Raw genomic sequence first — 213,314 nt, forward strand, 5'->3', positions numbered from 1 at the left:
GATGTTGCAATTCTTGTGTGTGTTTACTTCCAGGGCTCTTACGGTGTCGTGAAGCTCGCCTACAACGAGAGCGATGACCAATATTACGTAAGCATCTTCTTCTCCAAGCCCTCATGACCGAGCGTGGTGGGTGATTCCTCCGATCCCCTTTGTCATCCGGGGAATGAGCCGTCTCTCCCACCTCTGTACCTTTGTTTCAGTCATGTGCCGCTGAAACAGAACAGCCTTCCCCTCGCCACCGTTATAAGAGCTGGCTGTTCTGGCAGGCGCCTCTTCTCCCAAGGAGCCGACTTCTCTCACGCTGTGCTGTGCATGACGTTGCCTAGAGATTAAACAGGACAATTGAAATTACAGAGAGGCGGGCGGGCACACTCCTGTATGTTGGCATGAGTTTTCATAAGAGTCTTGATAGGTTGGATTATATATTTATTGCTTATGATTTTTATCCTGCTCACCCTGACGCAGCAGGCTCAGAGCGGCTTCCAATGCTGTTCAATTTTAAAAAAGTATGCAATCCATCGCGATGCCTTAAAAACCCAACCGAGGGTGGAACAATTTAAAACTTAAAATATTACCCCCAATCCCCATGCCAAAGGACTGAACCAAAGGAAAAGAAGGGGAGAGGAAGAGAGGGCAGTCAAAATAGATCAAAACCCTTTTGTTCCGCACAGCTATAGGCCTGGTGGAGCAGTTCTGTCTTTGTTGAGTATATATATATATTAGCAGAGTAGAACAGAAGAGACAGATTCTCAGTTGCTTTTTATACATGAGTTTACTAACTGTAAAGAGAAGGTTTCATGGAGATAAAATAAGAAATCCTCCCTTTCCTGTTACACATCTTCATTACTATACATTTGGCTACATCTTGGTACCTATCTGCTGTCTCGTGCTCATGGTAGTGCCGGTGTCGCGTCTGCTCAAACGAAAAAACAGAGTTAACTTTATAACTTCAGATGTACGTGCTCACGAACATGTAAGCAATGGCCATCTAATTGACCAATAGCTAATCAATAGATCAGATCAGAAATAGTGACTTCAGCAAAATGGTGGCCACAACTGTGAAAATGACAAGAGCTCCGTGCAGCAGGTAGGGAAGAAAGGTCCGTTTGGTTGGCCATGCTTTTGGCTGGCTGTTTTCGGCAGGCTGTGTGCGAACTAATAAAAGCCAAAAATGGATCTACAGGACGTTTTATTTCTGCTGTGCAAAAATCACCTCTCTCTCTCCCTCTCTTTTTTCTTTCTCTCTCTCTCTCCCTGTCTCTTTCTCTCCCACTCTCTGTCTTCCTCTTTTCTTTACTCTAGTTAGAAACCAAAAAGGTTGAGAATTCTAATTACCATCCATTAATATATGTTTAATATATATATTACTGCACTGTGCTATATTCTTAACAATGTTATGTCCAAATCCAAATCCAAAACCTTTATTAGGCATAAAACCGGTGTGTGTCATGAATTCCAAATACAGTAAAAAGATCATTATTTCACAACTTGCAGTACACAGAGTAAAAATGTAGCAACAGCTTCAGAGATTTCAGCATTGGAGTTATTTAGAAGCTTAGCCATTTTTATCTTATCAGAAAGAAGCATAAATCCTGTTGGTAGCACAGTACTCAGATCAGTTCTGAAGTTGTTATATTTTGAACAGTGAAGCAGAATATGAGAAAGTGAATCAGTTGTATCAGGACAGAATTGACAGCAACGCTCATTTTGTGGGATATTAGAGAAGCGACCTTGGAGATGTACTGACGGAAAAGAGTTACACCTTGCTCTTTTCTGTACTCTTTTTTGTCTCTCCCTCTTTTTTGCTATCTCTCTCTGTGTTGCTTTCTCTGTGTGTGTGTGTTTCTTTTTCTAGGGGAAGGGCTGGGCATCCACATAAACCCCCTTGCTGGCTGGATACTTGCCTAGTGGTGGGGGATAGGGGTGGGTCGCAAAATCAATTCTTGCCCCAGCTTCCATTTTATATGCATACACCACTGATCTTGGTCACCTGGAGATCAGTTGGAATATGTGGAGAGCTCCAGTTACCACCTGGAGGACGACAGACCTGTGTGAGCCGAGGTGCTGAGAACCCGGCAGGTCACAGCGAAACATGGAGTGCTCTTCCAAAAATGTCTCGATCCATGTGGAATTAAGTGATCCTTGTTTTCAAGGCGGGAAAGGAAAATGAAGTAGTAGTAAGACCTTGAGAAGAATGGCATCAAAATAGCATAATTAGCTAATGGTCGGTTAGCTTCCCCCGCACTTTTGTGACTGGCAGGCAGCTTCTGAAGCCGAGATAAATTCCACGCTCTCTTTATTACCGCTTCGTGTGATTGTGTAGTAACAATACATCTTGATGAGAGCCGAGAACGTTTCGTACGTTTGTTTTGCCTTGCCAATTACCCAAGGCCAGTCTAATCCTAGCAATTGGGAACAATTCAGGGGTTTCTCCCTCCTCCCAAGATAGCATACTGCTTTCCGCTCTTTTTATCTTCCTGTAGATAATCCGTCGCCCGCAATAGAAGGGAATATTCTGTGTCTGCATGCTGTTTGACCTAGACTCCTTTGCAAAGAAATCCACAAAAATTGCTCGGGCTATTTCAAATAACCTTAAGACAGTCCAGTGGGGGCCATATGAGAAATATATAAATATTTGCTCTCTTTTTCCTGTATGTGTGTTTAAAGCCCTGCATTCACACAGGTACCAGTCCACAGTTTTATTTATAAAGTGAATGTGCACTGGTTCTTCTTTACAAGCAGATGTATGTGTGTACATGCATGTCGTACATGCATTCACTGTAACATCTGAACAGGGCTACTGGTTTACGGCCTGTGCAGGATTAGAAATCAATAAAAAATGGGTGGTCATAAACTCAAGGATCAGTTTACAGCTGGGGCAGTCCTGGGAGCCCCACACATTATGCTCATTGTGAGCATAATGTCGTGTGGAAGCCTCTCCCCCAAATGTGGTTGGCTGTCCACGCAGATGAAATCCCCTGTGTGACAGCTGTCCTGTAAGTTCTAGGGTTGCCAGCTCTGGGTTGGGAAATTCCTGGAGATTCTGGGGGTGGAGCCTGAAAAGGGTGGAGTTTTTTTGGGGGGAGGGGCCTCAGTTGGGGCTGACCCTCCAAAGCAGCCATTTTCTTCTGGGGAACTAATCTTGGTCTGCTGGAGATCAGTTGTAATAGTAGGAGATCTCCAATGTTCATCTGGCTTCCATAACACTTCTCCTCCGCCTACCTCTTCCATCTTTTCTCCTCTTCAGGCCATGAAAGTCCTCTCCAAAAAGAAGTTATTGAAGCAATATGGATTTCCACGTAAGTTATCTTTGCATTGAAAGGTTTGGTTTCAAGGTCCAAGGAAGGTTTCATTCATTTAGGCAGCCCTGAGGTAATGGTAGAATAATGGGACGAGATAATGGCATAATGAGATAATGGTAGATCATTTCTGCTCTGAGATAATGGTGGAGTTGGAACCTGCCCCTGAAGCTGTGCAATTTGTTGGGAATCGTCAGAAAAACTAATGTATTGTAATTGCCCTGTCAGTGAGCATGGCAATTTGCAGGGTACAGGGACCCCAGAGAAGCAGTAGAGCGGGTGGAGGAAGATGAGATCATTCAGAGAGCCTTACTGGGTCAGACCAGCGGTCCGCTCTGGGATCAACCAGTTACTTCAGAGCACCAAGAAACATGGCACAGAGGCCAAGGCCTTCTCCAGTGTTCAGTCTTGGTACTACTATTCAGGAGTTGATTGTCTCTGGATGTGAAAGTTCCCCTTAGTCACTTTAGTCCTCCATGAGTCTTCCCACAGCATGGTGTAGTGGTTAAGAGTGGTGGACTCTAATCTAGAGAATCGGGTTTGATTCCCCGCTCCTCCACATGAGCGGGAGACTCTAACCTGGTGAACCAGGTTTGATTCTCCACTCCTCTATGTGAATGGCAGATTCTAATCTGGTGGGCCCAGTCTTCCACATGAAGTCTACTGGGTGGCCTTAGGCTAGTCACAATTCTCTCAGAACTCTCTCAGCCCCACCTACCTCACAAGGTGTCTGTTGCGGGGAGAGGAAGGGAAGGAATTTGTAAGTCGCTTTGAGACTCCTTACAGGAGAGAAAGGCAGGATATAAATCAGAAACAGAAACCTTTAATGGCATATTGAAACCAACAGAAAGCAGGTCTAGCTGGACCTTTTTGCCTAACAACAACATCAGAATTTAAAATGAGACAAATGGTCTAAGATTACGTTGTCCAGAAAGCATCATCTTAATGATCTTCTTTTAAGTGCAGGATATTCTCTGTGTGGGATCTTTCCTTCAGAATTGTGACCCCAAAAAAGTGCCACCAAAGCTGTTATTATTCTTATTATTCTTATTGGCCAAAAAAGTTTAGATGAGATCTATCTGAACTTCTCTTTCCTTTGGCAATTAGAGGCCCAATTAAATGAGAGTGAATGTCATCAGGCAGCGGGCAATTTAGGATGATGTGTGGAATCATATCAGTACCACGGGGGCATAGTCTCTCCTGGAAAGGGATGTGTTTCGGAATCTTCCTATTGTTACTGAAGAGGGAAAGGCTAGGCAAAGCTCACCAAATATCTGGCGTCTTGAAAACTGTAGGAAGATGTCATAAGTTGTTCGCAACTTGATGGCACTTTACACACAGAACAGCTAGTGGGGGAGGGGGGTAATGAATCGGATTCGGTACACAGAAGGAAATCTCCATGCCATTTCGCCAACTCCCCTCCCCCCCAACATTCATGTCGCCCCCCCCCCCCCCGGTGGATCTTTGGATCACATAATTGCAACCAACTGCAGTTACCCAATGAATGCACCTCTATGATACCTGGTGACCAGGTACACATGTTACACTATTGATTACATTCTTTTTTTGTGGCAAACTATTTTTAACAAGCCGAAGTCTTCAGGGCTATAGCTAACCAGTACACTTGATGGCTTCATCGCACATTTCTGTATATGCCTGTTGGTTCCTGCATATGTAAATCAGAGATAGAAGGCAACAATTTAGCGAAAACTACCTACATTTTACATTTAGTGCACAATTAGTTTACACTTCCTTTATATTTTGCCGGTTGCTTCAAAACCATGTGATTCTGATGTCACATATTCACAAATACCATGCAATATAGTTCTTACCCATGTGTAGAAGTACTGTGTTAGTGTCGCTGTTCAAGATGATACCCGCAGGCCCTGCCTCATGACATCAGAAGCTGTGCCTTGTGTCATCAGAAGACCCCGTGATGTCACCAGACCAAGACTCGTGAATCTCAGGGTTCGGGATTCTGGGGACTAGGGACTAGGCTACGCAGCCATTGTAAAATGTGGATTGGTTCTTTCATTCTTATTTCCTTGTTGAAGGTCGGCCGCCTCCTCGAGGGTCAAAACCTGCTGCTGGTGGGAAAGCAAAACCAATGGCTCCTCTTGACCGGATTTATCAGGAGATAGCCATCTTAAAGAAACTGGACCATATCAATGTTGTCAAACTTATTGAGGTCTGTTTACTTTCGTGTGTGTGTGCATAAGGGTAATGCTGTTCACAGCCAGTGGGGGAAAAATGTAGTGATGCAAAGATGGGTGGATTGGCCATTTAACTTACAGGGAAATTTCCTGATGGGCTATATGGAAGCAACCCAAGGCAGTTCAAATGACATGTAGCTCATATAAACGTATACTGTAGTTTGTGAATCAGACATCGTGAGGGGAAAGAAATACAGCAGATGAGGCATCTATCACTTGGATTAAATTTCTGTTTCTTTCCAGGTTTTGGACGATCCTGCAGAAGACAATTTATATATGGGTAGGTGTTTCTCTGCATTGGGAAATTAGAGTATTTTTTTGGTGACTCTTTGTGAACAAAGCTACCTGTTGTGATCTAAAATACGCAAAATCCATATCTTGGATCTTGCCATTGGAACACATTGCACCACTTTTTAAGCATATGGATTATACCATTCTTTCTCCTTCCTTGATTCAAAATTCCAAGTCATTCGGGAATCTGTGAAAAAGGAGGATGTACCAGGGTGAAGCACATATTTCCACAGTTCCGGATAATAATGAATACTAAAAAACTTGATTTTTTTTTAACAGGAAAAAAAGCTGAGATTTGGGTTGCGTGTTATATTAATCATGTAAAAAGTGGCCACAAATAAACCTCACTGTTGTAAATTCTTAAAGCTGCTTTACTGACCAATAAAGGAATTGTAAAGTTTTGTTGAAGACTTTCACGGCCAGATTCAACTGGTCGTTGTGGGTTTTCCGGGCTGTGTGGCCATGGTCTGGTAGATCTTGTTCCTAATGTTTTGCCTGCATCTGTGGCTGGCATCTTCAGAGATGTATCACAGAGGGAAGTCTATCACAGTGTGTAACAGACTTCCCTCTGTGATACACCTCTGAAGATGCCAGCCACAGATGCAGGCGAAATGTTAGGATCAAGATCTACCAGACCCAGACAGCCCAGAAAACCCACAACAACGAACTGTAAAGCTATTGGTCTTCTCTCTTGTTATTTCTAAATGCGTCTTCTATCTCACTTAATTAGTGAATGATCTCGGTATTTCCCCAAGATAAGGTAACAGTGAAATTCCGAGAACACTTTCATAGAGGAAAACTCTCTGCATAGACCTGTGTAAGATTCTGAATAGACAGCTTAGCGTGCCACTGTTTGCTGCTAAAATGAAAGAGAAGCATTCGCGAAGGAGGATGAAAGGCCTGTGATCTCACGCAGTTTTTCTCTCTCTAAGGGTATCTTGATACTCTAGAAGAGCATTAAGAATTCTGTATCATTAGAATCTGATCACTAGTTTCAAAGGGATAAGTCGATTGCATAGCCATTATATTCGGGAGTCCAAGCATGCATTCTCTGTTGGAAAATAAACAACTGCGTTGGGAGGTTTATCGCTGTGTCTTAGTGGAGCCCAAATATTAAAGGCACCATTTGCTGTCTGTGACAACCAACTGTTGCGGATTTAATGATGAGCTGTTTTACATTTCCTTCAACGTTTCAGAAACGCAATCGATATTTCAGTTTGGCGATATGCAGATCATTTCAATCAAATCAGTCTTTAATTGTCCTCTATCCCTAATTTGTTTTTCTTTTTTTTCTTTCCTCCAGTATTTGACCTCCTGCGAAAGGGGTGAGTGAGTTTTGGTTACTTAGGGCTCTGTGTATGTTATGATTCCAAAGGAGCCCAGGACAAGGGAAATCATTAGTGACAAATTAAACTTTGTAGAAGCTTGTCTTTACAAAAAAAAAAATGTTTAGCTCTCATGGAACCTAACTATGAGGGTTTTCAGTCAGGTGTAGGGTTGCCATTGGCTGGCAACTGCTGGGATAAGTAGGAGGGTTAGGAACAGAGGGGAATGAATGGAACATGATCTCAAAGCAAGGACCCGCTGTAACTCCCTCATTAGTGGAAGCCTAGGATAGTCTCAGGTAATGTCTGAAATGCCTTCTCTTCTCCTACCTTATGCCCCATTTTTAGGCCTGTCATGGAGGTACCGTGTGACTCGCCTTTCACTGAAGAGCAGGCTCGGCTCTACTTCAGAGACATCGTCTTGGGCATCGAATATTGTGAGTGGGAAACAGTTTTTCCTCCTGTAAATAGTAACTGATCATAAGAAAGGATGGGGCAGAATTCTATATTTACTGGGAGGAAATATTTCCAAATCGGGGTCTGGACTTGCCTCTAGTAAAGAAAGAATGGTGTTACCGTGAACAGTATAGATATGTATTTTTTTAAAGTAGCAGTGGGGAAATAACTCAGCTTGGCAGTGTTTTGGGAAGAGCAACTTAGTTTGGCAGAGCTTTTGGGGAGAGCAACTCAGCTTGGCAGAGCTTTTGGAGAAGAAACAACTTAGCTTGGCAATGCGTGAGGAGGCTAGGCGGGGATCTTTGAGACAATGTATACGGGGAAATTGGCAAGGAGCGTTCTGCAGAGTAACACAAGGAGTCCAAATCAAGTTTAAAATGTTTATATAAGTTTGGTTTCAAGCACACATACAGGAAGATATGGAGGCACATACACACAAGTTCCTAGAGATATAAAAAGGTGAGAAAAATAGGTTTGGATGAGAGAAATGGAATTGGGAGGCAGCGGGGTGATACGTTACCTAATGGTTCCAATGCAGCAAATGAACAAGAAGGCAGGGACTCTATGCAATCATAGAGATCCCATAGAAGGACGATATCATGTCTTACACCAACTTGACCAAGGGAGGTTCAGGTTAGAAATGAGCAATGAGCTTAAGGTGAGCAGGGTTTTTATAGGGTGGATCGCTAGTTTGGCAGGAAAAGAGACCCTTTGCATTAGGTTTCATTTCTTACAGCTGTGCTGGGTTGCGGGGCTGAGCTAATTAGCATATCTATCTATTGTTCTAAACCCAGGAGATTGGTAGCCAATTGTTTCCTTGATTGCATTAGCAACGCCTTGAATAGGTGGTCGGCAGAGTGAGTCTCTGGCTATTGTAATTTAGCTGAGGCAGCGAGATTACATCAGGGATGGGAGCACTTAGGAGTTTTTTAGGAACAGCTGAAGGGAAGGAAGGCTGCAGCATCTCAATTCAAGCGATAGTTAACATTTACAAATCTATTGACTGTAGCTCTGGCTTGGGTGTGGACATCAAGGGAGCAAATGAGTAGATTAACTCTCTACTGACTGTTATTTCTTAGGCTTACTGTCAGCCTATTTTATCCTGTGCCACACCATATATATCTGTTAGTATTAATATATCAGAAATATATCTCACATATACATTCTATCCATAAATTGGATGCGTGTTTTAAGACGTGGGGTGGAAGGGGTACATAACAATGGGCTCTGTGAAGGGTAGCCTCATGAACATAGAAAGCTGCCTTATTTTGAGTCAGACCATCTGGTTCAGTACTTACACCGGCAGTAGCTTCTGCCAGTTTCTGAAATGTCTTTCACAGAACCTGATTCCTGAGATACTTTAGCAGGAGATACAAAGAATGAAAGTGGGACTTTCTGCTTGCTAAGAATGTACTCTGAGTTATTGCCTTAGCTTAGACAGTCATCTGTTCTTTTCTTCCATGGAGTTAACTGCTCCTTTGGAGAGGCTTGGGAGAAGAAAAGCTTCATCATTCTCTGCTCAACCTTGTAGGGTGCAAATCATCTTTTGGAGGGGGGAATCTGTGAGAGGTTCTAGCTCTGGTATTGCATGCAATTAGAGTCTGAAGCGGTGCATCCCAGACACAGTTTTATCACCTCCATGAGGGTTCAGTTTAGGGTTACCAGACATCCTGCTATCTGCGGGAGACTTCCCTACTAGCAACCTTCTTTTCCTACTCTGAGCAGCAGTGGGAGAAAAAAAACCCACTGTCCATATGATGATTGGATATCACTACAGAGGAAATATCACTGTTAGTCTTCCCCACCAGTTTCTAGAAACCCTCTGGTTCTATCAATTTTTTTCTGGCAGTTCCTAAGGTGTGATATCAGTTGCACATTCCCCCAGAAATGATGTCATACTGTTGTTGACTGGAGTATGCTGTAGTGCTTGTGGAAAAAACTATGGAAACCACAGAGTTTTTTCATGAGTGCCCCCTCTTTTCCCCAGCGCAATGCCAGCACTTCTGTATAAACCAGAAGTGATGTCATTGAGTAGATGACATTGATTGCCTCCCCAACCCTTCCTCCCTAAACCTCCCACCAGTTGTGAGAGGGATCTGGCAATCTTATCTGTTACCCTCCATAAACAGCAACTATCTTGCTACAGGCCTGGTCTGCCCTGCTAAAATTAATCATAAACTGTTGTTATCAAACAGTGTCCTTTATGTAGAATCCATTCCTCCCTCCCTACTTCTTTCCCCCATCTTTTAGAAGTGAGGCTCCAACTGCTTCCTACTGGTGTAATAAACTGGTGTGGGAAGGAATCAATCTTTTGCTTCCCCCTTGTGGCTTGCTTTCTACAAATGGCCATGCTTTTATTGATTGCCTCCGGGGAAACCCGTGGTGGTTAATGTGGAGACCAAGCACTGCTGTTCCCTCCAGGGAGCTCTTTTTCGTACGGTGGTAGATGTTGTGGATTTTGAAAAGAGGAAGAGATGGAAGCATAATCAATGAAGTTGAAGCCACAGGAAGGTTACGGGCCCAGTAAGCTACAGATGCTCACAGTCATTCATGAACAAACCTTCAATGATCCTTCAAAGCTGCTCTTTCTGTATTCCAACCTCAGTGCTAAAGAAAGATGCTAAATGAAGGAAGCCTAGGTTAGCCAACCTCCAGGTGGGTCCAAGGAGAAAACAGGAGAAGCGCAACCAGAAGGGTATATGCTATATTAGTGAGGTTGTGCAAGATTGGCATGTGTTCCATCAAAGTAATTTTTATTCATATAATCAAATTTCCAAAGCATGTAACACACTTTTACCCATATATCCAAGTAAGCATAAATTTAAGTAAGCCATGTGTTGTCTCTTTTATGTTTACTGGGACAGATGGGTTGGGAAATTTGATTATATGAATAAAAATTACTTTCATGTAACATAAGCCAATCTTGCAAAACCTCTGGGTGGAGCCTGGAGGTCTCTCAGTGTTACAACTGACCTCCAAGCAGCAATGATAATTTCCCCTGAAGAAAATAGCTGCATTGGAGCGGGTACCCTAGGCATACTCCACTGTGGTCCTTCCCTTTTCCAAACCCCAAGTTTCCTGGCTTTTACTCACAAATCTCAAGGAATTTTCTCACACAGATTTGGCAAGGCTAAGCAAGCCACAGTATCCCAGGGCTCAACCCAAGATGAGAAATAACAAATAGGAGTTGGGGGCCTGCAAAAATTGTGGGAATGGGATTTGGAAGCCCCCATCTTCAGGAGAATTTTTTTCAACACAGGGTTATTTTAGGGGCTTAGGGAGGAACTGGTGACTGCAGGGGGCTGAGGCAAAGACATTGTGTGGAAAACTGCCACACAGACGCCCTGTTGCCAGTGCCAGCGTGGTGTAGCAGTTAAGAACAGATGCACTCTAATCTGGAGAACTGGGTTTGATTACCCGCTCTGCCACTTGAGTTGCGGAGGCTTATCTGGTGAACCAGATTAGCTTATGCACTCCAGCTGGGTGACCGCGGGCCAGTCACAGTTCTTCGGAGCTCTCTCAGCCCCACCCACCTCACAGGGTGTTTGTTGTGGGGAGGGAGGGAAAGGAGATTGTAAGCCCCTTTGAGTCTCCTTGCAGGAGAGAAAGGGGGATATAAATCCAAACTCTTCTTCTTCAAATACCTCCTCCTTCATAGAAGCCACAAGAACGACATGGAAAATTGTTGCGGAGTGCACAGCCAAACCTTTCCGAGCCAAAAGAACCCATCCAAGGTCAAAAACTAGGTTATTGGCAGGATAAATAGGTTATGGGCAGCAGAGATAAGAGCCTGGAATTACTATGAAATATGCGTCAGCTTGTAAATAATTAGTGTTTCTCCCCCACTACCCCCCAACTGTGTTCCTGAATTGCCGTCATCATCCTCGTCATTCAAAAGAAGACCTTTTAAAAACATATCAAAGCATGCTGGATTCCTTCCCCCGGTGCCATTTTCTTTTGATAGGGTGTTAAATCACTTTCTCCTCTGAAGCAAAGCTGGATGGTTAATGTGAGTCTCCACGCAGCAGTACCCGGCTGGATTGGTTTTTGTCCTTGAACGGTGGCTAGCGCTTTTGCTAATCAAATATAATTCGGCGCACAGCAGCCTCAGCAGACAGCATGATGCACTAATGGTATTTTGAGTGCATATATACAAACCCACCCACCCCCTACCCCCCAGCAGCTGCTTCTATGTTTCTCTCAGACATCTAAGTTTCAAAACGTGGAGATTTTCAGAAAGGGAAGCAGGGGGTGCGATTCATTTCAGACCCTTTACAACGGCCCTTTTCTCTTCCCGGTGATCATTACATCGCGAAATCAAGGTTGCTGTAGATAAAAGCGACAGGGTATCCTCCGAGGTTTCTCGGATGAAAATAGAGGCGTGCTTGTAATGTCTCTTTTTCTGATAATGAGCATCACAGCTCGAGCATCCCCCCGTTGCACTAAAGTGCTTCTTTATCGTTTTGTGCTGAGACCGTCGCTCTTGCTCCAGTTCAAAAGCCAGAAGGCTGTGGGTTCTTCCAATGAAAAGATATCTCAGAAACAACAATAATCGCACCCAAAAATAGGTTAGCCACAGTATGCAACAGGCTTCTGCTGCTGTGGTATGTGAAATGGCAGTCTGGTACTGCAGTGTTCATGCACACAGACTGAAACACATGCATACTAGAGACCAGAGAGCCAGCGTGGTGTAGTGGTTAAGAGCAGGTGGATTCTAATCTGGAGAACTGGGTTTGATTCCCCACTCCTCCACATGCGTGGCAGAGGCTTATCTGGTGAACCAGATGTGTTTCTGCCCTCCTACATTCCTGCTGGGTGACCTTTGACTAATCACGGTTCTCTCAGAACTCTCTCAGCCCCACCTACCTCACAAGGTGTCTGTTGTGGGGAGAGGAAGGGAAAGGACCTAAAATGGGGGAGCTAGAATACAGAGTTTTGAAGGAGGACTTTGATATAGTGGGCATTACAGAGACATGGTGGAATGAGGAGAACCAGTGGGATGCTGTTATACCAGGCTACAGGCTCTATAGGAAGGATAGGACAGGGCGCATTGGGGGTGGAGTTGCCCTTTACATCAAAGAGAGCATAGTATCACATAAAATAGACAATGCAAGGGGAGCTGGTTCCCCTACAGAATCACTGTGGATATCAATACCAGGTGTGAAGGTCAGTTTAATATTAGGAATATATTATCGTCCCCCTGACCAAAGTGCACAAGAGGATTCTGAGATGGAAAAAGAAATTAGAGAGGCCAACAAAAACAAAAATGTAGTGGTAATGGGTGATTTTAACTATCCCCATATAAACTGGAAAATGCATGTTCAGGTCATAGTAAGGAGAGAGCATTCCTGGATATGCTAAATGACTGTGGCTTAGAGCAGATGGTTGTGGAACCAACCAGGGGAGAGGTGATCCTAGATCTAATTCTATGTGGGACCCAGGACCTGGTGCAGGAAGTCAGTGTTGTTGAGCCGATAGGGAACAGCGACCACAATGCTGTCAGATTCAGTATCTCAGCATGCGAACAAGTGGCAACTACTAATGTAGTTACATTCGCCTTCAGAAAGGGAAATTTCTCAAAGATGAGGGGGATAGTGCGCAGGAAGCTGAAAGGGAAAATCAAGAGAGTCAAAACTATCCAGGATGCTTGGAGGTTATTTAAAAACACAGTAATAAAAGCTCAGCTGGAATGTGTTCCACAGGTTAGAAAAGGCAGCACCCAGTCCAAAAGAAAGCCACCATGGTTAACAAGAGAGGTTGAGGAAATTATCAGAAAAAAGAAAATGTCTTTTAGAAAATGGAAGTCCAGTTTGGCTGATGAAGAATATGAGAGGGAACACAAATGGTGGCAAAAGAGAAGCAAGTTAGCTGTAAGGGAGGCAAAAAGGATTATGAGGAACGCATGGCTATGAACATCAAGACCAGCAACAAACAGTTCTTCAAGTACATCAAAAGCAGGAAGCCAGCAAGGGAAGCGGTAGGCCCGTTAGATGACAAAGGAACAAAGGGTGTGCTAAAAGATGGCAGGGAGATTGCAGAGAAGCTGAATGAATTCTTTTCATCTGTCTTCACCCAAGAGGAGGTGAGGAACATTCCTGCACCTGAACCAAGCTTCTTAGGAGGCGAATCCGAGGAACTAGCAAAGATAGTGGTAGACAAGGAAGAAGTTCTGGCAGCCATTGATAAACTAAATGTTACCAAATCCCCTGGCCCAGATTGCATTCACCCAAGAGTTCTTAAAGAGCTCAAGCATGAAATTGCTGATCTTCGCACTTTAATATGCAACTTATCCCTGAAATCAGGCTCCATCCCTGAAGACTGGAAGATGGCCAATGTCACACCAATCTTTAAGAAAGGATCTAGGGGGGACCCGGGAAATTACAGGCCAGTCAGTTTGACATCTGTTCCTGGTAAATTAGTAGAATCTATCATTAAAGATAAAATTATAAAACATGTAGAAAAGCAAGACCTGCTGAGAAAGAGTCAGCATGGCTTTTGCAGAGGCAAATCCTGTCTTACAAACTTACTAGAGTTCTTTGAGGGAGTAAACAGGCATGTGGACAGGGGTGAACCGGTGGACATTGTCTACTTGGATTTCCAAAAGGCTTTTGACAAAGTTCCTCACCAGAGACTGTTGAGAAAACTCAGCAATGAAGGAATAAGAGGGGAAGTCCTCCTATGGATTAAAAACTGGTTGAGAAACAGGAAACAAAGAGTGGGTGTAAATGGGAAGTTCTCACAATGGAGAGATGTAGGGAGTGGTGTCCCCCAGGGATCCATTTTGGGACCAGTGCTCTTTAACCTATTCATAAATGACCTGGAAGTAGGGGTGGGTAGCGTGGTGGCCAAGTTTGCAGATGATACCAAATTATGTAGGGTGGTGAGAACCACAAAGGATTGCGAAGAGCTCCAAGCGGACCTTGATAAATTAGATGAGTGGGCTCAGAAATGGCAAATGCAGTTCAATGTAGCAAAATGTAAAGTGATGCACATAGGGGCAAAAAATCCAAACTTCACATACACGCTACAGGGGTCAGTGCTATCAGTCACAGACCAGGAAAGGGATTTAGGCGTCTTAGTTGATAGTTCCATGGGAATGTCAACTCAATGCATGGCAGCTGTGAAAAAAGGCAAACTCTATGCTGGGGATCATTAGAAAAGGAATTGATAATAAAACTGCAAAGATTGTCATGCCCTTATATAAAGCAGTGGTACGACCGCACTTGGAGTACTGTGTCCAGTTCTGGTCGCCGCATCTCAAAAAGGATATTGAGGAGATAGAAAAAGTGCAGAGAAGGGCAACAAGGATGATTGAGGGACTGGAGCACCTTCCCTATGAGGAGAGGCTGCAGCGTTTGGGACTCTTTAGTTTGGAGAGGAGGCTGAGGGGGGATATGATTGAAGTCTACAAAATTATGCATGGGGTAGAAAATGTTGACAGAGAGACATTTTTCTCTCTTTCTCACAATACTAGAACCAGGGGGCATTCATTGAAAATGCTGGGGGGAAGAATTAGGACTAATAAAAGGAAACACTTCTTCACGCAACGTGTGATTGGTGTTTGGAATATGCTGCCACAGGAGGTGGTGATGGCCACAAACCTTTATAGCTTTAAAAAGGGCTTGGACAGATTTATGGAGGAGAAGTCGATTTATGGCTACCAATCTTGATCCTCTTTGATCTTAGATTGCAAATGCCTTAACAGACCAGGTGATCGGGAGCAACAGCCGCAGAAGGCCATTGCGTTCACATCCTACATGTGAGCTCCCAAAGGCACCTGGTGGGCCACTGCGAGTAGCAGAGAGCTGGACTAGATGGACTTTGGTCTGATCCAGCTGGCTTGTTCTTATGTTCTTATGTTCTTATGTTCTTAAGGAGTTTGTAAGCCACCTTGAGTCTCCTTCCAGGAGAGAAAGGGTGGGGTATAAATCCAAAACTCTTCTTCTTCATCTTCTCTCTGCCAATTCTGCTCTGCAAATCCACCGCCATTACTCAGGGTCGCCTCCCAAATGCTATAATCATGCGTGAACTTAACTTGGGGGGAAACTGCCTTAGCGAGACATTTTCAGTGGAGAATCAGTGGCGAAAAAGGAATGCTGAGCCCCTTCTCCCATCGGCCGATTTCTCCCTGCGAGTCCCACACCCTCAGCAAGTGAGCTCTAAAACAAAACAATGGAAAAACAGCCTCAGGGCAAGGCAGCCTCGAAGGAGTTAAGCAGTCCTCCCTGTGAGTACCACCCCTCCCCCTCCATTTCTGCAGTCACAGGGAAGATAGGGTTTAAAACCTGCATTTAGTGAGAAAACATCTAGTTTGGCTCAGAGAAAAGCTCAGCCCAGGCGTCTCTGGGGAGTGAGAAACGGGAGCCGCCGGGGGGAGAAAAGAAGCACGGTTGTAATCATCGAACGCGCTTCCCTTTTCATTGCAGTGCAATATTGATTTGTGTGCGCCTTAGAGAACCTCGGCGGCTCGCAGCCGTGTGTGAGAGGAAGCGCATCTCGGATAGTGGGGAATGTGTCTGAGCGAGGAGCTGATCTCGCCTTCATAGCGTGAAATGATTTCCTGCCAAAGCTAACTGAGCAACTCGTTTGTCAGGAAAGCCCTGGCGCTGCGGCTGCGGGAAACCCGCTCACGGCAGACGCTGTGACTCACCCGGGGCTGCATGTTTGTCAGTGGGGAACCTGGCCGGTTATGTTAGGCTTTGGAAGAGGGGTGAGAAGGAAGAGGACCTCCTCCCTCATTGAAAGACTGGGGGCTCCTTTCTGGTGACCCTTGCAATGATCGGTGGTTGCTGAGGGTCTGAGTAAGGGCATATAATTTTGCCACAAAAAGCCTTTGGGGGAATGCTTATCTGGGGTGGATTCTGCACTGCACGTTTATAACTGGTTGCAGTCATTATAAAGGAATCTGTTTTCCTTTTCTTTGCTTCGCCTGTGTGCCCTTGATGTGTTTAGGCAGCAACCGGAGCCCACGGAAACAAACTGGGCTGCTTTTGTGCCTTCGCATGGAGACACTTCTCTTTTATTTCCTGCGATGCATGCGTAGCTGCGAAGGCGGGCAGATATGAACCCCCGCAGCTGTGCTGATTGTCCCACCATCTGATCAGCTGGCCCTGAGTAGCTGTGCATGTTCAACACAGAGAAAGAAAGAAAGAAAGAAAGAAAGAAAGAAAGAAAGAAAGAAAGAAAGAAAGAAAGAAAGAAAGAAAGAAAGAAAGAAAGAAAGAAAGAAAGAAAGAAAGAAAGAAAGAAAGAAAGAAAGAAAGAAAGAAAGAAAGAAAGAAAGAAAGAAAGAAAGAAAGAAAGAGGAACCTTCCTGTAGTGGCCAGGCAATAATGAATGTGTTGCTGTAGATCAGGGGTCTTCAAACTCTGGCCCTCCAGATGTTCATAGACTACAATTCCCATGAGCCCTACCACTTGGCCATGCTGGCAGGGTCTGATGGGAATTGTAGTCCATGAACATCTGGAGGGCCATAATTTGAAGACCCCTGCTGTAGATCTATGTGGCAGTCATACTAGATGCCACAGGAAGAAAACGTGCTTGGACGACTTTGTACACTGGCGGGTTCTGATGGCGTAGTGCCAATGGGGCAGCGGGGAGACGCCCTGGGCACACGCTGCGGCAGGGCAGGTCCGGGGCCTTCTGGGGCGGGGGCAGGCAGCGCTGCAGCAGGGGCGCAGGGCGTGTCCGTGCCCCGGGCACAGTTTCTCTTTGCTCCGCCCCTGTCGGGTGCTCAGAAAATCTGCCCACAACTCTGCTGGGCAACCTGCACAGAATGGCAGGTGGGCAGGTTCTCCCTGATATAGTGGACCGCGTGGACCCTAAAGTGAACTGGTGGAAGGGAGGAAAATGAAGCATCTCCTGCCTGTTGTGTTCACAGTTTCCCCGTCCCCCCAGGTGTTTTTATAACATCTTGCAGACATTATATTTGGCCTATGCGGAATCCATCTGGAGAAGGAGCTTAATTGTTTGGGAGACAGGGCTGTCGTTTTAACGTCTGTGACAACTTAGGCTGCTTTTAAATTGTGTTGTGATATACTGGGTTTGTCGCATTGTTCTCTCAGGTTGCGTTTATGTTTGGGTTGCAATGCTTATATGCATTATACAGCTTTTATTGCATTTTTTAAAAGCGTGATCTGCCTTGAGCATCAGCAAGAAAGGTGGACTATAAATTAAGTGAATAAATTAATGAACCAAACAAATGAGCCAATTTTTCCTTCGTCAGAAGTAGTCCTTTGAGGCTGCATTAGAACCCAGCAAGGAATGCTGTACTCTGTTTGTTCCAAACTGAGACTTAAAGCTGTGCAATGGGTTGCGACATTTGCGATCAAGGGTGTGGCGAAGGGTAGTCGATTAAAAGAGATACTTATTAGCAGAGATGCAGAAGCAGCATCCTGTGGGAAAGAAGAGAGCCAGAGATCCCTTGAGTTGCTTTATATAAAAGTTTACTCATCTAAAAGGGTAGGGTTACATGGAATAAAACAAATAAATGCTGGACTGCTCTGTTACATATTTACAGTACTAACTATACGCTTAAGACTACTTCCTTCCTACTTCTCTCTGTCCATGTGGTCATCTTCTTTGAAACAAAGAAAACAAGTTAACTGTATACCTTCGTGCTCAGCAACATGTAAGCAATGGCTATCTGACTGACCAACGGCTAATCAATAGACCAGTGATGGAGAACCTTTTTGAGACCGAGTGCCCAAACTGCAACCCAAAACCCACTTATTTATCGCAAAGTGCCAACACAGCAATTTAACCTGAATACTGAGGTTTTCGTTTAGAAAAAATGGTTGGCTCCGAGGCGCGCGTTACTCAAGAGTAAGCTTGGTGGTAGTCGGTGGCTTTGCTTTGAAGCAACCCTGCAACTCTTCGAATGGGTGAATCACGACCCTAGGAGGGTTTAATCAGAAGCAAGCCACATTGCCAGCAACTGAGCTTACTCCCAGGTAAAGGATCGCGCTTTAGTTCTTTGCATGAAAATCAGTGGGGTTTAACAGCGCTTAACAGGGTTACCTATACTGCTTCCCCAAAACTAGGTCTTAGGTTTAATGCTAACAATCGAGCCCAGTGGCCCAGGCCAGCCTAGATGTGTGTGTGTGTGGGGGGGGGGGATTTCCCTCCCACATGATGAACTCTGTTTGTGAGTGCCCACAGAGAGGGCTCTGAGTGCCACCTCTGGCACTCTTGCCATAGGTTCGCCATCACTGCAATAGACCAAGTCACAAACAGTGACTTCAGTAACTTGTTTACATTCAGTTAACCTTTTTATAACTGAGTTGTGACAGACACTTGCAAATACCAACACAGAGTTAAACCCCATTCCCACCCCTACACAATCTCCTCTTTAGAAGATCCTGCCTCCTATGCTTCTGCATGAGTCACTGCTCCGAGCCTAGTTCCAGAGAGAAGCCCAGAACAATGACTAAAACAGAGATACTGTGAGCAGCCAGCATTGAAGGCCAGTCATTCTCTACTGCATCTTTAGGAGTGATTGGATGAGTCAGTCTCACCCGATGCAGAGATGTGGCAAAACTGGCAAGAGCCAGGACCAGAGCAGTGACTCATGCAGAGACCCAAGAAGAGTTCTTTGCAGATGGGTGATTTTACCATGTCTCTGTCTGGGAATGTAGCTGAATGATCCCAACACCCCTAGTACAGAGCTCTTAAAAGAGTCTTGTTGGAAGCAGGCAAGGTCCAGAGCAGTGGCTCTTACAGAGAAGCACCAGGCAGCCTCTTCATTGGATGAACACTTTGGTCTCATTCGCTTCTGCCGTTATATAAAGTATTTCTTGCAGCTTTATTTCTGGCAATTTCCCCTATATTGTCAGTTTGGTAATTGCTACTGCAGAGCAGACTGTTCTGATTGCAGCCCTGTTATATAGTCGGTGCACAAGATGGCGGGAATGTCCCTCCAGGGAGACTCCCCCCCACCCCCCCGCCACACACACACTTCTTGTCCATGCGGCAGATTGGCAGCCAGGCATTGCAGCACCCTCCTGCCACATTGGAGATGCAGATCACATCTGTGGGCTGGAGTTTTGCTGCAAGAAAGCAGACGTGCCAAAATATTTGGCCGCAGGCTCCTCTGCTGCGGAGCCAAGAAGCACAAAGCCGTGGTCTGCAGCTGAAAATATTCTGTGTTTGGTCACGTCAAAGATGCATTTTAAACAATAAAATGGTGTAGAATGTCTTTCTGTGGCAGATTGTAGCCGGAATCCTAAGCAAGGGTGTTTGACGCAGTCTCATTACGTCTTTGTAGAGCCAGCATGGTGTAGTGGTGAAGAAGAGGTGGATTATAATATGGAGAACTGGGTTTGATTCCTCACCCCCCACCCCAGTGGCAGAGGCTTATCTGGTGAACCAGAAGTGTTTCCGCACTCCTACATTCCTGCTGGCTGACCTTGGGCTAGTCACAGTTCTTCAGAACTCTCTCAGCCCCACCTACCTCACAAGATGTGTGTTGTGGGGAGAGGAAGGGAAAGGAGTTTGTGAGCCACCTTGAGTCTCCTTGCAGGAGAGAAGGGTGGGGTATAAATCCAAACTGTTCTTCTTGTTCTTGTTGATTTTCAGCTCAGAAAAGGCAAGCTGCATCTGGATAACATAAAGCATTCTCTTAAGAGGTGGCGTAGGGGGTGATGCTATGGAAAGTCTTTAGTTTGAATTTTGGCCCTGCCACATGTTGGAGCTGCCCCTCCCAATGTATTTCCTGGTGCCTGCCTGCTTGCTTCTTGAGACTTGGGGATAAGAGGTATTTGGTTGTTAAAGGAATCCCCATGAAGGGGGAGGGTACTTTGGGTTGCTGTCTACCAACTGACCGGCAAAGTTCTGAGCTTATTCTGGCCAGGTGCATCACGGCCACCTGCTCTGTGCTTGGCCCTAGCTATAGATTTTCTGTGTTTGGAAACCTCACCATGTGGCCACGCAGAGAGCAAGCTGTCCTGTTTCTTGGGAAACTGGGGGAAAAAAGATGGCACTCTGAAGCGAACAGTTCTGGCTGTTCTCTACCTCTTTCGTGCAGAGATGAGAATGTTGGTGGCGAGGCGTGTCCATTTGGAATAATGCTTAGCCTGGAACCCGTCAGTGTTAGTGCAGCCAGCCTTCAGGTGGGAATCCTCCCCAAATTACAGCTGAACTTCAGACTGCAGAGGGTGGACTCTATGACATCACATCCCTTCTGAGTTCCCCCTCTTCCTCCAACTCTGTTCTTCCCAGGTCCCACCCCCAAAATCCAGGAATTTCCCACCCCAGCACTGGCAACTGTACCCCAGCGTGTTATTATTGGCCCTGCCATGTTGCAGCTATTTTATGATAGCATCTTCTCAAAATGTCAAAAGTCTCCACACCCACAAGCATTTGGGAACCTGGGAATTGACAGTATTAAGTGACGTGAACCAGTAGTTGGACAAAATTCTGCTGGTTTGACAAAACGTATGGTTTTGAAAGCACAAAATTATCTTACATGCTGATATCAGTGGTTCAAAATATATCAGCTGTACAGTCTGAAATGGAAGACTGTAATTTAGTATCTATCCATCTATCCATCCATCCATCCATCCATCCATCCATCCATCCATCCATCCATCCATCCATCCATCCATCCATCCATCCATCCATCCATCCATCCATCCATCCATCCATCCATCCATCCATCCATCCATCCATCCATCCATCCATCCATCCATCCATCCATCCATCCATCCATCCATCCATCCATCCAATCTGATTTCTATCCAGCTCTATCCCTGTAGAGGATATGAAACTTTAACATGAGGCTTTAACTTATGCTGAAGATAGCTAAACCTTGACAAACAACAATTCAGATAAAAAATTAACGAAGGCACCCTCCGAAGGCAAGCATGGGAGCCAGCAATTTACTAGGGACAGATTCCAGAAAATGTGAGCCGTCTCTAGTAAATAAGGACAGATGGAATGTATGAATCAATCATAAAGCATTGGAATGCAAAAGCAGTCTCAAAGTTGGGCACACAGACGTTTCAAATAAATAAATATCAAATGTTACATAGGTCTTGCCAACCAATTACATAATTTGGTCGTTCGTTAATTGCCTAACTTTCTGCCTAACTTTTTAATTCAGTCAGTTGCGTTCGTGAATGTTGTAAAAAAAAAGTCAACATGTGAGCTTTGTTTTGAGTTTTGGAAGAAAAGTGAGAGAAATGGCAATTCAATAAAATGTTCTATTAGATAGAAAGGCCATCTTGAACACTTTTTGTGTCCCTTCCTTCTGTTACAGTCGCATTTCAGAATTTAAAAAACCCCAAGCTTAATGAAAGTAAGTATTGTCAATAAGTACTGAGTTGGCTGGTGATGGCCCTAAGCATGATAAAACTTCATTCAAGTAGAGAATGTCAGCCTCGGCATCAGTTAAGGTCTTGGACAGATACGAACAGACCAATTTATCTGAATCGAACAAGAAATTCTGGCCCATTAGAAACATTCCCAGAAATCTGGCCCTTGGTTCTGAGTAGAAGAAGAAGAGTTTGGATTCATATCATTATTTTGATATTATTTTGGTATTGATCATTATTTTGGCCTTCTTGAGTCTTCCTGGATTCTTTTGCTTTTACCATTTATTTTATTTACTCCACTTATAAGAAGAAGAGTTTGGATTTATAGCCCTCCTTTCTCTTCTGTAAGGAGATTCAAAGAGGCTTACAATCTCCTTTCCCTTCTCCCCTCACCACAAACATCCTGTGTGGTAGGGTGGGGCTGAGAGAGCTCCGAAGAGCTGTGACTCGCCCAAGGTCACCCAGCTGGCATGTGTTGGAGTGCACAAGCTAATCTGGTTCACCAGATAAGCCTCCACAGCTCAAGTGACAGAGCGGGGGAAAAAACCTGGTTCTCCAGATTAGAGTGAACCTGCTCTTAACCACTACCACCATGCTGGTACAAGAGGCAAAACAAAATGTAACAAAGTAAATCTTCCATGGCACAATCTCCACATATACTTATGTTCTTATGTTAATTGCAAGGTCTGATCGGCGTAACATGAAGAGGTAGGTGTAATTGTTAAGCAGAGTTACTCCATGAGGTTTTTAGACCAGCTGTGGTTTTGTACAATTGAAATAATACCGACGCAGACCATCATTATATGATACCTTTGTAAGACTCTGACCAATAGCTGGATTCCTACTAGTTAAATGAGGGGTTTCTCCAGAAGTCCACCCCTAATGTTTCTGTCTTTTTGACTTCCCAGTGCATTACCAGAAGATCATCCATCGGGACATCAAGCCTTCAAACTTGCTCTTGGGAGATGACGGACATGTGAAGATCGCCGATTTTGGGGTGAGCAATCAGTTCGAAGGGAGTGACGCCCAGCTGTCCAGCACTGCCGGGACTCCGGCCTTCATGGCCCCTGAAACGCTTTCGGACACCGGAAAGAGCTTCAGTGGAAAGGTAAAGTTAGGGTAATGTGTTATGGCTCACATGTGTGGCATGAAAAGGGTTACCTCAGGAGGGTGAAAAATGATTCAGAAAGACCCATCATATCCCACATCTTGCTTCTTGAGAGCCAGCGTGGTGTAGTGGTTAAGAGCAGGTGGATTCTAATCTGGAGAACCGGGTTTGATTCCCCACTCCTCTGCCTGAATGGCAGTGGCTTATCTGTTGAATCAGATGTGTTTCTGCAGTTCTACATTCCTGCTGGGTGACCTTGGGTGAGTCACACTTCTCTCAGAACTCTCTCAGCCCCACCTACCACACAAGGTGTCTGTTGTGGGGAAAGGAAGGGAAAGGAACTTGTAAGCCACCATGAGTCTCCTTCCAGGAGAGAAAGGTGGGATATAAATCCGAACTCCTTCTCCTTCTCCTCCTCCTCCTCTTCCTCCTCCTCCTCCTGAGTCTGGACTTCTTCTCTGTCTGGGTGTATCTTGAGCTTGATAGGCACCTGTCCCTTCAGTGCAAACCATGCCTTTTTCCATGGAAAGATGTCACAACAGCGTGTTTTAGCCTTTTTTGAAAGTCCAGATTCTCTGGAACCATTGGAGGATTGGATTCTCAAATCATGTCTATTGACTTGGGGGACATGAAGACTTTGTAATGTACAAATTGACTCTGCAGGTGCTACAAATAAACTCTTTTATTATATTAACACACACACCCACATTCACCCAGAGAAGATGATCACTGGATGACTGCAGAAATAGCACGTTTTGAAAGGGATCCCAAGTGGGACCATGGATCCCAAGTGGGAGGCGGGAGCCTGCACAAACATTCGGGTTTCCTGTTTCACGGTGCTTGTGTTTTTAATTGTAAGCCACCTCAAGCAGGACTCTGAAGAGGCAGCTGAGAAATATTCTAAAACAATAAATAAGATTTAAGCTGGAAGCATTCACACAAAAATTGCTTCCTCAGGCTATAAAACAGACCATCGATAAATCTATGAAATGTGTTTGCTTTATTTCAGGCACTCGATGTCTGGGCCATGGGTATCACTCTGTATTGCTTTGTATATGGGAAGGTAAGATTTCCATCAAAGAGGTAATGTGAAGAGAGGAAGACAGAGAGAAACCTGCTTGGTCCTTGGTCCAAAAGATATCTGGCTCGCTTCCATGAGGGCCAAGGCCTTTACGGCTTCCTCGAGGGCCAAGGCCTTTACGGAGGAATAAACTCCTGAATAAGATCAAGGCCCTGTGGGACTTAAACTGTTTCCGCAGGGCCTGTAAGATGGAGCTTTTCCACCAGACATTTCCATCTAGCCAGCTGGACTGACCTGAATATTATCATCATTGGCCTCCTGTGGATGTGGAAGGGGTGGGGGGGGGGGTGGGATTTTGCCATCTGTGGTTGGTTTTATCGGTTTTATGTGTGTGGGATGGTTTTATGGTTGTTTTATTGTTCGTTGCCCTGAGTCCTGTTGGGGAAGGCGGGATTCAGATTGAAAAATAAAATAAAATAAAGTGTGTCCCTTAAAATGTAAAGTTATGGTTCTGACAGGAGATAACCATGGTTGGTATCTACTTGCACAAGTCTAGAAGATTCTCAGGTTCACATGCTATCCCCAATCCTACACATGACTGAAAAGTTAAGCACTTCCACAGCAAACCAAAATTTGACATTTTGTCTGAATTACAAACTGTTGTTTGTTCTCTTGCCTCCAAGTCACCATTTAAATAAGGGGGCAATATATGATCTGGTTCTAGCAATTCTCCATAAAATGTCCAGGATCCTTAGAAGACTGTTGCCCATTTAAATTAGTGGTGTCGTCAGAATCTTTGCCTTTGAATGCTGCTGCAAATACCACGATTGATCACTATGGAAACATTTGTTTTGGTTTGCAGTGTCCTTTTATCGATGAGTTCATCCTAGCACTACACAACAAGATCAAGAACAAGCCAGTGGAATACCCTGAACAGTAAGTTTACATAGTTTTGGAGCAAAGAATTAGACCAGTGATGGCGAACATATGACACTTGTGTCAAAGGTAACACCCTACGACATGTGGGGTGACAGCAGTGTTCAGCAGTGATAACTATTCTTCCTGTTTGAGTTTGAGTAGTTTTTTTAATTATTTGACATTTCTTTACATAATACACAGTACTATTCATGATTGGACTGCATTCTTTTAAAATAAATGACTATGTACAGAATCCCTTTTCTCTTTTGTTTGAGGAAGGGGTGACACATTGGCAGAGACAAGCTAAGCATTTTTCAAATTTTTGGCACACCAAACCCAAGAGGATCACTATCACTGAATTAGACCCTTCATTCCATAGTATAAACTATAGGAAATTTATATTTCTGAATACATAGCCTACACCATTAAAAATACAGGGTGGCTAACCATCATGTATGTTTACAGCTAGGAGCTGTGTCTTTATTGTATTGGCTTAACTCCTAAAGCACGCAATATATTTGCTCTAATTGGGGGGTGGGGTGATGTCCTAGGGAATGGTTGGAAAGTAGAAGATACAGCTCAAACTAAGCATGTCTGAGACAGTGGCATAGCGCCAAGGGGGAGGTGGATGCATGATGCACTGGGCACGTGCCAGTGCGAGGGCATGGTGGGGCATGGCAGGAGCGCAGGGTGCACGTGTGCCCAGGGCGTAGTTCCCCCTTGATCCCACCCTGGTCGGAGACTATACCCTACGTATCCGTGCATATGTACATGCTCACCCTAATGATAAAGTATATTTTGACTCATGAAAACTTATACCTTGGGAAAAAATGTTGACCTCTAAGGTGTTACTGGACTCCAGTTTTGTTCATCTAGACCTTTTGTTAAAGGTTTCAGAGAGTGAGGTTGGGGGGAAAGAATTCCATCCCACCAGCATACCGCTAAAAATTGTGTTTTGGAAGCAACGCTCAGCACTGCTTCAAGGCACAGAATTTCTGACCTGCTTGCATTAATTAATCTTGTGCTTTGAACTGAAATGTAAGGATGCTATCGTATCACTACTCAGAAGGGCATATGGGAGGGAAGGGAAGGGAATGGGATCTCAGCAAATGCAGCACACAGTCAGACAATCCTGCCTTCGCTTTAGTCTGGGCTCGTTGCCCTGCTTGCATTATGAATTGTGTAATACACAGAGGGTTTTATTATCTTCCTCATTCATTTGTTCTCTCAAATGGGAGATCAATGTAATCTCCCTTGCTCAGAGAGGGAACGGTCGGAGCAAGTTAACTAACTGGCAAGACAAGTTTCATGTTATCCAAAGGTCCCTCAGGATAAAGTAGTAAATGAGTGACAATATTGCGTGTTTTTTTTTTAAAAAAACAACCAATTTCCCTGAGCAGTCGGAAATTCCAGGTGAAGCCTCTTTTAGAAGATCTGGTTCCTTGTAATAAGAAGGATCTTCGGTAGATCATCATATCTTTTGCAAGACTGGCCTCTTTGCATATGTACCAGCAGAACATGTTGGAATGCAGTAGTTATTCTGAAGCAAGCACCATAAATGCCAGATCCCCAAAGAGCAACACTTTCCATATGAAGGCTTCTACCCCAAGATTGCTGCTTGGTTAGCTAGACCTCATCCGCCACCTGATTCTCTCAGTCCCTGCCCAAATTTAAAGATCAAGAAACTGCTTTTGTGCCCTTCTGCTTAGCCAAAGGATTTGACAAGAGAGATGCCTCTAACCCTTCGGGGATCGGGCGGTATAGAAATTGAATGAATGAATGAATGAATGAATGAATGAATGAATGAATGGATGGATGGATGGATGGATGGATGGATGGATGGATGGATGGATGGATGGATGGATGGATGGATGGATGGATGGATGGATGGATGGATGGATGGATGGATGGATGGATGGATGGATGGATGACCGACCGACCGACCGACCGACCGACCGACCGACCGACCGACCGACCGACCGACCGACCGACCGACCGACCGACCACTCAGGACCATTAAGCTATGGGCAGCCCAATTTTTTTTGGGGGGGGGGACTTACCTATGGAGCTGGCACAAGGGGCAAAGGTACTGGCAGAGGGCCAGATATGCAGGTGGGTGCCCCTCAGCCCTGCTGCTGCAAAAGCTGGACATTCCAGCTGCAGGGGCACTGCGCTGCTGTCTGGAACAGATGCCACCTTTTCGGTGGCGTAAGTCCATTGGCTCCAGTGGATGGCTTTCTGGTGGTGGGGAGAGTTTTTGCTGGTTTCCCCCCTTCCCGCACCTCTGGAAAGCCCTCTGGAGGCAGTGGAGCAGCACGGCAGCAGCGCCGTCCCCGGCCACCTCCACAGTCTGCATTGGGCAGACACCTTCAGATGACAGGTACTGCACATCTCTAAAAAAACAGCTGTTCAGAATTAGCAAGCCAAGTGACACTATGTGGTAGCCTTCTAGCCAATGCAAGGAGTGGGTATTAGCTGCTCTCTTTGTTTAAAAAACATCCACAAGACAATCAGGGTAGAAATTTGGTTTCCTACCACAAGAGCCTCAAGACATTTTAGTGCCTTCAGCAGAAAATTCAAATTAACACAGGGGGCACATCCCAAATTGCAGTGAAATATAGTCAGCAGTGCGTCTGACCAAGAGAGCAAGTGTGGTTTAGTGGTTAAGGTATCGGATTAGGATCTGGGAAACCCAGGCTCAAATCTCCACTCTGCTCTGGAAACATGCTGGTGGTCTTGGCCCAGTTGTACACTCTTAGCCTCAACCCTGCTGTGATGGTTAACGGCAGGTGGATTCTAATCTGGAGGACTGGGTTTGATTCCCCACTCCTCCACCTGAGTGACGGAGGCTTATCTGGTGAACCCGATGTGCTTCCACACTCCTACATTCCTGCTGGGTGACCTTGAGCTAGTCACAGTTCTTCGAGACTCTCTCAGCCCCACCTACCTCACAAGGTGTCTGTTGTGGGGAGAGGAAGGGAAAGGAGTTTTTAGACCACCTTGAGTCTTCTTGTAGGAGAGAAAGGTGGGATCTAAATCCAAACTCTTCCTCTTCTATTTGAATTGAAGACCTCCAAGGAATTCCTGGGGTATGATGCAGATGCAGACCACCTCTGAAGTCTCTTGCCTTAAGAACATAAGAACATAAGAAGGAGTCTGCTGGATCAGACCAGAGTCCATCTAGTCCAGCTCTGCTACTCGCAGTGGCCCACCAGGTGCCTTTGGGAGCTCACATGCAGGATGTGAAAGCAATGGCCTTCTGCAGCTGTTGCTCCCGAGCACCTGGTCTGTTAAGGCCTTGAAAACCCTACATGGTTGCTATAAATCAGTGGACTTTGATAAATGAAAACTGACATTGCAATACATTTGTTCACCTTTCAGGTGCCACAGGACTCCTTGCTGAAATAAAAGTGCCCAAGAAACTGTGTATTTCAGCAGGGCTTGCCCAAGTGTGCCAAATAATTCTGGGATTTTTATTGCCACAACAGTGACACAACAAAGAATCGGTGTGTTTCAGTGTGTTTGTACGCTGAAAAGCTCTTGAGGCGGGGCAGGAAGATAAAAGCTATTTGTCAAAATCAATAAGAACCATAAGGAATATTAAACCATGAGCAGAAAAACAATCATGATTCAATTTGCCAGCGTAAATTGTTTAAAAAATGACCATATGAAAGCGTGTAATTGAGTTTAGCAACAGTAAAAGACCTGGCGGCTTAATAAAGGAATCAGTCTCTACCATGCACAAAAACAAATCCTAATGGGGCCCTTAAAATTCAGCAAATATGACTTTGTTGATCCCAGTTCAGAGTTGCTGTAGACTAGCTGCTCAATCCACCCGGATTGGCACATTATGCAAATTATTGGTTAATTATGCGTATCGAGAGCACATCACTCCTTGTGTTATCTTCTAGTCGCTTTGTCTTTCCTCAGGACAACTATTACAAACATTCTGAGAAGGACCAAAGGAAGCATCTTGACTCCTTCTGTAAGGATTTGTTGGTATACTCCTCTTGAGGGAAGATATAGAAAGCATGTCAGTCATACCCGTACGGCTTCCGGCATTGGCTGACGCTGGAAGCAAACTGGTTTCTCACTGAATGATTGGGCAGAATGTTACCTGCCTTTTTGTCTTATCTCTTTCAATCAACCAGGGCTAGAGACTTGCTTTTTAATAATGAACACTTGAGATTTGGCTTGAAGGGGTTCTGCATGCCCAGAATTCAGCAAACTTAAACCACCTAATGATATTCGTGCTGTGGGTTCCTTTGAATTAGGAGTGCCAACATTGGGTTGAGAAAGTATTGGAGATTTGAGGAGTGATCTTAAACATACATAGAAGTAATTCTGTTATATTCAATGGGGCTGACTTCCAGAAAAGTGTTATTAGAATTGGTTCTGGTGGGTTCTGGGTGTGTGGCCGTTGTCTGGTGGATCTTGTTCCTAACGTTTCACTGCATCTGTGGCTGGCATCTTCAGAGGTGAATCACAGAGGGAAGTCTGTTACACACTGTGTCCACACAGTGGGTAACAGACTATGTGTGTAACAGACTTTTCTCTGGGATACACCTCTGAAGATGCCAGCCACAGATGCAGGCGAAATGTTAGGAACAAGATCCACCAGACCACAGCCACACAGCCCAGAAAACCCACCAGAACCAGTTGAATCCGGCCGTGAAAGCCTTCGACAACACATTGTTATTAGAATGGCAGCTTGGGGAGAGCAGGGTTTGTGGAGCAAAGGTTCTAATTCCATAAAGCCTCCCCTCCGAAGCAGCCATTTTCTCCAGAGAGACTGAGCTGTGGGTTCAGTTGTAATTCAGGAAGATCTTCAAGGCCCACCTGAAGGCCGACAACTCCTCTTCAGACATCCCTTTTGTTTTTAACTCGGTAGTTGTTCCTTTTTGGGCTCAGAACCCACCTGCTGAGGGCCAGGCCTCAGTTTCCAAGAGCAGCAGAGGAAAAGGCCGCTGGCATGCCCCGGGCAGCCGTTTTTGGCACTTTCCCAGATCCTAGGCACTTTGCCCATCATCTCCAAACCATCTTATACTTGGGTTTATTAGTCATCTCATGAGTGACTGTTCCCATCTGCCTCCACAACAACAGATTAACATTTAATGGGCCAACTGGGTCGCACCAAAGAACCTTTTCTCCTTCCTTCTAACATCTCTCTCTCTCTCTCTCTCTCTCTCTCTCTCTCTCTCTCTCTCTCGGCAGTTAGTCTCACTTCCCTGACTTGTTTTGACTTCGTGGTGACCCGTTCTCCTCATCTAAAAAGGCTGTTCTTCTCATTAGTGTGTGGAGAGGCAGAGAAGATGACTATGTGTTGATATTGAAATGAGGCCCATTAATTCGGTAAAGCCAGAAAGAGAAAGTACCGGTGGGCAGAAGGGCAGGGAGGGAAGAGAGAAGTCCCTTAAATTAGGATTGACTTCGCTGTCTCCACCTCAGACCGCCCACAATCTTGGCATTTTTAATTGGAGCGGTTTGCAAATTGAGCGTCTTCTGCCATGACTAGGAAAGACACACGCTTCTGTTTACCGGGAAGCCTTAGAAACCGGCTCCGTGGTTGCCTCAGGAGAAATAACCCCAGTCACAAATGGTTATTCTGCACAGCTGGAAGTCCATAGGTCAAGACCCCTTGAGTTTTATGCTGCAGAGCAGTTGAGTCAAGATGTGGTACTCAGATACAGTTGATTAAACTGAGTTACATTCCCAGCAGTTTTGAGCAAGAGGGAGTCCATGTGGTAGTCTATTCAAGCGTCCATTTTTTTCATGGAGATAGAAATGGTGGCGGGGAACTGTGCTGAATAAGTGCTTTCCAGTGTAGCAGGTTCTGGGAAAGATATGACTCTGCTAGAGACCTTGGAGAGCCATTTCCAGTCAGAGGAGACAGTTCAGCGCCATGTGGACCAGTGGTCCAATTTAGAGTAAGCTAGTTTCATGTATCCCTGTTTGGGGAGAGTCTTTGTTTCAGCATTCTAAAGTTTTAAATCGCTGCTATCTTTAGGTAAAGGATTTCAGATAGCATCTTTTGGCATAGACCTTTTTTCCCCTGAAATCATACAAGCTGCTGCCAGTCACGGTAGACGATACTAGGTATTAGATGGATCAGTGGTCACGTTACCCTAAGTAGTTGGGGGAATTAGTTGGAGACAAAGGCCTTTTAGGCATGGAACACTTAACCTCGGGGCTCATGGTTGCGCAGTGGGGCTGTAGTGTGGTCTTGTGTTTGCTTGTTAACACATGAGGAGGCATTCACTGTCTGCCCTGCAGAAACTTGCTGAAGTCTCAGTGGCCTCTACTTTTTCTAGTTTTCTTAACTCCACCCACCAACTCCCTCTTAAAGGCACAGATCTCGTTACACCCGGTAGTTGCAAGATGCCCTTTAGATTGCAATTGTATTGATATACCTGTGTTTGCAGTTATATCAGTATTGTAGCCCCTTTCCAAAAATGACCCCCCTGCCCCACATACACACACTGGTTTTCAAATGCAGCAGTTTTGCAGTCCTTCTCTGTTTATATCAATATAAATCTCAAATGCGCAGGTGGTCGTATAATTAAAACTGAAACTATTAAAGAATTAAAATGATAAAACGAGTTATATTTTAAGCAACAATCATGCGCTCACAAAGCATACGAGAACTGATTAGGAGAAAAGGAAGGAGGTTTAGTAGATTTCAGAGATGGATGATAGTTACCAGTCTTGACGGGAAGTCCAGGGAAAGAGCTCACACGCAAGTCCAGGGAAAGAGCTCACACACAGATTCAGAGTGCGCGCGCACACTATGAATGGCCAAAGAACCAATATTTATACCCCCAGATGAGTCCAGTGGTGGCATGAGATAAGCTGGCAGAAAAGCCAGAGGCCAAGAATTGATTGCTTTCCTGGAGTCCCAACGAAAAGACAGGAGAGGCTTTATGAGTTGGCAGGAGCCAAGAGAATGCCCAAGTGTTCTCTTGAATGCTGATTGGTTGCTAGAATGGGCACTGGTAGAGAAAGTCATGGTCTGCTTGGAGTACTGATTAGGGGGACACAATGTGGGTTAACTAGCCCAGTTGTCCAGCTAGACACACCTTAGAGCTGAGGGCAGTGGTGGGATCCAAAAAATTTAGTAGCAGGTTCCCATGGTGGTGGTATTCAAACAGTGGCGTAGAGCCAATGGGGCTGGGCGGGGCACAACGGGGGCGTAGTCAGGCATTCCGGGGGCGGGGCATTCCTGGGCGGGGCTGTGGCAAGGACGCAGCCGCTGCGCCAATTCTTGGGCGGGAAACGAATGCACGCAGGCGCAGGCTGCCACGCGTGCCGGTGCACCTCCTGCTAGACTGCTTCAAGTTCTGCACGCTACTGCTGAGAGGAGGGGCGTAACTAAGGCAAAAATCATGTGGCAAAATCACCAAGTAGTAACCCCCTCTTGGCACACACAAATAATTAGTAACCTACTCTCAGGAACCTGTGAGAACCTGCTGGATCCCACCTCTGGCTGAGGGGAAAGTTCAGCTGCTAACCTCTTGTCTGCACAAGCCTGGCGTATACGACTCCCAAACTTTATGAGAGGCACCCATTTTGTTGGGATCAGCATCTTGCTTTTATGCCAGCCTTTGACCCCTGTGCCTTCGTAGCACTCCTTAGCACAGTGGTTCTCAACCTGTGGGTAGCAACCCCTTTGGGGGTCGAACGACCTTTTCCCAGGGGTCTCTTAAGATTCGATGCATCGGTGTTCTCCATTTGTAAAATGGATAAATGTTAGGGTTGGAGGGTCACCACAACATGAGGAACTGTATTAAAGGGTCACAGCATTAGGAAGGTTGAGAACCACTGGGTTCGACTGCTGACAGTCTTGATTCCACTTTGCAGGCTTTTTTTAAGATTCTGCAGTTTTGGATAAGTATGGCATGATGGGTTCTTCCTGAGAAGTTCAGTTTTGTCCTTATTTTAACACATGAACCGGAGAGTGTTCATGCATCCAGGTCCGTATTGTCTTCTCAGACTAGCAGGGTTTCTTTAACTGCCGGAATAATTTAACTACAGGTGGTGGGGACAGAACTTGGAACCTTTTGCATGCCCAGAAGATGCTGTGCCACTGAGCCGTGGCGGCTCTGTAAAATAAAAGACTGTTTCTAGCTACAAATAGCCACGTGCTTTTGTGTTTCCTTCTGCCAGGCCCCAGGTCAGCGAGGAGCTCAAAGATCTGATTCTTAAGATGCTGGATAAAAACCCTGAAACCAGAATAACAATTCCTGAAATTAAGGTAAGATTAAATATTAGATCCACTCCTTCTTAGAAAGTTGCTGACCTTCATGGTAAAAGCTCTTGGAGCCAGTATAACAGGGGTGGGCAACTATGGCCCTCCAGATGTTCGTGGACTACAATTCCCATCAGCCCCTGCCAGCATGGCCAATTGGCTATTCTGGCAGGGGCTGATGGGAATTGTAGTCCACGAACATCTGGAGGGCCATAGTTGCCCACCCCTGCAGTATAATGTAGTGTTTAGAGCCGTGGTGGCGAACCTTTGGCACTCCAGATGTTGTGGACTACAATTCCCATCAGCCCTTGCCAGCATAGCCAATTGGCCATGCTGTCAGGGGTTGATGAGAATTGTAGTCCATAATATCTGGAGTGCCAAAGGTTCACCACCACTGGTTTAGAGTATCAGACTAGGATCCAGGTTCAAATGTCTATTTAGCCATGGATGCTTGGGCCAGTTATACATTATCTGTCTAATCTACCTCGCAGGGTTGTTGTGAGGGGAAAAATGGAAGAAAGGAGAATGATATAAACTGCTTTGGGTCTCCATTGGAAAGAAAGATAGGGTGGATAAAAACATAAGGCAATGTTGAGGCGAGGCATATTTATTGGTTAGTTACGTGTTTGCTTTTTTAATGGCTAGAAGCGATGGCAGTTTTGAGTTACAACAGAGTGGCTAGTACTAACAGTGTCCTAAATATGCGAGCATCAAATATTTGCTACCACAACTACATTTAATAAACCACTAATTTGCTCAGCCAATTCTGGAATTGCCCTACTTTTAAACAGTTAAAAAACCAGAGATATTGGAAAAGACCGCAACACTTCTTCTGGAAGTGGTAGCTACAGGTACTCAAGAACTTGATCTTGTTTAAATGTCCATTTATTTTATATTTTTCCTCATTTTTATTCCTAATAAAGGGTATGAGATTGTTGTTGTCACTAAGGGTGACTTCACTAAAAATGAAGTTTTTTTAAAAAAATCTGTAACATTGGCTTTAGCTGCTCAGTTCCAAGCTGTTTGTCAGTGAATGTGGTTTCACATACACGCCTGTAAAGCAGTCTGGTGCCTTAGTAGCACAAGTTAAGGTCTGTATATCTCTGATCCAGAATACCTCTAAATGTTTTACACTCCCAAGTGTTACAAATCAACTTCTATTCCAAAATGAGTGCATACATCCTTTGGTATCATCTACTGTTTGGAACAGTAGAAAACGTTACTCAAATGCAAAATACTTCTATTATTAATATGCCCCCAAGTGGCAAAGTAGAAGAATAGCTGTGGTGTCTTCCAACGGCATCTTAAGCAAGGTTGTGCCTTCTGCTTGTCTTGAGTGGAGCCTGTTCCGTTTTGACTGAAAGAAATTTTGACTGAAAGAAAATATCAAATAATGAGTGTAAAACAGAGACAGCAGCAACATTATCCTCCAAAACCAGGCTAAGAGGCATGAAATAATAACCATAGGACACTTCGTCCAATCTGGGACATGCAACTCTTAACAAAAACATTACTATTTTAAAAACTGAACGAGTGACCCAGTCAAATTAGCCTCTCAGGAAAGCTTTCCATATAATGAGGAAGCAAGCACATAAAAAGGTCCTGTTCTCAGAAATGCCAATGGCCTCTTTGAAGGATTGTGGCTGTAAGCCTCAAATGTTGATCTTAACAAGTGGGAAGGAATATCACTTCCAGCCAAGGCTGTCCAGTCTAGTATACAGTTCATGAATTATGCTCCTTCTAAGACATGATGACTAACTAAAGCTAAGAAGGTCTTGTCAAAGGCTTTCACGGCCGGATTCAACTGGTCTTTGTGGGTTTTCCGGGCTGTGTGGCCGTGGTCTGGTAGATCTTGTTCCTAACTTTTCGCCTGCATCTGTGGCTGGCATCTTCAGAGGTGTATCACAGAGAGAAGACTGTTACACACATAGTATGTTACACACTGTTTTCCAGACTGGACACACTGTACAGAGTGGGTAACATACTTCTCTCTCTGTGATACACTCCTGAAGATGCCAGCCACAGATGCAGGCGAAACGTTAAGAACAAGATCTACCAGACCACGGCCACACAGCCCGAAAAATCCACAACAACCACTTAGAAGGTCTGTTTTAATGGGGAAATAGACTCCATCAATGTGGATGATTTCAGGCATTAGCCAGAGGCTTTTATGGAAGTCTGGTCCTGATGTGAAATCAAATTTACATCTTTTGTTTAGAGTTACTGGATCCCATACAATATTGTAATGTAGCTGTGGAGATCAGATTGCAGCCATTTCCATTCCCAGTAGCAAGATTGTTATTGGAATTAATCTGTTTGCTGAATGACAGCTGGGGAGTTAAAACTTATCCTTCCCACCTGTGATAACAATTATCACAGTTATTTTTATTGCTTTCTTGTACCACGTCTTGTTTTCTATATTGATCTGCTTCTTTGAAACCATGAGCTAGAAAATTGAAGGAAAAAAAGACATTTTATGCTGATCCTCCATCTCATCAAATTGGGGGTGAACAGATATGAACCGCAGGGGAAGTACTAGAGATTTCTCTCTCATTCTGTTCCCCCAACATTCTTTTCTTGTAACAAAGACATTTTTAATTAATTCCTCCAGAAGTTGATTTACAACTTACAAATCAACCAGAAGTTGATTTACAACTTACACCTTACAATTATCACTGTTATTTTTTATTGCTTTCTTGTACCGCACCTTATTCTCTATATTGATCTGCTGCTTTGAAACCATGAGCTAGTAAATATAAGGAAAAAAATATATGTTATTCTGTTCCTCCACCTCATCAAATTGGGGGCAAACAGATATGAACCATAGAAGAAGTACTAGACATTTCTTTCTTATTCTGTTCCCCCATCATTCTCTTATTGTAACAAGGACATTTTAAAAATTAATTCCTCCAGAAATTGATTTTTTTTAAAAAGAAACCATGCTACTCAAGGGTCCACCAGTTACCAGCTAATTTGGTTGTGTTTTCCACACAGTTACATACTTGGGTGACCAAGTTTGGAGAAGACTCTCTGCCTTTAGAGGAGGAGCATTGTACGGTCGTGGAGGTAACAGAGGAAGAAGTCAAGAACTCTGTGAAGACAATCCCTAGTTTGCCAGCTGTGGTACGTATTGCTGTAGGTTTCTTGGCGATGTGGCTCTTGATGCTGCAATGGAAGTTCTTACCTTCATAGCCAGCTGGGCTATTCTTTGCACGAAGCCACTTTGGAATATACTGTGAGTCACAATTGCCTCATGAGCTCCAGCAGGGTGTAGTGGTGAAAAGTGGTGGACTCTGACCTAGAGCACCAAGTTTGATTCCCCACTCCTCCACATGAACAGCAGACTCTAATCTGGTGCACCAGGTTTGTGTCCCCAGTCCTCCATAATAAGCTTGCTGGGTGACCTTGGACTGGTCACAGTTCTCTTAGAACTCTCTCAACCCCACCTACTTCACAAGGTGTCTGTTGTGGGGAGAGGGAGGGAAAGGAGTTTGTAAGCCACCTTGAGTCTTCTGACAGTTGAGAAAAATGGGGGTATGAATTCAAACTCCTCCTCCTCCTCTTCTTCCTCTCCTTCTTCAATCATGCACATTCCCACAGGAAGGCCTTGTTGGCCTTATGGATTTGTATGGCTGGAGTTGCTTATGATTGCTGGAAGGTATTTTTTGTAACTACAGTGGTTTCATGAAATGCAATGAAGTCACTGATATGCTTGAGGGGGGTGGAGGTGCAGATGAGAGAAGTTTCTGAACCCTATGTGTTGAAACTTGTGACTCTGAGCTATAGGTGTCAAACTCGCGGCCCTCCAGGTGTTATGGACTACAGTTCCCATCCTCCCCTGCCAGCATCATGCTGGCAGGGGAAGATGGGAACTGTAGTCCATAACATCTGGAGGGCCGCGAGTTTGACACCTGTGCATGTGTTCCCTCAAGACTTTCTGCAGTGACTTTTTCTCTGATGGAGAAAAGTCTTTGTCAAAGGTAGTCTTTGGAAGGAGGACAATGTGGAAGGGAGTCATAGGCTCCAACTTAGTGGAAGTCAGAGGGTCGGATCCAGGTCGTATTCGCAAATTCCCTGTTCTCGCTGCAGAACACCCACCCCACCCCCCACCCCAATGTTGTTTCCCCAGGAGCAACACTTTGTGCAGATCGGTGGTTTGCATGGGGCAATAAGAAGCAAGAAGTTTGATTCCGTTGATGGAGAATAAAGTCTGGATCCAACCTTATGACAAATTGTGCAGGAGAGAATTCTGGAGTTACTTTTAGAAAATCCCCCGGGTTAAACTGGAATTAAACTTTGGAAGACTAACGGTGCAATCCGGAGCTGTCGGGCAGGTGGGGGAAAGCACCACTGCTGCTCTGCCCCACCTGCTCCAATGGGCTTTCCCGTGGCCTTAAAACAATAAAGAAACTGACAAGTATCCCCCATTGGGGAAAGCGAAGGCACACCATGGAAAACAGGGTGTATTTTGAGGCTGGCTCATTCGATGCAAGAGGGCCAGCCAGACAGGGGAAGTCAACTAAGGTTGATGGCACCCCTTGGCCTGCCCCTAGAATCCCCCAGCCATACCGGTGCAGAATGTTGTGCCAGTGGGCCTGGAGGCAAGCACCAGTCAACCCTCGGCAAGTGCATTTGCCCCTCCGCTGCCAGGATGGGCACTTATGCTGGCACAGGGCTGTGGCACTTCCAGAGAAGAAGAAGAGGAAGAAGAGTTTGGATTTATATCCCCCTTTCTCTCCTGCAGGAGACTCAAAGGGGCTGACAATCTCCTTGCCCTTCCCCACTCACAACAAACACCCTGTGAGGTGGGTGGGGCTGAGAGAGGTCCAAGAAGCTGTGACTAGCCCAAGGTCACCCAGCTGGCATGTGTGGGAGTGCACAGGCTAATCTGAATTCCCCAGATAAGCCTCCACAGCTCAGGCGGCAGAGCTGGGAATCAAACCCAGTTCCTCCAGATTAGATACACGAGCTCTTAACCTCCTATGCCACTGCTACTCCAATTGATATGCTTGGGGGAGGGGAGATTCATTCCCCTCCTCCGGATTATGCTGCCCATATACAAGTTCACTCACTGCAAAACCACACTTCTTATCCCTCTCTGGAGCAGCAGTGGTGTAGTGGTTAAGAGCAGGTGCATTCTAATATGGAGAACTGTGTTTGATTCCTTGCTCTGCCACTTGAGCTGTGGAGGCTTATCTGGGGAACTAGATTAGCCTGTGCACTCCAACACACGCCAGCTGGGTGACCTTGGGCGAGTCACAGTTCTTTGGAGCTCTTTCAGCCCCACCGACCTCACAAGATGTCTGTTGTGGGGAGAGGAAGGGAAAGGAGATTGTAAGTCCCTTTGAGTCTCCTTACAGGAGAGAAAGGGGGGATATAAATCAAAACTCTTCTTCTCTTCTTCTTCTCTGCCGTTCCTAAAGGCTCCTGCCCCCAGGAATAGAATCGTAAGAAGCTCAGCAAGTTGCGTAAAGAGGCTGGGCTTTTCTTTTCCACTAGTGGAAGTGCCTCATATTGATACAACACAAGCCTTGGATCGAGCCCACAGAATCGGAGAAATGGGATCAGCTCTAATCCTCCTGCTCCCTAAAAAAAATGAGTGCTGCAAAAGACACACACACACACACACACACACAAGGGCTGAAGGTGTCACTGTTTCTCTGATGATTTGTGTCTAATTCTTTTTATTATCATTATTTCATCCTTCAAAGATTTTAGTGAAAGCCATGCTGAGGAAACGATCGTTCGGCAACCCCTACGAGGCTCAAGCGAGGCGCGAAGAGAGATCGATGTCAGCTCCGGGAGACTTACTGATGTAGGTGCACCCTAAGTGGGATGTCTTCTAGCGCTTTGCTTGTATAACTTGTGTTTGTTTTGCTTAACGGAAGGAGAGAGTAAGATGCAGCAGAGAGAGATTTTGCAGGAACGAGGGAGGAAAAAGGAGGACCAGAGGGCCAATGGAGCCACCCTGGTGTAGTGGTTAAGAGCAGGTGGATTCTAATCTGGAGAACCAGGTTTGATTCCCCACTCCTCCACCTTAGTGGCAGGGGCTTATCTGGTGAACCAGATGTGTTTCCGCACTCCTGCATTCCTGCTGGGTGACCTTGGGCTAGTCACAGTTCTTCAGAACTGTCTCAGCCCCACCTACTTCACAAGGTGTCTGTTGTGGGGAGAGGAAGGGAAAAGGAGTTTGTAGGCCACCTTGAGTCTCCTTACAGGAGAGAAAGGTGGGGAATAAATCCAAACTCCTCTTCTTCTTATCTGAAAGTTTGTGATGGATTGGCAGAAGCAAAGCAATTAAAAAAACAATTGATTTGAATTGTCTTTTTAATTGCTTTTTTTCTGTATAGACAACATTTTAAAATAATATCAGATAAAAACATTAGCCTTTAAGCTGCCGTAGCACTCCTGTTTGTAAATAGTTTCATAGGGTAGCCATGATGGTCTGTAGTAGAACAGATAGGTTTGAGTCCAGTAGCAGTTTTGAGACCAACAAGATTTTCAAGATAGAAGCTTTTGAAAGTCAAGACTCCCTTCGTCAAAAGGTTACATCCTGGAAATCTAGTTGGTCTCTAAGGTGCTACTGAACTTGAATCTAACCACTATAAGCATGGCTACCATTTGAGAACGACGAGGCCAAGAGTATGGGAGGAGGGACAGCGAAGAGATTTTTAGATGATTTAATAGTTATATAGCAAGAAGGGGGAGGAAAAATGGAATTGCTGAAGGTCGTGGAAACCGTCTAGGGTGAGCAAAGATCACAGAAACCATGTGGCTGTGTAACAACAGTTGGGGCACAGTGGGAGTATTCCAACTAGATAACAAATCCCACAATGTCTTTGTGTCTCATTGCAGCAAGGAAAGAGTAATATTCTTACAATGTCTGTGAAACTGAGAAGTTTCCCTCCCTAAAATTACTCTCCAGCTTCATCTACCCCCACCACCCCCTCCTTTAATCCGGCAGCTTCAGTTGCGATTGTAACGTTGCGTTGATTTTCACTGGCAAGAAGGAATAATGGCTTTCATGTTCCTCCGGAAGAAAATTAAGGGAGAAAAAGAAGGCCAATTAAGAATCCTTTCCAATTTCACATGCAATTTGTTTAATTAGGCTGTTCGGGGAAAAAAATAATTGGGAGGTTTTATCCTCCTTCCCCCTCCCCTATTCAAATTGTGCCTGCTGAGATTAATTTCCCCCTCTTTTTTTTTTTTTTTTTGCATTATGATTTTGGACATCCAAATTTGGTTTTTTTTTTGACATCTAGCACTAAATCCTAATTTCCTGAAATGACTTTGTCATTTTCTCGGAGATGGAAAGGACAGGATAATTTGCAGCTGTCTTCTCTGCCAGGGGGTGGGGTGGGGGGGTCTAGATGCAGGGCTGTTTCTCTGGCCAGGATCTCCTAAGTGCTGCCTGTAGTCGAACAATGAGGGTGGGACTGATATTCCATGGGAGCTCTGTGGCAACCTGCTAATAAGAAGCATAATAAGAAATTATGTACATTGTTTCCTGGGCCAGTGGGTGGTAGAAACCTAGAGGGAACAGGGCAGAGCACTCACAGGGACATGTGGGGTAACTCTGGTTGTGTGGAGGCGGAGAATCATCCCCACACCCCTCCCCTTGGCTCCGCCCTGCCAGGCTGCTCCTTCATCTAGTGGAGCCTCCACTAGCCAAAGGAGCAGCCTGGCTGGGCCACTGTTGGCTGCCCCTCAGCCCCGCCCCGGTGCTCCTTTGGCCAATGGAGCCCTGCGGGTCAAATGAGCAGCATGGCAGGGCAGAGGGGTGCCCAGTGGTGGCCCAGCCAGATAAGTGGGGCAGTGGGGGTGGGCAGTGGGCAGGTTTTGCCCCAGATGCCATTTTCCCCCCTACGCCCCTGGAACAGGGCCACTTTGCTTGGGGCAACAGAATACAAGAACCAACCCAAGGTAAAGGGTTGCCTTTTTTGAAATATTTTTGCAATTTGTTCTGTTAGCCTCTTGGTCATGCATCTGGATGAAATAGCGGTCAGTCAGACTGGAAAGCGCTGCCTCACAACAGACATTTTCTCCCTTAATTCCGGAGTCCTTCGCTCCTCCTCTTCCCGCCCCACTTTTTATTGCCGTGGCTCTGCAAAATGCTGATGTCGCATCTCCATTCACACAATTTCATTACCAGTGTTTTTCCCCCCCCTTCCCCCTTTCCATTTTTCTTTTTGTTCTCTGCCTCTAGGCATGGTTTCCGCTTAACTTCATCTATGTATTTGCATCCATCTTTAAGGTAACTGATTGTCAAGTGGTTTTTTCCAGTGGAGTTGTTCTTTTCCCCATCAGTATTTGTGGTGCGTGTATCTTAGTGAGAATACGTCCCTTTCTCGTCTCCTTAGAACTGTGGGTTAGTTGCGATAGATTTCACTGTGTGGTGCCTGATATTCAGCCGTGAGACTCCTTGGTGGTTCTGTTCCTGTTCTGTTCTTCTTTCCTTCCTTCTTTAAATTGTATCGATTTGGAGGCGCGATTGTGTGTTGTGGGATTCTTGGGAGCGTGCCCGGGGGACTCCCAGAGTTGGTGCTGAAACTAATTCTTTGTTTAGATATGCAAAGGGACGTTATCCACTCAAAATCAACAGTCCTTGGTGAACGATGGCTTGGGACATCCCAAGAAAACAATCTGGGGATTATTTGAAGACCTAACAGCCTTGCATTGGTCATTTTGTTCTCTTTTGTCGCTGCATAATTATGTCTAGTTGTGTGGAAGCTCCCCCAGTCCCCTTTTGTGGGGAGAAAGATGGGATAAATGAGAGTCAGTGTGGTGTAGACTAGGCATGGGAAGACCTGGGTTCAAATCCACACTGTACTGTCACTATGAGGCAATTGATCTATGTCAGCCTGACCTATCTCACGGGATACCTGCTGTACGCTGGGCCCTGCAGAATCTGTCCCAATTTTTTAGAGCCTGTAAGGTGGACAGTGGTGGGCTGCTACAAAATGGCACCTGGGCACTGCACCCAGCCTCCACCACCACTCTCTGCCACTGAGTCCCCCCCCCCCGGCCCGCCCTCCTGCAAAAAAACCAACAAACTTTTTTCTCCTCTAAGTGGCACAGGCCAGCAACACACTGGGGGTGGGTTCCCAGTTGTGGAGAGTGGGGGGAGCTCAGCAGAGGGCTGGGCATTGGGGAGAGAGGGGGTAGGAGCAGGGGTCTAAAATACGCCCTCAACATGACTCAGGCGAATGGCACTTGGGTTGTATGCCCCCTCTAGTCTTCCTAGTTCCGCTAGTGAAGATGGAGCTGTTCCACCAGGCCTATAATCGAGGGCATCAACAGAGTCTTTGATCTATTTTGGTTGGCCTCCCTTCTCCTCCTTTCCCTCCCCTTCTTGTCCTCTGGGGGTTGGGGAACATGTTTTAAGTTTTAAATTGTCCCGCCCACAGCTCAGCTTTCAAGGTGTCATAATGGATTGGGCATGGTTTTATGGAAATGATGTTGGAAGCTGCTCCGAGCCCGCTACGCCAGAGAGAGCGGCATACATCTAAGTACTGTTGTCCCTTCCCCATTGCAACTGTCCCCATCACATTTTTATATATTGTGGGTCAGCATCAGAAATTAAATGGGAATTTTTTGGAAGAATGTTTGCAGAAGCCGCAGGCGACACAAAACGGTTTAGAAACTCACCAGTGCATGAAGTATATGTATAGTGTTGTGTAATATCAACAAAAGGGTTAGATAAAAGTTCACTTGCCAAAGCTTTTAAACCTAGGCCACCGTAATGGGAGATCCGCATGTGAAGACAATGTCAGCTTTCATATTTGCAAGCAAACCTGAGTTCAAAGAATTCCTTTAAAATACGTTCCCCGAATTTCATCTCAGGTTTAGAACTAAAGGGGTGTGTAGAGCCGTGTTTATTTGACAGCTGTAAGGAATGAATCCATTTTTGCCACACAACACAAACCCTTATCTCATCATGCCTTTGGGGCCAAGTTCCTCCTGTATCCTTTCAATAAAAGAAACGGCTGGCTGCTGCCGGAAGCAGCATACGTTTTTCTCGTCAGTGCTGCAAAATTGTTTTGAAGCACTCTGCTGAAAAAAAAAGAAATACTCCAGGTGGCTTCCATGGAAAGAAATATCTTTGACTCCTTCACCTGAAGCTCAGAGATACCCCCGAATTTCATTGCCTCCAACATTCCTATAAACAACCTCCTACTTGGCATACTGTTTACCTGAAAGACATTTTCTGTTTCTTTCCTTTGATTGGTTCATGTAGAAACCAAGGAAGCCGAGAAGCGATAAAAGATCCGGACCTCCCTGACGTGCACGAAGACGAGACCGCTCCATGAAGTCCTTGGCACATCCCAGACCAACGATTCCGACTGCTGCTGCTGTAGCCATTGTGTTTGTCTTTTGCACGCTGTACTGTCTCATCAACCAAAGTTTGTAACTTGCAGAAAGGAGGAGGAGGAGGAGAAACAATAATAACCTTGTACAATACAATGAAACCTCAGCTGGTAGGAGCAGCCAGGTACACGGATCAGTTGATTCTTGCCACGTCTGGCTTTTCTGCATTTGTTTCTTCGGAAGACATTTTGGTGTTGTGTGCCTCATCTTCCATCTGTGCTTCACATTGTGACGCGTGGTAAGCAGAGTCTGGTAACTTGACGGATGAACGCTTGTCTGTCTCTATGTTGAGCCAAAATATTAGGGACCGCTCAGCTGCTGCCGCCATTTTGGCTTTCTATCTGAATCGCAAGTGTTCACTTTTATCACCTTGATAGGACCTTTATGTGGTATGAGAAGTTAAATGTTAGAAATTGGAGGCCAGTTCTGGTTGGGGTGGGTTATATAACTTTTGATGAAATTGGGCTGGAAATTCTGTTCTTTGTAGAGTGTTTATGTTTTAAAATATCTCTTAAATTATGCCACTTTTTAAAAAAGTTACACGTGTGTGAAATTGGGCCTATTCACATGCACCGGGCCATGCCAAGTTTTGTTGAAAATGCAGGAAATATGCAAACATATTCTGCACAGAATACGGTCAAGCAGGAGATGAACGATTTTACGTACTCTTCAGTCATAACCATGAGGTAACTGACGTCCCCTCAACCAACTGTCTTAGTATCAATGGTCTTCCTACTGGGAAATGATTTGTGTCTTTTGGCCTAAAATATGTATCTGAAACATTCCATAGACTCCCATATCCCTCATGTCAGAGCTGGTGTTTCAGGAAATGGTGTGACCAAAGTCAGCAAGTATGGGCTATTTATTGGACCGGTAGCACCAAGTGTTGCTTTTGGGCTCAGATAGCAAAATCAGGACTAGTTTAACAAGAGTTGGGGCTGCAGAGTTGGGGAAGGGTTGAGGAGGGATCTAGGCTCAGTGATGGAGCGGAAGATTTGTATGTGAAAAAGTCCACGGTTCAGTGCTGCCATCTCCAGCTGAAAGGCTGAGAATGGCTCTGTGAACAACCTCCAACAAGACCAAGGGCAATATCTACTGATCAGATTAAATAGTACTGACCCTGGTAGACCCGGTGATCTGACTCAGCGCAAGGCGGCTTTGTGTGTTCACGTGACAAAGATCAAGGATTGCCATCTAATATGGACCAGGGCCATGTGGGGAGAGGATTGAACCCTTCCCACTCCTGCTAAGTTTTGCTAATCAGAACTAGGACACCCCCCCCCCCACCTTGCTGGTAGCAATTTAAGTGGGGAAAATGCCCTTAACGTTTTTCCTGTTTAACACAGATAACAACAAAGGGAAGCCAAGCAAGGGGGGGAGGAGGAGGAGGAGTAGTTTGGATTTATAATCCCCCCTTTCTCTCCTGTAGGAGACTCAAAGGGGCTTACAATCTCCTTGCCCTTCCCCCCTCACAACAAACACCCTGTGAGGTGAGTGAGGCTGAGAGAGCTCCGAAAAGCTCCGACTAGCCCAAGGTCACCCAGCTGGCATGTGGGGGAGTGCACAGGCTAATCTGAATTCCCCAGATAAGCCTCCACAGCTCAGGCGGCAGAGCGGGGAATCAAACCCGGTCCCTCCAGATTAGAATGCACCTGCTCTTAACCACTACACCATTGCTGCTCCGTAGCGTTTTCAGGAAAAGCCTTCCTCAGTGGTCACACGGTTCTGCCAGAAAAGGAGCTGTACTCATCTAAGTCTGTGAATGGCTTGACTCTGCTCAGGACTGCACTGCAAGAATTGCTGCTGTTGTTCAGATTTTGCCTCCTGTGACAGACAGCCCCATTCCATCACTCGAGCATAATCTTTAGATCTACATACCCTTCAAAGGTCCTTCCACAGTAATCAGACAAGCTAGCTGGGAATCACTGAAGTGCCTCCACCGAAAAAAATGCTGAGGAATACCCCCCTCCCCGCACCCATCCTGTTGCATTGTCAAAAATGATTGCTTGTGTAGATTTTTGGCATGACTGGAAGCAGCCGCGCAGAGCTGTGTGAGAAAGAACGGAAGAGATTAAAGGAGACGGTTGGTTCTAAAAGACTGACACATCCCCTTTTATCTTTGCCCCAATACATAATCTTTCATAAACTCCTCTGTCTACCTGAAGAAGAAGAGTTGGTTTTTATACCCTGCATTTTTGCTCCGAAAGGAGTCTCAAGGGGGTTTACAATTGTCTTCCCCTTCTCACAACAGACACCTTGTGAGATAGGTGGGGCTGGGAGAGTTCTGAGAGAACCATGTCTGGCCCAAGGCGACCCAGCAAGCTGCATATGGAGGAGCAGGGAATCAAACCTGGTTCTCCAGATTAACCACTACACCATGCTGCTAAATAGACCAGTTGTACGATTCAGTATAAGACAGTTTTATTGCAGGGGGTCTGGGGCTCCATGGAAGAGCCCTTGAACTGCTTGCCAGAAGTTCAGGACCTTGGAGAGCTACTTCCCATTGGACTGAAAAGCACTTCATGAAGGATAGTTGGTGGGTATCAAAATTCAGAACAGAACAAGCAGCCAAAGTTGTGGACCCTACTGGACTTTCATTCTGGCCGCTTTCAAAAGTTTCCGTCTGTTATGTTTGAGCTGCATAGAATCATTCTGTTGCACAGAAGAGAGCCAGCGTGGCGTAGTGGTTAAGAGCAGGTGCACTCTCATCTGGAGATCTGGGTTTGATTCCCTGCTCTGCCACTTGAGCTGTGGACGCATAGCTAGTGAACCAGATTAGCTTGTGCACTCCAACACATGCCAGCTGTGTTGGGCTAGTCACAGTTCTTCAGAGCTCTCTCAGCCCCACCTACCTCACAGGGTGTTTGTTGTGGTTGGGGGTGGGGGAGAGAGATTGTAAGCCCCTTTGAGTCTCCTTACAGGAGAGAAAGGGGGGGGGGATATAAATCCAAACTCTATTTTTTCTTCTAGAAGTCTGTCGTTTTGGTGGTTGCAGCGCTGGATGATAAAATATGCCTGAACCATCGCTCAATTCAACTGGTTGCCTCTTTGAGCTGAGGCATGTTTTTGGCTCCAGTTTATGGAGCCATTCTTCACAGTTATCACCACCTCTCCATAAAGAGATGGTCAGCATTGTCCAGTACCGTTGGGAACATTTGAAGCAAGGGCAGGGCACTGTCCTGACCATTAGTGATAACAGGAGTATCTGGAAACATCATCGCCGTATTTTATTTGGAACTATAATTCTAAAGCTTTCTTTCCAATTGTGATTCCAAATCGGAAACCCGTGCTTTAAAAGCCATCTCGACAGCGATGCTACCCCTCAGTGATTAAAATAATCGCAGCTGTCGGACTGTAAAAGGCAAACCGTAAATGTCGAATAATAGGATAAAACCCACCAGTTCCACCGTGAAGATCAAACCTCGCCTGGTCTGCAAAGCACTCCTTAGCAGATGATGTGTGAAAAATCTCTCTGCCGCTGTTATGTTCCTCCTCAGAGCCCAAAATAATGTATGTGGTGCTTTTCTCCCTCCTTTTCTCCTAATAATAATTACCCTGTGAGGCAGGTTAGGCTGTGAGAGTCTGTGAACTTCAGGAGGGAAGAGGATTTGAATCTACGCCTCCAGTGGCATACTGCCACAAAACAGCACCCAAGGTTAACCCCGCGTGTTGCACCCAGCCCTGGGCCAAACTCCCCCCACCATCAGTGCGCTGCCCCACAAAGCCCCTTTAACAACCGTTTCCTCCTCCAAGCAGCGCCGGCCAATAACACACTGGGGGCAGGAATGAGGCCAAGGAGGGTGCGCTTCTTCCCTGTCTCTGCCCCCAGTTTGTTGCTGGTCAGCATTGCTCAGAAGAGGAAAAGGTTTATTGGGGGGGTTATGGGGGCGGCAGTGTGGCGGTGACAGGGGGAGTTTGGCTCAGGAGTGGGCCTAGGGGACAAGAAGGGGGTTGGGGGCTGAAATGCACCCCCCATCTGACCCAGGTGAATGACGTCTGGGTTGTTTGCCCCCTCTGTCCCCCCTAAATACACCAGTGGATATCTCTCCAGTCTTGACACTGTAACCATTGTGTCACCTTACCTTTCAAACTAGGAAGAGAGAGCAGTCTCCAAACTGAAAAGGAAGTCTGTAATCCTAGGCCTACTGTATAGGTCTGGCGTTCAAGATGACGATCTGAATATTCCAACGAGTATCCCAGCTACCTTTCAAAATATGCAGAGAGATACATAAATTAAAAACATTCGAATGAGTATCCCAGCTACCTGTACAGTACCCATACTGTACTTCTTTTAAACTTACAGCAATTGATCTTTTCTTCTTTGGGTCCTTCTCCCCCTGTTGCTACCTCAGTTCTTGTGTATTAGGTTCTAACTCTGTAACATAGGGTAAGTTTGACATGTATCAATATATGAGTCAAGAGAATGAAGCTACATTTCTGTTGTGTGTCCACCGGACAGCGGTTTTCACATCAAAAAAGTCCCCCCCCCCTTCTTTAGCCTTCATTTGGCATAAAAAGTTTTTTTAAATATATTTTTATTGTTCATATGATCCACTGGCTGACTGCAGGAAAGCTTACAACAGCCCTGCAAGGCAGGCTGACATTATTATCCCCATGTAACAGTTTTGGGGAGGTGCTGAGACTGAAAGACAGTGCCAGATGTTCATAGGAGACAGGTGCAGTCTGATCTTCAGCTGCCTGGTAGTTCAGCAAAAAGGGATCATGCAATAAAGGATGTGGATTTCAACGTAGGAAGGTGCCCCTGTGTGGTTTCCAGCAGGCATCCTTTAGCACCACTCTGGGCTAACAAAGGTAGCTAACCTACTACGACTTCTCACTGGGCGGGAATTTTCCTAGCATGTATCACACAGTAAAAACAGAGAGATGCATAAATAAAGAAGAAGAGTTTGGATTTATATCCCACCTTTCTCTCCTGTAAGGAGACTCAAAAGGAGCTAATATGCAATCTTCCCTTTCTCCTTCCATCCCCTGCCACACAACCAACACCTGCAGGAGGGTAAGGTGGAGCTGAGAGAGCTCCGAAGAACTGTGACTAGCCCAAGGTCACCCAGCTGGCATGTGTTGGGAGTGTACAAGCTAATCTGGTTCCCCAGATAAGCATCCACAACTCAAGTAGCAAAGTGGGCAATCAAACCCGGTTCTCCAGATGAGAGTGCACCTTCTCTTAACCACTACACCACACTGGCTCTCTGTTGCTAATAAGCTTTTAGGGTACAATTTTTTTAAAAAAATTGGGTTGCCTGCTGGATCTACCCACTTATCTTTACTGTAGTATCCTTTGGGAAGACGCCAAGGCTCTGCGGTAGATTCTGTGGTTTGCATGGAGAAGGTTCCTTGGGGTCTCCACTTCTAAAGGACCTTAATTAGAAAGCGCTGAGAAAGACCTTTTCCTTTGCCCGAGACGCAGGAGAGTTGCTCCCAATCTAAAGCAACTTCCTGTTCATGGGAACTTAATACAAAACTTAATACAAAACCCGTAATTCCTCTGATGTGTAATTTGATGCTTGGATACCAAGCTCTCCTTTCCCTGGCAGCAATATGAAGAAGGTGCCGCCTACATGGATCAGTCCTTGGTGTGCTAGAGCATTATGGGAGTTGGGACTGCAGTAGATTTATGACGTGAAGGAAGTACACATTGATTGGCTATTACTGGGTAATTCCTCGCAAAGCTCACACACCATTTCATTCACAATCCGCCAAACAACAATGGATGTGTTTTTGGTGTCGTTAAATAATGGTGCCTTTACTTTTAAGCTTCAAGAGTCCCTCACATTGTGTTGGAGGAACACATTGTGGGACAGAGTTCTACACTGATTCCAGGGGGGAGATTGCTGCTTTATGTGCCCTCCACCCAACATAACACGCTTATTGTGTGTGTGTGTGTCGATATTGTTGTCTGTTGCTATGTTTGGTGTATTAAAAAAAATCAACGATCTGTCTGTATATTTCATGAAAACCCAAAGCATGACGCTCTTTGCGGTCGCTCGCAGTAATGGCAGCGAGAAGGCCTTTACACTGTAAATATGTATCATGAATACAGAGGCTATTTTTCGGGGGATTTTGCATGCTTTTGTACTCTAGAGATTGGAACGGCGGTGGGGCGGGGAAACCAATAAAGGACTTGGAATAAACCAAATGACTGTGTAGTGATTGAAATGCAAGCACACAAATGCCTTCTAACGTCTCATCAATGAACCATGAGCTGTTTTCTGGAGGCAGATAACACCACTGCCGTCTTGCATGGTCTGGCAACTTCTTGGCTTGATTGCCACTGGTGGCTACAGGTTGCGCTAGCTGTAGACACTTTGTGGGGAAGAGATCCTGGTTTTAAGTTCCCTGTTTGAATTTTCCCTGCACTGTGCACTCATGACATGGGATCAGAAAAGCTGGTTCTTTCTCAGCCACCTCTTGGCAACAGGGATGGTCCCTATCTTGCAGGGGTTGGTGTAGGGATCTTATCTATGTGAAATACTCAGCACCATTCAAATACTGCATGTGTGTGTGGGCTCACATGTTCCCCCCCCCTCCCCACCATGCCAATTATAAGAGCAGGAGGATTCCACCCACAGACAAGGTAGGAAGCTCTAGGCTAGGAACTAGCCCAGTGGTGGCGAACCTATGGCACTCCAGATGTTCATGGGCTACAATTCCCATCAGCCCCTGCCAGCATGGCCTCATCTCTGCCCAATTGGCCCTGCTGGCAGGGGCTGATGGGAATTGTAGTCCATGAACATCTGGAGTGCCATAGGTTCGCCACCACTGAACTTGGCAAAAAGTGAATCCTTCAGTTGAGGTGGGGTGGGGGGGTTGATGACATGCATTGCAGGGGGTTGGACCTGATGGCCTTTGGGGTCTCTTCCAACTCTATGGCCCTATTTATCAGAAAAGAAAGAATGTTGAAAGCAGCAGATTCCATTCACACCATCACTGGATATTGTGTTACGGCTGGACTGGAGCAATCCTTCACCTTCTAGATGCAGGCGAAACGTTAGGAACAAAATCCACCAGACCACGGCCACACAGCCCGGAAAACCCACCAGAACCAGTTGAATCCGGCCATGAAAGTCTTCGACAATACATTAAGTAACATCTGTTGCACCATACCTTTTGGCCAGGACCAATTAGAAGTTATCAGAGTAATTAAATCGGATGCCAGCCTCCAGGTGGAACCTGGGGATTCCCCTGCTGATCTGTAGATTACAGAGATTAGTTCTGGCAGCAACAGGGTTGCTGCTTGGGGGGCTGGATTCTGGGACGACACTCCCCCACCCACAGATCCCCCTCTCAAGCACGCTGCTTTTCACCCCAAACTTCTGCCACACCTGGCCTGGCTGGAGACCCCCCTCCCTCCTGATCGGCTGCAGCAGCTGAGGAGAATCTGCCCCACAGTGCTCGGGAGAGTCCACCCTCCCTTCCCTGGACCACGCCACGCTGACCGCCGCCTTTGCACGAGATCGCACGTGGATGTCATGGCGGGGGGGGGGGGGGGACTCCGCTATCTTCCCAAGCCTCTTGGAGCTTGGCAGCCCGTTTGGACAATGTAGCCGAGAGCCCCTCCTAGGGCGCCACCTTCGCACGAGGCCCCACGTCGAGGTTGTGGCGTGTCCGAGCCTCTTTGGGCAGGGGAGCCGCTGGGAGTGCTGCTGCTGCCCTCCAGTGGCCAAAGGTGTGAATTACAAGCGCAGCCCCGCGCAGCCCCCCCTCCCCCTCGACCACGTGGAATTTCTCAGGTTATAGTTGCTATAATGTGGCGTGTCCGAGCCTCTTTGGGCAGGGGAGCCGCTGTGGCTGCTGCTGCTCTCCAGTGGCCAAAGGTGTGAATTACAAGCGCACCCCCGCATCCCCACCACACGGCATTTCTCAGGTTATAGTTGCTATAATGTGCTTCTTGGGCAGGGGAGCCGCTGCGGAGGGCTCCCCGAGATCGTAGTAACGCTGCCGGAGAGCGTTGTATCGCCGGCCGAGATCGTAGTAACGCTGCCGGAAAGCATTGTATCGCCGGCCGAGATCGTGGTAACGCGACAGAGAGCGTTGCATCGCCGGTCGAGATCGTAGTAATGGTGCCGGAGAGCGCTGTAATGATGTCCGAGATCGTTGTAACTCTCGCCGAGAGAGTGCTACAGCCGCCACTAGCACGCTTTTCCGGCAGCATTACCACGATCTTAGGCGGCCTTAGCACGATCTCACAGAGCATTACTACGATCTCGGGGAGCCCTCCGCAGCGGCTCCCCTTCCCAAAGAGGCCCCAACACGCCACATTATAGCAACTATAACCTGAGAAATGCCGCATGGGGGGGTGGGGGGGTGCGCTTGTAATTCACACCTTTGGCCACTGGAGGGTAGCGGTGTCCCCAGCGGCTCCCCTGCCCAAAGAGTCTCAGACACGCCACAACCTCAACGTGGGGCCTCGTGCGAAGGTGGCGCCCTAGGGGCTCTCAGCCACATTGTCCAAACGGGCTGCCAAGCTCCAAGAGGCTCGGAAAGATAGCGGAATCTCCCCCCCACCCATGACATCCACGTGCGATCTCGTGCAAAGGCGTGGCGTGGTCCAGGGAAGGGAGGGTGGACTCTCCCGAGCACTGTGGGGCAGATTCTCCTCAGCTGCGGCACCCGACCAGGACGGGCGGGGGGGGGGGTGTCCCGGGGGAGCCAGGCCAAGGGGGGGGGGGCGTTTGAAGCCAATGACGGGAGCCCCGCCCTCCCCGTCGCCTCCGGGGTGATGAGTCCGGAGAGAGAGCGCCGATTGGGCCGCCGCCTTTCCTCCTCCTCCTCCTGCCGCTTGATTGGCTGGCAGGGCAGTAAAGGCGGAAGCGTCCAGGGGGCCCCGATGGGGAGGAGGAGGGGGCCCTCCTGCATGGTTGGCGGCGGCTGCTGCTGCTGGAGGGTCGTCGTCGTCGTCGGTGGGGGGACTCTGGCCGCCCTCTCGCCCTCGCTGGCCCTGATGGACGGGGAGGGGCGGTCAGTGGCAGGGGCATAACGAGGCAAACTGGAGCCCTGGGCAAAACCTGAGTTGGGTCTCCCCCCCCCCCCCCAATGGGCGGCCACCCCACCAGGACCAAAACACATTTTTTTTTGCACCAGGTCATTGGTGCCTGCAGGGGGTGCATTTTTAAACGTATCGACACAAAAATGTCATCATATCCTCAGGAGACTGTCCTGACGCTACCCCTCAAGTTTGGTGCAGTTTGGTTCAGAAGTTATGGACCCTCAAGAGGGTAGCCCCCATCTCCTTAGCTCCCATTGGAAAGAATGGGGGCACCCCCTTTGAGGGTCCATAACTTTGTCCCCCCAGACCCAAAGTGCACCAAACCTGGGGGGTATCATCAGGGCAGTCTCCTGATGAGACCCTGAAACTTTTGAGACTGTGCCTTCAGAAATGTGGCCCCCCCAGCCTGCATCCCCTATTGACAGCAATGCAGAAAACTCACCCCAGAACAAAGATTCTTGGGCAAATTTCTGGGATGTTCCTGCAGGGGCGTGTATTTTTGGACGTATCGGAGCCAAAATTTCAGGGTATCATCTGGAGACTGTCCTGACGCTACCCTTCACGTTTGGTTCAGGGGGGCCAAAGTTATGGACCCTCAAAAGGGTAGCCCCCATCTCCTTAGCTCCCATTGGAAAGAATGGGGGATGGGAGCACCCCCTTTGAGGGTCCATAGCTTTGGCCCCCCCGACCCAAACTGCACCACACCTGGAAGGTATCATCAGGACAATCTCCTGATGATACCCTGAAATTTTGGTGCCGATACGTCCAAAAATGCACCCCCTGCAGGCCAAAATGTGAAAAAACAGCAAAAAATAAAAACGGATTGCTCACATGCCCCCACGTGACTCAAAATTCCGATGCCCTGGGCAATGGCCCAAACTGCCCAATGGATGTTACGCCCCTGCTCCACAGACAGCCCCTCCCCGTCCACCAGGGCCAGTGAGGGAGTTTGGCCAGAGTCCCCCCACCGACGACGACGATCCTCCAGGAGCAGCAGCCGCCGCCAACCCTGCAGGAGGGCCCCCACCTCCTCCTCCTCACCGGCTGCTTCACTCACGGGTCCCTCTGGACGCTTCCACCTGTACAGCCCCGCTGGCCAGTCAAGCGGGAGAAGGAGGAAGGGCGACGGGCCAATCGGCGCGCTGGGTCCAGCGAAAGGCGTGGGCATTTGCCAGGAGGCACCGGGGAGGGGCTTCTGTCGTTGGCTTCAGGTGAAGGCTAAGCCCCGCCCTGTGGGCTGCCCTCCCCCCTCCCTTTCCAAAACGGCACTGTCGGCAGCAGCCTCCTTCCCCTTCCCCCCGCCCAGCCCCCTCGGTGTCGTTATAATGACACCCGACGTCATTATAACGACATCCGACGTCGGTATAATGACGCTCGATGTCATTATAACGACGTCCAGTGTCGTTATAACGACAGGAAGAGTCGATATAACGACGCTGCCGAGCTAAGGGCAGGAAAGGAGGAGGAAGCACTGCTGCCCCCTGGGGGATCTGGCCTCTTACTCCATCCAAGGCATTTGTTTGCCCTGGTCTTTGTCGCCCCCTGCTGGCCATTTGGCAATGCTGCAGCAGTCTTTGCCAGACTAAACACATGCCGACATCGAGCTTTTTCCATGCCATGCTGCATGATAGGTGCCTGCCCTGCAAGGCCACTGGCTCACCTGACCTTTCTGAACCTAAGTCTTAACCATTCTCCCATGCCAAACCCCATTCCTCCTTTCCCAAGTTTCTATTCGTCCCATACAGAGAAAGACACCAGGAAAACTCTGGCAACTTGTCCTCCAGCAAGGCAAATGGCAGCTCTGGAAAAGAGGAATTTTAGGAAATAGTACTGAGGGCAGGAGTGACGTTTCCCTCCCCATACATACTTAGGATTGGTGCTATGACCCCACTCTAGAGTAGGATCCTTCACGTCTGCAGTAGGATCCTTCACGAACATCAAGACCAGCAACAAACAGTTCTTCAAGTACATCAAAAGCAGGAAGCCAGCTAGGGAAGCGGTAGGCCCGTTAGATGATGAAGGAACAAAAGGTGTGCTAAAAGATGACAGGGAGATTGCAGAGAAGCTGAATGAATTCTTTGCATCTGTCTTCACCCAAGAGGAGGTGAGGAAAATTCCTGCACCTGAACCAAGCTTCTTAGGAGGTGAATCCGAGGAACTAGCGAAGTTAGTGGTGGACAAGGAAGAAGTTCTGGCAGCCATTGATAAACAAAATGCTACCGAATCCCCTGGCCCAGATTGCATTCACCCAAGAGTTCTTAAAGAGCTCAAGCATGAAATTGCTGATGTTCTCACATTAATATGCAACTTATCCCTGAAATCAGGCTCCATCCCTGAAGACTGGAAGATGGCCAATGTCACACCAATCTTTAAGAAAGGGTCTAGGGGGGACCCAGGAAATTACAGGCCAGTCAGTTTGACATCTGTTCCTGGTAAATTTGTAGAATCTATCATTAAAGATAAAATTATTAAACATGTAGAAAAGCAAGACCTGCTGAGGAAGAGTCAGCATGGCTTTTTCAGAGGCAAGTCCTGTCTTACAAACTTACTAGAGTTCTTTGAGGGTGTAAACAGGCATGTGGATAAAGGGGAACCAGTGGACATTGTCTACTTGGATTTCCAAAAGGCTTTTGACAAAGTTCCTCACCAGAGACTGTTGAGAAAACTCAGTAATGAAGGAATAAGAGGGGAAGTCCTCCTATGGATTAAAAACTGATTGAAGAACAGGAAACAAAGGGTGGGTATTAATGGGAAGTTCTCACAATGGAGAGATGTCGGGAGTGGTGTCCCCCAAGGATCCGTTTTGGGACCAGTGCTCTTTAACTTATTCATAAATGACCTGGAAGTAGGGGTGGGTAGCATGGTGGCCAAGTTTGCAGATGATACCAAATTATGTAGGGTGGTGAGAACCACAAAGGATTGCGAAGAGCTCCAAGCGGACCTTGATAAATTAGGTGATTGGGCTAAGAAATGGCAAATGCAGTTCAATGTAGCAAAATGCAAAGTGATGCACATAGGGGCAAAAAATCCAAACTTCACATACATGCTACAAGGGTCAGTGCTATCAGTCACAGACCAGGAAAGGGATTTGGGCGTCTTAGTTGATAGATCCATGGGAATGTCAACTCAATGCATGGCAGCTGTGAAAAAGGCAAACTCTATGCTGGGGATAATTAGGAAAGGAGTTGATAATAAAACTGCAAAGATTGTCATGCCCTTATATAAAGCAGTGGTGCGACCGCACTTGGAGTACTGTGTTCAGTTCTGATCGCCACATCTCAAAAAGGATATCGAAGAGATAGAAAAAGTGCACAGAAGGACAACGCGGATGATTGAAGGATTGGAGCACCTTCCTTATGAGGAGAGGCTGCAGCGTTTGGGACTCTTTAGTTTGGAGAGGAGACGGCTGAGGGGGGATATGATTGAAGTCTACAAAATTATGCATGGGGTAGAAAATGTTGACAGAGAGAAATTTTTCTCTCTTTCTCACAATACTAGAACCAGGGGGCATCCATTGAAAATGCTGGGGGGAAGAATTAGGACTAATAAAAGGAAACACTTCTTCACGCAATGTGTGATTGGTGTTTGGAATATGCTGCCACAGGAGGTGGTGATGGCCACTAACCTGGATAGCTTTAAAAAGGGCTTGGACAGATTTATGGAGAAGTTGATGTATGGCTACCAATCTTGATTCTCCCTGATCTCAGATTGCAAATGCCTTAGCAGACCAGGTGCTCAGGAGCAGCAGCAGGCCATGCTTTCACATCCTGCACATGAGCTTCCAAAGGCACCTGGTGGGCCACTGCGAGTAGCAGAGTGCTGGACTAGATGGACTCTGGTCTGATCCAGCAGGCTAGTTCTTATGTCTGCTATTTAAGTCTTTAAATAAGAAATGGTGGAGATCCAAACAAGCCCCTTCCAGCATCTCAAAGTGTCTTATCCAAGGCCCTGATGCAGCCCAGGGAGCCCTTGGCTGCTGTCTGTGGGGCTGGGAAACTGCCCATCGCTCCCGACTGAGCAATAACAAACCAGAGCAGCTGATCTCAGGTGTTGGACCCAAACCTGGTGATGATGTACACACAAAACTGGAACTTCCACAGGAATCAGTGTTTGTGGTTGGATTGGGATGCTGTTCCACTGCTGAATCTGTTCACCAGTGTAGCCTTATTGCGGACATTGATTCCTGCTTTCCTTATTTTAAGGTTCATAATGGGAAGCTGCTTTGGAAGGATGTATGTTGAGAGTTTGGGGATACAGATATCTTCCTCCTCCGTTTGTGAGAGCATGAGAAGAATTTGCCAGGATTTCCCTTGTCTTTTTGGATTTGCACGGGGGCAGGCTGCCTGCACGCAATCTCCAAAGAAGGAGACTCCACCACTCTCCGAGGCAGTGAATTCCACTGTTGAACAACGTCGAGGTTGTGGAGTGTCTGCTCTTTGGGCAGGGGAGCCGTTGGGAGCACTGTTGCTGCCCTCCGGTGGCCAAAGGCATGAACGACAAGCGCGTCTCAGACTCTGGGCGCCACCCTGCAAAGGGGCTTTTGCTCCAAAGAGGCTCCGACACTATGCAACCTCGATGTGCGGCCTCATGCGAAGGCGGCGCCTGAGAAAGGCCGCCCTAGGCTCTCGGCTCCATTGTCCAAAGGGGCTGCCAGCTCCAAGAGGCTTGGAACGTTAGTGGAGGCGCCCACAACCTCCACCTGCGGTCTCGTGCGAAGGCGGCGCCCTGAGAAGAGTTGTCCGGGGCTGCTGGCATCCCTTTTGTACAGGAGCCCCTTGGCCAAAGAGCCTCAGAAAATTAGCGGGGCCCCACAACCTGCACATGAGGTCCCGTGTGAAGGCGGCGGTCAGAGTGGCGCTGTCCCGGGCTGCTGGCATCCACTCTGCACAGGGCTTGGACCCCCTCTCCCAGGAGTGCTGGGAAGCTCCAGCTCAGGGGCTGGCAGATGTGCAAGACGTCATTTCTGGTCCCCTCTTCCCCATAGAGTCTCCTCCACTTTTCTGAAAAGCACAAGGGGGGGCTGGCTCCTGGCAACCCCTCCTTGGTTGGATTGGACTGGGCTCGCCCCAGAAAACCCTGCCCCCTCTTTCAAGAATAGAGGCCAAACACAGTTGCTTTCTTTTAAATAAGGCCTGCAAGGACAGACTTAGGAAGCTGGGTATGTTTAGCTTGGTGAAGAGAAGGTTTAGAGGTGACATGATAGCCATGTTTAGGTATTTGAAGGGATGTCAATGTTACAAGCTGAGCTAGCAAACATTCTTGCTTAATGCTGGTTAGAAGGGATGTCCACATGCAGTTAATGAAGGTGTGTTTGGGTGCAGGGAGACCATTCAATTTGCACAGGGCAAGGTGTTCAACTGGGTTTATTATCACATCATTTCACCTTCCGCCTCCAAATTGTACAAAAAACCAAATCACACTTCCAAGAATAGCTGGCGCGATACAAATCTGAGAGCTGGACGTCATCACTACAGTTGGATCTGAAGCAACAGTTGCCAAGTTCTCAAATTGCACCAATTTTCTTCCCGCAATGAATGTGTCAGTCTTCATCTCTCCCTCTCTGTCTCATGGCCGGGTTTTCTAAACAAGAGTCCAGCATCTGTTGGTCAGCCTCAGCAGCAGATTTCAGGCCTTCCGCTCGGTCTCGGCCTACTGGCATTTCACAAACTGCTTCAGACCTTCGAGGAATCGAATGTATTCTTGGTGCTCCAGTGCTGTGCTGAGTTCCATCAGCTCATCCGCAAACGTGTTGTCCACTCCTCGGTCGGCCAAGAAATCCATCAAGTGGTCGTACAGGGCCTGGGGAGATAATTTTGAAAGGGGCGTTGTAAGAAGCATGTCCACTCATCACGTACCACAAATCAGGGACGATGGGCCTGAAGCTGACCCTGGTTTTCCAGTGCTCATACCACACGCATATGGTACATGTTTGCAATAAGGCTGCAACTTCTAGGTCAGTTAGCAGATCAAGTGATGCTAGTAATCAAGGGTGAATTGGAGAGCCCTTCATACAAGTCGGGCCTTGGCTCCACCAGAAAGGTTTCTGGGAATGGAAGAGACCATCTGACTCTCATAGAATACCACCTTCTTCCCCATCATGTACTGCAGTGCCAAATGCCCCTCTGCAATACTGCTCCCAAGACACGGGGACCCCCAGGGACAACAGACCCTGCCTAACCCTTCTGGTTGCCTGGCTTGTATTTGCTCTTACCCAGTCGAGAGAGTCCGTGTTGAGTGTGTAATTATTTTCACGCCATTCTGAATCTCCTGCGGGCTGGAAGCTCACCTCCCGGATGGCAAAGATGTCGCTTTCCTCTTCCTCTCCGTGACCAATCTGAGCAAGAGGGCAACCAAACGTCAGCCGGAATGGAGAGGAGCGAGAAAGAAGGAACCCAACAGAGCACACCACTACTACCCAACAGAGCACACCACTACGAAACTCTAAGGCAGGGGTCTGCAACCTGTGGCTCTCCAGATGTCCATGGACTACAATTCCCATCAGCCCCTGCCAGCATGGCCAATTGGCCATGTTGGCAGGGGCTGATGGGATTTGTAGTCCATGAACATCTGGAGAGCCACAGGTTGCAGACCCCTGCTTAAGGCAATCAGCAAGTGCTTTAAAAAGTTTGGTTAAGGCCCTCAAAAGGCCAATGCAGAGCAGTAGTGCTTGTATAACAGCTAGAGGACTTGGCCAACCAGTGCTCAGTAAGTTCTCTCAAATATCAGGTTAGCTGAGAAACCAGGGTTATTACTGTAACCATTCTGGCCACAGCAAAGGGCATGCACAGCTGCGAATTCTTCCATCTGGAAATACTTCCATGAATGCTCTGGGGACTAACATATCAGGGAGGAGGCTAGTCTAAAGCTAGTCTAGAACTCTGTTCCTTGCCAGGTTAAAGCTCATCAAAAGCCAGTCTAGAACTCTTTTCCTTGCCAGGTTAAAGCTCATCAAAAGCCAGTCTAGAACTCTTTTCCTTGCCAGGTTAAAGCTCATCAAAAGCCAGTCTAGAACTCTTTTCCTTGCCAGGTTAAAGCTCATCAAAAGCCAGTCTAGAACTCTTTTCCTTGCCAGGTTAAAGTTAGTCTAACGCTAATCTAGAACTCTTTTCCTTGCCAGGTTAAAGCAAGTCTAGAGCTCTCTTCCTTGCCTTAGCTTTCCACAAACTAGGGATTAGGGAGGAGAAAAAGCCACACAAAACAGAAGTGAATCTCTTGAAAAAAAGGTAAAAGAAACACTTGGAACCTTCCTGGGATGCATGGTGTTCATGCCCAGCAACATTTATGTGAAACGTAAGAAAGTCCTACGGGATGAAACCAGGGGTCCATCTAGTCCAGCATCCTGTCCCACACAGCAGTTCTGTTGGAGGCCCAACAGGATGTGATAAAGCCGAGGCCCTGATGCTGCCTCCTGACTCTGGTATTCAGAGGTGGACTGTCTCTGAATGGGGAGCTTCTCTTCAGCCACTGCGGCTAAATGCAATCGACAGACCCATCCTCCAGGAATCCTTCCAATCCCCTATACCTGCGGCCATCGTTACATCCTCCGACAGCCAACAGACCAAAATGCAATACCAACCTCATCCTCAGGATAATGGCAATCCAGCACAAGTGTCTGTTTCGTGTCATCCTTGGTCACTTCAATAACAAAATTCGGGGTTGAGGTCAGCTCGGGCTGTGGGGAGAGATGACAACAGGGGTAACATCACCAACCTGGCACTATAGCGAACGCAAGCATGGAGAGCAGGGCCCCCTATTACAACAGTATGGACACCCAATGAGCATCACCCAGAGAAAGGGCAGCACTTTTAGTTTCATGGGAGATTTTTGAACATCTGCTTTAAAAATAATCTTTTCCCGTGAATTCCAAAGGGATTTAAGACATGGGCATTGTAACTTCACCTTAGCCAGCATGGTGTAGTGGTTAAGAGCAGGTGCGCTCTAATCTGGAGAACCGGGTTTGATTCCCTGCTCTGCCACTTGAGCTGTGGAGGCTTATCTGGTAAACCAGATTAGATTGTGCACTCCAACACCCCCCCCCCTCCATAACCAGAAGAAGCAGAATGATGCCAATAGCTGCAGACAGGCTTCTTCTATGGTATACATACAAACGATGGATTCTTTTGATTTTTTTTAAAGGTGTAGGATTCACACAGCCAGGCCGTTAACTCAGAAGAATTCCAGAGACAGTGATCAACATTTAAAAGGTTGAATCGATCGAAGGGTAGCTTCCTCCACCTTACCTCTTGCTCATTGGGTTTCTGTTCTTCCTGTCCTTCCTCGTCAAAACTGGGTGGGATGCTATTGTTAATGTTGAAGGAAATGCTGATCCTACGAGCAAAGAAGGCAACAATCTAGGATCAGCTCACAGAGACCGTGACATACCGATAGCCCTCTCCCTTACCAATCAAAAGCACTTTCAGAAGGAGAGTCTTGTCAGGGCGGTGTTTAAGGGATGCATCAGTCCCCAGTTAGAACTCCACGTCCCCCGGCCCCCCGAGGGAGGTACTTCACATGTAGTTGCTTCTAAATCTGTATTCCAATTTGTGACCCAAACAATATGGGTCCTCAACAAAATCAGTTCGGTATATTTCAGGAACAACATCACAATTCCTGGATTCTCTGAAGACACAGTGAACTTTTAACTTTGCAGGCCCTCCCCACAAATCAAGCATGCGGGCACTTACGTTTCTCCTGCAACTTTCCGAACCAGCTTGGCTTCTGTGCCCTGCACATCCAACTCCCACCCGCCAGACATTTTGGGCAAGGATTTGTTTTTCTGGATTTTCTTCTCTTCCTTAATCTCATCTGTCAGAAACGCCGCAAAAGCTTTGTCACCTGCGGGGAGGGGGATGACAGAGAAACCCAGCTAAGTTATGCTATGAATACCCGATATACCTTTCTCGACTAGTCTGAAAGGGCCTTGATTTCTATGACTTCTATAGTGTAGTCATCTTATTTGGCACTTTATTATGTTTCAATCCTCACTTTTTTGGCCAAAACCTGATTTCCAAAATGCCCCACGGGAATCAAAGTCTAATGACAAGTGAAGTTAAATGCAAAAGATTCCTTACTATCCAAGATGACTTCTTATCTCTACCTCGCTACAACTGACAATCCCAAGGGTGTATCGGCAGGCAGCCCCCACCATAGGACAGCATTTGGCTTTAAACTTCCCAATATCTTATGACTCCTCCTCCTGGCCGAAGGTAGCTTGCTCCCAGTTGAAAAATATCTGGAGTAGAATAATTTAGATTTGTACCCCACTTTTCTCTTCTGTAAGGAGACACAAGGTGGCTTACAAGTGCCTTTCCCTTCCTCTCCCCACAACAGACACCTTGTGAGGTAGGTGGGTCTAAGAGAGTTCTGAGAGAACTGTGACTAGCCCAAGGTCACCCAGCAGGAATGTGGAAACACACCTGTTTCACCAGATAAGCCTTCACCACTCATGTCACTCATATGGAGGAGTGGGGAATCAAACCCGGTTCTCCAGATTAGAATTCACCTGCTCTTAACCACTGCATCACACTGGGGTGGAGCCTTAGGGGGGAGAAATTCAGGGAGGACTTTCAATGGAGTATAATGCGACACAGTCCACCTGCTAAAGCTGCCATTTTCTCCAGGTGACTGTCATTAGGAGACCAGTTGTAATAGCAGGAGATCTCCAGTCCCTCCTAGAGACTGGCAGCGCTCTTGGCCACCATTTTGTGACTGGCCTCCAGCTCCCACAGTAGCCATTTTGTGGTGTCACAAATTCTTAAATTGTACCATAAAGTGCTTCAAGATGGAAACAAGGAGAAGCAGTTGATAAACAATCACAAAACTGTCTATCAACCCAGCAGCTTTGCACACACTGGGCAAAATACCAGAAAGTTGAAGCAGGCTGACCTCAGAACAACACTGGCAGCAAGGGGAGGTTACAATAGTGGTTAGAGTGGGTTTGTTATAGATAATGACATATAGTTAAGCTTTGATTCGTACATGTTTGATCTTGTTCGATGTGTTTTCCTTATTGTATATTTCCCTCATAGAAGAAGAGAAGGACTTATGTTTAGCTTCCTACTTATACATTATTATCATTTCTTTTTATGTATTTTATGCTTGAAACTAATAAAAAAATTTTTTAAACAACACCGGCTGCATAGTTATCTTATGTATTTGGAGAAACAGACTTCATTTAAAAAAAAGAATGCTAAAGTTGCAGAGTGCGTGCCTTGAGGACATATTACATGCAATCCTTTTTATGATCTGCATTTTAAGGAATACACCCCTCCAAGCTCCCTTCTCATATCTGAAAAGCAAGATATAAACACTTTAAGAAATTTCAATATTTCCTACTTCCTCTTCTCCCCTTCCCTTTTAAATGTATTTTCCCCAAACTATAAACTCCCAGCACTTGAACCCTCCTCAGAGAAAATGCCCCCTTTGCAGTCCCCCTATTATCCACCCTTTAGCCAGCTACACTAGGAAACTGGCAAACCATAGATTTTAAGACCTACCTCACCCCAACATAGAAAGGTAATTGTGGGGTCACACTCTCTCCCAGCATCCTGCTCCCCAAAGTAGCCACCCAGATGCCCTTGAAAATCCTACAAGTCTAATGGCATCAGGAAACTGTGTTCACCAGCCCACTGCTTCTACATCCCGGGTTCCCCTTGGGACCCTGATTGAACTCTCCTTTTATCCCAAACCCAAATCCTCTTAGAAGCTCTCTCTTTCCCACTCAGGATCTAAGCACCAGCTCCAAGGCTTTAATAATTTTGGTCTCTTTTGTTGAGCCCAAGAAGCTCTTCTCATTCGTATTACACCCCTCCTAGTACAGTCTTCTCAGCATACTATTCTTACAACAGCCTTTCCAGGCAGGTCAAGCTAACAACAGCCTTTCAAGGTAGGTCGGGCTAACTGAGCCAGGATTCGAACACGGGTCTCCCCGCACTTAGCCTAAACGCCACCCACAGACCCTGCCAGCTCGCACCAAGTCGTCTTCTCGGAAGACAGCCCTACTAGAAGCCAATGGGCTTCCTCGCGAGCAGGACCTCCCCGGTTCCCCGAGGCGCGGCCCGGGCGCGCCGGCTGCGCGCTCACCCTCGGTGTGGAGCCCCCCGCAGGTGCAGGCCAGCGAGGGCGAGGTGTGGGGAGGGCGCAGGAGGCCGTCGCGGCTGGGCAGCCAGAGGGAGCGGGTGAAGGGCCGGGCGGCGGCGGCGGCAGGCGCAAGGGCGGCGGGCAGGCAAGGCGCGCCCAGGCGCAGCGGCGCGTGGAGAGGCCGGAGCGCCAAAGCGGCCGCAGCCGGGCGGAGGACGCGGGCCAGCAGCATCTCGGCGGCGGTGCAGGGCGAGCGGAGCGGGGAGGACGCACGTGGGGGAGAGGCAGGACCCAGACCGGAAGGAAGGACACGCAAACGCAGCGCCGGAAGCGAAGGGAAGGACAAGCAACCCGCCCCCCGCCTCCAAAGTCGCCTTTCTGGCGCCCCAAGCGACCAATACTGCGCTTCCTTGCTGATTTGTTTGCCTGCAGTCTTATCCCGAAAGGCTCGAGGCGGGTGACAGCCGGAAGGCTCAGAAAAGCCAGCCAGTTCAATGCAACCTCTAAACAATCAATATAATTTTTCTTTATTGTTTATTTCTTTATTGATATGTATTTTTTTTATTATCTTGCCCTCTATCCAAAGGGCTCAAGGCAGGTTGCAATACAAGACTTATGGAAGTCGTGCAATTCAGTACAACCTAAAAGAAATCAAATAAACTTGTGCTTATCTCTTTATTGATATGTATTTTTACCCTGCCCTCTACCCGAAGGTTTCAAGGCAGGTTACAACGTAAGACTTCTAAAATCAATACAACCTAAAAACCATCAGTAAGACCTACGTTTGTTTATTTTTATTTATCTTCCCAAATGCAGATGACAGCGGTTAGAAGCCAGCCAGCAGCATCCTATACACAAATTATTACTAATAATAATGGTGCTGCCACGGCTGTAAAAGATCATAGGTAGGAACCACGTGACGCGCACGCATTAGAGTTGCCAACTTCCAGGCGGGGTCTGGGGATCAGTTCCCCTGGACGGAATGGCGGCTTTGGAGGGTGGACTCTGGCATACTACCCCACTGAAGTCTTGCCCCTTCCCAACCTCCTCCATCTCCAGGAATTTGCAAACTTGGAGTTGGCATCCCTAACGCAGCAAGCTGCAGCTAGCATGTGCGTAAAAGCAGCCGCTCTTTTGGGGTATTGCATGCAGGGAAACGTAGTCTTGTGACAGCAACAAAGCTTGGGAGCCTGTCGGGTTTCCTGCATTGGTTCTTTGCCTTTTCCTTCCGGGGCTTGTCTTGGCGGGAAGGTTTTTATTCTGGTCCTTTGTTGCGAGAGTGTCAAGCTGGTAGCGTGGGAAGGAAATCGAAGTATTTCCAAGGCTCTTATCATGCACCCAGGAAGGACTTTGCACCTTCCAGGCGTTTCTGGCTGGTAAGTCACGCAGATCTATTTTGGGATGCATGTTGGAGTTTGCATAAAGTTGTAACGTACGAACGGGCAGGTCTCTAATCCCTGCCTGGGGCCAGGAATAGTAAAAAAAAGTTGGTATGTTTCTCCACCCCCCTCCCTTCCACTGGAGCAAATGTTTATTGAAATCTTGCAAGAGCAAACGTCATCCTTCCCTGAGCCAAGGAAAAGAGCAAAAACCCTTTTCCTCCCGGTGGGAGATGCAACTAAATATTTAGTCTGCGTGCAACTCAGACTCATGTGTTGCGTCAATTGCTGCCTTCACCTTTTCCCTGCCTGTGTTTTCCTCCAGTCTTTGCAGCCTTTGAATGCGGCTGAAATATCCAGCATGTCGAAGGAGGAATCCTAAAAAGCCCAGATACTCGCAAGCAGCCAGAGGATCTAAAATGGGAAAGATCAGGAGCTAAATGCTTGGAGAAAGCATTTCTAGAACAATAGGCTTTGGAGGTAGGTAGAACTGGGGATTCTGTGTAAAAGGTTTTGCTTCTGTGTTAAAGGTTTTTCTTCTGGAAACGACTCAGAGTATGTCACCCAAATACAGAAAATTCAAATGTTACATTGTAAGGAAAGGGTGTGCGATTCCCCTCCTCCAGATTTTGCACAAAAAAAAAACCCACCCCATCAGCATGGGGAGTGCAATACATTTTTGATGTAGTGATGAAAATAAAGCAGAAACTCTCCCTTGCCTTCTGCTCTGTGAAACTTGCCGAGGTAATCACCTTGTCACTAGCAAAGTGCCCATAGTAATGTATTGTCTCAGGCTTTCATGGCCGGATTCAACTGGTTGTTGTGGGTTTTCCGGGCTGTGTGGCCATGGTCTGGTAGATCTTGTTCCTAATGTTTTGCCTGCACCTGTGGCTGGCAACTTTTGAGGTATATCATAGAGGGAAGTCTATCACGGTGTGTAACAGACTTTCCTCTGTGCTACACCTCTGAAGATGCCAGCCACAGATGCAGGCAAAACGTTAGGATCAAGATCTACCAGACCACTGCCACACAGCCCAGAAAACCCACAACAACCTGCCCATAGTAATTTTCTAGAATGTCAGATTCATACCTAAGATGGTACAGAACGGGAGACCAGGTTCCCAGCTTATGTTTTCTTTTCACTTGAATTTTTGTGTAGATAGCTGTGAAACGTTGGCAAAGTAGGATGGTGTCGTCAGCTTGTAACCGATGCATGAAGATGAAAGCAAACTTTTGAAGCCAGAGTGAAGATTTTGCATTCACTGGTAAGGGAGGTAAACCTTTGTTTCTTATCCGTAATTTGTCACCGAATCATTATGAAGCCAGTAAACTGAAATACCACTATAAAACAAATCACAAAAACGTTTTGTTTGATTGTCTACCTAAATCAGAGTTGTGGGAAAATAAGCTGACGACGTTGAAATCATCCCTAAATAGCCAGCGGATACTGACTTTTCCCACGCAAAGCTTTAAAAACATTTGTAGAACGTTTTGAAAATGTTTTGAAAAGATGGTTTTCCTGGATTAGTCTGCAATGTGCCTTTTAAAATGTTCTGCAGATGTTTTAGCTCATCAAAATAAACGTTTCAGCTTGTCCGCATGGAAAATGTTCCCTCTTCTTCTTTTTTTTAATTGCACGTGCGTGGATTCGATGCGACGAAGACTGGAATCTTTGAAGCCGAGCCGATTTTTCTGTGATCTGATCTGATTTTCCTTAGATTCTATTGGTCAGCACAGCAGAGGCGCCTTTTCACCTCAACTTCCTGTTTCCTTCCCAGGCGCCGTTTTAGCTGTGGATCTCTGCTTCGATTTGAGCCCGGACCTTGACGGCGCATTCGCAATGGAGCTGGAAGATTTGGCCGTGTTGCTGTCGCTGCAGATATTGCTTCTCTTGCAGGAGAGGGTGCATCTGTGTCTCAGGTTCTACCGCAGGATGCAGGCCCGGCGAGCAGAACTTTTTCACCAAGCGATCCACCCTCAGAGGCCGGGTATTCGGGCAACCAGTAGGGCAAGGAGAGCCCTTCTTGCTAGCACCGACCGCCGTTCATCTCAGAGGGCCAGGCATGGTTGGTTCGCCCTGGCGTGCACCCCCAACCCTCCTCGCTTCTGGGTGTACCCCAGGAGTCGTGACTGGTGGGAGAATTGTGTGATGGCTTTTTGGGGCGACGAGGAGTGGCTCCACAGCTTCAGAATGACCCGGCAGACCTTCATGGAACTTGTGGAAACTTTGCGGGGACGCCTGCACCGAGCGACCACCACCATGCGGCAGGCCATACCCGTGGAGAAGCGGGTGGGCGTGGCCCTGTGGTATTTGGCCAGCCCAAATACGTACCGGGAGGTTCGTGAACAGTTTGGGGTCGGACTGTCCACGGTGGCCGAAATGGTGGTGGAGGTTTGCCTGGCGATAGAGACGGAGCTCTTCAACAAAACGATCTGTCTCGGTCCTGATGTGGCAACGGTATGTGGGCTCTCACGTGTGTGGAGCTTTTTGTCTGTTCTGCTGTTTGTCTCTGTAGTGGCACAGAAGAGCAGCGGCGGCGGCGTAGTGGTTAAGAGCAGGTGCACTCTAATCTGAAGAACCGGGTTTGATTCCCCGCTCTGCCACTTGAGCTGTGGAGGCTGATCTGGTGAACCAAATCAGCTTGTGCACTCCAACACACGCCAGCTGGGTGACCTTGGGCTGGTCACAGCTCTTCTGAGCTCTCTCAGCCCCACCTACCTCACAGGGTGTTTGTTATGGGGGGGAGGAAGGGAAAGGAGATTGTCAGCCCCTTTGAGTCTCCTTACAGGAGAGAAAAGAGGGATATAGATCTAAGCCAGGGGTAGGGAACCTGCGGCTCTCCAGATGTTCAGGAACTACAATTCCCATCAGCCCCTACCATCAGCCCCAATTGGCCATGCTGACAGAGGCTGATGGGAATTGTAGTTCCTGAGCATCTGGAGAGCCGCAGGTTCCCTACCCCTGATCTAAGCTCTTCTTTCTTTTTCTTCTAGTAAATAATGCCTTCCCAATTTAATTTTATTTATGATTGCAGCATTAGAACGGTGTTTCCTTTAATCTTTGTGCTCTAAGAATTATGCTGTATGTGACCATAATGTATTTCAGAACAGTGCACTTTAAGCTATTTGTAATGTGATGCTAGTTGTCATAGCATGTCCATAAGAAGTGACTCCTCGCATTAGAGTTTATTTCCCATCGTATCATGTCTCAGTGTTTCTCCGTGTTCAAGACCCTTTTTGAAGTGATTCTCAGTTTCCTTGTGCTACGGAACAATGATATCTGTGACTTATCTTCTCCCTGGTCGGTTCCAATGTTTCCTGCAGATGTTGGACTTTGATCTGTGACTGCAAGGACAGTGTGCTCAAATGTGATGCTCAAATTGCAACGATGGCATTTGCATTTGTTTATGTCACATCGATTCTTAAACATCTGCACTGACTGCCAGTCGAGTTCTGGGCCCATCTTCAAAGTTTTGGTATTGACCTTCAAGGCCATATATGTGATTTTGGACCTGCATATCTTCGTGACTGCCTCTCTCCATGTTGCCCTTCAAGGCCCCTCCGCTCATCGGAGGGGAACCTTTTGTCAATCCCTGGCCCGAGAGACATCCAGCTGGCTTCGACACAAGCCAGGGATTTTTCGGCCTTGGCTCTGACCAGGTGGGACAAATTACCAGCCGAGGTTAGGGCCCTGCGGAAATTATCTCCGTTCCCCAGTGCTTGCAAAACCAGGTTGTTGCACCAGACCTTTCCCAACTAGCCAGTTCGTACCAACAGCTCCTCTCGGCCTCCGAAACCAGGGGGGGGAGTGGGGATGAGACAGTCTGATTTTTAAAATGCCATCTATTTTATACATTATTTCGTAATATATTGTTTTAAGAAGAAGAAGAACAGTTGGATTTATATCCCCCTTTCTCTCCTACAGGAGACTCAAAGGGGCTTACAAACTCCTTTCCCTTCCCCACCTCACAACAAACACCCTGTGAGGTAGGTGGGGCTGAGAGAGCTCAGAAGAACTGTGACTAGCCCAAGGTCACCCAGCTGACGTATGTGGGAGTGCACAGGCTAACCTGAATTCCCCAGATAAGCCTCCACAGCTCAAGTGGCAGAGTGGGGAATCAAACCTAGTTCCTCCAGATTAGACTGCACCTGCTCTTAACCACTATGCCATTGCTGCTCTCAATATGTTATAGGGTTTTTGCAATTTTAATGGTTGTTTGTAAATATTTTATAATGTCTAATTGTTGTCACCCGCCCTGAGCCTTTCCGGATAGGGTGGGATGAAAATGTGAAATAATAACAACAACTTTCCCCCTGAATCCACAGGTGATGGCCGGCTTCAGCCAGTTAGGTTTCCCACACTGTGTCGGAGCCCTGGATGGTTCTCGCCTGCCAATCAGGCATCCTGGGGGGAGGTCAGCTAACTATGCCAACCAAAAATGTTTCTCTTCCATCCTCCTGTTGGCCACCGTCGACCACACCGGACGCTTCATTGACGCAGAGATCAGTCACTCTGGAAAGAATCACGACGCACTCGTCTTTGTCAATTCCAACCTGTGCAAAGCAATGGATAAGGGGTTGTATGTTCCGGGCAACCCGACTCTAATCCTCGAAGGGGTCAGTGTGCCACCCCTAATTTTGACTGACGGGGCCTTCCCAATGCGGAGGTGGCTCATGAAGCCGTACGCACCACCGCACAACGCGCAGGAGATGCGGTTCAATTATCAGCTGAGTCGGGTCCGGAATGTGGTGGAGTGCGCTTTGAAGAGACTGAAGGCGAGGTGGCGTTGCCTCACCGCCAAACTGACCGTCTTCCCCCAAAACGTGACTTCACTAGTAGCAGCCTGTGTGGTGCTCCATAACATCTGTGAGGCAAAGGGCCATGAGGTGCCCCAGACTGCCACGGAGTCCGGACCGATGGTGTCACAGCTGACCAACTCAGACACCGCAGTAGAGAGAATTGACAGTCCCGAAGGGTACGATCCTTGCGATGACTTGAATCTCAGTGAAGGGGAAGCCGTCCGGGATGTGCTTGCACGATTCATTACAAGCGGGAGTGCGAGATGACGGTGGGGGGGCTTGAACTAGTAATGTTCAACGTTGGTCTGAGATTTCACAGTTTACAGATTGGATGTGGCACTGTTGGTTATTTCCAATGATCTGCAGCACACTTCTGCTGTTCAAAGGTGTGCTGTGGAGTTTTCCCTGTTTGTGTGTGTGCAGTCGTTACACGGTTATATTTTTTCAATCAGAAATTTTAAACGCTTTTTTTTTGCACAAAACTGTGTTTTCTGGTAACAGGATGCCACGCTTTCTAGTGTGCTCCGCCAAACATCACTCTTCACGCATATGTGGGTGAGGGAAATTGCTGTGGAAAGTGTGGTTAAAAATATGGAGCTTCAACTCCACACAGACACGTTTCCTTTGAAGTCGATTCCGTGGACTTCAAAATTGTTCCCAGTAAAGTGCACAGAACTGGTGCCACCAGCTTCAGACGTGGGGCAGGAGCGTAGGTCCACTACGTGCCCCCTTTCTATGGGGGACGCAGAGGGCTGGCTGGCAGAGTGGAGCAATTAGGAACACAGATGAGTCTCAGCATAATTTCTCCATCTTCTGTAATCACCCTTAAGAACTCCTGCTTCACTGAAAATCCTTTTGCTGGGATCAGGGGCTGGAGGGGAGATGTTACTTGCCCAAAGCCTCAACTGTCAATGGCCACCATCTTAAAGTCCTCACTCATCCTCAGAAAAGGTACCATTGGCATCTAGAGGTACTAGGTTGAGGACCATTTCTTGGGAGACAACTGCACCACCATGGGTGAGACAGATGTGCATAGAAGGGGCAAATATGGGAAAGGTCAGCCAAGTCACTGTCACCCAAATTGGAGGAATACAATAAATTACATGGATTCTTGATAATTTCCTAGACAGGTTTAAGGACGTAGAGAATCTGAAACCATGCTTTACCTTGTAAATCCATTTATGGTTGATGTAATCAACGGAGGTTGTCCAGTTCCCAAACCTGTTTTCAGACTCACCTGCTGTGGAAATGGAACCAATTCAGTTGCAGGGTTGCAATCTACAGTTGAGTTCTGGAAGCAAGTTCCAGAAATAAACTATCTGAAGAAAATTAGTGTCTTGACTCCACTCAGTTGCCAGGACAACAATCTGCTGTGAATCTCTTTTTTTGTAATGAAGTTCGAAGCACTGTGCAATCCTCACAATATGACAGCTAATTCGTACTGCCTTGACAACATATCAGCCGGATTTTAGACGACTCGCAGCAAAGATGGAGACTCACAATATTTCTACAAGCGGTAATAGCCAGTAATAGCCTCTCATTTACAAATCGTTCTCCATGTTTTGACCAGCTATTTAGTCTTAGCCAAAGAAGTACCATTAGCAAAATCTGTTTTTACCCTTTGTTTTTATTTTTGCTACTGTCATGTAAGGTTAATAAAAATTCCATGCATGATTAATTACTATTACGTATGTGTATTTCTTCATATTTATATAACAAAGGGTGCACGTAATGATGAAGACAAGTGTAATATTTGTTCATGTCTTGTGGTTCTCAAACATCTGAAGTTTATTCTATGTGGCTCGTACCTTCAGAAAATTTGGCCACCCCTGCTTGAAAAAGAGATAGAGAAAAGAAGAGTTTGGATTTGTATCCCACCTTTCTCTCCTGTGAGGAGACTCAGTGTGGCTTACAAGCTCCTTTCCCTTCCTCTCCCCACAACAGACACCTTGTGAGGCAGGTGGGGCTGAGAGAGCTCCAAAGAACTGTGACTAAGGTCACCCAGCAGGAATGTAGGAGATGCAGAAATGCTTGGTTTCTGCATCTCACTTAGAACATGCTCCAATTGTTGAATTCTTTTTTTTTGTGGGCCACCTGGAGTGTATTTTTATAGAAAGGGTGGCATGCAGGTGGGCTAAATCAAATAAATAAAGCTGCATGTTCCTGGGAAAACCAAGATGTGGGTAAAATGGGCTGCAGAATAACCCCTTCTGAGGTCTTAAGGTCTTTTCTTTCTGCCCATCAGGCCAAAATATGACCCTCGCTCAGTGCGTTAGGATCTAGAAGACCCAGGTTCAAATCCTCACTTTGTCACACAATCTCAGTCTAACCTAACAGGGTCGTGAGGGTACAACAGAAGAGACGGATAACTGGATAAGTCGCTTTGAGTCCCCATTTTTGGAGAAAGTACCTCAGCGGAGGAAATAAATGTGAAGAGAACACTACGCTTCCAACTGTTTAATGACAAGAATCTTCCCGTACATCAAGGCAGAGGCTTTCAAAAAAGAAGGGATGAACGCCTCCCTTTGGAAAAGAAAGGTTTTTTAAAGTCACCGTTTTAACTCATGATACTTCCAGATGTGTAGCCGTGTTACTCTGTAGCAGCTAAACAATAAAATCAATGAAGAGCCCAGGGACACCTTAAAACACAACCTTTCATTGCAGCATAATGGTTGGTCGCAGTAATTACCCACAAAAAAACTATGCTGGAATACAGTTGGCCGCTAAAGTGTCCCTGGACTCCTTTTTAAAAATTCATGTTACTGTCACACAGAACGTCAACGTCGTTTTTGACCAACGTCGAGAAAAGGCTGTGCAAATATATGCAACCACCTGTCCTATTTGGGTTCTCGTCTCTCTGTTTCCTCTTTAATGGAAACAAAGTGAGATATTTAAACAGTGCAATCCGACAGAGTTACAGCTTTCTAGGTCAGTGGGCTTAGAAGAGCGTTAACTCTGTTTAGGACTGCACCACAAAGCACATCAACAGGGGATCTGTTGTTCAGATGTCACCAGGCACCCGGACAGCCGTTTCCACTGAGATGCGGTCCGCCTCCTCATGCCGTTTTTCCTACACCACTGTCCGCAACCCGCTGATGATGCCCATTCATAAAGTCCAAAGCTGCCATGGGAATCTGGAAATTCAGAAGGTCTGGCTGCTGACGAACCTTCTCTTGTAACCGGGTACCAGACTAGCACAGAACAGCCCCTGCCCGCTAGGGTTAACCGAACCCCGAACCCTAGTTTCCATGCTCTGCACCCTCAACATTAGTTCTTGGCTGCTCTGAGCTTCCGGCGGAAGTACTCGGGTGCGGCGTCAAACAGCCAATCGGCATCCACCACACAGAGGTCCCGCATGTAGCACTTGTTGGTATGAAGGAGTTCGTTGAACACGACGCAGGCTGGCTTGCAGTGGAAGAGGACGGAGGACGGGTGGATGGCCACCGGCTGGTGGGTGTCGGTTGTGGCGTAGGTCCCGTCCAGCTGCAGCTCGGCTGTGTACATGAAGAGGCTGTACGCGAGGCAGCGGCGGATGTTGCCCGTATCAGACCGGGAAGATTCGAGCGGTATCGAGAGCTGTAGTAGGAAGGCAGGATAACAGACAATTATGGGAATGATGTTTTCCAGATGCATGATCAGACTCCTCCCTTGGGGCTGTATAATTTTCTTTCGTTACATGTGCAAAAAAATACAACACCATATGTGGTGTAGTGGTTAAGAGCAGGTCTGGAGAACTGGGTTTGATTCCCCACTCTTACAGTCCTGCTGGATGATCCTGGGCTAGTCGCAGTTCTCTCCAAACTCTCCCAGCCCTTCCAACCTCACAAGGTGTCTGTTGTGGGGATAGGAAGGGAAAGGAGATTTTTACAGGAGAAAAAGGCAGGGTATAAATCCAAACTCTTCTCCTTCACAACTCAATTATCTGTCTGTCTGTCTGTCTGTCTGTCTGTCTGTCTGTCTGTCTCTCTCTCTCTATTGGGGTCCTTTACAATAAGAAGAGTTTGGATTTATACCCCACTTTTCTCTCCTATAAGGAGACACAAGGTAGCTTACAAGCTCCTTTCCCTTCCTCTCCCTACAACAGACACCTTGTGAGCTAGGTGGGGTTGATGGCATTCCAAAGAACTGTGACCAGCCCAAGGTCACCCAGCAGGAACGTAGGAGTGCGGAAACACATCTGGTTCACCAGATAAGCCTCTGCCACTCAGGGGGAGGAGTGGGAATCAAACCCGGTTCTCCAGATTAGAATCCACCTGCTCTTAACCACAACACCACATTGGCTAGACTATACTGTATTTCATCCAGCTGTCCCTACCCCGACCCTTATTAAAAACCCTTTTCAAAGTCCACCGCCTTCTGAGATCAGGCTGCTCTGCATGCCAGAAAGATGGCCTTTTCCATGGGGGCTGCTTCCTTTGTGAAATTCCTGCCAGATCCACTCTATTGGCAGCAAGAGGCCAGGGGGGAAAAAAAGCAAACCATCTATTTCTTTTTGGCAAGAATTTGGGCTATATGCTGTTTAGTTTAACAAGTCATCTCCTGCTTCAAAATAATTTTAGCTCATAGTTGCATTGCAGTTTTAATGTTCAGTTGTACTGTAGTACCCGTTTCCCTGAAAATAAGGCCTAGCATGATTATTTGGGATTTTTGGAGGATGCCTGAAATATAAGCCCTACTCCAAAAATAAGCCCTAGTTACAGATTCCCTGGCACAGCTGATCTGGTCCCGTGGGGGGCGCAAAATCATGGGGGAAAAAAGACATCCCTGAAAATGAGCCCCAACGCATCTTTTGCAGCAAAAATTAATATAAGACCCTGTCTTTTTTCAGGGAACACGGTACACCTAAAAGACTATGTTACAAGTTGGTTAAAAAGTGGGGTAAGAACCACTGTGAAGGTTTATAAATAACAACCCAGTGGATTTGGGAGCCAGAAAATCTATAAATAACTACTTCAGTGCATTTTGGAGCTCCTCTGTAATTACCTTCATGCAAATATCTCGCAGCTGTGCTCTGATGTCAGAGACCAGCATCATGTTCCTGCTGTTCACAAAGTTTTCTTTGCACCATTCCTGGAGAAGGGAAAGAAACAAAATACGGTATCAGGAAATCAAGAATTTTAGCGTGAACGTTATCTGTTTATTAAATACATTCTTCCCTTCCCTAAGTTTTAAAAGTATTGAGTACTGGGCATATTTTAGATAAAGATTGGATGGGATTTGTAGTTTATTCTTGTATTTTGATACTTTCTAGTGTTATTTATTTATTGCACATTGTTGTTTGTGTCGTAGTGGTTAAGAGCAGGTGCATTCTAATCTGGAGGAACCGGGTTTGATTCCCCTGCTCTGCCACTTGAGCTGTGGAGGCTTATCTGGAGAATTCAGATTAGCCTGTGCACTCCCACACACGCCACCTTGGGCTAATCACAGCTTTTCAGAGCTCTCTCAGCCCCACCTACCTCACAGGGTGTTTGTTATGAGGGGGGAAGGGCAAGGAGATTGTAAACTCCTTTGAGTCTCCTATAGGAGAGAAAGCGGGATATAAATCCAATCTACTCCTTCTCCTCCTCTTCTTCCTCTTCTTCTTCTTTATCTGATGTTTATGTTATGACCTATGGTTACAACATGAAATTGGATTGGTTCATATTTTTTTTCTTTTAGAATGAGTAAAATGCTTCTTAAGGCCAGTTTTTTCCACCCTCCAAATGTACAGCACGAAAAAGTCCAAGGACTCGTTCCAATTTTTCCGGCTGAAAAACTGGGGAACTTGAAGGACCGCCGGAAAAAAACCTCCTATGAAGGTTTTCTCTTTTTGAGTGAGAAAAAGAACCTTGTCTTTTGGGACTAAACATTTTGTCTCTTGCCTTGAAAATTCTCTGGTGTCGCCATAAGCCAGCTGTGACTTGAAGGGTGGGGGAAGGTACGACACAAAACAGTCTGAAGACATTTCTTGTTTTTTCCAGTAGGAAATGTGGCGGAGCATTCTCGTATTGTAGACATATACAACATTTTGAAGATTATGTTGGTTTAAATGAAAACAATTTTGGTAACAATTAATATGCTACAGTATATTTAATGATACTGAAACGTATTTAATTATAACGATAATGAGAGTTCAGTCTTTTCAACATAACAAGGTTCAGCTTAATATCCAAACATGCTGGCAGTCCTAACCATTGTGACGCTAATTTTATAGACAAACTAAGCTATGAACTGTGCTCTTTATGTTGTTACAATTAGTAAAAGAAGTTCAGGTTTGGTAGGATAGTGAGTGTTGCATATATTTCAATCCCCCCCCCCCCCCCGTACTTTCTGCTTTTTTTAAATGAATTTTTTCCCCGTGGCTTCAAGGTTCCAGAAATTTTCCATTAGAATAATAAGAAGAGATGAATTTATATCCCCCCTTTCTTTCCTGCAAGACTCAAAGGGGCTTACAAACTGTCTACCTGGGCCCTAGCAAAGCATCGTGAATACCTACCCGATTGCCACTGATGTTTTTGAAGGCTCGGTAGATATTGAGCAACGTGATGTGGTCCCCTTCGCTGGAGATGAACTTTTTCCGGATGGCCTGGACGTCGTCACGCCGGGATGGGGGGTTGTAGAGGACGCTGTCCACAGATAGGATTGAGATAATGGTGAGGATCTCCTCTGAGCAGTGGAACCTGGGGGACATCAGAATGGTCTGGAGAGAAGAAAAGAATGAGCAGATTCAGCCAGCAAGTCGTCCGGGGAAGATGAAAATGATTGGCTCGAAAATCAGGTACAGGAAGGGCTGTGGCATAAGGGGATAAACCTGCATCTGCTGCACCAGCAAGTGAACAAAACAAGAAATACGGAGCTCTCGTGTAATAAAGGCAGCTGAGAGCTGACTTGTGGAAGTACAGTAGAAATAAGAGGCTTTCTTTGCTGAGTTTTTGTCATTAAGATCCTTAGAATTTTAGTGCTGTCATTGTTCTTTATTTTGTTCAAGTGCTGGGTACCCAGCCAGTGTCCCAAACCCCTCTACCCTCTGCCACTTCTTGTGCACCAGCAAATGAAAGCAGAACCCAACTAAACAGCACGGCCTTCTAATTCAACAGAATACTAAAACCAGGGGGCATACATTGAAAATGCTGGGGGGAAGAATTGGGACCAATAAAAGGAAACATTTCTTCACGCAACGTGTGATTGGTCTTTGGAATATGCTGCCACAGGAGGTGGTGATGGCCACTCACCTAGATGGCTTTACAAGGGGCTTGGACAGATTGATGGAGGAGAAGTTGATCTATGGCTGCCAATCTTGATCTTCCTTGATGTGAGATTGCAAATGCCTTAGCAGACCAGGTGCTCGGGAGCAGCAGCAGCAGCAGCAGCAGGCCATTGCTTTCACATCCTGCATGTGAGCTCCCAAAGGCATCTGGTGGGCCACTGCAAGTAGCAGAGTGCTGGACTAGATGGACTCTGGCCCGATCCAGCAGGCCCTTATGATCTTAAGATAAAAAGTGAACGCTTAAACCCTTGACAGCTTTGCTTCCGTTCACATTTTTTGGACACTGATGAGCAAGACAGCAAAAGTGATACGGGAAAGTCTAATCTTTTCCCCTTAAGCGAAAAAGGAAAGAAAGGTTATCTCTGTTAAATTTTTACTTTGGAGAACTTAGGTTCCAGAGGAAATGCTGCCATCTTCCTTCCCAGAGTGGTCAGGACGAGCTGGTCATCTTTTCTTTCCACTGCCCCCAACAGGGCAAGCTGTTCAATAGCCGCCTGAATGGCCTCTGTTGAGCAAAAAGACACGCGGTAAGGATCCTGCTACTATCGTTTCCCGAAAGGAAGAGTGACAGGCGTCCGAGATGTCTAATTCAACAGCAACCTTTATTAGGCATAAAAATCCACTCTAGTGGCTTGACAAATGTTTAAAAGTTACATGGCAAGTTTGTAATCAGAAGAAAAGGAGGAACAGAACTAAGCATAAAACTAGTTACAAAATTCAATCACTTGTAAGAGAAATTTTGATACTTTTCCCAACATCACGACATCTGAACTGTTTAACAAGAGCTCCACAGTAAAACTGTCGGTGTCTCTTGCAGTTTCATCTACAGCCAGACAGTGAGAGAAATTTCTAATATTCACATAGCTCAGATAGTCGAGTATAATATGCTTAAGAGTGTCCACTTGCTGGTTCTTACAATGGGGACAAACCTGATCCTGGAGAGGGAAGGATAAATAGTGACACTCTGTCACAGCAGATGGTAGAGTATTGCATCTATCCCTTGTAGTAATCTATCTCTATTGGGGTTCAGTCAACAATGCAAGATATTGAGCTGATTGCTAGGAAGATAGGTTTACCAAAGAGAGTTGGTGTTTTTAAAATGAGTATTGTCACTAGCCTCCTTGTCTATTTTTCACACTGAAAGTACAGCGTATCAGTACTTCAACTAAAATGTTAAAAAACCCTCATGGTACATGCTTGGAAATTTTCGCAAAGTGATGCCCTTATCTGGGCTGGAATTTCTAGTGGCAGTGAGTCCTGTCTCCTGACCCCATGCTGTAGGAACTTGCTTACCTGGAGATGGTTTGGACATAAAGTCAAAGGTGAGAACGTTCGGAATCCTCAGGGCCAGCAGGTGGAGCATCACACTGGCCAGGTTACACCTGCAGAGGGAGAGAAATCCTGCCTTTTGATTCAGGAAAGAAATCTTGTTTTGTCATACAAACCTGGCCGACTGGTGATACCTTGGTAGCAGAAACAGATACTGCCCAAGGCGAATCAAACAGGAAGTCCCAAAATAAGTTTTTCTGTTATAGCCCTCAGTTACAGAACTCTGCCTCCACTAAGAGGTGCCACTGGCAACGTTCTTAAAGACTTCTGGCAGAGCCTGTTCCAGAAGACCTTTGAAATTAATGTAGCACAAATGGCTAGGCAGCTTTTTTGGCCAAGGGCCCCCCCCCCCCCCCCCCAAGTTTTTTTACTTGTGGAGACAATGGGTTGCATTAACATTCTGCATTAACATTCTGCATTGCATTAACATATTCTGCATTCTGCATTGCATTAACATATTAACAATGGGTTGCAACATTCTGGTCTGTGCTCGATGGGGACCAAGAACAGGCTGGTCAAAAGGCAGGAACCAAACCAAGAATCCAAGCCTCACCTTTGTATTTCAGGCACCGTCATTTTGTCAAACTTCTCAAACTCGTGTTCCGTGTACAGGCGGTAGCAAAGTCCGCTGTCCTCTCTTCCGGCTCGGCCTGCCCGCTGCCAAGCCTGTGCTTTTGATACCCTCTGGACTGCCAGCACTTCAAGCCCGCTTTCTACGAAAGAACAGGAATCCACCATCCACAACACCTGTAAAAAGTCTTCCCTTTGGGAAGATAACTTCCGAAGGGAGGGCAGATCAACAGCCACTGCACAGCTGAGATGATCTCTTTCCTTCTGACCAGACTGTGGAGATCTGGGGACCTTCCACAGACTAACCATTAAATTGCTACCAGATGGATCTATACCCTGGCCCAACATTATGTGGGCAAGAAAACGTGATTTACCTGGTATGCAAAGGACTAGGAGATACAAGAATTAGTGTGGACTGAAAGAGAGAGCTCACAGTTAAGCGGAAGCCCTTAAACGATGCCCCACACTTACTGCTCAAAGCATCTGCCCCAACCAAACTTTTGTGTAAGGCATTGCCCTTCGTGCACGTACCAGGAGTGTACTTCTTGGCTTTAAACATGCCCGTGTCCACGACGTATTTTATGCCTGCGATAGTGATGGAGGTCTCAGCAATGTTCGTTGAGAGGATCACTTTGCGATAGCCCTGAGAATACAGAAGGGGTGTGTGTGGAAATGAAGAAGCTTCATCTAAATTTCTTCGTGGCTGTGTTGGGCTTCTCCTTAGAGTATGTTCAAAGCACAGACCTCTGGAAACTCCCTTCTTAGGGAGATTCATCCCTCTGTCTGTTGCTATCTTTCTGCCAGTTGTTTCATATGGCATTCCTTCGATGGTCCCTCCTTCCTAACCAATGTTTTGTATGCTATTTTAGCTCTTTCAAACACTCTTTTAAAAACACTAGAATCAAGACAATGGTTAGTGAACACTACCCAGACACAGGATGTCTCTCTGCAGGAAGCTCTGCAGGAAGCTCTGCAGGAAGCAATTAAGTGGATTAAAATGCCAGGCAACTGATACGCAGATACCCTCACTAACTGATTATGCAACTTCAGTGTTAAATATCTGCTAAAATGGGTGGCTTCCACTTAACACATGCAAATCACACTTGCAAACTGCACCCTTAACATTTGTTAACCAATGCAAATGGTTCTTTCTCCCACCCTAAGAACATAAGAACAAGCCAGCTGGATCATACCAGAGTCCATCCAGTCCAGCTCTCTGCTACTCACAGTGGCCTACCAGGTGCCTTTGGGAGCTCACATGCAGGATGTGAAAGCAATGGCCTTCTGTGGCTGTTGCTCCCGATCACCTGGTCTGTTAAGGCATTTGCAATCTCAGATCAAAGAGGATCAAGATTGGTAGCCAACTCTGGACATTCTACAGGTATATATACTCCACTTGCTTTCCTACCATCAGATCCTCTGAAGATGCTAGCCACAGATGCAGGCGAAACGTTAGGAAAAAAAATACTATAGCCATACAACCCATAAAAATCCACAACACCCCACTCTTTTAAAAGTTGTTTTAAAGAGGTACGCTGGGAGTGGGGAGAGTTATTTTAATGGTTTTATAATGTATTTTATCATTTGTATTTTGAACTGTTAGCCACGCTGGTTGCTCTTGTAATGGGAGAAAGGCAGGTATGGTTTTTTAAAACAAACAAACTGTAGTTATAAGCAATGAAATAGGTCAGCAAGTTTGATATGCATATCAAAAAGCAGAAATTCCTTTCCTTTTTTAAAAGAAAGAAGTGCTTGTGCGTGTGTGTTGTCGTGAGTAGGTAGTGCTCCTAGCGATTCATTAAGTAAACCAAGCAAAAGTAACTTTACATATCTGAACACCTAAGAGTGGACTTGCTACATATCTCATTCCCCCACCCCACACCTGGGGCTTGCAGCCTGGAGCCCGTGTTAGCCAACCGAGTGCATCAGGACCCACCCAAGAAACATTCCTCTGTTTTGTTTACATTGATTCCATTATTTAAAATGTCTGGATGGAAGACGTAGAGAGGAGGACTGGAATTAGACCCTGTTCTCACCCACCAAGTGGTCTCCGTCCCTCACTGTAGCCCTTGGATGCCTCTGTTCAGAAAGTTACAGAGAAAAGTGTTGCACCACAGAGCCAATTGCATGTTCTACCTTGGGTGCAGTCTGGAAGACTCGGAGTTGCTGTGAGTAGGGCAGAGAAGCATACAGAGGCATGACCACCATTGGTGCGCAACCGTCGGGAAGATGTTTTGCGATGTCCCGGCAGGTTTTGGTCATGGCTTCGATCTCCTCCTGACCCGTCAGGAAGACCAAGATGTCCTGAGAAGATGGTGCTTCCTTGAAAGGAAAGAACAGATAGAAGTATAGATATTAATCTGTATTGTTAACAGTTCACCACCGGACTACAGAAATCTGAGATGGTTAAGCTTAAGGGTTTAGTTAATCGGCAGTCCTATGCAGTTACAGCGGCCTTGAGACCCACTGATTTAAATGGGCTTCCACCAGAGTAATTCTGCACTGGATTGCTATGGAAGCTACCTTGATTTGATCTGATTTACTGGATGTAATATACCGCCCCACCCATCCCAGGATCAGGATGGCTCACTACAAAACATCTGAGAGCTCTGGAAGTAAATAATAATATTTATTCTATTTATTAATTTACAAAATTGGTCCCCTATCTTTCTACGCTTACAGTGGCCCCCAACAAGTGCAAAGACATGAGGGGAAAAAGGGGAAATCAGAAAACAACCCCCCTCTCCCCCACACACACATACACACAGTCTCTAAAAGAAACCAACAAGACATGAGAATGGTTATGGACAAGAGGTCTCGAATCCTAGATTTTCTCCCTGCAACATACAGACTGGGATGTGGGATGGAATAGCGGAGTCACATATCATCAGATCTCAGAAGCTAAGCCAGGTTGGTCTTTGGACGGAGGACCATGAAGGAAGACTGCAGAGGAAGGCAACAGCAAACCATCTCTGCTTAATCACTTGCCTTGAACACGGCTACGGGGTTGCTGTAAGCCAGCTGCGAATTGACAGCACTTTACACGCAAAACATACAGATCAAGAGACAAGTGAGGACGACTAAGGGAGAAATCCTAATCAGATCTACTCAGAATAATCCCTGTGTTATTTAGTAGAGCTTACTCCCAAGAAAGCGTTCTTAGGTTTACAGCCCTAACAAGTTCCTAGAAAAATGCAGCTGGGGTCTTCAGTACACATGGCTGGGCAAAATGCAACTTTCAACCTGCAGATTTGGTTGTTTTTGGATCTGGAGAGGTTCTCACGTCCTTTACATCTCACTGAATGAGGCTCACCTGTTTCTAAATACAGACCGGACTGTCAATATACCCACAGATATAATAAAGTTGGCGCGTACCTGATGGATCTGAAAGATGGTCACTAACGCAGCCTGGAGGTAATCGCTCTGAGGTTGTTTGGCGTAGAAGATCTGGATGGGATGCTGCCGGCCTTCCAGGTATAGGACAGGTGCTCCATTGAAGTATTGGGAGAACTGGTCAACGTCCATGGTAGCCGACATAACAATTATCTGTCAAAAACGACCCCTTGTTATTGTGCTTTAACAGAAGTCTGGGGACGCTTGTCTTATGCTTAGTTCGCCCTTTGATCTAAGGAAGTATTACCAACTCTGACCAGTAAATCAAAACAAATCAAGGTAGCTTATGTAACAGCAATCCAGTACAGAGTTACTCTGGTGGAAGCCCTTTGAAATCGGTGGGCCTCAAGGCTGCTGAAACTGCATAGGACTGTACTGCTGATTAACTGAACCCTTAAGCTTAACCATCTCAGATTTCTGTAGTGAGGTGAACTGTTAATATTACAGATTAATATCTATACTTCTATTTGTTCTTTTCTTTCAAGGAAGCACCATCTTCTCGGGACATAATCTGGCCCAGCTCAAACACAAACTTTCAGTCAGAGCCATCCAAGCCTATATACACATTTAAATATGTGTGCGTATATATGGCTGGTTTTGTCCGGCTGATGTCTAGTCTGATTCAACCTTTTGCTCTTTTTTTGCAGTTTGCAATTCAGTTTAATGGGAGGGGAGAAATAATTAAAACAGAAACTGCTACAAAACTGGCCTTGCATGTGCAAGAAACCAGTTTGGAAAGAAGAAGAATAGCTGGAAATGAATATTATTTATAGCTATGACATTCTGTCCCAACTATGTTTTAATTATTTCTTCTCTTCCATTAAACAAAACTGCAAGCAGGGGGGAAAAAGGGACAAGAGAATGAATTAGAGTAGATGTCAGCACAACAAAACTGCCCTCAGAAGATTTTTTTAAAAAAAGAATAAAATCAGAGTGATTCAAATTACGGGTTACCATACAACCAACACTGTTTTTACTAAAAGCAAGATGAAAGAAAAATATATTCTCCTGACATCTGAAGGTAGAGACAGGCCGGGAGAATCGGCCTGGATAAGCTGTTCCACAAACCTGGTGCCACCACAGAAAAGGCCTTGTTCTGGCTTGGCAAAGGTCAAAGTAAGGAGAGGATCCCCAACATTAATTTACACAATGAACTCCATGACCCATAGTGCTTTGGAATTAGTGCAAAGACCTTGTTTTGCTGTTATGTTCAAAGCTGACAAAGACAAGCCCTCTGTCCCATGCTAGCAACATCACACAAAAACAGACACTGGAAAGGCAATGCCACGAAAGTGCCACTTTTCCACCTCCAGCCCTGCTGAAATATTCACTTTTAGTGAGGATTTCCCCAAGTCCTTCCGCTTCTTCTGCGCTGTTTTCACCACGCCAAAGAGCACGTCTGTGTGGATTGTCCTCTCGTGCGCTTCGTCCAAAATGACAACACTGTACTTGTGGAGGAGGGGGTCCCCGATGGCTTCACGGAGCAGCATCCCGTCTGTCAGGAACTTGATTTTCGTCTCCTCGGAAGTAAGATCCTCGAAGCGAACTGTGTAGCCGACCTGAGGAGAGCAATCATAAAACAGAAGCGGAACCCATTTACAAGTGATTACTCCATAAAATGACCCATTGAGCTTTAACTGCAATGAACCAGCATAGCATAGCGGTCAACAGAATGAGCCTTGAGAGGTGTTGCAGTTATGAGACTGAGCTACAAACCAAGAAGCCTTGGAAAAGCCAGCTTTTCACATCTTCAGTTTTCCCATCTGCAGTCTGGATATAATAATAGTAGCCAACAAATACTGCAGTAATAGTATTACCAGAGAACCCTCTTACAATTAAACAATGCATGTGAATTGCACTGCATGCTCTCAACTGTTATTAATGTAAGCTCCAGGGCCCCAAGTCCATCTCTGGAACATTTTCCTGCCTCCCTTTCCTGGCTGATATCCATCAAGTCTTATATCCACTGAGTCTAACCATGGTAAGTGCAGGCTGCACATCCAACCAGGGTCAAATTGACAAAGCGAAGTGGAGAAGGTGCATTTGAAAGCGGGAATATGAAACTGCCTTACACTAGAATTTTGGCCAAACTAGTTCAGTATTTATCTACTATGGTGCAGCTCTCAAGTGGATGCAGATCTTTCCCAACACTGGTTACCTGACAGCCAGTGTGGTGTAGTGGTTAAGAGCAGGTGGATTCTAATCTGGAGAACCCCACTCCTCCACCTGAATGGCAGAGGCTTATCTGGTGAACCAGACGTGTTTCCACACTCCTACATTCCTGCTGGGGGACCTTGGGCTAGTCACAGTTCTTCAGAACTCTCTTAGCCTCACCTGCCTCACAAGGTGTCTGTTGTGGGGAGAGGAAGGGAAAGGAGGTTGTAAGCCACCTTGAGTCTCCTTACAGGAGAGAAAGGTGGTATATAAATCCAAAGTCTTCTTCTTCTTTAACTGGAAACATCATGGACTGAGATGATGGACTGAGTACAAAGCATCTCTCCTACCACTGATACACAGCTTCTCCTGATTTGCAAACTATGGGAGAAATTTTGTCTCATTCAACCAAAAAGAAGTAACATACCAGCTTCCCCAGTTCGGTTTTCTTCTCATCAGAGACTCGAGTAGCTAAGGAGATAGCGGCAACACGGCGAGGCTGAGTGATAGCAATAATGCCCTGGCGTCCAATTCCCCCTTCGTAGAGGTACTGGGGGATCTGAGTTGTCTTCCCAGATCCTGTTTCCCCTGCAGAACAATTAAGCAAGCAGCTTTGTCCGTGGGTACCAACATCTGTCTTGGTTACAAAAGCCAAGTTCATAAAGCAAACCAGCGGTAAGTCTGTCTTTCTGGAGTGGGGTGGGGGTAATGTCTGGTAACTGTTCTTTCAGCACCACACACACAAACAACAAGGAACCAATTCAATGCCAGCTCTTTCTCCTGTGCATCGTTCATTGTTCCCTAAATGGTCACCTATTTAAAAAGGTAGCATAGGAATGTCAGACATCTTGTGTTCTTCCCGTTCTCAACATCTGCATGCTCTTATTGTTATGTTTTATTATTGTAAGCCGCTGTGAGCCCTTTCCGGGAGGGCGGCATATACATGGAAATAATTAATGAATGGGAAAGACAGTGAATATTTTCCCACCTTCCCCAAACACCCTCTTTATTCATTTATTATCGTCATAGACAAGAAATGTAAGCAACTTAAAACCACCTTCCCCAATCAGGGGTCATGTCATGCCCTACAAACACCATAGAGAGATACAGGACCAGAAAGGTCCTGGACAGCTCCCCCTTCCCCAGAAAAGGCGTGCCTATGCTGAGCCCCGCCCCGGCGATGCCCAAAAGGCGTGGCTATACTATGCTGAGCCCCGCCCCTCGTTCCGCACCGCAGAGGCGTAGGCTCAGCAGCAGGAGGCGTGGCCTCCGTAAGCCCCGCCCAGCTCCAAGGTGGGGGAAGGGTTTTTCGGTCTCCTCACCGATGAGGACGGCGCAGTCGAGGCTCCGGAGCTGGCCGAGGAGCGCCCCTCGCGCCTGGAAGATGGGCAGGCTGCGGCGCCGGCTCTCGAGCCCCGAGGCGGGCGGAGGCTGCCGCTTGGCTGCGGGCGGCGCCGGCAACATAGCTCTGCGGAAGCCGGAGCCGAAGGGCGCCGCGGCGGACGCCAGCTTCGGCCTCTTGGACGGGGGGAGGTCGCCGCCCCGCTGAGGCATCGTCCTCCTCGCCGGGGATCAGCTGCCGGCAACGGTAACGTCGCTGCTGGAGAACATGCTTGCAGGGCTCCGCCCCTCGGACTGGGGCCTCACCGAGCGTGGACTACGACTCCCAGCATCACCTGGGGGCATGCTGGGTATTGCAGTCTGTTAAAACGCGCATGCGCATCAGGGTTTTTTTTGTGTGTGTGGCTGACGCTGCGCCCTCTGCAGGTCAGAGGGAAGCATTTCTTGGATGGAGTTGAGATTCTCTGACCTTAATGTACTCTTTGGATCGCATGCCCCTTATATCTGCTCCTTAAACGAATCGCGGGATTAATCGCTGCAGAAAGTTGGGCTGCCCTCTTTGCAATAATAAATCAGTTCCTGACTGCTGCTCTTATCATATCCCCTTTATGTTCCCATACCTTTTCGTGTTTCCAGTTTTCTCCTGCTAGTAGATTCTTCTAGCTGCATATTTACCAAATACGTTTTATCTTTTAAATTGTATCTTATTTGCTGTGTGCCAGTCTATGCCCGTAATAAAACAATGATTGATTGACTGAAGGAGTCTTTCTGGAGGTGTCAGAGGCCTTGACAGGCCTTAAATTCATATTGACAAAAGGTGTTAAAATATTTCAATACATTGTTTTCTCCCGAGCCAAGGGCACTGATTGGAATTGGGATTGCACCCAGAGAGAAGAGCGCTTCTGTGCCTGAAACAAGTCCACAGAGCTGCTGGTTGCCTTATTGCCACACTGTACATTTCTTCCAATGTACCAAACCTTAAAATTAAATAAAATAGTAATGCTGGCCAGGATATGGAACTTTGGGCCCTAATTCCTAGTGAACAAGGCTGAGCACACACCCAAGAGATAAGGTATGAATCAAGGACCTCCAAGAACAGATCTAACACCACATTTTAAATGTATATACAAAGAGTTAAAGGCCTTTCAGGTACCTCAGGCCCTGTTGCCAATCATTACTGATAGCCTTGTTAGTCTGTGTAACATAACAGAAGTCCTGTGGTACCTCAAAAACAACATTGACAGGTTGTTTCATTCTATAACCGTTTACTGATGTCAGTTATGCTTCCTATTTCTTCTTTCTCCATTAATTGTTGCTTACCCTACTTAACATTTCTGTTTATTTGTAGACGAAGAAGAGGAGTTTGGATTTATATCCCCCCTTTCTCTCCTTCCCACCTCCCCTCCCCATAACAGACACCCTGTGAGGTGAGTGGGGCTGAGAGAGCTCTGAAGAACTGTGACTGGCCCAAGGTCACCCAGCTGGCGTGTGTTGGAGTGCACAAGCTAATCTGGTTCACCAGATAAGCCTCCACAGCTCAAGTGGCAGTGGGGAATCAAACCCAGTTCTCCAGATTAGAGCGCACCTGGTCTTAACCACTACACCACGCTGGCTCTCATGTACTCCGGTGAAAGACAGAAGCTGGAATTTCGGGCCTTTCTCATCCGCCATTACATGTAACAACTTGATCTGCTCCAGCCCCTTACACAGAGAATCACATCTGAAAGATACATGATGAGGTTCACACTAAGCCTCTCTGCTCCCAATTCCTCCCCATCCCCAATAATTTTTCTTACATAGAGCTGGAAAATGATTTTTTCTTCATATCATCTGAAGGGTGAGCTCTGACTCTTGCAGGCGTATTCTTCAGTCAATGCCGTTAGTCTTCAAGGGGCCACAGGACTGGTTTTATTGTGTTTCTAAGCATTAATAAGTATGCCCACAAGTCACCCTCAGAATCTGCCTTGGCTCTGATAAACAAAACCAGCTCTTCGGTGCTGTTTAAAAAATAATAAAGCACGTTTGCGGGGTATGAATCTATCAAAAAAGTTTATTCCCCTTCTAACGTTTTCCGTAGAGTCCCTTGTATCAAATACATTTTGGAAAAAGAAAATCTTAAGAAATACCATTTTTACACAGATGGTTTCATTAACTTGGGGGTTGACAAGAAAGTGCATCTGCAGTTACTCTTGGCTTCATTTAGATAGTTCAGAACCAGCCAACGCAGCAAAAGCCCCCAATAATATGAGTATGTGAAGACGCTTACAATAAGAACACTTTTTTGTTCAAATAAAAAAGTGCTTCATATGTTCCGATCAGAAAAGCCACCAGAAAGCCTTTCCACAAGGGTCTCCAGCATAGTTCTCTAGCATAGTCCCTTCTGGAGGATTCTCCGTTCAGCCTCCAAGGCGCTGACCTTCACCCCAGTCGAAGCCTCCGGGCCGTTCTTCAGGAAGAGGGTTGTAATTGGGGTCTTCTTCTGGTGAATCAAATATTATTTTCCTAGGAAGCAAACATAAGTGTTCAGAAAGAGAGAACTTTATATTCCTGGATAGCATCTCGTTTTGCAAAGTTCTCTCCACCCCCAATCTTATTTTCCTGTCTAATTTAGGACTTTTAATCCCTTTCCAGACAGGGAACTCTTTTTTAAACATTGTGTTTGTGCAGTACCAAATACAAATTTATTTTCATGTCACGATCTCTATAGCTCACTAACCCGCTTCTTTTTTTGAATTCTTTGTTGTGTGTCTCATGCTGTTATTTATTGCAGTGACTATGTATTCTATTCCTTTAACTGTATCATCTCTTTCTGTTATCCAAATGATAAATGGCATACGTCAAGGTCTGCCCGATTCACCTCCCAACCCCCAAAGTAATAATAAAGAGCTATTGCTGACCAACCTATGGATTTTAATAATGTAAATGTTCTGCAACCTCACCTTCTTCCACAGGACTCCATATCTGATTAGCCTCTAAACTGGAGAAATATCATGCACCCATTGGACTACTCCCTGGCTAGATTTCTAAACTATGAGTTCCCTGTTGCATGAAAAGTTAATGGCCATAGTTTTTCACATGAGCTCGAATACATATCATATTATGCCAGATTCTGCAACAGTCTCACTATACTGGCAATGCAGGTGTTTACATTATTGGTGGGTGAAGGGCAAAGGTGATATCATCTAGTGAGCCTTGGGATGGAATCAAATTAAAAATTAATTTGAAATCATAAATCAAATCTTGTCCCAAGACCCGAATAAAGAAACAGCTGCTAACAGAGATCGGCCAAAGTATAACCAACCGGGCATGGGGTAGGGTGCAGATCAGAGATTGTGGGCCAGAAGCTGCCCAGCTGGGCAACTCCTATCTAATGTTGGCAGCATGATAATTCTGCCCTGACCTGGATAGCCTAGGGCCCTAGGCCAGGGGTAGGGAACCTGCGGCTCTCCAGATGTTCAGGAACTACAATTCCCATCAGCCCCTACCAGCATGGCCAATTGGCCATGCTGACAGACACTGATGGGAATTGTAGTTCCTGAACATCTGGAGAGCCGCAGGTTCCCTACCCCTGGCCTAGGCTAACCTGCTCTTGGAAGCTAAGCAGGGTTGGCCCTGGTTAGTATTTGGATGGGAGATCACCAAGGAATACTAGGGTCATTATGCAGAGACAGGCAATAGCAAACCACCTCTGAAAGTCTCATGCCTTGAAGGTCCTATGGCCGTGGTGGCGAACCTTTGGCACTCCAGATGTTATGGACTATAATTCCCATCAGCCCTTGCCAGCATGGCCAATTGGCAGGGGCTGATGGGAATTGTAGTCCATAACATCTGGAGTGCCAAAGGTTCGCCACCACTGTCCTATGGGGTCACCTTAGGTCAACTACCATTTGACAGCAAAATAAAAACGAACAGGTTCACCTGCTCTTGCTAAGACAGATTACCCATCTGCCTGCTCTGGGTTCACAATCTGACTTTTCTAGGACTCCTAGCAGTATCTCATTGGTTGTGGCAATCCTTCATTCTGATCGGAGACTTTTTATGTAGCAACCAGAGGCAATGCTTCGGATATGTGCTTCGCAACACTATAGCACCTTTGCTTTCCAGCTGCAAAACATTATGGCTCTGACTTGGTGCCAATGACATGTAAACAGCATGACAGGCATTTGTACTTCTGAACAGTTTCAGGCAGTTCCTTCTCCCTCTTCCACCCCAACAGCCAACCAAGAGGACACTTACAGAATAGATGGTGTTTTGAGCAGTCTTCCTCCGCCAGGCTGATTAGGGAAAATATCTTCTAAGAAGAAATATATATGGCCTACAGCAATACCTAGAATCAAGAGGCAGACCTTTTTATTGTAAATTTCTACTGAAAATATTGTCTTGGGAGGGAGGGAGGTCACAGTTAGTGGTGCTCTGCAAATGTGCACAAGGATTCATAGGTGAAAAGTAAAGGAAGTCCCCTGTATAAGCACTGGGTCATTACTGACACATACAGTGATATGTCACATAATGATGTTTACTAGGCAGACTTCGTAAACAGGAGGGTTTACAACTGCCTTCCCCAGTCATCTACAATTTAGCCCCAGCAACCTGGGAACTTATTTTACTGACCTCGGATAGTTGGAAGGCTGAGTCAATCTTGAGCTGGCTACCTGAAACCAACTTCCATAGGGATGAAGCTCAGATCATGAGAAGTTCAGAATGCAGTACTGCAACTTACCACTCTGAGCCGCAGAGCATACAAAGCTACAATAGCGTCTGCAGGAGTTCTCATGCTCCCACAAAGGAGCACCTGGGTCAAATAACATTTTTGGATTTTGTTTCATTTCACTCACTCAGCACTCTAGCATGAGGTATAAAACAAACCACCTGTAAATCTAGAAGGGTGCTTTCTATGACAGCACCGGGTGGAAGACTAATCCAGGCTGGGAAATAGCCACTTTGGGGAGAAAGGTGGGTGAAGTGGCGAGGTGGTTAAGAGCAGGTGCACTTTAATCTGGAGAACTGGGTTTGATTCCCCATTCTGCCACTTGAGCTGTGGAGGCTTATCTGGTGAACCAGATTAGCTTGTGCACCCCAACACATGCCAGCTGGGTGACCTTGGGCTAGTCACAGTTCTTCAGAGCTCTCTCAGCCCCACCCTACCACAATAGAGTGTTTGTTGTGAGGGGGGAAAGGAGGTTGTAAGCCCCTTTGAGTCTCTTTACAGGAGAGAGGGGGAGGATATAAATCCAAACTCTTCTTCATATAAGTGGAGTAAATAAAATAAATGGTAAAAGCAAAAGAATTCAGAAAGACTCAAGAAGGCCAAAAATAACGATCATCGGCTTACCCAGGAGGTCCACGATAATAGAGTTGCCCAATAGCAGTGAAAACCCCATGAGAATCCAGGGAAGAAACGGGGCCTGGAAGATCAGAAGCCCAAAGAAGTTCATGCGGACAAAAGGGTTCCGGCGGCTCCAGACGTATACCAGCATTATAGTGAATGCCTGCCCTAAGAAAACCAAGTTGACAAACAGCCCAAATATCTGGTGGAGAGGCTGTCAAAGAAAAAGGGTCACGGCACATGTTGGCAGTGAGGAAAGGCCTGGCCCCGTCCTGCATAATTTTCTGCAGTTATTCAAAGTGTTTCCATCCATGAGGATCAGAAGCTAGCAAAATAAATAAATAAATAAAGTGGAACTAAAACAGGAGCAAGAATTATCTGGGCGTCTTGACAGCCCTCAGAAGGCCACGCTGTACTTTTAAAATCTGAATTCCCCAGAAAGATAAAAGACGACTAACAAGATTTTTAATATCCCAGTGCAACTTTTCTCTTTTCCTTCCACGTATCACAAAACCCAACCTAAAAACAACAACAATGAAGGCTCATTTCACACAAAGCCACCGTTTGTCCCCACTCCTTTTTTTAAAAAAAACACCAAACTATCATTGGTGTTTGTGAACCAGTGAAAAAGAAAATTTAAAGTTTAGAGCTGCTTGTCTGGAGCTGTCGCTTTCCGTCCTCAAAACCCTTCCGTTTTAAGTCAGAAGGGATGCTGTTAAGTCCAGCTGAACATTTTGGCACTTATGGTAGACCTAGGGAAGTTCTGAAAACACCGTTCACGTAGGACAGACTGAAGAAAGGGCTTTGGCATGGAGCACACAGCGAGCTTAGGGAATTCAGCAGTCCCAAGTTGTGTGACTACCAATGGTTTACAAAGGGAACCAGAGAAATTCATGGCCTATCAGAAGCCATCAGCCTTGGTAGCGAAATGGAATGTTGAGATTCAGCAGTATGTCAATGAATAGTTGTTGCGGCGGGTGGAGACTGGGGAGGCCGGCTGCTTTCATGCTATGCTTGTGGGTTTCCCAGAGACATTGGGCTATGATGAGAAACAGACCGAATAGATGAATATTGAGGCCAAATATTGAGACAGCCTCTTGGACGGTCTTCGGTATTGTTGACTCTGACTGGCAGGGACTTTCCAGGGTCCCAGAGGACTTCCACATCACGTACCATCTGAGCCTTTCAGCTGGGTATGCCAAGAATTGAACTTGGGACCTTCTGCTCACCCAGCAGATGCTCTGCCTGAGACATGGCTCCTTCCCTAAGATTAAAATGGATTCTAGTGACACTGTTGATCTGACCTAGCAGGGTTCTTGAGGTCTCAGTCCATATTTACAACTTTACCCCTTCTGAAGTTCAACATCCAGAGAACTATCCATAGAGCTGTGGAGGCTTATCTGGTGAACCAGATTAGCCTGTGCACTCCAACACATGCCAGCTGGGTGACCTTGGGCTAGTCACAGTTCTTCAGAGCTCTCTCAGCCCCACCCTACCACACAGGGTGTTTGTTGTGAGGGGGGAAGGGAAAGGAGCTTGTCTTACAGGAGAGAAGGATCCTCTCTGTGTTGCATTTGAGTCTGAGGCAGCGAGCGGTCCTGTTGGGGCTTGCCTTGGCATGTGTCAGCGGATTAACAGAACCTACAGATCCACCAGAACTCTCCGGCAACTGCACGTTGTGGCAAACAGCCAATCAATGGCAACCAAGTAGTTCTGTAATTTAGCGGACCTTGTCTGTCATGATTGATCTCCCAGTAATGAACCCTTGGGGGGAAAAATCCTGCAAATTTATCCAAGCACTGTTGTGATGCTTCCAACATCTGGCTAAAACAGCAAAAGGATACAGTCATTAACAGGCCGCCGAAAAAGAACATAAATACGAAGTCTGCTGTCCGACCTCGAAACGATCCTTCCTCAAGCATTCGGCAGTAGCGGTATCTGAGGTTCAAAGGTCAGGAAAATTCTTGATGCCAGGTTAACGCAGAGATTGCAGACTAGCTTCCGCAGGGTCTGCAAGACGGACCTGTTCCGCCAGGCATTTGGCCAGCCGGGCTGAAAACAGCCCTGTTTCCATCCAGCCCTGTGGGCGCCAGGGTAAGGGGGGAAGTGGGAGGAAAAGCCGCCATCTGTTCTGTATTACAATGTTATAATTTTAATGGTTTTCCTTATTTATATGGAATTGTATTTTTAACTATTGTACGCCGCCCTGAGCCCTTTGGGGGAGGGCGGTTGAAAAATCTAATTAAGTTAAATTAGATCTTAAGGATTTTTTTTAAAAAAACCTTTCATATATTAGGGGAGGAAATGTTTCATCTGAACATTAAGACAGCAAGTCTAATAATGGCTCCATCCAAAAGGGAGGGATGAATCCAGCACTGGAGGTGGGGTAGGCCTATACCAGTGGATTTGCGCTCCCTTGGGGACTTGCCCCAGCAGAGGGGTGGCTGTGCTGGTGAGCGGATAACAGGGCTGGCTAAAACAGGTGGGCACAGCAGGGTATGGCACACCAGTGCTCCTGCGCTGGGTTCGCAGGGGCGTTCTGGAGGCACGGTTAGGGACGAAGCTACCAGTAGTCGGCTTCTATCTCAAGTTCCCCATCAGAAACTCTGGGTTTTCTGACAGTGGGTGGTTTGCCATTTTGGCTCCCCAAACTGTCGTAAAGCCCTCCTGGGAACGGTGCAGTGGGGCTGCTGCAGTGCTGCATCTGGGCACCCAGCCATGTGGATGGGGCTGCCCCCCACATTTCAGTCACTACAAAGTGCATAATTTTGTTTAATGTCAGGAAAGAAGAAGGAGGAAGGGTTGGATTTATATCCCCCTTTCTTTCCTATAGGAGTCTCAAAGGGGCTTACAAACTCCTTTCCACCTCATAGGGTTGTTGGGAACATAAAAGGGAAGAAAGGAGGATAAGATTTAAACCAAGCTTCAAAAGAACAACAACAAAAAAGATACAAAAATATCATATTAAATAAAAAATTAAATCCCACTGGTCCAAAGAAAAGGAAGTTGGTAATCAGCCTCCATACCTGGAAGACAAAATGTGTGGTAGAAGTTTGAATGTTATAGTTAAACTCACATCTCAAAGAAATCTCAAATCAGTTTAAACAAATCATATCATATTTAAAAGGTGATTTTTTTTCTTTCCTAACCACATGGAAAACTCTTCTACTGTCTTCTCAAGAAATCTGAAAGCAGTGGTACAAGAAAAATAAAACATTCTTGTACACACAATTGAAGAAGAGTTGTTTTTTTATACCTCACTATACTCTACTTTTAAAAAGGGTCAAAGCAGCTTACAATCACCTCCCCTTTCCCTTCCCCTTCTCTCTCCACAACAAGAGTTTATCGAGCTAGGCTGAGTTAGAAGAAAGACTTTTTTTTTGCAATGACTTTTTCTTGTTTCTTCTGCAAAAATGTTGGGTCCAGTATAATCCCGAGTCCCTTAACTAAATCAACAAGGGGCAGTTGAGGCCCATTTGAAAGAGAGGACGATTATGTGCTTCGAGACTTCCACCTTCCCAACCAGAATTATTTCTGCCTTTCCAGGGTTTGGTTTCAGTTTGTTCCCTCTCAGTCATTCAACCAAGACAGCCAGGAAGTGTTATAGGCGCTCTACTGCATCACCAGGTTTGGATAAGGATATATACACCTGTGTATAATTTGCATATTGATGACAACCCTATTGATCAAGTCTCAAGATGTGGCATACACAGCACTGCATACACAGCACTGCTGCTTCCCACCAGCAATGTCATCATTTCTAACGGCAGCAATCCCACAACACCTCCCAACTAGAAAGTGACTTTTTCTTCCCACTTGTTGAAAACCATGACCTTTCATCGAACAAACCCAAGTTTAAACAAGTTTAAGCCGAGTTTAAACAACACGCTTTAAGAATCAATGGCTTACCAAAAAGAGACAAAGGTACTCACTTGATAGTGCTTAAATATTAATTCTGGGTTGAAGTATAGCTGAAAGGGCGTGATTAATTCTAATTGCTGAAAGAGATGAGAATACAAAAGGAAGTGAAGATTTGGTAGGGCAGTGACGCTCAGCTTTTGTGCGCACAGCTAGGACCAATTTCCTAGAAGCTCTCTACAAACTATTGGAAGCCCACTTTGCATCTTAGTTCTCAGATTTATATGTCTGCTTCACATATTAACATCTTACCAATGCACTTATTAGGGCATGTGCTTCGAAAAAACTAGATCCCACCTGATTACATGATTGAAGCTCACTCAGCAACCTGTATATATACATACAAATATCTTGACAGGTCTATGCCAATCTCAGTGTGCATACAAAACAAGCGCTGCAGTAATAAAAAGCATTAACACAATCTTCTCAGCAGTGTTCTGCTAATTTTAACATCCATAATCTGAGCAGAAGCCAATTACGTCTCTGGATTCTGTGAATCAAAGAGCGATCTGTACTTTCTACACCAGCATATAAACCTTTTTACAATTCCGCATCGAAAGATTAGCATTCAGCCGGGACTGGCCCAAAGCCCCTCAATGAGTTTTGCTATTTAACTGAATACAAGCAGAACACCCACTATAATCCAGTTCACTTGTTTTGGCAGAGAGGTGACTCATAAAATATTAAAAATAAATAAAAATCAACAGGCAGTTGTTCAGGATGCAAATACAGTGCACAAGACCTGGAAGGCTGGAAAGAGGGGCGGGGGAATGGTTATATATGAAACTATAAAAGTCCTACCCTAGGGCCTGATGATAGGGAAAACTCTCAGATGAGATATTAAGTAAATATATGCTAATATAAGCATATCAGCCTCTCCAGTCAAAATCTGGCACAGTAGGATGCACCAGGCACAGGGTGTGTGTGTGTGTGTGTGTGTATGTATGTGTATGTATGTATGTAGTACATATATACATATATATGTGTGTGTGTGCTCTGTATGTATGTATGAGTGTATATATATGTATATAGTACATATATACATATATGTGTTTGTGTACTGTGTATGTATGTATGTATGTATGTATGTATGTATGTATGTATGTATGTAGTACATATATATGTATATAGTACTTACTCCCCTATGCAAAGTCGGTCCCATCGTAAGGGGCTGTACTATGCAAACTAGGTCTGTCGTATGCAAATATATGCAAATGAGTATCTCCCCCAAACTAGGCCCCAGCAGCCAAGCCCCGTCCTCGCCTCACTCACCACGGCGGCGGTCGTGAGGACACAGGCGGTGGTGTAGGCCCGGGTGACAACAGGCATCTGAAGGTACTCCTGGCGGAAGGTCCGGTACGCCATCCTGGCGCCTTGGCCGCGGCTGCTCTCCCACCTTATTACGTCACCTCAGCCGCGACCAATACTAACTCACGCAGTGGCCGTGCGGGCAGCCAATCAACACCGCTTCCCCACCTCCCGTTACGTCACGCTTAAACTCACCCATTCAGCGCCGTCAAGGCCCTCCCGCTAGCGTCCAATCGAGAGCCATTCTGGAAGCGTGGAGGTGGGGACAGAGGCTCGACTCGTACCGCCTCGCCCGCCGTCCAAAGTCCAGCACCATAGTGATGCGCTTGCCCAGAGCAGCCTCGTAACAGGAGCTTTGGTGGCCGAGGGAGGACTTCCACCCTAATCGGAAGTTCAAATGTTGAGCGTCTTTCTGCCATAGCTCTCTATGATTTCGAAAAGGGGCGGGGCAAGCTCTTTGAAACTGACGCGAGAAGGTTTGAATACGGCGGGAAGGGGAAACCCTGAGTCGGGAGGCGGTTGAGCTTTGGGCCTGTCCTCAGAAAAGGAAGGCCAGGCGCGAGGTAAGGTGTATATCAAGCAAAGGAAGGCCAGGTGCGAGGTCAGGTGTATGTGAACTGATTTACTGCGTTTTTATTTAGTAATTTTGTACTAATTTTCAAAGTACAATTAACACCCATAGAAAAAACATACGAAACAAAAAGAATTCGAAACAGATAGAAACAGAGCAAAAAAGAATACAGGACGTCTACCCAAAACTCCATTAATATAATCATAACAAGGTGGATCTCAATGGAATATTCTGATATTATCAGAGAAACCATAACACAATCTTTAATTTCTTCTCTTCTGTCTACCACCTCTTTACTGGTCAGTCTCTTATCCACTCTAATGGGAACCCACTTCCACCAGAGAATCCCCTAACCAAGAATCCACCCCCCACCCAGAATCCATCCCAAGAAAATCCCTCCACCTCCCTGTACTGCATGGTGACTACCTATTAGAGTATCTAATCTAATGGCAGCCGCTTGGGGAATCCACCATATTGGTGGATGGAAGGGAGCGGGGATTGAATGGCAAGCAGGAAGAGTTTGAAACCCGGGTTAAAGAAAAAAGTCGCTAATAGAATAGAATAGTCGGGCAAATAGAATGAGTTAGAAGCATTAAGGGGGGCAAGTTCTGTAGGAACTCCCTCCCCACAAAAAAAGCTTTTAAAAAGGGCCTCAACCCGCTCAATTTTGCCCATGCAGAATCAGCCAAAGTTGTACACTGTCTCAGACTTTTTTGTGTGTTCCAGTTTGCAGATTTTTTACACGGCGTCTTCCCTTTCCTCATCAAGATGTCGGCAGAACTCATGATCTACGAAACCCAGTTCTTTGGCTTCACCCCACAGACATGCATGATGCGCGTGTACCTTGCGTTCCAAGACCATCTCTTCCACATGATGCTGGTAATCGAAGAGGTGGTCCTGAAGAAACTGAAGAGCATGCACGACACGAAGCTGACGCCTTCTTCTATCCGTCGAAGCAGCGAGAAATTCCTTGCCTACACGAGGAATCATTTCCACCAGCTCTTTGGCAAAATGGAACAAATGCTGCTACAGGTGGTGCTGAGTATTCCGGAAAATGTTTTGCTCCCTGAACACAAATGCCAGGAACAGTACCACTACACTGCAAGTGAGTTTGAGAAACTTCAAGAGGAGGTCCGTCACCTGGAGCACCGCGTCAAAGGTGAAATATCTGCCCAGCAGGCTCTGAAAACTGAGCTGGAAGAGCAAAAGGCTACCCAGGAGCAGCTCAAAAGGATCCTTCAGTGGTTTGACGGCCTCGACAATGTCTGCCGAGTACACGGGGCCAGCAACCTGAAAGAAAGCTTCGTCTTCTTGAAGGGGAATGCCACCAAATTGCAAACTGTGATGCAGGAAGTTGAAGATAAAAGCAAGAAGCTGCACACCAAGTGATTGTTTTAAGGAAGTACCTGAGCCTGAAGGATTTGTCATTAAGCTGACAAGAGTGCTGTCCCCCTGCCCCCCAAATAAATTTGAATTGTGCATTAATATCGAATTCTGCAAGAGTTATTTCTGGAACTGCTATAAATAGGACAGGCTGAGAACTTCCATTCTGTCTCCTATGTCAGTTACCAAAAAAAGGTCACCCGGCATGGATTTCTAAATTGCAGAAATTAACAGACCTGTGAGATTTTCATCCAAGAGTTAGATTTCACAGTATATTTCAGTATCCCTCTGCATGTTTTTTTAGGTGCAGTTGCTACCAGAAAGAGGAGAAGAGGCTTGCAGACCAGTCACCAAAGGTTTCCAAAAGCTACTAGGCTAGCATTTGCTGGCATTTACCTTTCTTTTTTATGGGGCTTGGAAAATCAGGAGAAGCTAGATGCATTTGGTTTTACGGCTGCCCTAAGGACTCCGTATTTTAACATACAAGAAGCAAACTGGATTTTTGATTTTACACAACTGGATCCTCCCACCCATCTCGCTCTGCTTCTATTAATTGCATTGTTGTTTTTAAAATATTTGGAATAGTTAGGTGGCTGGGTACCAAGCCAATCAACTGGTTACTTAATTTTTAATTCAGATTCTATTGGGGTTTGTATATAATGTGTGCCAAGCCAGCTCCAGCTCCCAAACTCTTCAGCATACAGAGCCAACTTTGTAAATTGGAACACATTTAGAGAAGATTAAGTGGGGAGAAGATGTTAGGAGTTGTCCAAGTCCAAAAAAAAGCACCATTTGCCGCACTTGGGCCTAGTCCCCTTCTCTCTGCTCTTTTGTAGCATTCCTGGATATGTTAAAAACCCCAACTGACAATACATAACTTTTAAAAAGCTTTAGATTTGGTTGTTTTTATTTAATGAAGTGCACAAAACAACATGTAGTTCACTGTAAATTAAAATTATAAATTATATATTGCAATAAAGAATACTTTTTGCAATTATGTACAATACATGTGTTGAGAACATGTACATTTATTAACAAGATTTACAAAATGCCTCCCAAACGTCTCAAGCTCAGGTAGAAAAGCGAGTCGGCAGCATCTTTCCCACAAGACAGTTCAGCACAGCGGAGGTTACAGAATAACCGCCAAAAAATCACAAACCTGCAGAAAAGGAGGAAAAAGCAAAAGTGTCAAGTTGTCCCTTGTTTAGAAAAAGAGGAAGACGATAGTCAGGCCGACAGAAATGTCTTGGGCAGTCTTCACAGTTCTGCCCTGTTCAAAGTAGGGCAGTGTCATGAAGACTGCAGGCATACATTTGTGTCTCTCCTTGCAGCTAGTGTCCACACTCTGGAGGTTGGGTGCAGTCGCTTCTCCCGGCAACCAGCCTCAGCCTCAGGTGACAGCAGCACAGGGTGGGGATGAGCTGAGCCCACTGCTTACAGCCTCCTATTTAGTTACTATCAACGCTATATAAACCTGTTTTCAAATGCCCAAACAATTTTTATTTGTCTTCTACTTTTTAAAAAAAAGCCTTACTGGGATTATTTTCAAATGTAGAGGTGTTGCTAAATGCCGCTGCCATCTGTGCAGAGTGAGAATTCAATTGTCCCAGTAGTTTTAATGTCACTTCAGTAAATAATAAACAGCCAGATCTCCCCATGCCTCTTTTCTCCTTCACAAAAAAATTGCATGACAAAAAAGTGACTATACCAACATTTATTCTCCTTTGATATCTTGGGTCAAATGGAGACAGGGAAAAAAAAGCTGTAGTGATCTTGGTTCATGCAAAATTCAAAAACAAGAATGCAATCCATGTAATACTTTTTTAAAATCTTACAAAGGATGCTTGAGAAATACACTTCTATTTTTTAACATTTTGTTATCTTCATTCTGATGAAGAGTTCTGAGCGCAAAAACTTGGATGGCATTTAGTCATGTGGCTGGTTCCTAATAAAAGGTTTTCATTCTTGTAGAGGCCTATACAGTTAGAACAGTGATGGCGAACCTCTGGCACGGATACCAGAGGTGGCACTCAGCCCTCTCTGCGGGCAAGCACAAACAGTTCATCATGTGTGTGTGTGGGGGGGGGAGGGTCGCCCCCCCCCCCACACATCTAGGCTGGCCTGGGCCGCTGGGCTCAATTATTAGCATTAAATCTAAGGCCTGGTTTTGGGCAAGCAGTGTAGGTAACCCTGTTAAACCCCACTGATTTTCATGCAAAGAACTAAAGCGTGATACTTTACCTGGGAGTAAGCTCAGTTGCTGGCAATGTGGCTTGCTTCTGAGTAAACCCTCCTAGGGTTGTGATTCACCCATTCGAAGAGTTGCTTCAAAGCACAGCCAACAACTACCACCAAGCTTACTCCCGAGTAACGCACACCTCAGAGCCAACCATTTTTTCTAAACTAAAACCTCAGTATTCAGGTTAAGTTGCTGGATTGGCACTTTGTGATAAATAAGTGGGTTTTGGGTTGCAGTTTGGGCACTCGGTCTCAAAATGGTTTGCCATCACTGAGTTAGAAGATGGCACTCTATCTGGAGAGACCTGAGTTCAAATCGTCCCACCCAAGCTATAAAGCACACTGAGTGGCTTTGGGCCAGACTAGATTAACGCAAACACACAATTTGCCTGCCCTGCAGAGCCTTTGTAGGGACATTGTGAGCGGAGAAACATGTCTGCCAACCTAAGCTGCTTGGAAGAAGGGTGGGATCGAAGTGTGGCAGCCAGGCTTGTATGTAATTTAAAACTGAGAAAGGAGGGAGGGAGAAGAAACTACCCCATCTGTGAGTCAATGGGTGGAAGATCCCGCTGAAACTGGAGCATGTCTTCTTCAGGGAGCTCGCAGAATAGAATATAAACTTACCCGACAGCTCATGAGAAGGTTGGTTTCTCCATCCATCCCGCTAGTTACAGAAAATTCAGGACTGTGCCGACAGTGTTGGCTATGTTCTGTTAGCCCATCTCCTAGCAGCAACTGAAGCCTTTCTTCAGTCATCCCCTTTGAGGGAAAAAAAATCAAATACATGCAGTTTGGCAGAGCTGCCATCTACCCAGTTACCCATTTCACCCCTCCTCCCTTTACACATTTCTCTGTAACACATATAATGCACAGATTCCCCACCTATAGAAACCAAGATATTCCTTTATGTGGCTGATTATTTACCACCCTGTTAAGTACCCTTCAGTGCTGATTTATCAACTAACTACACACCCATCCTATAACATCATTTAACTAAATTTCCTTAAAGATACTAGCATGTATCCGATCATATTTTTTACAGTAGGTACACAGAGTTTTCCTGTATATCTGTTCACTGCAGATCCTTCCAACCTTCTATATGGCATTAAACAGAATACTCTTGTCTGATGACAGTAGAACTTAGTGGCATCCAAAGATAATGGCCTGTTGCTTCAGGACAGACAAAGAGGGTCACAGTTACTCCATTTTCCTGTCCAAATTATAAGGAGATGGAGATGATTTGAACCCCCCCGCGCTTTATTTCATCTAAAAACTTTGCCGGAGGGTAGTGGCGGCTGTCATTCAATACATTTCAGTGCCTCTTAGCAATGGTTTACCTGTGTGCCGATGCACAGTCCGCATGTACAGGTGACCACGTGACTCATCACAGAGAGGTTATTCCTGAGAAACAGAATAGGACTGTGAGAACAGCTCTCACCCCAGCTCCCATCATAAAAGGGAGAAGGAATCACGATCAAGAAGTACGTGGAAACCCGCAGTTCACATCACCTTTGGCAACCGACTAAGAATCTGGGCTTCCAGACTGAATCATTCTGCAAAATTGAGTGGTAAAGCAGGGGGTGGCAGTTCAATTTGATACCTTGCTTTATGACACGGCTGCTTTTATTTTATTTATTTTTATTTATTAAATTTATAGGCCGCCTCATCCCCGAAGGGCTCGAGGCGGCTCACAACATAACTGTTTCCAGAACAGTAAATCAATATAACATAAAATCTAACTCATTAAAATTCAGCAGCAATTAAAACAATAAATACAGATTAAACAACAAGGTTGTGTAAAAACACACACACACAGGCGCCTGGTCTAAAGGCCAAAGGAGAAGGGAGGAGAGGCAGGGCCCAGGATGGAATCAGGGTGTTCCAGTAGTGGCGGGTATCTGACAAAATGGCAGCCGAATTAAATTCCAACTAAGCAGAGTTCCCCTAACACAGGGATCATAGCACAAGCAGCAGGGCTGGAAGTGGCACGATCCTCCAGCAGTTGTGAATCTTAGGCCATTCTCTCTCTCGGTTTCACCTACCTCAAAGGGTCATTGTGAGAACAAAATGGAGCAGGGAGGAATGCTGCAAGCTGCTACGGGCCCCCATCCAGGGGCGTAACGAGGCAGCCCTGGGCAAACTGTATCCCTGGGCAAAACCTGAGTTGGATGCCCCCCCCCCCCCATGGGCGGCCACTCCGCCACGACCACATTTTTTTTTGCACCAGGACATTGGTGCCTACAGGGGGTGACGTTTTTAGACATATCAGCACCAAAATTTCAGCATATCATCAGGAGACTGTCCTTATGCTACTCTCCAAGTTTGGTGAGGTTTGGTTCAAGGAGTCCAAAGTTATGGACTCCCAAAGGGGGTGCCCCATCCCCCATTGTTTCCAATGGGAGCTAATCGGAGATGGGGGCTACAGTTTTGAGGGTCCATAACTTTGGCCCCCCTGAACCAAACTGCACCAAACCTGGGGGATATCATCAGGGCAGTCTCCTGATGAGACCCTGAAAGCTTTGAGACTGTGCCTTCAGAAATGCCCCCCCCCCCGCCTGCAACCCCCATTGACAGCAATGCAGAAAACTCACCCCAGAACAAAGATTCTTGGGCAAATTTCTGGGATGTTCCTGCAGGGGGCGCATTTTTGGATGTATCAGCACCAAAATTTCAGGGTATCATCTGGAAACTGTCCTTATGGTACCTCCAAAGTTTGGTGCAGTTTGGTTTAGGGGGTCCAAAGTTATGGACCCTCAAAACTGTAGCTTCCATCTCCTATTAGCTCCCATTGGGAACAATGGGGGATAGGGGCACCCCTTTTGGGAGTCCATAACTTTGGACTCCCTGAACCAAACCTCACCAAACTTGGGGGGTGGCATAAGGGCAGTCTCCTGAAGATACGCTGAAACTTTGGTGCCGCTACTAGCCTAAAAACCGCGCCCCCTGCAGGCCAAAAATGGAAAACCACTAAAAATACCCAAAAACGAACTCAGCATTTTGATGCCCCCCCCACAAGGTGATGCCCTGGGCAGCTGCCCACCTTGCCCAATGGGCATTACGCCAGTGCCCCCATCGGGGAGAAAAGGAGAATACAGATAAATAGTGGGTGGGGAGCGAAGAACCACCCTGTGTCTACATGGGACATGGCAGCAAAACACCAACCAGCAAGATGAAGGCAAAACAAACATCTCTCGTAAGGATCCACCTCACTGTCAATTGCTCAGGACAGAGAGTGTGGCTCTCTTGATTCCTGGAAGATCCCCTGCCCCATTCATACAAACCCATTCGGGATGACTTGCATTCTGGGTAGTGGCCCTCCAGCGGGCAGGGGTCTTCCTTAGCTCCCTTTTCCAACTGGAGAGGCCCAAGGCGGAGCCGCGGGCTTTCCGCACGCAAAGCAAATGCCCTAAACAATTGATCTTTCCAATCAGAAGCCATCTGGGGCAGACCCAACCTGGTGCTGTTACTGAGCTTTGGCCATTTCAAGCAGCTCCCGCATCACATTCGGGTTGCGCGCTAAGCTACGAAACACCGCCATCAAGTAAAGAAATACGCTCACCTTCGGCAAACCGGGCAGATCACTTTGCGTTCAGCATCTAAGCCCTCGAGCATCGCGTTGAGGCACTCCTCATCGAACCGCAGGCTTTGTTCGTATTCCTCTATAGCCAGCTGTTCTGCAAGGGAGAAAGCCGCCGTCACTTGCAAACAGGAGCCCTAAGGCGGACTCTCCAGATAGCGGCCCTCACTGACCCGCTAACTTTGGTAGGGAAAATGCTAGTCTTTCTGCGTTCCTAAAATCTGATGTGTAAACATGGTCACATCCAAGTTCTGTACCGAGTCTGGCACCTAAACATCTGATGCTAGGAACTGGAAATATTTTTCAGCACCATGGACCACCATTGCTTCAAGACACAGCTTCCCAGTGCATAGACCTGGACCAATCTCTTCTTCACAAAGCCATCAAGGGGTTACAAAAACGGTTCGGTCCTCCTTTCCAGAACACAAACTTCATGAGAAAATTGTATCCTGGGACCAATAAGTCCTGAACTTACTTCAGTTTCTCATATGTTGACACCAGGGGTCCCCAAACCTTTTGAACAGGGGGCCAGTTCACTGTCCCTCAGACTGTTGGAGGGCCGGACTAAAAAAAACTAGGAACAAATTCCTAGGCACAAATGATTGTAAAATGTTTGATTTCACCTTTCAGCCTTTCTGTCATGGTCTATTTTTAGAACAGTGACCAAAGTATGTCAAGTACAGGGTGGGCTCCAAATATTGTTGGGGAGGCTGTGGAATGCCTTCCCCTGTAAAAAAAAAAAGCAGAACTTTCCCAATGAAACATTCCATCTAACCCAGGATCAGGTATCTTCCTGGGTTCTTTCCTCCCTAGCAGCCAGCGAGCAATTCGCCAGCCTGGCTGATGCCAATGGGAGTGAGGTGGAACAGAAAGCCTGACAGCAACACATGGAATAGCTGAGAGGGAAGGGCGGAGCAGGCGTTGCCACATGTAAGGTTTCCAACTCTGGGTCAGAAAATTCATGGAGATTTGGGGGTGCCATCATGTAATTGCACTCAACAGCCGTTGGGGCCGGTTCCTCCTCTCCCTCGAGCCCCCACTGCACATGAATGGAGCCATCACCGCCATGCCTGGCGGGCCAGATAAATGCCTTCAGGGGGCCACATTTGGCCCCCGGGCCGTAGTTTGGGGACCCCTGGTTTACACTGTCAAGCAGATGAAATCAGTGCCTGAAGGTGAGAGTCAGTCAGCTCACTCTAGAGCCAAATGCTGGAGGCAGACCAGTGGTCCATCTAATCCACTGTCCTGTTTTACACTGGTCAACCTGTTTGAAGGAGGGCCAACAAATGGGCTTAGAGGCACACTCCTAGCACTGGTATTTAGAAGTTTGCTGCCTCTGACTATAAGGTCCCCCTTATAGTCATCATAGCTGTGTCCACTGGCAGTAAACCCAACAACCTAATTACTCATTGAGTCAAGAAATACTTCCTCCTGCCCATCTTGAGTCTATTTGCCACCAAATTCACTGCACCAGCAAGATGCTCGGTCTTGTCAGCCTTTGGGATGGGAGAATGTTTAAGATAATCATATCCTGCCTCTTTGAAGCAAGCGCATGCTGCGGTCTCCAACAATAATCAAAATACTAACACGCAATGTAATGACTGATGAAAAATGGCAGTCACCTAATAAGGTCAGCCAGGTAACCAGCAAAATTAGAGCAACGGTAGAGATTAAAGAAAAAAAAGACACTACAAATAACTCAATGAGAACAAGAATGGTGCGTGGTTTGAACGTCTGACTAGGCCCAGGGATCCAAATCCCTTCTCCATGAATTTCACTGGGTGATTTTTGGGTCAGCCACTTTCTTGTGAGAAGCAAGAGAACCATGCAAGCTATGCCAAGCGCCTTGAAGAAACAGAAGGATTAAAAATGCAGGAGACCAGAGTCAACAGAACTGGGAAAAGAAATCTTTTCTGCTAATTTCTGGAACTCAAAAGCCTCAACACAAGGCGAGACACTCTGATTATCGATCCAGATGGATATGAAAAATATTTTCATTTTATTAAATGACCCATTTTGTTGATTTTACTGATTAACAATGTTCAATCTGACTAAAATCCCTATGAGAAAAGTGAACTATTAGTAACGTCAATTAACTTTAAAAAAAAATAATCTTGTGCTCAAGGCAGCTGTCAACAGTAATTAAAATCACAACCATTCAAACCAGCTTATACTTCTTTGAAAGAGTACCTTGCAAAATCAGCTCTTTCTGGATTTCCTCCAACACTGCCAGTTCATCAGAGTCTTCCAAGACCTAGAACAAAACATCACACACTCTGTATTCTGTCTTTGTTTGTGGAAAAGGCCACAGGGAAAGCAATAGCTCAGCTGCAGAACTTGCAAAGCTCCACATTTGTCATTTCCAGAAAAAGAGACTCAGATCACAAGGATGGGAACAGGCCAGAGCCTAAGACTTCGTTCTGGTGCTGCCAGTCAGTTCAGACACAGATGAACTAGAGCAGACCTGGGCATTATACGGCCCGGGGGCCACATCCGGCCCGCCGGATGACCCTGACTGGCCCTTATGACAGACTTGGCCCTGGCCTAAGAGGACCTGTTTAGAACCGCGCTGCTCACGCTAACCCTCCCCCTTCCCCCCTCACCTTGCCACTGCGCTGGAAAGGGCCTCTGGGAAAGGCCACTCCCCTCGCGCAGTGGCTTCAGGGGCATTCCCCTCCTTTGAAAGCCCCGCAGAAGCCGGTTGCCTTGGCTGCCTGCTTCTGCGGGGCTTTCAAAAGTGCTAGTTGATGAAAAAAGTAGGTCAAGGGACTTAAGTTTCCCCACTTGCTCAATTGTCACAGTAGACAACTATGCAGGTAGGTTAAGCCTGTGATTATTTGTGCCAAATAGTGTTGTATGCAGAACTGTTGCCACTGATTCCAAGTTGATCTGTGCACCTGTCTGTCACTTATCAGCCCCTATTATGCAGAATTGAGTTCAGCCTTTTGGCCCGGCCCTCCACAATATTTTCTGTTTCTTATGCGGCCCCATGGAAAAAATAATTGCCCACCCCTGAACTAGAGGGACCAGGTTCATTTTTATTGATGCAACTGGATACATGCACCAACTTGCAGTCAATAGGCTCATACTGGAATAATTCTGCACAGGTGTTCATGGACACTTGCATTAAATCATGGCACCTATGAAAGATTCATACGGGGCCACTTCTCAAGAGGGGTCTCATAGCTTCCTATCTTCCTAACTTTTACGGAGGTTGGGGCATCACCCCACTGACTACACAACTTGGCAAGAGAACCAATGCATTCCCACAACGTTCCACTCATTTGCTTAGATTGTTCTTTGAGATGCTGTTTTGCGTGGAGGATATTAAGTGGATAGTGACTGGAGAAGAATCTTTTCGAGATGGATCCCTAGCTGTAAGATTCCCGTCCCAGAGGGATTTAACTAACAATCTTCCCCCCTGTTTCAAAAAGGCGGGTTGATTTCACGACCGCTATGAGCCAATGTGGAGGCAGGGTAGGTTATGATAACAGCAAGATGAAGAAGAGCTGGTTTTTAGTCTCAAAGCGGTTTACAATCACCTTCCCTTCCTCTCCCCACAACAGAAATCTTGGGAGGTAAGTGGGGCTGAGAGAGTTCGAACTGTGACTGGTCCAAGGTCATCCAGCAGGCTTCTTGTACAGCAGCAAGAAAACAAACCTGCTTCTCCAGATTAGAAGAGGAGGAGTTCGGGTTCATATCCCACCTTTCTCTCCTGTAAGGAGACTCAAGGTGGCTTACAAGCTCCTTTCCATTCCTCTCCCCACAACAGACACCTTGTGAGGTAGGTGGGGCTGAGAGAGTTTTGAAGAACTAGCCCAAGGTCACCCAGCAGGAATGTAGAAGTGTGGAAACACATCTGGTTCACCAGATAAGCCTTTGCCACTCAGATGGAGGAGTGGAGAATCAAACCCGGTTCTCCAGATTAGGAATCCACCTGTTCTAAAGCACTACATCACGCTGTCTCTCACTCATGTGGAGGAGTGGGGAAACAAACCCACTTCTCCAGATTAAAGTCCGCTGCTCTTTATCACTATGCCCCACCGGATTAACATCAAACAATTTTCACTGTGCTATCGGGCTGTTTGGTTTTAATTTGCTTTTCTTGATGGTTTCAATAGGATTACTTTTTTAAAAAGGCTCTTCTATCTTGAACATGCATGCGAAAGCAGCACGCGGAGGCTAGTAAGATGCAAAGTACAGTATATATAACTAACGTGGAGGGAAGTTGTGTTCTTCCGGAGGGATGGCAGCTGGGCATCCACTGACTGCAAGGCCTGCCACTCCACCTCCATCACCTCCTGTACCAGAAGGGAGCTCCAAGTTCCTCCACCAATGGCGGCATTCTCTCCCACGTGGCGGTATCGGTCTAACAGCCTGGCCCGACTGTTCTTCAGCCTCTCCACGCAGCGCTGCGGAAAAAGAACAACAGACATGAGGAGAAAAAGTCAGTGGCACCTAAAATCATTTCCTTGATGTCCCTCTACATACAATGTTAACATTACACTGTATTTATTGTTGTTGGAAGCCACCTGGCTATGCCAGGATACAGATCGAATGAATGAATGAACTGGGGAATCTGTTCGACTGATAAATATGTTTTGTTCATTTCAGAGGGGGTACTTGAAGGAGGAAGGGGGACTACTTGGAAATCCTCTCTTCCTGACTCTGTAAACCGTCAGAGTCCTAAGCTGACCCTTGGTCCAAAGGTGGTACAGTGCAGCAATTAGTGTAGGGTTGAATCCCTTTTCTGCCATGGAAGAGTCCTGGGGATCACCTTGGACAGTCGCACACTCTCAGTATAACCTTCCTCACAATCTGTCCTGGCAAGACAGTTGCGGGCTGGCCAGTCCAGGCACCCACCCCACCCTGCTCCCAATGTGTCCTGGGCTGGGGAGGGAGCCCACTGGGGATTGGCCGCCTAGGCCAAGTCCCATTTATGTTATATCTGGCCCTTTCAAACAAACGAGTTCCGCTTTCGTTTCAGTGTGTTTCTCAGTGAATGTACAACGGGGGAGGGTGGGAGGTAACTTCTCCTGGGAAAGGGTGCGTAGGATCGCAGCCAAGGTGACGCAAACCCTATAACCCCGCTCTGCGTTACAATGTTTCCACTTCCCGAACGTTGGCGCCCTCAGTGTTCCAAAGGGGCCAAGACCCACCTGCCGGTAGGTCTCCTTCCAAGGCGGAGCCCGGAAACCCTTGTAGAGGCTCCGGCGCTGCTGCCGCAGCAGCGACTCCAGCGACTCCGCCATAACCGCGGCTTCCGAACAGCTGGTCCGATTGCCGCCTCTCCTCCACCTCGCCTTCCCTGAAGCACACTGGGAAACGTAGTCCAGCAAAAGGACTCCGGCGCCCGATGCATGATGGGAAACTCCTCCTCGGGTAGCTTTTCTCAAGAACGAAGCCAAGCCGCCCTCCCGTGGCATTGTGGGAATTGTAGTCCGAGCGCGACCCTTCTGCTTAGGTTGGGAGGAACTTCCAGCGGTGGTTCTGAAAGTGTCGTGCTCCTGCAAGGACTGGGGTGTCTGTCCAGCCCTATATCTAGCCTGAGGGGTTTCGGGCGGCAATTTTGGAGCTTGAGAATCCGCCCGCGCGGTGCTCACTGGGACTTGTAGTCCCACGCTCCGAGGCGGTCCGAGGCCCACGTCGTTCAACTGCCACCGGGCGCCGAACTTCCCTCCTCGGCCACGAGCGACGATGGCAGCGGCGGCCGTGGCGCCCGGTCTGGGCGAGTACTGGCGGACGGAGCTGCCGGGCCACGCCGTGCTGCGCCGCCTGAAGGAGCAGGCCACGAAGGCCGAGGTGGCGCCGGGCGGGGAGAGGGCTCCGGCGGCGCTTCCACGGGACTTGATGTTCGGCCTGGGCGGCGAGCTCTTCCTCTGGGACGGCGAGCGCCGCGCTTTCTACGCCCTCAGCCTGAGGAGCCTCGGCTGCGGCGAGCAGGACGGGCCGAGCCGGTATCAGGTGCGGCCTCAAGGCGCGTGGGGAGCTTCCCCACCCCTAGAAAACTAGCATGCCGCTGCAATCGTTCCCATCTAGCTCACTCTTCCTGCACTGGCTGGCTTGTCCATGCAAAACAATATCGTTATAAAGAGCCAGTTTGGTGTAGGGAACGATGCAAAACCTTTGCACTTGTCTGAGCTCCATTGACGTCAATAGATTTGGAAGGCTGGGAATCTATTTAAGACTGGATGCTGCTCCTCTTGTAGCAGTTGGATCTGACAAACATTTGCTGATGATCTTTATGTTGCAGCCGGGCTTGCAAATTCTGCTCTTTGGAAAACCGCATGCAAGGTCAGGCTGGGAAATAAAAGCAGCAGGGATCCCATAGGAGCCCGTACAGTGCTCGGGAAAGATGGGTGATGTGCATTGCTCTGATTTGGAGCATCAAATCACAACGGAAATAGCCAGCGTAGATAGCTTTTTGTGACCTGTTCAGTAGCAGCAATCCAGACTTTCTGCTACCAGTTACTTTTCTGCTACCACTTACTAAGTGACAAGAACATAAGAAAGAGCCTGCTGGATCAGACCAGAGTCCATCTAGTCCAGCACTCTGCTACTTGCAGTGGCCCACCAGATGCCTTTGGGAGCTCACATGAAGGATGTGAAAGCAATGATGTGCTGATGCCAGTAAAGGCAATGGAATGAGTTAAGTGATGCACATATGTGTGTACAAGAGAGTTTGTGTGTGTCTTTTGCTCTCAAATCAGAACTGACTTATGGCAACCCCGTAGGGTTTTCAAGGCAAGAGACATTCAGAGGTGGTTTGCCATTGCCTGCCTCTGTGTCATGATCCTTAGAGACCTCCAATCCAAATACTTGCAAGTGTTGAGGCTGAGAGTGTGTAACTGGCCTAAAAGCCACCTAGCAAGTTTCCATTCCAGAATGAGGATTCGAACCTGGGTTTCCAGATCTTAGTCCCTGTGAATTAACCCTTAGCCTCTTCACCACGCTGGTTCTTTCATGATCTTGGTTATGTGTAGAATAATGTTGCACTGTTAATTGATTCAACCTTTTCATTTCCAGACTCTGCTCTGCATAAATCCACCCTTTTTTGAGGTCTACCAAACGTCCCTGAGTCCTACACAACAGCATGTGGCTCTCATAGGGACAAAAGGGCTGGCGATCCTGGAGTTACCGAAACGCTGGGGAAAGAACTCGGAGTTGGAAGGTGGAAGGACAACAATTAATTGTAGGTATGTAGTACCTCAGACTTCCTTAAGTTTCTCGACAGCTTTGAAACTGGAGGTAGTTGGCATTGCCAGGAAACCATTTTGAATGTATGATATGTTCTTTCTCAGGGTTGTAGTCTCCTTTTCCAGACATCTCTGGTGAGGTATAGGCACTGTGTATAGAGAGACTCTAATCCCAACCAGTTCAAATGGTTCTTTCTCCCACCCTGGACATTCCACAGGTATATATATTCCACTTGCTTTGCTTTACTACCATCAGATCCTCTGAAGATGCCAGCCACAGATGCAGGCGAAATGTCAGGAGAAGATGTTACTGGAACATGGCCATGCAGCCCGGAAACCCCACAACACTCCAGACTCTAATCTGCTTGTCCACGTTCCATTAGGGCAGACCTGGGCATTATACGGCCCGCAGGCCCCATCCGGCCCGCCGGATGACCCTGACTGGCCCATATGAGTCACAAATAGTAAAAAATGTTAACAAACATTTTGTCTACCATCGTTTTGAGAAATTTGTGTGAATAAATCACATTTTTGGAAGGCAACCTCACTTTTTCATTGCATAACTTTAACATATACTAGTCTTGCCCGCTTGTCAAAACAATGCTATTTACTGCTTTTTTATATAAAGAAATACAATAAATATTATGCAGAATTGAGTTCAGCCTTTTGGCCCGGCCCTCCACAATATTTTCTGTTTCTTATGCGGCCCCATGAAAAAAATAATTGCCCACCCCTGCATTAGGGGATGGGAATTTGTTATCATATGTCTTCTAAAGAGTACTTGAAATGCCGTAGTTTGGGGAAAAGAACAGTGGCATTTATCCATAGCAGAGTTCATTCAGTAAGCAAAGAAATGGGCAAGGTTCATCATTCAGTGACTGGAATGTCAAACGATAATCGAAATAGCCTTCACAGATTCAGTGTCACAGAGATGCTTCGTACATTTTGGTCACGATGAGTCTGATCTTCTGCTATCATTTACCAAGCCATGTGTGGTCCTTGATTTCCTGCATTGAAAAGATTGCTTTTGTGTGAGGCTATGTCATGATCTCATGGTGCAGCTGCTACCTTTGCTTTTTCTGATCAGGAAGAAAGGTATGCAGCTCTTCTTTGGACAGAGTGGCAGGTTTAGTCAGAAATGTAATTCCTTGCGTCAAATGCACAGATGACACTTGACATGTGCGGGGAGATGAGTTGTCATCAAAGACTTTAGTTTCTGCCTCTCGCTGTGGGAAAGTAGTAGAGGGTGCGGCATCTTATTGATGGCAGGACTGGCCACTAATGTGTGGCCATTTTTGTGGATGTTAACATCTAGCTTAGTCTGTTTGCTGACAGGGTTGTCAACTGACCAGAAGAAAAGCAGCCTGGCATGCTCTTGTGTTTTTAACATCAGCCAAATCATCAGAAATTGGCAGGTGAACCTTCCCGCAGTATGGAGTTATTGCCTGCACAGCAAGCTGTTGAGAAAAGCTACAGGGCCAGGTTAAAAACACTGGCACTTCTGTTTTGCCAGCAAAATACTGCCCATTTCTATTTGTAAAATCTCTTCCAGCACCATTCCGATCGCGGAAAGGTTCTTCACCAGCTCAACATCCCTGACACTGAAGCACGCTGCCTGGTACCCGAGCGAGATGCTGGATCCCCACATAGTACTGCTTACCACTGACAACACAATCAGGTACCTACCTGGCTCTGATGTTGCGCTTGTTTGTAAGTCTCATTTTAAAGGTGTCTTTGATAATGCAGTCGTGTCATAGGGTCAAGTGTCTAGATGGTAGGAGAAGATAAGGAAATGCTGGCCCGGTTTCTGTGGCTGTAAGTTTATTGGAAGGAATGCTGAATGGGATAGTATAGCTTCAACTTGTCAGATTTTTGAAGTTAAACAAAATTGGTACTTGGATGGGAGACCACCAAGGAAAACAAGTTGTTGCGGGTTTTCCTGACTGTGTGGCCATGGTCTGGTAGATCTTGTTCCTAATGTTTCACCTGCATCAGTGGCCGGGATCTTCAGAGGCGTGTCACAGTTCTCTCTGTGATACACTTCTGAAGATGCTGGCCACAGATGCAGGCGAAACGTCAGGAACAAGATCTACCAGACCACGGCCACACAGCCCGGAAAACCCACAACTACCAGCTGAGTCTGGTCGTGAAAGCCTTCGACAATACACCAAGGAAAACTTTGCAGAAGAAAGCAGTGGCAAACTACCTCTTTTTAATCACTTGCTTTGAAAACCTTATGGGATCCCATAAGTCAGTTGCAGCACACTAGCAGTTTGTGTGCACAAAGCAGCAGTGGCGTAGTGGTTAAGAGCAGGTGTATTCTAATCTGGAGGAACCGAGTTTGATTCCCCTCTCTGCCGCCTGAGCTGTGGAGGCTTATCTGGGGAATTCAGGTTAGCTTGTGCACTCCCACACACGCCAGCTGAGTGACTTTGGGCTAGTCACAGTTCTTCTGAGCTCTCTCAGCCCCACCTACCTCACAGGGTGTTTGTTGTGAGGGGGGGAGGAGTTTGTCAGCCCCTTTGAGTCTCCTAACAGGAGAGAAGGGGGGGTATAAATCCAATTCTTCTTCTTCTGCAAGTTTATTGGGCACAAGCCACCTTTGCCAAAGCACACACAGAGGAGGCATGCCAGCAGATGTTCAGTACATGCGAAAATGTTCCACAAAGCCGTATTGCTGTATAAAATACTCTAAACTGGGTGCGTTCCGCTCTTGTTGATTTTTTAAAAATCTTATGAGAAAATCGCCTATCACTGTTAGATGATACAGGCTGCATTATTTTATTTTAAATCATGTTTGGCTTTTAGGATTTACAGCTTGAATTCACCCCAGACTGCTGTGAAAGTGATCACTCTTTCAAATACTGATGAGGACACTCTGAGGCTCAATAAGGGGTAAGGTCTGGATGCTTTCTTCTCAGCTGTGGGAAGATTCCCTTCTTCCTCCGTGGGGAAAATTGTGCTTGCAGCAGATGGCCATTGCAAGCTGAATTTCTGTCCTTTCCCTGCTCTCCAGGAGAACCTATACAGCGTTGATAGGAGAGACTGCAGTGGCATTCGACTTTGGGCCCCTGACGGCCGTTCCCAGGAACACAAGTGGACCACGAGGGAAAGCAGAAGAAGTATTAGCATACCCACTCTACATCTTGTATGAAAACGGGGAGACCTTCCTGACCTACCTCAGTCTCCAGCACAGGTGACGATGTGAACCTTGTATTGTCGAAGGCTTTCACGGCCGGATTCAACTGGTTGTGGTGGGTTTTCCGGGCTGTGTGGCCGTGGCCTGGTGGATCTTGTTCCTAACGTTTCGCCTGCATCTGTGACTGATACTAACGTAAATGGACTGAAAACTCCATCCGCAATACAATGCATTTAACCACACCTTTTCATAGCAAGTTCCACCCTGACACTTATTGATTGGTTCCCCACCCTGGGACATGGACAATATATACCCCACTAAACATTCCCTTCTCACTGGACACAATGGGTAACAGACTTCTTTCTGGGATAACACCTCTGAAGATGCCAGCCACAGATGCAGGCGAAACGTTAAGAACAAGATCTACCAGATCACGGCCACACAGCTCAAAAAACCCACAACAACCAGATATAAATCTTGTTTGTGCATTTCTGGCAGCTGCTGCTGCCTTTTTTAAGTGAGGGAGGAGCAGGAGTAGGTATAGGTATAGGCCAGACGCTGGAGGGGCTTGGAAGTTGCCAGTCCATCAATTTGAGAAAAAAACTATCAGTTGCACCTGTAAAGATCTACCTCTCAAGCATCACCTCTCAGAGGTGAGGCTGGTGCCAAGCAGAGACTGGGCATTTTTTGTGGTGGCACCTCGCCTCCGGAACGCCCTCCCTTTCAGGCTAACCTGGCACCTATTTTACTGCTTTCTTTTAGGTTCCTGGCCCAAACATGAAAGGATTACACAGGATTTTGATTAGGAGTTTTATCCTACCAGCTTGTTAATGTTCTCTTTTATTTTATTTTTTAAATTTTTTTATTATTTTATTTATTTGCTTTCTAAATTACCCTCCCTCTAGGGCAGGGGTCTTCAAACTACGGCCCTCCAGATGTTCATGGACTACAATTCCCATCAGCCCCTGCCAGCATGGCCAAGTGGTAGGGGTCATGGGAATTGTAGTCTATGAACATCTGGAGGGCCATAGTTTGAAGACCCGTGCCCTAGGGCTTTTATGCTGCTGATGTCTTGTCCTGTGGGCAGGTTTTTTGTTTTTTTTAATGTGGTGGTGATTATAAATGTTAGCTGCCTTAAGGAGGGCTCTGAAGAGACAGGATCACCCAAGACGAAGTCAGCCCTGGGATAAATATATATTTTGCACAGAAATTGATTTCTTTGCAGGAAGGAAAACTGCTCAATGTTTCATTGTCTAGATATCCAAGATTTTCTAGTGGGGAAACAGCTCTGTTCTAGCTCATTGTTTCTTGCTGTTTTTGGGGGGGTGGGAACCAGCTCTAATGAAACAGCTGCCCAGTAAATGTCCTTTTTGCTTATTCCAGCACCGGAAACCTCGGCAAGCTGCTGGGCCCGCTGCCAATGCACCCCGCAGCTGAAGATAACTACGGCTACGATGCATGTGCGGTCCTCTGCCTTCCCTGCATTCCCAACATCTTAGTCATTGCCACCGAATCCGGAATGCTTTATCACTGTGTGGTGCTGGAGGGGGAAGAAGATGATGAACAGATGGTACGGCTGTGATTCCTTGTGGGTTTTCTTTATGGAGGGGGAGCGCTTCACTGTGCTTAGGCCTTGGTCCTTGCGAGGTCTTTAAATGCTGCCTGGGGGCCTTTTGACTTTTTACACATTCTTCTTGAGCATGTAGCACAAAGTGCACTGCTGTCAGACACGCTGATCCCTTTTCAAATATTTGTTTTAGCTCTGTTTATATCTTGAGTTTGAAGCAGCCTCATTAAAATGGAAAGAACTGTTCAAGAAAATAAGCGCTATTGCGTCGTTCAGTGGTTTCCAGAAGCTGCATCAATTTCACAACTCTCAATCATGGTTCGGCCACACGCGTCCATGCATCCAGTTCACACGTTTCTTTGTCTTTTCCTTTTTATGCTACCGATGACTTGGGTCGTTTGTCATCACATCCAAAGTGATGTGGCTTCCACTTGTCCTCTAGACCCCTGTTGGGGGCTGGTTTGCAATCCTGGATTAGAGATCTGAACCTTCACAACTGTGATGGCCTTCTGTGTCAGGGATGGGGAAATCATGGTCCAGAGACCATGCCCAGCCAACAACAGCTCTTCTTCCAGGTCTCAAGCTGCTGGCAATTTGTCAGGAATATCAACCAATCAGGCTACAACATTGGCTGATCGGCTGATGCTCCCGACCCTAAGAGAGTTAAACAGACTGAAGGAAATTAGGAGCAGTAGAGTGAGAGATAGGGCTCATCTAGGTCTCTGCTAGCTTCTGGAGATTCTGAGTTGGACTCCATCTCTTCCTGTTTCTAGCCCCAGCACTTGCCACTGCTGGAAGCAGAAAGAGCCAGCATCCAACTCTGAGCCTTCCAGAGCAGCCAGAGACATGGCGGGAGGGTCTACCTCAGTGGTTCTCGACCTGTGGGTCGCGACCCCTTTGGGGGTCGAAAGACCCTTTCACAGGGGTCGCCTAAGACTCTCTGCATCAGTGTTCTCCATCTGTAAAATGGATAAATGTTAGGGTTGTGGGTCACCACAACATGAGGAACTGTATTAAAGGGTCGCAGCATTAGGAAGGTTGAGAACCATTGGACTCTACCTGGAAGTAAATGTTAGGCTTGCATCCTCGTTTAAAAAAAATACTTTATCTGGCATTTTATGTATAGATATCCAGAATTAATGAATTTCTTGGAGATGTCTGAAAAACTATATAGTGAATATAAAAGAATATGTAATTTTCCCCCCTTTTATCTGGGGTTGGCTTAACAAGCCAAGAAGAAACCTATGTGCCTCAGCAACATATCAGTCTATATTTGGAGTTAAAAAGCCAACACATTATGGTGTAGGTGTTGTATTTCTGCCACCATTTGTTCAACAAACTGACCTTTTGGCTAAAGAAAAATTGAAGCGCTTAGAAATCACGTGCGAATGACATAAATAGTGCTTCCTAGGGGAAATTAACGTTGTTGTGAAAGCGCGTGAATTTAAACAGTGTAAACATTCCAATAACTTCCGCAGTCTGTCAAATCCTGGGATTCAAAAACGGACTTCATCCCATCGCTTTATGTCTTCGAATGCGTCGAATTGGAACTTGCGCTGAAACTGGCACCGAGAAAAGGGGAGGAGCCTCTGGAATCGGACTTCTCTTGCCCAATCAAACTGCACAGAGGTAAGGAGGGGAAGTCCTGACATCTGCTGCCGTCTCTTCTCTAAAAACACCATCCGTCCACTTGCTGTCCCATTGAAGTTGCCTTGGAGATGAGGAAAAGGGGGTTGAGGTGCCTAGTTATCTGCTAGCATACATCACAGGACGGACTGAGGCGGTAAAGTCTTTTTCTGCAGTGACTGATGGCTTGAATCACCTTGCACTTGAGCTGGTTTGTACCTGTATCCTTGAGAAGATGCCCCATGGTGAGAGCCAGTGTGGTGTAATGGTTAACAGCAGTGGACTGTAATCTGGAAAACTGGTTTTGATTCCATCTGAGTGGCTGAGGCTTATCTGGTGAACCAGATGTGTTTCCGCACTCCTACATTCCTTCTGGTCACAGTTCCTCAGAACTCTGTCAGCCCCACCTACCTCACAAGGTGTCTGTTGTGGGGAGAGGATGGGAAAGGAGCTTATAAGCCACCTTGAGTCTCCTTAAAGGAGAAAAAGGTGGGGTATAAATCCAAACTCCTCCTCCTCCTCCATGCTGAAAAGAAAGTCCTATTGAATTTGTAAAGAAGTGACCAGCTGTGTTTCCCCCTAGCAGTTCAAAGCTTCACCAGTCAAAGAGGAATTTGTGTTTTCTCCTCTGAAATACTTTAAGCAGTGAGAGGCCTGTTTGTTCAGTAGAAGCAGGACAGAATAGCAGTGGGGACTCTCCACAGCAACTGATGGAAGAGTCACCTGACACAGAATGTCCTTGTCATCCCCCTTGAGCAGGAAGGGACGTGTGGCACAGGTGACTATCAGAGACTGATTCAAACGGCTGATTTGCAGCTCTGCCGTTCTGGGTCGGTTGCTTCTTGTTTGAGCTCATGGGCAAGTCCCAAACCAGTGGTGTGAAGCTGGCTTGCCTTGGCGCTTTTCCCAGGCTGGTCTGGTCTGGTGTGTGAAGGTCTTTGTGGGGGTTGGAAGAGAGTTTTCTTAGGTACTGTTCTGTAGTTTTTATCTCATTGCTTGCAAGCCTTTGGATGGAGTCTAAGCCTTTCAAACCCATTCTTCTGTGGCGATTCTGATTGACTGGTCTAAGCTCGTTACATTTTGCAAGCAATCTTTTAATGTACAATCTCGGCCAGATTTCTTCACACTGGCCCTGCACTCCCAGAACCTTTTGTGTTCTGATTGAAGTTAGTTTTCCCGCCACAAGCTGAGATTCTAAGTACGGATTGGTTAAAAGTCCTCACTTTGGGGTTGGGGTGGCAGTAGTGCTGGTTAGCCAGTGTGCCTGCATACATTGTGTATAGCTGGAGTTAGTGTCAAAGCAAGATTCCTTCTGGGCAATAGGGTCAAAGCAAGGCATGCTGGCAAGCCCAGCCGCAAGCCAGATCTGAGCCAATTCGGCCTGCTGTGGCATCTAAATGCAGCATTCCCGTGCCTTGCTCCTCCACTCACACGTGATCTTCTTATGCTTTCAGATCCCAAGTGCCCTTCTCGCTACCACTGCACACACGATGCCGGCGTACATAGCGTGGGACTCACCTGGATCCACAAACTGCATAAGTTCCTGGCCTCAGGCAAGTCCTTGAATCTTGCTTCTCTTTGTTTTGTGTTTCCTCTCCTAAAGTTAGGGGCTGTGTTTTTTTTGTTTGCTACTGCGGAGATAGTATGGAGGGAATTTTGATCACATAGTGTAAATCAAAACCAGAAGGCACACACACACACACACAAAAGAAAGACACAAGTGAAATGGACTCAACCCAGTGGAGACAATGGACTCCACCCAGACACAGGGTTTGCATTTGCTCTGTTGCTGCTGCAGGGAATGCAAATGTGAATCACTCCCTGGACTGAAACATCCCACCCGCAATACAATATAGTCAACCATACCTTTGCTTAGCATGTTCCACCCAAACACTTAACTGATTGGTTCCCCACCCTGGGACATGGACAATATATATCCCACTAAACTTTCCCTTCTCACTGGACTTCCCTCTGTGATACACCTCTGAAGATGCCATCCACAGATGCAGGCGAAACTTTAGGAACAAATCCACCAGACCACAGCCATACAGCCCAGAAAACCCACCACAACCAGTTGAATCCGGCCGTGAAAGCCTTTGATAACACACATGTGAAAGTTTGCACACACACACAAAAGAAAGACACATACGAAAGTTTATATCCAATTTCAGAATTCTCTGACACATTTGAACAGCTGGGCTGTATGCAGATGTCATGATGAGCCCGGGCTTATAAAAATGGTTTGATCAAACTCTGATTTCTAATGACGTCTACATGCGGATGGGCCTACGAACTAGATTTTTTTTTTCATTGGCACCAAAATGGGATTTTATGTGGAGGTTTCCAGTTTGTTTCTTAACCACCATTTCTGATTAAGTTCCTCTCTTCATTGCTAATTGCAGTTTGTGATGTTTGAGTTCACAAACCATTGTTGAAATAGTAGCACCCCAGTAGTCGCCTGCCCCACTGAGATATACAGGGAGGATGTCTCCCTTATGAGAGGCAAGACGCAGGCAATGCACAAATTGTGATTCGTTGTTTAGCATCTGATAGGCTAACAGATGTTATTTAACATCTGGCAGGCTAACCAGAGGCTGTTGCACAAAACCATCGTGTAAACACGCTATCGGTTTCTATTGTGGTGTTTGAATGCAGCCCAGAAACAGCACCTCAGTGATCTTGCCCACGTTCCTCTTTTCCTTTGAGATCCGTCTCCCTTTCTATGCATGCAGGTTTCATTGCAAAACAGAACAATGTAAAGGAATGACGTACTGCAGAACTTTAACAGGATACGATTCTCACACACTCTTAATGAACAACGGATAATGAGTCTCTAGTCCATCATGCGTGCCTCAGATGTGTGAACATGAGTTCCATTGGGGACAGGACTCTTTGTGAGAACACTTGAAGAGTTTTCTCTCCCTCGTTGGCCCTGTTACAGCCCCACAGTGGGATCAATTGCTCCTACTGAAAAATTTCCCTTCAGCGCAGCTGTAAGGAGTCCTGGGAATGCTGTGTTGTGCCTAATCAGAAAAATCTGAACATTAGCGACACCCAAAAGAAAGGACTTAGCTGCTGCCAAGACGTTCTTCTATCTTTGATTTCATGCAGGCGCTCTGAACTGCCAGAGGGTCGGGAACGTCTACCATTCACCCTCACTTTAAATTGTCCCGCTCAATGCAGGAAACTGGCTGGCATGCGAAAGCCTTTGTGAAGCGACCCCTTGGCCCCAAGACATTTTCTGCTCCCAGTATCTGTTTGCCTTAGGCCACTTCCGCACATGCAGAATAATGCGCTTTCAGTCCACTTAGCAGCTGGATTTTGCTGTGCAGGAAAGCAAAATCCACTTGCAAACAAGTGTGAAAGTGCGGAAGGGGCCTTAGACATGCTTGCTCTGTATGCACCTGTTGAGCAGCAGCTTCTCTCAGAAGGTGGGTAGCCGCGTTCCCCCAGTCTTTTCAGGCCAATGGATGTGACCTCAGATACTTTGCTTGCCTGGCTTGCGTGAACGAGCTGTTTCCTGCTTTCCAGATGAGGAAGACAAAGATAGTTTGCAAGAGCTCGGAGCCGAACAGAAATGCTTCGTAGAGCACATCCTTTGCACCATGCCTTTGTCATCCAGGTAAGAGCTGGCTGGGCCTGTCCTCTCTTCCCCTCTTGGCAGGACTGATGCCTGGAGAGACCAGCCGCAAACAACCCAGTCTGTGAACTGAAATGAGAGCATGATTGGGAAGTAGGCTCATGCCACAGAAGATTCTCTCATGCCCTTTTATGGTGGCATAGGTTTGCTACCTAGCAACTAATATAATTAGCTTGCTTGTGGGACTGCCGGAGCTTTCTTGGTGGGTTTAATATATGCTCCATGTTGTTCCTCCAGGCAGCCTGCCTCGATACAAGGATTTTGGATAGTCTCGGACATTCTGGGTCCCACAATGGTCTGCCTCACCGATACCTATGAATGCATCACCAAGCCTCTTCTGTATGTATCTACACTCCTTCCACCCAGATCTCTGCTTATCCTTTGCCAGCGCGTGAAAAATGTTGCTGTTTGCAAGAGAAGGTCCGGAAGGCCACTCCCAGTGATTGGCTCTCCATCTTAACCATGGGGAAACAGGAGATGATCTGTTCACTCAGTAGTTGTTTAATATCCAGGCTTTTTTTTTTCCAAAAACCAACATAGGAAGCCAGCTTGTCCTGACATTATCTGTTCACACTAATTGCAATCTACTCCGCTATTTCTGATCGAGACATTTTGGTTCCTGAAGCAATAAATCCCCCCAATCCCCCTCCTGTTAATTAAGCTGGGACACCATCTCACAGGAGGCTTGTTCAGATGAATGGGAGTTGCATGAGACCCAGGTCATTGCATGGGCGAGCTCTGGTTTCCACTTTGCTTAGAGGTACCCAAAATCCATTGCCCTCCATAGCTGACACGCCTTGCTTTGCTTCACTGTAGGGTTCTGTTTCTAGCTTAGATGCCAGTGACCATTTTCTCTCAGCGTGGTGTAGTGGTTAAGAGCAAGTGGATTCTAATTTGGAGAACCAGGTTTGATTCCCTGCTCCTCCACCTGAGTGGCAGAGGCTTCTCTGGTGAACCAGATGTATTTCCGCACTCCTGCATTCCTGGTGGGGGATCTTGGGCTAGTCACAGTTGTCTCAGAACTCTCCCAGCCCCACCTGCCTCACATGGTGTCTGTTGTGGGGAGAGGAAAAGAACGGAGTTTGTAAGCCACCTTGAGTCTCCTTCCAGGAGAGAAAGGTGGGGTATAAATCCAATCTCTTCTTCTTCTTCAGATTTGTCAGAACTCCTTCAGGATCCTTGGGGTGGGATAGTACCACCCTCCCCTAATCATGACAGTAGTTCATTTCCTTGTTTGTACCCAACAGCCGTGTGGCTTACGTTGACTTTCCCGTGGCCCTTTCCTGTGTGTCCATTCACAACTGTCCTTTGCAAAGATCTCGGTTAAACCTTGCTGCCTGGGGCTGTCAGTGTGGGAAAAGGGTTTGGTATCTAATACGTTTAACGAAACCACAGCATGGACCTCTTGGAGAACAACGATCGATTGCAAACGATTCTTTTGACAGTTCTGCGGTCCACCCAGTATCCCCTCCTCTGCTGTGCACCACAGAAGACTCTCAAGTGGCTGCCTCGCCCCTTCGCATCCTGGCTGAATCACAAGATACCTTTGAGAGACACATCCGAAAGATCCTGTCTCGGAGCTCTGCTAATCCACTGCTACTGAAGTACAGAACTTCTGTCTAAAGGGAATGAGTGTGTGTGTGTGTGTGTGGGGGGGGGGGCGTTGCACATGTTTCCGGCCCCTCTGTCATATTCAGGCTATCAAGTCCCATTTCCTGAGCCTTCTGTATTACTTAGGCCCTGGGAGTCGCGTGTCCAAGGAGGTTTCCATCTCCTGGGGCTTCCGTATACTTTCACACTATGTTCATCTAGCCCAGTGCGGTCTGCTTTGATCTGGTGTTGACTTTCCAGGGTTTCAGCCAGAGAAAGATGTTTCTAGCAACATAGCATGAGAGCCAGCAAGTGTAGTGGTTAGTAGGTGGATTCTAATCTGGAGAACTGGGTTTGATTCTCCACTCTGGTGAACCAGATGTCTTTCCACACTCCTACATTCCTGCTGGGTCATAGTTCTCTCTGAACTCTCTCAGCCCCACTTACCTCACAAGGTGTCTGTTGTGGGGAGAGGAAGGGAAGGAGCTTGTAAGCCACCTTGAGTCACCTTACAGGAGAGAAAGGTGGTGTATCAATCCAAACTCTTCTAATTGGAGATACTAGGAACTGAAACTGCCACCTGCCAGGAAAGAGCTATTTTCAGCTGTATCCTTACGGAGGCCTGCTTATGATAATCTTTCACTTGCATAATCCTCCTTGTGGGGAGGGGAGCACACCAAATTGGGCAGCATCATTAAGCGTGCATTCATTGCAAAACCATTATGTGAGCACTATCATGAACGGCAACTTGATGGTTTGAATGACTACTGAGAGGCGCGAATGGCAATTTATATATCCGCAACAGTCCTTGTATTCTGATAGTGAGAAAAAGGCATCCCAGAGATTGTAAATTAGCCCTCGTTGGAGCATGTATGTGTACCAAGATCATGTTATATTTGTCTTTAAGAGCTGCAGATAAAGAGACCTCTCCACCCCCTGAAGAATGCCTGAAACTTCTTAGCAGAGCCACACAAGTGTTTAGGGAAGAATATATTCTGAAGCAAGATCTGGCTTTAGAGGAGATCCAACAGAGGTAAACCAACAGTGACCAAAAACTATCTCTTCTATATGCAGCCAGTTGGCTCTTTTAGTCTCCTGTTCAGCCCTTAGTCCATAACTTCTGAATCTTAATCTGCTGGTTTTACCCAACAAGGCAAGAATTTCCAGCAAAAACCTCTTGGCTGCGAGAATCATCAGTGATGTGAAAAGCCTGATTATTTTAAGATTATAGGAGGGGCACAAAAGTATGTTGTCTCCTTGGCTGCCCCAATGTTCCAGCCGCAATCATAAGAACATAAGAAGGAGCCTGATGGATCAGACCAGAGTCCATCCAGTCCAGCACTCTGCTACTCGCAGTGACCCACCAGATGCCTTTGGGAGCTCACATGCAGAATGTGAAAGCGTGGCCTTCTGCTGCTTCCGAGCACCTGGTCTGCTAAGGCATTTGCAGTCTCAGATCAAGGAGAATCAAGTTTGGTAGCCATAGATTGACTTCTCCTCCATAAATCTGTCCAAGCCCCTTTTAAAGCTAGCCAGGTGAATGGCCATCACCACCTCCTGTGGCAGCATATTCCAAACACCAAATCTGTTAGTAGCACGAGTTCTCTTGTTTGTTGGCAAATGATAAAAGGGTTATTTTGTCCAAGACTCCTCCCTGTGGACTGGAACCTTATTCTAACCTCGTTTTCATGTAGGTTTCATGAGTTGCAACAGCACTTGCTGGTGGGGAGAGCAGGGAAGATGCCGCTGTTCCGCCGTGTCCCGTCTAACCAGCCACATGGCCTTTTCTTTTGTCCTCAGAGTCAAATTGTTGCGTGAGCAGAAAAAGAAACAGCTGGAAGATCTGGGCTACTGCCGAGAAGAAAGGTGAACCTGCCCCCGGGCCCCGTTTTCAGAAAGGCCACAGACTTGCACTGCACGGGTAGCTCTGTGGTCCCAGGGAGGAGGGGGTAGTCCAGTGATGGAGCAACTGTTTTGCAGGCCAGCAATCCTGGGTTCAGCCCCTGGTATCTCTGGTTGAAGGATCTTGGGTAGATGTCTGGGATATTCCCTCTGAAAGAGCTCAGAGAGCGCTGCTGCTCGTTTGTATCGCCCGACGGCTCCCAAATTTTTTCAGGCCACTACCCCACCCCCCGGTTCCATAGACTCACCCTTAGTGCTCCCTACCCTATAAAAAGCATTATTGAAGATAGTGGTTTGCACGGCTCACTAAGGAAGATGATAACAATAACATTCAAAACAGCAACAATTGTACTTCCATCCGAAATCGAATTAAAACTGTTAAAGTTTAATTTATTCTGCAGAATTGATGAACTTGATCCAGTGATAGCAACTCTTCAAAGTCTGGGGAAAAAATTTGATTGTGAGAAAAAAATTCTCACTAATTTTTGATAATGAGAAAAGTTCCCACCAGATTTGATGCTATAGCTTTAAGTGAGCAACACATTGCCCTGCATTTTCGTTCCCCCCGGGTAATCGCGATCCCCACTTTGGGAACCACTGGCATAGACCACGCTGGTCAGAGCTGCTATAAGTCACCTTCCTGTTTTAAAAAGGCTCCTCCCCAGCAGCTGGAATAAACACAGACCTCTGCCATGACTTAATTAGGGTTGCAATTGGAGTTGTGTCATAAGGGCATGCATGAATTACACACTGGATTTGTGGTGTAATTGGCTCTCTGACTGCCCCCCAATCACATAAGATGGTAGTTCCAAAATTACTGAACACGCTTCCCCTTTTCCCCTCAAAGGAAGAGTTTGAGGGAAATGGCGGAGCGCTTGGCAGACAAATACGAAGAAGCCAGAGAGAAGCAAGAGGACATTGTGAACAGGTAAACCTTCAGGCTGTTTGCCAGGATCTCAAAGTTCCCGCGTTCAGCTAACGCCAGCGCAGCTGCAGAGGGTTTGCTTTGCTTCGAAGGGCAGCTTTTAAGTCGTGCACCATCCTGCTTGGATTCATGAAAAAGGGGGTTCGGGTTGGAGGGCAGAGCTTGGCAGGAGCCAGGACCAAGCCCACCATTTTCCTGTCCGCAGGCTGAACATAAGTTGTGCTTCGAATCGTGGGACTGCCCAGTCATCAAATTCTGGTTTCGTTGCACTATGTCTCTCTCATCCACACACCCATCTCTCTCTTTACGGCCGTAGGATGAAGAAAGTGCTCCGCAGCGTCCACTCCCAGCTGCCCGTGCTGTCGGACAGCGAGAAGGATATGAAGAGAGAACTGCAGACGGTCCAGGAGCAGCTGCGCCATCTAGGAAACGCCATCAAGCAAGTGAGCGGGGAGCAGCCGTGAAGACCCGGGATGCGGGCAGGGAAGGGGGGGGGCGACGCTGAACTGCTGTTTACTCCTGCTTGCTTGCCAGGTGAAGATGAAAAAGGACTATCAGCAGAAGAAAATGGAGAAGGGAGCCAGCCCCCAGAAGCCCAGCATCAGCCTCAGTGCCTACCAGCGGAAATGCATCCAGGCAGTTTTGAAAGAGGAGTAAGTTGACACAGAGCCAAAATCCTTTCAGAGCTTTGGAATACTTTGTGGGTCGTTAATTGCCCACAATTGCCCATTAATTGCAAAAACTGACCCTGCTTTGAGCGATGTTGCTGTACCCAGGTTATGCCATGTGGGCTGAGCACCGAACGGTAGCGGCAAAGGAAAGTGGGGGGGCCCTCCCCATTATTTCCAGCAGCAATAGAGCCCCCCCCCCCCCACTCCACTAGCTATCTCTGTTCCGCAGGGGTTATAAAAATTGCTTGTTCCGCCAGGCCTTTTCCAGCTAGCCAGCTGGATTAAATTGTGCCATCATCTCCTCTCGGCCTCCAGGGAAACGTGGGGGGGGGGAGGTTAGGGAATGAATTTGGGATGGATTTATTTAAGTCGCCATCTATTTTTATACATTATTTCTTACTTAAGTGTATTGGAACATTAAAAGGCGTTTCGTAACTTTTAATGTTTCGTTTTATCTAATGCTGTAGCATGCCTGAACTTGTTGCAACCCGTCCTGAGCCCCTTGGGGAAAGGGCGAGATAAAAATATGATTAAATAAATGTATATGGGGGGAAGCGGCATTTGGCCACACTCGGGGCGGCAGATACAGTTCTCTCTCTTGCAAAACTTGCAGTAATGATTTCCTTGCCTTGTTTGCTCAACACGACTTCTCCTCTGCAGGGGAGAGCACATACGGGAGATGGTGAAACGGATCAATGACATCCGAAACCATGTGAACTTCTAGAGACTTGCTGACGGGTTACCAAGGCGAAGAAGCCACCTTTTCATATTTATAAGTGGTCTTGCTGCCCCCACGCCGAGAGATGTTTTGTAAAGATAACATATTGAATAAACAGTTTTTTATACACGCTTTGGACATTTTTGGGCAAGGTGCTCTGCAGTTTTGGCATAACTTCCCTGTGGATTATTTGCTTTATTGTGTATATGGCCCCATTTTGATTTAGGCCCGGTACTCTAAGATGCCTGGCCCTTATTTTTTCCCTGTTGCTGGCACAGGTACTCTGAAAAGCAAGGGCTGCGTTTGGTTCTAAAGCCAACATGCAGGTACCTGGCCCATTCCATTCCACAAGAGCAGCAGTGGTGTAGTGGTTAAGAGCAGGTGTACTCTAACCTGGAGGAACTGGGTTTGATTCCCTGCTCTGCTGCCTGAGCTGTGGAGGCTTATCTGGGGAATTCAGATTAGTCTGTACATACCAACACACTCCAGCTGGGTGACCTTGGGCTAGTCACCATTCTTCTGATCTCTCTCAGCCCCACCTACCTCACAGGGTGTTTGTTGTGGGGGGGAGGGGAAAGGAGTTTGTATGCCCGTTTGAGTCTCCTGCAGGAGAGAAAGGCAGGATATAAACCCAACTCTTCTTCCTGTGTGACCAACAGCCACTAGAGATAGGAGCCATTGCTGCTGTTCACTGAGAAGGGAAAGTTCTGAACATTGTCCTTTCATCCTCCTCCCTCCAAAAAAAATGTGTCAAGGAAGAAGAAACACAGCATAACTGAACAGGTACAGAAGACTTGAAACCTCTGCATTAACTCTCTCCTCATCTGTGATTCTTACAGGAATTCTTAAGGTATAAAAATGCAGAAAACAGGAAGAACTATATACTCGTCTTTTGCTTTTTTCCTCCTTTAATTTGGAACACTTTCTTAAGGATATACCTCCAATACAGTTAACAAATGGTTACATTTTTGAATTCAGTAGACAGGAGAGTTCTACATCCACAGTTTCACAGGACACCAGCGGCTTGGCTCATTGGAATGCAGTATTGATTCCAAACGCTTGGGTTTGGAATGTTAACAGGCTAACCGATTTTTTTAAATTATTGTGTTTTTTGGGGGGGGAGGGGTGAATCCCATACAAACCTAAAAGGGACTATAATTATAGGTGGATTTCTCCTCTCCAAAGAAGGTATAGGCAGACCACAGTTTTATGCCGCTGAAGTTAAGGGGGGGGGGGTTACAGTTAACCGTTAGCAATAACACGGTCACAGACATGCTGGAAGATTTTTCTTCTTCTTTTTTTGCACATGTCGACTGTACAAGTATACAGAACAGAGTTAAAACTCGCAGGCTTTCCCCTCCCCTACGTTCTGCACGCAGGCCCACGGTTCTTGATCAGGAAGGGTCGCTGTGTTTTTACCCTAGTTGCGGTAGTTACAGTCAGTGCAGGAGCAGTAAGGCTGGATGGTACAAAATCAGCCAGGTTTTTTTTAAAAATATATATTGGTAGAAGCGGAGACCTTCCAGGATGAGAGGAGCATCATCTCCCCCCCGACACACACACTTTTTACATTTCTTTTTTCTGGAAGTATGACTTAAGTCCATAATTAAAATAAGCCCGTGTTACACTTCGAGGATGCATGATGCCAAAGACAAAATAGAGTATTCCCCTTTTGGAACAGCTGTGAATGCTCTATGGAATAGGTGTCAAACTCGCAGTCCTCCAGATGTAGTCCATGACTCCGAGTTTGACACCTGTGCTCTACGGCCTGTATATCTATAATCAGCCTAGGATTCCAGGCTCCTGGTTTTGTGATGTTGTCAGGCCCTGTTACCAGAATAAAGACATCCCTCCCCCAACCAAAAAGCTTTTCAAGCTAGCTCTGCTCCTGTGTCCAGTCTCAATCCATCACCCTTGTGCTGGGGTTTCGGATTAGAAAGGACAAGAATTTAGGCACTAAGCAGTAACTGGAAACCTCAACACCACAGTAATCATTCCAGTATTCATAAGTTGTGGTTTGTTCGCACAGTATTCTGCATCGCCAGTTACCTACTAATAAAACTCACGCAACTTAGCCGCAAGTGATTAAATAAAGCTGGCATTTCATTCTAAGAGAGGGACTCCGGAGTTGAAACACCCATCCTTTGCTCATCCTGAAATTCAATGATCTAGCAGTGTCAAAAGGAAGGTGGGGTGGGGACTAAAGTCAGCCTCCAACATATTTGACTGGAAATTCACTAGGTAAAACCCCACCCCAGTAATTGAGGGTTCAAAAGAAACTTGTTGAAGCAATCGACTAGAGTAAGTTCATAGTTTTCCAGTCCTAATATGAGTGAACTACCCTAGTGTTTTTCATGACGACAGATTTCCTAACCTTGTTATTTTCATTTTATGGTTATTGCTATATTCCCCCTCCGCTAGCGACTACAAGGGGAGGGTGGGTTCCAGCAATCTGATCCCAATTCATTCTGTAGTGATTACTTGCAATATTGGGGGTCATACCAGGCTGAATGCTAGCGAGAAACATTCCCCTATCCCCTCCCCCAAAAAAGCCCACCTAGAGGATTTCCCCTGTAGAAAAGCATACGTCTGGCCCAAGAAAATCCAGCTAGATCAAGGCCCCTTGCAAAGTATGGGTGTACAAAGATGGTTCTCCTGTTCATATTAATAAGACATACAAAGTGGAATTTAGTTCAACAGTTTCTTGGGCAAGGACCCAGATCCTCAACATGATTTACAAGGGAGGCCCCACAAGCTACACTACACTAATCTCTGTCTTCAGGAAATCAGTTTCACAGACACGGCTGGGCTTCGGGGTGGGCAGGAAAAGTGAAAGGAGGGGGCAAAATGCAGAGCAGTGTTTTAACAGCCACAGTTCCCTCTTTGTAAAAAGCCCCCCAACACCAATGCGCAGGTGCCGTCCAGCTAGTTTGGGGAGGGCGATAGGAACGCAACAGGCACTGGTCGTAGGCCACGGCTACCCACCCATTCTTTCACACCTCTCAGCCAAAAAAAGAGGACATCCTATAGAATCAGAAGTTTTCACTGGGGCTCAGAATCGCGGGGTCGAGAATGTGCAACCCACGGCTGGGGCAAATGGAAACACTTTTTAAATTCGACCCGGTACATGACTAGAAAGACATACCTGTGGGCACGGGGCCAGATGGCTCAGTTCAGGTAAGCCAGGAGTCGCTGGCTACTAGCTCTGAAAGGAAGGTGCCGCTTGCCAAAAACAGGTCTGCAATCTTTTTTTTAAGCGTGCATCTCCTGTTTTACAAAAAAGCAGGTCTGCGGATCATTCTCCTGATCTGCCGCTGGTTTCTCTTTAGGAATTCAGTTCTCTCAGCAATCTGCACCCTTCTCCTCCGTTCTATTTTCAGTGGCAGCTACGCTCTTCCAAACAACACCAGGTACAAAACAAGAGCTGAGCTGAGAACCCACCCAATCTCCAGTCCTCTGCAAATAAATTCATATTTTAATATAAAATATCCGTGCAGCATACTATATCCCATTCTTTTGCCATCTTGCTAAATACTGTGTGACCGATCATTTGATGTGTGTGGGTGGGTGGGGTGGGGGTGAGGTGGGACGCAGAGAAGAGGAATCTTTAGCAGCTTCTCGTGTATTTTAAAGGGACAGAGGGAAACAGGGGCTCCGGCAGGGACTTCCACCATAGTAATTGTTTTTAACTGGGCAGGGGGAAGAGCAGGAGAGAAAGAGAAGTGTGTTAGGTCAAGGGAAGGGGGAGGATGTGGCGATTACTTCGAATCTGACCTGGCTGAAGGCTGACACCCTCCATCCAGCCTCCTGCACACGTCTCTATGGTAATTTCTCACCTCCATGCTAAACCTCCCTTCCAGAAATAACGCCCGGGCCACAGCTATCCCACGGTCCTCTTCCACTCTTTCAGTTAGAGTTAAATAATAGTTAATGTTTTGCTATAAAGATGAGGGTTTTTCTTTTTTTAAAAAAAAAAACCCCACAAAATGCAGCCTTAGAGCCCTGCTCTCGAGAGTGTCATGTTTCAGGCAGCTGATTAATGTCTGTCAGTTTTGTGTCATTCAGGATCGCTCGGATTCTCTCCAGGGAATCTGCTTGCCGGATCCGTTCCAATTGGACCTAAACGAAAATAAAGCAACGGGAAAGGAGAATGAGAGTCAGCCTGCAGGTGGCCAATCAGAAGGGCTTTCGGAACGACATTCACAAGCGCTGGGAACGGGCTACCCTCTTCAAAGCAACCAAGTTGACCCAAAGCATCGGTCGGGCTGTGGCCTTGCAAAATGCCTAAACCATAGGTGTCAAACTCGCGGCCCTCCAGATGTTATGGACTACAGCTCCCATCATCCGATGATGGGAACTGTAGTCTATAACATCTGGAGGGCCGCGAATTTGACACCTGTGGCCTAAACCTTCCAAATCAAGTGGCAGTTGGTTAAAGTGTGGGAGAAATTTAATGAATTGATGCAAATTCTAAATTGGTAGGGCTAAGATTTAACATTTAACAAAACAAACTTGGCCATGTAAGGGAGGGCCACAACAAGAAGAGAAGAGTGTGGATTTATATCCCCCCTTTATCTCCTGTAAGGAGACTCAAAGGGGCTTACAATCTCCATTCCCTTCCCACCACAACAAACACCCTGTTAGGTGGGTGGGGCTGAGAGAGCACCGAAAAGCTGTGACTCGCCCAACATCACCCAGCTGGCATGTGTTGGGGTGCACAAGCTAATCTAGTTCACCAGATAAGCCTTCACAGCTCAAGTGGCAGAGCAGGGAATCAAACCCGGTTTTCCAGATTAGAGAGCACATGCTCTTAACCACTACACCACACTGGCTCTCAAGAGCCGAGTACTGACTCATTCGTTCCCACCCGCCCCCCTCACGATCTGCCTAAGTTCACAGAATCAGCGTGGCTGTGATTCTACAGGATCTCATCTGGCGCACCCGCTGCCATCTCCGTAGTTCAGGAGGTCTGCAGCCGAAGCCCGTCTCGGTAAATCCACTGACACGGGTCCCTTACCTGAAGGGTCTGAGAAAGCTTCACAAAGTCTCTCTGCACTTGTTCGCTGACATCCAGCTCCGTCTGCAGTCGTTGAGCTTTATTTTTATCTTCGAACATCACCTGCTCCAGGTTAGCCTAGGTAAGAAACAGGAGTCTTGATCATGCATCATACTGGGCTGTTGGAAACTGACTACACAGGCAGAAATAATTCAGTTCTCTCATACAGGGATACGCCTTATTTTGAATGCTGGTTAATGCCACTAGCCTTGCCTTCACCCATTTCCCTAGTCCCCTCCATCCCCCCCCCACTATTTCACATATCTCCCTACATACAGTAGCCATAAAACTGCATAGCAGCAAAACAACCTACTACAGAAGATCAAACAGTTCATCTAAACCCAGGTCTCATTTTTGATAGCAGCTAGACAGATGCTTCCTGAAACTCCATAAACAATAAGAAGAGTTTGGATTTATACCCCACCTTTCTCTCCTGTAAGGAGACTCAAGGTGGCTTACAAGCTCCTTTGCCCTCCTCTCCCCACAACAGACACCTTGTTAGGTAGGTGGGGCTGAGAGAGTTCAGAATGAACTGGGACTAGCCCAAGGTATGTAGGAGTGCAGAAACACATCTGGTTCACCAGATAAGCCTCTGCCACTCAGATGGAGGAGTGGGGAATCAAACCCGGTTCTCCAGATTAGAATCCACCTGCTCTTAACCACTACACCATGCAAGGCATGGAAACAGTAACGTCACCCTTTTTGATCCAAGCCACTGGTACTCAGGTAGACTGTCTGAATATGGAGGTTCCATTTAGATACCATGGCTAGGGGAGAAACAGCCAACTAATTTTTTATCTTGCCTGCTGTCAAAAGCATTCGAGCCAAGGGCCATCTCCAGTTATTATAGAAGCAGATTTCATAAACGCTAAAAAAGTGTGGTGTCTTTCCTGAGTCTATCAGGTATCAATTTTATTGGGTTACCCTATTCTAATGGGGAGAACCTCTATTCATTCCCTTCATAGTTTTATGAACCTATAACGTGTCCCGTTTTAGAGCTTTATTCTTTTCCCATTGTTTTTTTCTCCACTGTATTTACTATTTCTTGCATTAATACAAAAATTGTGGAAAAGGTGGTCTGGTTTATGAAGAGAAGGGAAATTCTAAGCTGCGAAATGAAGGAACATGAGAACTGAAGGAACGTGAGAACACGCAGATGCTGTTCAGAGGAAGTATCTCCTGATCTCTTCAGATTCAGTAACACTTGGATCCATTGTTCAGCTTGCTGGCTTGATAAAGTGTAGCATGGCCAGAGTTCGTTCTCTCCCTCTTTCTCTTTTTAAATGAAAAAATCCCCAGACATTTCAGCCTTTCCCCACAGGGAAGGTGCTTTAACCCCTTGATCACTCTGGTTGTATTTTTTCACCAGCATGAAAGCCTTTGAGACGGGACAACAGCCAAAACTCTGCATACTATTCCAAGCGCAGCCTCACAATAAAGGTACTGTAAGTCCAACACGAACCCGACTCACCTGTTTTTGGTTTAACTATCTCGGCACACTAAGTTAATATTTTCATTGAGCTATGACCTGCAGCTCTCTTTTCCCAGATAACCAGAGCTGCGGCAGACCTCATCAGGGCATGTGTAAAGTTTTAGTTATTTGCTTCAGGATGCACTGCTGTACGCTCACAGTGAATCTACCTGGCCATTTCAGGGCAATCCTTCTGGAAGGCATTAGACTTCACCACCATGAGTGAGTTGGCATTGTTAACAGGTTACCTTTGCAGCTAATTCCTTCTTCAACTGCTCCTCAAGTTGATTTCTCCTTTCTTGCAAGCTTTCTAGCTGCTGTGTCTTTTCTTGCAAGGTGAACTCCAACTGTGAAATCCAAGAGAAAGAAAGAGTTTGAATGAGGCTCGAAAAATGCACAATTGACCCTGCACGCTTCACCCTTCTTTTGACTTCCTAGGAAAGGCTTTCTGGAAATAAAAACCTTGGCCCCAGCAGCACATCTATTCATCACCAGACATGCCCAAGTATGGGGTCTACAACCTGCAGCTCTCCAGATGTTAATGGACTACAATTCCCATCAGTCCCTGCCAGTCTGGCCAATCAGCCACACAGCCTGGAAAGCCCACAACAACCAGTTGAGTCCAGCTGTGAAAGCCTTCGACAATCTATTGCTTGGCCTTGATGTGCTGGCCTGGATAGCTCCAGGCTCGCCTGATCCTGTCAGATCTCTGAAGCTAAGCAGGGTCAGCCCTGGCAAGTGTTTGGATGGAAGGCCTCCAAGGACTACAGAGGCAGGCAGCGGAAAACCACCTCGGAATGCCTCTTGCCTTGAAAAGCCTGCAGGGTTCCCATAAATTAGCTGTAGCTGATTTATATGGGGATAATTTATCATTGTTATGGTGGATGGAGGTGTTCATTTGACGTTGTCCACTCTCAATATTAGCCGCCTTTAGTGTTCTTTGGGAACAGAGAAGTGGGATAACATTTTTTAAACATGTATAAAAGTGTTTTACTGAGAAGGATAAAGGCAGAACTGGTCGTGTGTTCTGCAGCATCCCCTTCCTCTCCCCTGTTGTTTCATTCAACGTTAGTCATATACAGAACTGTGCTTGAAAGAATCCTCACCGTGATTAAAAACAATGCGCTGGGCCTGCTCAGGAAATGCAGTTGTATTCTGCAGTTCTAAGCAGGTGTGGCTTGAAGTGCCCTTCTTTGCCAGAGGACTGTTAAGTGTCACAGCAACTGGGTGTTTCCCTTTTAATCTCTGCTCCTCAAGTCTTCCTATCATTCTCTTTACTACAGGATGTTAGGTGGCTGAGGACCTATCTCCATGACACACTGTTCCTGAGTCTGCCCAGGGTCCTGGTGGATAGAGACACTTATCTTCCCCATGCCACGCAAAAAAGCACTTCAAGCATCCAAATCAAACCCTTACCTGTTCCTTTTCCACTTTTAGCCTCTCCAGTTCTGCTTTTAGACTGGAAGCAGCAGCTGCAAGAGAGAAGGAAGACATCTATACTATGGTGGGATTTTAACATAACTTTCTCAGAAAGCAGGTTTCATGCAGCTGCATTAGCTGTGCAGAAGCAGATTATATGGAAGAAGCTGTTATTCATCCAGACAGACATCCTTCAAGAACCCTGGTGCTTCTGAAAAAGAGAAAACCCTAACAGCTTTGGGCAATCTAACAGGGCCATCCTAAGGACGGAAGAAGAAGAAGAGTTGGATTTATATCCCCCCTTTCTCTCCTGCAGGAGACTCAAAGGGGCTTACAAACTCCTTGCCCTTCCCCCTCTAACAACAAACACCCTGTGAGGTAGGTGGGGCTGAGAGCTCAGAAAAGCTGTGACTAGCCCAAGGTCACCCAGCTGGCATGTGTTGGAGTGTTGGAGTGTACAGGCTAATCTGAATTCCCCAGACAATTCCCCAGGGAAAGGAGATTGTAAGCCCCTTTGAGTCTCCTTACAGGAGAGAAAGGGGGGGATATAAATCCAAACTCTCTTCTCTTCTTCAAAAGCACCATATACATTCAAAGCAGGATGGTGAAGATGACTGCAAGCAAGGAGGGTGTGTATGTTATCCACTGGCCTCCAGCTTAAGTTTCTAGATCAGTGCTGTGTAAGCTGGTCCCCCTCCAGGCCTCAGACCTGCTCCTTCTCACCTATCTCCTCTTTGCAGTTCTCTATTTCCAGCTGCAACGTCTCTTCTATGTTCTCTTTAAAACACTGTTCGGCTTGAATCTGTTCTTTCAGGAATAAAATTTCTGCCTTCAGTTTTTCTTCGAGGTGATCGGCTGCCGTCCGTACACTAATGATATCTTCGCGGTACTTGAGGACCAGCTCACGGAGTTCCTGAAAGGAACAGAATTTAAAAGGTCACACGCTTACACACCCAATTTCAAGTCAGGCTGCAAGCCAACTATCTCAAAGTCATCTGTTAGGACTGGCAACACCTTTCCAACATCTTAGGCTCTAGAGAGGGGTCTTTCTCAGTACCTAGAACAAGTGGCGTATCTGCCAGAGGAACATGGGTGGTCACATGCCCCTGGGCGCCATATGGGGGTGATGCAAAATTGCCCCCCTCCCCGCGGCTGGCCTCGTCGTAGCAGTAGGAAAAAGAGTATCCTCTCCTAAAGTATCTTGAGTCCTCCAGACTCTCCAGCCCATAGCTCTATGGTTTCATGAGGGAGTGGGGATTAGCACTCCAACATTCCAAACACGAAGAGCCAGAGGCCAAGGGAAGACAAGTTTTCCCTGAAGAGGTGTGCTGCCGCCGGCCAGTAAACCAGCTGTAGGGAGTAAGTTAGCTGGTGAGGGGTGTGGGGATGGGTGTTGCCCTGGACACCATTTTATCCCAGTACGCCTCTGCCTAGAACTGGAGGTGAACTGGACTGAACTTCAGATCTTCTGAATGCAAAACATACATTTTACCACAGAGCCACAATCACTGAGTCCTCCCAGCACACACAGAACCTGCTCAGGATCCTATACACAAAACACACCCAGTTTGGTCCTGTTAAAAAAAGGTTTTAGTGCATCTTTCCCTTCTGCCAGTTAAAAACAGCATGTATTACACTTACACCCCCACAGGAGTGAAAACATCAGCAAGCTATTTAAATGCAAACTGTGCCCCATATCTGAAGAATTCAGTGTCATTTGAAGATGCAAAGGAAAAAAGAGAAACACAAAGTCTAATATGAATCGTAGCCATTACAGCTAATCCATCTACAAGGAAAACCCTACCTCACTGGATTCTGGAAGAATGAAATCTTCGGCCTGTTGCAAAGAGATATGCAGGCAATGTTTCCCTTGAAGGCTCTCGTTGTCTTTCTGGAGCCTCACCAACTCCTCGGAGACACGCTCCCGGGACTGCATCAGGACCGCCTCCAGGGAAGAAACGAAGATGTAAAAATGATGGTTCTGAACAGACTACCTCTGAGCTGGCCATTTCATTCTCAGTGCTTTTGAAATTTGCAAGCAATAAAACATTTACTGTATGAACTGCACAGCAGATGGAATCAACATGGACAAAAGTCCTTGCCTTGTGCCCCGTTTTGTGAAGGCTTCCTCCCATGATCCAGATTAAGAACGATGAGAGACTCATCTTAAGCAATGTTCAGGCATGAGGGGAAGCTAATCGTTACTTTAAAAATGAATACCCCAAACACACTCTTAGCAAACAGCTTCTGCAATGCCTTTCAAAGCAGATAATGAAAACAAAACAACCAACAGCACACCCAAAGAGACAATTAGCCCCGCCCCAAACACCATCAGTAAAAGTCCGCTAAATTCAACCAACGGCCTCTACAAACAAAAGAAGCTTTCAACCAAGGCTGAAAGTTAGAGGGGCCAGCTGAGCTGTTGAGGAGGGGGAGTTTGGCGGAAGAGAAGCTGCTGCAGAGAAGGCGCCATCTTTAACGTCCCCCTCACTGGACTTCCGAGGGACTTGGCCTGTTATCTTAATTGACGGACAGGCTCCCTTTCTGTTTCTCGGCCATTCCTCAAGTTGGGCTTTAAAAGACAATAAGCCAGCACTTGGGATTGTGCTTGGAAGCGAATGGGCAACCAGCGGCAGTCTTTCCACACTGGCCAGAGGCGGCCGTAACAACTTGTGCCGCTCAGCAATCTCGCTGCACAATCTGTGCTAACTGAAGCATCCAAACAGCCTTCGAGGAGTTCCCACATACAGCGTATTGCAGTAGCCCAGTTAAGATGATATCAGAGCAGGGATAAATGCATCTCGTGGAAATGAACAAAATGCAGTAAAAAAAACCGTACACCACCTCTATCAACAAGATTATCAACATAACTCATATAATGTGCTAATTTCATGTCTTGTGTAACAACCTAGAACCACATGCAAACCTCAGGCTGAGTCAGTATCACTTATTCACACTTATTGGGTTCACTGATTCCAATTATATTGCTTTCATTAACGCTAGTTTCTACATACTTGTTGTATCCCTTGTGCCTGAGCTAAGTGCCAAATGTTTCTTTCCTTGAAGGAAAGAAACTAGCGTTAATGAAAGCAATATAATTGGAATCAGTGAACCCAATAACTGGCAAGCGATACCGATGAAGTGAACAAGTCACCACAAAACAGGAATTTACCAGGGAACCCATCTCTCGGGTGTTATAAGGACTTGGCCCAACGTTACTTGTGTTTTGAGAGTGCAGTCGGGCACAAGTATTTGTCTTTCGGATGTTATATGGTATTGTTCAATTCGCATACGGGGTGTGGATTCTTGCACTTGCTATTTTTTTTTTTGTATATGGTTCTATGCTGTTACACAAGACTTATTAGATTAGCACATTATATGAGTTATGTTTATAATCTTGTTTGCAGCCACGATGTCGCAGGGGTTTTTTTTGGATCGCATGAATGCATCTGGATCATGTTTATCGCCCAGCGGCTGCACGAAAGCAGCAGCCCTCTGAGCAAACGAACCACAAAGAACCCCCAACTGACTGGACCAAAAAGATCGGCACCATTAAATTCCCAATCTAACAGGCAGCTTTTGATCAAAAACTACAAAACGAAGGGCATCTGTGGTTCACTTGGCAAGCAGGACAGACAACTTGGGGTTTTCAAGGTCAGATATCTCTGCTTCCTCAAATAACTTTGCCTTTTTATAGCTTTAGCAAGTTTGATAGTAACAGTTGTTTAAAAATCTACTTTAAAAGGCACAATTTAATGACTCCTACTGGCATAACTCCATCTGATTACATGAAGTGAAGGAATTCAAAAGTGCACATTTCTAGGAAGACAGTGTGTGGAACTGAAAGTGTGACATGACGCAGAAAGAAACTAAAACACAGTTCTCTTCAGGGTTTATGCTTGACAGGTGACTTCTAGAAGGCAGATCTACAGAGTTGAAAAGCTGGCAAACATGGTCCCAAGACTATTTAGGCTGCTGTAAACTGTCTAGATCACGGCCAGAACCATGTAAGGCTGAGGCAGTATCTGTGGTCCACTAGTGTTTGAAAGGCCTGGCAGGAAAGCTGGCTGTGAAATGCTACATGTGATCCAGCCAGTGGTAGGTTCCACTGAAGATGGAGCTGCCCCACAGATGCCACTAGAGTCTCCCTACACACAGTTTCCACTCCCAGAAGTTCTAAGTCATCACAAGAGCCAGCATGGTGTAGTGGTTAAGAGCAGGTACGCTCTAATCTGAAGAACCGGGCTTGATTCCCTGCTCTACCACTTGAGCTGTGGAGGCTTATCTGGTGAACTTATCTTGCGCACTCCAACACATGCCAGCTGGGTGACCTTGGGCTAGTCACAGTTCTTTGGAGGTCTCTCAGCCCTACCCACCTCACAGGGTGTTTGTTGTGGGGGGGGGAGGGAAAGGAGATTGTAAGCCCCTTTGAGTCTCCTTACAGGAGAGAAAGGGGGATATAAATCCAAACTCCTCTTCTTCTTCTTAAGGCCCCAAATGTATCATCCTGAATTTACATCCTGAATTTGGCACCTTAGGCCCACAACTGAACTACCTCTCTCATCATCTGTATGAAAGGCAGGGACAGAGCCCAGCTTCTGTTTTCCCTTTTCTTTCAGCAAACAAACATGGTTAGGGGTGAGGGTGGGCACAAAGGGCGCTGTTGGGTCTGCGCCTACTTTGCTTGATGCTCAGACCACAGGGCAGCTGTCAATCAGGCTACTTTCCCCCTCATTTCGGCATCAGCACCATCCTCCCCTGTGATTTCCTGAGGATGCTTGGCCACTTCTTTTCCGCAGCCACAAACCTCTGGCTCTACCAACTCCACCTACCACTGGCTGAAAAGTGGGAACAACGGAATGGACACACAACCACTCGATGACCTACAACTTCCTTAGTGTTCTTCCACATACAGTTAGAGATGTCCTTCTATGTAACTAGCCTGGAATAACTGCTCATCAGGGCTAAGTGAAGGTGAAATGGATGAATAACAGTAGATGAATGAGGTCATGAGATTGTTGAAACAGACATATTTTTAAAAGCACCTCTTTACCATTTGGTCCTGGACATCTCGCTTAGCTTGAGAAAACGACTGCTGCAATTCGCCAAGTAAAGTCTCAGACTCCTGAGCTCTGACGATCAGTAAAGAGATCTATCAAATGGGGAGGAAAAACTTGATCAGCACCATTATAAATGCAATGGATTTCAATGTCAAATTTGGCAGCAGAGGACAGGAGTTGCAATAACGGGTAGTGGAGCAGTTCAGCAATGAAGCCAGCTGTTTAGGAAGTTGGTGAGCTCCTCCTTCATCTCTGGCAGTCTTCCAGAAACAGCTGGATGAAGACTTGCCAGGGATGCTCTAGGCCAGTGGTTCTCAACCTGGGGGTCAGGACCCCCTTGGGAGTCGAACGACCCTCTTACAGGGGTCACCTAAGACCTTCGGAAAATGGTCTTTTTATATTTTATATATACCAATTTTATGGTTGGGGGTCACCACAACATGAGGAACTGTATTAAAGGGAGGTTGAGAACCACTGCTCTAGGCTGATTCTGAAATGAGCTGGGGGTTGGACTAGATCAGTGGTGGCGAACCTATGGCACGAGTGCCAAAGGTGGCACTCAGAGCCGTCTCTGTGGGCACACGCAAACAGAGTGCCTCCCCGACACACATCTAGGCTGGCTTGGCCTACTGGGCTTGATTATTAGCATTATTAGCATTAGCTAATTGATTATTAGCATTAAACCTAAGACCTAGTTTTGGGGAAGCAGTGTAAGTAACCCTGTTAAGCGCTGTTAAACCCCACTGATTTTCATGAGAAGAACTAAAGCGTGATCCTTTACCTGGGAGTAAGCTCAGTTGCTGGCAATGGGGCTTGCTTCTGAATAAACCCTCCTAGGGTCGTGATTCACCCGTTGGAAGAGTTGCACGGTTGCTTCAAAGCAAAGCCACCGACTACCACCAAGCTTACTCTCGAGTAACGCATGCCTTGGAGCCAACCGTTTTTTCTAAACTAAAACCTCAGTATTCAGGTTAAATTGCCGTGTTATCAGTTTGCGATAAATAAGTGGGTTTTGGGTTGCAGTTTGGGCACTCGGCCTCAAAAAGGTTCGCCATCGCTGGACTAGATGGCCTGTATGGCCCTTTCCAACTTCATCATTCTATTCTAATTCTCCAAAGTGTGGTTTAAAAGCTATGTATGCGTTGCTATCTCACTAGCTCCAGCGTAAACAAAACCAAGGGTCCAAGCCTGTGACACCCTCATGCCCGGCCGTCGCTCTCAAATTGAGGTTTTCTTTCCCTGCCGCTGTTCTGCACCTGACTTTCTGACTCCTCGGTGCTTTGCTTCAGGCGTTCCTCCAGCTCCTGTTTCTCCTGCATCGTTTTTTCTAGCTGATCGTTGGCCTGTCTCAGCATCATCTGGAGCTTCTTCACCTAAGTGGTCAGGATGAGAATGCAACATAAATATCCTTTCTGCTATATATAAAAAAAAGAGATGATATGTCCCCTCAACTTGAAAGCTGTGAAAGCATCTGGAGTGCAGAGTTCAGCATGTGAAAAAGCCATGAATTAATGATCAGGTTAAACTTGTGTGGTTTTAAAGGAAGTCTGGCTGAAGCCAATGACCTCTGGAGAAGACCATCTTTTCAGTGGCGTAGTGGTTAAGAGCAGGTGCACTCTAATCTGGAGAACCGGGTTCTATTCCCAGCTCTGCCACTTGAGCTGTGGAGGCTTATCTGGGGAACTAGACTAGCCTGTGCACTCCAACACATGCCATCTGTGTGTGACCTTGGGCTAGTCACAGCTCTTTGGAGCTCTCTCAGCCCCACCCACCTCACACGGTGTTTGTTGTGGTGGGAAGGGAATGGAGATTGTAAACCCCTTTGAGTCTCCTTACAGGAGATAAAGGGGGGATATAATCCACACTCTTCTCTTCTTCTTGTGGCCCTTTCTTACATGGCCAAGTTTGTTTTGTTAAATGTTAAATCTTAGCCCTACCAATTCATTAATTCATTAATGGGGGGGGGGAAGGAAAGGAGATTGTAAGCCCCTTTGAGTCTCCTTACAGGAGAGAAAGGGGGGACATAAACCCAAACTCCTCCTCTTCCAACATCACCAAACTCTGAGTTTGGATTTATATCCCACCTTTCTCTCCTGCAAGGAGACTCAAGGTGGCTTACAAGCTCCTTACCCTTCCTCTCCCCACAACAGAACCTTGTGAGGTAGGTGGGGCTGAGAGAGTTCTGAGAGAACTGAGACTGGCCCAAGATTACCTAGCAGGCTTCATGTGTAGGAGTGGGGAAACAAGCCCGGTTCACCAGATTAGAGTCCACTGCTAATGCAAACCCAGTTCTCCAGATTAAAGTCCACAGGTCTTAACCACTACACCACGCTGGCTCTCAGAACTCTCTTAGCCCCACCTACCTCACAAGGTGTCTGTTGTGGTAAGGTGATTGTAAGCCACTTACAGATTCCTTAAAGGTAGAGAAAAGAGGGGTATAAAAACCGGACTCTTTTTAAAAATCAAAACACTGTAGTAAATTTCATTTCTGTTTTCCTGTCCAGGAATCCTCTCCAGGAATCACTTTTACCCTATCAGCTTCACTTGACCATATCTAGTTCACAATCTAGTATTTAGGGCTGAACCATAAACACCTCTCATATCTATCGACTTTAAATCCATGGCATTCTGCCAAAAGACCACCTGTCGGTACTCACCTGATCCCTCATCTCGGCCTCCTGGATCTGGATTCCTTGCAGTTGCTTTTCATAATTGGAGCACATGTCACAGCGCCTGCCCAGCTTGTTCCCTGCGTTTTGCACCTGGAGAGCACAAAAAGACGTTACTTGCTGGGGGAAATTGCGCATCTACAAAGTAATATGGCCAGAGCTGAACAGTTGTGAGATCCAAAAATCCCATCGATGGAGCTTCAGTGATTTCTTGTAAAATGCAACTATCTTGGTTTGGTTTGGGGTTTACCCCACGTTGTTTTTTTCCCCAACCGGGAATATCCCTTGAAAATCACAACTGGCCCCATTAGCAAAATATATAGGTCCTAATTATATAAGTGCCTGGAAGTTTGTCCCCAATGGGGCTGTTTCAGGGTGGAGAAACTGTGTGGGGAAGACAGCTAACACCAGCATCCTGGCGCTATGATCCTGACCTGGAGAGAGTCCCCACATGGCTGGTAATAGTATTTTAAATGATGCTGAGAGCGCCATTCACAGAACTCCCTAGTACCTCAATCTGGTTTGGACTTCAGGTTGAGAATTCTGGTAGGGGCAAAGTGCCCTTTTGAGCATGGGCATTTTCTGTGGCTATGAAGGCCCAGTGCAAGCAACCTAAGTCTGTGGAATCAAATTATTTGCTCCTGTATGTTTTATAATGTAAACCCACTTGGATCTCAGTGTGGTAAGTTTAGAGGAGATTAGAAAACGCTTGCTTGTTCAGCAAAATAGTTTGAAACTTCCTGCCCTGGAGAGTTGCAAGAGAAGATGATTTGGAATTTATATCCCCCCTTTCTCTCCTGTAAGGAGACTCAAAGGGGCTTACAACCTTTCCTTTCCCACCTTCCACAATAAACACCCTAGGAGGTGGATGGGGCTGAGAGAGCTCCAAAGAACTGTGACTAGCCCCAGGTCACCCAGCTGGCATGTGTTGGAGTGCACATGCTAATCTGGTTCACCAGATAAGCCTCCACAGCTCAAGTGGCAGAGCGGGGAATCAAAGCCGGTCCCCCAGATTAGAGTGCATATGCTCTTAACCACTACACCACACTGGCTGAAATGATAAAGCCCCAAGCATTTAAACTGCCGCACTTTTGGCAATTCCCACGACATCTTCTTCCACAGCAATGATCCTCCAGTAGGGTAAAGGTAGGAGATGCAAAGCTTACCTCTTTCTGAAGGAGATTCCACTCCATTTCACTAACTAAGCGGTAACCGCTAGGGGAGACGTAAGCACTTTCTACACTCTGCGTAATGCTGGAGAGAAGGGAGGCTGTCTCTTCCTGCTCCGGCGTCATCGCTTTGATCGCTTTCTCCTGGTCTTTGGTTAACATAAACCCGCTGGGCATTTGCAGAGAGCCGAGGGAAGCCGTGTCAAAGTTCTCGGACACGGAGTCCGCCCCAACCAGAGGCCCAAAGTCAGATTCGTCAAGGTTCCCGGCGGATTTGGCTTTGTTGTTGTAGCCTAGCGTTTTGGACTGCAAGGACCCAGACACCCCCAAGCTGTCCGTCGACTGGGCCCTCCGCAAGCCTTCTTTAAACATATCGTTGTCCGACTTGAGGGATTCTCCCGAGGACAGCAGCGCATCTGTGTCAAGCGAGTGAACTGAGCCATGAGTGCTATTTACATGCTCCTTTGGTTTAAAGACAAAAATAAAAGACTCTTAGGTTCTGGGTAAAGCTGTGGACATAGACAGTTGCTCTGGATATGGAATCACACCAAGTCCGCCCACTCCATCAGCAGCTCTAGGAGCTACCTTGTAAGCATTTGGCTCCCAGTTGAGTTCCGAATCATCCACAAGGTATTGGTGTTAACCTTTAAGGCCTTACGCGGCCTGGGACCTTCGTACCTGCGGGACCGTCTTACCCCAAATGTCCCTACACAACTTCTGTGTTTGGCAGAGGCCAATCTACTGGTGGTCCCCGGCCCCTTGATGATGCGGCTGGCCTCCATGCAGGCCAGGGCCTTTATAGCCCTGGCCCCTGCCTGGTGGAACTCTCTTCCTCCAGCTGTCCGGGCCCTGCGGGATCTCGGTAAGTTCCGCAGGGCCTGTGAGTTGCTCCACCGGGCCATTGGGGGGGCCGGCCGCTGATGTGCACCCCCCTTCTTGTTCTCCTTTACATCTTGGGTCCCTTAACATCTATGGGGCCCACTGTTCCCCCTCTTGGGAGGGTTTTTACGAGGGTTTTAATGTTGGATGCCGCCAATTTTGAATCGCTGTATTTTAATGGGGTTTTAATTTATGGTTAATGGAGCCTATATTATTTATATTTGTAATTGACTATGTGCTCCACTTGTCTTCTTGTTATTTTATGTTGTGCACCGCCCAGAGCCCTGCGGAGGAGGGGCGGTATATACAATCAATCAATCAATCAATCAATCAATCAATCAATCAATCAATCAATCAATCAATCAATGTAGGCCCCTTCTGCACAGGCAGAATAATGCACTTTCAAGCCACTTCGCAGCTGGATTTTACTGCACGAAATAGAAAATCACCCAGCAAGCTCCACAGCAGAGTGGAGATTCAAACCCGGGTTTCCCAGATCATAGTCAGACATTGGGTGTTTTCCTGTTAGCAACAACTGTTTGTCCCAATTTCTGAAAATTAGGGATTACACTTTGGGATTCCTACCTAGATCACATGAACAAACTTGGGCTTTTTTTACATACACCTCTAGAATTAGGTTTTCATACTGGAAAGCAATGGCAGTACAAGTTACTTAAATCACCAGTTTTCATCTTCCTGGCACTAGGTCTCTAGCTGGTTTTTGTAGGAAGCAGGGATACGACACATTTTGACTGAAGCAACAGAAAACCTTCTTAAGGCTTTAACTCTCATTCTAAAAGCACCGTTTTCTAGTGCAACTAGTTAAAACACCAGGAACGCATGGAGAGGCCAAGCAGACTGGTGGGTGCTAATAAGCAAGGGAACTCCTTCGAGAACCCATGAGAAGTGAATCCCGTTAAGATGTCCTGGGCAAAGGCTGTGCACAGCTAGCTCGCGTTAAAATGAAGACAATGTGTTTGCAATCAAAGACATTATTTTTTGTCGCACACAAATCAAAGCCAAAAGCAACGAGGAAGTAAGACAACACTGAACGCATCTACACACACCATGCAAATCAGCCTTTTTATAATGAAGAGGAGAATGAAATAATTTGCAGTGGGCCAAGAGTAGCTGTTGAAGTGAAACAAATATGGCTTTTTAAAAGAGAGACCTACAGAAAACTGGCACAACAAAACCGTACTAGGCAATAAAGTTAGAACAATGACGACATCCAAGCCAAAAGTTCTTCATCTTCGGCTTCCTATCCTGCCCAATGTACTCATTTGACCTCATAAATGGTGGTGTCGTATTGTACTGACTTTAAATTCCAAGACAGTCCCCACTGCTATCTGAAATCAGATTCCCCAATCAGCCAGACTTGTCGCATGCAGAAGGGAAAAAGCTTTTAAGCTTCAACAAAGAGCAAATAAGGCCCCAGTGGCATTTGTTGGCGACAATCATTCTTGCTGCGCCTTCTGAGACAAGCTGAAGGAAAAAGGAGAGGGAAGATGGATCTATTTGTGGGTTTAAGGTCTGAGAGGAAACAGAAATCCCACAGAAAGTAGGCATCCTGACCACCAGCAAGCACTTTCAGCTTAAATGAATAAACTGGATTTACTGAGATCTAGTAAAAAGGTAAACTGACACTGCCTACACCAGGAATCCTGCTTTGCCCCCAGTCGTTCTTCCAGAAACTACGAAAAACCTCTATTTCAAATGGCATTTGCCAGTTTTATCATCGATCCAGTTTAATCTTTTCAATATCCCCCACTGGGATTAACATTTGCTGATTTTATAGTTTTATTCTCTGCCATGATAGCTGCCATTCTGCATCGCAGAAACACCCAAATAGCCAAGTCCTCCCCCTTTCTAAAACAGGCAGACTACTGCTGTTGGGGAGAAAAGAAAATAACCAAGAGCAGACAAAGAACCTGGAAATTGGAAAGGGTACAAAAGAAAACCAGGGAAGTTATAGAATAGGAAACAGAAATTAGATGCAGATAGAGATAGAAAGAGAAATTAAAGTTACGTTCTCCCAGCTCAAGCAACGCACAACTGCTCTGCCATCAGGTAGGAAGAGAACTGAGGTGGGTAGTGGCCACAGGATACAGGAAGCAGAAAAAAGTCTAGTGGGAGAAAGATGAATTTTCTAAAATGTAGCTCCTTTAGAATTTTCTAAAGTGTTCTATTCAGAGAACGTAATTGCCCCAGGAGGTATCACAGGTAGGGCTATGCCTGCCACAGTGATTGTCCACATATTCATGAGGATGCCTAATGTGTATAATGACCCATTGGCTAGAACTAAATTCTCCAATGCATGTTAGATTGTAAAAGAAAAATGTGGGGAGGGAACGAAACAAAAATCTCTGTTTGAAAGGGAAGAAAGGATGAGCCCTCAAGAAATGTACATTTTTTAAAACGGAATCTGTGCTTGGCATAATTTAGTGCCTATTTCTGCTTTAATACTGCAGCTGAGGGAGGGGCTGAATGCCACATGTCCAAAATAATTCAATAGCTGTCAATTTCCTGGGAGGAATCTGGAATCAGGTGGCATTTGGGTCCTCAACATATTGTAGTTTATTGTCACTGGAGTGACAAATCTGACTTATTTTGTTAGCAGAAAACACTGACTTGGAATCAAAGAATTCCTCAGTAATATACACACCCCAATGTGGGAAATGTGCTATGAATACTTGCTGTACCTCTTCGCCAGGAAACTGTGGGAGGGATTCGTCATGGGCTATGGAACACACAGCTTTTGATTCATCATTGGTGCCTTTCTGTTTGTCTTCCTTCCTTTTACGAAGTCTTCGTTGTTCTTCGTCTTCCTAGAAATGAGTAATAAATAAAAGCGTTTTCACGTTCTTATGTCGCAAATTCATAGATTAAACTTAATATGTACAGGCAACTTGCGCGGAGTGCGCTTTTACATGGGGAAGTTATTTGGAAGGTCCCGAAGGTGAAAAAAATTATGAACTGTAGATGAATGCTGTGTGGGGTACACCAATGGGACTCCTCTCCTTCAGGATTGTGGTTTCTTCCAACCCTATGATTCTACATGTTAAAAAGCACATCTTGAATGAATGTTAGCCAGTGACATTGCTCACAGAAGTGAATGCTATCTGAAGCAAGTATATAGTTCACAAATATCAACATCTAAGTATATTAAGTGTCACGGCACTCTGAAATTGTTGGATGAACCATTTACACGTCAATAAAATTGAAGCATCCCTCTTGGTAGCGTGTGGAAGTAAGCTGGCTTTGGGTGACCTAAAGCCATCCAGTCTGCGTCCAGTTGTGTAATGGAATGTCCAGTCATGATTTGCCTGAAGATCAGAGGCTTAATTAAGGCTTCAAGTCCTCAAAAGGAAAACTGACGCCATCTCTAAAGGGAATCAAGTTCTACGAGAGATTACCTTTTATGTTTAAGGTGGGGAGGGGATGGAATGGATGTGGGGGTGGCTTTAACCTTTTTTTCCCCTATGGGGTGTTTTTTTGCAGTTCATTTTTATGGGTATAGTAAGAATTTTCCATGGGATTAATGCTAACGAGGCCAAGAGGATACTTGGTCAGACCCGTCCGCTGAATGAAATATTCTGTATTGCCTGTTTTTAAAACCTTATAAAAGCAATTAAAAAAAAAATAAAGCTGTTAAAACTTGGTTAAATTAACACGACAGGAGCTGTCGCAGTCCCTAACCTGATCTTTCTTCTTTAGTTCTTCAACTTGGCGGAGCTGTTCCGAAGTCAACACAATTTCCATCCGTTGCATGTCCCTCATCAGCAAGCGCTGGGACTCCAAGAACTGGTCGTTGGCTTTTTGCCACGTGTGTTTCAACTGGTTGTGCTGTTGCCTTTCTTGTTCGAGCAGGTGACAGACTGCACAAGGAGCAAAACAGAATCCCAACAGGCCAGCGCTTTAATGGTTATAGCTCGCTGTACTCTCTCCTCTCTTCCACATATAACGATATGTCCAGATAGTAAGGTTTGCATTATCCGCGTTTCCCCGAAAATAAGACAGGGTCTTATATTAATTTTTGCACCAAAAGATGTGTTAGGTCTTATTTTCAAGGGATGTCTTTTTTTCCTCATGATTTTGCACCCCTCATGTGACCAGATCAGCTGCGCCGGGGAATCTGTAACTAGGGCTTATTTTTGGAGTAGGGCTTATATTTCAAGCATCTTCCAAAAATCCTGAAAAATCATGGTAGGGCTTATTTTCAGGGTAGGTCTTATTTCCAAGGAAACAGGGTAGTATGCTGTTGCCCACCTAGATTCTCTGCCTCTCAGTAACTGTTTTTATAGATCAAGAAACAAGCAATTTACATGGAGGCCGTCTTCATGACAACCTTTGCAGAACCATAGAAGGCATGTTGCTTATCTCATATTCTTGTCAGAATTCAGTTCTTAACCTGTTAATTGCTATCTGCACAGAGACAGGTGGAGCTTTGCCCCCAAAAGATTTTATTTTATATTCTGGCAGAGAGGAAAGGCAACAGGAAGTTAAGAAGAAGAAGAGTTTGGATTTATACCCCACCTTTCTCTCCTATAAGGAGACTCAAGGTGGCTTACAAGCTCCTTTCCCTTCCTCTCCCCACAACAGACACCCTTGTGAGATAGGTGTGGCTGAGAGAGTTCAGAAAAACCTGTGACTAGCCCAAGGACACCCCGCAGGAATGTAGGAGTGTGGAAATACATCTGGTTCACCAGATAAACCTCTGTCACTCAGGTGGAGGAGAGGAGAATCAAATTCAGTTTTCCAGATTAGAATCAACCTGCTCTTAACGACTACACCATGCTGGAAAGTACAGGCTTGTACACTTAACTGTATATAAAGCCTTCCAGTATGGGATAAGAATAATGGACTTCAAATAAGATATGGATATTGAGGTACAATGTGAAAGTGCTGTCACACAGATGTTCTGGGAGACAGCTCCAGGCATAACGGGAAAGCAACTACCACCAAATGCTATTATCATCCTGTTATTCTGCAAACCGTATTATCCTACCATTGTTAAACTGTGTTCCAGTCCCTATTTCATTTTTGAACATGGATTTTGCTTCTCATGCTTGTTTCATAAATAATAAGTTTACTGCAGTTCAGTATAGTGGTCAACCATTGGTATCCCATTTCAACCAAGCATGATGTTGACACACCACTACAAATGGAGTCTAACTCAATAAACCCAATACAGGTAATTAACTTGACTGTCAAAACACATTGAACACCTTCCGGAGTTTCTGGGTCTGCAAAGAGTCCTAAATGAATAAACTTCTAAACATGTAACAGAACGTAGGTAAATATTCAATGTCGAGGTTCTAAAATGCAAGGGAAGCAACTGCAAATATCTATACCAGGGGTCTCCAACCCTGGCACTTCAGATGTTCATGGACTACAATTCCCATCAGCCCCATGCTGGCATGGCTAATTAGATAGTCATTCTTGCTGCCAAGTATTGTCTTGTGATATAGGATGTCACACAGAAAGAAAGGGCAGATTTTGGGAACCACAAGGAGCATAGATGGCTGCCTATCCCTTCCTCAGCAACCTCTAGGTATAGTTGTTGCCCCTACTGTGTTTTCAGAACAGAGATAAATCCATACCTTCATGAAGTTCCTTCCGTAATTTTTCTGCATCTTCCTGTAGAACAGACTTTTGAGTGTTTAAAACAGCCACGTACATTTCTAGATCAGTCCTACAGGATTTCTCAGCTTCCAAATAATGATTCAGTTCCTTAACCTGAAACACACAGACATATATAGAAAAAGACTGTAAGTCATGCATGTTTTGTTTTTAAGGTTGATAGCTTGCACACGGAGAGGTGGGGGGTTTCACATCTGCTCAACAAAACTCAAGAACATTTCTAAAAATTATGAACGCTGGTCACAGGTCTCAGCCAAGTTCTTCATTCACAAATTACTACAGTCGTAGATACAGCCCACAAACGTTTCCAGGCACATTGGATAGCGATGAACACACTCAAGGCAGTAACTTTCAAGCTGTTATTGTTTGCCGTCGAAAGCCCAAACAGCTTCAGTGCTAAAAGCCCATCATCAGCTATTTTGTATTAAGGTTAACAAGCCATTAGAACTGCATTAACATTAAGTCAGCGTAATATATCTTTAAATGCTGAAAACTAACAACCCGCTGTGCTTGCCAACACCATCAGTGCTGACATGCAGGAGCCAAAGCACGTTAGGCAGATCTGGAGAACCTTCCCCTTTGCTCTTTACAACACTACAGAGACTGGGAAGTATGCTAGCAGTTCAACAGATGCACACCCATGGCCAATTTCTGAAAGTACACACATAAACACATATAGACACGCACAAAATGCAGGAGTGAACGGTCTGCACTTTGTATTGTCGAACGCTTTCACGGCCGGATTCAACTGGTTGTGGTGGGTTTTCCGGGCTGTGTGGCCGTGGTCTGGTGGATCTCGTTCCGAACATTTCGCCTGCATCTGTGGTTGGCATCTTCAGAGGTGTATCACAGAGGGAAGTCTGTTACACACTGTGTCCAGAGAAAAGGGAATGTTTGCGGTATATATTGTCCATGTTCCAGGGTAGGGAACCAATCCGTAAGTGTTTGGGTAGAACTTGTTATGCAAAGATGTGTCTGGTTGGTGCCAGACACAGATGCAGGCAAAACGTTAGGAGCAAGATCCACCAGACCACGGCCACACAGCCCGGAAAACCCACCACAACCGGTCTGCACTTTGCCTGTTAATATAAAACAGGGGTAAAGACTTTTGGGGACAGCAACAATACGGCTGTTTAAGGAAGGAATATCATACTAGAAGCCAGCTTACATGAAGATGGACTCCCACATCTGACTGAGGTCCTGTGATATAGAGAAGGAGGAATAAGAGCATTTGTACCCTGCCTTTCTCTCCTGTAAGGAGACTCAAGGTGGCTTACAAACTCCTTTCCCTTCCTCTTCCCACAACAGACTACTTCTGAGGTAGGTGGCCCTGAGAGAGTTCTGAGAGAACTGTGACTAGCCCAAGGTCACCCAGCAGGAATGTAGGAGTGGGGAAACAAATCTGGTTCACCAGATAAGAGTCCACTGCTCATGTAGAGGAAAGGGGAATCAACCCCAATTCACCAGATTAGAATCCCACTGCTCTTAACCACTACATCACGCTAGAAGAATAAAGCACAATACTGCTAATGTAAGACCCAGCAGACTGTGGCTCAAATCTTCATTCAAACCATCCTATGCTCTCTCTCTCTCTCTCTCTCTCTCTCTCTCTCTCTCTCTCTCTCTCTCGACATCCTATTGGCAACACGGGGCAATACTGTCTTGCGTTGCACAGGTGAGGTATTATAGGACTTTGAACACTGCGTGTATGATAAACTATCATCATGATGTAAGATGCAGGAGTTTTCAGACTACACATCAGCATATAAACCTAACAGTGTTTGCCACAAGCTTTTGTCAAGCAGATCTAACAACTGTGTCCCCCTCCGCCACTGCTTCTTGCTGCCCCCACCTCTTGCAAAAACATCCTCCTGATTTCACACCCCATTTTTTTTCTCAACCGTAAGGAGTCTCAAAGTGGTTTACAATCTCCTTCCTCTCCCCGCAACAGACACTTTGTGAGGTAGGTGGTACTGAGAGAACCCTGAGGAACTGTGACTGGCTCAAGGTCACCCAGCAGGCTTCATGTGTAGGAGTGGAGAAACAAACTGGTTCACCAGATCAGAATCAGCAGCTCATGTGCAGGAGAGGGGAATCGAACCCAGCTCTCCAGATTAGAGTCCACCTACTCTTAACCACTATACCATGCTGGTTTTTAAGGGCTCCATTTTCTACTGCAGGAGGCAAATGGGAGGATCATCTTTTCCCAGCAGAGGTGGTAAAATTCTGAGGTGGATTTCCGAAAGCCAGCCCCTTTTACAGGGTTGATGGTGGAAAACAGCAAGGGAAGGGAAGGTAGCTTGCAGAAAACAAAGCACTGCCATGCCGCTGCCTCTTAAAAACAGGCAGATGCTATGATTCATGCAAGCTCTTAAGTGGGCTTTCAAGATTTTCAACGCAAGGAAGTTTGCCCCACACTATTCAGCTCTGCCCAGGTACGCAACATACTCGGCATGGCCATGGCATCCTCTCCCTCACAGCGCTTCGGCAAGTTGGAGCTTTTACAAACACATGCAGATAAGCAAGCGACTTTTGCTTTATCTGCCTAGATCTGCTTGCTAGGCAAGACTGTCCACAATACTCCTCTGACAAGTCAAACAGCAAACTGTGAAACCTGGGGGGGTGGAGGGCAATTTTCCGCTTCAACGTGCACCCCCCTACCCCCTGGTAGCTCCGCCACTGCACCCACCCCTTTCGTTGAAGAAACCTTGATGATGTAAAAGGAATCCAAGAGCCCCCAGGTTCTCCAGTTTGATTTTTAAAAAAAGGGATGTTCAAAACAGGATGCGCAGAATTTCAAGTCAGTATTACCAATCAGTTATTTTTAGAGCTCAGCCTGAGGGTTTCTAAGGAAAAAAATCATCATTCGTATCCAGAACACAGTCTGACAAATTGCTGCTACAACTGACAAGGTCACCTGTTTGGCACTCAGCTGACAATTCCAGAGGAAGGTAAAAAAAAAAAAAAAAAGGCCTCTGGAAAGTACCAACTTTTCCCTTCCTGAAGATGCCTTTTGTTGCTTTAAAAGCTGAAGGCACTTTTAGTCAGCTTGAAATTCTGCTAGTGATTATTTCTCCCTTCCATTTTATTATGGTTAACTTTGGTAGGCCCAGCGATGATGGAATTTGTGCTTCACAGACATAGTAATATGAAGGATTCTCAAGAACGTCAAACGACCAACCCAAATTCTCTATGCAAGGTCAATTGACTGCCCAGAAAAAATCCGATGGCCCTGACAGAAAGGATGTGCATCATAAACTATGAACAGCCTTAAAATTCTAAGATGTCACCCACCTTGGAGGCCTCCAGTTCCTTAATCTTTTCTTCCGCCTCTGTCAGTTTCTCCTTTAACATTGCGATCTCTTTCTCCATGGGCATCACTACCGAACGAAGCTTCTCGGCATCTTCTTGGGCCTGAAGTCAACAGCATGAAATCAGGCAATAAATCTTTAGCAGTAGCTTCAGCAGTACCTTGTTTTGAGATCCAACAGAAAACCAGCCTCAAACCGGTGAATTACAGATTACTGGATTAATGTCAAAAGGTTAAAGACAAAACTCACTGCCCAAGTTTGCTCCAGGAGCCCTGACAAATTATTTTCAGCATCAAATCAATAAGATGGTAAAAATAATCAACCGCTACCACTTATAAGCACATACTGGTTGAATGCCTATCAATAAACTGGGACCAGATAGATATTTATGCATGCTTGAGACTCCCCTCAGAAAAGTATTTAGTCATGTTAAAATACTTTTTAAAAAATCGCAAACATGACTTAGGGTCATGTTGAGAAGAAGAAGAAGAGTTTGGATTTACACCCCACCTTTCTCTCCTGCAAGGAGACTCAAGGTGGCTTACAAGCTCCTTTCTCTTCCTCTCCCCACAACAGACACCTTCTCAGGTAGGTGGGGCTGAGAGAGTTCTGAGAGAACTGTGAGTAGCCCAAGGTCACCCAGTAGGAATGTAGGAGCACAGAAACACATCTGGTTCACCAGATAAGCCTCTGCCACTCAGGTGGAGGAGTGGGGAATCAAACCTGGTTCTGCAGATTACGATCTACCTGCTCTTAACCACTGGACCATGCTGTGCATGCACACTGCCCATGAATGTAGGGGGCAGTTTCATGTCAATTTAAAAAAAATGAAAACAGAGAAGATGGGATAAAGTGAACATGGTATCCTGAACAGTCTTTAATTCCTCCCTCAATAACCTACGGCATGGCTCCCAACTTGCAGCAATATCTATATCAGGGGAGGGGGAGTCCCAGAAAAAAGGAAAAGTTTCATTTAATCTAATTCCTACTCAACCTCACAGTGAAGATGCTACTGAAGATGCATGTTGCTATCTATGCCCACTGTACTCCATTACAGGGTCTTGGGCCCTTTCCGCACGGGCCAACAAACCCAGGTGAGAGGTGGGTTACATGAACTCATCCTTGCCCTGGGCCGTTTGCATGGTGCATGCGCCTTTGCACGGAGACGTATTTTGTTTTGGGTCCCTGCTCTGCAGGGAGGCAGGACCGCCTCCAGGGCCAAGTTATGGCCCTTTCCCCCTGTGTGGCTCCGCAGGTGGGAGCCGGGGGCTGCAATTCTCTCGTTTGATTGCAGCCCCCCGAACGTGCCTCACAGAGATGTTCTCATTCAGCAAGCTGATAAATTCAAGAACATTCAAACATCTTCATGTCATCTCTTGCCAGTAACTTTTTACAACCAATTGAGTCAACAAATGTTTACCAATGTTTGTAGTGTGCCAAGAACACAAACGCAAACAGTAGCCTTAACTGCGCTGTTGCGAAAACAGAAAGGAAATGTTTTTGAAGTGAAATTTTACAGCCTTTTAAAGCAGATGACGTACTCTGGGAAACTGCTTTCAGCTTCCTAAATGCATTCAAATCAATACCATTATTTTTAATCCAAAGAGAAACCTAAAGAACAAACCTCTCGCCACATCAAAAGGCAAAACAAGAGACTAAGTGCGCTCGACTACAGTCGTGCTTAGAGTAAAATTAGAACAATGACTTAACTGTAGCAGATTTTAAAAGCAAGCATTTCATGTCACCTGTGCCTCAGGGCTGAAAATACATCACTATTAAACTGCAGCATGTGCATCATCCGCTTGCGTAATTTTCTACACGCACCTCAACAAAATGGTTCCACAAACCACAATGTACTCATTCTCAAGTTTTTTTTAGATAGGACCAATAGACAAAAGTGAGGCTTCTATTAATAATAGCACTGAAGGTCTAATTTTATCTCGGTGGTCAATGACCAAGAGCTAAAAAATTGCTTTTAGAGTTAACAACTGGTGCAGGAAAACTGGGAGTCCTAATGGAAGAAGGACTTTATACCTTGGTGATTTTTTTTCTTTGTGAGTGTTCATGGTGTTGGAAAGATTTTGAAGTACTACTAACTTTTTAAAAAAGTTGTATTTATAAGGATCTTCCATTAATTAACATGGGACACAAAGTCCTTGGGCACAAGGCTCACTGAAATAAAGGAGCAGCCACGACTTATCGTGGCCACCATTGCTGTTGGGGAAGGGACAGCCTCCTCGGCGGCTGCCGCCTTCCCTGGCCTCACGAGCTCTCACCCGGCCTGCGTGGCTTTCCTTGGGCGGCCGCGCAGGCACGGCGAGCTGAGTGGGGGTGCATGGCCAGTGACGTTGGGGGTCCCCTTGATGTCACTGGGAGGAAGCTGGGCAGCCCATATAAGGGCATGCTCGGCCTTGGTGCCTGCCATTTTCCAGAACCGAACGAATTCCCACCCACCCTTCCCTTGTTTGGTAGTTCGTTAATGCATGTTACATTGCCATAGCTTGTTAGCAGTTTGCCCATGCGGAACTGATCTTGAGCTTTGGAGACAGCGGGTGAGATACCCGCTTTGAGGGAACCTCCTTAAGAGGTCTGGGGTGGAGCAAGCCAATGGGTAGCATGCCCAGACGTGGGCTTCTATGGCTTGGGCCCCTGGCAGCAAAAGAGTCTTCAGGAAGTGGCAACTGCCGTCTGGAATCTCACAGCTGCTCCAACATGTTGCAATTTTTCTCAGCAGGCAGGCTGGAGAAAAATTTAGGTTTCTGGAGGACAGCACTTGGGCTGCCCAGCACACAGATCAGACTCCCATGCTGCGCCTTACGCTTCTGTTTTTCACCTTGATCCAATCTGTTAATAGAAGGCTATGGCCAACCCTTTTTACCACATGGGAACTTGTTGCTGTTGTTTATTCAGGGTGGTCAGTGGGAGGGTTATCAGTTACTTCTCTCAGGCAGCAAACAGGAGCTACCATAATGTGATCTGGATAGCCTCAGGCGAGCCTGATCTTGTCAGATCTCAGAAGCCAAGGTGAGTTGGCCCTGGTTAGCATTTTGATGGGCATCTCAAGAGTGATCTCTCAAGCTTCCCAAGAGTGATCTCTCTCTCATGTGATTGAAAAGTTACCTGGCCTCTGAACACAGGAGTCATATTGCTTGGCTCTCATGCTGAGCAGCCACAGAAAGGGTTATCTTGCAAGGAAGCATTTGCAGATCAGAAAAGATGTGTCCATTGCTCTCTGTGCAAAAAGAGGAAGGGCTGTGGATCAGTGCTAGAGCGCACATGAGGTGATCAGAAGATGCCAGGTCCAACCCTTGGCTCTTCCTCAGGCAGCACGAGTGGGAAAAAGGAGAGAGGGAGTAATGACACCAGAGAATAAGGGAGCGGACAAAACGGATAACCTACTTTTAGTTTGGGGAAGGATCTGAGGGAGAAAAGAGAGCTTATCAAAGGATGTGGTTAGCATTCCGCCCCTCAGTTAAAGGAGGTGTCTGCTTGAAGGGTGATATTTTGTAGTCTGGCACAGAAAACAAAGTAGGAAGCAGACGCTTGTTTAATTAGCAGTATGCCCTTCTCTGATTTGAAATCTGAATATTCTGTCAGCTCAAGAAAGGCTGCTTGGAACACATCGAGGGTTCTGTGAGACCCCTTCCGCAGATGCAGAATAATGCACTTTCAATCTACTTTCAGAATTGTTTGCAAGTGGATTTTGGTGTTCCGCACAGCTGCAAAGTGCATTGAAAGTGGACTGAAAGTGAATTATTCTGTATGTGCAGAAGGGGACTAAGTAATTTTAATCACTTCTGCAAAGGCCGACATACTGGGGGCACCGCTTCCAAATACGGGGGGTTGGGTGCACTTCCCCCCACCCCCCACTTCAATTAAAATGTTTTCCATGAGTAGAAGGTTGGATTTTATGTTTACATGTTTGTATAGGTTCTCAGATTTTTTTTCATTTTGTTTTTTAGATCAGTGTTTCAAAATTCTGTTGTTAATCTTTCCGCTTTCTCGACACCCACATCTCTTTCTCATGGGATCATCTGAGACTAAACAAGCAAACAAACGCTGCTGTTTTATAAATGCTGTCGAACTCCAGTTTCAAAAACAATGCAGATCTATTATTTATTACTGAGAACGTCCTTCCGACGTACCTTCTTCATTTCGTTTTCAAGATTCTCCTCTTCCTGGCCTTCTGAAAGCCTTCTCCTCAGCTCGGCTATTTCTCGTTCCACGTTTTCCCGGTACTGGTTCCACTGAGCTCGCTCCTTCTCCAGCCTGTGATGAAACTGGCGTTCATAGTCACGGACAGTGTCTGTTTAATTATAATGATAATGAGTTGCAAATCACTTCTTTCACCCCCTGCTGGCTTTCGTAGGTTGCGTTAACTCTCATTGTTTTTGGTAGAACATGCAAAACAAACCGGACACTGTCTTGGAAAGAGAATTCCCCTCTGCGTGATGGTAAAAAGGAAATGTCCCCTCTAGAATAGTGCATACCACCTGAATTTCTATCAATTTTTATATTAAAAGTCTTGGAAAAAACAAAAAACAGCATTGTCCAACTAATGGGAAGGGGCACACCTTTTTGCTTGACTGATCAAACTGATCAATCAGCTACAACTTCTGGCATGGAACAATCCACCCTTATGGCATAAACGCCAATGAAAGTCGTGGCAATGACAACAGCACAATCTATTCCACTCTAAATTTCGAGACAGACACTTGAGCCTTAAGAACGGAAAGCCTCACAATTACAGGTGAGCTTCTCCATAGCCCAGTAAGAGTCTAATTTCTTCTACTCACAAAACAGCAAATCTAAGAATCTAATTTCTTCTACTCACAAAACTGTACAAGAGTTTCATCAGAAGACAACACCTCTTTCTGTGTTTCCCACATGGAGGTTTCTTTCTTCTGCCACGTGTGCATATTTCACATCACTGGCTGTGCTTGGCTATCTCTTGCTTAACTTAGTCTCTCACACACACAATACATTACAGGGGGGAATGAATGGACAATCTGGTCCCAAAGATCCCACACTAGAGTGCAAACGATGAGCCCGCTTCCTTTCTCGTGCTCATCGCAGTAAAGGAAAAAACAACTATCCTTCTCTCGAACAGCAACATTTCAAATCCAAGCCGCAAAGTCTGCAGGCACATCCCGCCACTTAAGAGGCAGAGATACAGACGCTGCCCCGGAAGAGCACTCAAGGATTATATAATGCTCTGGGAAGCTCCTCAGTGCCAAAGCGGTGATGAATACCGACTTGGCCCTTTCTCCCCATTCCTTTCTGACACTGGTCCCAGGACACCGCTGAAGCAAAAAGAAATTCGAAAGGGAAATGCAGTTTGGGATTCGAAATAAGAAATCTGCTAAAGAACCAGCTCGTGTACCCTGCAAGGCGAATGCTCCAGCTTTACTTAACGTGTTGCCTCCAGTCGCCTACCACTTTATGAAAGCTGTGTGAAGCATGAGGTTTAGGAGTAGCTAACCACATACCAACCAACCCATGGTATCACTAAACACAGGACTTTTGGGTGTGCACGTAGAGCAGTTAGACCACTTCCTTCACAGCCCTACCTTTCATTATAGCCTGCAGCGAAGCAACCTCTTCCTGCCACTGCTTCTTCACCTCATCGATAGCTTCCTGCTTTGTGTTTTCCGACACCGTAGCAACGGCTTTAATGTTCTCCATTTCAGCCTGGGCTTCCATGAGCTGTGTCCGCAGCTGCCCCAGGTCGTCCTGGGCCGCCTGCAAAACTACATTTTGCCTTTTCAGATCCTCTGAAATAAAATACAAAGTATTTCCACTTAATTGTATGGCACCCTCTGGTCAGGGGGCAAGAGTGGAGAGTTTGGTGAAACAGAACTCTGAGCAGCTCATACTATTGGCTCCCGATTCCAATTCAACACTGTAAGCGTGATCTCAGCACTGAGTTCACTGTTTTATTCAACTAACAGAATCTACTGGCCCTTTGTTTGTGCCTCAACCACACATGTCAGCCACATGTCAGGAGAAAATGCTACTGGAACATGGCCATACAACCTGGAACCCCCGCTAAAGTGATTCTCCTGGTCGTTAAAGCCTTCGGCGATAATTTCTTATTGTTTTAAAACAGAACTTTCACGCCACTACCACACAAGTGCAGCTCCTCCTGATCGAAGGAAAACGGCAACAGTTCCTCATTCTGAACATTCAGAGAAAACAGAATGAAATAAAAAGAAAAAAGTACATTGTTCAGTCACCCTCAAAACAATTTCCCCCACTAACATGGTGCTTTGGACAGGTTTGAGAATTATTAGGGTCCATTTCAAGAATCTGTTTAAGCAGAACCTCTTCTAATCTGCTCAAGGCTTTAACATCCAAACCTTCCTTGTGGCTGCAGCTCTGAACTTGCCCAGCCTTTCACCTCTCTTGATGTGGTTCATAAGCTGTCTGGGTTTTACTGATTAAGGCACCAGAGTTTCGCTCTGGTCTCCCATCTTTTGAAAGCCAGTTTTTCATTACAAGCAAAGAATTCTTCACCTGCATTGCCAAGGGCTGTGGTGAAGCAGCCCGCATAAAAACAATGCAGGCATTCCCAAATAATGATCCTTTGAAGATGCCAGCAACAGATGCAGGAGAAACGTCAAGAGAAAATGCTACGAGGACACGGCCATGCAGCCCGGAAACCACACAACACCCCAGTGATTCCAGCCATTGAAAGCCTTTGACAATATAATGATGATTTGTTTTTAATCCAATCAAATGGGGCCATCAGCTCACAGCAGAGACTCTGGGATAACCACACTGTCTCCAGACATCAGTTGTTTCTTCCTGAGTTGCCCTCTGAACTCATGCATTAAAAGGCCAAGCTAAAAATAGCTGCGTGTATAATTAGATAAGTCAGATTAATCGGCAGTTTTGTGAGCCATGCACACACAGCAAGTGTCCAACGTTACTCCCTATTTTCAGTTACTGAGGTCTACCGGTATGTTATTTTGCATTTGAGCGGTGACTTACTATGGACCCTGAAGTTTGGAAACCATTCATGACAAACCATTCATGACAGTGCAAAAAACCTTCATTAAAAGAATGTCTTGTCACCATATCAACACGGTTTGCTACTCTCCATTCTGACATGCTAAAGATCACATTAAGAACTAACGTTTATACCATTCCAGACAACCTACAGCAGGAGTGTCGAACATGCAGCGAGGGGGCAAATCTGACCCTTGATGGGGCTTATCAGGCCCATGAGCCAGGCTGAAGCACCCCCCCTCAGGGTTTGGCCTGGTGAGACCACTGCCCTGCCCCGCCCCCCCCCCCCGACAGTTCTAGGACCAGCCAGGACAGCCACCCCTTGGCCCAATGAAGTCACATTTAAGTCATATCCAGCTCTTGTAACAAATGAGTTCGACACCTCTGATTTACAGCTTACCTTCCTTCGCCAGGTATAGCTCTTTAAATTTTGCCCGCTTTTGGTTAAATTCTTGCTCAAGTTGCTGCTTTGTGCGCAGAAATTCGGCATTCACTTTTTCCAGTTCTGCCACCCGTTGCAGGAGTGCTAAAACGAGAAAATGAGATTAAAAGGAAGTATGATCCTAACAAGTCAAAAGAGCTGCATATTTCCAAAAGGCCTTTTAAGGCAACCGTTCTTGCTCTCTGAGCATGACAGGAAACGCAAGCGCTTGTCCAGATGGGCACTTCGCCCTCGGCAATATCAGCATCCCTGGGAAAGAGGTACCAGTATGGCACAGGTTTGTTGAGTTAGTATTATTAAATTTTATTCATTTATTACGGGATTTATTTACCACCCTTCCCCTTCCGGGCACAGGGTGGTTTCCAACCTTCATAAAACACAAAGCAAAATATAGAGATACAGTAACAATACAAAAGATACAAACCATTAATATTCAGATTTAACAATGCAATTCTGCATTGATCCAGTTAGATAGCCTCGCCTTCTTAATACAGTTTTAGGCAGGAAACAATGAACGAAAGGAGATCAAAAGACAGGAAATGGGCAGTGGGGAAAAGCATGGAAAAACAGCAAGGAAAAAGGAGAGAAGGGGGAGAAAAGGAGAAAGATGCTGACTGGAGTGGGTTGCAAGGACCATATCCATCCTGCCTTGTTCTCTCTACACTGACTATCCATTAGCATCTGGGCCCATTAAAGCCCCATAAAACTTGGGGTCATCATACATTAAGGATTGCCTTCTTCCATACAAATGCACCTCTCTACTCTGATCATCTTTGGGGGGTCCTGTTTCAGGTGCCCCTCCCATATGAACTAGACTGGGGGCAATCCAAGAAACAGCCTTCTTAATTATGGCACTAAAGCTTTCAAACTCCTTCCCAAGGTATTTCACCTGTCTCCCTCTATCACTGTAGGTATATATTGGCCATCAAGTCATAGCTGATTTACGGCAATCTCAGGTTTTCAAGACATGGTCAGAGGTGGTTTGCAGTTGCCTGCCTCCAGGTCATGACCCCTGGTATTCCTTGGAGGTCTCCCATCCAAACACTTGCCAGAGTCAAGGCTGAGTGTGACTGACCCAAAGTCACCAGCAAGTTTCCGTTGCACAAGTGGAAATTCAAACCTGGGTTTCTTAGATCCTAGACACCACTCTGGCATTCATTTTTATATACTTTATCTGACATGCAATTTCCATTTTGAAATGTTTTAATCCTCACTGCCTTAAGTACCCTATTTGGGTGGAAAGGCAGCATAGAAAGGTTAATATTTAAATAAGAAGAAATGCTGCCATCTTACATAACCCCCTCCCTCCCCTCCCCATTTTGTTTCTGCTTCCAGTTTTCATGTTTTACTTGCAGACACCTAATGCCTAACATCAATTCACAATGGCTCAAGCCTCCCACTTGTAAATTTGCTTTCCTTCAAATCTTGCTCGAGAAGACATTTGTCACAAATTCTACACACACACACATCTAAGGCAACAGTTCAGAAGACCCGTCGATGGGTCGGAAGCTCCTCGGGAACTGGTTGTCCGGCAAAAGAAATAAAACAGAACGTTCTGTCCCACGTGCAATTCAGGAGCAAAGATATGATTCCACTGGCCGGAAATGGAAATAAATAAAATGCCAAGAAAGCACTTTACTACAGTCACCTATTTGACTTGGAAGGGGCAGAGTCCTTTACGATCCTTAGCGTGGCTTATTCTCACAAAAAAAATTTCGGAGGGTAAATCACCTTAATAGAGAACGGGGACTGAGAGAGGAAAACAGATTAGGTTTTACAGCGCAGCGGCATCTAGGTCATATTGTACAACACACTAGATTACGTTGCAAGCAGTTTTCTCTAAATTTCCACTCTGTTCATGCACAAAACTCTCTCCCATCAGCAGACAGGTCCCATTAGATCTTAATGGGATAAGAAAAAGCCCAGAGTGTTCATATCTATCCCAACAGGATCAAGGTTGATTCAAGGGCCAGGGGAAGAGAGTCAATGTGAACCCCAAAATAAACAGGGGAAACCCCCCCCCCCACCCCAAATGCTGCAGAGGGCTAGGTCACCATACAGCCACCTGAATCTTCAGTATGTGTGTGCAAACAAGAAGGGGCAGGCCCTAAACCCTGGAAGGATATGAAGCCTAAGCAAGAATCATAATTATTTCTTCTGCATTTTTCCGCACAAGGTTGCTCAGCACGGCCTTTGTGCAGCTGTGCTCCCATTCCACACTCAGTAACGCAATCTTCCATATTTAATGACAGTGGCTGGGCATGTAGTAAACAAAGCTTGACAGACCTAGCGCCGGGATGGAACACCACCTGACTGAAACCGGAGACTGGAACGAGACACAGAGCAAGGGACTACGTAGATACCGGTATTGAGATTGCCACGCAGCGGCAAAATTCATCACACACGACTACGGTCGTCCTGTTTACTCCTGGGATTCAGAGGGCCTCGTTTTTAAATAGTTCTGATAATTTTGTGTAACATTTAAAGCACCCTTACAATTTCTGGAAAAAAATATCATAAAGATTTAAATGAAGGCTCTGAAACAGACTTATTGAAATTCCAAGACCACTGCCCCACCCCTCCCCTCCCCCTCTTTTGGCTAAGTATCCCAACTATCCACCCCTTGATGTCAGAAGCAGAAGCAGAAGAATTTGGATTTATACCCCCCCTTCTCTTCCGTAAGGAGACTCAAAGGGGCTTACAATCTTCTCCCCCACACACAACAAACCCCCTGTGAGGTAGGTGGGGCTGAGAGAGCTCCGAAGAACTGTGACTAGCCCAAGGTCACCCTCCCTCCGTACAGAGAAGTAGATCTAGGATGACACAGGGATGGATGGATTTCTAGGCTGCTTCAGGGTCTGTTATGGACATCTGATTGGACGCCATTGACATGGAACTGTGAATTATGTTTTCATGCTGAATTGTTGGAATATTGTTATTTAAATTGATTTTTAAATTGGATGGCTTTTATGATATCTTGATGTAATGATGTATTGTATGGAAACTGCCCTGAGCCCAGCTTTGCTGGAAAAGGGCAGGGTATCTAGCTTAATAAAATTAAAAACAAATAAACAAACAAATACATAATTATCTCTGGCACAGAAGGTTCAAGGTCTTTTGCCCCCAACTGCACTGAGGGTTGTTTGACTTGACACATGTCTGAAGATGCCAGTCACAGATGCAGGCGAAACATGTCAGGAGCTAAAACCACTAGCCACACAGCCCAGAAAACCGACAACAGCCACAAAAGTTCTTCTTTCATTCCTCCCTCTCCAACCCGCTTCAAGAATCCACCATGAGGAAACACCATCCCTGTAAAATCACAACCTCAGTTTGTTCCAGCGGTCCATCTGGCATAAATTCTCTATGGTGGGTTTTGTTTTGTTGCTAGAATTGGATACTGCAGGTTTCCATTTTAATTACATCGGTTTGCTTATGTTTTTATAATATCGCAAGCCACTTGTATAGCTTTAGTTAGGGATACAAGACATACGAGTGAAATTAACTAAAGCGACAGGCAGATCATTGAACCTTTGCCAACAAAGACCGTTGTAATATAGAAAAATATTTCAAACAATTCTCATCATCATACCTTAGGGGAAGTCTAACAACAAGAACATAACAATAACCCAAATGATAAAAACAGTGACCCAAAAATGGGGAGAGAAGTAATCTTAATATTTAAAATGGGATCTACAGTGCGATCCTAAAGAGTTACATCTTCCAGAATTTAGAAAGGTATAAGTCTGGGGAATACAATAGTAAACCACCCCATAAACATAGTCTGCCCAGCAAAGGTTGTGATGTGATGCCACACAATTGTTCAGTTCTTGCACTGAAAACTACCTTTACCTTTTCCATTAAATCTCCTTAGGATTGTACTATGAGGGCATTCCACATATGGTGGAATGTTGGAATAAACAGAGAACTAGCAAAGCACCACCAAGATCTTTAGGCTGAAATAAAATCAGCCACAAATAACAGAAATAGAGAAACTGTGTGTGTGTGTGTATGTGTGTGTGTGTGGGGGGGGGGGGTTGGATACAGAGAAAGATAAGAAATGCTGCCTTTCGAAATGTAACTGAACAGCAGGTTGCAGAAAGAGCGCAGCAAGACAAGATGAGAGGTTAGCGGTGGAAGAAGAAAAAGACTGGAAGCAAAAAATAACTGGGAATTGCCAGCATAGGTAAGATAAAACTGATAGCAAATTATTGCAAATAAAGAGAATAGAATTCTCTTTCTTCAGGGCCAGACTTAACATGTTCATGCCAAGATGTCAGTAAAGTAAATCTACAGTAAATTCACTATCCTTCCTGCTTGAACCATTCAAGGCAGTGTATGTTTTATGTGACTGAGAAGCTCAACCTTTAGAGAGGTCCAAGCATATGTTTCAATAATGAGCTGGGGACAGGGTTGCCAACTGCCAGGTAGGGCCTGGATATCTCCCAGTATTACAACTTATCTCCAGATGACAAAGATCAGGTCCCCTGGAGAAAATAGTTGCGGGGGGGGGGGGGGGGGCTCCATCTCACTGTACCCTGATGAGATCCCTCCCCTCCCCAAACCACACCCTCTCCAAGCTCAACCAACAAAATCTGCAGATATTTCCCAACCCAGAGTTGGCAACCCTCGCTAGGGAGAAGGGAGAGTCCCAGCCAATGGCTCAAAAATCAACAGCAGCCAAACCAAGACCCTGCTTTTCCAGTTCAAGTTCAAAGCTTCTGAGGGAGGGAGGAAGTTCCAGTACACATATAGAAAGTTGCACAATTCCCCCTCCCTGTGTAGATCCCTACTAGACTATTTCTGAGGGTCCACTCATCTTTCTCTGAGGTCGGCCAGCACACACATCAGGACTTGGGAGGGCATAAAAAATGGTGGTGGTAGTCAACAGCAGAGAGTATCATCACCAAAAGAACAAAGTCCTCTATGGCCATTTCCGCACGGCAGAATTATACCTGTGTAGAACCGGTTCCTTACAATCCTGGTCTGTTTAATACTGGTTTTTCCATTCACATGGCTGCCCATTTTGTGAAGGAATCCAGCGAGGAGGAAATGCTCCAGCTTGTTTCGCACATGCCTGCGAATTCTGTATTTACATTGCAAGCCTATCTGAGCATGCCTGGTGGGGAGATCAGGTGGCTGGGCGGGAAAAATGAACTGGTTCTGCTCCCAATTGGTGTTTGCACGGCAGCAGACTCTAGCAGGCTCACCCCGGGATTTTTGAAAAGAACTACCAATCTGGCGGTTTTTGATGAGGGAAAGATCGCAGGGATGAGGGAAAGATCGCAGGGCAAACCTGCTTTAGGACCGGGAACCATGCAAACATCTCAGCTGCACAGGGATATGTTGCTTGCTCAACCCAGGATATTTTGACTGTGCAGAAACAGTCTATAAAAGACAATCTTCTTCTGTATGTTTCTGCCTATGTTTTGAAACAGTCACCCAAGGCTCTGGTCAGCTTTCCACCTATTTCAGAGATAAGGCATGTAATAGCCAGGAGCGAGGCCTTTTCAGTCATGGCACCTCATCTGTGGAATGCCCTCATTCGTTAAGCATGAGTAAAACGATTTAGGAATTTACAAGAAACACCAGATAGACCTTAATATTAGCAATAGCAACCACAATTTTGAGCTTTAATAAATATCTTCATTTAATCATAAAAATTTAGTCAGATTACTATGTATAAAATTTGATTTTGGATTATTATTTTTATATGAAATACTTTCCAACATAAACAGAGAACTCATCAATGAAAGCAAACTTGGTAGAGGCTAAATTTAGCACAATTGGCTTCCTAAATCAGTGAACAATATCAAAGGGCTGTGAAGTTTTCCTAGACATTAATTTATGACATAATGAAATTATGCTTGACAGAACAGTTAACGGATGGATCTTTTCCCACTGTAATCCAGATTTGTAAATGAACTATATAGTATCTAGTCTTATTTTAATTCCTGCAATCTGATTTCCAGTGAAGACTATTCATGCACGTTTATCTAAGAAATAAATCTATTGTTTCTATCATCTGTCTTCCTGTGTCACTGCAGCTGCACTTGCATAACAGTCTGGGAACTTTTCAAATAAAAAAATATTAGACTTTTGAGCAATTTGGTAACTTGAGAATTCAGTTTCCCAACAGGTAACACAGGAAAAAAAATACCTTCAGGGTTTGTATACACAAGGAAAGTAATCTAGATTAAGTAGGGATTTGAAATGAAACCATATTAAATCCCTGTATGTGCACTCAGTTCAGAGCTGAATGAAGTTTGCTCCACTTAATTTAACTCGGACAGAAGGACCAGGCTGCCCAAAATTAAGTCTGAGTTAACTGGATAATATTTTGTTATTTTAAGTATGCGTTGCTGAACAGTTTGCTTGCTTTACATGATCTCTGATCTTTGACTCCTGCATCAAAATACACATCCCCCCCCCTTTGTAATTGCTTGGAACGTTATATTAAAGCAACTGAAGTGGTCCATATGATGAATTTAGAAGAAGAAGAGTTTGGATTTATACCCCACCTTTCTCTCCTGTAAGGAGACTTAAGGTGGCTTACAAGCTCCTTTCCCTTCCTCTTCCCACAACAGACACCTTGTGGGATTGGTAGGGCTGACAGAGTTCCGGAAAACTGTGACAAGGTCACCCAACAGGAATGTAGGAGTGCGGAAACACATCTGGTTCACCAGAGAAGCCTCCACCACTCAAGTGGAGAGTGGGGATCAAACCCGGTTCTCTAGATTAGAATCCACCTGCTCTTAAGTACAACACCACACTGGCTCTCGACACCACAGTGGCTTTACTTATCTGTTAGACTGTTTCCCCCCTCCCCCCTTCCCCGCCGCCACTCCCCGTTCTCATAACACAGGTACACATTCTTGTGCAATTCTATAAAATGAAACGGCACAAATCCACAACTGCAGGGATGGGGGGTATTATTCCTTTCTCCAACCACACAACCTACAAATCTTTAGAGCAGGGGTAGGGAACCTTTAACACTCAAAGAGCCATTTGGACCCGTTTTCCATGGGAAAAGAAAACACTTGGAGCCGCAAATAATTTTTGACATTTAAAATAAAGATAACACTGTATACACTGTTTTTTTACCTTTTACTCTGCTCATTCTGAGAAGCGTATGGATGTGTCCGCCCTGCTGCCTGCAGGGCGGGCAAGGATGGGGCCAGCGGCTCGGCCTTGCCAGCCACCGGGAAAGCACCCGCCCTGCTCCAACGGGGCAGGCGAGAGGGGAAGCCCGCAGCGTGGCCCAGCCGGCCGCGGGCAGTTGGTGCGCCTGCCCTGCTGCCTGCAGGGTGGGCAAGGATGGGGCCAGCGGCTCGGCTCGTGGAGCCGCAGTGCAAGGGCAGAAGAACCGCATGCGGCTCTCGAGCCGCAGGTTCCCTACCCCTGCTTTAGAGTATGCATATAACCATATGTATGCATATGTATCCACACATAACCATAGAGTATGCATATAACCATTGTGGCTGTCACCACAATGCAGTAAACCAGTGGTTTCAAATTGTCAACCCTTCCCATCAACATATTCTGAAGGAACCCATGAATTCCTGCTACAGAATCGAACGTGAAACATCTGGGGAGATGCTCACAATGCACTGCCAAAGGACGGCTGGCTCCACTGTCAACATGTGTGAAGCGAGAGAATTAGATAATGTGCCCAACACACTCCCCTGCAGTTGAGAACTACAAAGGAAGATTACTAATTGAACCTGTATTTCAGGAATGTTTGTCTGCCAAATGTTAAGGAAACCAAAGCCTTCCTGGAACAGCATCTGAAAAAAACAGTGCTGCATATACCTGTAACTGTTCTTCATCTAGGCAGGGGTGGCCAACCTATGGCGCTCCAGATGTTCATGGACTACAATTCTCAACAGCCATTGGCCATGCTGGCAGGGGCTGATGGGGATTGTAGTCCATAAACATCTAGAGCGCCATAGGTTGGCCACCCCTATCAGGTTCTTCGGTGAAGGTCCGTATGTTCTCTTTTTACCACCATGAGAAGAGGACGTTGGCAGAGCTTCTCTGCTTGTTTTTTTTATTGTGGTAAAGCTATTTCTTCTTCTTCTTTTTCAAATGGAGCCCAAATGGGCCCTTTTTGAAGAAATGTGCTGGATGCTGGGCCAAGAAGGCCCCAAAGGACAGCCATTCTCTCTGCCTCCTCTGCTTAGGGGCAAAACCGGATGCTTGTCAGGCCTGTGCCCTGCTAGCCCCCAGGGCCTGGAATGTGAGAGCCTCTAAGCTGACAGTGCCTCTCTGAGCAATCCCTAGCCCCAGATATACCATCTAATGGGCAGAAGACCTCTGAGACCCCTTCTATGATGGCAGCACCAGTGGGGGAGTCATCAGAAGGCTCCACAAGCCAGCAGACACAGATTTCATCACTACCTCTGGTTAAGAAGGAACAATATTATGGGGATACTAAGAAAGCTGCAAGAGGAGAAAGGTATCATGAAGTCAAAGGCCATTAATGCACTTGTTGTTTCCTTTGCTCTGAGCATGCATTCCCTTCAGGTAGGACTCTTGGTTACGCACACATTTCCCCCTTGTCAGAACTCACTGAGCCCTGATCACAGAAATCTTGCGGCTTCCTAACCCTGTGGAAGTGGAACTTCTTGTTTCCCTTCGCAGCGAGAGAGAAGGAAAGCAGTGTGTGCTCTCACGTGATTGGTGTTTGGAATCACGCGACGTGTGATTGGTGTTTGGAATATGCTGCCACAGGAGGTGGAGAGGGCCACTAACCTGGACAGCTTTCAAAGGGGCTTGGACAGATTGATGGAGGAGAAGTCGATCTATGGCTACCAATCTTGATCCTCCTTGATCTGAGATTGCAAATGCCTTAGCAGACCAGGTGCTCAGGAGCAGCAGCAGCAGAAGGCCATGGCTTTCACCTCCTGCATGTGAGCTCCCAAAGGCACCTGTTGGGCCACTGCGAGTAGCAGAATGCTGGACTAGATGCACTCTGGTCTGATCCAGCAGGCTCTTTCTTATGTCCTTATGTGTGTCCAGCTTCCTTCAAGTTTTCCCGTCCCTCCCCCCCCCCACTTCCCCTTCCCCACAAGGCAGCAGTTCCACCCAGCTTTTCAGGAAGATCTGAGGGGCTCCCCCCCACTTTCCTGATGATATAAGTCTATCAAGGAGCACTAGACCATTGAAATGGGGAAGAAAGAGGCAACCTTCCCCATTGGAGGTTCCAGAAACAATAAGGAAGCAGAGGGACGAGCAAAATGGCGGCTCGGGGGCTCAGCTTGGCAGCACTTCACAGTGGGAAAAACCCCATAAGAAACCCTCACTGCAAAGCAAGCAGCCATGGGGTAAGTACTGCATGCATAAACGGCCGAAGATATAATCAATATAATGAAGATAATTACAATTAGGATGGGAAAAGGTCGCATCCATGCTTGAAAGTGCTATTTCCAAGCCACCTTGAGCCTGACCTCGGTTGGTGAAGGCAGGATAAAAATATTATTATTATTCAGTTTTGTTTAATATCACACTTGCAAGTTCCTAAGCTGGGTGATGGGTCTTTCATTACAATTCAAGCCTCACCCAGAGTTGTTGTTGTTGTTATTAATTTCTACAGCACACCACATGTACTCCAGATCCTATAAATACCAACGGAACTGTAGCACAGCAAGACATTGCACAGTCCATAAGAAGAAGAAGAAGAAGAAGAAGAGTTTGGATTTATATCCCACCTTTCTCTCCTGTAGGAGACTCAAAGGGACTTACAATCTCCTTGCCCTTCCCCCCTCACAACAAACACCCTGTGAGGTAGGTGGGGCTGGGAGAGCTCCGAGAAGCTGTGACTAGCCCAAGGTCACCCAGCTGGCATGTGTGGGAGTGTACAGGCTAATCTGAATTCCCCAGAGAAGCCTCCACAGCTCAGGCGGCAGAGCGGAGAATCAAACCCGGTTCCTCCAGATTAGATACACGCGCTCTTAACCTCCTACGCCACTGCTGCTCCTTGTTCAGAGACAGTACGGAAGTTAATTTAAGGTGTGCAACCTGTCCGAAGCCATCGTCTCGGGGTAATTATTAAGCTCCTATGCCCCTAACCACGAAGAACTGAGCAATGCCACTGCTACCATAATAAGGGCCTTGTTCTCAGAACACAACTCCCATCCAGCAGGGCACCTTGCCCTCAACCAAGAGCAGTGCCCTACATTAATAAGTCAAGCACTGATAGTTCTTGCCACCTATAACGGTTGCATTGTTCTGCCACTTTCACGGAAGGAATGCAGCCTTATGGTAAAAAAAAGCATCAAAAACCTTGCATCCGGAAGCGGAGGTGCATCTGGAAGCGGAGGTCGCTTACTTTGCTTCCCACTCCCCCCAATTAATAAATGCAGCACTAAGAGAGCGCCATTCACAGAACTCCCTAGTACCTCAATCTGGTTTGGACTTCAGGCTGAGAATTCTGGTGCCCTTTTGAGCATGGGCATTTTCTGTGGCTGTGAAGGCCCAGTGTAAGCAACCTAAGTCTGTGGAATCAAATTATTTGCTCCTGTATGTTTTATAATGTAAACCCACTTGGATCTCAGTGCGGTAAGTTTAGAGCAGATTAGAAAATGCTTGCTTGTTCAGCAAAACAGTTTGAAGCTTCCTGCTCTGGAGAGTTGCAAGAGAAGAAGAGTTTGGATTTATATCCCCCCCTTTCTCTCCTGTAGGAGACTCAAAGGGGCTTACAATCTCCTTCCCCTCCCCCCCCCCACAACAAACACCCTGTGAGGTAGGTGGGGCAGAGAGAGCTCAGAAGAGCTGTGACTAGGCCAAGGTCACCCTGCTGGCGTGTGTGGGAGTGCACAGGCTAAACAGAATTCCCCAGATAAGCCTCCACAGCCTAGGCGGCGGAGCGGGGAATCAAACCCGGTTCCTCCAGATTAGAATGCACCTGCTCTTAACCTACTATGCCACTGCTGCTCCTAAGATTGATACCCTGAAAAAACTTTACTGTCTCCTAAACCTATTACCCTCTCAAGACCAGCATGAGAAGCTAGGGGCAGGGGGGAGCTATGCAGAACAACACAGCTACTTGGTATTTCCAGAGCCCAGACCACAGATTTTAAAATTTTGAGATAATTTTTTTTCCTGAAACAAAAACACAAGACCAGGGAACTCTGAATTATTATTTTGGCACAGCAGATCCAGCGTGGTGAATCACCAAACAGCTCTGCACAGCAGACGCCGATTGCTATCATTTTCCAGAGAACTGAGGCAGAGCGAGTGGTATTACCCACCAAGTCCTGTGATCTAGGTTCACAGCCTCAAGAAGAAGAGTTGGATTTATATCCCGCTTTTTTTCTACAGCAAGGAGCCTCAAGGTAGCTTACAAACTCCTTTCCCTTCCTCTCCCCACAACAGACAACTTGTGAGGTAGGTGGGGCTGAAAGAGTTCTGAGAGAACTGTGACTAGCCCAAGGTCACCCAGCCGGCTTCATGTGGAAGGGTGGGGAATCCAACCTGGTTCTTCAGATTCGAATCCACTGCTCCTAACCACTGCACAAAGATATCCACACCCTAATGGTACACTGGTAATCAAATGAGGACTGACAACCAGCTAAATCAGTCATCAGTTTTTACATCAAATGAACTCAGTTGCATGTCATACCACAATGCTTTTTGTAATAGCTCACATACTTAGTACAACGTGCTTGGGAATTGCATAGTTACCCACAAATGTGCCATGATAAATCTGTCAATCTTTACCACGCCAAAGACTCTTTTTCATTTGCACTGCACCAGATCAACCCCCTCACCCATCTGCCCATCCTGGGAACCATTCCCTATTCATATAGACCATCTATTGAAAGATTCAAAGCAAACTTCTGAGAAAGTCACGTAACCAAGCTATTCCATTTTTTATTTATTTATACTTTCAGGAAGGTAGCCTTTGCAACAGAAGGTCCAAATCCAGAAGATCCAAATCCAGTAGCATATCAGAGACCAACAAAATTTGGAGGGGGTATAAGGTTTTGAGAGTCAACGCTCCCTTCTTTGTACTGCTGAAGGCTTCCACAGCCAGGATCAACTGGGTGTTGAGGGTCTTCTGGGATGTGTAGCCGTGATTTGGTAGCTTTTGCTCCTAACGTTTTGGCCGCATCCATGACTGCATCTTCAGAGGCATGTCATGGGCCCCTTCCACACACGCAGAATAATGCGTTTTCAAACCACTTTCACAACTGTTTGCAAGTGGATTTTGCTATTCCGCACAGCTTCAAAGAGAACCGAAAGCAGTTTGAAAGTGCATTATTCTGCATGTGCAGAATGAGCCATGGTGAGATGTGTTTCTCTCCATGGCAAAGCTCCTTTTGTCAGAGAGATGTGATGTAGTGGTTAAGAACAGGTGGATTCAAATCTGGAGAACCGGGTTTCATTCCCCACTCCTCCACCTGAGGGGCAGAGGCTTATCTGGTGAACCAGATGTGTTTCTGCACTCCTACATTCCTGCTGAGTGACCTTGGGCTGGTCACAGTTCTCCAGAACTCTCTCAGCCCCACCTACCTCACAAGGGGTTTGTTGTGGGGAGAGGAAGGGACAGGAGCTTGTAGGCCACCTTGAGTCTCCTTACAGGAGAGAAAGGTGGAATCTAAATTCAAACTCCTCCTCCTCCTCCTTATATTTTCAATTGTCAATTTTGTTATGCACATCCCTAGGCAGGGCTGTAAATAGGATGGTTTCCCAATAGCTGTAATTTACAGATTTTCATAAGCTACAAAGTGAAAAAGTTACAAATGCATCAGTCCACGTGGATAATTTCTTTCCATTTCGACAACATGGCTGCCTTTGCTCCTCCCTTGCATTATCAAAGGGTTGTAAGGATGGGAATTTACAAGGAAACGCCATGGGAACCACCAATCAGAAGACCACAATCTGCGTTCTACTCAACACTCCTACAGAATGCACTTTTATGCATAGGAATGCACTGGGCTCATGTCTGCCAGTACAAACTGCATTGCGCTGTTCCAGGTCATTAGACAGACTAATTATAAACAGAAGCCAAGACCATAGTTCCTTGCAACGTCTCCTGACAAGCTGTACCAAAGGAGAACACAAGTTGTACAAAAGGAGATGTATGTTCAGGTTACTCGCTTTCCTTAAAAGGACTAGTCTCCAAACAGCCACCATCAAACTAAACTGGCAAGGAGTAGAATATCCAGGGTTGGATCATTTTTTAAACTTGAAAAATACGACAAGAGGGTGAAAATTAGTAAAAATTAGTTTGATAAAAACTTCTCATCGAGGGATCAACAAGCTGCTTAGGACAGATGATCGTTTTCTTCAAAAGCAGGATCTGGCACCTGATCAGCTGGACCAATTAACATTCCAGACCCAGGATCTTTGCAAATGAATGTCATGTGAGAGGCATTCCGGAGTAACTTAACGGAGACATCAAACCTTTCTTTGTTGCGCGCTGGCGGTACAGAGAGGGGGCTGACTCGCAAGTATAAATCTTTTAATGTAAACAAGTCACTGACTTCAAAGTTCACGCATGTGGAACAGTTCTGGAATCATGACCAGAATAATTTTTTAAAAAAAATCCTACCGGATACTAGGCTTCGAGTGCTCTCAACATGAATGGGTTTGCTGGACCACCATCAAAGGATCTGCGCTTTGACACAGACACTGGTCCTTAACTACTACAGCTACATGGAAATGTACTGGCAAGCGTGCAATCCAAGATCAGACAGAGAACCCAAGGGCCTCCACTCGACCCTCCTCAATAGCTAGTTGAGCTATTCTCACATTCTCAATTTTCACCTTTATCTGCCCCTACAAATAAGCCATCCCCAATCCCAATCCTTGCTTCCATGTTCCTGTCCTTGTACCTGATTTATTTGGGGGTGGGGGGTGGGGTATGGACAAAACTATGCAGATGTACTTAATTTGAACAACTTATTGCACAGGAGAGCTCAAAACAGTCTCAACCCTGAAGATGCTGATTAGTCCTTTGTTTAAGTCTTGGTCACTGAGAACATCTATCTATTCTAACCTAATAAAATTCTGAAGACAATGCGATTGGACTCCTCCTGGGAAACTTGATAGCTTTGGAAAAATAGATGTGACTGCTTCAAGAATGTTTTCAAGACTTATTGGAACGCGAGCACTTGCATTTTTCAGCCATTTCTAATGGTTTCCAAGAAGCTATTTCCAGAGGAAATGTCTTGTTTCAACCCAAACCAAGGAACTGTCAGTAAATGGGATGGACAGGGCTGCTTATTGCAAGCCCAACATACATTGTTTACTGGCATAGGAAAAGCATGGTGTAAATGTGTAAGAGGCTACAGATTTTTTTAAATTGACAGTATGCTCCCTGAAACTTAACAGTTCTAGGAAAATTATCATAGTATAACAATCTCTGTTTGTAATAAAGTTTCACACTCATTTGCCCAAACGGCAAATGAAAGATAATGCTTCTATTTGTAGAGAAGAAGCTGAAACTGTCATTTTCTGGATATCTAAAAATACATATATCAGCAGTTCACCAGATAAGATTCTGTTGCTCATGTGAAAAAGTGAGGAATCAAACCTAGCCCCCCCCCCGCCCCCCGCGCGCAACCCAGGACTTTCAAGAATCGCATCAGTGATTCTTTAGTTTTAACGTGGATTGCAGCCGCTGGCTCCGTCCACTGCCTGCATGGAGGCATGTGAATGCCTTGATGGCAACGCGGGTTGCTTAACCCTGACTGCAACCCGCTGTACTTTGCCAGTGCAGAAAGGGCCTCAATCTGCTGCAGAGTGTTGGGATTGCTCCCAGTTCCACCCACACAGCAGCCATTTCCCCTGTCAAAGACCCTCATGTATTTATTTATTAGTATTTATACCCTGGTTGTCTATAGTCATCCTCAAGGTGGCTTACAAAATATAATATAATACAATAACAGACAATAACAATATAACAAGAAAACCCAATACAATAAAATACTGTAACATCACACCATGCCATAAAAAAAACCAAGCCTACAATAAAATACACCTATAAAACCCACACCGCTGCTTGCTGAGATCAAGATGTTGAAAGCTGTTCGAAATAAAAACGTCTTCCCATGATGATAGAAGGAGAGCAAAGAAGGAGCACCTCGAGCTTCTGTAGGAAGAGCATTCCAAAGTCTTGGCCCCGCTACCAAGAAGGTTCTCTCTTGGGTCTTTACCAACTGTACACAGTGGTGGGATCCAAAAATTTTAGTAACAGGTTCCCATGGTGGTGGGATTCAAACAGTGGCGTAGAGCCAATGGGGCTGGGCGGGGGAACTTGACGAGGGGGGGCTTCATGGCCGAGGAGCATTCCGGGGGGGTGGGCATTGCTGGAGTGGGGCTGGTGGCAAGGACTGCCGCCTTTCATGCCTGCTGATCCTTGCAGGTGGGAAACGAATGCACGCAGGCGCAGGCTGCCACGCACGCTGGTGCACCTCCTGCTAGACTGCTTCAAGTTCTGCGCACTACTGCTGAGGAGCAGAGGAGGGGCGTAGCTAAGGCAAAAATCACATGGCAAAATCACCAATTAGTAACCCACTCTTGGCACACACAAATAATTAGTAACCTACTCTCGGGAACCTGTGAGAACCTGCTGGATCCCACCTCTGACTGTACATATGATCTTAGTAAATGGCAGGTTTATTTGGGAATAGGTGCTCCTTCAGGTAACCTGCCCCAAGGCTGTGAAGGGCTTTATAGCACTTTAAATGGGCTCAGAAGCATACCGTGTTTCCCCGAAAATAAGACAGGGTCTTATATTAATTTTTGCTCCAAAAGATGCGTTAGGGCTTATTTTCAGGGGATGTCTTATTTTTCCCCATGATTTTGCGCCTCCCACCTGACCAGATCAGCTGTGTCGGGGAATCTGTAACTTGGGCTTATTTTTGGAATAGGGCTTATATTTCAAGCATCCTCCAAAAAAATCATGCTAGGGTTTATTTTTGGGGTAGGGCTTATTTTTGGGGAAACAGGGTATTGGTAGCCAATGTAGTTAAAAGGGATACATAGTCCCTACACCTGGCTCCTGGAAGCAGTCTAGTTGCTTCGTTTTGTACCAGTTGGAGCTTCCGAACGCTCTCTGAATTCTCAGTTTGCATTTAACAAAAAAGCTGTCGCAGTGTTGGGGACATTGTGGAAGGCATGTATTTAAAATTATTTTCGTTTGAAAATCTGTTGCATTTAAAACAAGCACTCTGCATTTCTGATTTGAAATCAGTTTCAGTCAACGTACTTTTGAAATATTTAAAACACAGTTTAACAGAGTATTTTCTATTTATTTAAATTGTTCAAAATATATGTTTCAATCAGCTGTGGCAGAACATACTGGTGCCACTAGGAAGCATTTCTACACAATTTTTCTTGAATGAACATTGAGTGCCAATACAAATGGTTGAAGAGAAGCAGTGACATAGTCCTGTACTAAGACAGTACCACAGTGAGGTTCCTACATCTTTAGCAGCATTATAGATAATACCACTCCTAACTGATGATAGTAATGTTCTGCTTTTTAGTTGCAAAGCCCTGAAAGGTAGCATACAAAACACAACTGCCCAGTGAAAAACAACAGAATGCACACTAGAGTTAAGAGTTACAATAGAACCACCAGCAATAAGCACAACAAAAATCCAAATTCAAAGGAACATCATTCCACAGAATATGGAAACCAGTAATGTTCAAGATTGCATTTTGATTTATTTATCTGATTTATAACACACACTTTCCTGTCAGGAGATCAGAACTGCAGTAAGATGGAACAGCCCAGGAGAGCACCCTTATAATGGCACAGGATTGTAATGCACTGCAATATTGCAGGCATCACCTGTGTCCACTGCATTGTTTTCTACCTTGTAATCTACCTTCTGTATTCTTTACAGTATACCTTACCTTACTATTTATAGTATACTTTGTCATACAAAGTTTGTTGTTCACATTATTCTGTAACACTGGCCCTTTTGCATTGTGTGCTGGTTATCTTACACCATCTCTCTGTGTTGTTTTATATCCTATGATCCGTCTTGACTCTCAGCCTACACAGGTCATAGGGTTGTAATGTGACAAAAAGGTTCCAAAAGGTAGGTGAGTAAATTTAGGGTGTTTCACCACTGTGTACAGCTAAGCCTGCTGCTTTAAATAAGATACTACTACATAATCATTGCATTGTTTGGTGTGTCACGTTAAATATTTCTGCTTTGCTTTAGTTCTATTTTCAGATTTCTGGTTGGTTCCCATTATCTACAAGTCCTAGTGTGCTATTTATTGGATGTCCCATCCTGGTAACACTATTTGACTTGCTATGTGTAATTAGCCTTGAATTCCAGATAGACAGTAAATAATAAAAACAAATGCAAGCAAAATAAATAAATAAACCAACAGCATATGAACACATGCTTTACTGAGAAATGAGTGATGCCTTTGGTCTAGAAAGCTTGGTGCAGTTTAATCTGGCAGAAGCTCCTTCGAGTCTCCAGTAAAGGTCTACCCACGTACTCTTGGGAAAAGGGTCATTTCGAGTCACAGAAAGAAATGAACCTTTGCCCAAATGCATATAGGCCATTAAAGACCCGGGTAGGATTTTCCACTGCTCCACATCCAACGCAAATTACGTGCTTTAGATTTCATTGGGCTTTTTCAACAGTTCCATTCAATACTCTCCCATCAGCCTCACTTAGTAGGAGATTTCAGCTCCAGAGACTAGGACAGGAGTAATGGGTTCAAGGTGAAGGAAAAGAGATTCCACCTAAACATCAGGAAAAACTTCCTGACAGTAAGGGCTGTTCGACAATGGAATGCACTACCTCAGAGTGTGGGGGAGTCTCTTTCTTTGGAGGTTTTCAAACAGAGGCTGGGTGGCCATCTGTCAGGAGTGCTCTGATTATGTGTTTCCTGCATTGCTGGGGTTGAACTTGATGGCCTTTGGGGTCTCTTCCAACTCTATGATTCTATGAAAACTTATCAAGTGGGTGAAGAGGGGGGAAAATGTCCTGTGCAATCATCTTTGATCCCATGTACTTCTGAACAGGAAAATTCATCTTCATAAAGATTTTGCAGAAGAACAAAGAGAAGATGCTTTCTAGGGGAGACAACTGAACGCAAGAACCTTTACATTTTGCTGAAATTCCTACTTCAAAAATTGTTCATTCAAAGAGTATTCAAGATGATCCTTTTCTAACTGGATCAGTCTTCATATATATACACAATTCAGCCCCCTAGGTAAACGCCTCTGACATTAGGGCTCTCGAACTAGCAAGACTGTTGTGTTTACTAGCCAAGTAAATATTCCTAGATGAAGAAAGCAGCTTCTGCAATCCTCAAAAATACACCGTTTCTTCTCTTCAGAAACGAGCCAGTACGACTGATTCAGATGCCAATCACAAAGTCTGGGCACCTCCTAGCTGGAGTGTCGTCTACCTCTCTCCATGGTGGCTTCTTTAAGAGTCTGTTCATTCTGTATACTTTGGCACGATTGGTATCATCAGTAACGTAACTCTAAGCTTTTGACCCTGCGTTGCTACTTCGTTCTCAGGTGGCGTTAGTACCTATTTCCAGCTTCGTATTGTGAGCCAGCTGCACCCTGTTCTGCGGGAGAGAGTCCTGGCCCCTGTGCGACGTGCCATGGCAACTACTAGTTCAGATTATTGCAAATCACTGTACTGTAGAGCCGCTTCTGAAGAGAATTCAGGATGTGACAGTTAAGATTCATGACCAGCTTTAGCCAGAAGCTGAGTATAATACCTATTGTTAAGGAGATGCAATTGCTGCTGCTCTTTCCTTGCACCTAACTCCAAGCGCTGATATTGACCTTTAAATAAATGACCTGCGTCGGACACGCATCTTACAAAATGTCTTCCTGCTTGTTTCAGTCTTGTGTCCTACAACCTGTAAATGAGTTCCTGCTCTGTTACTTCACTGGAAGAGCCATACCTGGACTATGGCTCCCTACATTTTGGGGGGGGGGGGGGAAGGGACTTATCTGCTTAATTTACTCTCAGTTTCATAAGGCCTTTATTTTATGTATTTAGTTAATTTATTCATAGCCCACTTTTCTCTTCAAGACCTGGGCCAGACTACACAGTAAAGAATAAGAGAAAAAACAGAAGCATTTGGATTTATACCCTACCTTTCTCTCCCTTCCTACCCCATAACAGACACCTTGTGAGGTAGGTGGGGTTGAGCGGATTCCAAAGAACTGTGACTAGCCCAAGGTCACCCAGCAGGAATGCAGGAGTGCGGAAACACAACTGGTTCACCAGATAAGCCTCTGCCACTCAGGTGGAGGAGTGGGGAATCAAACCTGGTTCTCCAGATTTGAATCCACCCGCTCTTAACCACTACACCACGCTGGCTCTCAAAAGTAGTCCAGGGGAATTGATCTCTGTAGCCTCGTCAGTTGTCATTCTAAAAGATATTCAGGAACTACTTGGAGGCTGCTACTACTTGGAGTCCAAAAGCAGCTTAAAAACTCCTTCCCTTCCTACCCCACAACATCATGAGATAGGTGGGGCTGAAAGAGTACAAAGAGAACTTTCACTAGCCCAAGCTCACCCAGCAGGCTTCACGTAAAGGAGCAGGGAAACAAATCTAGTTCACCAGATAAGAATCTGCCAGCCAAGTAGAAGAGTGGATAATCAAACTCAGTTCTCCAGAATGGAACCTACCACTCTTAACGCAGCAGTGGAGTAGGAGGTTAAGAGCTCATGTATCTAATCTGGAGGAACCGGGTTTGATTCCCAGCTCTGCCACCTGAGCTGTGGAAGCTTATCTGGGGAATTCAGATTCGCCTGTCCACTCCCACACAAGCCAGCTGGGTGACCTTGGGCTAGTCACAGCTTCTCGGAGCTCTCTCAGCCCCACCTACTTCACAGGGTGTTTGTTGTGACGGGGGAAGGGCAAGGAGATTGTCAGCCCCTTTGAGTCTCCTGCAGGAGAGAAAGGGGGGATACAAATCTAAACTCTTCTTCTTCTCTTCTTAATGGAAAAGCGGAAAGAGCCAGTGTGGTGAAGTGGTTAAGAGCAGGTGGATTCTAATCTGGAGAACCAGGATTGATTCCCCACTCGTCCATCTGAGTGGCAGAGGCTTATCTGGTAAACCAGGTGTGTTTCTGCACTCCTACATTCATGCTGGGTGACCTTGGACCAGTCACAGTTCATTCAGAACCCTCTCAGCCCCACCTACCTCACAAGATGTCTGTTGTGGGGAGAGGAAAGGAAAGGAGCTTGTAAGCCACCTTGAGTCTCCTTACAGGAGAGAAAGGGGGGGGTATAAATCTAAACTCTTCTTCTCCTTCATTTCATAACATTAGAACTCGGGGACACATTAAATTTATGGACAGTAGGTTCAAGACAAAATGAAGTATTTCCCTCAGAGTAGCAGGCTTCTAGAATTCATTGTTGAAGGATACAGTGTTGGGCACCAAATGAGTTGATTTTAAGAAGGAATCAAACAAATTCACGAGCAATTGGTCCATCAGTGATTATTTGCCACAATGACTAAGTGAAACTTCCATGTTCAGCAGCGGTAATCCCCATGAATACAACGCTGGGGGCGAGGGGCGACAACAATAGATGGAAGCACTGGCCACAGTCTCCTGTTTTCAGGCTTTCCAGGGGCAGCTGGCTGACCATTGTAAAAACAGGGTGATGGATGAGATAAATTACTGGTCTGGTTCAGTACAGGTACTCCTATGTGTGTGGGCTAAAGCAACAGGATATATGTAAGGATATACAAAATAAAGGCTTCAGTGTTAGTTCACAACAGCTAATTATTTTAATGCTGAATTTAGTTACTTAGCAGTACAATCCTAAACACAGTTACCCCCTTCTAAGACTACTAATGCCAACAGGCTCAGAATGGTGCAAATTCTGTTTAAGATAGCATGGTTAGTCACGTCAATAGACAGGATACGTATAACTGTCTACTTAAATAGCAATTTCAAGCATCTGATGAAACAGGAAGGCTGTAACCACTGGAAATAGGCACCAATAAGTTTGATAAGCTTAGGGGGCCCAGACTAGCCTGAGCTCATCAGATCTCAGAGGCTAAGCAGGGCAGGCCTGCTTAGTATTTAGATGGGAGATAACCAAGGAAGTCCAGGGCTACAATGCAGAGCCAGGCAATTCAGAACACCCCTGCACATCTTTTGCCCTGGAAACTCGATGGGATTGCCATAGGTTAGCTGCATCTTAATGGTACTTTTCACCATCATGTTTGAGTCTTGATAATGCCACAGGACTCTTTGTGGCTGATGCTGTAATAGGGAACATGGCTAGCCACCGTAGAACTAATGATTTTCTAAATGTATTATAGGTGTTTTATTTAAGTAAACTGGAGCTTGACAACTGTTCCAGTTTAGACACTTTGACTTGAAGGGTGAAAACACATCTGGTTCACCAGATAAGCCTCTGCCACACAGGTGGAGGAGTGGGGAATCAATCCCAGTTCTCCAGATTAGAAACCACTTGCGCTTAACCATGGGGTCTGCAACCTGAGGCTCTCCAGATGTTCATGGACTACAAATCCCATCAGCACCTGCCAGCATGGCCAATTGGCCATGTTGTCAGGGGCTGCTGGGAACTGTAGTCCATGAACATCTGGAGAGTCACAGGTTGCAGACCCCTGCAACACATGCTGGTTCTTTAGGGACTCTATGCATCTGAAGGATCAGAGGGTTTTCTGTAGGCTTCACAGAATTCTAGGAGACAAGAGTGCCAATTTCTTATGAGAGCTATAGTTCATAGACTACTACAGGAGTGAGCTGATGGTCTTATGGGTTTAAGGGCCACATCTCAGCAATGCAGTAAACACTAACTTGCTTTTTGGGTGAAAGAAGAAATCCAGTTTAGCTACTACAGTAAGCAGAAGGGGGAAGGCTGGAAGATAGTCACAGCAGTGGGAAAGGCAGCTCCAGAGCTAGAAATGTTGTATTGAGGGCACACCTGGAAGGAGCAGGATTTGGAGTCATCAGCATAGAATAGCCACAACATCAATATAGGTACCAGAATGTTTAAAATTGCACAGTTGCATAAAATTTTAAAACAGGTGCTTGATGCTTGACTATACATTTACTGGTCAGCAAGCTGGAAGGCAGGAACATACTGATTTCTTAGTAATCTACCGTAAGTAAAATTCTGTATGCAAATTTTCATTTATAGCTTCACTAGCCATTCCCTGCCACTGTGTCATGCCCCTGGAATTCCTTGGAAGTCTCTCATCCAAACACTAGACAGGGTCATAGCCCAAGGTCACCCAGTAAACTTACTTGGCACAAGCGGGGATTTGAACTTGGGTTTCCCGGGTCCCAGTCTGACTCCTTAACCACTACATTACGCTGGCACTCCCATACTGAGGAAGGGGGTAAGAGTTCTGCAGTGGGCTGGACTGCGTACCCAGAATGAAAAGGAGAAGTGGAACTGGAAGGTATGGAGAAGCAACCAGGGAGGGCAACTGAAAGATAAACATAACCAAGAGGCAAGCAAGTACAGAGAAGGGGAGACCAGAAACAAGTGTATGGAAAGGAGGCATCAAGAATGAAGAAGAATTTGGATGAGTAAAGAACAGAGTATTGAAGAGGAGAGCGCCCTAGGGCAGTGGTGGTGAACCTATGGCACGGGTGCCAGAGGTGGCACTCAGAGCCCTCTCTGTGGGCACGCGCAGAGTCGCCCCCACCCACCCCACACACATTAGGCTGGCCTGGGCCGCTGGGCTCGATTATTAGCATGAAACCTAAGACCTAGTTTTGGGGAAGCAGTGTAGGTAACCCTGTAAAGCGCTGTTAAACCCACTGATTTTCCTGCGAAGAACTAAAGCACAATCCTTTACCTGGGAGTAAGCTCGGTTGCTGGCAATGGGGCTTGCTTCTGAATAAACCTTCCTAGGGTCATGAGTCACCCATTGGAAGAGTTGCACAGTTGCTTCAAAGCAAAGCCACTGTCTACCAGCAAGCTTACTTCTGAGTAACGCACGCCTCGGAGCCAACCGTTTTTTCTAAACTAAAACCTCAGCAGTCAGGTTAAATTGCCTGGCACTTTGGCACTTTGCGATAAATAAGTGGGTTTTGGGTTGGAGTTTGGGCACTCGGTCTCGAAAAGGTTCGCCATCACTGCCCTAGAGTGACAGGGAGCTGGAACAGACTATAGGGATCCGCGGGGTTCTTAAGTAAGGAAGAATATTGTACTGATCAGTAGAGATGAGGGTATCAGAAGAGGGTATCAGAATTACTCCCCCACCCAAGAAGGGGGGAGTAATTACAGAGGTGGAGGCTGGAAAAGGGCACAAGAATTGAAGAAAATACTGGAGTGACAGGGAAGAACTGGATGGGGACCCAGTTTACAAGGGTGCAGACACCTGTATGCAAGCAGTTAAGGTAGATTAACAGTGGGAAAGAAAGTAATATTGGGGGAAGTGTGGAGGTGAACAGAAAAGAGTAACCACTGAGTCAGAAACAACGCACATGGTGGGCACTATGAAAATGAGAGAGGCAAAGGATGAAGGAAAGCTATGTGGACGGTGTTTGAAAGAAAGTCCCACAGAGCTACAAAGGAGCATGGCACTTAGGTGACAGCTAAGACTGGGGTGGAAGATGAAACATTGTACATGGGGTCTAGAAACTGGAAGGGCTGTGGCAAAGTGGAAAGAGAGAGTGAAGCTATGCAAACGGAAGTAGGAAAACAAGCAGGGAAGAGCAGAATATCAAGGGTTGTGGACAAAAAATGGGACAGCAGCTGGGAGAGAAGGGAAAGCAAGGGGCCAAAAGCAAAAAAGAGTGTGATGTTGGAGGGGAGGCTGCAGTGAAGCAGGAAAAAGCCATCAAGTGGAAAGATCAATACGGAGAGAGCTGCTTGAAGAAAGGGGAAGAGAAAGATAAGCCACATGTCTGGAAAACAGAAGGAAAACAGTATGGAGGAAAAACTGATGACTAAACATGGGGGCTCTGTAGAAGAGGGAGAGGCTACTGGAGCGGTTCAACCAAAGGAGGTACAAGTTAGGAATAAATGTTGCAATCCGCCTTAAGCCTCAGTGAGAAAGGTAGGCAAATAAAATATTAGTGGGGCAGGAGGATAGCAAGAGGAAATTCACAGAAACAGAATGGGTGGAAGAGGAAGGTACAGGTAATACAGGGGTATTAAGGGGGTGCATTGAAAGGAAAAGGGAGACTTCACTGATGGGGGTCCAAAGGGATACCAAACTGCAGTAGGTGGAAGAAACAAGAGGGCAATGAACCCAGGAAGGTAAAATATCAGGCCTAGAAAGGGGCTGCGATGGGGGAGGGCACCCCACAGGTGTTTATATGGGGAGAAGGGGGTACAGACATGTAAAATCGATAAATATCAGGCGGGTCTGCGTGGAGCCGGTGGGGCACAGCTGGAAAAAGAGGGAGGGCTGTGGGGCACCGGGGTGGGGGCAGCAGAGGCTGGCTGCAAAGATGGGGGAAGAAGCTGGCAGGGGTGGGACGCGAACGCTTGCAGAGGCGAGCCCAGGCGCGGAGAACAGGGGAATGGGGGAGAGACCATTCCAGCTGCTGGCGGGGGGGTTCGGAAGAGACCACCAGGGCGGGACCGCGGGGGAGCGACGAGGGAGTTCCCCTCCCACCCCCGCCCCGCAAGGCCTGGTCGTCCGCCCTCCTCACCGTCTGCAGACTCGGACGCCGCGGCGGAGGCGGCGGCAGCAGCAGCAGCCCCGGGCTGGGCCATGGCCGATGCGGCTGGTCCCCGTCACGCCGAGGCCGGGTCCGCTACGTCAGAACCCGGAGCGGGGAAAGCAGCGGCGGAGCCTCAGCCGACGCCTCCGCCGGCCCTGGGCCGCCTCATCCTGACAGGCGAAGGGGCGGGCGGTGATGGGAGGGGGGAGAGAGGGAGAGGGACACTCTGCGCATGCGCGGTAGGCTGAGCGCGCCCGGGCGGAGGGGAGGGTGATTGAAGCAGGGGGATGTCGCCTCTTCCCGCTTTACCTGGCGCGAAATTGAAACTCGGGTGTCATGAAAGCGGCGCGCCACAAAGAGTAATTGTGCATAAAATTATCAGTAGCCATTATCTATGAAGTGTGCACGAGATTGTGCATACAATTATTAATAACCATTATCTATGAAGTATCAATAACGGGATTGTACATAAAATGATCAATGACCCATTATCCATGAAGTATCAGTAACGATTTTAGTGTTGAAATGAAATACTACAAAGGAGCGCTTCACATTTTGCAGTAGCACAGTTGGAACGAAGCACACACATCCAGACAGGCCTGTAGCCAGAAACATTTCATTGGGGGAAGGCAAATGGGTTAAGTGGTGGTGGTGGTTCAACACAATTGTTTATTTTATTATTTATTTGAGCTTTGTTATTTCTTGACCGATTTTGTACTTGAGACTCAAGGTGTAATTCAGTGTGATTGAACAGCATGCGGGATCTAATAAGCAATTCAATAGAGCTAGGACTAGAAAAATTAGAAAAGTGCAAAAAAAAAAGATTCAGACATCTTAGATCTCACACACACAGGGTTTTGTTTTGTTTTGTTTCTGCACTCCTGCATTCCTGCTGGGTGACCTTGAGTTAGTCACAGTTCTTCGGAACTCTCACAGCCCCACCTACCTCACAAGGTGTCTGTTGTTGGGAGAGGAAGGGAAAGGAGCTTGTGGGGGTGTAAATCCAAACTCTTCCTCTTAATTAGGACATTTCAACCCTGTCCACCACAGCTAATTCTGTTCTTGCCAGTTGCGTAGAGAATTCATGTTAGGAAGATTTATGAGAGGATCAACAGCTTTATAACCTCAGCTCCTTCCCTTTTTTTACGGCAGATAATTTACACTTGAACGACTCCTGATGAGTTTCACACCAACCCAGCGCTGACTGGAGGGGCATGACAAATGATTGATGGGCCCAGCCCCCTTTTGCACCGCCATGGCTCTGGGTCTGCAGCCAGGTATGATCAGTTTATGTACCCATACACTAAACTTGTAGAAGGTGGCTAGAGTTGTGAAATGGCTAGAGTTGTGGGCTGGTTTCTGGGAGCAAAGCAAACCAAAAGTCCAACAGTGGCACCTTAAAGACTAACATTTACAGAGTAGTGGTTTACTCAGGCTCTACTCAAGTAGAGTAGCGCTGGGTTTACTTCCAGGAAAGTGTTTTCGTGACGGCCCTGTGACTTCAATACAAATCTTTTGTGATATCTGAGGAAGTGGAGCCCTGAGTCAGGAAAATATATGCCGTTGGTCTTTAAAGTGCTACAGGTGACATTGCTACAAACGTTTGGCTACAAACGACTAATATGTAAGATATAAATATAACCCCTTTGTGATGTGGGAGACCTCAGTTCAAATCCCTCCCCATTTCTCGCTAGCGAAACCTCGCTTAGTGATCTTGGGCTGAAGGAACAAAACACAGACCACATGAAAAGCTTTTATTAGGACTCACCTGATAACCCATAGCAGTGTGCAAGCGTTCAGGTTCTCCAGAACTCTTTTTCTGGGCTGGAAGTTACCAAAAGGTGGGAGGGAGCTTCTTCAGGACAAGAGAAAAAGTCCTGGTATAGTCTACCGTGCGTTATAGATGCTGGATACAGAGCTGGGGTTACTATCCAGTGACACTCAGCTTTAAAAAAAATGAGCAAGAGAGCTGGGAGGGTCAGTCTCTCTCAATCTAACCTACCCCACCACCTCGTTGTCAGGATAAAACGGAAGAGGAGAGAGTGATGTACACTGCTCTCGGGTTCCTTGGAGGAAGGGCAGCATTTTAAAAAATGCACCAGGTACATATATACCAATAACACCTTGAACACTGAAGTGTACAAAATAACATACATTGCTGTCTATATAAACACACAGGCAAGAGAACGGAAGAATTTGTTCTTTTCAGAGCAAGAATCAGTTAGTCAGGAACTTATGTTTCAGGTAACCATGTTGTTGGTCCAAACAAAACCAAAATCTATGCAAGATGCTTTATTAAGATTACCTGAAAATAATATAAGAGTTCTCCAGAAAGTTTCAGCAGACAGAATCTGGGGTGGGGTGGGGGCTGTTGATTTAGGTTGTAATCGTTGTCTACTCTTGTTTGGCTGCACATATAGATTGAGGACTAGGCATTGGGGCAGAGGGTGAAGATTGTATCAGGAGCCCTTGGTCTTGTGGAAAGACAATGATGGGAACTGAAAAGCTTATTTGGCAACAGAACCAAATGACAGGTTGGCATTTTATGAACTTCTCCGTTAAAAATGCATCATTATCTAACAGAGTGGATATTGTCTTTATTGATTTTATATTATTACTTTATTTAAAGAATGCATATGTTCCAGGTAAGATGGATGGACCTTTACTCTATGCAGATCTCTGTAATGCCATTTACTTTCATGGCATGTTACAGACAGGCCTCTGCCTTTAGAAGCATCAGTGATATCTCTCAGTGTGGGTCTGTCAGGTAATTCTTAAATCATCAGAGCAGGGAATCAAACCCGGTTCCTCCAGATTAGAATGCACCTGCTCTTAACCACTACTCCACTGCTGCTCCTATAAGAGCATCCTAGCTCTTATTAAACACCACATACTCACCTATGCCAAGACTTCATTCCTGCTGCATCACTCTCCCCACCCCCCAGTCACTGCACAAAAGGCATCCATCTGTACAACAGAATAAGTCAAGCCTCATTTGAGTTCAAGCGTTTATGTAGAAAGGCTTCTTTCTGGATGCACAAAACAGACACCCAGCTGAGGCTAACCCAGTGGTACCAGATCAGCACTCCTTGGGATGGATTGTAAGCAGAGCTCACAGGAAAAGAACATATGAACGAAAGAACAGCAATTCTGCGAGTAGCAGGATGCCAGACTAGATGGACTCTGGTCTGATCCAGCAGGCTTGTTCTTATGTTCTGAATTCATTTGAGATAGAACAGGTGGGAAGGTTGCAAGTTAATGCCACCTAGTGCAAAAATAAAATTACAAGATGGTGCAATCCTTTCCAGTTGAATTCTGTTCTGTTCAAAAGTGCCTTGTACGTCCAGATGCGCAAGTTCTGCCACAACCCACTGATATCCATGAGTCTGCAGGTGCCTAAATTTGTGTGAGATTGTGGCCAGTGTTTTAATGCTGGGTCATGTCACCAATATTGTGGCAGTTGTACACGTCACAGGTGGCCCTAATGAAATCTGTGGTAGTATACATCAGAGACGGGAAAAGCCCCAAGCAAAGATGGGTTCGTGGCTCTTTCTTATTAATGTTGCTTTGAGAACACAAGCGAACCTTGTGCGGCTTCTCATGAGGGAAGAATTCAAACAGTCTGAAACTTCCAACAGCAATCCCAGCAAAAAGTTTACACCAGGTTTAGGATTCTACTACCCTGAAACCTTGGGGCTGCATACCACTCTTCAGACATTTTATCCAGTTGAAAAAGCTTTGTTAAAAGCAATTGGAAAATGATGTTCTTTCTCTCCTCTTGTTTAAAAGGTTCAGTGTGTCACGCTGTTTTGAATAGATGGAAAGCAGATGAAGCCCCAAAAAATGGGGGTGGGGGGAGGAGACTGGCAGGCGATGCACCCTTACGCACGCCCCATTGGCTACAAGATGAAATCGCCACAAACTCATGATCTCATTTGAATGCTGCTTATATTAGGTTTCTTCGAGTTTTTTAAAATTCCCATGGGACATGTTTGCTGAAGACTGTGATATACTACAAAGCTAAACAATTGTTCTTGCTGCAAAAACACTGACAGTATCTGAAATTCATTATGGAATAAGCATTGCCTGCATACCTTGCTTTTGAACGTGCCACGTAAAAGGAGTGTTTCTGCTGAAATTCTAATTGCACAACAAACAGGCTTACAGGTCTGCATCTGTAGCTTCTTCCTCTCTCGCAGGAATGCTTAGGCTCTGTGGCTAGGGAGAGAACAATCTACCATGACAAAGATAGGGTTTCTGTAACCCCCAAAATACTTGCCCTTACTTCAGCTCTGCACAAATGTGTGTTCTCTCCTTGCCTTCTTCCAATCAATAATTATCCCTGCCATGTAGTTAGATTAAATGTAGATTAAATGTCATAAAACACTGTTGATGTTATGGCATTATGTATTGACAATGCTAATGTTATGTAGTATGTATCGATACATTGGAAACGAATGTTGTGAATGTACTGATATATTACTATTTGGTATTGTTTATATATTGCTGTTCTGATATGCTGATGACTATGCTGTTATTACTATACTGTTAATATGCTGTTTGTGCTGTTAATGCATGATCTAGTTTGATGTATGTTGTTGTGTATTAATATAGTGCTGCTGTTATTACGATTAGTATATTGTTAGGTTTGTAGTGCTGTTGCCATCTGAAATTTGACTTTATTTTAGTCTTATGTATTTAGCAGTCATAATGTTGTAATGTATTTTATTTACTTATGTTGTTAGCCGCCCTGAGCCCTTTGGAGATAGGGCGGGGTACAAATTAAGTTGGTGATAATGTTGATGATGATAAAACCATCTGTTTTCAGAAGAGACTGCCCATTGCATCTCTTCATGAGTTCTTGCTTTAGATTCACCTCCTTTCAATCAGGAGGGACATTCAGACCACCAGGTCATGGTGGCAAAAGCCCTGTTCGTTGTGCTCCAAATGCCTTCCTGAACAGTTCTGTTTTTGCAGACTTGCCAGAAGCTTGAAGAGCATGTTTCAGTACCACGGTTGATAGGTGGGTGTGTTATGGAACACTAGGCTGTCACTTGCTTGGTTCTTTCGAAACCAAGATTGAATGGTGTGTAAAATTCTGCCCCATTTTGAGGCTTCAGGAGACACTGAAAGCAATCAACCCTGCTTAAAATGGAGGAGACAGGAACAACATAAAACACTTTTTGTGTCCCATTCAGGAGAAGTGGGGGTACAAATGAAGTAAATAAGGGAGATTACAGGGTGCATGTTTTAGAATGTTCAAACTACTTCATGTCCATTATCTTGATGTAAGCTTTACACCAATTCCACAAGATAGGCAGAATTATTTATTCACGTACGTGGCACCTTTCAGCCACAAAAAGAAGAGCTAGTGTTTATTTTTTTCTACCTTTAATGAGTTTCAAAGTGGCTTACAATTGCCTTCCCTTCCTCTCCCCACAGCAGACACCTTGTGTAATAGGTGGGACCGAGAGAGTTCAGAGAGAACTGTGACTAGCCCAAGGTCACCCAGCAGACTTGATGTGCAGGATTAGGAAATTAAACCCAGTTCGTCAGATAAGAGTCTGCCGCTCATGTGGAGGATCAAACCTGCTTCTCCAGATTAGAGTCTGCCGCTCTTAACCACTACGCCACGCTGGCTCTCAAAAGGCACCCAAAGTGGCTGAGAAAACCTAAGGTGAGATTTTAAAAATTCTCTATACCACTTAAAATGTATCCGGATGCAATAAAGCTTGCTGCTGCTCTTATATTTAAAGGCCTTTTGGAACAGAAGAGTTTTCAAAAACTTCTAGATCAGGGGTAGGGAACCTGCGGCTCTCCAGATGTTCAGGAACTACAATTCCCATCAGCCTCTGTCAGCATGGCCAATTGGCCATGCTGGTAGGGGCTGATGGGAATTGTAGTTCCTGAACATCTGGAGAGCCGCAGGTTCCCTACCCCTGTTCTAGATGGCTCTGCAGATATGGTGCAAATCTCACTTCCTGGGAGGAGGGAATCCTCATTGTGTGTGGGGGAGAGGCACTGAAAAGGCTCTCCTGTGGATTTCTCTCTGGTCTCGCTTCAGATAAGAAGCTCCTGTAGGAAGGGCACAACCGGCAATCTCAAAGTTCAGATATGGTCGATATGGGAGAAAGCGATTCTTCAGGGACTTTGGACTCGAGGCAGTCAGGCTTCAAATGTTAAAACCAGAACTTTGATTTGGGCTTGGAAGCAAGCTGGAAGGCATCGCAGTTGTTACAGCGTTATTCTTATCCATTAATTGCAGCAGCTTCCTGTCCAAAGTAGGTTTGTTTCCCCACTCCTTCACATGAAGCCTGCTGGGTGACTTTAGGCTTAGTCCCAGTTCTTTGGAACTCTCTCAGCCCCACCTCCCTCACAAGCTGTCTATTGTGGGGAGAGGAAGGGAAAGGAGCTGAGACTTCTTATGGTAGAGAAAAACGCTGCATAAATCCAAACTCCTCTTCTTCAAATGCAAACAGCTATGCTGTGTGCCAGCTGAAGCCTCCATCATCAAGGATAGCTCCAAAAAGAACATATTACAGTAGTCTAACTTAGGGTGAACAAGCCCACTCTTCCCACAATTGCTGAGAGGACCATGCGTGAGGTTCTCCGAGGACAAACAGGACAAAAAGCCTTCCCTGGATGGTTGAGAGTTCCTCGCTGAAGGTTAGAGAATACACCAGGGACTCAGTTCAGGCTCTTAGACCAAAATCATAGGGGCACTCTTCCCCGGGGATGCCACGATCACCAGTCCAAATGCACACTGAAAACTGCTTCATGAAAGGGATAGAAAAGCATTTTCAGTGTCATGTGAGAATTAGCTGCCACACTGCCTTGGGTCATGGCTGATGAGTAGATAGTCCTACACCGGCTAGAACACCAGTTCTGTGTTCCTCATTTGAAACATTCAAGATAGAATGCATGACACAGCACCTTACAAAAAAACTGATGACACTGGCATTTCTGGCCGTGTGTGGTTAAAATTAAGCCTTGCTGCATCTGCACTAAAATTAAGATCTCTCTCTCTCTTCTCTCTCTTTTCCCTTGTCCCCGTTATTTCTTCATTTTATGAGTAAAAGGCATTAGACTTGTGTGTTTTTGAGGACAGAAAGTTATTGCCAAGCTCAATAAAAATGCTCCACTTGGGGTCTCCTTATGGGATAGCAAAGAAGGTATGGAGGGTGTGTTACACCTTCACTTGAGTCCTATCTTGGAGGTAGTTTATGATGGCTGTTATATTTTCATTAAAGGTGCAAGAAAGCATACGCCCCACCCCCACTACAAAGAACACTGAACAACACTCCAGATGATGCAGCGTTTTTCCCCTTCTCTTTTTACCTGGGCCCGAGGAATGTTCTACACCAGGAGAACTGTGCAGGAGAGATCTCATCTCACTTCCAATTGGCCATCAGACCCAAAGGAATGCATGAAGGCGAAACAGGCTGTGAATGAGTAACATCAGATAAGAGATCAGGAAAGTGTTTGGGAGCGGGAGAACCACAAGGAGATGAAAAATCCCGGCATAACCTCCACCAAAGAGTCTTGGGAACAAAAGGGTCAGGACAGCTTCAAGATGTACTCAGAACACATCCCAGATTATTACACAGGAACAACAGGTATCAATAGATATTGACATAAGGGAATGGAATCCCCCCCCCCCTCAAAAAAAGGCAGTAGCCCTGTGAATATCGGTTGCCAGGGTGGAAACAAAGGAGCTTTCAAAATGGAATGTTTCAGGGATTCTGAGATGCATCTGGCTGGCAACTGGATGGACCCTTGGTCTGATCCAGCAGAACTTTTCTTATGTCATGAGGATGTTACCCCTCCAAATTGGGGGGAGAGAAAGTGGGCCATTCTCTTCCGTTCCTTTGAGAGATCAGCGAGATTTACAACTCAGCCCTCCACACATTCGCTCAGAGGCAGGCCTCGCTGAGTAAAGTGAAGCTTTACGCCCAGAGTCAAATGATACTTTGGATTAAAAGACCATCAACATCCTCGGTATTAGTATAGCAGCTAAGTAGACCTCAAACACCAAATCTGGGGTGCAGCTTGTTCGCTAGGCTGCTTTCATTCACTGTGCTTTTCATTTCCTTGTCCTTGTCTCTAGCCACGCCCCCCCACCCTATTCAAGGATGAGTAGCAGAATACCTGCCTCACAATCAGAAGATCCCAGATTAAGTTCCTAAGAACGTGATTAGATCAATGGTCCATTTAGGCCAGCATCCTATTTTACACAGTGGCCAACCAGCTGCCCTGCTTGCTTTCCAGCTCTGGGTTTATTGTCGCTGAATGTGAAGATTCCCTTTCCTTATCATGGCTAGTAGCCATTGGTGGATCTCTGTCCCCCATGAATCTGCCTAACCCACTTTCAAAGCCATCTGTGGTCATGGCCATCAGTTTCTCAACCATCAGTGTGTTCCACATTCTTTTGTCTATCCTGTATCTATTGCTTATTACCTTCGTTGGGTGCTTCCAAGTTCTAATATTATGGGACAGGGAGAAAAAGCTCTTTCTATCCCACTCTCCACCTCGTGCACCAAAGACTAGGGAAAGGTCCTGCACCAATCAAAGTAGGCAGTACCGGGCAAGCTCATCTAACTCAGTCGACGGCAGCTTCGTACATTCATGTACGCATCCTTCAGACAAAGCAGAGTGTGGATTAGGACGAGATCAAAAGGAACGGGAGGCAAAACCCTTCATGTCACGCAGAACTTAAAAGCAGGCAGATGGGAGAGGAGGAATTTGACTTTTAATTCAGTTTCTTCAAAGAATTTGGTCCTTCACAGCATGTAGGCCATGGTCCGTAGGGTGACTGCCTTGTGCTTCTATCCAGAGCTGAATGCTACATACCTCTTATTGCCAAATCATTTTCATCAGTTGTGTAAGGCAAAAAAACCTGTAATGTTACGCATTCACAAAGACTCAGTATTTTTAGTGCCCATTAGTTTCAGACTTTTTTATATAAACGGGGGTTCTGTCTCCTCTCTCTTTTTTGAATGGTTATCTCCTGTCCCATCAAAAACGTCTCTGCCTTTCACGTGATAATCGACATCTCTTCCTTGTCCCGGTTCTCGTTCACCAAGTTGATGATGTTCTTAAGGTACTTCACAAATTCCATCCGGATGTCCTCGGGTTCTTCTTCAAGACTGGAGTGAATCAGAAGCAGCCTGTTCAGAGGTGAAGCTGAGAAGTTCAAAAGGAAAACAGAAGATGGGGAAAGGTGAAGACTTGACATGTGAAGTGGTCTTATGTGATGCCAGCCCCCATGGTCTTCCATGCTCAGTGTGGTCTTTTCTGAGTGGAAACAGTTCTCTGAGGTCTCAGGCAGAGAATTATCTTTCCTATACTCTACCAAAAGATGATAGTACAGTTGTATATTCCTCCGCCCCAGAACAAAGCATGTCGGATCTTTGTTGTAGAATACCCCGCCTGAGTCCTAGCGCCTACCTAGCCCTACTCCCCACATCCGTTTGAAAGTCATTCAATGAACTATAAAGGCTCTTGTGTCAAAGTACCATGTTTCAGAATGCACAAAATAATGGTTTTGCAAAGGCAGCATGCAAAAATGAATCATAATTCTCAAGTTCATTTGGGACTATATTCCAATGCGAAGGCATACAATTTTCTCAACTGACCATACTATTGCCTTTCAGTGGAACAGAGTATAACATCAATTATCCAAAGGCCAAAACATTTCTGTGCGGTTTCAGTCTTACGCAAGGTGAGGCTCTCTGCATCTCCTCCGCTGCCAGGCTTGTGATGTGCGATGAGCAGGCACTGGCTATCAAGCAGCTGCTGTTGCTGCACAAAGCAGGAATACCACGTCTCTATTTCCTTCAGGTGACTGGGCAAGTCTGGGTTGAAGACTATGACAACACCGTGAGAGTCCTTCATCAGAGCAGGCCAGCAAGTCTCAAACCTGGCAGGATACAGTGGATCAGCACAGTGAATAATCGATCATATTTTAACATTTGTTATTAGACTGAGATTTTGCAGATTTTTACATGCAGGTTGTTCATCTGCATGACTCTCATTGACGTGGTCGATGCTGGGTCACAGCTGGCAAACACGTGCCACTTCTGAGACACTCCTGAAGCCACCAAAATTGTGCCAAGTGAGCCATTTCATATTCAGAAAATGAATGTGACGCTTGTTAGGAAATCTGAACTCGATGTAAACTCAAAGTAGAAACACCCGAAGAAAGCCAAACATAGGGACATGGCTAGAAATCAGTTCCGGATAGCCTACATAATTAACAGGATCACAGACTCCAGGAATGTGTCCACTAATGCCAGATTCAAAGGTGTTTGATGGTCGAATTCTCTAGCCATAAATGACAACACCTGCAATTTTTCAACCCCAGGTGGTCAATGAATACTTAAGACCTGGTTGGTCAGCTCTGGAAAACACAGTAGCAAATATCTCTATGTTTAGAGTCAGCAACCCATGTAAGAGAGATCAACTTACTTTCGGTCACCTCCACAATCCCACAGTTCAAACCGATATTCTGTGCCTTTGCTGTTTTCATTGATATGGGGCTTCTCATATTCCAGGATCCTACAATGAAATACAAATACACAGCCAGACACAACATGCTGTAAGTTTAGTTATGTTCCTGACTACCCCTAGAAATATACACATACTTCCCCAATCCAAGGTCTTCTGCATCATTGGAAAAAAATAAGCTCCCATGTCTATGTGGCTCCTTCCATATCAGAAGTACCTTCCTGCTACAGTGAATTCTTTTTCCTTCAGTATTCAGCTGAACTCATAATGCTCAACGCTACATTCCGTCTGTCCAGTTCCTTGTACTGGCACTGCAGGCCAATTATGAGGGACATTTCAAGGCGCATGTTACAAGGGGGATAGGAAATCATGTCCTTTCCCCTCAGGTTGTTGGTCTATGTGTATACCAAATGTCAACATTCCATGTCTTGGGGGAAAGCCCCAACAATTGCAGCAATGAGCAAATCAGTTAAAATAGTCAATGAGGCTCAAATGGTTTTATGAAGAGGGGGAAAAACTCACAAAGACTCAAAGCCAGGGGCCCCAATGTGGTCCTTGTGGACACCACCAACATCTTTTCTGGTGCACCGAGTATTTTTTGGAAGTGGATAGGGCCAGGCAGGGCTTTTGGCCAGCAAGGCTTCTGAGTGGCTGGGCAGATTTTTTAAAATGTTGCTTCCCAAGAATCTCTGTGGTACTAAAGTTAAGCTGTGGCCCTCATTTTGTAGCTGGCTCTGTCTCCTGCAATGGGCATTTTTGGCAGCCGCTTTATCGTTGCTCCCACCACGCCATGTTAGAATTCCAAATGTGCCTGCAGGCTCGAAAAGGCTGACTTTAAAGGAACAAGTTCAGATGTTTCACTGCCCTACACTGGAAGAGAAGAGCTCACGGCTTGGTTCGGTAGAGCTGCACGTTTCACCCTTGGACTCACCTCACCCCTTGGGTTGGGATATAGCTGCCGATGCCTTCTGTGCTCTCCGACAAGAAGTTTGCCAAAACAGATTTTCCGGACTGTTACAAAGGATTGCAAAAGTTAGACCATTGTTAATGCTAACACTTTCCCGAGACAAAACTAATTGTTCAAAAGTTCAAAAATAATTCGCCATTCTCAGTGTTCTTTAAACAGAACTCTAATACATACTTGTACTCCTCTGTTTGTTTACATGTGTCTGTACTGTGGCATTCCAGCAAGTAACACATTTTGACATGGAGATCTCACCCTTCCCTCCAAGAAACTCAGAGCAAAATCTGCAGCCAAGTCCCATTTTATCAACACACTATTGTTAGCCAGGGTGTTCTACACCAGACACCATATGGAATTCAAAAGATGGAATATTCCTGCACTTCCCCTCAATAATAATTCCCTGTTCACAGACAACTAGCAAGCCAAGCATAATGCCAGGCTATATCAGCACTCTTTTCCCCTAAATATGCTAGTTTTCTAAATACAGAGATTGTTTTTTAAAGTGTGATGAACATTCAACCATGTGATCCCTCACAGGTAGTCCAAAATTTTCTACTCCAATTTACCACCTCAGTGAGAACCAGTACATAACAATTTCTCCTTCAACATACAGAGCGGCATTACCCGGTCTTCACAGTTCACATGAACACTCTTTCCACTGTGCCGTAATAGATCTCATAAATCAACATATAAGGTTACTTGATTACACAGAATACGAGTCTGTTTATTTAGATAACTTCTACCATGGTTTTATACTAAACATAGCACACAAAGCAGCTTACCAACAACAGCTTAAAACAATGTCAAAGGCCTAAAAGCAACAAAAACATTACAGAAAACACTCTTGTCTTCTGGCCCGGCATCAGTTATGTACAGTTTCCTCTGTACATGGATCTTCCTTTCCTAGTGCTCATGACTACTAGGAACACAAGAAGAATCCAGCAGTGTTCAACAAAGCCAGATCCAACTTGTCCAGCATCCTGTATCTAACAGTGGCTAGCTCAAAGAAATCTACAAGCAAGGCAAGGAAGCATATTATATATTATTATCTACCTAGAACTCAGAGATGTGCCGTTTTTGTACACAGAAGAGCTCTGCTGGCTGAGACCAACCCATCTTGATTTCTTACTGTACACTTACAGTTTCTTACAGTAATCCATATTCAGATACATTGCCTCTGCGCATGGAGGCTCCACTTAAGTACCTTGACTTATAGCTTTCTATTTTGGAAAATAAAATTAGGTTGAAACTTTCTTTTTCTTATCTTTTCTCCCCTTTGGCAGGAAGGTGGTTTAAACAGATTAAAGTTAGCAAATTATTTGACGTTTATCGAATTTTACACTGAACCCCTCAGTCATTGCTTTGAACTCGGCGCCTCCTCAATCCGAAGGCAGGTAGAGGATTCAAGCCTACCTCGCTGGGGCCAACGAAGAGGATCTTTACTTTCAGCATGCCTTCCGAACAGGCCCCGCAGCCTCGGCCTCGCGTAGAAAACCAACCTGAACACAGGCGGGCAAACGGGTCCAGCTGACTCCGCCCAACTCAACGACGCGCCGTTGCTAGGGACGGTTGCTATGGGCTGGAAAATAGCCCCTCCCACTAAGCTGGTAAAGAGCGGCTATCATCGCCTGTCTCTGCGTGTTTACTTGAAGGAAAATCCATTATATTCTATGGGGGTTATTCTCAGGTGACTAAGCACACTTGAGGATTGTTGCTTTATTTCCTAGCGAGGTTTACAAGAGCCTCCATCCCATAACCCGGCGTGCCTTTAAGAGATGCAATTAAACAGTGGAAGTTCTCCCACCCCTGCTCTATGCCTGAAGCGCTTCATCTGTTGAATTATTTACCTGTGTAATGTAGATATCAAAGACACAAGAGCCCTGCCAGGAAAAGGCAGATTGATATCTGGAGGAGAACAAAAGCTCTAACTGTCCCTGTTTTCTGGTCCCTCTTTCTTATTCTCTCTCCATATTTTGGAGAGACCTTAAAAGGACGTTCAGCAACTGCTTGTCATTAAACTACTTCAAAGGTCAGAGCGAGAGATCAGCATAGCAAAAACTACACCATTTGATATAACTGATAACTGACATGTGAATTAATAACCCGTGACATTTTCACAGCCAGAACACCGGTTGCTGATGTGAGGCTTTTATTAGCAAATGGTACATAGGAGGACTCCTAATAAATAACAAACCTTCCCAGGAACACCCTATGCAATTCTTTTAGTGCAAGGCATAAATCTGTACATGACTTGCAGACAGTAGGATCACTGGGAATTACCCCCTTCTTCCTTTTCTGTAAAGCAGGGATCTCCAAAATGATGCCCATGGCACCCTCTGACACCATTCTTGGCACCCAAGATGTTTTTAGAGAAGGGGTGGGATGTGGTGGCCCTCTTGCCCCAAAAGACTTTTGATGGGCTAGGGGAGATCTGATGAGCACTGCAGATTAAACTAAAGTTTCAGTAGCAGCAGATACCACAATGCTCATTTTATCTTCTCTCATCCCCCTTTCCCAATGTGTTTTTAAAATTTCCCCTTCTCCTCTGTGCCTGGGGTTCCTTTGTGTGTGTGGCTGTGCCCCTGTTGCAGCCATTTTGTGGCTGGCTCCTCTTCCTGCAGCAGAGAAGTTTTGTGATTTCACCCACCACCCTGTTTTGTAATTCCAAAGGTGCCCTCAGACTCAAAAAAGAGTCGGGGACCCCTACTATAAAGCACCTCTAAGAAGTTTTTTAGTGCCATAAAAATCTTTCCCTAACATTCCCCCATTCCAGCATCCACACCTGCCTCACCAACATACCTTGACACAAAGGTTCCCAGCCTGAGGACCCCTTTTTACAATAGAATTTTTTGACCCTCCTTCCCACATAATAGGCTAGAGTTGGCCAATTGGCCATGCTGGCAGGGGCTGATGGGAATTGTAGTCCATGACATCTGGAGTGCCAAAGGTTCGCCACCATGGGGCTAGACTATTAGTAACCACTAATTAAGAAAATCCATATAGACCAAAACATCAAAATGACCATGCTTAGTGTGCATAGGGATTTGCGGACTTCTTGCAATAACTCCACAGCCCCCTGGGTTGCTTGACCCCCATGCTGAGAACCCCTTTCTCAATTTAAGTACTTTTTAAAAAGAGCCATCTTTGGTTCCACATTGAGCCCATTTGGCTTTAGGCCCCTAGTGCACTGATACACACCCCGCAGCTCACAGAGAGCTGCATTTACAGTTACATGTAAGGATATGCCTTCAAGTTGCAACCCAGTTATGATTACCCCAGCAAGGTGATTTCAAGGGAAGCAAGAAGCCGAGGTGGTGGGCCATTGCCTTCACTTGTAGAGTCTTTCTTGGTGGTCTCTCATCCAAGTACCAGCTCTTCTTAGCTTTCGAGATCTGATGAGATCAGGCTATACCAGGGGTAGGGAACCTGTGGCTCTCCAGATGTTCAGGAACTACAATTCCCATCAGCCTCTGTCAGCATGGCCAATTGGCCATGCTGGTAGGGGCTGATGGGAATTGTAGTTCCTGAACATCTGGAGAGCCGCAGGTTCCCTACCCCTGGGCTATACTATACAAGTTCACGTTCACAATTACCATCGAGGAAAAAAACCAAGGTGGGACACACAAATCAGAAGAAAACGCAGGTAGCTCAAAAGCAAGGCAATCAAAGCGTGTTTAACAACAGAAAGTGCAAGTACAGTAAGATGAAAACAGCATAGCAACAGAGTAAACAACAGGTTGAGAAAAGTGGGGTACAAATCCAAACTCCTCTTTAAAGGTTAGTTGTCACACTCGTGCCCCTCCAGATGTTATGGACTACAGTTCCCATCATCCCCCGCCATCATGATGCTGGCAGGGGATGATGGGAACTGTAGCCAATAACATCTGGAGGGCCACGAGTTTGACACCTATCCATCATCCCGGTTCATACTGTGAACTGTGAATAACTGTGAATAACATCTGGAGGGCCACGAGTTTGACACCTATCCATCATCCCGGTTCATACTGTGAACCAACAACACAGCTCTTGGAAAACCTAAAAGCAGGACAGAGTCTTAGGCTGCCCCCTACTGTTGGCCTCCTTCCCAGCAACACAGCTACACATCTTCTAAACTGAAGGTTTCGTTTAGCCAACAGAGCTAACAACTATTACTTTTCAGTATCAGTAAGGTTTTATTGTAGAGCCATAGGCCATTACAATATTAAAACGTATAAATCAACATAATATACAATAAAAGATTTACCAATTAAAAATAAAATACATGGACACCCAGTCCCTCTCAATTCAACCTTCCAATGTATCTGAGCTAGAATCTAACACATCTTGTGCAAGTTTCAGGCATACTGTTTCCTTCCGTATAGCTTTAGATCGAACCTTTGAGGCTGCCAGCGCAAAAAGGCCAACCTATAGTATAAGATATATCATCATCATCATCATCATCATCATCATCATCATCATCATCATCATCATCATCCTTTAATGGCATATATATAAATTATACAATATAGGATATATAAGGATCCAAATCTGAGAGAAGAAGGTATATTTTATCTGCATCAGAGTATACGTGGAGCATGGATATAAAGCTGAGAAGGAATGTGGCCCTTATCATACAAGGGGCAGTTCAACACAGAATGAGGTACATCCTCCACTTCACATCTGCAAATACAGATTCACTGAACAACTATACTGGATCTGTCCTCTATCCACCTCCTTGCAGACTTTCTAGAGCATCCGTTTAATCATTGATGAAAACCGGATGTTGGAGGGAGGGCTGCCAGACTGCAGGTGGGGCCCGAATATTTCCTGGAATTATAACTGATCTCCAGGCAACAGAGATTACTTCCTCTTTAAGAAATGACTATCTCTGGAGAATGGATTGTATGGTATTCAATCCCATTGAGGTCCCCCCCCCCCCTAGTCTGCGCCACCCAGGGTCTGACTGTAAATCTCAAGGAACCTCCCAGCCCAAAGCTGGCAACCGTTTGGACTAAACTAGCAATAACTCCAAAAGTGTGGGGCTCTAATGATGTTATCTTAGGGGGTGGCATGGCCAGGGGCTGATGGGAATTGTTGTCCATGAACATCTGGAGCGCCATAGGTTGGCCACCCCGTCTTAGGTAGTCATTTCGCTCTCCTACAAAACAATGACCAATTCCATGGAGCAACAGTAGCATCTAGTGGCTGAATCTCCTGCAATTCAATTCCTCCTGCAATGACAGACGATTGTTTGCTTGAGAGGCTGGCTCCTTTCCTCTCCTGGAACTGGCCGTTTTCTCCTCCCGCCTCCTGCTGTGTTCTGTTTTCTGTTTAAGGAAGACGCTGAAATCCAAAACTGCTTTTTCTCCCTTCTCTGTTGCATTTCCTGGCTCGCACATAAGGCGCAAGGTTCCTTGCCCGCCCTGTTGTGTGAGTGGGTGGGCCCCCCATTTCCTGCTCTGTGACTCCAAAACTTTCAACGGCTCCCCATTCCTCTTAAAAACAGATTAATTAGCCTATCCAGCAAAGGTGGGTGACCTCATTGCATTTGATAACCTGGCATAACCTATCCCCAGTGTCAAAACAAAGTAACTCAATAGGGTCAGAGAAATCAATTTTGTAAAGCTGGGCTACAAGGCAGGTCTGCGTAGTTACATGCTTCTGGGACAGCTCGTTTACCAAGTTCAGTTCCCTTGACAAATTAACATTTGCGACTATCTGTAGGATTGGGGGGTGGGTGGAGGAGACAGCTTCCTAGACATCTTTCACTCACCCCAAAATTGGTTCTTCTTTGCAGACTGTATTTCTTCCTTGCCAGGTTTTATTTTCTGTATGAACAAAGCCTACAAGCTTAAGTAAATTTCTGGCTGCTATAGGAAACTAGCAATAGCTCTCCAAAACCTTAGACAGAGACGTTTCCTACTCTTACAATTCTTTTTTGCATAAAATTAAAATTATTACAGTTTATATAATATGCAAACCTTGCTTACATCTATTATTGTCCGATTTTACCACATTTTACAAGGAGCAGCAGTGGCGTAGTGGTTAAGAGCAGGCGCATTCTAATCTGGAGAACTGGGTTTGATTCCCCGTTCTGTCACTTGAGCTGTGGAGGCTTATCTGGGGAACCAAATTAGCTTGTGCACTCCAACACACGGCAGCTGGGTGACCTTGGGCTAGTCACAGCTCCTCAGAGCTCTCTCAGTCCCAACAGGGTATTTGTTGTGAGGGGGGAAGGGCAAGGAGATTGAAAGTCCCTTTGGGGGATATAAATCCAAACTCCTCCTCCTTCTTCAATAACAATTAAGAACCCACTCCCATGATTCTTTACCCCTATTGATTCCAGAGCTGTCTGCAATTATTGACTGAGAAAAGAAAATGCTTTGGGTACAGAGGGGCCCAGATGTGCAGATGTCCCATTTTTCAAATTTTTCTTATCAGGAAGGTTTGGCTTTTTTGGCTTTTCTGGTACTATTTTTTATGGTTTCCAATCTTCAGGTGGGGCCTGGAAAGAATGAAAAATTCCTCTCCAAACTAAAGAGATATTTTCCCCTGGAGAAAACAGTGGCTTTGGAGTATGAGCCCTATGAAATTATAACCCACTAAGGTACCCCTCCACCCTCCAAATATCCAAAAATTTTCCCTCCTGGAGTTTGCAAACCACGAGTGCCATGTTCAGGGTTTCTAGCTAATGGGGAAATATCTTAATGAAATACACGTTTGTGTGTATTACTGTGGCCTACGCTGTGTAGTTTCTAAAGGACCAACTGCTTTCTCTGGTTAAATCCCCAATGACTTTTGCCAAATGTAAAAAACGCAATAACTTATTAATAAAATTCACAGCGACCTTATTTAGCAACAGAGGCAGTAATTTATCAATCAGCCAAAAAAAAAAAAAAAAGCAGTTGAAATGTATGCATTTACTTGTTCCATTTATACTCTACCTTCCTTGCAGCGCTTCAAGGCAGATTATGAAAACTGAAAACTGACGAAACTCTAATATATTACAATAAATAGAAACACCAGACAAGCAACAAAACTCCCATATCACACTTTCAAAAGAAAAACAACATTTGTAGCCCAGTAAATTTTGCACCAGGCCATGAGATAAAGAAAGGGTGTTCTATTAACAAGACACTACAGCCACAAAGAGGCTTTCTTTTGTAGTCAACCACAAAAGGAGGAGGCGCGAAATAGATTCTGTGCAGAAGAACACAAATCCCAGCTAGGCTGATATCACAGGAGAAGACCTTAAAATTCCTGATCCCTGGCTATGAAGAAGAACAAGATGAGGTGGAATTTGGATTTACACCCCACCTCTCTCTCCTCTAAGGAGTCTCAAGGCCTTCCCTTCCTCTCCCCACAACAGACACCTTGTGAGGTAGATGGAGCTGAGAGAGTTCGGAGGGAACTGTGACTGGTCCAAGGTCACCCAGCAGGCTTCATGTTTACGAGCTGGGAAACAAGCCTGACTAGAGTCAACTGTTCATGTGGTGGAGTGGGGAATCGAACCCCGTTCTCCAGATTAGAGTCTTCTGTTCTTAACTACTTCCCCCAATTTACACCCTCCAGTGCCTGTAATACCGGCACCCAAACAAGAGGATCAAAATCTGGTTTGGTTTTAGGGTTGCCGGCTGCCTGGAGAAGGGGAAAAAAATGTCATGTTCTTTTAACAGAGGATTAATGAGATGTCATTTATCAGATGATTCTGTGAAAAGGGTCAGCTGTCTGTTTGTACGTACTCAGCCTCTGCTGCAGGACCACTTTTCTCGAACTCTCTTGGCAGCTTTGTTTACTTTGTTTATAAAATCCTGGCACATCAGCAACTTTCATTTCAGCTCCTCCTTTTGCTGCCGGGTTGTCTTTGTTGTCCTTGCCTATGGTCTAGGGGAGCCTTGACAAACATGAGAACATCTCCAGTCGGATGCAAGTGATTGTTTTGAAGGTTCAGCTGCCTGTGAAAAGCTTTGGTCGCCCCTTTCGGCACATCAAGCCTCCGTTAAAGGGAAAGGGCATTTCTCTCCAGTCCTGTTGGCAACCCTGTTCTGTAGCCAAGGGAACCAGTGCCAGGGAGCAAGGCAGATTAGGCCAGAATGTTTCCATTCACACATTAAACCATGCTTTCAGATCCTGCTTTGGTGGACACCTGGGGAAAGGAGATTGTAAGCTGCCTTGAGTCTCCTTACAGGAGAGAAAGCGGAGTATAAATCCAAACTCCTCCTCCTCCTCCTCCTCCTCCTCCTCCTCCTCCTCCTCCTCCTTCTTCTTCTTCTTCTTCTTCTTCTTCTTCTTCTTCTTCTTCTTCTTCTTCTTCTTCTTATTATTATTATTATTATTATTATTATTATTATTATTATTATTATTATTATTATTATTATTATCTGGAGAACTGAGCTTGATTCCCCACTCCTCAACCTGAGTGGCAGAGGCTTTTCTGGTGAACCAGATGTATTTCCGCACTTCTACGCTCCTGTGGGGTGACCTTGGGCTAGTCACATTCTTCAGAACTCTCTCAGCCCCACCTACCTCACAAGGTGTCTGTTGTGGGGAGAAGAAAAGAAAGGCGCTTGTAAGCCACCTTGAGTCTCCTCACAGGAGAGAAAAGGAGGGCGGTATAAATCCAAACTCGCCTTCCTCTTCTTCTTCTTCTTCTAATCTGGAGAACTGAGTTTGATTCCCCACTCCTCCACCTGAGTGGCGGAGGCTTATCTGGTGAACCAGATGTGTTTCCACACTCCTACGTTCCTGCTGGGTGACCTTGGGCTAGTCACAGTTCTCTCAGAACTCTCTCAGCCCCCATCTGCCTCACAAGGTGTCTGTTGTGGGGAGAGGAAGGGTAAGGAGCTTGTAAGCCACCCTGAGTCTCCTTACAGGCGAGAAAGGTGGGATATAAATCCAAACTCTTCTTCTTCTTGAATGGCCTGAGAAGATAAACCCCTGGGCAGAAGAAGAAAACCAGGGTTTCTTGCTGTAAAGCAGCAGAAAGAACAAGGGAATTGGGCATCGTGTTTCATTTGCAAAAAGATCTCCCTGCAGCTTGGCAGAGACACTTCTTTAAAATGATGACGAGGATTGATCAAATGGACTCGGACAAGACCATGGAAACCAGAAGAGTCCTTCATTTGGAGAATCAGAAGCCATGTGAATGAAATGCAGAAAGGGTTGATGTGTGGGGGAGAGAGAGAGAGAGAGAGAGTGAGAGTCTGATCTGGCAAACCTCTTTCAGCCTCCATGTGGAATAAGTTACCAGAGGGGGGGTCCTGAGATTCAAGCCAAGCTGGATGCCTGGAATGAAGTGATGGCAGATGGGCGGGGAGGGGGAGGGTAGGGTGACGGCTGCAGTATGGAATTGCTGTGGGGAACAGCTTTCACAGCAAAGGTGGCTGAGGCAGTGGCTGAAATCCAGTGGCTAAAAAGAGATGTACTCGGAGCCAGTGTCTGCCTTTGCTGTGGACCACTCGTGAGGTAGCAGAGTCTCACCGCTCCGGGGACACATTAAGCTAGGGGTGTCCATCTCTAGTCCTCCAAATGTTCATAGAATCATAGAGTTGGAAGAGACCCAAAGGGCCATCAAGTCCAACCCCCTGCAATGCAGGAACACACCATCAAAGCACTCCTGACAGATGACCCTCCAGCCTCTGTTTAAAAAACCTCCAAAGAAGGAGACTCCACCACACTCCGGGGTAGTACATTCCACTGTTGAACAGCCATTACTGTCAGGAAGTTTTTCCTGATGTTTAAATGGAATCTCTTTTCCTTTACTTTGTACCCATTACTCCTGGCCTGAGTCTCTGGAGCAGTGGAAAACAAGCTTGCTCCCTCATCAACATGACATCCTTTCAAATGTCTAAACATGGCTGTCACCTCTTCACCTTCTCTTCACCAAACTAAACATCCCCAGCTCCCTAACTCTCTCTTTGTCGGGCATGGATTCAAGATCTTTTTACCATTTTGGTTGCCCTTGTGGACTATGGTGGCAAGGACTGATGGGGATCGTAGTCCATGAACATCTGGAGGGCCAGAGTTGGACACCCCTGCATGAAGCCATGCGGAGGGTCTCAGCTATGTACAGTTTAAGAAGACCCATAAGATTGCCAAAAAGATTGCTGGTGTAGTATGAGACATCAAGACTCATTGGAAAATGCAGTCATGGTGGGGAAAGCTGAAATCAGTAGGGAAAGAGTAAGACCCAACAGGAGATGGATCAACTCGATGAAGGAAGCCACGGCCTCCAGATTCCCAAGACCGGATCAAGGCTGTTAATGATACAACTTTTCGAAGGGTGTTAATTCATAGGGCCACCATAAGTCAGCAGTGACGTGATGGTGCCTAATGCACAGTATTTTCTTTAATAATTTATCTCAGTTTAGAGGCCCCTCAAAATCTAAAGCCCTGAGGTGTTTCTTTCTTAGCCTGTGTGTAAATCTTGACTTGCGCAACCCCATTCTTCATTCCTGTTTGGCTGCAAAGAGTGTCGAGCAGAGGTGGGATCCAACCAGTTCTCACCACTTCTCTAGAAGTGGTTACTAATTGTTTCTGAGTGCCGAGAAGGGGTTACTAAAGCAACCTCTCTGCCCAATAGGGACTGGAGGTGCGTGTGTGCGGCGACGCCACTGTTTGAATCCCACCACCATCGGAACCTGTTATTAAAATTTTTGGATCCCACCACTGGTGTCGAGTGCCCCCGGGGCCACTCTTTCAGCTTAACCTACCTCACAGGATTGTTTTAAGGATAGCCTTGATGAGAGGCAGGAGGATTAATGCTTCAAGGAGAAAAGGCAGGATAAAGAGGTATTAAAATCTTTTATGTCAATCTCATTCTTCCTCTAAGAGAGCCAGTGTGGTGTAATGGTTAAGAGCAGGTGGATTCCCCTGGGTGGTGTAATGGTTAAGAGTACACAGTGTGGTGTAATGGTTAAGAGCAGGGTTTGATTCCCCACTCCTCCACCTGAGTGGCAGAGGCCTATCTGGTGAACCAGATGTGTTTCCGCACTCCTACACTCCTGCGGGGTGACCTGGGGCTAGTCACATTCTTCGGAACTCTCTCAGCCCCACCTACCTCACGAGGTGTCTGTTGTGGGGAGAGGAAGGGAAAGGTGCTTGTAAGCCACCTTGAGTCTCCTCACAGGAGAGAAAGGTGGGATATAAATCCAAACTCCTGCTCCTGCTCCTGCTCCTGCTCCTGCTCCTGCTCCTGCTCCTGCTCCTGCTCCTCCTCCTCCTCCTCCTCCTCCTTCTTCTTCTTCTTCTTCTTCTTCTTCTTCTTCTTCTTCTTCTTCTTCTTCTTCTTCTTCTTCTTCTTCTTCTTCTTCTTCTTCTTCTTCTTCTTCTTCTTCTTCTTCTTCTTCTTCTTCTTCTTCTTCTTCTTCTTCTTCTTCTTCTTGTAATTTGGAGAATTGAGTTTGATTCCCCATTCCTCCACCTGAGTGGCAGAGGCTTATCTGGTGAACCAGATGTGTTTCCACACTCCTACAATCCCGCTGGGCGACCTTGGGCTAGTCACAGTTCTTTGGAACTATCTCAGCCCCCCACCTGCCTCACAAGGCGTCTGTTGTGGGGAGAGGAAGGCAAATAAGTTTGTAAGCCACCTTGAGACTCCTTCCAGGTATAAATCCAAACTCTCCTTCTTCTAAGGGCTTAGAACGGTGTACACGAGTCCTTCTCCTCGGTATCCTCACAGCAATTATTTACGGTAGATCCAACTGGGATCTGAGGTTGCCCAGTGAATGTCATGGTGGAGTGGAGATTTAAACCAGTGTCTCCTAGCCTGACACTCTAACCTCCACTGCACACTGGTTTCTGTCAAAAGTGTGTGTGCGGGTGTGGGTGTGTGACATCCCTCACACAGGATTATTGAGGTTTTCCTCATTTTCTGTTTTAACCTGTAAACCCCTTAGGGGCAAAGCCTGCCTAGGTTACCAAGCAACTCCGTGTATCCCCACATGCACAGGTAGTGTGGCAGAAGTGAACGACACCCCAATGATCTTCCAACAACAAACTCACGTATTATGTGTCCAGAACCATTTGTTCAATCCTGGGCCTTCTATGGTCACTTACGGAGCAAGCGCGGAAGGGTGAATCCTTGGTGCCCAAAAGAGGGTCGGGAGGTGCAGTTTCATGTCCAGCCTTCATTTTTTTTTAAAAAAAGTTGTCTCAATCAATTCCTTGTTTTTCTAAGTCAGTTCTGCTGTTCTTGTTTCCCAGGCTAATATTGAATATCTCTCCTCCCCCCCCCACCCCCCAGGCAGTTTTAGAAATCTCTATAATGGTAATAAGATGTCTGGTTTATAAGGTCTGGCCTGTTCCTATTTCTGGGTTGCTCTTCTCCTGCCTGAAGCCTCCCTGATAAATGGGCTGGATGGATATTTTTTTTGGCCACCCCTGCCTCCAGATTGCTCTGGTTTCAATTTATCAGCATAGTTTCGAGCAATTGTGCTGATAGAGCAGCTCTGATAGGCACCTTGGGGGGAAAAAAGATGGTCTATTCATTACTGTTAATGCGGGCAATTACATGACACATCTCCAAAAGAACTCCGAATGGACCGTTGTCTTTCGTTGGCTCCTTCCAGCAGAAGAAGTTGCTGTCTTCTCTCTCCTTCCCAAATTGTCTCTCGAGTCTGGTGACCTTGATAAAGGGAAATTGCTTAACATTTTTAAGATAATGGAAGGGTGAGCACTGAATTGGACGAAGAAGAAGAAGAAGAAGAAGAAGAAGAAGAAGAAGAAGAAGAAGGAGGAGGAGGAGGAGGAGGAGGAGGAGGAGGAGGAGGAGTTTGGATTTATTTGCCCCCTTTCTCTCCTGTAAGGAGACTCAAAGGGACTTACAATTTCCTTTCCCTTCCACTCCCCCCCCCCTCCACAACAAACATCCTGTCAGGTGGGTAGGTCTGAGAGAGCTCTGAAGAACTGTGACTAGCCCAAGGTCACCCATCTGGCATGTGTTGGAGTGTACAAGCTAATCTGGTTCACCAGATAAGCCTCCACAGCTCAAGTGGCAGAGCAGGGAATCAAACCCAGTTCTCCAGATTAGAGTGCACCTGTTCTTAACCACTACACCACACTGGCAAGGGGGCTCATCTCGCTTAATGGTGAGGTGTGTACAGTGGGAGCTAATCTTAGGGCTGGATCTTTGGGGCATGCAAGGAGGGCAGGTGACCCAGGTAGAAGGCAGAGAAGAGGTCGTAGCAGGAGGCGGAGGAGGCTCAGTTGCCGGCTTGTTCTGCAGCATGCACACTTATTCTCCTGATACTGCTAGGAGATGAGGGAGGTCAATAGCCCAAGCTGAAATTGTTTCCTGTCCCACCGTTCCAACCATTTCCCTGTCTTCCTTTACTCCCATCTCCTCTTCAAAAAAAATGACATCGACCCCTTTGATTAATATGTGTCATGCTATGACATCTCCTTTCAGAAGATGTCAGCGGAAGACACTAAGCAGAGATTCACTTTCTGTCGGCACTTCAATTTAGCGAAATGAGGTGACAAAAATTCTCCCCAAATGCATGTCAAATCTCATATTCTCTGGCATAATGAATCTCATGGCTAATTAGAAACAGAGGCCTACGTGTTGGTAACATTTAGTAGTGCTGGCATGTTACTGCGAAAGGATTTCTTCATAAGGTTATCGGCGGAGCATGAGAATGGTGGGACTCACAGGGCCTTGCGCCTCTCTGGGCTGCGCAGCCCAGAATTCTGTCACCAGAGATGGCCAGGGTGTGATCCTTCAGACAGAACTGCAAAATACATGCAGACAGATTCAGAAAGTGTCTTCAACCGAGACAGAAGTGTGGAGGGAAAAGAAAGCAGAAATGCTTCTGAATTCCTCTGTCCGCACTTTTAAAAATTTGTTTTACTTAATTTGCACCCCAACTTACTCCCTCAGTGGAAGGCTCCTTCTGCACGTGCAGAATAATGCACTTTCAAACTACTTTCAGTGCTCTTTGAAGCTGTGCGGAATAGCAAAATCCACTTGCAAACAGTTGTAAAAGTGGTTTGAAAATGCGTTATTTTGTGTGTGCGGAAGGGGCCGAAGTCAAAGTGGTTTACCTCATTCTCCTCCATTTTATTGTCCTACTGCTCTGCAGCAGCAGCCTAAAATTTAGCAAGGGCTAGTCTGAGTTTGTTTAGGCCCCAAATAACCCAGGCTAGCCTGCACACACCAGATTTTAGAAGCTAAACATAGTCAACATGGTCAGTACTTTGACCACCAAGGAAGATGAAGAAGAAGAGTTGGATTTATATCCCCCCTTTCTCTTCTGTTGGAGACTCAAAGGGGCTTACAATCTCCTTCCTCCCTTACAACAACCACCCTGTGAGGTAGGTGGGTCTGAGAGAGCTCTGAAGAACTGTGACTAGCCCAAGGTCACCCAGCTGGCATGTGTTGGACTGTACAGGCTAATCTGAATTCCCCAGATAAGCCTCCACAGCTCAGGCGGCAGAGCGGGGAATCAAACCCGGTTCCTTCAGATTAGAGTACACCTGCTCTTAACCACTGCACCACAGCTGCTCCTGATGAGGGTTTTCTATGCAAAGGTAGGCAATAGCAGACCACCTCTTCTCATCTCTTGGCCTGAAAAACCCAGGAGGTGGAAATTTGTGGTGTCTCCAAACATTGGTTGTAACTGATGGTGCTTCATTATGTTTACATCTCTTTGAGGTAGGTGAGGGTGAGATTGTGTCTGGCCCAAGGTCACCAAGCAAGCTTCATAGCAGAGAGGGGATTTGGGTCTCCTGAATCCTAGCCCAACATTCTAACCAGTACACCACACATGTTCTCAATTTTAATTTATTTAAGACATTCACACCCCACCTTATCTCCTCAGACGCTAGGCGGCTAACAGTGCAACAACAAGTAACAAGGACGTACGGCACACCCAGTGGTGGGATCCAAAAATTTTAGTAACAGGTTCCCATGGTGGTGGGATTCAAACTGTGGCATAGCACCAAATGGGGCTGGGCGGGACACGACGGGGGTGAGGCCGGGCATTCCAGGGGTGGGGCATTCCAGGGTCGGGGCTGTGGCAAGGATGCAGCCGCTGCGCCGGTCCTTGGGCTGGAAACGAATGCACGCAGGCGCAGGCTGCCACGCACGTTGGTGCACCTCCTGCTAGACTGCTTCAAGTTCTGCACGCTACTGCTGAGAGGAGGGGTGTAACTAAGGCAAAAATCACGTGGCAAAATCACCAATTAGTAACCCCCTCTCGGCACACACAAATAATTAGTAACCTACTCTCGGGAACCTGTGAGAACCTGCTGGATCCCACCTCTGGGCACACCGGTCCAACTGACAACAAATGTGCAGATTAAAAACACGCTGAATCGAAACAGTACACAGAACTGAAAAATCCACGGAATTAAAATCTCACAGAATTTTTTTTTTACAAAAGTTTAGAAAGCTAATAGGGTGTTGTGGTTGGAGTGTCAGACTCAGACCTGGGACAGCTGGATTCAAATCCCACTCTGACATCATTGAATGAACCTGTGCATCTCAGCCTAACCTCCCTCACAAGGTTGTTGTTGACGTGATAATATGGCAGAGGAGGGGACATCGATGGAACGCTGTCCCGTGAGACCAGGGTTCTGTGGGATCTGATGCCATTCCGCAGGGCCTGGCTGTAAGATAGAGCTGTTCCACCAGCCCTGTGGTTGACAGAGCTATAAGTTTCCCTCAGCATTGTCCTCCCTTATGCTCCTCCCCCATGCTATGTATATATTGATACCATCAGATTTGGGATGATCTTAAGTTTTTTTTATTCATTTTTATCTGTATTTATATTAGTTTTATATGTTATGGAATATGCTGTGAGCCCAAAGTCTAAAGCTGCTGCTACACTACTACTATAAAATGAGCAGGAAAGCCTGGGCTAGCTTTTGAGGACCCTGGCTATAACAAAAACAAAGAAAATGTGTCACGTTTTTTGGTCTGATAAGAATATGCATGACAATAAGCATCCGATTTAAGGTCAC

General features: G+C 46.0%; 10 protein-coding genes and 2 long non-coding RNA genes across 12 annotated transcripts in view; 6 read left to right on the forward strand and 6 right to left on the reverse strand.

Annotated features, from left to right (window-relative positions):
* The window catches only part of CAMKK1 (calcium/calmodulin dependent protein kinase kinase 1), a 250,022-nt gene extending 205,006 nt beyond the window's left edge, over positions 1 to 45,016 (forward strand). Inside the window, exons 3-15 of the mRNA XM_048519057.1 lie at positions 34 to 87; positions 3,248 to 3,299; positions 5,354 to 5,487; positions 5,756 to 5,792; positions 7,107 to 7,128; positions 7,477 to 7,565; positions 22,805 to 23,004; positions 24,014 to 24,067; positions 24,888 to 24,961; positions 33,107 to 33,194; positions 36,183 to 36,311; positions 38,900 to 39,003; positions 43,426 to 45,016. Coding sequence (XP_048375014.1) covers positions 34 to 87; positions 3,248 to 3,299; positions 5,354 to 5,487; positions 5,756 to 5,792; positions 7,107 to 7,128; positions 7,477 to 7,565; positions 22,805 to 23,004; positions 24,014 to 24,067; positions 24,888 to 24,961; positions 33,107 to 33,194; positions 36,183 to 36,311; positions 38,900 to 39,003; positions 43,426 to 43,498 — 1,110 coding nt within the window. The 3' untranslated portion in view covers positions 43,499 to 45,016. The remainder of the gene's footprint in view (positions 1 to 33; positions 88 to 3,247; positions 3,300 to 5,353; positions 5,488 to 5,755; positions 5,793 to 7,106; positions 7,129 to 7,476; positions 7,566 to 22,804; positions 23,005 to 24,013; positions 24,068 to 24,887; positions 24,962 to 33,106; positions 33,195 to 36,182; positions 36,312 to 38,899; positions 39,004 to 43,425) is intronic.
* A 12,893-nt stretch (positions 45,017 to 57,909) lies between these two features.
* On the reverse strand, positions 57,910 to 63,956 carry LOC125445703 (complement C1q binding protein). The gene is made up of 6 exons (XM_048518949.1): positions 63,646 to 63,956; positions 61,248 to 61,398; positions 60,804 to 60,891; positions 60,140 to 60,235; positions 58,775 to 58,897; positions 57,910 to 58,362 (listed from the first exon to the last, which is right to left on the reverse strand). Exons 1-6 carry the CDS (start codon positions 63,872 to 63,874, stop codon positions 58,213 to 58,215), a joined length of 837 nt encoding a protein of 278 aa, XP_048374906.1. The 5' UTR covers positions 63,875 to 63,956; the 3' UTR covers positions 57,910 to 58,212.
* Positions 63,957 to 64,878: 922 nt separating this feature from the next.
* On the forward strand, positions 64,879 to 71,499 carry LOC125445702 (putative nuclease HARBI1). The gene is made up of 5 exons (XM_048518948.1): positions 64,879 to 65,018; positions 65,347 to 65,501; positions 66,181 to 66,286; positions 66,800 to 67,479; positions 69,348 to 71,499. The coding sequence occupies exons 4-5, from the start codon at positions 66,862 to 66,864 to the stop codon at positions 70,086 to 70,088; spliced, it is 1,359 nt and encodes a 452-aa protein (XP_048374905.1). The 5' UTR covers positions 64,879 to 65,018; positions 65,347 to 65,501; positions 66,181 to 66,286; positions 66,800 to 66,861; the 3' UTR covers positions 70,089 to 71,499.
* A 764-nt stretch (positions 71,500 to 72,263) lies between these two features.
* On the reverse strand, positions 72,264 to 86,193 carry DHX33 (DEAH-box helicase 33). The gene is made up of 12 exons (XM_048518988.1): positions 85,836 to 86,193; positions 84,941 to 85,101; positions 83,691 to 83,918; positions 82,342 to 82,512; positions 81,103 to 81,288; positions 79,498 to 79,609; positions 78,950 to 79,109; positions 78,361 to 78,449; positions 77,445 to 77,572; positions 76,297 to 76,500; positions 74,805 to 74,891; positions 72,264 to 73,397 (listed from the first exon to the last, which is right to left on the reverse strand). The coding sequence occupies exons 1-12, from the start codon at positions 86,065 to 86,067 to the stop codon at positions 73,089 to 73,091; spliced, it is 2,067 nt and encodes a 688-aa protein (XP_048374945.1). The 5' UTR covers positions 86,068 to 86,193; the 3' UTR covers positions 72,264 to 73,088.
* A 1,691-nt stretch (positions 86,194 to 87,884) lies between these two features.
* Positions 87,885 to 96,515, reverse strand: DERL2 (derlin 2). The gene is made up of 7 exons (XM_048518989.1): positions 96,371 to 96,515; positions 95,113 to 95,178; positions 94,133 to 94,206; positions 93,025 to 93,118; positions 91,187 to 91,382; positions 90,091 to 90,181; positions 87,885 to 88,356 (listed from the first exon to the last, which is right to left on the reverse strand). The coding sequence occupies exons 1-7, from the start codon at positions 96,461 to 96,463 to the stop codon at positions 88,251 to 88,253; spliced, it is 720 nt and encodes a 239-aa protein (XP_048374946.1). The 5' UTR covers positions 96,464 to 96,515; the 3' UTR covers positions 87,885 to 88,250.
* Positions 96,516 to 96,761: 246 nt separating this feature from the next.
* MIS12 (MIS12 kinetochore complex component) lies at positions 96,762 to 98,462 on the forward strand. Its single transcript, XM_048519021.1, has 2 exons — positions 96,762 to 96,969; positions 97,704 to 98,462. Exon 2 carries the CDS (start codon positions 97,746 to 97,748, stop codon positions 98,364 to 98,366), a length of 621 nt encoding a protein of 206 aa, XP_048374978.1. The 5' UTR covers positions 96,762 to 96,969; positions 97,704 to 97,745; the 3' UTR covers positions 98,367 to 98,462.
* A 910-nt stretch (positions 98,463 to 99,372) lies between these two features.
* RPAIN (RPA interacting protein) lies at positions 99,373 to 109,721 on the reverse strand. The gene is made up of 7 exons (XM_048519020.1): positions 109,335 to 109,721; positions 108,393 to 108,587; positions 106,366 to 106,429; positions 104,158 to 104,272; positions 101,936 to 101,999; positions 101,223 to 101,357; positions 99,373 to 99,519 (listed from the first exon to the last, which is right to left on the reverse strand). The coding sequence occupies exons 1-7, from the start codon at positions 109,599 to 109,601 to the stop codon at positions 99,490 to 99,492; spliced, it is 870 nt and encodes a 289-aa protein (XP_048374977.1). The 5' UTR covers positions 109,602 to 109,721; the 3' UTR covers positions 99,373 to 99,489.
* An 8-nt stretch (positions 109,722 to 109,729) lies between these two features.
* Positions 109,730 to 127,276, forward strand: NUP88 (nucleoporin 88). The gene is made up of 17 exons (XM_048519019.1): positions 109,730 to 110,139; positions 111,202 to 111,371; positions 112,924 to 113,049; positions 114,180 to 114,266; positions 114,388 to 114,567; positions 115,894 to 116,080; positions 117,556 to 117,706; positions 119,158 to 119,256; positions 121,235 to 121,325; positions 121,581 to 121,682; positions 122,789 to 122,947; positions 123,841 to 123,966; positions 124,734 to 124,799; positions 125,683 to 125,763; positions 126,077 to 126,203; positions 126,295 to 126,413; positions 127,092 to 127,276. The coding sequence occupies exons 1-17, from the start codon at positions 109,873 to 109,875 to the stop codon at positions 127,153 to 127,155; spliced, it is 2,202 nt and encodes a 733-aa protein (XP_048374976.1). The 5' UTR covers positions 109,730 to 109,872; the 3' UTR covers positions 127,156 to 127,276.
* Positions 127,277 to 128,039: 763 nt separating this feature from the next.
* RABEP1 (rabaptin, RAB GTPase binding effector protein 1) lies at positions 128,040 to 186,098 on the reverse strand. Its single transcript, XM_048518827.1, has 18 exons — positions 185,891 to 186,098; positions 161,238 to 161,363; positions 159,397 to 159,600; positions 157,972 to 158,132; positions 153,810 to 153,929; positions 150,476 to 150,611; positions 148,572 to 148,750; positions 147,575 to 147,700; positions 143,991 to 144,455; positions 142,813 to 142,917; positions 141,412 to 141,528; positions 140,149 to 140,247; positions 136,900 to 137,040; positions 135,819 to 136,008; positions 135,093 to 135,148; positions 133,925 to 134,023; positions 132,167 to 132,283; positions 128,040 to 131,268 (listed from the first exon to the last, which is right to left on the reverse strand). The coding sequence occupies exons 1-18, from the start codon at positions 185,952 to 185,954 to the stop codon at positions 131,167 to 131,169; spliced, it is 2,607 nt and encodes an 868-aa protein (XP_048374784.1). The 5' UTR covers positions 185,955 to 186,098; the 3' UTR covers positions 128,040 to 131,166.
* LOC125445647 lies at positions 186,061 to 190,736 on the forward strand. The gene is made up of 3 exons (XR_007246321.1): positions 186,061 to 187,179; positions 188,323 to 188,436; positions 189,692 to 190,736. It is a non-coding gene; the product is annotated as an uncharacterized LOC125445647 (long non-coding RNA).
* Positions 190,737 to 191,439: 703 nt separating this feature from the next.
* Positions 191,440 to 198,626, forward strand: LOC125446033. The gene is made up of 2 exons (XR_007246355.1): positions 191,440 to 191,579; positions 193,153 to 198,626. It is a non-coding gene; the product is annotated as an uncharacterized LOC125446033 (long non-coding RNA).
* Positions 194,630 to 199,032, reverse strand: IFT22 (intraflagellar transport 22). The gene is made up of 5 exons (XM_048519524.1): positions 198,786 to 199,032; positions 197,340 to 197,419; positions 196,370 to 196,459; positions 195,619 to 195,821; positions 194,630 to 195,085 (listed from the first exon to the last, which is right to left on the reverse strand). Exons 1-5 carry the CDS (start codon positions 198,822 to 198,824, stop codon positions 194,937 to 194,939), a joined length of 561 nt encoding a protein of 186 aa, XP_048375481.1. The 5' UTR covers positions 198,825 to 199,032; the 3' UTR covers positions 194,630 to 194,936.
* Positions 199,033 to 213,314: the final 14,282 nt, after the last annotated feature.

Source organism: Sphaerodactylus townsendi, linkage group LG16 (assembly GCF_021028975.2).
Source record: "Sphaerodactylus townsendi isolate TG3544 linkage group LG16, MPM_Stown_v2.3, whole genome shotgun sequence".
NCBI classification, from domain to species: domain Eukaryota; kingdom Metazoa; phylum Chordata; class Lepidosauria; order Squamata; family Sphaerodactylidae; genus Sphaerodactylus; species Sphaerodactylus townsendi.

Coding starts and splice junctions, on each gene's coding strand:
- LOC125445703 (XM_048518949.1), bottom strand. CDS start 63,874: ATGCTGCTGGCCCGCGTCCTCCGCCCGGCTGCGGCCGCTTTGGCGCTC. Junction 60,236..60,803: donor AGAAACCCAATGAGCAAGAG/GTAAGGTGGAGG, acceptor CTCTCCCCACAG/CCCGAGCTGACCTCAACCCC. Junction 58,898..60,139: donor GCCATTATCCTGAGGATGAG/GTTGGTATTGCA, acceptor CCTCTTGCTCAG/ATTGGTCACGGAGAGGAAGA.
- LOC125445702 (XM_048518948.1), top strand. CDS start 66,862: ATGGAGCTGGAAGATTTGGCCGTGTTGCTGTCGCTGCAGATATTGCTT. Junction 67,480..69,347: donor TCGGTCCTGATGTGGCAACG/GTATGTGGGCTC, acceptor CTGAATCCACAG/GTGATGGCCGGCTTCAGCCA.
- DHX33 (XM_048518988.1), bottom strand. CDS start 86,067: ATGCCTCAGCGGGGCGGCGACCTCCCCCCGTCCAAGAGGCCGAAGCTG. Junction 83,919..84,940: donor AAACCGAACTGGGGAAGCTG/GTATGTTACTTC, acceptor TGCTCTCCTCAG/GTCGGCTACACAGTTCGCTT. Junction 82,513..83,690: donor TGGGGAAATCCTCACTAAAA/GTGAATATTTCA, acceptor CGTTTTTGACAG/ATAATTGTTATGTCGGCTAC.
- DERL2 (XM_048518989.1), bottom strand. CDS start 96,463: ATGGCGTACCGGACCTTCCGCCAGGAGTACCTTCAGATGCCTGTTGTC. Junction 94,207..95,112: donor TAATATTTAAGCACTATCAA/GTGAGTACCTTT, acceptor TTTGTCTTCCAG/GTATGGAGGCTGATTACCAA. Junction 88,357..90,090: donor CTCAAAACACCATCTATTCT/GTAAGTGTCCTC, acceptor TTTGCTTCCTAG/GAAAATAATATTTGATTCAC.
- MIS12 (XM_048519021.1), top strand. CDS start 97,746: ATGTCGGCAGAACTCATGATCTACGAAACCCAGTTCTTTGGCTTCACC.
- RPAIN (XM_048519020.1), bottom strand. CDS start 109,601: ATGCCACGGGAGGGCGGCTTGGCTTCGTTCTTGAGAAAAGCTACCCGA. Junction 104,273..106,365: donor GAAAGAGCTGATTTTGCAAG/GTACTCTTTCAA, acceptor TCTCCCTTGCAG/AACAGCTGGCTATAGAGGAA. Junction 102,000..104,157: donor ATCTGCCCGGTTTGCCGAAG/GTGAGCGTATTT, acceptor TCTGTTTCTCAG/GAATAACCTCTCTGTGATGA.
- NUP88 (XM_048519019.1), top strand. CDS start 109,873: ATGGCAGCGGCGGCCGTGGCGCCCGGTCTGGGCGAGTACTGGCGGACG. Junction 114,568..115,893: donor TACCTCAGTCTCCAGCACAG/GTGACGATGTGA, acceptor TGCTTATTCCAG/CACCGGAAACCTCGGCAAGC. Junction 121,326..121,580: donor ACCATGCCTTTGTCATCCAG/GTAAGAGCTGGC, acceptor TTGTTCCTCCAG/GCAGCCTGCCTCGATACAAG.
- RABEP1 (XM_048518827.1), bottom strand. CDS start 185,954: ATGGCCCAGCCCGGGGCTGCTGCTGCTGCCGCCGCCTCCGCCGCGGCG. Junction 161,364..185,890: donor GGCGTCCGAGTCTGCAGACG/GTGAGGAGGGCG, acceptor TTCTCGTTTTAG/CACTCCTGCAACGGGTGGCA. Junction 142,918..143,990: donor GGAATCTCCTTCAGAAAGAG/GTAAGCTTTGCA, acceptor TGTGCTCTCCAG/GTGCAAAACGCAGGGAACAA.
- IFT22 (XM_048519524.1), bottom strand. CDS start 198,824: ATGCTGAAAGTAAAGATCCTCTTCGTTGGCCCCAGCGAG. Junction 195,822..196,369: donor GATTGTGGAGGTGACCGAAA/GTAAGTTGATCT, acceptor GTATCCTGCCAG/GTTTGAGACTTGCTGGCCTG. Junction 195,086..195,618: donor TGCAGAGAGCCTCACCTTGC/GTAAGACTGAAA, acceptor TGAACTTCTCAG/CTTCACCTCTGAACAGGCTG.